Here is a 242380-nt window from a genome sequence, read left to right on the forward strand (position 1 = left end):
TCATGAGAGGTTTCTTGAGTTTTCATGAGAGGTGCTGTCACAAGACTTGTTTCATCTGAAAGGGAGGAGAGGAGAGGAGAGGAGAGGAGAGAAGAGGAGAGGAGAGGAGAGGAGAGGAGAGGAGAGGAGAGGAGAGGAGAGGAGAGGAGAGGAGAGGACCAGGACCAGGACCAGGGTTCATGAGGATGCTGCTTCCCTGTCAGACACCTGCAAACTGTCAGGACAAAATTGTTGATGCTGAAACACCATCTGGGACAGAACACATACTGGGAACTAGACCATGCACTGGGCAACAGTCGTGTCAATCCCAGAACTCCTGGCATGTGAAATCTTAGAATAATTTTTATTACATTTTCAGTGGAGAGACAGGAAAAATAAGCCAGAAGCTGTTTCCCACCTTGACAGCTGAACCAGCCAGGGACCTGTCCCACATGTCCCACATGTCCCACATCTTCATCCCCAGCAGCCAGTAGAAATGTCCCAAGGCCTGCACCCCAAAACTGCCCTCCTGGCCCTGGAGCCTGGGGTGGGGGGCACCCTGAATGATTTTTTTTCCGAAGCTACACCAAGAAGATTCTGCTATTAAAAGACTTTCTGGGTCTAGGATGTGAATCCTCAGCCAGAGAGCTTATCTTGGGTTCAGCTTAAACCCCTCCATGCCAGGCTGCTGCTGCCGCAGTCACCGGCAGAAGAGAAACATTTGCCATATGCTGAGGGATTACTGTATAAAATCGAGATGCTTGGCTGCATGCCAAGGCACAGGGTTTCCAAATAGAGTCTGAATCCTGGACAGAAAAGTTCCAACTAAATATAGACATGACAGCCTCAGAGTTGACTTTTTTTTTTTTTTTTGAGTTCACTTAAAATAGCCTGTTGAGGGTTTTTTTGTGCCCCGCTGAGGGGGCAGGTAGAGGCATGTTTACAAACACAGTTACAAACCCAAGGACATGGTGGGAAGGGAACATCACCCTTCCTCCTGTACACCCTGGAATGGTCCTGAGGCTGGGGTGGATGCTGCTGCAGAGCACTCAGGCTGTCTCCAGCCCCTTGGGGAGGAATCAGGCGAGGTGTCCTCTTTCTCACACCCTGCCCAAGAAGGTCTATCAGCCTAAAAAACACTGCAGGGAGCCAAAATATTTGGGGCCCATGATGACACGGGACAAGAGAAGTGGGTGGCACTTGTGAAAATTTGCTCACACACAGCTCAGCAAGGAGAAGCTTTGCTGGGTGGTTTCAGAAGAGCCAGTTCTGCAGCAGTGGTGGAAAGCTGAGAAGAATTCAGCAAGGAGATGGTGCTTTCACTTGGAAAAGGCGGTGTGGATTTTCTGAGCTGCCAGCCTTGCTCACACCTTTTGGAGATGTGGGCTGGATTACTCAGCCACAGAACTACAGCAGCAAAAAAAAATTGGAGCCCAGCACCAGGATGGAGCAAGGGATCTCAATGGCTTTGGGATGCAGCTGCTCTGGGTGCAGTAAGTGAAATACTTTTGCAAAAGCCCATAGAAAAGGCAACAAAGCCTGAAAATCTGGGATGGGAAAGCAGGTGTTGGATGAGCTTGTCACACCTGGCATGGAGTGCTGGGAAAAAGAATTGGAGATTGGAGACAATATATCCACATGTGCTTGAGGCAGAGGGATGCTGGAAGCTCTTTAAATGGTTGGAGGAGAAAACTCCCAAAAAGCTGTAAGTCATTGCCTGTCTAACATCATATATATATACATATATAAAATATGACATGAGAAAATATTGTTAATAGGCTTGATGACAGAAAGGAGGTGAGACAAGCCCCTACACGCGTGTTGGCTTGCACAGTATCCACAAAGGGCTGCCCAATACCTTTGCATTCCAAGCAGGAATTTATATTTAAGGGTCCACAGCTCCCAGGACAGCTGATAGGGATAAAAATTAAGCAGATGTCTGAGAGAGGCCTTAAATGAGGGTGGCCCCATAAAACATAGGATGTGTTAGTATCAAATAATCAGTTGGCCAAAAGGGAAAAAAAAAAAAGGTTTAAACTAATATAAAAAGGCAGGAAAGTGGCTGAGGTGGGATCCCACTCCAGCAGAGGAGCTGCCAGAAGGAAGAAGTCTGGCTCTGTAAAATTCCTGTTCCTAAACAATGGTGCTGGGAAGGTCGGTGACACAGGGGAGGTAGGGCTAATAATAACAAATACCGTTAGAGTTATACCTTACATAGAGAAAACTGCACTGGAACTGGCTTTCCAAGAGCCCAGCAAAAAGCTTTTGTTTAATTTATGGGGCTCAAGCTATTTTTAGCTGGCAGATCCTTGGGGTTTTATCTGGGATCGCTGCTCTGAGCCAGCAGCTGGAACATTTTAATTGTTTGCTCTGGATTTAGGGTGGGTTTTTTTTCTAAAGGGAAAAAGAGGAAAGCAGGTGCTGGGGTCTGACCTTGCTGGACTCCAGATTTCCTTGGCAGCACCTTCCGGAGTGGGGAGAGCAAGTGGGTCTTGGAGCAGCTCTCTGCATCCTGGGAGGCTTTCTGGGGTGGTGCTGGGGGGTCACCAGATGGAACCTGTATCCTCCAGTCCAGCCAGGACCCCGCATTCATGCCCAGCCCCTGCCAAAGGCCAGCAGCCAGCAGGTGAGAGCGTGGCTGGGGGACACCGTGTCTCCCCATCCTCTGGTTGCTATGGAGGTCTAAAAATAGCCTGGGCAGTCCAACAAGGAGGGAGCATCCCCTTCTTCCAGGAAAGCCAGAAGCGCTCCAGGCCTGCGTGGGGCGGTGCTTTATTTGTCAGGAAAGCCCTTTGGTGTCTGCCTGGAGCGTGGATGTGAGAGGAGCCATCTGCTCGGGGGCAGGAGGTGTTTACGGCAGCCTGGGCAGGGACAGCCTCTGCAGAGCCTCATCCCAGCTCCCACCGCGCTGCTGGCACCTCTGCCCTGCTCGCAGCTTGGCCCCAGTGATGAAGGCAGACGTCTCTGTTTATGAAAACACCGGAGCTCCCAGAGCAGCTCCAAAATCCATCCCGGCTGCTGGCTGGGGAGAGCTGGCATGGTGGGGTGACAGCAGGACTGCCACGTGCTGGGGTGGTGTCTGTGCCATGCAGAGCACTGGGAATGCTGGCAGCCTCTCCCAGCTGTGCCCTGGGGCTGAGCACAGAGCACCCAGAGGACCCTGGGTGGGCAGGGACTGCAGCTGGTGGCAGAACCACTGTCCCCATAGGGGGTCCTGGTGTGGGGACACCGCAGCAGAACAGAATATTTTGGGGTTTCCTGTTCCACTGCCTAAGCTCAGGGCTGCAGGCAGACACCTCTCCCTGTGCTCATGTGAAGGTGTGTTGAAAAGACATAAAGGAGGCAATTAAAAGCAAAGCAAAACACCTTGGGCTTAAATATGCTCCCAGGAGAGGGTGAAGTACTCCAAGACCCCCCTCTGCCTGCACTGACCCAAGAGGATGTGGGATTGGGATTAAAGAGAAAACTTTTAGAAGTTTTTTTGAAGAACAGCAAGGAAACACAAGTTTTCAACCTCACTCCTCCCCTGCCCTTTTTTTTCTTTTCATTTTTGTCTCCCTACAGAGTAAGTCCTTTTCATTTGGATCCCGCTGACACAAATAACTCCAGGTCTTGGGCTGAAACATCAGCAATCACCTCTTTCCATTGCCAGCTGGCATGGCAAGCTAATTTTAACCTCCCAAGCTCCCTCCCATCTCCTGGAGGTTGTCCTGTTGCAGCCAGGGAGTGCTAGAAAATAGTGCATCGCCCACTCATCCAGCCTCCTTCAAGGGAAATATTTATATGATGCCAAAGAGAGGGTTTCCATGGCAGTGATGACTCTAGCACTGTCGCCTTGGAAACCACTTGAGGCCATCTTGAAGGGTTTGAAAATCCCCTTCAGAGACAAATAAGGAGAGGGAAGGCCACTGTGATCAGAGTGGTATTCCCCTCTCCCCTGACTTTCCTGTCAGCTCCTGGCCTGCTCCCGCCGCCTGGGTTCCTGCCCATGCCATTGGGATGATTTGTAGTGCAGGTGTGGCTTCGTGGATAGACTCAGGACAAAGGAATGAAGTGTTTTGCAAACAGAAATGGTTCAGTTGTGCTTCCTCCTGCTTCCCAAACCATCCAGCAGTGACTCAGGTGCTCCAGAGGGGAGCACAGGAGACTCCCCTGTGCCAGCGAACACCGGGTGATTATTAGTGCCTGTCCAACCTCAAACACCGGCTGCTTTTGGAGCAGCAAATGCACAGGTTCCACATCTTTGACAGCCCGAGTTCCCATCACACATGAAGAGCCTCGTGTTTCTCCGGAGGAGCTGCCAAAATCGGAAGCACAGGCAAGAGGCGGCTGCCGGCACCAGAGCGCTCGCCTGTGGCGGTGGAAGGAACGCTCCTGTGTCACGCCAGGCTCAGCCCCCGCATCCCGTGCTCCAGCTCCTGCATCCCGTGGTTCAGCTGGCCTTTGGCCACTTGTGCTCCCAGCCTGCAGGAGCTCTGCCACCAGCAGCCAGTCCATCTGGCTCTCAAGGACACCAAGAACACGGCAGGGAGAGCAAAGCTTTCCCAGCAGATGGATGATGAGCTCCACAATGCAGCCAGTGGTGGCCAGTGTTGCTGCTTGTTTAAGCTATGGGGTTTTGCTGAAAAATATTAGTTATCTTCATTTTGTTTAGGGCAGTCTAAAATATTTTCTTCTTTCTCCCTGAGCTGCCTCCATGCCACAGTGTCAGTGTCTCTCCAAGCCAGAGCTCTTCCTTGGCACCCATGCTTTGCTCTGCAGAGCTGCCTCCCACACCTACCCATGGGTACCTTCACATCACCTCTCACACCCACCTGCCCTCCAAAACCCAGCCAGCTTTCCCACAGAGAAACACCCGTGCAGTGCTCAGTCCCTCAACTAAAACCCAGGGAGGGTCTGGCCACTGTGCCAGCACCAGGTTAAGTCACATCTCTCCATCCTGCTGCCTGTGCCACACTGCCTGCTCCTGCTGCACCTCGAGGGGGCATTTGGGGGTGCCAGGGGAGCACTCCGTTCACTCCTGACCTGCAGCATGTGAAAATCCACCTTTAAATTGATGCAGCTTCTCATGTCTCAAATGCTGAAACACACAGGTTGAGGCCAGGGATGTTTGGCTTTGCCCAGGAAGGAGCTCCCAACACGCTGTGTGTCACAAAATTCATGCCTGGCCCGTGCTGACCAAGGTGCCAGGTTGGTATGCAAAGCTTGGAATTACAAGTGTAAATATTTATTTGTGGCCATGAGATGTCCCAGCCGAATCAGGGCATCCAGGTGTGGTTTATTTATGAGGTTCTTACATCCATCAAGCACTCAGGTAAAACAGAACTTGACTGACCCTAAAAGATCTCCAATCCAGGTGTCCTTGAGCCCCTCTGGCTGCAGTCAGGCAAGGCTGGGAGGTCTCAGAGCCTGGGATGCTGTGGCACCTTGGTCATCCCAGGAATAAAGCTGTTCTTTATCCCTCGGGGGCTGCTCTAAGTCTTCTAAAAGCAAAGTCCTTGTCTCCAGGGCCGGACTATTTGTTTTACTCCAGCACGAACACCGAAGTCTTCAATAAAACTCCACTCCCTTGTCACATCGCGCTGTGTCATGAGAACTAACACTTATTTTACCATTAACGTGCTTGCGTGCTATAAACGGTGCGGGAAGGGATGTGGGACCCTTTGGAGTGGGTTTGCGCAGGGGCAGGCGGTGATCCTCCCGGAGGGGAGGTTGTGGAAAGGCTGGTTCTCCATCCTCATCCTCCCGCGGGGGTCTGGCCCCCTCCTGCGGGCAGGCGTGGTCCCGCTGGGCTCCGGCAGCCCCGGGGGTCTCCGCGGCAGCCCCGGGAATCTCTCGGGCAGCCCCGGGGATCTCTCCGGCAGCCCCAGGGGATCTCTCGGACAGCCCCGGGGATCTCTCGGACAGCCGCAGAAATCTCTCCGGCAGCCCCGGGAATCTCTCGGGCAGTCTCGGAGGTCTCTCCGTCCGCACCAGCTCCTCCACCCGCCGCCCCCAAACCCTTTCCCTCCCCGGGTGGACAGCACAGCAGCCCCGCTGCCCCTCGAGGGGCCGCCCCCGGCCCGCCCCCGGCCGGCGCTACAGCAGCGGCGGTGCCGCCCCCGCCGCGTCCCGTCCCGTCCCGGCCCGGCCTCGCTCCAGCCCCGCTCCGCCATGGCCCCGGCGCTGCCGCTCTGCGCGCTCGCCCTGCTCCTGCTCCCCGCCGCCGTCACCGCGCAGGACGTGGCCGGAGGTAAGCGGTGACCGTGGCCCCACCGAGGGGACCTCGCACGGCACCCCAAAATACCGGCCGGGCAGCTGCTTTGGATCGCATTTTTGTGGGATGTCCGGTGCGGGAACCCCAGGGCTGCGTGCTGGCATCCACAGGGTGTGGGTGGGCACTGGGCAGTGAGAGCTGGGAGGGGAGGCCCTGTCCCATGCTGGGAGTGGGATCCGGTGCAGCCTGCTGTGTTCCTTGGAGTTCGGGAAAGTTGAGTGGATGCTGGAAGTGGAGCTTTGCTCGCTGCTTTTCCAGCTTCCACTGCGATGGAACTTCCATGCCCAGAGAAGCTGTGGCTGCCCCGTCCCTGGCAGTGTCCAAGGCCAGGTCGGAGCAGCCTGGGATAGTGGAAGGTGTCCCTGCCCATGGCTGGTGGAGAGTGGGACAAGATGGGCTTAAAGCCCTTCCTACCCAAACCATTGTATGATTCCATGATTTAGTGACGATAGCTCAGGTGAGAGAGCTGCTTACCTTTCCCGACCAGGAGCACTGGGCAGCCAGGCTCCTGCTGATGGCCCTTTGGAGGGTGGGGAAGATTGGCTGGGGCAGCCTGAGAGCAGGAAGAAGATGAGGGATATGGATGGGTGGGGAGCAGTGGGTGTCTGGCTGCTCCTCCTTAGTGGCTGGGGGATGGAGAACAGCCCCCAGACGTGCTGGACCAGGTGGAGAAGAAGCTGTAGCTAAAGGTGGGGATGACTGCCTTCAGAGTGTCCTAAGGAGTCTGCCCCCTCTTCCAAGCCAGGAACTGTTCTGTGCATGGTGGCTCTGGCAGGGAGGAAGCTGGGGACCAGCATATTTTCCTCTTCCTTCCACCCCAAGCCGTTCACTTCACGCCTCCTGTAGCCAGCTGTCAAAAGCATTTCTCAGAGGGCTTCTAGCACAGCAAGAGCTGCTGTCCTGTCTCTGTCTCTGAGGAGTGCAGTGCTTCCTGTGCCATCCCATGTGAGCTGTCTGGTCACCTGAGATGGGGCATTTAGACAAACCCAATCCTGAAGGGCTGCAGTGTCCTCGAGCAGCCCATTCCCAGACAGCTGTAAGTGGGTGGCTTTGACATAATGACTTGGAGGATGATCCCTAGCTAGGGATGCCAGGAGAGAGGGAAAGCAAAGCCCAGTTAAAACCACAGGTTCTACTTTTGCCCACCACTGGCCTTCTGTGGTGTGGGAGGGTGTTTTGTGACTCCTGGTGAAGAACAGTCCCGGGGCAGCACAGGCGCCGTTGTGCTTTTCCAGCCTCAGCTGAAGAAATGGGGATGCAGCTTCAGAGTGTTTAAAATCTGCAATCTCAGCCTCTCCAAGTGTGTAAACACCCTTATCTGAGCTATGTTAATCAATTGCCCAGTTGTTTGGAGGGCTGCACAGAGCATGTGACTGCTGACAGTGGGTCATAGCTGAGGGCTCCTGCCAGCTGGAGGGAGAAAATGCAGCTTTGCTGATTGTGAGAGTGGAAAACAAGCACCTCTGGGACTGATTTTTTCCTGATTACGACACTGCAAAGTGAAGTGATCCTTCATCCAGCAGTGAGTGGGTCAGGCAAATTGGTTTGAGTTTTCCTTTTAAACCACTGTCAAACAGGCTGCTGCTTAGACTCTTAAGCTGGAGTCAGTTTTAAATGGCTCATTCTTGAGGGCCTGACAAACCACCCTTCCTGAAGATCTGGGGAAGCACACCAGTGATTTGCAGGTGAATATCCTGTAGGAAAACATTTGCCAAGAGCACTGCTGGGAGCTGTAGCTAAGCTCAGAATGGGGGCTGGACTGGGCCAGCATGTCCTGTGTGCAGGTTCAGACCTTATCCATTCCCCTACCAGCTGGATGCATCCTGTGGGGATGCCATCATCCATGGTGGCACTGGTTTTGAGTGCCACTTATGGAACTGAGGTCTTCCCCTGTCGAATGGGAGTGGAAACAAGTTCTGAACATGAGCACAGATTTTGGCTGCATTGCTGCTCCCATTGCCTGCACTGTGTCCTGCTGAAGGAAGATTTGGATGAACTGGCTGGGGTAGGGTATGGCACTCGTGCAGCAGGAGGGCTCCTGCAGGATCTGTAGCTCTGTGTGTCCCTGTGCTCCTCTGCTTCTCCTGGTAGCAACTGCTGTGTCTGGGGCTTGTTTGCTTGAGCTGCTCCATCATCTGGTGCTACAGGACTGTACCACCTACCCAGTGCTTGCCCTCATCCTCATAGGGTGCCTCCATACCAGCTCTGGCTGTGTGCCCTGACTGCCCTATTGTCATAGCAGATGCTCAGGCTTTTAGGGAAATAAAACTCAACAGAGGAACTCACAGCCTAGGGCTTTGTCAGCAGGGCAAGGGAGATGAACTTTCATTTACATTTGGGCCTCCCACCATGACACAGAGCATGTGCTGAAGCTGGTGGCTCTTCCAGCAGCAGCATGCATTGCTGCTGGTCCAGTGGTGGGTAGGAGCAGGCTTAGAGGAGCCCAGAGTTTTAAACCATTGAGGCTCTTCAAAGTCCTAAAGTGTCTTTTTTCCTTCCTGCAGATTGTCACCAGTATACAAACAGGAGCTGTGAAGAGTGCCTGAAAAATGTCACCGTGAGTAGCAGCAGTGTGACTCCCAACCCCTCAGCATGCCTGAAAACGTTCCCTTCCTGGAAGTGGGGCTGGTCCCCTGCCTTTGTCCCAGACTTGCTGCAAATGCCACCCACCTGTGAGGGTGAGAGGGCAGTCCCTCTCTGGTGTGGAAGGAGGTTGCTAGAAACTGGGTGGGTTTTGTTTTGTGCTTTTTGATTAGAGTAATGGAATTGCTGAGCTGCTTCCTCATGGATGGGCGATGTGCTTGGAGAAGGGACTGAGTGGGCTGGACTGGCTGGTCAAGTTCCCCTCCACAGTCTGTGCCATGGCACTGGGTGGATGCAGGATGTGTGCTGGTGTCCTGCTAGTCTCTGCTGCCTTATCGCAGATATCAGCAAACTTGAACTTGAGTCAGATCTTGCAGCTGATGTAGCCAGAACCAGTTTGACCAAACCCTACTGAGTGCTGGGATTGGAGCCACCAGGAGAGGAGTGTGCAAAGCTCTGCAGATAGTCTGGTAGTGGCTGGGCACACACGCACCTCTTCTGCTCATCAGCTTTGTGTGTGTAGAGTGCTTTGTCTCAAAGGCTTTCTTCTTATCCCAAAAATAAACACAAAGGATTTGTGTTATTAATTGTGCAAGCCATGGTGGCATTCTTAAGGCTGTCCTGGGCAGGGCCAGTAGCTGGCTCAATGATCCTTCTGAGTCCCTTCCAACTCAGGATAGTTTGTGATTCTAAGCCGGGAGAAGGATTCTCAGCATCTTTACTTGTTCTAGAAGTCTGCACTCCCCTTGCCTGCCTCTCCTGGTGTGATCTGTGCCGACACAGCTCTTACTCCTGAGCATTGGGTGGTATCTGGTTCTCGTGAGCCAGCAGCCCTGGCCCTGTGCTGTGGCTACCAAAGCCTGGGTCACTGACAGTGCAGCAGTAACGCTGTGCTGCCTGGTTACTGTGTTCTAGTGCCTGTGGTGTGCCAGCAGCAGGAGGTGCATGGAATACCCTGTCCGAAGAATCCTTCCCCCGGCCGACCTGTGTGAGCTCCGCTCTGCGCGCTGGGGAGTCTGCTGGGGTAAGTGCCAGCCTGGGGTATGGCTGTGTGAGAGCTTGCTGCTGGTGGGAGGTTCCCCTGCCTCCCCATCTCTCTGCCAGTGTAGCAATGACAGGCTGAAGTCAGTCAGGGTTCTGCAAACTTCCTGAAGAGTGGGCGGGGAAGCGGAGTATGAGCAGTTGCCTGCCTTCTGGCAAGTAGGACCTGTGAGGATTTAGCTACTCCAAAATACATCCCTTCTGCTTTGGTGTGATGGAGGCTCCAGACATGGCTGGCACCTGGGAACAGGAGTGGAAGGTTCTCTGTGGGCCTTCCTGGTGGCTGAAGCCTAGGAGATCTCTCCTCTGCAGCTGGCGCATCACTCTGTGCACTGCTTCTGGCTCTCCACGTGGCTGCTGTCCCAGGTGGGCTCCTGGAATCAAAGGTGTGGTGACTTCTCTGAGAACCTGTGTGTGCTTCTAGTGCTGAGTGTACCTAGTCCTGCTCAGCTCTTACCCACCTGAGGAGAAACCTCTTCTGAAACTATCCCTGCAAAGGCAGGTCTCCTCCAGGAGCTCTGTCTGGTGGACAGCCTGGCTGCCTCTCCTCCCTGCTGCTCTGTTTTCTGAAGGATTTCTGGAGAGATTGGTGCCTTGTTTAGGCCAAGCTTAGTGCATGTTCATGCCAGCTTTTGGGGGCTGGAGCAGGAAGGAAGTTAAGCTGGGGCTTGGTTGCTTTCACCCACCCTCTGATGAGGAGCCTGGAGCTGAATTCTCGTTGCCTGTCATCTGTTGTGCTTGAGGCTGGGCTCTCGTCTGCCCACAAGAGTTCAAACTGCTCTTACGCTTTGGAGGAAGAATCTCCTCTTTGTGAGCCCTGTGGTATGCTTTTCTGAAACTTCTGTAAGACCTTGAAATACTAGTTTTAATGTGAGCAGCTTTACAAAAGGTTTCATTATAAAAGAGCACATTCCTTAGCTTGCAAAACTTGCTGTAGAGCAGATTAGTCCTGTGGGAGATTAGCTCTTACGTGAGTCTGCATTTTTGGTGTGTGTGACAGCCTCTGTCATCAGCTGAAGGAGTGCCTGCTGCTCTGCCACAGATTTCTCTGTATGGGAAGGGGGAAGCTGAACCCCAGGCTCATCCTGAAACCCCAAAATGGTTTCAGAAGCACTGACCCTGCTGCAGGCTTTAGAAACAATTTCAGTGGTGGAGTCATCTCAGCCTGGAGTACCTAAAAGAGTATCTATTTAGAACAGATAAAAGGAAGAAGTTTCTTACAGTGAGGGTGATGAGGCACTGGCACAAGTTGCCTAAAAGATGGTGAATGCCCCATCCCTGGAAACAGTCAAGGTCAGGTTGGATAGGACTGTAAACAGCCTGGTCTAGTGAAAGATGTTCCTGCCTATGGCAGGGAGTTGGACTAAATGACCTTCAAAAGTGCTCTGAGCAGGTACAGATTTCTGTAACCTGGCTGTTGTGTGCAAAGTAGCTCTTAAATAAATATTTCCACAGGCTCAAGTCTCTGAACAGCCTGAATCATACTTGGAAGAAACTCCTCTTTGTTGTCGCCTGAAATCCTTGGCATCTAGATTTGTCAGTTTTGGCTGGTGCCTGTGCTGCCATTACTGCAGGAGCTGAGTGGGATGAGCAGGGACCAGGGCTCATGGCTGCTGCTCCACCATGTTCCAGCAGGTTTTGTTCTGTGTGTGGGCAAGCAGATCCCCCCAGGCTTGGGGAGATATGCAGCCAGGAAGCAGGACTTGGCCTTCAGCTGCCTGAGCAGCACTGCTGGCCCCAAGTACATAAATCCCAACAGATCTTGTTTCAGTTTTTTTCTTGCCCAAAGACTTCAGACAACTACAAGTGCTCATCTCATTAGAGATGACTTCTGAGGCTGGCTCCCATGGACAGTGATTCCCCCCTGTCAGAGGTCATTCTTTAACCCTGAAAGTCTTCAGTTGTTGGGTTTTTTCCCTAGATGGTTACATTTTACCTGGATTAGTGATTAAGATAGCTTTGTTCTCATTTCTACCAGAGGAGTTTGACCTGAGTGTGCCTTTCTTCATAGTCAGTAACTGAGCACTCCTGTACTCAGCTGGTGTTTATTTGCAGGTACCAGCACTTGGTATATCTATAGCTAACAATGTCCGTTTGCTTTCCCAGGTGGTTACACATCTCCAGCCCAGTGACAGTAGCTGCTGATGACTGTAGTTGTATGTTCATAAACAGGACAAGAGAAAATGGCTGTAGGATAAGAGGAAATGGCCTCAAGTTGCACTAGGGAAGGTTTAGGTTGAATATTAGGAAAAAAATTCTTCACTCGGAGGGTGGTCAGACAGTGGAACAGGCTGCCCAGGGCAGTGGTAGAGTCACCATCCCTGGAAGCACTCAAAAAACACAGAGCTGTTGCACTTGGGGAGATGGTTTACTGGAAGACCTGGCAGTGCTGGGGGAACAGTTGGACTTGATGATTTCAGCATTCATGATTCATGATTCTGTGATCCTATATTGTAACTCCAGGCAGCTGTGTCTTTGTGTGCTAAACACATTTTGTCAAATCCTTCAGTGAACTTTGAAGCCCTAATCATTGCAATGTCCGTGGTGGGAGGAACAATTCTGATCATGCTGGGGGTCTGCTGCTGCTGCTGCTGTTGTAAGAGAAAGAGCAAAAAGTAAGTGTTGGGGGGTCCCTTGATTGTGTGGAGGAGCTCAGATGCAGCCATGTGCTGCTGCAGAACTGAGTGCTGAGTGCACTAAGGGGCCTTTCTGTCCAGCAGGCCAGACAAGGATGATGAGAGAGCAGCCAGGGAGAGGGAGAAGAGGCGAGTGCGGCAGGAGGAGAGGTGAGCTTTGTACCACAGGCCCTGAGGCTGCAGAATGATTTGGCTCCTGTCTGTGCCATCAAGAGACACGTGGGTCTCAACACATGCAGACAGTGGCTGCTTCAGCCCTAGCTCACACACAAGCCTCATGAGGAATGTCATGCTGGGGTGACTCGTGGATGTAGCATGACAAGTACTGTGTATGGAACTCCCTGAGGGCTGCTGGTGTGTGTGGGCTCTGGTGGTCCCAGAGCCTCCAGAGGGTGGGAGGCTGAGCAAACCTGCCAGCCTGGAGCTCCCTTGGCTGGGAATAAGCAGGGGGCTCTGGCTCTTTTTGTTCTGTTTTGTATCACCAGTTACTGACTCATGGCTTTTCTGTTTGCTTCTCGCAGGAGAGCAGAGATGAAATCACGGCACGATGAAATCCGAAGAAAATACGGTACAGTGCTGACATGAGTGATTCAAACTAAGCTTTTAGATGAAGCAGCCTCAAAAACTGTGCTCCTTGCCATGGTTACAGCTGTAGATGAGACCTGGCCACCAGGGAAAACATGGTCCCTGCTTCTCTTGACTCAAAGCAAGTGTAGAGATGCTGGGGTCATGGTGTGTGAGCCTACACAAGGGCTGTTTTTCCTGGGCAGGGAAGAGGAAGTGTATAATGTTCCCCAGAATGTGCACTCCAAGCTTACCATGTGGGAGAAGCTGGTGGGGAGAAGCAGAAGCTGGCAGACACAGCACCATTCTAATGCTGTTACCCTTCAGGCACAGCCCTCCAGTAGCCCTGTGGTGAGCAAGTGGCTGGGGAGCCAGCAGCCTGGGATGTGTGGCCAGGCAGGAATCAGAATGCCCACAGCTGCAGGAGCACAGAGCAGGCACCAATCCCACCCCAATCCCACTGGTCCTCTGTGCCAGCAGCAGTTCCCCAGGAGTTCCTCAGTCCCCTGGGGATGGGAGTGTACAGCCTCCCTCCTGGAGCTGGACTGTCCCTCAGATGAGTCCTTGGGCCAGGTCTGGACCTACCTGATGGGGAACATCAGCTTGGAAGGAAGCAGGGAACAGCCAGTTGCTGTGTGCAGGGGAGGGTCCCTCCAGTCTGCCCACTGGGACTGCTGGGGGCTCTGCCAGCCTCTGGCTGTGGAGCAGCTGGGCTCATGCGTGCTGCACTTGGTGGTCTCTGGCTTTGGGGGGGCTGTAGGGAAAGCTAGAGACCTTTCCTCTGCCTGCAGCTGCTGCCTGCTGCAGGTCCAGGTTAGGCAGGAGATCCCAGGGCCTCTGGATGGGGTGGCTCCTTTGGGGAAGAAAGAGCAGGCAAAGCTGTGCCTGAAGGGGAGAAGCACTTGCCTGTGGAAGAGCTGTGCTCTGGGACTGTCTTGCTGCAGCCTGACCCCAGAGTTTGCAATCTTGTCCTTTGTGGCTGTTCTTCTTCAAAAGTGTTGAGCTGGGAAAGCAGCAAACAGCTGCATATGACTCGTTGCTAGCCCAAAATATACCCTGTTTCCTAGTCTCGATGCAGGAGCAGGGGAGCAAGTCTTAATTTTTAATTTAATTAGGGTCTGCTTGTAAGTCCAGTCTGACAGAAGGGGTGTGCAGAGGGAGCACTCTGGAAGATTAGCCAGGCTGCTTTACCTGGACTGTACATGGAATGCATGGGAGAGGAGTTTGCCATCAGGTCAAGCTTCTCAATGGATGTCTCCTCTTGTGCAGGAGGGGAGAGTCAAACAGTGCTGACTGTGAGCACTGCTCAAGTAAGAGCAGGTGTTTTGAGAGAGGAGGCTTGAGGATGCTGAAATGACAGAGTTGTTTCCCAGGACTGGTCTTCTTGCTGGCTGTGACCAGTGTGGGAGCTGCTGTCTGAATAAATCTCTCCTCTCTTCTAGGCCTGTTCAAGGAAGAGAACCCTTATGCAAAATTTGAGAATTAGCATCTCCAGACCCACCCGCCCTGGTGAACAGTGCCTTCTGCAGAGCCAAAAGTCTCCAGGCTTCCCCTCACCACTGTGGTGCCACTTCAGCTGCCACAGAGGATGACACAAATGCTTGGTGCCACCATTGTCCCCACTCCAAGTGCTTGGTTTGGCCAGAGCTTTGCTCTTGCCCTGCTGGTGCAAGAAACCGTGGTGGCAATACTGGAGGATGGTGCATTTCTTCTCACTCACCCCTGGAGCTGTTGTGGTGTCCAAAGCAATGCGCATGACAGTCCTTGTCACAGTCAAGGGCAAAAGCAACATCACACATTTCCCTCACTCCTGCCTCACCAAGAACACTTCATGCACACAGAGCTAGGGTCTTCTGCTCTGTCCCATCTCCCTTTTTTTTCTTTTAGTATATGCAAAAGCCAGCAAGAGTTTCCTGACATATGGGTCAGCAGGAGGCTTTGGCTGTCACTCCAGGTGCCTGCACTTATCCCAGCACATTAGCAGTCCTCTCAAAGAGCACAAGTTTCTGGTGATCTGGTGCTTTGAGGAGGAAGGTCTTATGTGCACCTTCTCACTTGTAACTAATCTGGGGAAATGCCCCAACTCTCCTACCTCTCTGTGCCTTTTTAGGAAGGTGGTCTTGGGCTCAATCGCCACATCTGTTAGCAATACTGTAAGTTTCAAGTGCATTTACAATATGCTGACTGTATATTAAACTGATTCAATTACCATTCTGGTCTGAAAGAGTTTAATTCTGCTTCCACTGCAGGCACAGGTTGGCAGTAATGGCTGATGGAGTTGTCACTGTTACATGGCTCTGACTCATTGGGGTTAGCTGGGGGAGGCAGAAGCCTTGGGCTCTCACTGGATTTGAAAGGAAGAGTATGTTGCCAGAGATGTTCAGGTGTTAGGAAGACTTGGGATGGAGGTAAGGCTGCTCTCTAAGGAAGGAGCTGGGTGTTCTGGCCAGAGTTTGGCCTTTTGTCCCCTGGCATCTCTTGGAGAGAGCCCTTGTGTTCGTGGGGTGGCCTGGGGGCTCAGGCTGCGGCCTGAGCTGTGTAAGGGAGCTGGGGTGGGGAGGAGGATGGAACTGCTTGCTCCATGGTCTGGTGCCTACCCCGGCCTGGCCATGCAGCACCTGCAGCCCTGTGTGCAGCTGTGCAGGGACTGCGAGAGACTGGGCTGAGGAAAGCTGCCTGTGGCCTCCTGCCAGCCAGGGGGACTCCCGGGGCTGCCTGGGGCTTGGCTAAAATGCTCCCTCTTGCTGGGCTCAAGGAGCTCAGCACAAACTGCTCCAGCTGAACTCAAGGGGCTGAAGTGGCCAAGAGCCTTTGCTGCTGCTGCTGCTGCTGCTGCTGCCTGGGCTGTGCCAGGCCCTGGCTGCTGCCAGCCCACCCTAGAGACAAGACTTGTAAGTGACTCTTAATGCAGCTTGTCTCTGGCTACTACCAGAAGAGACTCTGGTGGGAGGAACAAAGGGATGGACTGGCTACTACCAGAAGAGACTCTGGTGGGAGGAACAAAGGGATGGACTGTGCCAAGCTCTCTGATGGCTGCTCTCCCACCTTCTGTCCGAGGCAGCTGGACTGTCCTGGTTCTGGTGCTGCCCAGCAGGAGCCCAGGGCGGTGCTGACAGCCGTGTCTGGGTGTGCACGGCAGGGAGACGAGGATTCAAAGAGATCCCCGTTTGGTTTGAATCTCCTTGTGTGTGGAAGATGAACTGTGGAGCCCAGTAAAGAGAAGGGAAAGTGCTGAAAAAGGTCCTGCTTGTGCCCTGGGCTTTCCTGTGCGTGCAGGCCTGAAGGGGGACAGCCAAAGGGAAAGCTGCAGGGGCTTTGTTTGAGAGCCAGCAACGTCCAGGGACAGCTGATGCTAAAGAGTTTTGAGCTGCCTTGCCCCTGCTGGACTGCACCATGCTCCAGTCCCCCTCCTGCCCTGGGACTGGGACCAGTAAATTCATTTTGGGTTCCCTGGCCACTCCCACTGGCCCCGCTCTCAGCATAAAGGGGCGGTGCCTCCAAACCCATCAGCGATGAGGGAACCCTGCAAGCGAGTTCCCCTTCCTGAAACCACTCTTGTGGCTGGCTCTGTCCTCTTCTGCCGAGCCAGGGGCAGCAGAGAGACCTGCTGGGAGCCAGGCCCTGCCTGGATGGAATGTGGCTGTGCCCTGGGGACAAGCAGAGGCCATGCCATGCTGCCAGGGCAGTACCCAGTGTCCCTGGACAGAGGCACTGTGTCCTCTCATCCTGAGCTTGTCCTGGGCTCCAGCATCCTCATCCCAGGGGCTGCCTCCCATAGCCTGGGATAGAGCTACTCCTGATGTTTCTAATTCCTCCTGTGAAGGTTGCTGTGTGAGGGCATCAGTGGCTGAGGCACTGAAAAGCTGGTGAACCCTTTGGCTTGGATGGGCCATGGTGGGGAGGTGAAGCTGTGTCCTTGGGTGGCCCAGGTGCCTGCTCAGGTCTGGGAAGAACCATCTGCAGTGTAACTGAGAGTGGAACCCGGCAGCTAAAAAGACATTTCATGAGGATTAACTGGTCCTTTACAAGGCTGCCACGGTGGAAAGCTCTCCTGACTGGGCTGGGGAGGCAGATGGTGATGGGGACACTACAGCTGAGGAGGGGGACAGTGCCCCACCATCTGCAGTAGGTGCTGGAAGGATGCACAAGGGAGCTTGGAAAGAAGGGGTTAACAAGATGTAAAAGGGAGCTTAGCTTTGAGCCACCGGAGAGCTCAACAGCCCTGCACATAAAGGCCACAAAAAGCTGGCACTGGGCCTATTCCAGCCATGTGATAGGAAAGGTGGAACAAACATGTGAGATTTCACTCTGAGGTGGAATCCTGGGGACAGACTGAGCTGTGACCACAGGGTTCCAGCTGCAGGTGGATAACTGTGCTGGGGTGGTGTGCTGTCATCACAGCCTCTTCCATTCCATTCACAGCAGGGCTATGGTGGCAGCAGCAGGGCCTGGAGGTGCCTGGTGCTGGAGAATCTCTGCCAAGCTACCTCAGTCTCTTTGCAGAGGGCACAAAATGATTCTAAGAGGTGGCTTTGGTGTGGAGTGCTATGATGGTGTTTTCAGGAAAAGCGGTGGATGAGGCAAACAATGCAACAGATTCTATGTTGTATACCAAAGCTGCTGTATTTAAAGTGGAAAATGCACACTGGGACTGATAAATGATCGCCCAGACATTTCTCATGAGTTTGGAGAAAGCAGGAGGCTCAGGGGAGGCGGAACTTTGCAAATAAACTCTGCCCTGTGAGGAAGTGATTGTTACTGTTAACTGTTGTTACTGGTTTTTAAGTAGAGGGTGTTGATCAACAGCATGAAGCTGAGACAGAGGCTGATCATCAGCAGTGTACCCCAGTCAGTACTGGGGCTGGTCCTCTTCTTTCTTGATAGTGGCTTGAATAATGGGGCCTAGGGCACCTTCAGCAGGTCTGCTGAATTTCCTACAGCGGGAGGAGCTGCTGAGAGGGTGATTCTGCACCCACAAGGACCTCAACAAGCTGGAGAAATGGGCTGATGGAACCCACTGAAATTCAACCAAGGGCTAAGCAGAGTCCTCCCCCTGGGGAGGTGCAGCCCCAGGCACCAGGACATGCCATGGAAAGCAGCTCTGCAGAGCAGGTCCTGGAGAATGTGACTGGCACAGCCCCACCCCAGCAGGGACCGCCTGGAAGGGTGAACACTGAGGTGTGCAGCCCACTGCCAGCTGGGCTTTGTGCCACAGGATCTGATTCTGTGGAGGAGAAGCATGGAGGAGTTCCTGGGTGTCACACAGAGCCCTGTGATGTCACCACTCACGATCACTATGACACCAGCGTGTAACTATAAACAGCAGCGCTGGGTAGTGCCCCAGCACACACACCGTGACCACTAGCAGCCAAGGAGTCTCCGAGTGCTGCCAGTGTCTGAGGAGCTGGTGTGCTACCAGTGTCTGAGGATCTTCTGAGTGTGTCAGTGACTGAGGAACCTGAGTGCTGTCAGTGACTGAGGAGCCTCTGAGTCCTGTCAGCAAGTGAGGAACCTCTGAGATCTGTCAGCGAGTGAGGAACCTCTGAGATCTGTCAGTGACCGAGGAACCTCCGATCAACTCCAGTGAGTGAGGAACCTCTGAGATCTGTCAGTGACCGAGGAATCTCCGATCAACTCCAGTGAGTGAGGAGCCCCTGAGTCCTGCCAGGGATTGAGGAACCTCCAAGTGACTCCAGTGAGTGAAGAGGAGCCTCTGAGTCCTTCCAGTGACCGAGGAGCCTCTGAGTCCCACGGGAGGTTGAGGAGCCTCTGAGTGGTACAAGTGGAAGCCAAGCCTTCGAGTGTTGCCAGCAGCTGAGAGGAGTCAAGTCCGGGAGCAGCAATGGCAGAAGTCAGGCAAGAGCCAGCAGCGCCACGGCCCGTCAGGATCTGCCACATCTGTGTGGACTTCCTGCAGAGCCCTGCTGCCGTGGAGCCCTGCGGACACGTGTTCTGCCACGGCTGCATCCAGCCCCAGGCTGCCGCCGACACCGCCGCCACCTGCCCGATCTGCCAGGGGCCCATCGGGGCCATCCGCCTGCTGCAGGGGCAGGACAACCGTGCCGTGCTGGCCCCACCTCGGCGCCGCCGCCGCCTCCATCCCTTCGTGGTGCGCTGGCGGCAGCGGCAGCAGCAGGAGCAGCAGGAGGATGCGGCTCCTGGAGGTGGCCGGCGCCGAAGACTCGCCGATGGGGACAGGGCACCGAGCCCCGTGCCCCGCCAGCGTCCCCGGAGAGAATTGGATGACTTGGAAAGGAACGGGCTGCGGCGAGGACCGCCGAGGGGACATGAAGTGATGGCCGCAGGAGACAACCAGCACCGCCCGCTCGTGATCTGATTTGATGTGGAGCATCCACGGCCTGTCTGAACTGAAAACCGAGATGCTGAGAGGGCCTCGTCTGGTTTCTTCTGCCCATGTGCACGTTGCTTCAAGACGGGGAGTGGGAGCTGCGGGAGGGAAAGCATATAGTTGTAGTAACTTGGGGAGAGAGTAGGATATTGATAGTGATATTAGCTGATACTGATCTTAGTTATAAAATAAAGTTTTTTATTCAGTTTGAAGCATTAAAAAGTGGACATTCTTTATCAGCACTCGGCACACCAAAGAATATCTCCTTTAATCTGATGTGTTTGGTGAAATTTCTTCAGTCCATACATACCCATCACAATGCACCTCCTAGCTAATACACAAACACCACTTTCCTAGAATTATTTTACATGCATTCGCCTTCTACTGGAAGTCTTCTGTTGGTCCTGGAGGTCATGGAAAGGGCTGTCTGGTGCTCATATTCACTGAATGCTTCAATATTACAGGTGAGCTTTCTTTGGACTTTTTCTTTGAGCATGCACTGTTGTTTTTTGTTATGTAACTTGCAAAAAACCCTCTGTAGTCCTGTTTATCTGTTTCTCCACTAGCTCCATCCTCTTTTGTGCACACCTTTACATCCTTTTATCTTTTTTGCTAGTTAATCCTAAAGCTCTATTCAGCAACTTCAGTGGAACTGAAAATTTCTGTTCTCTGTGTTATATATCAGCTCCCCCCTTTCCTTGAGGCTCTTTTAGACAAGTCTCAATACTTGATTTTCCAGCATAAAGTGCTACAACTGTAACAGCTGATATAAGCACGTACACAGAATGATTACAGTGACTGCCACGTAAAAAGGCACAACAAGGCAAACAAAAGCCAGTAACTATGGCAGTAGCACCATGTCTGGAGCACAAGAGAGGCTGGATCCAACACCATTTTCCCAGTATCTCGAGGTATCTCTGCCCTCCACGGGAAACCCCAGGTACAGAGAGAGCAGCCAGCTGCACCCCTCCCCGGAGCTGACAACTTCTTTTGTCTCTCTTAAATATCCAGTCATTTCTGTCTCCTAGCAACACGTATTGGGGAAAATTCCATTAGAGAAAAAAAGAACCAAAAAACACCAACTCCTAAGACTCCAACAGGGGCCATTGTTGCTTGCTTGTGTGCCACTTTGCTCATCTCTGAGGGGGCAAAGTGAATGGAAAAGGGAAAAAGATTCTGAGCACATTCTGAAGGGACCAGTATCTGCTTTCCTCAGGTCCAGGGTGAGGACAGAGGCTGAGATGGAGGTTTGGGGCAGAACCTCCTCCTCTCTCCTGGCCCCACAACACTCCTAGGCTGGAGGAGGTAGCCTTGGCTACTGTGGGAGAAGTGGACTCAGCCGGGATGGATCTCATATTTAAGGGGTTTCCTCTGAAGAAGCTCGGAGCCCTTTCTGCCCCCTACCTCCATCACCACCAACCTCCCAACCTGCTCTCACCTGGCCTGTGTAGTGAACGAATCAAAGGTAAGGAATATTTTTCTTCATTGCCTCTCTGACAACTCAAGTTTAAAAATTTAAAGTTTTACTCTTCCTCTAGCAAAAACTTGAGTTCCTCCTTTATTTTGGAGAATAAACCTTGTTTGAAGTCATGAAGAGGGCTTGTAGTTGATACATCAGGCGACCAAACAGAAAAGCTTCGACAGATGAGAAAAGCGAACAATAAACTTTTTGATTCATCAGGTGAACTTCAGCTGGATTCCAGCGACCAGCCAATGAACTTTAAGGAAGCAAACATGAATCTGCCCACGGACATGCTGTTGCTCTGAGATGGACATGACATTGCCACTCTCCAAACCCTCTATAAGCAAGTGCCACAGAAGCTGCAGCTGCTAAATCTACGAAGTGTAGATTGCAGATTTAGTCTTTGCTGTCTGCTCGTGCCCTCCCACAGTGCTGGTCCAGCTGCCCGGCTCTGCTCCCTCACAGTCCATCCCTCACAGGGTGGACTTCAGCACATGGGGAAAGACCCAGCGGTGGTAACCCCTTCCCTGTGCTTCATGCAATTATTCTTGGCCTTCCCCCACTCTTCTATCTTCTTTCTTTTCTCTTTTATGAAAAAAAAAAAAAAAAGTTGAAATATCACTTTGGATCCAAACATTTAACCTCGTTTGTGTTTTTAACTGCATCACTCAAATTTGGGCCTCACCAAGGCCCCAGGTCAAAAGCAGTGCCCTCCAGGGGGGAAGTGCCAAAAAACACAGAAAGCTCAAAACCCCAGCTTTCTGGGATCCAACAGCTGGGGTTGTTTATCCTGGAGAAAAGGAGACTCAGGGGTGACCTTATCACTCTACAGCTCCGTGAAAGGTGGCTGTAGTCAAGTGGGGTTGGTCTCACTCACCAGGCAGCACTGGCAGAACCCAGTCTCAAGGTGCGGCATGGGAGATACAGGTTGGATATTAGGAAGAAGTTTATCACAGAAAGAGTAATAAAGATCGGACTGCTTTGCCGGGAGGAGGTGGTGCAATCACCATCCCTGGATGTATTTAAAAAACGACTGGATGTGGCACTCGGTGCCATGGTCTAGTTGAGATGTTGGACTTGATGATCTTGGAGGTCTCTTCCAACCTAGTTATTCTGTGATTCTGTGATTCCGGGGGTGTTCCGGGCTGCTCCGGGGTGTCCCGGGCGCTCCCCTCAGGCCGGGCCCCGCGCCGGAGCACAGCGCCCCCGTGCGGCTCAGCCGGGACGCGCCTGCACGCGGCCCCGCCCCGCCCCTTGGCCGTTGGCCACGCCCCCAAGGCCAGGCCCGGCTGCCCCCCCCGCCATGTCGAAGGAGAAGCCCCGGGTGAGGCGGGGACAGGAGCGGGAGGAGCCGGCGGGAGGGAGGGACTGGAGGGGAGGGCGAGGAGCCGCCTCTCCGCGAGGCTGCCGAGGTGTCCCGCCCGGGGTGGGCGGGAGCGGGGCCGGCCGAGGGATGCCCGGCCCGAGCGGGGTCGCGGGACTCACCCGGCCCGGACTCTGAGCCCACCAGACCCTGCAGTTTTCCATCCAGGGTGGCGTGAAAACGGAGAACGAGCCCATCGACCTGAAAGTTGCCGGGCAGGACGGCTCCGTGGTGCAGTTCAGAATAAAGCGGCGCACCCCGCTGGGCAAGCTGATGAAGGCGTACTGCTGCCGAAAGGTGGGCGCGGGCACGGCCCCTGGGGCTCCCACAGGCACCCAAGGGCTCGGCCCACCCGGCCAGCCCCGCTCTGACCCCCGGCCGGCCCCGCTCTGCCCGGGGAAGCGCCCCCGAGCTGGTGGAACCCTCGCCGCTGCTCTGCCAGCATCGTGGGATAGCCTTGTGGGTGTGCAGGTGTGCAGGAGGATGAGGAGCTGGGATGCTGGCAGTGTGGAGTTCTCCATCGGTGGATGGAAGCTGCCTCTTCCTCCTCTGGTGCTCCCGTGACAGTTACAAAAATTCCTCCCGTTCTGATCCTGACTCTGAGACAATTCACTGACCCTCAGTCCTATCATCTCCAAAAACTTCATCAACTTTGAGTGCTTTCTCCGTTTGGAAAACAGCACAAAATAAATTCTCCAGTGCCACAGCTTCCTCATGGGTTGTTCCCTCCTCCCTTCCCGTGTCTCCTGCTGCCTATTGCACAGTTGTGTCTGCTGTGTTCCTCAGTGCCATCCTGAACTGGGGAAGGATGAATCCCCACAGCTCAGTTCTGAGCCTGGAGCTCCCAATGCCCCTGCTTCACACAGAGCAGAGGGTGGGCATGTCAATGGCTTTGGAAATGGAGTCGGATTTTGTTTGCCCTTGTCTGTTACTTGCAGGATCCTTTCTGTGCTTATTCAAACCTTACTCTCTGCCCTGCTCTGTGCATGCTGCACCCTGAAATCTCTCTGGATTTTTGGGTAGGTACAGGGAGTTTTAGCATTCCTGTGTGTGACAGAAGTGTGAATCACATGGATTTTGAAGGATTGAGAGCAACATCCTCAATCCCTGATGCAGGGAATAAAGACTTCCTCATGTGATTAAACATTGTCAGAATAGGATTCAGTAGTGTGGTAACTCAGGTTTTAAGGGCAACATAAAGTTACCAGCATTTGAGCTTCCTCAATATAGACAGCAAGACAAATATGCTCTGTGTCCTTGGGTTAAATCTTAATCAGAGAATCACAGAATGGTTTGGGGTTAGAAGGGAATTTAAAGCCCATCTTGCTCCACCCCCTACCATGGGCAGGGACACTTTCCATTGTCCCAGGTTGCTCTAAGGTCTGTCCAACCTGGCCTTGGAAACTGCCAGGGATGGGGCAGCCACAGCTTCTCTGGGCAACTGTGCCAGGGCCTCACCATCCTCACAGGGAAGAGCTGCAATCAAAATCTGTCTTCTGTCATCCCCCTTGTCTTTTGAGTGTTAAATTTGTTAGCATGTGTTTTGACAGCAAATCCATGAATACTTAGTTTGGATTCAGAAACACAAGTGTGGTTTCTCATGTATAACTTTGAACTTGCAGGGCTTGTCACTGAGGCGTGTTATGTTCCTGTTTGATGGACAGCCAGTTAAAGGAGACGACACACCTGCACAGGTATGAAAAACACTCTTACTGCAAATTGCTACACAGATATTCAGATGTCTGAGTGATGATCAAAGGGGCTTGAAATCAAAATGATCCTGAAATAGTTGCTGTGAGTTTAGCATGTTCCAACAAATTTATTCAGGGTGACTGATGGAAAGTGTTTCATGTCTTAGTTAATTAAAGTTATTCCTGAAGTGCTCTATTTCTGATTAGGAGCAGAGAGCCAAGTGCTTTTGTCACCAAGTTTTCTGCATTACTTACAATTTCCATATTTTTAAAATGTTAAATGAATCCTGTGTTACTCCCACAGCTGGAGATGGAACACAAAGACACGATCGAAGTGTACCAGCAGCAGACAGGTGGAGGGTGCTAAGACACAGCATCTTTTGGAGAACAGTTTGAGGATCCTCATCACACCTCACTCTCTTGTCTGTCCCTGGATTTGCTGTTTTATTAGGGAACAAATGAACGTGCCTGTCACACGGGGCTCTTCGAAACTTCAGAGGATATTTACAAAAGTTGCTTGTTGTCTTTGACATTCTGGGTGCAGGAGTCAAAATAGTATCTGCAGGGATTGAGCTGTGTCTAAATTTAACCATTTTAAGTTCAGATTAAGTTATGTGTGTTGTCTCACTGTTGTTAGCCATTTTTTTAATACATTGTTTGTATATTATTTTTTTTTCTTTGAACTTGTGGCCTAAGCATTTATGCATGTGTTAGGACCCTGAGTGTTCACTCCTAGCTCTAGTTGGTCTTGCCCCTCTGTTTTAACTCAAATTATATAATGTATTTTCATGCCAAGTGTGAGTGCAAAATTTCCTTTTAAGTTGCACTCGAGAGAAGGAAGAGAGATACAGGTTTTAAGTTTTCAGCTCGTTACAAATTCAGTCAGTCCCTTGGGCAACTTGAGTGGGGCTGGAACACAATAAAGTGTTCAGGATAGGATTTAAATACTTCAGGTTTACATATCTTTTTTTTTCGTATTATGATAAAGTTGGCCAAAATATACTCTAATGCAGAAATGGGATATTTTTTTTTTGTCCTGCACTATTGCAGAACTGGAAGTAGCAGAGCAGCTGGTCCAAAAACTAAATGCTTGTGATAGAGTAGCTGTAGTTTTTTGTGGTGCAAGCTTACAAAAATCCCATCATTGAAATTCCAGGTATTTGCCGAGGGCTGGGCAGCATCTGTCCCTTTGCCTTGCTCCCTTAACTTTGACTCTTTCTCTGTGGTCACTGGAAATCTGTGGCCTCTGGTTTCTTTTTAATCTTTCTGGTAGATAAACTTGGTAAATGAGGGGGGGAAATGCCTTTTAATGTCACCGAACTGTGCAGAAGAGCTCGTAAGTGAGGAGAGACATTTATGTGTTTTCAAAGTAATAATGATAAATAGTAATAAATGCTGTCCCGCCTCTCCAACCTTGCTGAGGTTTAATTATTTGAGTGGGGGTTTGGATTCCATGAAGCCTGTTCCAGAGGAATTTTAACTCAGGCTGTCCTGCTGCTCCATGGAATCATAACCAGCCTTTTCTCTTTCCATTTGTTCACCCTCGCCACGCTCCTGCTTGCTGACATCTCGCTGGAAAGGCCTCTATTCCCTTTTCCATGTTGCCGGTGAGCTGTGGGGGGGAATATCCCGCGGATCCCATCGTGCGTTCCCGGATTTCCACGTTCACGTTGCCCACAGCAAATCCAGTGAGGCCCCCGGGCCCTGCCTCACGCTCTCCATGGCACATCCCGGCAGGAAAGGCCGAGCGGGGGCTGCTCCAGGGAGCCCCAAGGGATTCCCCGCCCAGCCGCACCCCCGCACCCCCCCGCAGTGCATGGGCGGCGCGCTCCGCCGGGCGCGGTGCTGGAGGACCGGGCGCTACCATCGAGCAGGCGCGGGGGGGACCGAGCGCCGCCTGCGCCCCGCCCCGCCCGCGGCCGCTCCGGCCGCGCACCCGGAAGCGGCGGCGGGGCCGCGCCATGGCGGGGACGGCGCTGAAGCGGCTCATGGCCGAGTACAAGCGTGAGTGGCGCTCCCTGGGCCCCTCGCGCTGCCTTCCGGACGGGATCGCTCCAAGAGCCCTGGAGGGCCCGCGGGCCGGGCGGGGCCGTGACGGCCGCGGGGCTGGCCAGGCCGCGGGCCTCCTTGGGCGGCCGCTGTTCACCCTCTCCCCCCGCCGGCTGCAGGGCCCTGTGTGCGTCCGTACAGAGCTCCCCGGGGCGGGGGTGAGGGGCTCTGGGCGGTATGGGGCACTGCCGCCTTGGAGGAGGCTGTGGGAAGGGGGTCCTGCCTGCAACCTTCCCGCTGGGACAGCGAGCGGCTCCCGGTAACACCGCTGGGAGTCCGTGGCTCCAGGACCTTAGGCAGGGGGAGGCTGGGAACTCTGGGCGAGCGGCCAGTTATTTGGATGTTTTTCCCTGTTAAATTTTCCAGCTGGAACAGAATACAGGTATGGAAATCTCTGTTGCAGAGCTCAAAGGTATTTGGAGGTGTTTGTCAGGGTAGATACCTTCTGGTTGTGACTGTCTCATCCTTGGAAGTGTCCAGGGCCAGGTTGGATGGAGCTTGGAGCAAGCTGGGCTAGTGGAAGGTGTCCCTGTCCATGGCAGGGATGGAATGAGATGAGCTTTAAGGTCTCCTCCAACTCGAACAATTCTGTAATTCTGTGAAGTTCTTAATGGAAGCAGCGTGGTTAGTAAAAGGATTTAAACATGAATTTAGTAATGAAGGACATAGACTTGTTTGTGTAAAAATCAGTGGGATGTGACTGCAGGGGCTGGCGAGCAGTGGTCCTCACCCCAGGGACCAGAGACCTGCTGTGGTGGGCTGGGGCCCTCTGGGAATCCCAGTTCTTCTGGGATGGCTCATCTGCTCCCGGGTGAGTTTGAGAGGTCCAAAGGTGCCTTTTGTTGGCGAGAAATATTTGTTTATGTAGGTGCTTTTGGGCTTTAATGCTCCAGCTTTTATTTACAGCAAGGGAGTAGAATGGAGAAATGTTGGTGGGGATAGAGGGAGCTGGGCTGTAAGAACTGCCTTTACTTACTGTGCTGCCCAGGCTGTCCAGGATGGGGAATTGTTTCTGTCATCATTTAGTGGAACACTCCAGCCTGTGTGAAAGAGAGTATTTATAGACACACATTTGCTGCCAACACTGCCTGTTCTCAGGCTGCTGTGCAGAGCACAGGTCTCTAAGCTGAGCTGTCACACCAGGGGCTCCCCACCCAGCTCAGGCTGCTGCCACTGACAGCTGGAGTGCAAACCCCACAGCTATGTGGGTAAAGTTTGTGCTGACAGTGTGTGCCCTAGAAATCTGCGTTTTCCTGTTGTAATCCAGAGGCAGTGACCTGAAAAACAACCACAGAAAGTCTTGGCACTGCTTCTGTCCTCTCATATCTATCCCCTAAGTCTCAAAAAAGCATTTGTGATCCTTTGTTGTTGAGGAGCACAGAGATCTTACTGGAGTGTCCTGTATGAATGAAATCTTTGGGAAAAGTGGTATAAAATTACCTCAGAAAGATTTTGACTTACTGCCATAGGCAGACATGAGGTGAATCTGCTCTGCCTCGTTTCCCAGGGTAACACTAGTCGTGAACAGAGATAACGTTTTGTCTGTGATCTGCCTTTACAAGCACTTTCCCATGCCCAATAAAGCACAGTATTGTAAAAATGGAATGTAACTCACAGTGGCTGACTGCTCAGTGCTTTCTGGAAACCTGAGTTGCAGCAGTGCAGTAAGACAGACATTTTGGTGTCTGTGGTTTCCCCTCTGCTGCATGTCCAGGTTTGTTGTTTTCCTTTAACAGAAACCCCAGAATCAAGCCTGACTTACAACCTTTCCCAAGTGTTTCTCTAAAGGCTGACAGTTAATTGTAGCTCTTCAGAAGCTCTTAGCCCTGTAGAGATTTTCAGCAAAAGTTATTTTGAAAAATAAAAAAAAGCTCCTGGTTGTGGGTAGTTCTGCTGCCTCTTTTTTTCAGAAAAAGAGCAAGTCCTACCTTGGGAGAGGGCTGGAGTCAGAGGTTCAGCTCAGTGTGAAGTTTCTCCTGCTGATGTGTGTTGCTGGCATGGATGTGGGCGTGGAAATGGTTTTCAGTGAGCCTCTCCTGAGTGCTCACCTTGGATGAAATCTTGTATGTGTTGTGTACAAAGTTGTGAACACAATTTTTTTTCTTACTTTCTCTCTTCTCTGTCTCTTCCCTTTAGTTCTTTCTAGTCATGACAGAGGAGTTTGGTAGTCAGTGCCTTGCTGGTGGGTGTATTTTCCTTACCAGACTTCTAATTCTTTCCATTTTTTCCTTTTTCAATTTTTGTCTTTCATCTTTTTCTGTGCATGTGTGCACACACGTTTAAGTCTTAAAGATTTATCATTTCCTTCTGTGAAAAATTCTTGACATTGTGAGGAGTTTCTACCTGTTGGAGCCCACATATATCACTGCATTTTGGGAGAGCCTGTGAAATTGCACTGGTTTTCTTTCCTTTTGAAGAAGGAAGTGAAGGTGGCTGTGGACATCCAGATGACACGAATTGGGTTTTTTGTCTTCATTTGCATTTTTGACTTTTTCCTTTCTCAGATTTACTATCTACTCTGCCAAAATTAGTTTGGCTAAAGCTTTAAAAAAAAAAAAAAAACAAAAAAACCCCCAAACCAGATATAAAAAGGGCATCAGTTTTATTAGTGCATATGTCTGTTGGTAATTCTAGATCTATAGTAGTATTAAGGCCTGACATAAATCTCTCAGTAACTTATATTTGCGAGAGTTAAGAGATGCAAACCTTCTTTTTCTATGTTTACTGTTTCTTGATGCAAGATCTTGAAGATGTCTTATGTTGGCTGAAGTTTCAAGTCTGAAATGGGTTAATGTGGAAGGATTAAATCTCCAGAGACCCAAGAACTGCAGTACAGGCAACAGAGCAATGGATTGTAATGCCCATATTTCTTTGCTTGTTTGCTAAACGGCTGCAGTTTTTAGGAAACATACTGTTGAACTTCTTTTAATGATGATCTTTTCAATCTCCTCAGTGCTTTAACAAGAAGGTGTATTTTCAGTTCTCCTGAGAACCATCTCCAAGGTGTAAATGGCTGATAATGACTCCACAAAGAGCAGTGAAATGGAAAGGAAGGTGCTGATTGTTCGTGCAGCAAATCTGCCCCAATTCCTAATAGAAACATCAGCTTCTCTCGAGTCAGATCTGTTGTACACTTACAAGCCTTTGTTCCCAGGGAACAAATAAAAAGTTGCACCTGGGGGGGTTTAGATTGGCTATTAGGGAAAATTTCTACACTGAGGGTGACTGTTTGGCCTAGCTGATCTGTCAGAGTCGCTCTGCATGTGATCAGAGCATTGGGTTTAGCCTTTCACTGCTTTCTGCTGCTCACTTGTAAATAATTAGACACCATCCCCCCTGCCATTCCTTTGAAGTGACCCTGTTTTGGAGGCTTTGGTGAGCTGTGGCAGCTGATGCTGTGTCAGCTCCTAGTGGTTCATGGTGTGCCTCTGAAAACTGGGCTCACAGTTTCCATTTGAACAACTCTGGAGAAATCACAGGGTAGGATGGCACCATCCCTGTGGAAAAGGGGTTTTCCTTTCTTAATGACCAGGTGCAGCAGCAGCCACTCAAAATCAAAGCTCCTGTGCCCTTGAATGCCCAGTTTCTACCTTACCTGATCCTTAAGGATTGATCCATCCTTTCTTTAAGAGGGGAGCTGAGCAAAGAAGTGGAGAATTGAACCTCTGTCCTCATGAAGACCCTTTGCTCTGTGGGTTTTGGCTGTTTCTTCCTGTTGCCCCTGTTCTCCTTAGAGTCGAGTGCTGTATGACACAGTCCACTACAGAGACTGCTGCCAGCTTTTCCAGGGAAACATCAGAGGGATTTTCTTCTTAGAGAGAACCACAAGATGGAGCAAAATGATTCCAGGAGCTCCTGCATTTGACATCTCCCTCTTCCTGTCTGAAAAACATCAACAAGAACAGCTATTAGAGACCCACTGTGAGGCTGGAAAAACCTGCCATGGAATGCCAGGACATGTGGAAAACTGTAAAGCTGAGTTTCAGTCTGCTGCTGGGCTTTGGAACTTCAGAGAGGGCTGTGCCAAGGTTGAGGGCACTCTGAACAAACAGAAGAGTTCCATGATCTCTCCTGGAAGTGCATCTCAGCATCTTTGAATCTTGCAGTAACAGAGCTCTTGTAAGACAGAAATCTGTCCTGTGCAGCACTATATAGTTTTCACCTACAGCCTAAATAGAAATTAGGTCAGATGTCTCATTTATTGTTTTGTCACTTCACATATTCCCTGGGTCAGTGTTCCTGTTTATTTTCCTGTGTGGGAATGCCTGTGGTGGTTCTTGTGGCTGTGTTGTGTGTGTTACTGGTCACTGATGTTCCAGAGCCATTGATTAGGAAACACTGTGCTGGATAAGCAGCTGGAAGTGTCACCTCCTGCCACCAGCTCCAGCAGCTGTCCTGTGGCTCACTGGAAGCCTTGGGGCTGGTGGTGAGCCCCCAGGACTGCTGGCTCATTGCTTGCCTGTTTGTGGCTGAGCTGTGCCTCAGCTGCTGCTGCCTCCCTGCAGAACATCAGAAACTAGAAACTGATTATCAGTGCACTGATAAATCTGGTTATTTTATCAGCACATGGTGTACTGGCCTTCAACAGCTTGAAGTAAGGGTCTGATGCTGAAGATTGATTCATGAATTTGGAATTGTATCAATTTCCTAGAGAAAGCCAGGATTGATGGATCCAAACTTGCCTGTGCAGCCATAGCTGTTTATTGCTGCTGCTTTTTTTCTTTTAACTCAGATTTTCTAGGCCATGCAGGAGGAGTTGGATTGAATTTAGGGAACAGAGCTACTTGTCAAATCTCTCATGTGTCTGCTTCTCCTGTTTTTTTGTTGTTCTGGGTTTTGCACTGAGGTGCATCAAACCTAAATGGGTGCAGAGAGGTTACAGGAAAATTTCAGGCTGTTGTGGTATCCAGGAAACACCACTGAGGTGCAAGAGAAGAGCATTTCCCAGGCTTTGTGAAATGTTCTTGTCTTCCTTCTCAGGTTTCAGTTATTACCTCTGTGAAGATGGGGAACTTGATTATCCTAGAGGTCTTTTCCAACCTATTCAGTGATTTCAAGGCTAGTTCTAGGAGCCTGAAAAACCCCAAAGTGCCAAATAATTTTGTCTAGAGCACTGTCCTGCATCAAGCAATGATGGTGGGGCCCCTGTGCTAAACCATGGCCACTCAAACACCCCCTGAAATGCTTGGGCTTGCAAATCACCTCAATCTTCCTTGTGTTTGTGTTTTTGCAGAGCTGACCCTGAACCCACCAGAAGGGATTGTGGCAGGTGAGGAGCTGAGCAGGATTTGTGCACTCTGGAGCTGTAACCTTGTGTTCAGGTAGCACTGAGCATTGTTGTGTTCTGTTTCACAGGTCCCATGAATGAAGAGAACTTCTTTGAGTGGGAAGCCTTGATCATGTGAGTTAATACTGTTTGGTGTGTGAAATCAGCTTCTAGGAGAGCAAGAATGTATAAAAGTACTATTCTGTATGACATCAGCATTGGCCTGCCTTGGGCTGGAAACTCCTGATCCAAACAGGGAGTTACATTGGGCTTTAAACAGAGTGACAGAGGCAGCATTGGTGATGTGTACAACTTGTTATGATAACTTCTTGTACAGGTGTCATAATAATAAGCTTGCAGATTTGTCAGGAATCCTCATTTGGGCTCCCTTGGATATATGTAACATTTACAAACATTGTAGGAAACAGTTACTTGTAGGTCACACATACCTGTTGGAACACTGCCTAACTGCAAATGCAGGACAAGTTTTGAGTGGAGCAAAATACACAGATTATTAGTGACAGGAGAAAAAAATCAATGTCTAAAATTAGTTTACTTACTATTCAGATTTTTTCTTTAAATGTTGAAAGATTTCAATCACAAAAAGTGTTGAAATTTAGGTAAAAATTCTTCTGAAGTTCTTTACACTTATGAATCAGTTGGTGTTGTCAAGAGCTGGATGCAGTGGTTTTGTGTAGAAAGAGATTCGCTCTTCTGTTGGTGAATAGCTCTGACCTGCTGTGTTTTGGGGGTGATGAAGACTGCTTTACAAAGCTGTGTTCTCTCTCTTCCTTTCCCTAGCTGATGAATGTGGTTGTTGATAGCAAGATTTGCTATAAAAAGACAAAATCTTTTTGCCCAGCATCTTACAGGTTGTTCTCCTACTCATACTGTACTTTCTTTGGGAACTTTGAGTACAAGGAATAACAAGGAATAAGGTGATTTGTTCCAAAATAAAGTTTTAAAAAGCTGGAGGAGAGGGGAAAAGGCGTTTGTCACTCACATCTGACATTTTATGCAAATACTGCACAATTAAAAGGTGAAGAAGCTCCAGACCTCTGAGGCCATCTTGAAGCTAGTGGTCTGTTGTTAGGGTAGATCCTGGCTCTGTATTTCAGGATTCCTTTTGGTAGGAATTGGTGATTTCCTTTCCTCCAGCCAGGGCTGGGTTGTCCCAGAGGACTCTGGGGGCAGCAAGCAGTGACTGTGATCTGGGCAGGTTTTCCCTGCAACCACCAGTGCTGACTGGTGAGATTCTCAGCTGGCGTGGGTGGCAGAGTTTTCCTAGCTTGGTTTGCTTGGAATGTGTTGTCTAGGGATGAAAAACAAGATTTTTGTCTCTTGGGCTCAGGCGTGCAACCAGTACAAAAGCGAATTCCCTATTCCACACAAGCCGGCTGTGTGGGTGATCCTGCTGCATGGCAAGAGTTATTTTAGACCTTGGTGAGTGGAGGTTTGGATTACCACTGCTTGTTTGCTCATTGATGGCAAGAGTTGGCAAATGCCTCTGCTTATGTGCAGTGATTTCTCCTGGGATAACAGGTTGTGCTTCCTGGTAGCTCAGTCCCCTGTAAATAAACACTTAGCATGGAAATAAGTTGTTTTGTTGCCTGACACCAGAGATTTTGGCTGCAGGGTCTTGTGCTTTCTGTGAGAGGCATAGTCAGCACATCTGCTTTGTAATGGGCCAGATTTCAGGTCAGACAGCTGTGATTGCTTGGAAGTGTGGAAATCCCAGAGGATTTAATGCACTTCTTGGAACGTGGAAGGAAATTCCTGCTTACTGGTACTTCCTCCCAGCAGAGGTGTTGTGGCTGAGTAGAGGTTTCCTGAGGGACACTCAGAAGTGCTTCTGAATTGCCTAGAAAATACCTTTTCTGATGTTTCCTCTCACATCCTTAAAGAACAGAGGAGCTGCTTGCAGACTTGAAAGCCCTTTAAAGTGCTGAGTGTTGAGCTTCAGGTCTTTGTCAGCATAAAATGAGAGGCGGAGGTGCTTTAATTTTGGTTTCTGTATTGTGTGTGTGTCATAATAAAGTTATATTTTAAGATCTGCTCAATTTTGAAGCTGTGATACAATAGAAACATGTTTACCCCAAACACATTTGGTTACTTTAATCTCTTTACAAACCCTGTTAGTAGCAGTGTTTGCAATACTTTTGGAAAGAAAGTTACATGACTTGTTTGTGTTTGTCTGTGGTGATCTCCTGCAGTGTTTTGTAATTTCAAATGTGCTGTGGGAGATTCAGGGATTGAGGTGTGTAGATGAGAAAATGGGAGTAAAGCTGCCTTCAGATTTTTAGACAGATGAAGTGCAAATGGTAAGAAACATAATTGTGAAAAGAGCAGAATACTTTTTTTCCTTCACCCAGAGCACATATAATGGCACATAACTTAAAAAAAAAGAGACCTAAGAGAGAAAAGACATGTCTCATTTATCAATTCAGAGGTAGGCTGGGTAATGTTACATAGATTGATGTAAGAGCTTGGCTTGGAGATAAAATACTGCATTTTTAAATAATGGAAATAATAATTTGTATCTCCAGTGTTCTTGTCTGCAGCAGCAATGCTGGAGGAATGGGAAACATATAAATGTTAAGACCATAATAAAATAAAGGAGAGAATAGATCTTACACTCCTATGAGTGTGATGGGAACAGAACTGAAAATACCCATGTGAAAACCTTTCTGAAGACCAGAGATGGGGAGGATTGTTGAATGCCAGATCTTTAAAATATAATTTCAGGAGAGTTTGCCTTATCTTGCTCAATTCCCTAGCACTGCGTGAGGTCCTCCAGGCTGTGTTGTGTTCATGGATTTCACATTTCAAGGCCAAGTTTTGCCCTGTTTGGTTGGCAGGTACAAATGTGTGTTGCTATTAAAGTTTATCCTCAAAAGACACAAAAGCACACCATGGTTAAGAGCTTTATTAGCCTAAAGATTGCTTGAAAACTAAACAGTAGAAATTGAAGTCAACTTATCACAAAGCTGTTGAGAAAGGTAATTAGATCTATAATTAGGCTTATGACTTTTGTTTCCATTCCCCTTTTGGGCATCTGATGATTGTGGGGTTTGGTGTTTTTCCAGCATCTTTTTACAAATAAGCCATTTGCAAATGTTTGTGAAGCTGTGATTATAGAATTAGAATCACGGAATCGTTAAGGTTGGAAAAGACCTTTAAGACCATCAAAATCCAACCATTCCCTAAGCACTCACAAATCCACCACTAAACCATGTCCCCACATTCACGTGTTTTTTGAATGCTTTCAGGGATGGTGACTCCACCACTGCCCTGGGCAGCCTGTGCCAAGGCTGAACAACCCTTGAAGGCTTCAACAGTCCCTTTCTTCAGGGAAGAAATTTTTCCCAATATCCAACCTAATCCTCCCTTTTTGCACCTTGAGCTTGTTTCCTCTTGACCTGTCTTTTCCTGGGGAGCAGAGCCTGACCCCCACCTGGCTGCACCCTCCTGTCAGGGAGCTGTAGGAAAAGGTTCCCCCAAGGAGCCTTTTCTCCAAACTAAACACTCCCATTAGGTGTCCTCCTCAAGGTACTTCTCTCTTGTTTGGAAGATACCCACCATTCTTTGCCCCTTGCATCCAGCTCCTGGAGGTCAGAACTTCTCATTTTCATGCTTTGTCTTCTGCCAGCTTTGGAGTGGCTGCAGGGCAGGGGGGTGATTGCAGCAGCTGCCATGCTCTTACCTCCCTGGCCCTGCCAGTGTCAGTTGTGAGCTATAAGTGATGCTGTCAAGTTCAAATGCTGAGTGTTTTGTAGTTACAAATGCTGTCTTGGATTAACTTTAATAATTTCTTTGAAGTTGATCCTGGCAGCGCTGAGTGGCTAAAACAAAAGCATTTTGCTCACATAATGCAGGGCCTAAAATGGAGTATGTTGGGTTGAGTGTATTTGACAGAAGAGCCCTTAAGGCTGTGGGTTTGCTCTCAAAACAGAACATAGACACCCACCAGCTTTTCAATGCCTGTATGTACATACTCTCAGAAGTTCAACAATAAGCCTTTAAAATGCAGCTGGAATTAAAATGGTCAGGAAAAAATGCATTCAGTTTACTCTCAGATGTGAATTGAATCCTGACTAAATTAAGGGGAAAGGCCAGAAAGGGAACAAAGTGGTTGAGATGGTTTAGCTTTCATTCTTGCAGAATGTTGGTGCATTTCTCTTACCTTACCTGCCAGTATCAATATTAATGTTTAAATCACTTAGTTCTTGTGTTTATCTACCAGCCAAGTCTTTTGAATCCCAGAGTTAGAGACAGTAAGTCTTCTAGGGCTTTAGGATTTGCTGCTCTCCAAATTTAATGTTCTTTCTGGCATGGAGAATGTGGATTGGGAGGAGGAGGAGGCATGAATATATTCCTAACCCTTACTTCCCAGACAGTGGAACCTTTGTTTGAATGGCTTTTTACTAAATACATGAGGTTTCCTTGGCAACAATTTTCAGTGCTGAAGCTTTTTTAGTCATCTTTCCAATCAAGGGAAATCATGTTTGTGTTACAACTTCCAGATGGTTCATCAGGTTTGAATAAATCATGCCTAATAAACTTGTTTTTTGCTCACTTTCCACAAGTGTTTTATGTAGGCAGGGTAAAATAGTTGTCTTTATGTTCTCAACTGGATTGCACTTTGAACTAGATTCTGAACACAATAAGGAAATGTTTCTACAAGAGCCCTGATGAAGCCATTTGTTATCCACCTGCACTCCAGCGAGGGCAAAGTCATTACCTGCAAAGACACATTGTTGTCCTGCATCTCTGCTGACAATTATGGTCTCTGAGCTGTGTTTTTATTTTTACAAACCTTTGCTGTGCTTTCTGCATCAGACAGTGATAAGTGTTTGTGTGGTTGTACTAGATACTGGCAGTTGGGATCTCTGTGGCATTTATAAATTAATTTTGAGCTCCAGCATTTGACATCTCTGTCTTGTAGAGCATAACAGTATCTTCAAAGGCACAGGAGTCCCACACCTGCCTCTGCTTTCGCTTGACGTGCAGACACTCAAATCCTGGAACATGCCTTGGAGCCAGATACTCCAATTATATCCAGACACACCCTGCTAATTAAACAGTGTTGTGACCTTCCTAGTAATTTAGCGTGCAAGCTTTGATTTCCCCCTCGCCTCCCAAGCCTCATATTTGGATTTAAGTTTATGAGGTGTGGGGTGAGAGCACCTTAACTCTTTGTTTCCTGGAGAAGATGGTATAACCCATGCCTCACACATCTCATTAGACAAGAATTTGTGTGCAAGAGCTGTTTGAAACTTTGGTGAATAACATTTTATCTGTTCCTAGGGGTCCTGAAGACACCTGTTTTGAGTATGGGGTTTTCCCTGCCATCCTGAGTTTCCCGCTGGATTACCCCTTGAGCCCTCCCAAGATGAGGTTCACGTGTGAGATGTTCCATCCCAACAGTGAGTCTGATGCAGCAGGATGCATGGGGGGGTGGGTTGCTTGTGCAGCTTAAAAAGAAACCTTTGCAGCAGGAGATCTGCCATCCTTCCCCAGGGTGGTTCTCTCCCTTTCCAGCCTTGAGCAGGCAGCACAAGCAGTTTTGCTCTTAGGGTCCTTTTCTCTTTGTTCCATTATTCCTCACGAAACTTTTCCTCATAAACAGTCCAACAAGGATTCTAGCAATTCCCATGCCTTTAAATTTTCTGTACAGTATGTGAGACTTAGTGAATTAATACAAGTTCTTTCCAGACACAGAATAGTAGAATCTACTGAGTTTGGAGGGACCAATCAGCATCATGGTGTTCAACTCCTAGCCCTATGCAGGACACCCCAAGAATCCCACCATGTGTCTGAGAACATTGTCCCAACACAACATGAACTCAGTCTTGCTCTCTGGCTTGTATTTAGGTATTTTGGAGTTATTTTAATGACTGAAAAGTTGTTCATGGGTGCAGATTTATTAGGCATCATGGCTTTTGCCCCATGAAATCACAGGCTTAGCATTTCTGAGGGGATCTCTCTGAAACACAGAGTGCTCTGACCAAGCAGACAACACATTTACAGGTATTTAATGTTAAGATTTTGCTGGCCTTTGTTCTGTGGTGCTGGTTGAGTTAGAGATCTTTTCCAACCTTGGTGAATCTGTGATGGTGACAATATTATCTGAAGACTCTTCAGTGGGAGTAATTGCAGTGACAAGAAGCACAGCTAACAAGTTTGAGCCCTCAGCATGAATAAAACCTTAAAACCCCTGTTTGCAGCCTGGACTGCTACTTTCTAGAATCAGCCTTGGAATTCTGTATAAAATCATTGCTTTTGACATCTGCTGAATCAACATGGGTTGTGCAAAGGTTGTTTATTACTACCCAGGTTTGATGGGCTGGATCTGTGTTCAGGCTGTCAGATCTCTGATTCTCAAGACCAGGAAAAGGCAAATGCTGCTCTCCTAGTGCTTCCTTTTCAGCTGACATTCTTGCACTTGGAAAACACAAGTCATAATCTCAGCTGGGACTTGATTTATTTCACCCTACATACAAGGACTTTTGCAATTTCTTGAAGTTTCTCTGTTACTCCCTTCTGAAAGCACCACTTTTGTATGTTCTTGCCCATTTAATCCACAATTTTCTGTTCACCTGTGGAAGTCACACCTGCATGTCATAGCATAGAGCTGTGTGGACATGCCTAGGGGAGTGTGGCATCACCTCTGGAGCTCTGATGTCCACAACAGGGCACTTTGACACTTGAAGCAGTGCAGCCATGTCAGCACCTTGCTCCACCTGGACCCAAACTTCTTGCCAGGACTGGTCTCCGTGAGCAAATCCTTATCCCTGCAGCTCCAGCTGTGGCCTTGGCTTGAGGTTCACTGCTTGCAGCTGTGTTGTGTGCAGCACTGCCAGGAGGAGTGGGGTGTGGAGAAGCACAAATTACCTGACTCCTGTGTTAAAGAGTGGCTTTACACATGGGTGTTTCTTCCATGGGATAATTGGAACACACTGGATGGTCAGCTCTTTAAAGCCCTGTGACTTGGAGGCTTCTTAATCTGAAGCTGAGATCACCTGAAGTAGACACTTGAGTCTTTCCTCTCAGCTGGGGTTGTGGTGAGCTGCTTCTGCCCAGAAAGGGATGGCTGGGCTGGGCTTGGCTTTTTCTGTTTGTTCCTCCCTCTGTGAGAAATTGCAAGGGAAATGTTTTAAAAGTCTGGTGTGTTCCTTCATCCTTGCAGTTTGTGTTATGTGAAGGGGGAATTGAGATACCACAGAAGTGTCTTCTCTTACATTAAAATGACCTTCTTGGATACTCTGGCAGAAGTCACTAGTTAGTGATCAATGGCATTGCTTGCATTGGCACTGAGCATCAGTGTGGGGACAACAGAGGATCTGAGGTGGTTTGGGAAGGATTGTTGGAAGGGACATTAAAACCATCTTGTTCCACCCCCTGCCATGGGCAGGGACACCTTCCACTGTGCCAGGTTGTTCCAAGCCCTGTCCAACCTGGCCTTGGACATTCCAGGGATGGGGCAGCCACAGCTTCTCTGGGCACCCTGTGCCAGGGCCTCACCTCCCTCACAGGGAACAATTCCTTCCCAATATCCCATCTAACCCTGCCCAAGTGCAGCCCAAGTCCCTCTCCAGCTCTCCTGGAGCCCCTTTAGGCACTGGAAGGGGCTCTGAAGTCTCCCTGGAGCTTTCTCTTCTCCAGGCTGAGTGCTCCCAGCTCTCCCAGCCTGTTTCCGGAGCAGCTCTCTGTGGCCTCCTTTGGACTTGTTCCAACAGCTCCACATCCTTAGGTTGGGGGCCCCACAGCTGGGCAGGGGTAGGTCTCACCTGAACAGAGGCAGAGAAGATCCATACATCTTCCTGGAATCAGCCTTTGATGTCTTGACTGTGCTGCTGTGTTCCAGCTGTTTTAGATGAGGCACTGCACAGACAGGAGACTCCCTCACCAGTGAAATCCCTTCTGCCACTGGGTTCCTGGTTTGCAAGAAGTGCTGATTCAGCACCTGCTGTTTTCACCTCTTCCAGCTACTGATAGACCAGCTCCAGTGCCCAGCCTGGGGCTGCAGGAAGGACTGTCAATAAAAGTCCTCCACAGTGCTTCCGTGCTTGGGCACACATAGCTGGGTGAATGGAAGGAACTGGAAGTGAGCACAGCTGCTCCCAGCAGTCATTCCCACCTTGTTTTGTCCTGCTTTCCTACCAATGGCACCAGTTTGGTCACCTGAGGAATAGAAACCCTGAAATTATTGCACTAAAGTTGTCATTCTTTATTAGCCTGCCATGCAGGAGAATTATGCCATGTTGGTAGAGCAGTATTTTCTTTTGTGGTGCCTCTTCAACCTTTGTTTGGTTTCATTACCAAGTCAGTAGAGTCCAGGCTCTGTAAAGACAACTTGTAGTGTTGCTTGTGCTAAAGGTGGGAGGGGAAGCACCTGGATCCTTAATTCATAGGTTTCCTTGTTTCCAGGTGCTTTAATGCAGCTGAACTTAAAGAAAAAAAAAAGTAGTGGGAATTCTTCTGATTGCACCTCAGTAATGTTCAAAAAAAGATCAGTTCTACTGTTCATAGTAACATTTTTTTTCCTCATGTTTATAATATAATAACATAACACTTTTCCCTCCTTTGTGTAATCCTTTTCATGGTCACAGTCCAGTGTAGGACTCCAATATGCATTCAATGCATTCATTTCCATTTCAGTAGGACTGGTTACCTGCTTGGAGCTGTGTCTGTGCATAAATTCTTTCCTTATTCCACCAGGCTGCATCATTCATTTTTTCCATGGAGCCTGCCACTGATTAATAAATGACACAAGTGCTCCCAGCAGATTTCTATTGGGGAAGGAGTTTGTTAAATTTGCTTAAAGAAGATTTTTCCTAGGTTTTTTTCTTTCAGATTTTGTGTCCTCTTGCCTAAAGAGAAAATTTAAACCTGGATTTAGTTTGAATCACAGAAAAACCAAATCTCAAGGCTGATCTATACTCAAGACTGATCTGAAGATGCTGAGCATTTCCACTAAGTAACAACCAATCCTCTGTACTTTTTGTGCAGTTTACCCAGATGGGAGAGTGTGCATCTCGATCCTTCATGCTCCTGGGGATGATCCCATGGGATACGAGAGCAGCGCGGAGCGGTGGAGTCCTGTGCAGAGTGTGGAGAAGATCCTCTTATCAGTTGTTAGCATGCTGGCAGGTGAGCACTGCTGTCCTGTCTGCCCTTCCTGAGGGAGCTTTTTGCTTTTTGCTTTGTTCACTGAGCAAAGCATGTGGAAAGCTGCTCAGCAGCAGCCACACTTCTTAAAGCCCTGGTATTTATTTATAAATTTGTAAACCAGTGCTCAGAGAAAGGTTGGGAAAAATGCAATTTGTAACAGCTGTTCCTGTTTGGGAGTTACTGCAAGGCTTTCCTTCCACTCCTGAGACAGTAGGGGTGGATCAGGTGGTCCCACAGCCTCAGCTGCTTCCTTGCTCCTGGACAAAACCCTCTGTATTTGCTGTGCTGTCTGTGCAGCTTTTACAGCTGTGGATTACAGCCTGTGTTGGATTTGGCTTTGGCAGCTGACAGGTTATCAGACCTAAGCAGTACAGTAAACTGCAGTCCAAGGCCTCTGGTTCAGAGGCCAGCACACTCCATTTCTCTTTGTTATTCCTGGCCTGGGAATGTGCCCCACTGCCATCTCTGGTTCAGAGGAAGGCTTCTTGAGAAGACACATGGAGTGAAAAACTTTTTGTGGAGCCTTCCAGATGGTTTCCCCTAAATCTAATAAGGGCTATGGCTCAGCTCTGTCGTGTACAGCTGTCTGAAAGATGGATCATTTTCCACACAATGAACAGAGCCACTGAACTGCCTGAAGAGGGCAGAGCCATGTCCCTTAGAACTGGTTTTGAAGGATAAGTGAGTTTAGAAGCTGCAAAGTTGACCAAGCAACAGATTCTTGCATGGGATTGTTTTAGCTTTGGAACAGTGACCTGCAGCTGGGAAGTTGTGCAGACAAATAGTGCCCATGGATTCCCATGAACTTGGTTTGTGGTGCAGCCTTACCTGGACTGGGAACTGTGGGAGTCACCTGGTCTTGTTCCCTGCCTGTGCATCCTGTTTGCCTGTGGCTTTTGGAGAAATTAGGCTAAAACACCAGTGGTCAGCTTCTTTCAGGATATTGGAAAACTCTCAGCCCTGGCTCTGCAGGTAGTGTAAGCCCAAGTTTACCAGACCTGCACACCCTGCTGGTTTTTAAGGTGGATCATGTGGAGAAGGATGGGAGCCTGAGATCCTGCCATGAACTGGGCAGGGATGGGTGTGGACTGGTGTGTCAGGGAAAGTGAGCAGAGTATGTTAGTGCCTTCTGGAACCCCAGGACAGAGTCCTGCTGTGTGCTACCCATAGAGCTGATAAATCCTGGGTGTCAGCTTACCTTCATACAAAATGGGGAGCCCCTGGGACTTCAGCACTGCGTGTGCTTTGTAAAGCGTTCTGAAGTCATTGGATGAAAGATGTTGCACAAGTGAAAGCATATTCTATGGTTTTCCTTGGATTGTTTTGTTGGTTGTTAATAGAACAAGCCATCCCAACAAGTGACAGTCTGTTTGGGTGGCCTGCTTGGAGGGGCTTTGTGTCTTGAGAAACTGGAGAACAAGAAAACGAAAACGTTCTGCAGGGAGAAACATGCGGTTTTAAAAGGCCTTGACAGTACTGGGGGTGCCCCATTGTGTTGACCATGTGCATGGTGGGGCTCCACTGCTGAAAGCACAAACAAAACAAAATCCTGCTCCTGTGCCACTTTTTTCTTGCCTAAACTCGAATCTGTTGTGATAGCCTTTCTCTTGTGGTCACTTAAATCAGAACCTTTTGGGAATCCAGGAGCTGTTACTGGATTTCCTTTTGTGGTGTTTTTGCAGTCTCAAGGAGGAGAAGTGTTCCAAACCTTGGAAGTGGCATTCCTGAAGAAGCAAGAAGCTCCATTGCCCACCTACCTTTGTCTTTCTCGTTTCAGAGCCGAATGATGAAAGTGGAGCCAATGTAGATGCCTCCAAGATGTGGCGGGAAGACAGAGAACAGTTTAACAAAATTGCCAAGCAGATTGTGCAGAAGTCACTTGGACTTTAAGCTCACAGAGAGACTGAAGTGTTTTGTATTTCTCTCCACCTGGAAACGAGCAGTGCTCAGTGCTGGTACCAAAAAGGAAAACTTTGTAAAACCATTGGCCTAGTTTTTAAATTTGTTATTTATTTGCCATCTCTTTTCTTCCACTGCTCCAGAGAAGCCTCTAGTTCACTCACTAAATTGTGTGGAAAAGGGATTTAATGGTAGAGAAAAATACAGAGACAATGCTGTTTCGAAGGCTGCTTGTTACTACCTTTGTAGTGTGGAGAGCCTGGAGACTTGGCAATCTGCAGCCTCCCCCTCACCCAACTGCTGTTGGAGAGCAGTGCTGGTTTGGATCCTCTGCTGGCAGAATTAGTTGTGTTTTTATAGGTAGCATTGCATCTGGAGCAGCAGTAGACAGGAATTACTCTATCCATTCTGTACTTGTTAGGTTAAGGGCAGCAGTTGCAGTCAGAGCTGATTTGAAGAGTATAGTTAGCAGGAGAGGCTGTGAAGCAAGGCTGTAGTCAGGGTGTGTTAGCAAAGAAAGGAACTTTAGGGAGTGAGCTGTGAGACTGGCTGGGGATCTGGAATGGCCTGGTGTTCCCAGGTAACACTGGGAGTTTGTACTGAGCCTTTGGGTCAGTGTTGGCTTGGCAGAAATCCCAAGAGCTGCTTTATTAGTTCTTGAAGACGCTCAGTTGTAAACTTTACACTCAGTTACAGGCACAAGGTGTAAAGGTTGGATTGTCCAGGTTCACCTGGGCGAGGTAGGTCATTGGCAGTTGGAAAATCCAGTGAGGATGTGTTTGCTCTGCTGGGCTTTCTCATAGCTCTGCAAAAATATCAGCTCACTCTGGTGACACATGAGTGTTGAGAGGATTTGGCACTGCTTTGCCATTACAACCCTGTCACCTGTTTTTGGGTGGCAGACCCAAGATGAGCATGATGGACTTACAAAAATGACCTGTGGCACTCTACACTGAGTGCTCTTGTGTTTTAAATAGGAGCCAGAGAAGATGGGCTGTTTGCTCAAGGATGGTACCACGTGTGTTTTGGACTGCAGTGTTGTAGCTAGTGTGAAGGGTGCAGGAAATACCAGCTGGTCAGTTCTTAAAATTTCTGAGGGGCCTCTGCTGACCTTTCTGCTTTGCAAGCCAATCTCATGTGTAGGTCCAAAATTCTCCAATTTACTACAAGCAATAACATGCCCATTGATAGCATGGAATCCAATTCTGTTGGCAGCTTTAAATGGGCTAAATTTGACAAGGGCTGTTTGTTTTTTTTTAAATGTGGAAAAGTGTGACAAAGAAGGAGTCACACCATGAAGAAAGCTTTACAGAGGTGATGGTGTGCATGTGTGTGGCACAACTGTTCAGCATTTCTGTCTTGCTGTCTGTGCTGCACTTTGCCATCGTTCTGCACCTCTGAAGAGTTGTGTTGCTACAATCTGCTGATTTTACCTCCTTGTAGAAGTAATTGTGGCTTTGATGTCAGGGTGGAAGTGGGACTGGACATAGCTTGGCAACAGAGATGATGAAATAGTGTTGTACCTAACTAGTATTTCAAGGCATACAGGAAAATGTAGCACTTTACGCAAACTGGGAGTGTTTTTGGGAGTAGAGGGAGGGTTGCTCCTGGGAGTACTGCAGCCACCCTTGGGAGCAATGCTGGAGAGCTGAAAGAGCCATGCAGAAATACAGACATGGCAAAAGTGGAGTTTGCCTAAGTGCTGAGTGTTTTATTCATGTGTGCTTGCTCATTATCTTGATTTTATGGTGGGATTTAGTCTGTATACTGAAAATAAAGTGATTATATTTTCTCCTTTTATAGTTGTACACAAATGTATTGCAGTGGGTGTTGTATATGAGTAACCACATGGCCAAGAGACGTTTTCTCTAAAGGAGTGGAAGGGTTCATTGTAACCCAGTTAAAACATTTCACTTCAGGAGTGAAAGAGCTGACATGGTTGCATGGACTTTCCAGGCAAATGTCTTGTCTCTAATGCTGGCAGTGGCTGGGTAATTCAAAGAAAACTATCAAAATCTGATGGTGGGCTGATGTGGTGTAGGATGTCATTATATCCATGTGTCTGGCCTAGGAAGTTCTTGAGGATGTACAACAGGTGAATTAATTCAGAATGTGCTGATATCAGCACTTGGATTTGAGGAGGACACACAGATCATGGAGTCACTGGGTGGTTTGAATGGGAATGGACCTTAAAGACCATCTAGTTCAACCCTCTGCCATGGACAGGGACAACTTCCACTCAAGCAGGTTTCTTGGATGCCCAGTTCTTACTCAGAGTTTCCATAGTCCCCAAATATCTGTCCAAAAGTAAAACTTTCTTTTTAAGTGACTGACATGCAGTGGCCTTGCTGATGGGTGTTTGAAGAAACCCAGTGACCATATCTACCTCTCAGTCTTAAAGGTGACAAAATGTAGGCAGAAGTTCCCCTCAGAGGACTAAAACTTGGTGTCAAGGTGAGAACTGTCCCAGTTGGTGGCTGTTTACTCAGCTGAAGCAGGTGGGCAAGCTTTTGTGTTTGTCAAAAAAATTTGTTTATTTGGGAAGGAATTGTTCCCTGTGAGGGTGGGGAGGCCCTGGCACAGGGTGCCCACAGAAGCTGTGGCTGCCCCATCCCTGGAAGTGTCCAAGGCCAAGTTGGACAGGGCTTGGAGCAGCCTGGGATAGTGGAAGGTGTCCCTGCCATGGCAGGGGGTGGAATGGGATGAGCTTTAAGGTCCCTTCTCACCCAAACCATTCTGGGATTCTGTGCAAGGTTTAAAGGTGTGGTTGGCATATTAGATACCGTATTTGCCAAAAAGAGCTCAAACTTCATTATTCTGCAACAAACTGAATCCTTGCATAAAGCAGGAGGATTCAGCTGACACAGTGGAGGTGTGTGACTGGCTGGGAGGGTCTCATGGTACAGACACCTTACTGCAGGTGGGGAACACCTGGAGGTTAAAGCTTGTAAAGCTGGTGTGTAGCTCCTGGGCTAGACTTCCCTGAAAGACTTAATTGTGTCCCTGAATGAACACTCATGTTGGCAGGATGTGCAGTACTGGCCAGTAGCAATGTTTTTCTGAGCAGTTGTCTTTTTTCTTTTTGTTAAGCCTGAAACACTTACTATAAAACATGTTCCTTGGGGAGTGTCAGAGCTCTACAGGTGTTATGCATGTAGGTAAAGTATTAAAGATTTTTTTAAAAACGCCTTTTCTCTGGATTATATTTGCTTTAGGCTTTTATATAAAAAAAGAACCCCAACCAAACCCTTCAGCAAAGCTGTAGAAATACAAGCAACGTCCTCTTTAAAGCCTTTGTATATACACACATCCACACACGCTCACTGTTGTTTTTCCTTGGCAGAGGGGCTGTGTCAGAACACACACAGTGGGCTGTGAGACATCCATTAACTGGGTTGGTGTGCCTTTGAAAGTGTGAGAGGCGTTGGAGCCACATGAAACGGCTGCAGCTCGGGGGCAGAGCCAGCCCCAGGCTCCCTGCCAGCTTTTTTTTTGCCTTTCTGGAGCGATATCTTGAATGGAAGGTGGTGTTCTGCCTTGGGATGGATGCAACAGGGAAGCTCTGTGCCTTGCTGTCTTCCTGAAGTTGTGACTTGGTGAGGATGCTGTGGTTTCCCCTGTGAGAATGGAAAGGAGGAGCAGCACAGATCTGAAATGTCCCTTCCCAGCTGTGCTGATACTGGGATTGTCTTGGATGTGGGATTGCAGCCTCCCCTGTCCTGTGGTGTGGGGCTGAGCCAGGGCAGGGGCAGGGAGGGAAGCTGAGCATGGGAGGTCCTCACAGCACCCTGGCAAAACCCAGCACAGGTCGCATGTCCCATGTGCCTTCTCTTTCAAATGTCCCTCACTCAAGGGGAGATGAAAATCTCTGTGCTTTGGGAAGCTCAAAGACTGGAGGAGTGTGAGGGAAGGGACGCTGGGGGTCTTGCTGCCAGCTGGAGGTAGAGTTGGGGGTAGAACAGGAAGGGGAAGGTGCAGGAAGCTGGAGAATTCCTCTAGCACCTGAGGGTCTGAGCTGCCAGCCCCGGTGAGGGCTCCTGATGTCCCCTCTCCTGCTGCTGGGTGCCACACCAAAAGTGCTGTGCCAGGCTCCCTGGTGCTGCAGGGATCAAACCCTTCAGAGGAGGGAATTGCTCAAGCCATTTAACATCTGGTGGTGCTGGGTGGTGCTCTCATGGCCCCATGGGAGTGTGGGGTGCCTGGGAGGTCTGTGCCTTCCCCATGGCTGCAGTCCTGGTGATCCTCCTGCTTATCCCAGCCTGCTCTGCTGGGTCTTCTCCCAGGGCAGGTGGTGTTAGAGCCCCGGGAGAAGCAGCCAGATGGCTTTTGAAGGTGGCTCACACCCCTCAAGATGGGTAAGGTAAGATGATGGGTGTGTTAATAGATAATGGCAGTGGCACAGCCCATGGATTATTACAGGGGAGCTCCAGTGTGAGCAGTGTGTGTGTGTGAGCTCTCAGGACAGATTTGGGAGTGGGTCTGTCTGGTCATGTCCCTGAAGGGCAGGGGTGAGTCCCCTTCCTGAGTGGGGGATGAGGCTGTGACCAGAGCTGGGTGTCCCTGGCTGGAGTGGCTGCAGGGGGTGGCCAGGAAGGGGTGTCCTGGGGCAGAGCTGCTGAGGGTGAAAGCAAACAGCCCTGCTGCAGCCAGGGTGACATGGGAGGTGGGTTCAAAGCAGCAGAAATGCAGGATGCAACACGCAGGGGGTGGGGGGCACCCACACATTTGGGTGCAGGTACCAGCATGGGGAGGCTCTCCACCCACAGCTGGCATGGGAGTTTGGGCCCAAAACAGTTTTCCCTATGCCAAAATAATTTGGCAGATTGTACCCAACTGGGGTGCATGGGAATGTGGAATGAATGGGGCTGTCTGTGCTAAGTCTGGGAAGGGCTCACACATCCTCTCCTGGTGTGGTGCTTCACCAGGTTCCTTCTCTTCTGCCAGTCAGAGGAAGACCCCTCAGAGATCTGATCAGATCCAGTCCCAGTCAGATCCCTCCCAGCTTGGTCAGCAGGTCAGGTGCTGGGGGATCTCCCTCTGTGAGACAGGTGTGTTAGAGATGTGCCCACATCTCTAATCTGAAAAGGAACAGCAGAACTCGTCCCCAAGGATGCCTTGCTTCCCCTTGCCATTCATCCTTCTGGGAGCTAGGAAATGGTGAAATATGGAGTGGATCTGATCAGATGAACTTGTTCAGAAGCAAAAACCTCTGGGGTTGGAGGTCCTTCCTTGGTATCTAATAGGCTTGCTGCAAGGGTGGCTCCAGAGGGGCCTCACTCAGCCAGAGCTCAGCTTTTCTCACCAGTTCTTGCAATGGAAGAGCATCCAGACAGGCAGGCTGGAGTCCAGGTGTTTTCAAACTCACTTTGTCTGAAAAGGCAGTTAGAAGTTGTGCTTTGTCCTTGGCCACATCCTGCTTCGATATGGGATCTTCTCCTTGGAGCTTAGGCATGCCCTTGGTGGGAGACCTGGGCTTTGTGGGCTGTAGGAAACTCCTAAGGCTCTGTATGTAGTGGCTTTACAAAAAACAGTATTATTGGGACAGCCACTTGTCCAAAATGTCCCCATGCAGCCCCACTTAGCATTTGAAACTTTGAGCATCTGTTCCCACAACACCCAATCAGTGACCAGGGAGCATTTGATTTATTTTATCCATTCATATATCCATATGCAACTTGTAGGTTGAATTCTCTCTCACATGGTAGGTGCTTTCTTTGCTCAGAGAAGAAGCTGTGGCTGCCCCATCCCTCATCCCTGGAAGTGTCCAAGGCCAGGTTGGATGGGGCTTGGAGCAGCCTAGGATAGTGGGAGGTGTCCCTGCCGTGTCGGGTTGGAAAGGAGACAGGCTTTAAGGTCTCTTCCAACCTAAACCATTCAATGATTCTTCTGTAATCTTTCTGTTCCCCTTTGGAGACCCACAGAAGTGATCAGGGTCATCTCCTTCACTTTGAGCCCATGCTGAGCTCGCCCCTTCCCCACCACAGGCATTGTGCCTTGGCTGGTTACAGGAGTTTGGGTGTCATCACAGAATCCTTTAGTTGGAAAAGACCTCTAAGACCATGGAGTCAAACCATTAACCCAGCACTGCCACATTCCCATGCCTCAGCATCTCAGGAATGCCCAGTGCTGCTGTGGAGTAGGACAGGAGCTGTGGTGAGTGGAATAACCCTGCTGAGAATGCTGTCTGTGTGCTAGTGGAAGCTTGGTGGCAGGCACTTGGGCATGGGAGCCACGTCCCCATCAGCATCTGCACAGCTCCCAGGGTTGGTGGCAGGCAGCAGGGTGTTGGAGTCTGTAAATCAAAGGTCTCTCTGAATTCTTCAGAAAGAAATCAGAGTGCAGGGATTAAGTTAAAACCTTTGGATAGATTGAAATATATTAAGCCACTCACACATAAAATAGAAGTGCAAGTTTAAGTTTTAGAATAAGCAAGTAAGTAAGTAAGAATATGTTTTAAGTGCTTTAGAAAGTAAAGGTCTTAGATACCAGTGTAAAAGTACAAGTTCTAGTGAAGGCTGAAAAACATAGTCCCAGATACTGGTGTTAAAAACAAGTTTCCATAGAGGCTCCAGGAACATAGTTTTAAACATAACAAAACTATACTAAGAATATTGCTTACATTTTCCAGGTAGAGCAAGATAGACCACATGTGTAGTTTATACATAACCTGGCATACTAAAAAACTAAAATTCTAACAGGTTAAAAAGAAACAGTTCAAGTTCGTGTTTTTAGCTTATTAAGTAATTTGTGTATAAAAATCTGTGGATAACAAAGAAATGCACTCTTGCTGTCTTGCTTTTCTCGTCATCATCATCATCCCAAAAAATTAAAAGCTGCAACAGCAACATCAGCCCGCCTGGAGCCTCACCAAGAGCAGCTTCTACTTCTAATTAAGACTTTACTTCTATTTAGAAATAAAACAACCACAACCCGACACCTGGGCACGGGTACCACGTCCCCAGCAGCATCTGCACAGCTCCCAGCGCAGGGACAGAGTGACTGGGCAGCAGCATTGCGCTGGAAGAGCTGCCCTGAAGAAAACCGTGGGAAACAATGGGAATTGTTCTGTGCCTTTGTTCCCTTGGCTTGCCGGATGTCGGAGGAGATGGAGCCGCGCTCGGCTGCCGGCGGGTGGGCAGAGGGAGCGGAGCTGCCTGCGCTCCCTGCTTGTCTGCCTGCGCTCCCTCCTCGGCTGCCTGCGCTCCCTGCTTGTCTGCCTGCGCTCCCTGCTTGTCTGCCTGTGCTCCCCCCTTGTGCTGCCTGCGCTCCCTCCTTGGGCTGCCTGTGCTCCCTCCCTGGCTGCCTGTGCTCCCTGCTTGTCTGCCTGCGCTCCCTCCCGGGCTGCCTGCGCTCCCTCCTGGGCTGCCTGTGCTCCCTCCTTGGGCTGCCTGCGCTCCCTCCTTGGGCTGCCTGTGCTCCCTCCTTGGCAGCCGCCGAGCATCGCCCGCCCGCTCCTCCAGAGCCAGGATCCTCACTCGCAGAGTAATGAAGTTGGACATTGTCAGACGAGTGAGCGGTAAAACTGGCCAGGAGGGTTTATAGCTGCAGAGCCAAAGGATGCTAAAGCTACTGTTTGCTGCAGGGACCTCGGCTCATGAGCTCAGCACAGATTTGTTGCCAGCACTGGGGAGGGACTTGTGGCTGAGAAGTTGCTGTCTGGTCCCTAACCTAGGAGCCATGGGATGATTTTGGTCTGAGCAGCTCTGTGCTTCCCGTTTTCTATCCCTGCCAGTCCTCAGTGGGCCCAAGCATGTGGGGCAAGCTCCTGGGTTTCCCTGCTGTGGCTCCATCTGCCTGTGAAGAGCTGGTGTGCGTGGTCACTGCCAGGATCAAAGGGCTACAAGCAAAGGTGGAGGAGGGTTTCCCCCTGCCCTGCCAGGGGAGATTCCTCTCCCCATGCCAGAGCCAGCCCTGGGGCTCAGGTGTTGCTCCAAGGCAGCTACAGAGAGACGTCATAGAATCAGAATCCCCAGATGTTTTGTGTTGGAAGCAATATTAAAATTCACCTCACTCCAATCCCCTGCCAGGGAGAGGGAAATCTTTGGTAGCCCAGGTTGCTTCAAGCCCCATCCAACCGGGCCTTAGACATTTTCAGGGATGGAGAGTCCACATCTCTGGGCAGCACTCAGCAAGGAGAACTTGGCATGGGGTTTGCTTGGCCAAGGTGACAGTCCCCTGCACAGAGCCCCCATGCAGGGTGTGTGTGCTCAGCCTGGTGAGCTGCTGATCCTCATGCAGCAAAGCTCAGGTGTTTCCAAAACCCCAGCTGCTCTGCACAACCCTGGGGTGTTGGGACAAGGAGATTAAAGCACAGGCAATAAGCATGGAAAATGAATGTGCTTCCTTCCCTTTGGCCTCTGCTATTTATTCTCAGCTGAGCTCCAAGCCAAGCAGAATTTTCCCATTGCAGGTGGAGAAGGGGGTCCAGACAGAGTTCCTGGACTCCTGCACCACCACCTATAAACTGTATGACCTATAAACTCCTCTCCTGTAATTTGTCTCAGTGTAGACTTGAGATCTACAGGAGACGCCCAGAGCACTGTTCCCATAGTCAGCATGCTCAGGGTTGCCTGGGTTGGATGCCATCCATCCATCCATCCATCCATCCATCCATCCATCCATCCATCCATCATCCATCCATCTATCCACCATCCATCCATCCCCCATCCATCCATCCATCCATCCATCCATCCATCATCCATCCATCCATCCATCCATCCATCCATCCATCATCCATCCATCATCCATCCATCCATCCATCCATCCATCCATCCATCATCCATCCATCCATCATCCATCCATCCATCCCCCATCCATCCATCCATCCATCCATCCATCCATCCATCCATCCATCCATCCATCCATCATCCATCCGTCTATCCACCATCCATCCATCCCCCATCCATCCATCCATCCATCCATCATCCATCCATCCATCCATCCATCCATCCATCCATCCATCCATCCATCCATCCATCCATCCATCATCCATCCATCCATCCATCCCTCATCCATCCAGAGCTGCCTTTCTGGAAGGTGGTGAGTCTGGGGATGCTGTGGCTGCGGGGAGGCAGTTCAGCCTCTTCAACAGATTTGGGCACACAGGAGGAAGGTGACAAAAATTAAAACAACTGTATCAACAAGGGACAGGCAATAGTGAAGGGCTGTTGGTCACATGCAGGGTGAAACGTGAGGAGGTGCAGCTGTGGGTGCTGTCCCATCTGAAACAGCTCCAGTGTGGAAGCGTGGTCTCAAGGCCTGTCTTCCCTTGGCGAAAGTTGAGTGTCTGCTTTCTGGAGCCCTTTCAGAGCCTGCCAGCTCAGCTGCCATGTGTCCTCCAAATGCAGGGCAGGATGCTCAGCTTCCTCCTGGCTGCCTGGGCAGGGCCATGGGCTGCAACTCATGGCCAGAGCAGGCTGGGGGCTCCCTGCTCCCTCATTCCCTGGGGCTGGCAGTGGGTGTGGGGCCACGGAGGGCTCTGGGACACGAGCGATGCTGGTGGCTCGCCACCGCCTGGCAGGGATTGCTCCCGAAGGCAGCTCCGTGCTGGGAAGCTGGCAGCAGGACTCGCTGTCTCGAGGCGGCTTTGTGCTTTTTTTTTTGGTGATGTTCCTAAAAATGGTGTCTTTTGCAATCCTCCCAGTCTTTCACAAAACTTTTCCTGGCAGAACCTCTCCAAAACTTCTGGGAATTCAGCTCTTGAAAGGCGTTGGGGTTAAAGACATTTGCACTTCTGTACGATGCTGACAGGTTTCCTGGTGCGGAGATTTCTTGCCGGAACTCTGCTTTGTGATGGTGGGTTGGACTCAGGGAGCTGAAGTTGCCCCAGGAAATACAAGGAAGATTTTCAGCCTGGGAGAAAGGACAAAGGTGGCAAGGGAGGAGCCTTGGAAATGGCTGAGGATGGAGATCTCGTCCCACCATCCTGGGGAATGGTGCAGCTGTTGAATCCAAACTGTGGTTTGGGGAACTGAGATCTGGGATGTCACTCTGAGAACAATTCCACCCATCCTCTTCATAACAGATCCCAAAGGGCTGATGTCCACCCTGCTGTTCACACAGGTGAGACCAACTCCATGTGCTCATCACTGACCTCCAGCTCTATCCCCATGGATGTGAGTGTGGCTGGCTCTGCTGGTACAGGCAGGAGAGTAGACAAAAGCTGGGGACACCTTGGGATGGGCATTTGTCCATCAGTTACTTATGAGGTACCTCAAAGCTTTACCCTTCCTGATGCCTGTGCTGCATTTCAGGGAAAAATACTTGATGGACTCAGAGGTCTTTTCCAACCTAAAGGATTCTCTGATTATATACAGATGTCAGGAATAAAGACTGAAATGAATAAGGCATGAAGCCCTGAAACACGGCTTTGTGTCTGCAAATAATCAGGAATGAGTTACAGCCTTGGAAGAGCAGGAACGTTCCCCCGTGTGCAGGGTCCAGCCAGTCCCTGGCGTCCATGAGGTGCCCTCCTCGCACTGTCCCCTGTGTGAAAGCTCTGATTGCCTACAGATGGGTTTCTCAACCTTTCCTAACCCAGAGATGGCCAAACCTTTCTGGTGAAAATCCAAGGATCATTTTGTTCGGAGCCACCACATGGTTTTATTTACGCCCCATGCGAATTAGGCAAACGTCTCACTGTTTGTCTCTTTTATTTCATCCCCTCGTGCTTGCTTCTGCACATAGGAATGTGTGCCTGTGTGCTTAGGAACTATTTTGCAGACCACTTCCTACTGTCCTGGGGACACGGAGCAGGTCCTGGACTCAATGTGACAGCGGGGAGCGATGTGTGCCTGTCCTTACTTCACATCACAGCTCGGTTCCCCAGGCAGGGAGGAAAGTGCTGGGCACTGGCCAAGCCACTCCACCATCTTATGCCACGCCAGCATCCCCAGCCCAGGGAAGGGGAAAACCCTTGAGGATCTTCAGCATCCCTGTCCTCACCTGGAGACTGTTCATTAACGTGGCTGAACAGCAGCCTGAGCCCTCCATGTCCTCTCTGCTCATCGGCTCCCACCTCTTGCCTGGAAGTCCACAGGTCTCCCTGTGTCTTGAGGGGACACCCACAGTTGTGTCCTTGGCTCTGAAGATGTCCCCAATGACTTTTCTGGCCAAGAAAGCACTGAAAGGTAGCTGCATCCCCTTTGGAAAACAAATGGACTCGAAATTTCTGCCAGGACTTTCCCTCCCTCCCTGGGCCCTTGCAGAGTCTCAGCAGGAGCCTTCCCCAAATCCATCCCTGGCTCAGGGCAGTGCTGCCAGCTCCCAAAGCCACGCTTAACTTGACACATGTGTGCAGCCTTGGGAAATATGGTGGCTCTGATTCTTGTTTGTGATGCCTTCCCCAGTTCCAACCTGACAGGAGCCTCCCCTCCAATGCTCACCTCTCTGCCAGGCAAGCTTGGAACTCCAGTCTCCTTCTTCCCATGGCTTGGGGTTCCAGTGAGGTGACTGCTCCCAGTCCCGGGTGTCCTCAGGGCTGTGAAGGTCCGGGGAGATGGGATGGTTTGTCCTCCTGCATCTCTTGTGTTCACCTCCAGCAGATGCCATTCAGGGTCCCCAGGTGCCATTTGGGACTCCCAGGTGCCATTCAGCGCCCCCAGGTGCCATTTGGGACTCCCAGGTTTGGTTATGGCTGTGTCACTGGCCATCATCCCTAGGATGAGGAGACAGGAGGATGAGCAGTGCCTCACCTCTGCAGCTCTCTCTTGCTGAGAGGTTAAGCTCTGTTTAAACACAATCCTGGTAGAGCCCTAATTTGGGGGATGCCCAAAGGGAGGCTGTTTGGAGAGGGGGAGCTCCATGCATCCCTGCTACGGCTATTGGGCAGGCCCACAGCTCCTCTCCAGGCTCTGAGACACATTCTGGTGTCTTGTGGTTTGTGCGGCTCAGTACAGCTCCTGATTTGGGACCAAGGTGTGTGCACAGTGCTGCACTCCACTGTGGGCTGCACTCCTTGGGCTGCCCTCTCAGTCCCAGCATAGCCAATTTTGGGATAAGGACAGACTGACAGCAAACACGGCCGCGGGTCCAGCTCTGGCTGTTCCTTGCTGAGAAAACCCCCAGTTTGCAACACAATTTTTGGCGTTTGGTCCTCACCATCCGCTTTCTATTGCAGCGCTCGCCTTGCGGGAAGGCTGTGGGGATGAGGGGGGTGGGAGCCTCTTTCAATTGTTTGGGGAATGGAAGAGACTCGTTCTGTGGCTGGAGGAGCCCAGCGGAGCTCACTGTGTGCAGGGAGCTTTCCCACTGCTTCCCTTGCAGCAGCAGAACTTGGAGGGTTTCTGAATCTGTGGCATTTTTGTGCCAGGGCTGGGCCTTGGGATGGAACCTTGGGATGTGCATCACCTACCTGGGACAATACTGGGGACAAATATGCAGTTTTTGGGATCTGGACACAGAGTGGTCCAGAGGGGTCAGAGTGTCTCTCATCCAATACAAGCTGAAAACCAATACATTTAGGGGCAGGAAGGTTCCCACCCCGGTCTCTCCAGTCAGGGGTGAATGTCCCACCGACTCCTATGTGAGTCCAGAAAAATGAATCACCAAAAATGAACGGAAGCAAAGAAAGCAAAAACAAAAAAAAATTATTAAAAAATCCCTCCCCGAAGCCGCCTTCCAGAGGGTTGGGCAAAAGATAAAAGCTCTCGGAGGAGCCGGGACTCCTCCTCTCCCACCACCGACCTCTCATTTAAATGTCTGTGTGCAGGCTGCAGCCGGCAGTGCCTCGGCGGAGCCCCCCGGCAGCCCCGGCGGCGATGCCCGCGCAGAGCAGAGCGCTGGAGCTCAGCAGCCGGGGGTGACACAGCCCGGGGGACACAGCCGGGGTGACACAGCCGGGGTGACACAGCCCGGGGGTGACACAGCCCGGGGGACACAGCGGGGCGGGGGGCTCCGGCTGCCCCACTGCGGAGCATGCCCGAGCCCCCGGGGCGCTGAGCCGGGCAGGAGCGGCGGCAGCGGAGGGTCCCGGTGGATGGACCCCCTCAGGCCAGACCCCCGATGTCGGCACCACTGCTGCTCTGGGTCGTTCTCCTCCGCTGGGCCAGCGGTGGGGGCTTCGCCCGGCCGGGCAGGACGTGGCAGCACTGCACAGGTAGGAGCCAAGGGGGGAGGGCTGTGCCTGGGGACAGGGGTCACCCTGTGCTCCCGTGGCTGGGGAGACCCACGCTGCCCGGGCAGACCCCAGAAGAGGAGCTCTGTTTTGGGGAGGTATCTTTTGGGGTGGGCAGCCCAGCCCCGGTGTTTCAGTGCTCGGTGTCCACTCGAGTGGAGTGAGTGACAGATGCTGCAGGCTGCCAGCACCCATGGACAGCAGGATGTGGGGTCATTCCCCTGCCTGCAGCCCCCACAGTGCCAGGGGGGAGCAACCAGCCTGCTCGGGGCTGTGGGGAGAGCTGTGTCTGTCCCTGTTGCACAAGCGTTGTCCCAGGTTCTGCTGGACGCAGAGGGGAGGGGAGGAGAATGACTGGAAGAAGGAGAAGAGAGCCATGAAGTGCCCCCGGAAAGTCCCTCCTGTCCCGGACTCTTCTGTGCTCTGACAGGCACAACCTCCACCGTGCCGGTGTCAGAAGTTTCCATCCTGAGCCAAAGAGGATCCCTATGGATCTGCCATTCCATCCCATCCCCATGCCTGTACTGCGTGGGCAGCTAAGCCTGAGCTCAGTTTTTGGGACTGCTTGGGCCCAGGCTCTGTGTGCTTAGGGCTTGTCCAATTGCGATGGCAATTGTATTTGCTTTTTGCTGCAGCCCAGATGATGTGAGGAAAAAAACAAAACCAGGGAGAGATTGGAGAGTTTCTGCCCCCTGCCTCCTCCCTGAAGTGCTCCAGTCTCTCTGGGAATGTCCCTGCTGTCCCCAAGCAGCCTTGGCTGGAGGCATCCTGGGGGTGCTGAGGCCCCAGCATCATCCTGGGGACCCCAGCACAAGTCCCCTGGCACTACCAGTGCTGCCCAAGCTGCTCTCCCAGCCTTAGCAGTGGATGTGGGAGGCAGACTGGGACACAGATCTTTGGACTTAGGGATTTGGGGTCGATCTTAGAACTTGGCTCCTTCCTGGCCTACAGCCTTCAGCCCCAGCTGAGCTCTACCCCAGCTCATCCTCACCATCTCAGGGGCAACTGGGAACCCCTCTGCAAATCCAAGCCTGAGTTCAGCTTGTACTTTTTGCTGGGAAAAACAGGAACTGGTGGGCAGAGGGCCCACAGGGAAGGACCTCACAGATCTCCCTGCTCTGGTGTGGATGGAGCCACATGAGCAGATTCCTCCTTTCTCTGCCCACCTGGAACTGGGCTGGCCAGGCATGTCTGGAGGAAGCGCTTCCCTTCTCCAGCTGGTTTGGATTCAGACACACAGCCCAGCCTTGCTCCCAGCTCCCTCCTTCCCAGCTCTCCTGCTGTGCCCCAGCAGCTCGGATTTATTAGTACAAATTGGAGCTAAAAGCCAGGTCTCAGCGGGGTGGGATGGAATCAGGGATGCTTTAGTGCAACCAAGTGCTGCTTCATCTCCTGGGTATCATCTCTCTTCTCTGTCAGAAAAGCATTCAAAAATAAAAACAGGAGGGTCCAAGACCAGGAAGGTCAGAGAAGTCCCCACAGCTGCTAGAGCTCTTCCTGTGCCGAGAATTTGGGCCTGGCAGTGCTCAGTGGGGTGGTACTTTCTGGTGCTGTTGTGCTGTGTGTTCTCACTGGGGCGATGCCCTGGGGCTGGGCACGGCGTTCTTTTCTCTGGGGAGAGGGTAATTATTTATAATGAGTGGTTTGGGTGCCTGCTGGGAGGGTGCATGTGTGCAATTAGGGCTGGGCTGGGAGAGCCCGAACCGGGACTGGAGGGGTAGAGCTGTCCTCACTGCCCTGTGGAGATGGGGACGGGTGCTGCCCTGAGAGCAGATCTGTGCTACGGGATCCCTGCATCCCGAGGAAGGTGGTGGCAGGTCCGGCATTCAGAGCTGCATCAGTGAGATGGTTCTGCACATCTCACATCAGTCAGCTAGTTCTGCACATCTCACATCAGTGAGCTGGCTCTGCACACTTGGTGCTCCAGCTGTGTAGATGCCAACCTCGTGTCCGAAGGGCAAACCTTGTCTCTGGCCTGGAGCAGGGGCTCCTGGGCGGCAGACCCCGGGCAAGGGCTGCATCCTGCCGCTGTGGAGCCCCCCAGTCAGCGCTGGGGTACCCCCACCCCACACGGGCCAGGTTGGGCCGTGACACGCTCGGCTGTCTCTCGGCACAGACCTGCGGCCCCTGGACATCCTCTCGGAGGCGGTGCCGCCCGGGGGGCTGGCCCGGGGCATGCGGGTGTTCCAGGTGCAGGGGGTGCGAGGCTTCCAGCTCTCCGCATCGCGGCCCCGTGCCCTGGCCTTCCCCGCCTCGCGGCTCTTCATCCACTGTGACCGCTTCCCCGAGGAATTCTCCATCATCGTCACCCTGCGGGCGCTGCGCGGCCCCGCCAAGGTGAGCGCGGCCGGCCGGGCAGGGCGCGGGTGGCAGCGGGGACAGCGGGGACAGCGGTGACAGCCCGGTCCCTCCCGCAGAGGAACGAGTACATCTTCACGCTGATGGTGGACGAGAGCCCCAGCGTGCTGGTGGGGCTGCGCTACGCCCCCGACAAGCTGCATTTCCTCTTCTGGAGCCAGGAGCGCGCCGGCGGCTGGCAGACCCGCGTCACCTTCCCCAACGTGTCCCTCTCCGACAACCAGTGGCACACGCTCATCCTGGCTGTCTCCGGCCAGTCCTTCTCCTTGACAGTGGACTGCAGCATCCCCAAGGATGTGTAGGTTGTGGGCAGCGCTGGGGGCTCGGTGGGGTGGGCAGGGTGATGTTCCTCCACCGGAGTCTCTTCCAGCCGGCAGCAGATGCTGTGAAATTGTCCCCCTGCCTCTTCTCTGCCCATCCCCAGGGTGGTGGAGACACCATTTCCAGCCTCGCTGTCCGTGAGGAGAGCCAGCTTCTACCTGGGCAACAGGAGGAGAAGGAAAGGCGTGTTCACGGTAGGTGCCCCACGGTGCGGGCTGCCCAGGGTGCCCACAGCCCTCTCTCAGTCCCCTGTGCTGGCAGGGCTTGGGCCATGGCACAGCAAGGGGGGTGGCTGTGGGTCCTTCCCCTGTGGAGGCACTGAAAGGCAGCTGCTCCAAGCCCCGTGCCAATCAGATAGCCCCAGCTGGGCACCTGGGATCTGATAAATGTGCACGAATCCCATGGACAGTTCTGCATCCCCGGAGGGAGGGCAAGAAGCAGAAGTCAGGCAGGAAACACAGGGCACCGATTACCTGCAGTTCCCACCCTGTGATCTGGTGGGCCTTGGTCTCCATCCCTCTGCTCCCACTTTCCCAGGGCTTGCTGAGACAGCTTGTCCTGCTGCCAGGAGCTGATGCCACCCCCCGGATGTGCCACACCGTGAACTTCAAAGTAGCAACGCTCTCTGTCCCCAGTGTCCTCCAGGATGTCCCTGCCAAGCCAGTGAGCAACGAGGTGCTCAAGCAGCCCTACGGTCAGTGCCCCCCAGCACAGGCTCTGTGAGGAGGGGTCTGTGCATGGGGCTGGCAATGAAGCAGGAGCAGAGGGCAAGAGGGTGTTCCCAGCACCCTCTGTTTCTCAATGTGTGTGTGTGTGTTCAGATCCCTGTCCAAAATCTCCCTGAAAATACCCTGGGTCCCTTGGTAAAGCTGGGCTCGTGTCAGTGGCCCCACAAAGGGTTGCCCCAGTCTGTGCCTTCCCAGATTTCTGCTGGGATTCCATGTGCCCCACTCATCAGTCAGGATGAGATCAGGACATTTGCCCCTCCTGCCCCTCTGCTCCTCCACTGTGTGCACTAAGAGCTCCTGCTCCCTCCTCTCCATGCCCAGAGAGTGACATGAAGGTGACCCTGGGGGCGCGGCCCCGCTGCTCCAAGCAGGAGAAGGCGCAGTTCTGGTTCAACGCCTCCCGCCGAGGGCTCTACCTCTGCAACGGCAGCACCTGGCTCTCCATGCTGGAAGGTACTGCTGGGGGATGCTCTCAGGGAGGGGAGGAGACCCTTGCAGCAGAGCAGGAGCTGAGATTTGCCCTTGAGAGCACTATGGGATGGGAATCAGCAGCAGAGTGAGGGGCTGGGGTGTGCCCCTGTCTCTCCCCAGGCTTTGCTTGGCTCTTGGGATTCAAGTGCCTCTGTGGTTTCTTCACCTGCTCCACATTATCTGTCCCTCCTGGGAGTTTTCTGGGCTGGATGAGCTCCTGATCTGTCTGAGCAGGACAGCTCACCCCATGGACAGTCATGCTCAGGGTGTTGGGTGGAATTTGTGGGATGTATAAGGGGAAACAAAGAGACCCATCAGCTACCAGAAATACTGGGGGCCATTGGGAGGGTGGCAGACACAGGTCTTGATGCCATCCAGGCTCTGGTGGGACACTTTGTAAGGAAAACAGTTGGAATACCAAGGTGGGTGTTCTTCACTAATGACATGGATTTCATGCACTGGCACTGCCTCACCCACTCCAGGCTGTCTGCCCAGGGTTCCTGGAGAGGATGTGGAAGATGGGATATTCCCCTAACTGAATTGTCCTCCCCTTCCCTCCTCTCCCAGTGTTTTTCTTCTGCTGACACCCACAGGGTGGGTTTGGATGAGCCATTTGTTCCCCACAGGAGCTAGCAGTGACTGGATCCCCTATCCTTCCCTACCTCTGGAAGTCTTCAGGATTGGCACTGTGTCTTTTTTTTCCCCAAAGAGAACTCATGCTGGGATCTTACTGACCTGTGCCCCTTGGTGCCACCAGCACTGCCCCTTCTGCCCATTTTTGTCTCTTCCAGTGTCCATCCATCTGCCATCAGGGCCACTCTGGAGGTTTTTGCTCCAATTAATTCAGTCTTAGTCTTCTCTAACCTCTCCTCCTGTCATCTCCTCCTTGTTCTCTTGAGGATAAATATATCAAAGTGATCAAAATCTGTGGCACGGAGTTCTTTCCTGCTGCCAAAGGACACAGCCAGCTCTCTGCTGGAGAGCAGGCAGAGCTGCATGGGGCTGGATGTGCTGCCCATGGAGGTGCAGCCAGCCCCTTACCACCCCTTCACCCCCCACCAGGACCTTCACTTTCCCCACAGCAGCAAGTGCCACTGAACCAGCCCTCACTGGGCCCCTCCCCAGCTAAAATCACCTGTTTTTAACCTCATCTCCTCTATTTTTTGTGGGCTCCCAGTCCAACATAGGCTGGACTATGTGGAGGAATACCAGAACCTGGTGACAAACTCAGAGACCATGGGCATTGAGGTCTTCAGCATCCCCAAGGTGGGACTGTTTGCAGCCATGGCCAACAGGATCACACCCCCAGGATCTGCCATCTACAGGTGGATGGATGGGAAGTTTGTGCACTACCAGAACATCCCCACCCACCAAGCTCAGTCCTGGAAGTATTTCACCATTGGGAAGAAGGTGAGCCTGCCAGAAACGTGCCCCCATGTTTCAGTATATTAAATTCCAGTTGCTCAACATTGGCTTTTCTGAAGCCAAGAGTCTTAGAGCTATCAGGGCCTGCAGTTCCCTTTCGAGACCCACTGAGTCCACCCTGCTGCATTTTTAAACTTTCTTGCTTTTAAATTATTCTAGGACTTCTGAGCCATCTCTCCTACCCCAGGCAATCTGCCTTGGGGCTTGAACAGAGGATTTGGCTTTTCTGTCCCTGGGAAGCTACTTATCACTGTGGAGGAGCCCCAGGAATGGCATCTGCCCTCTGTGCAGGGCTCCCAGGGAAGCTGGAGATTTAACTTCAACAGAGGACAGGGGGACCCAGCACAGCCCTGTCCTTGGGGGTGGCTGCTCCTTGGCTGAGCAAAGGCCCAGGCTGGTGCTGGCAGGGTCCTGTAGAGGCCAGGAGGCAGGAGACACCCCCACTGACTCTTTCCTCTTTGTGGGCTGTGACCCTGTGCCTCTTTGTGGCCCAAAGTGGGGCAGGGTCTCTGCTGGCTCCATCTGAAGGACACTGGAGTGGCACAGAACCAGAATGACAGAGCTGGATGTGCTCCCTGCCTTGCACTTGGCCACCTCTGCTGCACCACTCATTTCTTACCCTTTCACAGGGGTTTCTCCATCTGGGAAATGTTTTGTCTCAGGGAATTGTTATCATTATTGTCATTATTATAATTCTCATACCTGCCTTTTTTTGTTCTGAGCCACCCTGTCTTACAGGAGGGTTTGTCAGCCCAACCTCCTTCCTTCCCAGCGCATTTCATGTCCATGCTTCCCATTCCTGGGGCTGGAGGGTGGGAGTGGAGACAGCTCAGCTCTCCTTCCCCTCCTCTAAGAGGCTGCTGGCTGCCAGCTGTGCCCCTGCCATGCACAAAGACCCCCACAGGCCACTGGATCCCTGTGCCCACTTTGTGTTGCTTGGGGACTGCCCAGGGTCCCCAGCCAGGCCCATCTTGTCCCACACCAGCCACCTCCATCCCACCCTCCCCTTTTCTCATCCATGCTCCTTTGAGAGGAGAAAACCAAGCTGTCCTGGCTTTTCCTTTCCCAGATTTTCCTGGCAGTGGCGAATTTTGAGCAGAACGAGAGGGGTCAGGAGTTCTCTGTGATCTACAAGTGGAGCCGCAGGAAAGCCAAATTCATCACGTACCAGCGCATCAGCACGCACAGCGCCAGGGACTGGGAGGCCTTTGTCATCGAGGGAGAGGCTTTCCTGGCTGTGGTCAACCACAGGGAAGGTACCTCAGTGTTCCCTGGGGGGTGTCCCCAGGTGGAACAGAGGCAGGGAGGAGTGTGAGCCTGGGATCCCTTGGGACGCCCAAAGCCTTGCAGAGGAGAGGAAAGCTTGGGAGGAAGTGGCTGACACAGTCACCCTCTGGGTTTCTGACTGCAGGGGACAAGGACAGGAGTGAGGACAGTGCCTGTGCTGAATCTTTCTGCTTCTTTTCATTTTCATCCCCAATCTTATGCAACCTGGTGGTTCCACAGGTTGAGCCTTTTGTCAAACCAGATCCTTGGCCTCGTGGGCACACAGGAAACAGAGAGCCAGTTGTCATCCCTCCCTGGATCCCCTGCAGACATGATCCAGCCTCATTCCCCTCCCCAGGCCTTCAGCTGTTCTGGGTTGGGATGTGCTCCCCTTGGTGCAGAGGATGAATGGGTTGCCAGCACAGCCCTGGCTCTCCAGGATGCTTCCAGCTGGGTTCAGATGATGGCCAGGGGCCTCCTTCCCTGCCACCAGGGCTGGGTCTGGGGGCGTCAGCTCCTGTGGCACCAGGCTCAGAGCTGGCAGCAGGCTGCTTGGGCACCTGTGGGCTGGGCTAAGAAGTCCCTGTGTCACCTGTTGGACTCCACCAGGGCTAGTTTGGATGAGACCTGCCCTTGTGGCAGTGTGGTCCCTTTGCCAGCCATGCACATCACACAGGGGTTAAAACCATCAAGGCCAAGCCAAAATGGGGATGTTCCCCTTAGGGTCAGTCCCTGAGGGGCTGCCACTTATCCCTGTGGAATTCCCATTCTTCCTGCAGCCTTTCTCTGCCCAAGTTCCTGTTGCAATGAGGATTTAAAGCCCACACAGGCATGAATGAGGTCGAGATGCTCGAACAGAGCCCAGGAGCTGGATGGAGCACAGCAGGGAGAAAGCCCCCGATTTTGGGAGCTTAGGGACACAGTTGGGATTGTCTCCACTACACAGGGCCAGCCTGTGGGACAGCCAGCAGAGCTTGTCCACCCTGAGTCCTTCATGGTGCCTCTGGAGTGCTGCTTGTGTGGGGTAAAGCACCTGCCTGCCCCTCCTCTGCCAGGGGCACAGAGCTGCCACTGTGCTCTCAGGACAAGCTGTTGGTGTATTCCATGGGATGGAGGCTCTAGGAGACATTAGCTAGGGATGAAGGGGTCTTTAGGTAGGGGTGGAGGCTGTAGAATCTCTTTGGCTACTTCTTGGGGAGCAACAGGTCACTTGCACACAGCCTTGTGACCTGCTGGCAAATATTCATGCAGCTGAGCCTGTCCCTGGGTCTTTCCTACACAAACCAGGAATTGCTTTCCCTCATGGTGCATTCCTGTCTCCCCCAGGGAACAACCACAATATAGACAGTGTGATATACAGGTGGAACCCCAGGACAGGGCTGTTTGAGACTAACCAGACCATTCCTACCTCTGGAGCCTACGACTGGGAATTTTTCACCATCGGGCCGTACTCCTTCCTGGCTGTAGCTAACACATTCAATGGCACGTCCACTAAGATCTACTCACACATCTACATCTGGCTCAGTGGCTCCTTCCAGCTCTTCCAGTCCATCCTGGTAAGGCTTGGGCACTGCTCCTCAGCCCCCCTCTGTTTACACAGGGCAGTCACATCCAGCTTCTCACGGCCTCCTTCCCCACAGACATTTGGTGCAGCTGACTGGGAGGTTTTCCATATTGGGGACAGAGTTTTTCTGGCTGTTGCCAACAGCCACAGCTATGACAGCGGGATGCCAGCACCCTCCAACTTCTATGCCATCAACTCCTCCATCTATGAGCTGAACATCACGGCCCAGATGTTTGTTAAATTCCAGGACCTTCTCACCTACAGGTACCTGTGCAAGGATTCAGGGTGCTCCTCGGCCCACGTCCTTCCCCTGAGCAGCCCAGAGGTCTCACAGAATCCCAGCGTGGTTTTGGGTGGGAAGGGACTATAAATTCCATCCAGTTCCACCCCCTGCCATGGTCAGGGTCACCTTCCACTATCCCAGGCTGCTCCAAGCCCTGTCCAGCCTCACCTTGACACTTCCAGGGACAAGACAGCCACAGCTTCTCTGGGCACCCTGTGCCAGGGCCTCACCTCTTGCTTGTCTCTTGGAGGGTTCCTGCAGGCTTTCCCTCTCCCAGGGACTGGGAGAAGGCCCTAGATTTGGGAATGAGGGTGGATTTATTTCAGGAACAGGCTGGGAAAAGCAGGGTTTTCTGTGTGTCCTCAGGGTGTCAGAGATTGGGGTGGGGCAGGCTCTGCCCCACGGACACACAGCCACACAGGGCTCATCTCAGCTGCCCCTCTGCTTATCTCACCCCCAGTGCCCTGGACTGGGAGTTCTTCTCGGTGGGAGATGACTCTTTCCTGGTGGTGGCAAACTCCTTTGATGGCTTCACCTTCTCTGTCAACAGCATCATCTACAGGTACTGCAGAGGGCAGGCCTGGGGAGCCTGGGGGCTGTTCCCAGTGGGAACAACACTGTGGGGGCACACTGGAGCATGGATAGGACTGTTCCCTGCTCTCAGGCAGGAATGGGAAGCCCTGGTGAGGGACTGAACCGCAGCAGGGAGATGGGAGGTGCCAGCTCATGGCTCAGCTTCCCTGCCCTGTGCAGGTGCCCACCCCACTGCGTTCCCTGTGCAGGTGGCAAGGCTACGAAGGCTTTGTGGCAGCCCACCACCTCCCCACTGTCGGCTGCAGGGACTGGGAGGCGTTTCACACGGCTGAGGGCTCCTACCTGTTCTACTCCAGCGCCAAGGAGCCCCTCTCCAAGGTGCTCAAGCTGAAAACCACCTGAGGTGGCTGAGACACGCTCAGCTCATCGCCAGGACCGGCTGGGCATCCAGGGGGAGATGGAGCACAGAGCCCAGGAATGGCTGCAGCATCAGCTGGGCAGTGGCTGGCTGTGTGCTCTGCAGGAAGGGAGGAGGAGGAAGAGGAGGAGGAGGGTGGAGCTCCAAGGCTCCCTGCAGCCTTGTCCAGGGGCTGGCCAAGGGGCTGTTTCTCCTGGGAAAGCTTTGCCACCACACTCCAGAGCCATGTCCCACCCAAGGTTCCTGGAGCCCAGGTGCATCCCCTGGCTTACCAGGATTATGATGCTTGGCAATTTCCAGTCCCCAGGAGGGACCCAGAGCTGCCAGTAGCTGTGGCCAAAGCTTGCAAAAATCCAGGGAAGGAAGAGACAGCAGAGCATGAGCTGCTGGGATGGGTGCATGGCAGAGGGGAGTAAACGTGAGAAACTGCAGAAAAAAGTGTGTCCAGGCTTGGTTCTGTCTGCCTGGGGCTGTGATCTTCCAAAGGACCATCTGGTTTGACGTTGCAGTCATTGTTCCTGTCACCTTTGTGCCACTGCCACAGGTGCCTGCCCACCCTCCCACTCTGCCATGGCTGGTTTGGGTCTCCCTCAACAAGTGTTGTACAAACCTGTTGGTGTGTTCGAGGGCCAGTGCTGGTCCTTGCTAGTCTTTGCATGAGGTTAGTGGCTCCTGAGAAAACCTGCTTTGCATTTGGACCAATCCAGCTACCACAGGCATGGGAAAAACCCAAAGCTGCTTCAGGTGAAACTGTGGCCTCTTTTCCTCACCTTTGCTGGGGGACTCTTTTGCTTGACCAGAGCTCTAATAAACTGTGTGCACCCAGCCTTTCTCCCACATGGGTAACTGAGCTGCTGAGCCCGTGGCAGATGCATCCTTCACCCAAAGTCACCCCTGACTGTCCATGGCCATAGGTGGCCAGGTGAGGATGAGGTGGTGGGGTGTGCTGGGCTCAGGGTGCCCCTCTGTTCCCCCCTCCCAGCACCCACTGCCTCACCTGAGTGTCCCAGAGCACCTCCCAGCCTTCCCCAGAGCCGGGTTTGCTGCTGAGCTGGGCCACCCGCCCTGGCACTGGGGAGCACTCAGGAGGTGCCAGCCCCGTCCAGAAGGGCTGGGGGGTCACAGCCTCAGCCTTCCCAGGCTCCAGACCTGCAGGGAGAGCCTTGCATCCCTCCCTCCTCTCCCTGTTCAGTGCAGCTGCAGCTGGCTCTGTCATGAAGGACCATTTCTCCCTTGGGAGAAAAGGGAGAATTTGATTTGCTTCCATCACTGAGCTCTAAGCAGCAACTCTAATTCAGCCCTGAGGAAGGGCAAGATAAGACAAGGGCAGCTGTATTGGGGCTGCTGGTCCCTGCTCGAGGCAGATTCAGCTGAGGGTGGGAGGGGGTGGCACCTAATGGGAGTTGTGCCGGTACATTGAATTTAGGCTGGTCTGCTTTGGGAGAGATTAAATTAGGAAAAACCCCCCAAACACCAGAGCACCACCACCCTCACTGAACACTCAGCTCCCTGGACGCTCAGCTCCCAGCACAGCAGAAACCCTGAGGGCTTTTCCAAAGTGCAGGGCTTTATTGAGGAAACAAATGTTTTGGAGTTTCCCATGCATTGCTGGAGGCAGATAGAGGCTGCCAAGGTACTGGGGGCTTTGGGAAGGATGCCCTTGGCAAGGCTGATGCCTCACTGGGGTGACCCCTCTGCAGTGACCCTCTGCACCCACAGCTCATCCCTCCCTGCCAGGGACTTGCTCTCTCCAAACCACAAGCACGTGGCTGGGGCTGCATTCCCTGTGAGCCCGGCTCTGGTGGGGAGAAAAAGGCTCTGGCTGGGGATGCTTGTCCCCAGGAACCTGCTCTCCATGGACAGGCCCACGAGGGGTGTCCCTGGCATCCCTCCCCATGCTGTTTGCTCACGCTCAGTCCAGGGAGATCGGCGGCACTTTGGGAGTCCCACCGAGAAGCTTTGCTGCCCAGCAGGAGGAGCTGGAAGCTGGCAGCCCAGCCCTGCACTACAGGGCAGTGCTGGCAGTCTCAGCACGGGGCTGGGCGCTGGGCAGTGCCCTCAGGCGCTCCCGGTGCCTGCAGGAGTCCTCCCGGTTGTGGCGGACGTAGCAGATGACGTAGCCGATGACCATGGCGAACCAGCCGAACATGGTGACGAACATGGCCACGTCCATGGTCCTCTGCCGCACGCTGCAGAAGTTACCGCCGGCATCCAGGACCTGCAGCAGCGGCTTGCCCACGTACTCCTGCCGCGGGGCCGTGTGGCAGGTGATGTCCTGCACGGAGTCCAGGTCCAGCCGTGCCTCCCACAGCACCTCCTGCAGGGCGCACTCGCAGTGCCAGGGGTTGTTGGCCAGGCGGAGCTTGGCGTTGAGGGCCAGCAGGGCCTCCTTGGGAATGCTGCGGATGCGGTTGCTGGAGAGGTCGAGGCTGCGCAGCCCGGCTGCCACCCCTCTGAAAGCTGCCCTGTCGATCTTCTCGATGGCATTCCTGGACAGATCGATTTCCTCCAGGTGGGACAGGTGCCTGAAGGCGTTGCTGGGGATCCTGGTGATGCTGTTGGCATCCAGCTTGAGGAACACCACGTCTCTGGGGATGTCCTTGGGGATCTCCTCCAGGTGCTGGGAGCTGCAGAGCACGGCCTTCGCCCCTGCCCGCTCCGTGCACTGGCAGCTGGGGGGGCAGGAGCTGCCCCAGGGGATGCAGAGCAGGAGGCAGAAGAAAGCCTGGGCCACGCTGGTGGCTGGTGTGGTGCTGGTGAGGGTCATGGTGCAGCCAGCCAGCTCAGCATGGCAGCTGGCAGCTCCCCGGGGGTGGCAGCAGCTCCTGGGCAGCAGGACGGCCCCTCGGCGCTCCTGCAAGGCCTCTCCCATCCCTGGAGGGAAGCTGTGGGTGGAGGGGATGTGACACGGCTTTATTTCCTGGAACACTGGGTATGGCCTGTGTGTGATGTGCCCTGGTAAAGGGGTGAGAGCCTGGGCTCATGAGAAAACAAGGGTGGAGTGACACTGGCTGTCTTTCCCAGGACAGCTTAATTAGGTTCAATCAGAAATAGAAACCCCGGCTCCCCTGCCCCTGCCTCTGCAGAGACCACCCAGGTGGACAAAGGAGCTGCAGGATGGGGTGTGGAGATGGGCTGGGGAGCCTCTGCCCCATCTACTTCCAGTTTCCAGGGGGATGTAGTAGTTTGCTGCTGGAGAAGAGCAGTAAATTCCTATCTCACCAATCCTGAGTGTTTAAAAAAAATGATGAGTCAGACTCTAAGTATGATCAGACTGACTTAATCACCGCCAGGATTTTAAATAACAAGATGTGGAGTTCTTTTGCTTTCCTTTCCCTTCCCTTCTGGTCTGTGAGCTGGTGCAAGTTCAGGTTTCCAAAGGTTTCACCAAAGAAGTGTTTGAGGTGAGTTTGTTTTTAAAAGTAAACAAAGAGTATGGTTTGATAGCCTGACTCTGGGGGTGGGAGGTTGAGAGAGGAGCCACTGCCCAGCACAGTAAAGGGGTGATGGAAAGGACACCCCAGTGCTGCCAGGAGCAAGGTGAAGCAGGTGGGACACCTTTCCTCTGCCTTTGGTGCTGCTCATCTCCCTCCTGCTGCCTTGGCCAGCCTGGGAGAAGAGATCTTCATGGAGGGGAGACTGCGAGCCCAAGGGTTAGGGGTTGTCACTATGGGCATGAAGTTGTTGTCCCTCTGGTACCAGAACCCTTCTGCTAATGGCATTCCCCTGGTGAGAGCAGCATCCCTCAGGTGTGACCATCCTCAGGGTACCGCAGAGGGAAGCTCACACCTGAGGGATGCTCATACCCCAGGTATGCTCATACCTGAAGGATGCTGTCTGCCCTGTGGATTCTGCCCGGGGATATGAAGTTGAGCTTCCCGGGAATCCCTCTCCCTGAAAAATGTCCGGGCTCGGACAGCTCCGACAGCTCCGCCACTCCTGGGGAACAAGGAGATTGTGCCAATCCAGTTCCCACCGTGTGGAAGGGCTCCGAGGGACCCTCAGGACTCGCAGGGATCCCGGGACTGTGCGGGGGTGATGCTCCGGACCCGCCCTCCTGCCCTGCCCGGGGACCGGGATCCCGGGACTCCCGCGCGCAGCAGGACCGACCCCACCGCCCCCCGCTGCCCCGGAGCCGGGGGTCCCTTACCGGCTCGGCCAGGGCGGCTCTGCTTCGCTCCGCCCGTAGCTGCACTGCCGGTGCGGTGTCGGTGCCGGTGCCGCTGTCGGTGTCGGTGCCGATGTGGTGGTGTCGGTGCCGGTGCGTGTTCGGTGCCGGTGCCGGTGCCGGTGCGATGCCGGTGTCGGTGCCGGTGCGTGTTCGGTGCCGGTGTCGGTGCCGGTGCGATCCCACCCCGGCCCCACCTGTTGCTGCGGCCGCTCCCGCGGCGCCCCGGGCCGGGCGGTCCCGCCGGTGCCGGTGCCGGTGCCGGTGCCGGTGCGGGGGCGGTGCGGGAACGGGGGGCGGTGCGGGGGAATGGGGGCGGGGGATCAGGGTGATGGGACAGCCAGGCATCACCCCACGGGGCTGTGGGAGAGCGGCGGCCCCAGTGGGCAGAAATTAAGGGCTGCTAATGAGATTTCCGCAATTCTTTGGAGGCTGCGGTGCGGGCTGCCAGTCTAGAAGCTTCATCAGCTGCTGTAAGGCACGATCTTCCTTGGCCAGTCTGGATCTCCCCGGGCCCACGTGGGCTCTCAGCAGATGGTCTCCTGTCTCTCTCGGTGAGGGGGAGCAGGAGCAGACATCCAACAGTCCAGGAGCAATGGGAGAAAGTGCCACGTCATCATTTTGGAATGCCCCCAAAGCATCAGCACAGCTCCCTTATCAACTCTAATCAGGTCACCTCGAGTCCCCTGTTCTGCTGCAAGGTGTTCCTGCCCATGGCAGGGGGCTTGAAATGAAATGGTTGTTAAAGTCCCAGCCCAAACCATTCTGTGATTCAGCCATCCCTGGGGGTGCGTCTAAAGCAAAGTGAGTTTGTATAACAAGATTGGAGTGGGAGTTGGGTTTATCCCAGAAGTGTGCTCCAAGCAGGGCCTCCAGAAACAGCCCCTGGTTAAACAACTGTGAGACACCACCAGCCTGCTGTTGTTTAATACGTGGTTTATTGAGCTGGGTTGAATACATTGCCAGACTGAGCCCCCTCCCCTTGCCAAATCCCAGTGTGTCACTGGTGAAACTGCAGTTGTGCTGAGGTGGCCACCAGTGTGGGATGAGTGGCCTTGGCTGACCAGTGTCTGATCCACTGGGAGAAGGTGGGGGAACCAAAATCCCTTCCTGAGCAGTCCCAGGCATAACATACCACTGTGGGGCTCTTCTGGATGATCAAAAAAATGTATCCATTGTGCCTTGTTCACCCCATGGCAGGCCACAGAAAACAGGAGTGAAAGATCCCTTAAAAGCGGGGATGTCTGGGATTAGCACACTGATGTCCCTCTGCTGTCCCTACCTGCCCACAGAGCATGGATCACCTGTGTCCCAGCAAGCTGCCACAAGGGGATGGGGACAGGCAGGTGACATTTAGCTGGGGCCTTGGCTCAGAGAGAGGAAGGAAGTTTAACTGCAAGCCAGTGCTCAGCATACACACACAGGATCACATAGCAGTTTGGGGCATGGCAGGTGTGCAGAGCTATGAAACCACAGGGATATAAGCCAAGAGCTGCTCACACCTCCAGAAGTGCTGGATCACAGCTGAGGACTATGTTGGGTCTGAGGCAACCAGAGGTTTTGGTACAGCCACCACAGGAGTGACTCCAAGCCTTCTCCAGGGCAATCCTCTGGGATCTGTGGCAGTGGGGCTGCCGGGGCTCGGAGCAGGAGCAGGGAGCAGTGATGGATATTCTGGTGAGGGGTAGCTGGGACTGGCAAGCCCCCAGTGCCCACCCCACAGCCAAGAGCAGGGTGGAGCGGACAGAAGGACCATCTCACAGGAAAAGCCCTGTGGCTCTGTGTGTCCCAAACTCTGAGCTAGTGCTGTGGGCTGATGTGGAAGCACCAAGACACAAACTGAACTTGGTGGCTCAGGTGACTGGGATGCCCCCAGGGAGGGGACATTTTTCCTCCCAGAGACCTGCAATATACATTCACAGAGGCACCCAGAGTGCCTCAACCCCAGCAGCTCCGATGTTCTCCCAGGTAAGCTGGGGTGGAGCTGCAGGTCCCAGCAGAAGCTGCTCTGGGGCAGTAGGAGCCTTGGGCACGAGGCCTCAGTAGTAAGCACCGAGGAGGGTTGAGACCTTGTGCAGGAGCTCCTTGTGGTTGGTGTGCAGGGGAATCCTCTTGTCCAGCACCTGCCAGCGGATGCTCAGCTCTGGGTCACAGCCCTGGAGGAACTGCAAGGGGACAGATGTCACATGGGGCTGCTGGCCATGCTCAACATCACCTGCAGTCCCCAACCTCCTGCCCTTTCTTTTTGGGGCACACATCCCCGTGCATCCCCCACCGCATGCAGCCGGAGAATCCCAGTGCTGTGGAGATCTGGGTCTGGAGATCTGGCTCCTGTGGCCCAGGAGTGATTGGGGTGACCCACAGGGTGACAGCCCCTTACAGAATTCAGCCTCTTCATCTCCACATCGTTCTGGGTGTCAAAGTGCACACTGATGGCCACGGTCTCCACCCAGGCGTTGTCTGTGTTGCGTGGGTCATCGAGGTACCCCCTGTGCACCTGTGTGTGGAGATGCCACAAGAGCAGCCCTCATCACCTCTCTGAGGGCACCCTGGGGGTGGGTGGGCATCGCCCTGCAGGTCTGCTGCCCTGCTGGAGACCAGAGGCCCCCTCCCACTGCAGCTGGAGCCATGGGGAGTCACTGCAGCAGGCACAGACGCTGGTGTGAGCAGCCCTCCCCCGGGGTCTCTGGGCTACTCCCTGACCCCCACACATGAATTATGGCACATCTTCACCCCCCTCAGCCCTTCCTCTCAGGTAGGAGCAATGACCAAGAGGTGATGCACCCTGTTCCTGTACCCTGGCCACCCATGTGGCCCTGTGACACCATGATGTCCCTGTGCCAGGGTGATGCCTCCATGCGCCTGTACCACTGTGACACCTGTGTGTCCCTGTGCCAGGATGATGCCCATGTGTCCCCATCCCACTGAACTCTCCTGTGACCCAATACCACAGGGACACCCCTGTGCCCCTCACCTCAGTGCCTTGTTTCAGCAGGTTCTGGAACTGGGGCCAGAACTCCCGGCGCAGGATCCACTTGAGCTTCAGTGGCAGGGTCTCTCCTGGCTCTAGTGACCCCTGTGCCAAAGCAGATGTCAGCTATGGGGCCTGCACACCCCAGCCTCCCTCCCTGCCACCAGCTTGGCCATCAGGCCTGCCACCACTGCAGAAGATACCACAAGGTCTGCTGGTGTCTCCCATCCTCCCCCTCCTGCCCAAAGTCAGCTCTGCCCAAGTGGATGTCTGAATTTGCCTGATCTAATATATGCCAAAGGATGCTTTGCCAGTGGCTTAACAGGCTCACAGGAAGGATGTGAGGATGGAAGCCATGGATGGGGAGCAGGGAGAGGCAGGAGACAGAGGGTCAGGGTGAGTGGAGTAGCCCTGGCATGCAGATGCTCTGCAGGAGGAGCAGAGGAACCTCAGCCACAGCTGTGACACGCCTGTGATTCCTGTTTTCTGTGGAATTTCCTTCCTTCCTTCCTTCCTTCCTTCCTAGATCCCTTCATCCCATCTCCTCAGGTCCTTCTGCACCATCTCTGCTTTCTCCCAGCTCTTACCCCAGGCAGAGCCCAGACATCTGACAGTGGGTATTGGGCCACCAGGACTTCCAGCATCTTCTTCAGGCTCTTCCTTATAATGGACCCATCCAAATTCCTCCTCCAACTGTGAGAGAGGCCCCTGTCATGCTGCAGCTGGACTTGGCTCCCCTCTGCCCAGCAGTGGCCACAGTGGCAGTGTGGGGTTTGGCCAGGTGTCTGAGGTGACCCCATGTCCCCTCTTCCACCCCCCATCCAGGAGCAGGACACTCACCGGGTCACAACAGGGTGCAGGGCATGGTTGGGCCCAAAGCAGTGCAGCCTCCCACGGCCTCGCAGCCCCGTCCTGCCCATGGGGTTCCTGCCAGGGTGAGAGTGGGGGGGCTGGGGCAGCACCAGACTCCCTCTGTGCACCCCTATAGCACTTCCCTACCACTGCATCCCACATCTTTTGGGGGTGTTTTTGCTGGGCTCAGCCCTAAGGACAATGCGTGCAATTATCGCTGCCCCCCCATTAGCTGTAGGAAAGTGGGAATGGGATGGATGTCCCCAGGACCCCTGGTCTCAGTGTTTTTCCTCCCACACAGCTTCCCAGGGAGGTGGTGGCGGTGGCACTCACAGTGGCAGCCCATCCTGCACGGCGTAGAGCCCGTGGAAGCTCTGCCGGTCGATCAGCCCGTCCATGGTGTTGTAGTTGATCTTCAGGAGAGACTCCAAGGAGCTGCAGGGTGGGAGGCAGCCCGGCAGGGAGAGCTGGCTGTGCTAGCCAGGGAAGGGGTGGAGGATTGGGGAGCCCTGGGGGGAGACTCACAGGCTGAAGGGATCCTGCACAGCCATGTCCTTGTGGTCAGCCGAGTAGGCAGGGGGGTCGTAGAGTGGGAAATCCACCTGTACAACACGTGGCTGTGTCAGCCCCCCACAGCAGACAGGGACTGGGAGCCCAGGGACACCTCATGGCCTGACTTTTCCTCTGCCCAGCTTGTGGCATTGCTCCCCAGGTGATGCTACAGGCTCTGCTGGGGGCTGAGCTCAGGGTCTGGGCTGGGCTCACACCCCCATGGAAGCCAGTGCCAGATCCTGTCCCTGACCCCGAGCCAGCCATGCTTCAGGAAATGCAGAGGTGGGTGGTTGTACCCTCTCTGTCTAACCAAGCATCCCCAGGCATTCCTAGCACTGCTGATCCTAGTAGGAATGGCGTCCTTTTCTTTGGGGTCACTCAAGCAGTGACTCTGGGGAGCCAATGGTCCCAGGGCTGGGAAGAACTACAGCTCTCCAATTGGATGTGGGATTCCTCTTCCCACCACTGTCAGGAGCCTGCCTCAAGCCTCCTCCTCCCAGCCCCAGTGCCCAGCATGACAGCTCCTACCTCCCAGGGAACCTTCTCATCGGGCACGGGGAAGCGGAGGGTGTGAGACCCTGGGTACAGGAGGTTTCGGGCAAGCACATGGTACAGGGGCTGGCTCTCCTCGGGTTTCCCCTCCAGGTCCATCTCCTTGCTGTCCAAGGCTTTGGAGGAGACACAGACAGCAGGGTCCCACAAAGCAGGGCACCAAGTCCAGCTCTGTGGGCTGGGGCTCTGCTGAGGGGGTGGGCTGGGTCTCTCCATGGGAATGTTGATGTTCCCTTTTGGCAGGTCCTGGATTAAACCCCAGGGAGGGTGGGAATAGACTCAGAAGGGTCTGGATGACCTCATGGGGACAGCAAACCTCCCAGGACCAAAGGAACCTCTGCCTCACTGCTTGGCTGCTGGGGAGGAGATGGGCTCTGCTTACCCACGGGCGGCACATCCTCGCCTGAGCTGAAGCCATTGCCCCTCAGCGCCTGCATCATCCACCTCAGGGCCTGGGCACTCTGATGCACCTGCAGGGCACAGGGGAGGGTCAGTCCTGGCCTTGCTGCTCCCTGAGTACCACGGGATCCAGCCCTGGCAGGAGGCACTGCTGCCCTTGGCTGTGTCCTGATGTTTGCCTTGGAAAACCTCCAGGGAAATATTTTTACAAAGCTGGTGGAAAGTGAGATGGAAACAGAATGTGGCAAGGCTGGGCTGGCTCCCTGGGCACCCCACTACTGGTGCAGCTGCTGAGGGAGGGGACAGAGAGTCTCTGTCTCCAGGAGGTCTGGAGGGCCCTCTCAGGCCAAGGAGAAGAGCTGGGTCAGCTCTAACTGTTCGGGTGACTAGTGGAGGCAGTGGCCCATCCCAGAACTTCCCCACCTGCATCCTGTTTACCTTGGAGTCAAGCAGAACTTTCCTGTAAACCTGTTCCCCTTAGAAGCTAATGGCAAGGAAACTCAAACTGTCCCAAAGGATGTTGATTCTGAGAGAGTTTGTGTTCTGGCTCAATTGACTCAGCCCCTGGAAAAATTTCACCTTTTTGGGTTCCTGCCCTGTTTTTTCCTCACCTGGTCCTCCAGAGATCCCAGTCTTTGCTCCACTACCCCCGTCCTCTTCACCCGGTCCAGGTCCAGCAGCTCTGCCAGGACATCAACCCTGGAGAGACAGTGCAGGTTGGAACCCCCTCAGCAGCCCCTCCTGCACTCATCCCAACCCTTCTGTGCCCAGGACACCAAAGGACAGAAGGAACTTCCTTTCCCAGCAGCAGCCATACCTCTGTGCAATGTCCCGGATCATCTGCTCCGTGTTCTGCTTCTCCTGGCACTGCTGGTGCTGCAGGTAGTTCTCCTTCAGGTACATCTCCCAGGAGAGAAGGGCAGCCTCTTCGTTTTTCTCCAGCTTCTCCTCTGCCAAAGGAAGAGGATGGCAGCGCTGTCACATCTCTGGGCATCCCAAACTCCGGGAACACAGCCTGCATGCCCAGCCTTGTGCCTCAGGGCTGGTGCCATGCCCTGAGGAGGGGGCAGAGGCAGGAGGGGACTGGTCCTCACTGAGCTGGTGGTGTGTGGCTGGCTGGCGGAGCAGGCAGCGCCGCAGCAGGAGCTGCAGGTGGTTGAGCAGGATGAGGGGCGGGGGCGCGGGCGGCCGGCCGTGGTACTCCTCGATCAGGTCATGCCGCTGGAACTTCCAGATCTGGTCCGTGTGCTCCTGCACCTGCTGGAAGGTGTAGCTGGGGCAGAGCCCAGGTGTCAGCCGTGCCGCGGGGATGAAGGGCACGTCATGTTTGAGTGGTGTCCCAGCTCTACCCAGCTCCCTCATCAGCCCTGACCTGCAACTTGATCTATAGCCCCCAAGTGGGATCCCACTGCTTCCACCACCTCTAGAGCTCCCCTGACTCACTTGAACATGGCAATGAGGAGGTTGAGGAGGAGGATGTTGGTGAAGAGCAGGTAGAGGCACAGCAAGATGACTGTCAGCCATTCTGGGAAGATGGGCTTCTTGTTGTCCGCGTTTGTCTCTGGGCACTTGGGCTTGTAGGGGTCAGTGCCGTTGGGGCTGCACTGGTCAATGTTGAAGTTGACCCCTGTGGGAGAGCACAGAAAGGAGCTCTCAGAAAGGAGCCAGCATCCAGGGAGCCGAGCACCAGGCAGGGATTTGACCTCTATCTGCATCATCCCGGGTGCTCTGTTCGCTTCCAGCTCTGTGGGACTTCCATGGGCCAGCATGGCATGAGCTTGGTACATCAGCTTTGTCACAGCCACCCTGCTGGTGCCATGTGCTGTCACAGGGCCCCTTACCATCGATGTAGGAGGGAATCTGCCCAAAGATGGTCAGGTAGGAATGGTAGACCACGCCGCGGAACAGCCACTCCACACGTTCCTCGTTGTGGATCAGGATAGCCTGCTTGGCCACCCCAAAGGACACCACCCACACTGCCAGCAGGAAGAGAAAGAAGAAGACATCCTTCATCTGCAAAGACAGAGGGGAAGGATAGCTGTGTCCTGGAGCAGGCCTCACTCCAGGATGGGAGAACATGAATGGCATATCCAGCTGCTCCAGCAGGACAGAGGGCAGCTCTCACCATGCGCTTCACGATGATGATCTTGGGCCCCAGAGTTTTACTGACTGTGAAAATGTGCATCAGGCGCAGGCAGAAAATGATAAAAGCCAGGGACAGTACGATGCGCCCAGGATATAAGGTGGATGGGATCAGCCTGGACATGGAAGAGAGGAAAGGAAACACTTCAGTGCCACCATAGAGCTGTATAGAATCATTTAGGTCAGAATAACTGAGAGGGAGGTGACAAGGTGCCCACAGAAGCTGTGGCTGCCCCATCCCTGGAATGTCCAAGGCCAGGTTGGACAGGGCTTGGAGCAACCTGGGACAGTGGGAGGTGTCCCTGCCATGGCAGGGGTGGGACTGGATGGGCTTTAGTGTCTCTTCCAACCCAAACCAGTCTGAGATTCCATGATTCTATGAAAACACTATTGATCTCTGCAGCTCACCTGCAAGTCAGCCCTGCGATAAAGACTAGGATGGCACAGATATCCAGCTTATTCCAGAAGTCCTTGATGTACAGAGAAGCCATTTTCACAATCCCGAGTCCATCTGGATCATACAGGAGCTGTTGGGAAGAGAGAAGGGGCTGGGTGTAAGATACTCCTGTGCCTCACAGAGGGGAGAGACCACACAGATCATCTGGACATCACTGGGCACTCTTGCTGACCCAAAGGTGGCCTGAGCCTATGTGGTTTTCTCTGGGAGCATGGGGACATGGGAAGGAGAAATGGGACATTGGGGCTCTTCAGGCTGGAGGAGAAAGGCACTGAGATATGGAAGCTCTCAAGCAAAACCTGGAAATCCTGCTGGGAATTCACCCAAAGGAAGAGCTCCCTCCATCTCCTGACATTCCCAAAACAGACAGCAGACACCTCCTGGGAAAAGCCCACCAGCCCTACAGCATTTTCTTCTGCAAACATACAGGGCTGAGCCAGATACAGCCAAGGAGAATCCCTGGCCTCAGAGATGGGGGATTTGGTGGCTCCATGTGCTGGGACCTCTGGGAATAGGGGTGACATGAGAAGCAGCGTGGGAACAGGAGCTGTGTGGGACCTGCCAGGAGCACCCAGAGGGCTGTGTCTGCTCCCCTGCGCCCCCAGGCTCAGCTCTGCCTGCCACACCTGGCGGGTCTCCTCGCACACCAGGGAGAAGAGCCAGAAGTAGATGAGGTATTCCCGCCAGGACGGCGTCGGCTGGAAGTCAACCATCAGGACGTAGGCGAAGAGCAGCAGGAAGGTGAAGTAAGAGAGGATGTTCATGAGGAAGATGACGATGGGGGCTGTGAAGAAGGCTCGGAGGCGTGCCAGGCAGCCCATGGGCTGCAGCCTCTTCTCCCTGCTGGGAGCAGGGATGGATGTGGGCTCAGTGCAGGGTGAGGCTGGAGGACAGCCCTGCCTCAGTGCATGCGTGTCCCAGCTGCCACAAGTACCTGAAGGTGATGAGGTTGGTGTAGAGCAGGGGGAAGAACAGCATGCATGTGATCACCCGCCACAGGCCATTGTCCACAGACAGCTTCCCCCACCAGACCTTGGTTAGAAAAGCCTGTGAGCAGGGAGAAAGAGGAGTGCTGGTTACAGAGGCCAAAGGCTACCCACCAGGAACTCTGGATGCTGGGAACCCTTGGGCACATTGCCTCCAACGAGCACTGCTGGGAGCCCACCTGGACACCCCCATGGGACACAAAATTCATGTTCTTGGCCTCCAATGCCAGCTGCAGACAGGTTGTCTTCCCCCAGGCTTCAGAGACACGGGTGAGAAGCTTCTGGGCTCTCTGTTCATCCTTGCGGTAGCAGTCTGTGAACACACCTGGAAGGGCCAGCACCAGGAAGATGAGGCTGAGCTCTGGGGCCAGGCACCCACAGAGTCACCCTTCTGAGCAGGATCAGGATATTGCACCACACCATGGCACTCCCCGTACTGCCACCACCCTGCAGGCACAGGTTTTGGAGCACAATCCCCAACTGTGAGGATGGGACCCTCATTTGTCACCCCCCAGACATCTCCTGGGTAAAGGCCACCAGCTCTGGGATGGAGGAGCAGCTCTGGGATGGAGGAGCAGCTCTGGGATACGGGAGCAGCTCTGGGATGTTGGAGCAGCTCTGGGGTGTGGGAGCAGCTCTGGGGTGCAGGGGCAGCTCTGGGGTACAGGAGCAGCTTTGGGATGGAGGAGCAGCTCTGGGGTGCAGAAGCAGCTCTGGGGTGCAGAAGCAGCTCTGGGATGGAGGAGCATCTCTGGGGTACAGGAGCAGCTCTGGGGTGCAGGGGCAGCTCTGGGGTACAGGAGCAGCTCTGGGGTACAGGGGCAGCTCTGGGGTACAGGAGCAGCTCTGGGATGTGGGAGCAGCTCTGGGGTGCAGGGGCAGCTCTGGAGTGCAGGAACAGCTCTGGGGTACAGGAGCAGCTCTGGGATGTTGGAACAGCTCTGGGGTACAGGAGTAGCTCTGGGGTGCAGGGGCAGCTCTGGGATGGAGGAGCAGCTCTGGGGTACAGGAGCAGCTCTGGGGTGCAGGGGCAGCTCTGGGGTGCAGAAGCAGCTCTGGGGTGCAGAAGCAGCTCTGGGATGTGGGAGCAGCTCTGGGGTACAGGAGTAGCTCTGGGGTGCAGGGGCAGCTCTGGGATGGAGGAGCAGCTCTGGGGTACAGGAGCAGCTCTGGGGTGCAGGGGCAGCTCTGGGGTGCAGAAGCAGCTCTGGGGTGCAGAAGCAGCTCTGGGATGTGGGAGCAGCTCTGGGGTTCTGGAGCAGCTCTGGGGTGCTGGTGCCCTCCTGCTCACCTATTGCCTTGTGCTCGTACTCCTCGGCCAGGGCCAGCATGTCATCAGTGGTGTCCGTGTCCTCCTCCTCCTTGGCCAGCTCCTTCAGGATTTTGCTGCAGGCCAGTGCAGCTGCCATGCAGTCCTGGCTCTGGCACAGAAGGAAAGCATGGACACTATCTGTCAAGTCCCAGAAGTCTTGACAAGCCCTCCCCAGCTCCCACAGGAATGACAGAGGGTGTCCCAAACACATCAGTGCTCAGGATGGACAGCTTGCCATGACAAGGGGGGAGCCAAGCTTGCCTCTGCCACGGGGGATATGGGAACAACCCTGACCTCTTTGTGGGATGCCTTGGCTTGGTGACTCCTTGGCATGCTCACTGTGCCACCAGCTACACTGCCTCTTGTCCTGGAATGCTGTTTATGAGTAGAAGCCTTCTCTGCTCCAGCTGCCATGTCGCTGTGGACTCTCTCAGCCTGACTAGCTCACTTCTGGCCCTGCACATCCGCTCTACCTGTTTTGGACTATCTGGGTCCTGTTTGGTTGGGGTCAGGCTCAGGACAGCTCTCCCCCTACCCCAAATCCCAGCAGGTTCCCCTGTTCCCCTTGGGGCTGCAAGGTTTGGCTCCATATGAGCCCCTCAGCTGTGGCCAGAGCTCTGGGCTGTGGTACCTGGGCCCAGATGATTTCTGCCAGCTCCCTGCGGTTCTGGACCACGGCCCAGATGAGCAGGTCCCGCACAGGGTCCATGGTGAAGGTGACTCGGCCAGCAGAGCGCTTGTAGAGGGACCGAAGGCTTGAGCCCTGCACCTGCAAGGTGTGCAATGCTCAGACCTGCTCGCTCAGCACCACTCAAACCCCTGGTGCTGCCTCCACCACCCGTGGAAAGGACTTTGACCAGACAGAAGGGTGGCCAAGATTGGAATTTCACTTTTCATCCTGCGAATTTCACTTTTCCTAGGGCTGGGATCAGGTGGAGCTGATAGGACCCCAGCAGGTCCTGCCCACCAACATCACACATGTGCCTACAGGTGTAGGAAGGTGGGAGCTGCACCTGGAAAATGCAGGGCAGACAACTTGGGCAGGGCTTTAAGGCATTTTAGTATGGTTTTTTGAGCAGACAAGACGACAGAGACCCAGCTGCCTCCTCCAGGACGGCTCCCTGAGGCAGTGTCCCCTCCCTGCCACCACCCTGCCCCGGGTCCCCTGGGGGTGCTCACGTTCAGTTTGATGTGCGGGACGGGGATGGAGAGGCGCGGCCGCTCCGTGTGCTTGGGCTTGGGGTAGAGCGGCTGTGTGGAGCAGCCCAGCAGCTCCCGCAGCACCTGGGACACGTGGTGCATCTGGAGCCTTGGCATTTTGGAGCCAGCTGTGTGCTCTCTCTCCTCCAGCAGCACCTTCTGCAGCTTGCTGTGGAACAGGCAGGATGGGGCCAGGTTGTCGTAGAGGTAAACCAGGGTGTCCCAGGTGACAAAATCCTTGAGACGCACTCCCTGCTCCAGGAACAGCTTCACAAACTCTGGCTTGTTGGAAATCAGGGCAGCTGCCATCACGGGGTGGAGATCTGAGGGCTGGCAGGCCAGAGGCAGAGGTGAGGGGCTCTGTGGTCTCCGAGCAGGACCCTACCATGCTCCTCGCTTGGGGGAGATTTTATCCCTGGGCACATGAGTTTGGATGTGAAGAGCATGTGGCATGCACTTCCCAGGGGGCTAGAAGAGGGCACTCTTCTCAGTCAGTGGAGCCCTGTCCCCTTGGCTGCTGGGCAGAGGGATGGGTAGAGAAGAGACCACCAATCCCAAGTTCATGAATGTCACAAAATCACAGGACAGTTTGGATTGGAAGCTCATCTCGTTCCAGTCCCCTGACAGGGGCAGGAACACCTTGTCCAGCTTGACCTTCAACATTTCCTCAAATGCTTCACTTTTAGGTTCCTAGCTCCCACCAGCCTTTCCCAGTCTCACCTCACACATCAGATGTGTGAGCTGGGGGAACCCAAACTGTTGACTGAAATAGGAAAATCCCTTCCAAGCTCCTCAGCCCCATCAGAAAGGACAAACTACCCTTCTCAGCCTCAACAGCAGGATCAGGCATGGGATGGCAGAACTGGCCCCTGCCCCACTCTGCAATAAAACATGAGCAGGGGAGCGGCAGGCTGGGTGAGATGGGTTTAGAGACAAATTGCTATCTGAGCAGTGACCACAGGGATGAGCTGTCAAGAGGTATTTTAGGTTCTATATGGGTCTTTAAAAACACTGGTTTTGAATTAAAAAGCAATTGTCTTTGTGTGTGCTTTGGGTGTTTGAGAGCATTTTTGAAGAAAAGCTCCTGTGAACACACTGGGAGTTCAGGGTCCAGGAGAAATCCCTTTAAAACTGTCCCCATGCACAAGGTGAGAGGTGCCCCCCATACCCACAGGCCTGACAAGCTGTAAGCCTGACCAGACAAGCAGCACAGGTTTGGCCATACCTTCCAGTCGTGGTCATCTGTGAAGATCTCGCTTCGGGCAATGTCCACCCTGTTCCAGGCCACGGCCAGCTTCAGCTGGTGGTCCCAGTTCTCACGGCCAAAGTGGTCCTGGTTTCGGGATGCTGCATGCAAAGGGCATGTGTTAGGACAGAGGATCAGCCAGTGAGGAGATGACACATGGAAGCCTCCCTGCATGTGTGACTTTTTGTGATGCCTTAAGTTTTAGCTTTCATATTTTCCAGACTCTGTACTGCATTAGTGTGTGACTCTGAACTTCATATAAAGTGTTACAAGTTCTCCTCACAGCTCAGGCACACAAAACAATCCTTTTCCAGCCCCAGAACCAAGGACACCACTGCAGCCTCAGCCCCAAAAAGTGCAAACAGCAGGGAATTGAGGAGAGAATCTGGGAGGGTGGGACTGCAGAGCCTGGAGCTGGAATTGGACAATGAACCCCAGTATGGAAATGGACCAAAATTGATACAAATGTGAAAACTCGTGATTGGTGTCCATCTTGGGTGTAGCTTTGACTGGGCTCTTGTACTGCCCAAGATTAATCATTTGAAGGCCTTTTAATAAACACCTACTTTATTCCTTTAACTCTGTCCAGCCTCTGTTCCAGGGAGCCTCTCAAGGCATCATTTGGATAATCATCTCTCCCCAGTAACAAGGTTTGGGGAGTCCTTTGGTGACCCCAAAGTCAAGCAGTGGTAGGAGGTGACTTGACCCCCATCCTGTTCACCTTGCCCCATCCTCCCAGGGAGGCCCCCACCCCTCACCTTTGAAGAGGGCCTGGAGGATGGCCACATCCACGTCCTGCTGGCCGTATTTGCCCTCTCTGAAGATGGTCAGGAGCTGCCGGCTCCGCACTATGTCTTGGATCTACAAGGAGAGCCGTGGGCAAGCAGTGAGCAGCAGCATCTCCTCCCTGCTGCTTCCCACTGTGCAGGGCAATTCCTCACTCCCCTCTGTCACCTGCAGAACCCCTGTGCTGTGTTCCTCCATCATGGGGTGGTATCCTAGGTTACAATGGAAAGATGTGCCCAAAAATATGTACTTTATCACCCTGTGCTGAAACCAGGTAAAGCAGGGATCCTTAACTCTGTGGGAAATATCCTCTGCTAATGGGCCATCTATTAAAACCAGGTGGGGCAGGGTTCTTTATCTTTTCTACAGCCCATCCTTCCTCCAGGGAGATATCTCCTGTTAATGGCCATTGAGTCTCACTGCAGGACTGATAAAATTCCATCATCCCATTGGGAGATGCTCCCCCCCGGGGGAGAAGCCAAGCATTTCTACCTAGATAAAATCTGAGATTTGGAACACCAAAGCAGCTCTTACCCACTGGTTTCCAGCAGACAAGAGCTACCAGACCTTTCTACAGGATCAATACTTCAACAAGACCACTTCATCTGGACTGCTACCACCATCCTGACTAGCGGGGTGTCAGGTTGTGTTCTGACTCTGTCAGTGGTTTTTCTTTTGTACTATTGCATGTATTTTATTTTTCTCTTTTTTCCTATTAAATTGTATTTCTGACTTGAAGTCTCTCACTAGTTTTGCTTTCAAACCATTACAGTTGGTCACAAATACTCCCTCTCTGCCAAAGGGAGCAGGCAGTGGAGGAGCAGAGCCTGAGCCCTTGGGGTGCCCACCAGGACAATGATGAGGATGGCTGGGGGAAGATGAGGCTCAAACATCCTGCTGGGACCCTTGCTGCTCACAGGCCAGCACCCCTGGGACCCCTTTGGTCCCCCAAAGCTCAGAGGAGCCTGCAAGGCACTCACCTTCTTGGTCCACTCCACCAGTTTGCTCTCGGTGAAGAGCTCGTAGGTATCCTGGAAGAGGACGCTCAGTTTCCTCTGGATCAAGGCGATGGTGATCTTGGCCACGGGCAGGTTGGCCACCTGCGCGATGACATCGGCCACGCGCCCCGACCCTTCCACGATCACACAGGGGGTCCCATTGGTGATGGCGTTGTAGATGGTCTGCAGCAGAGGGGAAGGCTGGTCTGGATCCCACCCAGGCACCTGCAGACCCTCTCTGAGCCTGGATCCCACCCAGGCACCTGCAGACCCTCTCTGAGCCTGGGACCCCGCTGTCACTCCCAACGCTCCTGTCGGTGTGGCACCACTGAGAGCAGCACCCCAGGAAGGCGCTGCCCCTCCTTAGCACCCCCTCCTCAGCTTGCCACAAGCAGTTCCTTACATCAAGAGTCCCAGGGCCTCCTTCCAGCACCACACACACAATGGGGATCTTGATGGCAACACCTGCAGGGAAACAAAATCCAGGGTCACCTTCCCAAGGGACTGATCCCCCCCATTCAGTCTCCTCTGAGTGGTGGAGTGCAAAAGGCAAGGTGGTAGCACTGTCCCTGACATGTCAGGCTTCAGGAAAGGGGAGGAAAAGCATGCTCCAGACATGGTGGGATTTTGGGGGGTGTTCTGTGCAGGGCCAGGAGTTGGGCTTGAGAGTTCTTATGGGTCCTTCCAGCTCACAGGATCCTATGATCATGTGTGAATGTGTTATGACAGGAGATCATTTACAAAGTGAGAAAATGACCCCTGGAAGCTCCCTTGGGACCTGGCCCTTTGGGAGAAATGACTTTCCCTGATCAGCTCAGCACCACAAGGTTTGGGGATTCCTTTTGTCTTCATCCCATAAGTCTGGCAGAGAAAGGTTCTTTACTCTGTGTCTCAGAGGAACCAGGTTCCACATTTATCATGGCAATCCTCTCAGACCCTGTGCCTGGATCCTGTGGGGAAGCCACAGCCTCTTGCTGGAGCCCAGAAAGGAAACCAATTCCAGGGGGATGGCCCATTCCTGCCATTACCTCCTTTCACCTTGGTCTGCTCTGAAATGAACTTCTCCAGCCTGGTCCTCAGGGGGATTTCCACCCCGTACCTCCCGTGGGTCCCGTCATCCACCAGGATGAAGTGAGAGTGGTTGCTGTCCAGGCAGGACAGGCTGCCTTGGTTCTCCTCATCCAGCACATACTCAGCAGGAAAGCCCCCCTGTAAGGTGCAGCAGGAGACACTCTGGGAGAAGCCTGGCAGAGGAGCAGCAGACAGCCAGAGTAACCAGCACGTGGGGACAGGAATGGGTCAGCATGTGGGGACAGTGTGGCCAAACTGTCCCTGTGCCCCACAGTGCTCACATCAGCCTTGCCCCGTGCTCCACTGGCCCTCACACCTATGAGAATCCTCCCAGAAGAAGCACAGAACCTACTCAAGACACTGGGTAGGGTGGAGGGCCTTCTCAGCCTGGAACCATCCCTGGAAGTGTTCAAGGCCAGGTTGGATGGCTCTTGGAGCAGCTTGATCTAATGAAAGGTTCCCTGCCCATGGAAGAGGGTGGAACAAGGTGAGCCTTAAGGTCCCTTCCAACCCAAACCATTCTAAAGTTCTGTGACCATCACTTCTGCTACAGTCGGGTTTGCCAGGGCTGCCAGCCACAGTGGCACCTAGAAGGACCTGTTCCACCACAGTCCTTGGCAGGACTTCCCCAGAAACCCAGGCACAGGCAAAGCAATCCCGTGTGCAGCCCTCACCATGGGGCAGACGAGGCTCTCCCGGTTGTACACGGTCCCCCAGGTGGCAATGCCAATGGTGACAATCTCGCCCTCCTTGTGGCTGCAGCTCAGGATGAAGTCTCGCACTGCCTCTCCCACCTGCTTCATCACACCAGCGTGGGACCCCCCTGTGATGATCCAGGCTCCTGGGGGTCACAGAGGGCCATGGGAAGGGAGAGGCTCTGCCCACAGCAATCTCCAGCCTCCCCATGTGGCTGTGGGTCCCTGGGGTGCTCCATCCCCCAGGAGATGTCTCTTCCCTGCCCTGGCAGCACAGGCAATGCCTTCTTCAGCACCTCTCTGAGTCCAGCTCCTTCTGAGCCTCTTTGCAGTGACTGAGCAGGAGCAGCCCACCCCTGGTGATTGTGGTCTAGGTAGGGACCGACAGGTCTCCTAAAACAGCTCAGAATCACCAGAACAGCCCAACTTACTGAACCTGGAATGGCCAGGGGCAATCACAGAGAAACCTTCTGCATCCTGATGACCTTTTAAAGTTCCTTTCAACCCAAACTATTCTATGATTCCGTGATTTTATTATTCTGTGGTCTCTTACCTGTGGTCTGGGCCACCTTGACTAGCCCTTGGCGGAAGATGTTCTTCAGCCTTGGCTTCATGACAAAGTTTTTGGCCCCCCCGGTGACAGAGATGAGCAGGTTGGGTGCGTCGAGGCCCCAGTGCTGTGTCATGAGGTGGTAGATGACCCGTGGAGGGGTGTCCGAGGAGACACGCACGTACTGCAGAGAAAGGGACCATCCACACACTTGGGGTACAAACAGTGGGGTCAGGGTAACAGGACACCTCCAACACAATTCCTCATGTCCCACCCAAGAGGCTTCCCAACACCATTCCATAGCAGTCATGGTGCTGCTGGTCCAGGTCCTTGTCCGTGACTCTATTCCCGTTTTCTTTCCAGGGAAAAAACATTCCCCAGACCAATCTAAGGGCCATGACAGGGAGCAGCCACTCCTTGAATCATGAGTCTTGTGGTTTCAGGAAGGGTTTAAGGCTGAGAGGAGGGGTCCTGTCTCCACCCTTCTGCTGCTTGAGTCACTGTTGCCTTTGGGGCAATTCCACCCTTTCCCACTGTCCTCTCATTCAAGAGGGAAATATTCCCACGCATCTGCCATGGCAAGACTCAAACACTGGCTCCCCACAGATGGGACAAACACATCACCAGATCACCTTCCCTGTCTTCTGTCCCAGCCCTGTGAAGCGGATATCACCGAAGGCATCCGTTGGCATTTCCTGGATGTGCCTGCTGGGATCCCATTCCTTCCCCAGGAAGATGGGAGGTTTGGCAGCATCGTCCAGGTGCTGCTCCCTGAGATAGCCACACTCACACACGATCCTCCTGAAAAACGAGAGCAGCTGAAAGCCAAAAGGCAAAGCCCAGCCTCAGCCCGGGCAAGAGGTGCTGTTCTCCTTAGGAACCACAGGGGCCCCACATCTCCCATCCAGTGCTCCCCCAGCTCAGAACTTGTGCAGAAACAAGAGCAATGCTTGGGGGGAAATTAAGAGAAAAAAATCCAAATATTTTCACTTAGAGAGTTAGGACAGAAATATTAAGGGTGGAAATGACTGCCTGCAAAAGCATTGGAAATGTTTTTACTGGGACACAGAATTTCAGCCATGTGATGACTCGCCACATGCTGAAGAACCAGATAAAAACAGGGTTTTGAATCCCTGTGACAGAAAGATGGGATTTCCTGGTCTGTAGCTTTACCACCAGCCCTCACTTGTGCTCTCCTGAAGCGGAGGGAGGGAAGAAGTGTCTCACTTACCCAGAATCTGATGTCTGGGAGCTTTCCACAAAATAGGTGCATTCCTTCTTTCGGATGTTTTCAGGAATCCAGGAGATGAGATTTTCCTGATGGAAGAAAAGCAGCAAGGGGTCAGGGTTTCTGGAAAGGGCCAGAAGCTGTGCCAAGGGCCAGACACCATGGTGATGGGGGCACATCTGGGTGCTTCTTTGGGTGTGAAGGATGAAAGCTCCATGGCTGACTGCAAGGACAAAGCCAGATGTTCTCCAAGGAGAAGGGATATGAGTGCTGGCCACGTGCCTCAGATGTCTGGAGGTTTTCTGTCAGTCCCTAAAACTAACCTGATCAGTCACTAATGCTCCTGTTAGTGAGTTAATGAGTGCATTCACACTGTTTCATGTGCGTGCCCAACCATCCCCTCTTGCAGCACCTCCCGAACTTGCCTTTTCATTGCTGCCAGCAGGGAAATGCGCCTTCCTCCTGCTCTTGGAGACGCTGCTGCTGCTCTGCTGCAGGTTGGGGACCACCTCGAAGTCACTCATCTTCCTGGGGTGTGTGGCAGGGTCATCTCCCCTCTCGGGGCACACCTTGTTCAGTTCCGAGGGGAGCACCTTGGCGCAGCGGCCCCGCGCGGACATGGCTCCTGTGCCTGGTGCTTCTCTGCCTCCTTGCTCCTGTTCCTAGGCTGGGAGCTCCTGAACATCCCCATCCTGAGGGCAGTGGAACAGAGTCAGAGAATCCCAGAATGGTTTGTGTTGAGAGGGGTCTTAAAGTTCATCCTCTGCCAAAGGCAGGGACACCTTCCCCTAGACCAGGTTTTGCCAAGCCCTGCCCAACCTTCCAAGAAAAAAGGATGCCCATGAACTGAGAGCACTGAGGTGCCCCATCCATCACTGCCTGGGTGGAGATTGCTCCATGGGAGACCTGCCATCCCCTCACCACAATCCTGACACAGGGGCTGTGTGTGTGGTGCCCAGCCTCAGCATGCACCACACTTCCCTGGAGAAGCCCATCAATGTCCACAATGCCACTTCCAGCCTGAGCTCTCCTCACCTGCTCTCCTCTGCAGGCAGCTGGGATATTTCTGGCAGCAGGGAGAGCAGAATCTAGGTCTCTTGTGTGAGCAGCCTGAGCATGGCTCTGCATGGGAAATCTGGGAATATGGACATGCTGGCTGCAGAGACCAGGTGCTCCTCTGTGGAGAGTCCTGTGTCCCCTGCAAAGGTGCCCTGAGGGCCCCAAATGCACATGGGTTTGCTGCAAGCAGGGTCTGCAAAACTCCTGAACCCCCCCAAAACACCCACAGCCCTCTTTGCTGAGGTGGGAGAGCTGCTGGAGCAAAGGTGGAAATGCTCCTGGGTGTCTCTGGAGGGATGGTGTCCTCTCAGGACAGCTGGGATGAGGTAATGGAGGAAGCACTGGTGATGCTCTGGTCAAGCTGTGGGGTCTCTGTTTAAGGAGGATTTTGTCTACTTTCTTTAAATCAAGTCCTGCATTTCACCGAAGGGTGGGGAGTCCTTGTGGGGACAAGGAGTGCTGATGCCAAATCATGGGGTAGCAAGGAAAAGCTATTTTATCAGCCTCCCTCCTGGGATCTACAGAGCCCCACTGACCTTGGGAGGCAGAATTTGGCAGACTGGATTTCTGCATCAGCACAACCCCCAGCAGATCTGATTTTTGGAGAGAGAGCAGTTGAAATAAGGTGAAATAAGGTGAAATGCACTCTTAATTCTTGTCCGTGGCCCCACAAGGCAGCAGTCTCTTGGGGGCTTGGGACATAAGGCCATGCAGGAAGGGCTCCCACCCTCCAGCACCTGGAATTCCTGTCCTTAAGGGCTCGGGGACAAGGACAGAGCCAGCTCCGGGTTGGAGGGGGTCAGCTCGTCCCTCGATCGCACGGGGTGGTCACAGCACCCACCGGGACGCAGTGCAAGGCTGAACGGTGCCCGTGAAGCTGCCCACCCCAGCCAGGCTGCCCACCCCAGCCAGGCTGCCCGTACCTTCCCTGCCGCATCCTCCGGCCGCATCCCCGGCTGCTCCGCTCCGCAGGCAGGGCTCAGCGCCGGCTCCCTCCGCTCCGCCGGGGCATTTTGTCACCGGAGACGCTGGCGATGAGACGAGAACAGGGCAGAGCTGCCTGCAGAGAGGAGGAGGTGGCAACCGGCTGGCAGCTTCCCAGCAAATGAGGCTGCAGAAGCGATCGGTGCCGAGAGCTGCAGCGCCCAGGCGGGTCCCGAGTTTGCTGGAGTGGCTGAGTCACTCTGGCACTCACCCGCAGTCCCCTGCCCTCAGCCCCACGGGGACACGGCGTTCGTACCCCCGGGCAGATGTCAGGATCCCATTACTGAGGCTGTTTGAAATGCCTCTGTCCCAATTAAAGTGCAAATGAGACCATTGTATGGGTTTTATCTGAGGGTAAATACGGGGGGAGAGACACAGAGAGAAATAGGAAATAGGTGGAGGGACAGCAAGAGAGTAACAGGGACAGAACAAGGAAAGCATCACCACTTCGTGGATCCCAACATCCCAATGTTCCATTGATCCTCTCCAGCTGGTTTTCCTGGTGGTGAAGTTCCCCCGCAAAAAGCATAGAATCTGATGGGTTAACACACGCTCAGGCCAGGTAGGAAAATCCAGGTACCTCCCTGGGATGGGGGGAGTTTGCCATTTCTCTCACAACAGACTCTGGGTTTGCTGCATCCCGTGCAGTGCTGTGGTGCAAGGCTGCAGGAATTACTCTGGGGGCACTTTGGGGTCCTTGATGGATTAAGGCACCCCTCAGTCATCTCAGGGATGTGTCCTTCCCAGGGTTGGGGGTTCCCTAGCCAGTTTGTGTAAGGGAGGATGGGTTCGCTGACCTGAGCAGAGGAAACACCCAAAATCCTCCTCTCACCTTGCTTGGGGGGGGAAATCTGTGCAAACCTGCTCCCAGCAAATGGGTCTGAGGGCTGCAGCCTCCCCCACTCCAAAGCAAGCCAGAGATGATTCTTAGTGCGCCTGCTGGGTCTGGCTCCCATTCTGTTCCTTGTTTACTTGTTGGTTTCAGGTGATTGAAGAATGGCTTTTCCCTTTATCTAATCTCAGCAGTCTGACTTTCAGTCCAAAGTCCCAGTCAGGCATCTTCAGGGAAGCATCTTTGGTTGTAGCTTCTTTATACAGCTTTTTTTTTTTATAATGAGCAAAACTTTATATGAATGTTTGAGGCACAAACTATTTTAGTCTCTGACAGCAGATGTGACAAGCAGGGGCTGCTCGGGGGATGGATGGTTCCAGAAAGGAGCAGCAGGTGGGTGTAGACCCTTGTGTGTGATAGGCTTGGCAAATGTGATGAAAAATCCCTTCCCTAACTGCCAAGTAGCCTTTATATTACAAAAGTTTATAAACTTTATGTATATATATACTAACATATATATTAATTCAGCACTGTGATGTAAAGAAGCAGTGGAGTTTTACTGAAGACTTTGATATTGTTTATGCTGAAGTAAAACAAACAAAAGGACATCCCTGCCCTGGAGACAAGGACTTTGTTTTTGGGAGGCTTAGAGCAGCCCCCGAGGGATAAAGAACAGTTTTATCCTTGGGATGACCAAGGTGCCACAGCATCCCAGGCTCTGAGACCTCCCAGCCTTGCCTGACTGAAGCCAGAAGGGCTCAAGGACACCTGGATCAATAGACAGGCAGGAACAGCAGCTTTCCCAAGTTTTCCTGTGATTTGAGATCTGTTAGTGTGGGTCTCAGTGCTCAGACAATTCTGTTTCACCTGAGTGCTTGATGGATGTGAGAACCTAATAAAAAAACCACACCTGGATGCTCTGATTTGGCTGGGACATCTCATGGCCATGAATAAATATTTACACTTGTAATTCCAAGCTTTGCACCCCAACCTGGCACCTTGGTTGGCATGTGAATTTTTATTGAGGAACCTCATGTCCCACCACAGGCAATGAAAGACTTTTGGATGGTGCTTCCCACCTCCCCATCCCCACGTGATGCTCCGTGCCCTGAATGAACTGGCTCCTCGGTGGATTTGCAGCCACTTAACTCGCATTTGCCACAACATTCAGTTAACAAAGCCAGCATCCGTTTTCCTTGGGAAAATGTGCTCAGAAGCAAAGCCAGGCCAAGACAGCAGCCAAGCCAGTGGATGCTGCAGCACTGATTTGGCTGCTATGGCTCAGCAGCAGCAGCAACACTCTGGGGAGCCCAGACAACTGCAGCTCTGAGTGAGCTGAGGGTCTGCAGCTCCAGGCCCAGCCATTCCCACGGCTCTCTTGTCCAGAGAAGGAAACAGAGATGGGAAGGGTCTGGAACACAAGCCTTACAAGGAAGGGTTGAGGGAGCTGGGAAAGGGGCTCAGCCTGGAGAAAAGGAGGCTCAGGGGGAACCTTCTGGCTCTGCACAACTCCCTGACAGGAGGGGACAGCTGGGGAGATCAAGATCTGCTCCCAGGGAACAGGGACAGGACAAGAGGAAATGGCCTCAAGCTGCACCAGGGAAGGTTGAAGCTGGATATTAGGGAAAAATTCTTCACTGAAAGGCTTTGTCAAGGATTTGAACTCCTCAGGGCAGTGGTGGAGTCACCATCCCTGGAAGTATTCAAAAAATGTGTGGAAGTGGCAGCAGAGGACATGGTTTAGTGGAATTTTGATGCTCTCATTCAGGGAAACCAGTGAAACTCATTGCATGGATGATCTGCGCTAACTCACCTGCTTGGGCTGGAGAGTGGGCTAAGGGAGGTGAGCACACCTCTGTGGTTTCATTTTCACCCTGCTTGTTGGTTTAGTGCCTCTCCCCAGCACCTCAGCCCAGCCCAGAGCTTCATCTACATTGATGGTTGGACTTGATCTTAGGGGCTTTTCCAGCTTTGATGATTCCATGACTTGATGACTCTGTGATTCTCTGATGGTAAAACATTGTGGGGCAGTGCTGGGAGACAGGTGAGAAGAGAAATGCTGCTGGATCTCAAACACAGCCATGTCCTTCAGGTTTGGGATGAAGCTCTGGGCCCCCTTCAGGCCATGCTGGGCTCAGGTGCTGGGGAGAGGCACTAAACCAACAAGCAGGGTGAGAATGGAAACACAGAGGTGTGCTCACCTCCCTTAGCCCACTTTCCAGCCCAAGCAGGTGAGTTAGCACAGACCATCCATGCAATGAGTTCCACTGGTTTCCCTGAACCACAGCAAACAGCTGAGCCCAGGAGTTCAGCTTCTCTTCAGTGGGAGAACAGATGCTGCTAATAAGGCAGTAAATAAATCCATGTGCAACGCTTTGCAGTTGGGTTGTAATTACCTCTGCACTGCCAAAAGAGCCGACGCCAGAGCTGCACATTAATGACACATTAATGGGAGCGCTCATCCGCTCTCTGCTGGCTGCCTCCCCAGAGACCAGGGCTTTTATTTCATTTTTGCACATGCCAAAACCACCACGGTCCGGTGGGACTCGCCTGGAGCCAGCACTGGGGTGGTTCCCACTGCTCCTCTTAAAAGCCCAGCTAAAACCCAGCAAGGCTGAGAGCAATTCCCAGCAAGTTAACATCCATTTGCAGCAGCGGGCGGATGGAAGTGGCAGACAGGACTGGCTGCACTCTGGGGGCTGTGCCTGCACACACACAGACCCCCCATGCCCCAGGTGACATTCAGCCAGAGTGAAGCTGGTGATCCAGGATGCTTTTTCCTGCCAAAGTGCAGCAAACCTCCTGCCAGTGCTGCAGAGCCTCCACTGGGATCAGCCTCTCTCTCCAAGTCTCTCCCAGCCGTGACCCCTCTCTGGCCCGAGCTCAATCCTCCCAGAAGCCACCGTGGTGCTGCCTTGGCACCTGTGGGTGCTGCAGGCTGTCCTGTGTTCCTCACTGCAGAGCATGGACCATGCTCCTCTCCTCAGGGGGAAAGAATTCCAATGCCCTGCAAGACAGGACACGTGCCTGGTCTGCCAGGGGCAGGTGATCCCTCTTTCCTCCATGCCCCAAAGACATCATTCAGAATGCCTCCTTCTATGGGATCTGTTACAGACAGCCTGGGGCCTCCAGCAGGAGGGTGCTGCTCAGGGGGAGGTGCTGGAAGTACCAAAGAGCCACCTCCTGCTTGCCAGGGTTTTCCCACCTACACTTCCATGAGATTTCCATGTCTCCAGGGCAGAAGGCACCGTGAGGCTGTGGTTGCCCTGAGAAGCCTCACCCCGTGCTCAGCTGTCCTGGCTGGGGCAGACACAGCACCCAACACTCTTGATGCCAATGTTTGGAAGGCAATTCCTGGGAAACAAGGTCTGCCAAGGCAGCTCAGCCCTAATGCCAGGAGTTCTGCAGCCACCTGGGTCATGGAAGGGGGTGGAGCAGGGTGGCAGTGAGGACCTGCACCCTTTGGGACACACCTGTCAGCCACCACACAGCTCCTGGTGATGCTCCAGAATAGAGAAGGGATCTGGGCTTCTCCAGAGGAGACCCCCTGAATAGATCCATCCTGGCTGACTTCTCAAAGGCTTTGCTTCCACTCGTGCCACTCAGAGGCTCCTCAGTCACTGGGAGCACTCAGAGGTTCCTTGGCTGTGTCTGAGTGCCAGGGCACTGCCCAACGCTGCTGTTTATGGTCACCCACTGCAAGTGAGTGATCGTGACTCTGGTGACACCACAGGGCACACCCAGGAGCTCCCCCATGCACAGAATCAGATCCTGTGGCACAAAGCCCAGCTGGCAGTGGGCTGCACACCTCAGGGTTCACCCAGTTCCCTTCTAGGCAGTCGCTGCTGGGGTGGGGCTGTGCCATTGTTACACTCCCAGAACAACTGGGACTGGCAGGGACCTTCAGAGGTCATCTGGTCCAAGCCCCTGTGCAGAGTCTCTGCTGTAGGCCAGCACTGATGAAAGTCCTTTGCCTCCCTTATTGCTGAAGGGACCTGATGACAGATCTCACAAAGATCAAAGGCTGCATCCTGATTCCAGAGCTAGAAATTGCTGAGATTGAGCCCCAGTGTTAGCAGTTTCTCCTGCTTGCTGGCTCAGTTGTCCCCCAAACTCTTGTGATATTCTGCACTGAAGTCTGCCCTGACTTCTCTTCACACTGCTGAACAGCACCACTGGCATCAGGGCCTGTGATAGTTTCCTATGTCTCAGAGCAAGATGTGGGTGCTCCCTCTTCATATTTAAGCCAAGTTTTATTGGACAGGCTCTGGAGTTCTCAGGGTCTTTCCCTGCAGTGCAGATCCATTCCAGAACCTGCACCTTCCCCAAAGTTATCCAGGTTGTCCAGGAGGCGGGTCTCCAACCCAATACCTACCAATGAACAGGCAGCACACACCACCCTGCATTCACACCAAAGACACAGCCATAAAAATAAAAGCTTTTTATTTATTTTTTTTTATATACCATTACAGAAACATCTGAGTAACATTCTCAACAGGACAGGCAGCTCTGGGGCCCAGGGGTGAGCGCAGGCAGCTGGCTCCAGGGTCTGCCATGCCGTGCTCCTGAGCTGCTGCTGCTCTTGGTGCATGATGTCCTGCTCCTTGCCCTTGGCCAGGAGACCTGGCACACCTGGGGTCAGGGTGTCACCTTCTTGTAGGTAATGTGCAAGTGCTGAGTCATGGGCTGCGTAGTGGTTGCCATTGAGACAGTTTGTTCGAGTTTCCCGTCAGAATTGAGCCTGAATTTTCTGGTAATCTAAACCAGGGGTAGGAAAAGAAATAAGGAAATCAAGCAATGAGTGTCCACAAGTGAATCCCTTACCTGTGCTTTCTTCCCTTTGCCATCCACAGGCCATCCAAAGAAGGATATCCTCACTACAGCAGGCAAATAAACAAGTTTTCTCTCCTAAAGAAAGCAGGCCTCTCCACAATACCAGCTCCAAACCCACTATCCATGGAACAAGACAGGTTCACAGAATCAAAGAATTAACTAAGTTGGAAAAGACCTTTGAGACCATCAAGTCCAGCCTATGACCTAATACCATCTAATTAATTAAACCATGGCACTGAGTGCCACATCCAGGCTCTTCTCAAACACCTCCAGCACCTCCCTGGGCAGCCCATTCCAGTGCCTAATCATGCTTTCTGTGAAGAATTGTTTCCTAATGTCCAGCCTAAACTGCCTCTGGTGCAGTCTCAGACTGTGTCCTCTTGTCCTGTCACTGATTGCCTGGGAGAACAACCCTTACCTGGCTACACCCTCCATTCAGGCAGTTACAGAGTGTGATGTCTCCCCTGAATCTCCTTTTCTACAGGCTAAATAACCCCAGCTCCCTCATCCCCCTAGGACAGATCCCATTTGGTCCCAGAGACACCTGTGAGCATCTGAGTGGCTCATCAGTCTCTTAATGTTTCCTCCTGGATTACAGAGAGACTATTCTGTTCCCTGACCTTATCTATCTACCCTGGAGGCAGTTGTCCTGAGGATGACCTGTCTTCCTGTAGAAAACTGAGGTAAAGAAGGTGTTAAGTAGCTCTGGCTTTTCCTTATCTTCAGTTACTATATTCCCCATGCATCCAGTAAAGAATGGAGGTCCTTGCCCCTCCTCATCCATGAGCAGTAACAGAGGGAACTTTGCCACCAAATTTTGTTAAGCTGTGCTTCCAGAAACTTGTATTGAACTGCATTGATAACACCTTTAAAGGTGATTCTTCGAGCAACCTAAACTGCTCATGACAAAGCCTGGTGCAGGAAATGGGCATTCCTGCCTCAGTGACAGCCACTCTGAGTCACTTTACACCAGCAATGCAACAATATGGTGAAGTTTTCTCAAAATGAGCAACTACAGCAGCAGCAGCACACATCCTTCTCACTCTTTGTTTCCAATTTAAGCTGTTCTTGGTGAAGGAGAAGAGGCTCTGGGACCTGTTTCCTGACACCCCCTCTTGTTCCACACCCTCCTTCACCAGCAAGGGCCTCCCAGACACTGACCAGGACCAGTCCCTGGGTCTGAGTTTCCCATAGGTGCCAGATGAGCATGGACCTCCAGCCTGAGCTTCCTTCTTCCAGCCAAAGCCAGCCTTGGAGCCCTCCACTAGGAAGACATCTGCTGGCTTTCTGTGCTTCCCCCTCTCCTCCTGCCAGCCTATCTGCCCACAGTTCAGGCAGTGACTCAAAGGGCACAGTATTTTATTTAAATATTCACAAATAAGAGCTCTGCTCCCTGCTGACATCCACAGTGTCTAATGGCTTTACTTCTGCTACAGGAATGAGACAATGCAGCTGTTCCTGGGAAAGGGGAAACCCAACAACTGAAAACATGCATCCAAAGGCAGGGGAGCTGGGACTTTCCAAAGTTTGGACACTCTCTGTGTAGGCAAATAAAATTTTTGTCTAAATCTGCACAAACTTGTGCTCTCTGCTGTCTAAGGGTCAGTTTTATAGCACACAAAATCCAGGCTGTGAGATCTTGTTCAGCCTCGCTGTCTCTCAGCTGTTGCTCAGTCACCACAGCTTCAGATGTGACAGTGACACTTCCAGAGGTGACCTCAGGATGGCACAGTGACCCCAGCAGTGCCACTGTACTGACATGTGGCTGTACCCCTACCAGCTGTATCAACAAAACCCTCACTACACACCCAAAAAACGTCAAACCCCCAAAAGCAGCCAGCCAAAGGTGGAGCTGCAGCCCTGCCCTGCAGCCACAGATGGGAAAAGAGCCCAGAGCAAGGTCTGAATGCTCTGAAATGCAAGAGAGCAAGATCTGCAGGTGTTCCTAAAATATCCTCATGAGGATATTTCAATACTAACCATACCTTAAATGTGCATCCTCATACTGCAATCAATCCACAAAACCAGCATTAATAACTAATCCCACTGCCATAAAAGAGTATTTAGCCAAGACTTCCCTATTTTCTTCCCTAAGGATCTGCTAGTGGCCATTCTGGAGACAGGATTCTGGTCTGATCCAGCCTGTCAGTTTTTATTATAATGATCCCTCTGGGTCTTATAATGTACAAAATCTCTTCTGAAGGCTCTCACAGAATGAATAACCCAGCATGCCAATGCAATACTTCCAAGAACTCCTGATGGCATTCTGTAATTAAAGCATGCTAAATAACATATCCTCTCAACTAGAGTCTTTCTGGGGCAAGCAGGGCTATGGGAATGGCTCACTCTGTGTGCACTCACCTGCTCTACATGGGGCTTCTTGGCAAAGGAGATCCTGGCTATGGAGTGAGAAGCTATAGACAGCTCTTGTCCATTCACCTCCCCTTCCTCCACCTCCACCAGACCTAGAGAAAAGCAAGGGCATACATATTACTAGGTTACAAAGGTTATTTAAACATGTCACAATTATTATTTTGGCCTCTCAGTACTTAAAAGGGGACTTATAAAAAAGAGGAAGAGGGACTTTTTACACATTCAGATAAGGACAGGACAAGGAAAAAGTTTTTAATCTGTAAGAGGAGAAATTTAGGTTAGATATTAGGAAGAAATTCTTCCCTGTGAGGGTGGTGAGGCCCTGGCATAGTTGCCCAGAGAAGCTGTGGCTGCCCCATCCCTGGAAGTATTCAAAGTCAGGTTGGACAGGGTTTGGAATAACCTGGTCTAGTGGAAGGTGTCCCTGATCATAGCAGGAGGTAGAATGAGATGAGCTTTAAGGCTCCTTCCAACCCAAACCATTCCATGCTCTATCAGGCTACTTAAGAGACCAGCACTTGCTTTGAAGATTGGTTTTATTTGCCCTAGCACTATTGAGAACTGCAGATCCACACAGACATGGAATGCTGCTCACAAAAATCCAGCCAGGCTTATTCACACCATGTGGGATGAATATCACAATACAACTGGCACTCTTCCCTTCAGCACCTGTCATTTTAGATGCAAATTTAAGCATCAACTGGGGTTTAACACTTTCCCTTATAATAACTGAGATGTGATTCATTCAGTCCTCATAAGGTAAGAAGTACCAAGGTGCTACATGAACACACTGGGAGGTTTTCCTAGTTTAGGAACCACTGCGTGTCCAGCACCAAAGAGCAGCGATTCTGACAGGAAAAATTAATTCAATAAAACTGTGAGAGATGCAAGAACTTTCTGAAAAAGTGATGCAATGGCCCAGCAGGTTAAGGAGCTCTTCTTTTGCCCAGTGTGTACCTGTGTTCTGGGCACTGATGAAGGCCACCTTGTTAGTGTCAGGTTTGAGGCGGATGAATCCACATTCCCGGTGCATGGGCTTCCTGGTATCCGGGTGGAAGGCATTGAACCTGAGGGGCAATCAGAGCACAAAAGCTGATGAGTTTTGCACTCAAAAATGTATTTTGGCCTAGTTTCCTCTTATTTAGCCATGTGAGTGCCTGCAGTACTCTTTGAAGAGTAAAAGACTGACAATACTTCACAATAGAGAGATGTAAACCTGGGAAAATATGATTATTTCACAGAGGCACAGCTATTTCTTAAAGCTGGAGGTAAGTCTTTATGTTCAAGCTCTAGATTTTCCACAGCCCCTGGGTCTTTCCAAGAACTAGCTCAGAAACCCCTCAGGAACTCAGATGTTTCACAAAGGCTGAAGCCACATGTGTCTCAAGAACTTCCTTTCCTCAAATAAATATCTGGAATTACTGTATCATCTTTATCCAGCTTTCACACCTGGCAAAGGTTTTTTTTCTATATATTCCTTGCTGTAGGAAACAACAGAGCAGACATTTCTCCTATCACTCCCTTCAAAAGATAAAAAGCTCAGCTCAGACTCTTATTTATTCTTCAGGAGGCCTTAAGAATTGTAGGTTTGGTCACCCATGAGTGATTATACCAAAGGAGAAACAAACTTCAATCAGGTAGCTTTCAGTGCTTGGAGCATTTAATGGATACAGGCACGGTCTTTTAAGAGCCACTGCTCCAGGAGCCAGGAAAGCACAGGGTGTCTGTCCTCCAGGACTGCTGCCTATTTTCCTGGTGCTTCCTAAAGCTCAACAGTTCACAGCCGTGTAACTCCTCGGCACAAACAAAAGGAGGGAGAAAAAAGTGACTCAAATAAACAACTGTTGAGGTGGGGAGGGAGGTACAGTCAGAGCAAGGCTGTCAGAGCTTTGCTTCTTTTGGAAATCAGACTAAATCAGTCACAGGCTGAGCTGGCAGCTCCATCACACTCCAGGAACACAGGGCATCTCTCATACAGCACTTCCATCTTGTAATTCTTCTTTTCTTGATGTTCAAAGCAACACACTTTCCAACTCACCCTCACAAAGGAACACTGGAGCAATACTGAGCAGTAGCCAGCTTGTTACTTCCCTCCCTCTGGATTTCTTCTGATTTCTCTTAGAACAACCATTTGCAGTCAAAGCAAATAGTTTAGCTACCTGCCTCCTATCCCATATGGTTTGATAAGCACTAATTTTTCTCATTTTCACAGTGGTGGAGACTGAGGACTACAGCTTAAGATAGACAAACCTGGTAGCCATGCCACAGTTCCTTCATTTATTCTAAGTGGGAATTCCACAAAGAATGTAAATTAATCACAAGTTTTCAAGGAAAATGAAAGCCAGACCATGCAGTCACATACCACAACATCATCTCGTTTGGTAGGTGAAAATTTGTGTACTTTGCCATTGGAAAAGAAACCCAACTAACAAATCACCATGGATAGAGTAATGTCTGCTCCAGTCCAGCAGCTGCTGGACACAGAGACCCCTGGACTTACGAGAAGTTGAGCATGGGCTGCCCCACGTGAGAGATGTGCACTTCCTCCAGGTACTGGAAGGGTTTCATGGTAGGGAAGGTGCCGTCTCCTGGTGGGTCTGAGAGCCAGGTGCCCAGCATCCAGGACAGGGGTTCCATCACAGGGTTCAGCTGGGGAGTCTCTGTGGAGCAGAAGAAAGAAGGAAGAAAGAAAATTCAGGGATCTGTGCCCTGCAGGTGGCTGTGAGCTGCCTCCAGCTGGCTGGAGGTGAACACAAAACACCTCAGAAATGGTTCAACACCACAGCAATGCTTTTCTTCAGAGCAGTGCCAGCTCCGAGGTGGGAGATGGGGAACAATCAACACTCATGGAAAGTGGGTCTGTTTCCAAACAAGCTCTTAGCCATACATACAGCACTCTTGCAGGTGGTCCATTTCTGCAGCTCGCTGGAGCTGAAGAAAAAGCCCCCTCCTACCTACACGCAGGGAAGAAGATGACTGAAACCTCAGCATAAAGAATAATCATTAAATGATAATGAAACCTCTAATGCTGTGGGCTAATCCTTCTCAAGCACTGAGTACATACTGTTCCTGTTTGTTTCAGATGCCAAGGAAATGAGCCCTCATTTTAAAAGAAAATCAGGCTGTGTACATATTCAAGACCAAAGTTTGGCTATAATATTTTTAAGAGGTTAACAATAGCCTGAACTTGTACAAAGAGGCACACAAGGATCATTCAGAAGCTATTTTATTAAGGCTCTGGACTAAGACAAACATTTTAAAAATACCTGGATTCCTGTAAGGTAAAGAATAAATGGAACAGAAAGATACTTCCCTTTGTCACTGCAGTTATGAAAAAGATCTGTTTCACAAAGTTCTAATGTCTTTAACTAATCATTTTACAGAACCACAGAATAAGCTGAGCTGGAAGGAATCCACAAGGATCATCAAGTCCAACTCCTGGCCTTTTGCAGGACTATCCCAAAGAGTCACACCATGTGCCTGAGAGCATTGGCCAAATCCTTCCTGAACTCAGGCTTGGTGCTGTAGGAGAGTTTTGATAAACACTTTGTATTTTACTTGTTGAGGTTGTGACCTGAAAAAAATACATCAGGAAAATGGAGACAGACAATTCAAAGCCACGTGAAGAGCAGAGCAGATCTGTTACTAAGGTGTAAGTAGGGAAAACAAAACATCACCTAGGAGATGTTGGGAAAGATGGATTCCCACACAAATGGGGTGTCTGCTACTCTCAGTAGTCTGTTATGCAGACAAAAATGACTGAAGTAAACTTAAAGCATGTTCTCCTCCCCCTCATGGGATAAATATCTCATACTGCCAAGGTGGGTGTTCCAGGGGGGTGTTTTCCACTCCTAGTGAGATCATGAATACAAGAACAAGCTGCCTGTGTGTCTGGTCTAAAAGGCACAGACTCAACTGCAGGGAGAAATCACAACTTAAGAGTAAGACTGCGGCCAAAACTTGCTTGACCACTCTGAGTTTTGCTGTGTTCTTTATGAAGAAGGCTAAAAGACTGAGCAAGGAGGAAGGACAGTCCACACCAGAAAAGCCAAAGGAGAAGGAAGAGTAGCTTTCCTGGGTAAGAGACCACTTGTACTCATTCTCCCACAGATAGCAGAGTTTGAAAGCCTGTCTCTGTCAGCAAAGTGCTGCTACTTGCTTTGCTTTACCCTGAAGTATTTTGCAAGGGAAGCAACATGAGGAAACATGAGAACTCACTAGGAAATCAGTGATAAAGGTCTACAGCACCAGAGCCAGGTTCTGTAAAACACCCTGTCAGACTGTGCAGTCCCCATGGACATGGAAACGGGTTCCCACAATCTGTACAGCAGTGTCAGGGTACTGGACAGTAATTCCTTGTACTCACCTTTCCAACTCCATGAGGAGAGCACACTATTCTGCTCCCTCCAGCTGATGTTTGCCTTTCACTCTGCTGCATCTCTTTCCAAGCATTTTGCAGGCTCATCTCCCACGATGGAAGTGAAAAGCAAAGCTTAGGATAAGCTGCAGCAGCCTGCAGCCTGGGCTGCTGCTGCCCTCTCCTGGGTCAGCATCCCAGGAGCAGGACAGTTTCTGACACCACAGTGCTTTCATAGAGCAAGCACTTCCTTTTCTTCTGCTTGCACTTCAGGAAAATCATCAAAACAACAGATGAGAGGAATGGCTTTAGCCATTCCCACTCTTTAGATTTGGTTATAAACCAAGAGATCATTTCCAGCAGCCCCAGCTTGATCCCACTGCCTTCCTGTGCAACGTCCAGCCTGGCTGGAGGTGCCTGACCCCGTGAGCTGGTGTCACTTCCAGAGAGCTGGAATTCCAGCAGCTGAAAAGTGAAGATGGAACTGCACATCCTGAAGTCTGCACTTGGGCAAACAACATGGTCAAGTGATGATTATTACTTTTCTAAACTACAACACAGCAGAAAAGCTGAAGAGTTCTTTAGTTTTTTTGTGGCTTGGAAAAGTCAAGAACAGAAATGAATAAGGACCAGGGACTCAGTGAAGTGCAGGTAAGTACAGACATCCTGATCTCATCCCATGCAGTGCTCTTCTTACCTTCAGTGTTGCTCTCTGACTGCTGGACTAAGACATTTTTCCTTCCTGCCTGGAAGGCTGGATTGGGAAAGTGGAAAAGCAAGAGGGGAGGCAAACAAGAGAATCCATCCAAAAAACAGCAGCCATTTGAAAAGCAATTTGCTTTTTTATGTCACGGTTGGGGTGGGTAAATGCAAGACTATTGTAGCAACTGAAGTTTTTTGCTGAGCTGCTTTGTTACAAATTTCAGGTTAATAGATACAGTCACTGTTAAGAGAAACCCCTCTGACACTGATGAAGGAGCCTGTACATCCCTTTTTAAAGGTCTAAACTCCTGGCACATAATTTTTACAAAAAACCCACTAATGTGGCTTAAAAGGTAAGTGTATGATGATATCAAGAATACAAATGACATCTGAGAATTTGCAGCACAAGAGACCCTGGTCACCTTTCTGCATGCTTAAAGCTTCACACTCAAAGAGGGTCCTCTTAATGCTGATTTTCTTGCATTCATATGCACAGTTCCTCCTTTACCTACTAACAAGAGAAGCTCTTTCTGCATCCTCCTTCTTAACAAGGACATTCCTGGACCTTCTCCTACACTTTCTGGAAGCCATTAGGGATCCAGCATCTCCAAGACCCCGTTTCTCTACAACCTGGTGTAGTGCAAGGTGTCCCTGCCCATGGAACAAGATGAGCTTTAAGGTCCCTCAACCCAAATCATCCTGTGGTTCTACAAAATCTCACTGAAATCAGCCAGGACACTCATGAGTTGTAACAGTTTGGGAGACAAAACCACACACCATAAGCAACCTGATCACCTTGATCTCTTTCCTTCAGGAAGCCACTCAGGCCACAGAGCACACAGGTCAGTCCTGTGTGCTCCACCTGACCTGGCTCCATCCCTTCAGACTCACAGACAGACTGCTCCTACAGATTTTCCACTCCTGGAGAGTTTACAAGTCAAATCCTACTCTGTAATACAGTCAGCCTGGAACTGGCTGCCCAGGCTTTGCAACAGGAGATCCTGAGTTCTCCCTGCCTTGAGACAAAGCAGACAGAGCAGCTGGACAGCCCCCTCGGGCCATGTCTGCACAGCTGGTGTGGCTATGAGTGGGATCCCTGGCACAGAAACCTACACTGGCACGAATTCCTACACAGCTTTATCAGTAAAGCCACAGTCAGTGGCCAGCTGATTGCTAACAAGGCAGCTAACCCATTTCCTTGAGCTGGGGAACACTTATTGCAGAAAACTTGAGGGGAAAAACCATACGAACAAAAAAAACCCACAAAAAAAACCCCAGCAAAAATCTCCCCAACCAAAATCCCTGAATCTTCAAAGTGTGGGGTCTGCACTGCACTGGGCAGCTCCCTGAAGTTTGTCCTTCAGCACATTTGGTCATTGGGTTTAAATCATCATCAAGGTTCTGGTAATTAAGGAGCAGCCTCACTCAGCATATTCTGTCCCTATTTAAGTACAGATAGTGGCCTTATACTCTGCTGCTCTGCCCTGAGAGTTGCACCCCTTCAGGTACTTTGCTTGCCAGCCTGGTGTCACCCCAGCCACTGTCACCTGTTGTGCCTGACCCTTGAGCCAGCTCTTCACCCATAACACAATTATCCAGCTGTGGGCTGGACATTTTGTCCAAAAGGATCCAGTAAGAGACAGTATCAAAAGTTTTGCTGCAGTGCAAAAATATTTCACCTCCCAGCTTTCCTGGATCAACCAGGCAGGTTACCCCAGCACACAAGGAAATCAGGTTTGACAAGCAGGACTTTCCCCTCAGGAAGCTGTGCTGGCTGTGACTGAAGCCTGCATTGTCCTCCAGGTGTTTTTCAATACTTTCCAGAACAATCTTTTCCATGATTTTACCAGGCACTGAATTGGGAATGACAGGTCTGTTGTCTCTGGAGCTCTCCTTAAAAATCAGGGCAACACTCACCAGCTTCCAGTCAACCTCTGTGGATTCCCAAGACTGCTCAAAAATCAATCATCAATAGAGGCATTGTAATGACATCAGCAGTTCCTTGAGGATTCTTGGATAAATCCCATCAGAGATCCAGCTGGAGCAGCAGATCATGCACAACTTCAGTTCAACTGGGAGTTGATCATTCTCCCAGTCATGGTCCTCCAGCTCACAGCACTGAGATCCATCATCCATTTGAAGACAGAGGCAAAGAAAGCATGAAACACCTTGTCTCTGTCCCTGTTTGTAAGGTGATCACCCTCATTCTGGAAAGGGGCAATGTTATTTCTAAACTGCTTTTTGCCATTTATAAATTTGAAAAAAAAATATTTTTATTGTTCCCCACAGTTCTGGCAGCTTCAACTCCAGTTCAGTATTAATTTTCTCCCAACAGTGGGGAGTAGCATCTCTATATTCTTCCCACATCACCTGACCTTGCTTCTACGGGGCACACACCTTCCTTTTCCATCTTATCTCCAAGAGAAATCCCTGATCAGCCAAGCCAGCCTTCTGCCTCACCTGCTTGACTTCTGACATTTAGGAACTGCTGTTCCTGCGCCCTTAGGAGATGATGTTTATAAGTAACCAGCACTGATGGACCCCAGCACCTGCAAAAACATTTCCCAGGGGACCTTACTCACTAATTCCCTGGGCAGCCTGAGGTCTGTTCTCCTCATGGCTAAAAATGAGGTTTTTCTGGCACTTTTATCCCTGTCACAAGAAACTTTAAACTTGATGGCTCTGTGGCCAAGTTCCTTCCCTGAGGATCTGTTCCCTAAAGTTGCCATGAAGGGTTTCAGGAACCTTCTGGCCTAGGTTGTACCAGTAGTGTGATGCCCCAAGTTAATTTCTGGCAGGTTGAAGTCCCCTGGGGCAGCTGACTTGGAATCATCCCTTAGTTCCTCAAGGAATAATTGTCAGTGCCATCGTCCCGTCTGGGAGGTCCAGAGTAGATTCCCACAGTGAAATCTGCATTATTTGTTTGCCCCTTGATTCTTATTCAAAGGATCTCAACTGTGCCATTGCCAGTTGGGAGCTCCAGCCACTCCAACCCTTCTATTCCATACAGTGCCACCCCTCTGCCTCTCCTGCCCTGCCCAGCCCTCCTGAAGAGCCTGGAACTATCCAGCCAGCCACAGGGAAGACCCCCACCAGGTTCCACTTATGCCAGTGATGTCAGATCTCTGGGGCTGGGCCAAAGCTTTGAGCTCCTCACTGGTGCCTCACGCTGGGTGTATGAATGCAGACACATTTCTGGTGTGGCACATTGCAGCCAACATCTGGTGAAGCAGATGAGGGATCCCATTAGTGCTCCTTTCCTCAAGTTTAGGCACTCCAGCCCATTGCCCATCACTGATAACCCTGACTTTGTCCCTTTGCCAACTAGTTTAAGGCCCTATCAACAAGCCCTACCAGCTCCTGTGCTAGAACTCTTTCTTCCCCAAGAAAGATGCATCCTACCAGGTGTCAGCAGACCAGCTGTAGAACAGATCAGCCCATCTCTGCTCCAAAATGTGGTTATACTCACAAATGTTCATGCTATAGACTCAGTAATTAATTTCATAGCCAAATGCCAAGGTGGTAATGCTCCAGTGCCTGTGGTCACTGCCAGAGTTTTGCTTTACAAAACACAGAGAAAATATTGTTTAAATTATACTCTATTATGAGAAACCAAACACCCTACCTGAGCTCAGCCTGCCTTTCTCTGGAGTTTTCCTTAGTTTGCTGTTTCATTGCTTCCTAGCTGCAAGCTGGGTTTTTGTTGTGACTCATTGCCGACTCGCTGCAAAATTAAATGCTTAATGCACAAACTCTATAGACTATTAGGCCAAAAAAAAAAAAACCTGGAAAGAACAAGACCATCCCACTGAAAATTAAAAAAAAAAAAAACAACAGCAGTGCAAAAAGTCTTCTTTCCTCCTTTCCAACTGCCTTTTTCTCCAAGGGGGAGGTCAAAGAGCCACCTTCCTCAACCAAGCCCCAAAGCTGGTGTACCTGCACATTGCTTGCTCCCAGGTTAGCACAAAACAATCACCTCCCACCCAAGTGTTCAGGCCACAGTGAAGTCTTACTCAGCCTCTTTCAAGATACCTTCTGCCACAGATTCAGCCCCACTCTCAGGCTATGCACTCATATTCCTGTTTTTTATCTCATTCCCATTTTACTTTACAGCTCCCTTGTTCTTTGCAATGCTCACTCTATGGACCAGTTTTCTACCCTGGCCATTGCCATCCCAGATAGGGCACCAAAAAAATCCCAAGCAGCACCTGCTGTCTCAGAATAAAAGCAGTTTTCTTCCAAAATCTAGCTCCAAGTTAACATCAACTGCCAGGCTAGCAGTGCCTGCTCTGGTGGAGGGATTTTCCTGACAGCACATCTCTGTGACCCATTAGACACATTTCATTTTCAAGCTGAACTGACACCAGCCTGCTGCTGGCCCAGTCCTTCTCAGATAGGTGAAAGCACAGCACCTTAACCATGCACGACCCCACTTCTCACTGCCAGTGAAGAATGGCATTTTGCTATTTGTTTTCTGCAATATGACTGAGATCTGTTGCCACCACGATGGGCAACACCACAGACCAGGCCTCAGGACTCCACCTCAGCAGCAAACCACGAATTAAGTGCTCCTTAGTGCTCCACCCTTCTGCTTGCCCCGAAGTTCACCAACTATGGTTCATTTGCATGTAAAAAGCCCTGTAAATGACTCCATTTCTACACTGGCTTTGCACAAACATTCAAAGACAAACCCAAGCCAGGTTTCCCACAGATTCCTAGCACAGTTCTAACTATTTTTCACATGAACTCATTTTGCAAACCCTCCTGCCTTTAATATGACCTTCACGAAAACAGCCATGCAGCATGGAAGAGGCTCCTCATACCCCCAAGCAGCTGAATTCCAAGAGCTTTACCTCTCTGGTGAACACAGAAACTCGAATCCCATGGAATCCTACCTGTGTTTGCTCCATGCCCAGCCATACTCGCAGATATTCTGCTATTTGCTCTACCTGGAGCCCCCCCTCCCCCCAGAAAGTGCTTTGCGCAGGGTGCTAAGATGGCTATGAGGGAAGTGAGCTCATTTTGGGGTAAGACACTGGTCCTGCTGCCTGCTGGGAGATGTAGTTTTACAACAGGGCCAAACTGGGGCACGGCAAGAGGGCAACAGGAGGTGATGCTGTGCAAGGAGCTGCTGGGATGTCCTGTCTGAGCGAGCACAGCTGGTGCAGCAGAGCTGTGAGACCTTCATGCAGAACAAGATGGTCAGACAGAGGAACAGAGGATAGTGCTGCTAGAACAGCCATGCCTTCCTCAGGACACATCCCTGGTTGATTGCTGGCTCTCCCTCATTTCTCCCAGTGCATCCTGTCATCCTCCAGAAGGCACATCTAACCCTGTCCTGCCTGCTACACCGTGCTTGTCCACCAACAGCATTCCTCAGCCTTTGGTTCATGGACCTCATGAGACAGAAGGAAATATTCTCCTACCAAACAAACACCTAAATTCAAAGTTTAAATGGAAAAGGCCATCATGGCAGCTGTGCTGTGCTGGAGACAGCCTGGAGCTTCTCCTAAACCAGTCCATCCCCCTGGTAAGACAGGTTGGGAAACACCACTCAAACACATCCTCACAGCTGGAGTTGGGAGCCACTTGGCCAGCCTGAGTCACCCAGCCTCGAGCATGGCTAGCAGGCAGTGCTGTGCAGCACTCCTGCAGAAACCTGCTCTTCCCAGCCTGCTGCAGCTTGGGTACAGCCAGCAGAAATTTATTTGTCTCATCAGAGAGAAGTATGTGAGAACTAGCACCGAAATGAAGTTCTGCTGAGTGGGTGTGGGCCTAAAGTTAGTTTTTTATGCTCAGGATTTTATGGAAACAGCTGAACATGAGGGATGCAGACAGGTAACAACCTGCACAGTCAGTCCTGTCAGGTACTTATACTCAAGGAAGTGCCTTTAGCAGAAAAAAATATGCAGGCTCAGGTTCACAGCTAAAACCATCACCTCAACCACGCATCAGATGAGCTGGGACAACTGAGACATGGCTACTAATAAAGACTATTATTAACCTAATGTGTTACCTGACTCTATTTTTATGAATATGAAAAGCCTTTCTTAACTCAGCTTTGTATTACAGCAAAGCTCAGTGTCTGGGCATGAACCAGACTCTGCCTGGCAGCAGCTGGCTGCACTTCATCAGCTATTTTCTCTGCCATAAACTATCACTATGAGCACACAAAAAGGAGTTCAAAACAGAAGAGCACCAAGACGAAGCTAAAAAAAAACCAAAAACAGCTACCAACAAACCCTTTAGAAAAGCTCCCAGCCAAAGGGTTCCATCATGCCAAGATACAATTGCCAAAATGGTTCATTTTCATATTCTGATCTCCAGTTTTGTTGATAAAAGATGGTAGAATGGCAATTAATTGGTCAAGTCATTAGGAAAAATTACATTTGCCCTTATAAAATAGCGCATGTAATTCATATATTAAGAATATCTTCTACAAGTACATAAAATTTTCACTTCCTGAAGACATATATATAAAAACACTAATCTTGGGAAAAAGGAAAAAAATCACAGTGCTTACCAAAATGAAGAAAAAACATCCTTAAAGATACTCTTTCTGCAATTAGTATCTCAGTGAAGGTATTTCAACAAAGGTAGACACCTTTTTAATTATATATATAAATAAATATTTCATATACACATATATGTATATGAATGACAACTGTGGAATCCTAAATATTTATACTAAATACCCTAACCCAACTTCTCCCACCTTTCAAGGAAGGAAAGGATCAAAGCAAACAGAGACATTTGCTCACAAATCATGACCTTAATGTGCATCAGACATTGTCATATCTGATACCTACCAGCTCATTTGTATTTCCTGCACCCTGAGTACTGAGTGCAGCATATGAAATCCTATATCAAAACTATTTCTTATGCCACTGAGGACAAGAACAGTTTTCCCAGATACCTGCTGCTAGGACAACTCATTAACATACCAGAAAAAAAATCACAGCTCCAAAGGAAGAAGGAAAATCCTAACAGGAGCTACTGTGCCACAAACAAGTTAAAATAATCCAGAAAGAAAATAAATTCATCAAGAGAGCTGCCTGCAACACCACAACCTAAATTCCCATTCCACATTTTGGAGAGGTTTGGGTTATAAGAATTAACTTGTGTGCCCACTGAGTGAATTCTTTAATCTGTATCCATTGGTCTTACACAAACTCTACTTCTCCTACCCAGAATGTCCCTTTCCCATGCCTATCTTGGCTTGCAAAGCACGATGTAACCAAAAGTGTGTATTCTATCACCATCTGCTGAAACCAGCTGGGGCAGTCAGCTTTATCTTTTCCACAACTCATTCTCCCAACAGGAGATATCTCCTGTTAATGGCCATTCAGTCCCAGTGCATGACAGATAAAATTCCATCATCCCATTGGGAGATGTTTCACCCAGGGGGAGGAGCCGAGCATTTCCTACCTAGATAAAAATCTGAGATTTGGAACATCAGAGCAGCCTTTTCCACTGGATTCCAGAGGAAAACCAGACCCTTCCACATCATCACTGGACCTTTGGAGGGAAACTGCACCTTGTACAGGAGCACTGCTCCAACTGAATCACATCTGTCACTGCAGGAGGGTGCAGCCACCATTTAATGGGACTGCTGCCAACACCCTGCCTGACGAATGTCAGGTTGTACTCTGACTCTGTCAGTGTTCTGTTGTTTTGTATTACTGTATTTTTATTTTAGCTTTCCTAGTAAGGAACTGTCATTCCTATTCCCATATCTTACCTGAGACCTCCTTAATTTCAAAATTATAATAATTGTTCTTGCCTTCCCTAGCAGACACTTGTCTTTCAAACCAAGACAACACCTTTTCCCCATCACGACTTTACAGCCTCCAGCTTAAACGGCCCTGAGAAAAGAGGGAATTCCACCTCAGAGTGCAGCACCCCTGGGAATACTGACCACAGTCCTGGGATATCAGGCTGTTCAAGTAAGGGAAACTGTTGCGCTGCATCTCATCCAGCTTCTCCTTCAGCTTCCTGACTTGGCTGTCAGAGCGGCTGATCCTCTGCCGCAGAAGTTTCAGCTCTCCGTTCTTCTTCTCCACCTGCTCGCGCAAGCAGCACACCTGGCTCTTGCTCTGCCGGGAGGAGAAGCAGTACGAGTGCAGGGAGTCGATGAGCTTGCAGGCCCCCGAGGCCGACATGATCACCTCGTTGATGGACATGGGGTTGGCGTCCGTGTCCCCCTTCCGCCCCAGCACGGCCTCGGTGGCGGGCCGAGGGGTCAGGTCTGCCGGGGAGGCCGACAGACCCTGCGAGGGTTTCTGGGGGGTTGCGGTGAGGGATGATGTCGGGGACACTTCTGCAACGGCCTTGTCTTGTCCCAAGAGGTGGCTGCTGCAGCTGGGTTCCACGTCTCTCTTTGGCCTTTTCCTTTCTAGCTGCTCTTTGGGGAGAGACGGCCTCTCCCTGGCGTGCTTGGAGGAAAAGCTGTACGAGTGGAGGGAGCCGATGAACTTGCAAGCACCAGAGCCAGGAGGGGTGAAGTCGTCCACCGAGACGCCGCTCCTGTCTGCCCCCCAGCTCCCCGCACAGCTGCCCCTGGCACAGTCCTCCACAGGAGACCTCTCAGGCTTTTTCTGCGCTCCAGGCTTCGCACCCAAATGATCCCCTAACGTCCTTCTCCGAGGGCCATCCAGCTGGCTGTGGAGGGCCTCTTCCTCCTTGGACACCGATTCTATTTCCTCTTGCAGAGTGGCCTCCTCCATCTCTTTCGTCCCTTGCGTCACCATCAGGTCCTGGCCAGGAGACGGGGCCTTCTGCGCTACCTCACCGCCTCCTTCCCGCAGGGCCTCCCCATCCCGCACCGGCACCTTCCTGGCTATTTTCCTTCGGCTCCTGACATAATCCAGCTTGTTGTGTTTCTTCTCCACAAGCTGGAAGATGGTAGGGACAGCAGTGGGCTTCAGCGACCGGTGCCGGTCTTCCAGCCGCTTGAAAAAACTGTCTTTGGTGAAGTGCTCACTGCAAAGAAAGGAATACTTGGTGGGAGTCCAGTTGTCTCTCTGAACAGCTTTCAGCCACTGAATCAAGCGCTTCGAATCCTTCAGAGGGAATCTAAAGAAGGAACACACAAAATAAGCTATATTGTGGAAATCAGAAGGGTTGGTACTTGAAGAATTACAGAACCGTAGAATCGTAGAACTGTTGAGGTTGGAAAAGACCTTTAAGATGACCAAGTCCAAAGCAATGGCTACATTTAAGAGATTTTGGGAAAAGTTGTGTTTTGGTTAAGTTACGCTCATTAAGAATTAAATTACACTCATTTAAGAATTATTTCACTTTGGGCTGAAATATTTGATTGTCATTCGCTGCGTCAACAGCTCCTCTTCACAAAAAAGCGCAGGACTAAAAGGTGTTGTTTCCATTTTGATCAGCAATCGATCCATTATTCTGCTCACCAGCCCCACGAGGAACAGCCTGTCCACAAGGAAGGAGGATGTGACCACCGCCAAAACACCCAGCTCAGCCGACACGCAGTCCGGCGCTGCCTCCGTGACCCGGCTGCTGCTTACACCGGGTGTGTTCAGTAACATTTAATTAGGTGTAGCAATACCTGGAGTGGAAGAAAGCCCCTTAGCAGGGACACCAGGTTCCGCTTCCAGTGGGACTCCCGGACAGGGACTAAGCGCGGGGACCCAGCGGCGGCAGCATCCCCAGCGAGGGACGGGCAGGACGGGCCGCGGGGCACGGACCGGGGCGGTGCGGGGGGACAGGCCGGGGAGAGCCCGGGCCCCGCGGCGAGGGGCGCTCCGCTCCCGGCCGGGGCTGCAGGATCCGCGAGCCCCGAGCCGGTTTCCCCTGAGGGAAACAAAGGGCAGCCGCTGCCGTGGGGGCCCGGCGAGGGGAGCGGGACAGGGGATCGGGACAGGGGCGCGGGTGGCCGGTCCGTGGCACTCGCGGCGGGCCGGGCGGGCCGCCCTTACCTATGGAAGGAGACGGCGCCGCAACGCGCCTTGCCCTGCCGGTTGGAGCAGTTGACGGCGGCGCAGCAGATCACCATCTCCGACCGCCGCCGCCGCCTTCGGCCGGCCGGGCCCGCCCCGGCCCCCGCCCCGGCCCCGGCCCCGCCGCGCCGCCGTACGGCAAGATGGCGGAGCCGGGTCACCCCAGCGCCCCTCGCCGCTGGGGAAGGGGTTTCTGTACGGCACAACATGGCGGCCGCCACATGGCCGCCGCCATTTTGGCCGAATGCAGCCGTACGGATCAGGGCCGGTGGGGAAAGGGGGAGTTCGCTCCCGGCGCCTCTCGCTTGCCTCGTGGGCGCAGCTGGGTGTCCACCTCCCGACGAGCCAGTTCTTCCGTGGCAGCCGAGCCGTGAAAGTCGTCTCCGAGTGGGGCGGGCATGGTGGAGAGGGTTACTCTCACGGGGAACGAGGGGCGGGGCTCGGCCCGCTCCGTACAACATGATGGCGGCGCCCATTTATCACATTATTCCTTAGGTATACATGTCACGGAACCCGCCTTTCGGCGCTCTGGGCAAGGAGCGGAGCTCTCACACTCCGCGCCACCCTCCAGCCCCAGCCCCAGCCCCGGCCCCACGGCCCGTCCGCTGCCTCCCCGGGCTCCGCTTTGCCTCTCCGTACGGCAACATGGCAGCCCCCTTGTCCGCAGACAGCGGCGCGGCGCGCCGAGCTGTGACGAGGCAAACAACAGCTAATCGGCGCGGAGCCCGGCGGCGAGCGGCGCTCGCATTGGGCGGGAGTGGCGCGTCGCGCCAGCAGCCGCGCAGGGCCGCGCCGGGGGTGAGTGTCGGCGGCGGCCGCAGCCTGGCGGGGCCGCCATGGACGCAGGTGGGTCCCGGGCGGGCCCTGCCCGCGGCGCGGCGGCCGCGCTTCCCCTCGGCGCTCCCCAGCCCGGCCGCTGCTCCAGGCCCGCGGCTCCCCGGCGCGGCCTTCCCGACGGGCGGCCGGGAATGCGCCGCTTTCCGCCCTGGGCACGGCCCTGGGAGCCGCGGCCCTCCGGGGCCCGGCCGCCCCTCCGGTGGGGCAAAGGGGAAGCCGGTGGCCGCCGGGGTGGGCCGGAGCCGGGCGGCGAGTCCCTCCTGCCCTCCCCAGCCCCGCTGCTGCCGTCGTTCCTCGAAAGCTCGGGGCTTTGCCGCCGGCTCGGGTCTGCCCGGGGGGGAACCGGAGCGGGGAGCGGGGACAGGGCTGGTGTCGCCGTGCCCCGCTCCCCGTGGGGGCTCGAGGGGTGAGAAGGCGGCTTGGAGGTAAGAAGGTGACTTTCGGGGGGTGAGAAGGCGACTCAGCCCCTCATCACCCTCGCAGAAGGCTCTGGCAAAGCTGTTTGTGGTAGAGATTTTGGTTTGGTGCGGGGTAAAGTAAAAATAAGTGTTTGGCACTTGTGTCGGGACCCACTTACCTCCAACCTTAGCGTAGTAGCGGCTGCCACCCCCTCCGCAGCGATCAGCGTTGTTCGTAATAACAAACGCTTCCCTGTGCACCGCGGGCTCCTCCTCCGCACGGCCGAGCCCGGCTGTGCCGGGGATCCGGAGCTCCTGTCCCTCCTCAGGGCTGCCCTGACTTGTTTTGGCCTTCGTGCCGCCCTTGTTGTCAGGGTGGTCCGGCTGAGAGCGTCCCTGCTCTCAGTGGCACAGCTGGGGACTGCTGGGTGCCGAGATGTGTTTGCTTTCCCGTGGTGTGAGCCAAGGGAAGGAAGACTTTGCTGTGGTGGATGGTGGGGCTGGATCTCCTCCGTGAGAGGAGGGGAATTTCTGAGCTCAAGCCCCTTCAAGTCCAGCCCTGCTGCTGAGATGGATGGGGAGCTGACAGCAAAACTTGGAACTGTTTGCTCCAAGCCTTCAAGAAAGCACCACGCTTCAGTAGCCTGACTTTCCTCTCTGTCAGTCTCTTAGCTCCTCGTTGGTGCTTGGATAATCAGGATTTGTCTTTGTTTGAAAGAGCTTAGGGGAAAGAAAAGATTTAATCTTTCTCCTGCAAAGGGCAGAAATAAGGGTTTGAGCTGTTTGGTGTTTTCCAGCAATGGAAAACTGGAGTGGTGAATTTATCTTTTCTTCTTGGCTGTCTTTGAAATGTTCTACATCCAATTGTGTTCCTCCTTTGCCTTGGGTGAGGTACCTGTATCAGGTAAGGGAGAGATCATCCACCTCATTTCTGAGCCTTTTTGTGGTGGCCTTAGTGGGAGGTGTGAGAGCCAGGCCTTTTCAGAGAATGGAGAAGCCCCAAGACCAGCCTGGGAAGGGAGGTATGGCAAAGCCTGGTTTTCCTTCAGTGCCACGCTCTAAAGCTCAGCTTTGTTATTTTGTGTGAAGAGTTCTTCAGCAGGCAGACTGACCAAGGTGGTTGGTGCTGAGAAAATCACCTGCCGTGTTTCTGTTTGACTCTCCCAAGCCTTCACTTGTTGTTACTCATTTCCCAAAGTTGATGGGGAAGCAAATGGCTTTGGTTGTGGTGTGGGAGATGAAGTTAATGTCCCTCCCAGGTCTAGCCTCCAGCACGTTTTCAAACTGACAGCAGCACTCAGGGGCTGCTCCCAGCCCCCAGCTGTGCCTCTGGGTGTGTTTGTTACAAGTTGGGACAATGTTTCTGTCTCGAGTGTTTCATTGTGGTGATTAAGACCATGAGAGAGGAGGGAAAGTGTCAACTTCTACGCTAATTCTGTGTATTTAGAGAGTTTTTCTTGTATCCGGATGATGGAGCATGTATCCTGTGAAGAGGGGCTGGGAAAGCTGGGGGTGTTCAGCCTGGTGAAGGGAAAGCTCTGGGGAGACCTCAGAGCCCATTCCAGTGCCTAAAGGAACTCCAGGAGAGCTGGAGAGGGACTTTGGACAAGGGCCTGGAGTAACAGCAGAAGGGGGAATGGCTGCACAGAGCCAGAGTGCAGCCTTAGATGGGATATTGGGAAGAAATTTTTCCCTGTGAGGATGGGGAGGCCCTGGCACAGTTGCCCAGAGAAGCTGTGGCTGCCCCATCCTTGGAATTGTTCCAGGCTGGGCTGGATGGGCCTTAGAGCAACCTGGTCTATTGGAAGGTGTCCCTGCCCATGGCAGGGGGTGGAATGAGCTGAGCATTAAGGTTCCTTCCAGCCCAAACCATTCTGGGATTCTGTTGTGGCATGTACAAAGCTTTGCCTTTCCTGCTGAGGCTTTCTGGGATGATCTGCAGATCCCATAGGGCAGCAATCCAGCCAGCCTCCCCTCATTCCCACTGTGCAAGGCTCCTGGAAAGCAAGGCTGCCTTTCTCAGGGTGAGCTGTGCAGGGCTGACACTCTGCTTTTTAGCTATAAAACCATGTGAAGTTGAGCTGCTGTGTTTGATGTGCAGAGACTGCACATCCTTCCCTGCAGAAACTGCTGCTCCACTGTCCTGGATGCTCAGAGGTCGGTAATTAAAATAGACCGAGGGCTTTCTGAAGGTGAAGTTTTGGAGCACTGCCTGAGAAATGTGCTGAGCTCACCCAGCTTCTGCAGCTCTGAGAGGAGCAGCTTCAAACAGGATTTCTGCTTGGTGAATTTCCAGATGTATTTCTCTTCATCTCTGGCTATAAGAAGCAGAGAAAGGCTCCTGTGCAGCCTGTGATGTTCTTTGTGCCCTGCTGGAATTGTTTGGATCCCACTGGCTGGTATTTAGCCCATCTGGGCACAATAGATGGACTTTGGAAAAGTGCTGGAACAGATGAAGGTGGAGGCTTGTAAAGGAAACACCCTATGACCTCAAGCCTTGTGGAGAGTTTACTGCTCCCATTATAATGTCCTTGACACTAACTGGGAGCAACCTTTTGAATTTTCTTCCCTGTGAATGGGAAAGCTGAACTCCTGCATTTGGTAGTTGTGCCTTTTCAAATGTTTTCTCCCCAAATCCCAACACAAATTCTGACCACCTCTTTGGGATGCACAGCTGGACACATAGGCCTTGTGCAGAGCCAGATGTTGGGCATTCAGCTGAAGGGCTGCAAGGCTGGGACTCTGCTCCCCAAGGTGCAGTGTCATGACATGTGTGCTGCATTCCCTGAACGTGTGGCTGGTGCAGCTGGAGATCCCCCTGTGTCTGCTGACCCCTTCCTCTCAGAGCTTTGGTGGAAGGGGAGACTCCAGCAGCCCCTTTCCAGCTGCTGATCCTTGCTGTGAAGAGTCCAGTTGCAAGTGCTGTCTTTGCTAAGGAGCTGGTGCCCTGCAGACTGTGCTGCTGCAGAGGTTGTGATATTTGAGCAGGTCATGGAATACTGCTGGGAAGGAGAAGGAGGGGTTGTGGATAGCTTGATGTTCCTGTGGAGCATCCTCGTTTCACTCATTTCCTTCAAGCTATTTTTGAGACTCCTGACAGAGAATTGGCTACATGGCAGGCTTAGGAACTGACAAAATAAACCACAGAATATTTCTTGGAGCTTTAAAACCTTCCTGAGAACTTCGTTTTTATGTTAAGATCGTGTCTGTTGCCTTTTCAAATCTGTACATTTGCAAGTTTAGGTAGTAGATGGGAAAAAAATCATTCATTTTCCTGCTAAAGCTTGTTAGAGAAGGAGACTGGAGCAGTAATTTGTTGGAACATTTCTGTGCAAGCAGAATTGTTTTACTTAGCTTGCTGAGGAGTCACATCATGGAGTAGCAATGGGAACGTGCGGCCTGTGCAATCCTAAAGGTGCCTGGAACAGTCTTAAAGACATGCTTTAAATCTTGTGGGCTGAAATTAAGGCAGAGTCTGATTAAAAATTTGATGTAGGAGCCTGTTGTCATCTCTATTGCTGGGGTTCCTGCTTAAACAGTAGTTGGTCTTAGTAATGGTATCTGCTCAAGTGTTTTCTTGGACATTTGGAATTGGAATTCCAGGTCAGGGAATTAGAAGGCTGAGATACTTCAGGAGGCCAAGGTGTTTTATGTAGCAGCAGGTTACTCTGGAGAAGCCAAGAGTGAGGTGTGCCCCATGGAGAGGGGTGGCTTTTGCAAAGAATGGGGCTGACAGGAGCTTGTGGCCACGTAGTCCTTTGTCCTGTTTTACATTCACATCACATTACCACACATTTTATTGCATTTGCTGTGAGAGATGTTTTTAATCACTACTTCAAGTCACAGAACAGTCTGTCTCAGCTCTGCTTTAAATTTCAGAGGTGATTTGTTACAGAATTGGCACCTGTAAAATCATGTGGGTCTTTTCCAGAATTCTCAGGCTGCTTTAAAGTCTGTGTTTCCAAACACAGATCTAGTGGAGCACAGCTCATCTACCTCCTCTGGTTTTTCCTCCCTGTTTAAGCTGCTCTGATCCAAGAGAAACCTGGGCTTGGTCCTGGAAAGGGATGGAATTTTAGGCACTGATGAATGCCATGCTGTGAAGGGAGCCAATAAAAGAGACAGAAGTTTTGCCTGTCGCTTTTGCATAAGTACATTTGCACAGCTCTCTGTTCCTCATGTAATGGGGTGTCACCTGTAAAGGCTTCTGCTGGGTTTGGTGCCTCTTGAGGAGGGACTGAGCAAGGTTTAGTTTCCACCTTAAGGTGATCTGTGTTTTGTGTGTTCTTCCCTCAAAATTTATGTTCTCTGCTAGAGGATTTTGGAAAAGAGGCCCTCAACATCAGTGCTAGACTTGCAGGATGGTGCTTGTTCTGGGATATGCTGTAGCTGCCAGGTGAAGTTTTAGATGTTTTCTGCCCCAGGCAGAACCTGGAGCTGGCCTAACCTGGAAATCCTGCTGCTTTTCTGCCTGTGGAACAGGCAGCAGTGAGCCAGGGCTGGGTCACCTCTGTGCCTCCCAGAGCTGAGGGTGCAGAGCACTGGGACCATTTCCTGCCAGCCTGGGGCTTTGGGGGTGGGTGGCAGTCACTGGGCCACAGCAGCTCTGATTCTGTAGCTTTGTCTGGTTTTAAAAACAAAAGGAAAAGCTATCAAAGATCTGTGATTTCTCTTTTTTCTTTCTAGCTACTCTTACCTACGACACCCTCAGGTTTGAGTATGAAGACTTCCCCGAGACCAAAGAACCTGTTTGGATCCTTGGCCGGAAATACAGTGTTTTTACAGGTATTTTGTGTACACAGTGCAATGTTTTCAGGCTCCAGAGGACTTTGTTAGTGTTGCACTTGGGTTTTAGCTGCCATGCTTCTGTCTGTCTGGCCATTTCCATGGACTCTGGAATATTTTTGTGCAGAAAGTTACATATGGAAGTTGTTGGGACATGTCATGGAGGCAGGGGGTGGAAGGATGGTTTACTGCTTCATAATTTGCCTGTGGCCATAGTGTCTTTGGGTTGATTACAGCTATTTTGGGGGGAAAGGAAGTGCTTTGTGTACTGCCCTGTTCCTCTGCCAGACTCTGCCTCTCTGGGCCTGCAGACTGTGAGGAGCAGAGTTCCTTGGGAGGGTGAGTGGGAGGTGGCTTTAGCTGTTTGATGCCCCCCTCATGTGTGTGCCTTACTGTGCTGAACACTTTTCAGAGAAAGAAGAGATCCTGTTGGATGTGACCTCTAGGCTTTGGTTCACCTACAGAAAGAACTTCCCTGCTATTGGTATGTACTCTAATAAAACAGTCCCCACAAACATGACATCATTTCCATTCATAAGAGTCTGAAATGTGCTTCATCTAATTGATTAGACAGACTTTTGGTTAATCTGATAATGAGAATTCCTCATCCCCCTGGGTAGGAGGGATAGCAGTGGTTTTTAAAAGGACACAAGGAGGAGTTTGGGAAGTCTGCTCTTGTTTTAGGCAACATGGGAGGATTTTTGTACTTCATCACATTCTACATCAGTCTAGTGTGAAATATTACTGAATGATGGTCTTGGGCTTGAAGTGGATTAAAATGATGAAACCTAGAAAATTATACAGCAATTGCTGCCTTTGTGCATCTGCTCCAGACTCTGCTTGGGGGTTTTGTTTGTCTAGGGGTAGTTAGGTGCCTGAAGTGTCTGTATGGCCTCTTCTGGGGCTTGGTTTGTGTGCTGGGTGCAAGGTGTATCAGAGGAGATCTAAGAGCAGGTGAATGGGGCTCCAAGGCCTTCCCATGTCCCCCTTCTGTCACTGTCATCCCCAGCAGTCAGTGGGAAAGGAGCATGGCTCAGGTTTGGAAAAGAGACTTCTTCCTAACTGGTCCTTCTGGCTTGTGCTGTTCTTTCCCTGCTGGGCAGCCCTCTGCCTCACAAGCTCTGAGACATCTTTGATGCAGTTTAATCCCTTTAAATTCATGTTTGTGCACCACAGTTAAACATATGTTTGAGAACAAAGGGCTAGCACATGTTAAACTGGCTCACAGGCACAATTTCAATTTCTTTGTGAGTCATTAAAGGCTGTGGAGTGAAGACAGACCCCATTTTCTGAGTCATTTCCCATTCACACCATAGATATGATCTGTATGTCATGTACAATAAACCTATTTCAGTATTTTTTCTCCCAGTCATCCCTGTTACTGTTCATCCCTTCCCTCTGTGCTAGCCCACTTACTTATTATAAGGGTTTGGGAACTGTCTAGTGCTAATTTTGTAAAGCATTAGCACTTGGAATTTGTCTGTGTTATGAATTACTGGTGAAGTTACAGAAAACGACTGGCGACCATTGAGAAGCTGATTAAATAGTCCTCCAGGGGATTTTTCTCCCTGTTTAGGACCAAAAAAAAAAAGCAGCATTACAAAGACTTGCAGAAGCTGTGCCCAGGCACAGATTACCTCCTGTGATCACACTGAACATTTGATATTGGTTATTTGTAGTAACAGCCAGAGCTGCAGTGGAGGAGCAGCAGTTTCCTTTGGAAGGTCTGTCAGGGAAATGCTTTCAGCCTTGTGTCCTTTGTCTTAGACTTTCCAGCATGAGCTGATATCCAGCTTCCTCCAGCAATATGTAGGATGTGTCTTTTTTCATAACTTGGCTAAGTGTTTTTGGGCTGGTGCCTTTTTTTTTTTTGGCCTGACTACATTGTTCACTTTGAAATGTTATTCATAGCCACTTCTGATGCAGGAATTCCCTGGGACTGGTTTGTTCTGTATGATGAGTTGCCTTCTCAAGATGAGGATTACAAGAGTCATCTTTAACAAGCACTTTTGTGTAGAAATGTGTCTGAATTGGGCTGAGAGTCTGCAGCCAAGCTCAAGGGCTGTTGTTCTCCTGAGAAATTCAGCTCTCTCTTGGGTTGTTTGGATTTCCCTTGGAATTTTTTCCCCTTTCAGTTAGTGTTAGAGGAGTTTATTTATTTATTTTTAAGGGATGCCACTAAGTTACTCATCAACAACCACATTTTTAGTTCTCAGTCTTGGGTGTGTGAGCTAAGTTAGTCCTCATTCCCTGCCTCATTTCTTGGTGAACCTGCTGCCCATCCATTCCTCTCCCTCTTGGCACTGTCTTACCATTCATTCCCTGTTTATTTTTCCATCCTTGTTTCCAGGAGGAACTGGTCCCACCTCTGACACAGGCTGGGGCTGCATGCTGCGCTGTGGCCAGATGATCTTTGCTCAGGCCTTGGTCTGCAGGCATTTGGGAAGAGGTAAACCAGGGCACAGCCCACACTGACTTCAGAGCCATGTGCTCCCAGGAGTGCAGCACTTGGAAGAATAGAGATAACAAGGACACAGCTGGGAATCACTGAGGGTTCTAGAACTTCTTCTTCACTCTTCTCAAGTTCAGGGCTGTTGAGAGAATAGTGTACTTGGAACTCTCTGGGGATATTTGTATTTTCTGATTTTGTGTTTATTTGCTTTCCTGTGGGTGATGGGACTTTATCCCAGCTGTAAGAATGTTTTCTGTTATTTTAAAATTAGCCCTTTACTGTTGGGAATACCTAGTAATAATATGACAGTGTGAAAATTAAATTGGTCAGTACACAGGAAGAGAATTGCAGCTTGCAGCCTCTGGTTGCTAATAAGTACCATGTTTATTTCAAATACCCCTTGTCTGTCCTAGACTGGAGGTGGATAAAAGGGAAGAGGCAGATGGATGATTACTTCAACGTTCTTAATGCCTTCATTGACAAAAAAGACAGCTACTACTCCATTCACCAGATAGGTAAGAAGGAATAAATGCTCAGATGTAGCAAATGGGCCAAGGGGGACTCCTCTCACCTTGATACAAACTGCTCTGAAAAATCAGAGAAGCAGCCTGTTCTAGTGTTTCATGTGGGGTGAACAGAACTCAGATCATAGGAGTGGTCTAGTGATCAAACACTGGGAAAAGCTCCTTCTGAGGCAACACTGCCCTTTGAACTTCTGTGCTGCTGCATTTTGGGGAAGGAATTTGCTCTGCAATCCTTCAGGATGTGTTCCTCACCCCTTTGAAACAGTGAACACTGCTGATTCAATAGAGAATTCTTCCCTATTAAATACAAGCCTGATCAAGAAGGGATTCATTGTGGATGAAATTATTGACTATATTATTCTGTGTTTTTGTTGTGCTGCAGCCCAGATGGGAGTCGGGGAGGGGAAATCCATAGGCCAGTGGTACGGACCAAACACGGTCGCACAGGTGCTCAAGTAAGTGCTGCCCTTTTCCTTTCCTCCAGGCTCTGGGGCTGGTTGGTGTGTGGTACCTCTGACCTGATAGGGTTCTACCTGACTTTGGAGCATGGGCTGCCTTTAATAACACCCTCCCTCCTCTCACCATTCTCCCCTCACATCAGCAGGTGAGCAGGCAGCGCCTGGAATGGGCTGGAATTGCCTAACAGCAGCTTTCCCAGGTCAAAGCACATTTCACAGCTTAATTGATAACACCAATCTCTCCTAATCCAGGTTCTTCTCTCTGATATACCACCACCTTTGCCTTGTAGTTGTAGTAATCCTTCATTACTTACAGTAATTTCATGATTATAAGCCGCACCATTTTGACTAAAATTTTGGTCTGAACCCGGAGGTGCGGCTTATAATCAGGTGTGGCTTATATATGGACAAAGAACGAGAAGTTGCTGTTTTAGTTTGGAGGACAGGTGTCTGCTGATAAAGGCAGCAGCTTTCTTTGAAATGGAGAATGTAAACCCCCTCCTTCCAAGTTATTATAATTTTGAAATCAAGGGGCTTTCAGACAAAGATATGGGAATTAGGAATAACAGTTCTTTACTAGGGAAATTAAAATAGAAATACAGTACTACAGAGAAACAAACTCCAAACCCTGACAAAGTCAGACTACAACCTGACACCCTGTCAGGCAAGGTGTTGGCAGCAGTCCCATTCCATGGTGGCTGTATCCTCCTGCAGTGACAGATGTGATTCAGTTGGAGCAGTGCTCCTGTACAAGGTGCAGTTTCCCTCTAGAGGTCCAGTGGTGATGAGGAGAAATCCGGTTTTCCTCTTGAGTCCAGTGGAGAAAGGGGCTCCCTTAGTGTCCCAAAACCTCTGTTTTTATCTTGGTAAGAAATGTTGGGCTCTTCCCCCTGGCTGGAGCAACTTCCAATGGGATGCAGTAATTTTATCAGTCACACAGTGGGACTCAATGGCCATGAGCAGAAAATGACTGGCTGGAGGAAGGATGGGTTGTGAAAAGATAAAGAACACTGCCCTGCCTGGTTTCAATGGATGGCCCATTAGCAGAATATCTCCCGTGGAGATTAAGGATCACTGCCCCCACCCTCAACAGATGGTGATAGAACAGATACCTTTTAGCACAGTCTGTATTGTAATGTGCGGCTTATAATCGTGAAATTACTGTACTTGTTTTTCATTTTCCTCTAGAAAACTTGCAACTTTTGATACATGGAGTTCCCTGGCAGTGCACATAGCCATGGACAACACAGTGGTGATGGAAGAAATCCGTAAGTGTCACATGGAGGTAGAATGTGATATATCCTGGGCAGCAAGAGCCCAGAAAAAAAGCTGGAGAGCACAACAAGCGTGAAGTACATGTTCTGTCTTTGAGAAATTGTTCTCTGTGAAGGAGGTGAGGCCCTGGCACAAGTTGTCCAGAGAAGCTGTGGCTGCCCCATCCCTGGAATTGTCCAAGGCCAGGTTGAATGGGGCTTGGAGCAACCTGGGATAGTGGAAGGGGTGGAACAGAATGAGCTTTAAGATCTCTTCCAACACTCATGATCTTTGAAAGCTGTGTCCAGGTGTGCTAAAAAAAGGTGAAAATTGCTGTTCTAGGGCAAGGAAGGGACTTGTTTGACTTTCATTTCATCTGATGATGCCTCTGGATCTGGAGAGAAGGTTTGCTAACCTTCAGAAAACATATGAGGGCTGTTTGGTAGGCACTGTCAGACTTGTTTATGGCCACAAGAACCAAGCAGTAAATGACTGGTTCCTCTCTCACATAACTGGTAGGGAGGGTTCTGCTCTTGGACAGAGTAAGAAAGCCAGAACAGATCTGAAGAGGAAAAGGGCCAATATTGGCATGGGGAGAGGATAAGAAGGAAATCCACCACTCTCATAATTTTAAGGAATATTCACTGATGATTTCTTGTGTTCTCTTTTTTTGTTTGCTTTTTGGGGCATCCTGCTGACAGGCTGGCTCTGGAGGCTCAGCTCTTCTTGCCATCCTGAGCCTGCCTGTTCTGGCTGCAGAACTGCAGTAACCAAAGCTACAAAGCTGAGCACCTGCACTGCTGGTTGCTGCAACCGTGCATGGTCCTGGCCTCAGCAGCCTTCCCATGGCTTGCTTCAGGCTAATTCCTGAGGCAATGGGCCCACCCGGCACAAGTTGCAGTGTTTCTCCCAGGGCAGTGCTCTGAAACAGCTGGTGTAGGGTTACAGGTGAGACTGTGGCAGGCACTATTTAGGCTGGCTTGGCTGCTACAAGGCCAAGATCAATAGCCAGGCAATTTTTGCCTGGAGTGCAGGACAGTCACTTTATAAAGTCACATCTCTTGTCAGGTAGTCTCAGTTGGATCTGACTGAGAGGTGTCTGTCTAACCTCAGCTGAAGTTGTGTGCTGATGCCCTTGGCTTAAAAAAAGGCCAAATTTAAAACAGAAATTGGATTATCTTTCATCTTCAGCCTGCAAGTATCACTTCTAGAGCTGAAGCATGCTGGCTACAAGGCTGAAGTGTGCTTCAGGCTCTGTCTGTGTGGCACTGGCTGTTCAGTCCATACAACTTGTCATGGGCAGGGAGATGTGTGCTTGTTTTCCTCAAATGTGGATCATAATGTACCTGTTCAAGATCTGAAAGTCACTGTGAGAGTGGCTTTGATGTGTAATGTGTCTGTAGGTGTGTGTGTGATACCTTGTGGCCAAACATCTTGGATAAAAGTAATATTGTTTCATACATCTGTTAATTCTGTCACTGATAGGGTTCAGCCAAAGGTTCACAGGAAATGTCATTTGTTACAGCAGTGAAGAAACATTGATCTTTTTCCCTTCTGTGTCAGTGTTCCATGAGAAAGGGCATCTCAGCTGGCCTGAGATGGAGGAGAATCCTGTGCATCACAAAGTTAGTGAGAATCCAAGACAGTTTAAAGCCAGTACCTGCCAGCAGCAGCTGCAGCAGGAGAGGTGTCATGTCAGATCTGTTGGAATATGTTTGTGGTAAATGATTTGGATCCAGCTGGGAAGCTTTAGGCAGGTTCTGCTGTGCTGTGGCACCACAGAACTGCAAAGCCTGCCAGACAGCAAGGTGAATTTAGCCTGTGCCAAGCTCTCTGCTGCTTACACTGCAGGTAGATATGTTCATACACAGTGAGGGATTGCCATGTGCTTTGCCTGATGAGGAAACCTGCAGTGACACCCCATTCAGCAACAGCCCTGGCTTGGCAGCTGATATCAGATCATCTGGACAGGCAGGCTACTGCAACAAAAAACATACTTTAACAGGAGAAATTGCTACAAATAATGAGTTTGAGTTTGCTCAGAACCTCTGGTAACTATGTCTGTGCCTCAGATGCACACATACACCTTCTCCCTTCCTGAGGAACAGTAAAGGGAGGAACTGCAAGAGGCTTTAGATCAAAGTCCTGTTTCTTAATTTGGGTGTAATATTGTCTTCATTGAGCTGGGTTTGAAGCTCTCAGTAGTGAACAAATACCCAGCTGAAATGACAAATGGCTGGTGAGTAAGGTGTTTGTTTACATCATGCCCTACCTGCTACAGTGTCCTGGCATTCCATTTAGGCTGGGAATAAATTAAATGAGCCTCTGGCATTCTGTCCAACTGCCTTGGTTTCATGATTCTTTAATCATGCTGTGGGTTTCTTTGGGGTTTGGTTGGGTTTTTTTTTTTCAAACACCCAGCAAGTAATTAAATTGGCCAGTGAAACAGGTAGGGTTGGAGTCGTTTCTGGATCAGAATTTACATAACCTGGGTGCATTACAGCCTGGCTGTGTGTTTGTCAAGCCTTTAGGATGAGGATGCAGGGTGCTTATGTCATATGTATGCCCTGAGGAGTTCTGCTGCCCCATACTCAGAGGCAGAGCTCATGCTGAAATTGCAGAGTTTAATGACCATACTGCTTTAGGTCTGTAAAGTAGCTTGTGAATGATCCCCAACAAAATTTATGAAGGTTTTTGTGACCTTTAGGAAAGTTATAACTACTCCAGACAGATACCATGTTTGTATCTTGCTGCAGCACTGAATTCCAGGAAATATTTCCTGTGTTAACTCATAAAGCTGTCCTCACTCAGTTCATTCATACCACCTGTGAACTCCTCCAGAGTTGGACACTCCAGAACTTTCCTCTTTCTCCCTACAAGCTTTGTGAATTCAGGACAGTTGTCTCACCTTCTAATCAACTCATCCAGCTTTGTTGACACAGGTGGTTGCTCATTTACCTAGAAGAATTTGCATTTTCACTGCCCAGCAGTTGGTAGCTGTGAGTACAAGGTGCTGTGGCTTGGTGTGAGCTCAGCTGAGGCTGAGCCCTGCACACACAGCCCCAACACTCAACCTGTTCAAGCTCTTCTTGGGTTTAAGTGCTGTAGGCTTTTGCTTAAGAGCAGTTGTTGATCAGAGGAGTGACTCAAGGTCTGGTAACGGAGTCCTGATGCTTTGTGCTGCTGTTCCCTTTCCATAGGGAGGTTGTGCCAGTCCAATGTGCCGTGTGCTGGAGCTGCAGCATGCCCTGCCCTGGAGTCAGATGTGCTCTATAATGGGTGCCCAGAGGATGTGGGGCTCAGAGAGAGGCTCACCCCATGGAAACCACTGGTGCTGCTGATACCTCTCCGCCTTGGGCTCACAGAGATCAATGAAGCCTATATCGAAACACTAAAGGTAGGGAATCTGGAGCTGAATTCCTGCTGGGGTGATGCTCTTGTGAATTAAGTAATTACTCAGAAGTCATTGCAAAAGAAAAATGTGTTTAGAGCCAATCCTTGTCAGAGGTCAGGATATAGGTTCTTGCAAGCTGTAGTCAGGAAAATGGGGGGCTTGAGGGGTTTGGTTGGTTTTTTTTTTTTTTATTTTGAGGATCTTACTTCACAGCTTAAATCTCAGCCCCTCTTTGTGTGCAGGTAGTACCAACCTGCTGAAGCCTTTGTTCAGCACAGCTGTACCCTGCTTGGTGGTAACCTGAGCATTAGTTAATACAGTGTTGCACACTCCCTGTGGCTCAGATGCTGAAGTTTGTGCTGCACTCTGAGGCTAAGAGCTGTCAGGTGGTTGCAGGTTGGAGAATTGAGAAGCTGCAGAATTTAGGGTGTGCACAAGACAGGGAGCACAATACTAGCAAGCTCTGAGCTTGGGTAAGAAAGCTCCAGATTCAGATTTGTAGGAGGTTACTTCCCTTAACTCAGTAGATCATGCTTGGCTGCTCCAGGTGGATGAGGAACTTGAACTGTTTCCTGAATGATTGTTCCCTCCTGAGAGCACTGTTGCAAACTGATGACAGCTCCAGGGATCTTGCCAGTGATTGCAGCAGAGCCAGGACTTGCCCATACCAAGTCCTGGAGTAGTGCAGCTTCTTTCATTTGGTCCACCTGTCTACTCCTGTCAGCAGTTAAAAGTGTTTTTGACCTGCTTCCATGTTCCTAGAAAGCCTTGTGTTGCAGCCTGATGGAGATTTTCTCCAGAAATGGCTGGTTTTGCTGCTAGAGTTGCTGATTTTCCATGTCCCTGTCCATCTTTCCCACTGCATTTTTGGATGTTTGCCTTTGTTCCCACCTGCTTTTCACTGTCTGTCAGCTGTGTGTTTTCTGTGTTGCTTTTCCAGCACTGCTTCATGATGCCCCAGTCCCTGGGAGTGATTGGAGGGAAGCCAAACAGTGCTCACTACTTCATTGGCTATGTAGGTGAGTGCCCAGAGGATGCAAAAACTGTCCAAAGAATCTCCCCCCAGCTAAAAATTGCTTGTGGGGTGGCACAGCTCTTCTGCTTAGCCTGTGGTGCATGCTGCAGGGTTCTCCTTTCCTGCTGGAAGTGTGGAAGGCTGCTGTGGGCTGAACCTCTCACCTGAGTGATGTAGATTTGAACAGTGGCCATAAACTTCCCCTGCATCACACTAAATCTGGTGTGTGGAGTGCATAAAGCCTGCTTCCTGCATTCAGAGTTCTTCAGCTTGGCTGGATATAACTGTTCTTTCTTTAGGTGTCCCTCAAACCCTACAAACTCTTATTACTCTCTTCTTCCCTCTGGTTTCCCCTCTGCCAGAGACCTCAGGTTATTTGTGCTTTAGATTTCTGGGGTCTGTTTGAGCTCACTCAGGAAGAGATGAGCAGGAACAGTACCCAAGTAGTGCCTGTGCCTCAATCCCAGGGTGGCACAGTGGAGTGGCCACCGTGGTTGTGCTGGCTGAGAAGCTTTTGGGGAAGTGGTGGGAAGCAAGATGTCCCTGGAATGTGGATTCCTCTGTGTGGTTGTGAGCTGGCTCTGCTGTTGTTCTTTCACCACTTCTCAGCTTCTGGCAGGGTTCTCCCATTGATGTGTCCTTGCCTCTGCCCAGGTGAGGAGCTCATTTACCTGGATCCCCACACCACACAGCCAGCAGTGGAGCCCAGTGAGAGCGGCTGCCTCCCCGACGAGAGCTTCCACTGCCAGCACCCTCCGTGCAGGATGAGCATCGCCGAGCTCGACCCCTCCATTGCCGTGGTGTGTCCTGTCTCCTGCTCCCCATCACCCCAGGGGCACTGCTGGGGTCCCTCTGTTCCACAGAGAGCTGGCAGAGGTGGTGGTGAAGGGCTGGGTACTCTGCACTGCTCTGGGCAGGTGCTGCCCTGGGTTTTGGTGACACTGGTAAAGCAGCTCCTCACAGAGGGTGGTTTGTCCCAGGGAAATCCCCCTTGCATGGCAGTTAAATACCATTCCTCATGGAGCAGTGTCATTCTCCTGGGTTTAGATTGGGCTTTGATTCCAGCCTTTTGATGGGCAGATCTGAATCTATATGATGATGCACCATGGCTTATTTTCTGTTCAGCCTGAGATGCCTGCCTTTTGTTTCCTTTGTTCCTCCTGGTTTTCCTTCTGCAGTAAAGAGAATATTGATGATTCCAGCACTTGGATAGCCTGGTCACATCAAGCCTTCAGTTTAACAGGACAGTGTGAGGCATGTTTTTAAAGCAAGGCAGTCAGGAGTATTAACTGCTTCCAGTCCTGATCATGTTACTTGGTGTTGATACAGAGCCTTAAGTCTGAAATTATCAATCTAAAATATAGAAGGATGAAGTTTTTTTCTTCTTTTATTTCCAGGGCTTTTTCTGCAACACAGAGGCAGACTTTAATGACTGGTGCCAGCAAATCAAGAAGGTTTGTGTTTATAGATCTGGTCAGACATTGGGACAGGCTGCCCAGGGAAGTGGTGGAGTCCCCATCCCAGGAAGTGTTCAAATGGCTTGTGGATGTGGCACCTGGGGACATGGTTTAGTGGTGATATTGGCAGTGCTGAGGGAATGGTTGAACTTGAAGATCTTGGAGTTGTTTTCTAACTTTAATGAGTCTCTGATTCTCTGTCTCTGGGAAAGGAATATCAGGTATTGTTTTGTTTCCAAACCACTGCACAGAGACCATGTTCTCTGCAGCATGACCCCATTTAAGCCTATTAAAATAATTTATTAAACTACCAAAAGGAGCAGAGCTCTGAAATCCTCTTGATGATGTGATTCAAAAGCCGTGAAAAACATTTTTCCAGCTCCAGTGAAGTCCCAACAGATCATTATCACCCCTGAAGTGCACCAGCAGTGCAGAACTGTTGGTTCTCATGGCTCTGCTCTGTCTCCACAGCTGTCCCTGGTCAGAGGAGCACTGCCCATGTTCGAGCTGGTGGAACGCCAGCCCTCACACTTCTCCAACCCTGATGTCCTGAATCTCACACCAGGTGAGGCCACACAGGGAGGGAGAGCTGAGGGTGAGCTGGTCCCTTTGGGTTTCTGGACTTCTAGTATGTTCCTGTTCCACCTGGAATTTAACCTGGCATTCTTAGGTTAATTGATGTAGTTCTTTGGCTTTCAGCTAGAGGTTTGCAGGTCCCACAGTGTGTCAGGATGTTTTTTAGAATCATCTGTTAGTGGTGATGGTGACTGAGTAGAAAAACAAACAAGCTCACAGGCTGTCCTGGCAGTGTGACTTGGTGGTTTCTGAAGGGATGCTTGGAGGAATCAGAAGTGTCCAGTGAAAAGGCTGAAAACTGAGTTTGTAGGTAATGAAAATGTTCCAAGACAGGGCTGGTCTCACTTAGTTCCAGCATAAGACACTCCTTCCTGGTATGTACCAGTACCAGTGGGAAAAAGGACAAGTGCTGGGCACTAATCTTGCCTGTCAGGCTCTGCTTATCGCATCATCAACATGAACAAACATTGCAGGAGATAAAGCCATTGGCTGGGCAAGCCTACCCTGTCACCAGGCATTGGGTGGCCTCCTGGCAACCTACACCCTGCACTTCTGGTCTCTCTCCCTCTCTCCCTGCCCTCCTTCCTCAAAAGCTTTCATTATCATACTGTCCTTTGCTGTTAGGAGTGCGCAATTCCCTTAAACTGTCAGTTGATGCTTGCCTGTCTTAAACTGTCCCTAATGTTGTTTTTCCTACACTTTAAAACGTTTTTGTAATGGACTACTTGTCCTTCTCCTTCTTACTTGGCTTGTAGAGGCTCTCTCATCTGCCAAGGCCATTCCATTTCTGTTCTGTCTCTCACTAGAAGGAGTAATTGAACTTTGAGTCCCTTTCAGGGTCTAAAGAGGTTCCAGGAAAGCTGGAGAGGGCACACAGTGACACCACAAGGGGGAATAGCTTCACTGCCAGAGGGCAGGGATATTGGGAAAGAATTCCTCCCTGTGAGGGAGGTGAGGCCCTGGCACAGTTTGCCCAGAGAAGCTGTGGCTGCCCCATCCCTGAAAGTGTCCAAGGCCAGGTTGGACAGGACCTGAAGCACCTTGGGATAGTGGAAGATGTCCCTGCCCATGGCAGGGGTGGGATTGGATGGGCTTTAAGGTCCCCTCCGACTCAAACCATTCCTGGATTCTGTAACTGTGCAGCCTGAACAAATAAAGGTTTCTCCTTTATTTCTCCCTATGCTAAAGTTGCTTCCTTCTCCTTTAAGTGTGAGCTCCTTTTTCACCATACAGCTGGAAGGGTGGAGAGGTGGGATCTACTAACATTACAAAGTGAGCTGTGCTAATTGCTTTTAGGAGAGTGTATGTTGTAACTACATTTCCTAACAGTTGCACAAAAAACAGCTATAGTAGAAACTATGCTCTAATACATAAGGGTAAATGTATCTCTTAATTGGGACAGAAATCTTCATGGGTATTAGCTCAGATCTGGGCAAGTTCTCCTGTTTTGAACCTCTTGAGGCAGAACAGTCTCCTGCTAATGCAGAGCTGGGGCACAGGAAGGTTGCACAAAACAGTGGCAGCAGAAATGTGTTTGGATTTGTGAAAGATGATGTGCTTCTGTGCTCAGTGCATTTTCCATACCACTGACATTCTTATCCTCCTCAGAGCCTTCTTTTGGGTTTGTCACTGAGTTTTGGAACTTGTAGGCCCTTGGCACTCAAATTGTGAAACCCTCCAGCTGCTGGTGTCACTGACAGTAACAGCATCCCACTGAGGCAGCGCTTTCTTCTTCTCTTCCAGACTCCTCTGACGCCGACAGATTGGAAAGGTTCTTTGACTCGGAAGATGAAGACTTTGAAATCCTGTCCCTTTGAAATCAAATAGGAAACTGACTCTGCAAATTTGTGTATGTGTGGGGAGAAGGGGGGAGGGAAGCTCCTTCGAGAGCCTGGGGCTACCGGTTTTCATAGGCGCTTGCTGCCATCCCTGCCTCCCGTCCATCCTGGCGTTCCGTGCAGCCTCGGAGCTGAGCGCGCAGTGTCTGCAGTGGGATGAAGAACCCAGAGGGTGTTCCAGCCTTACTGGCTGCAGTTGGAATTTCTCAGCAGCAAACAGTTGCTGGAAGTGGATGCAGTGGTGCTTAGGAGTTCAAAGCCTATCTGTTACATCAGCAGGTCAGCTGGGCCTTCCGGGGGAGGCACGGAAATCGTTAGAGCGCTGAATCCTTCCATGGGGACTCCCCTCTGAAGCTTAAGTAGAGGCCACCTGTCATTTAGCAGGAGAAACATCCAGTTAATGCCTTTAGCAGCTTCCCTTCTCACTGGCCAACCTGGACTGCAGCTCACAATGCCAGGGAACAGCAGCCACATCCCACAGACAGCTGTGAAGCCTCCGGAGTGCAGGTCCCTACGGTACAGCTCCTGTTCATGCTCTGCAGGACACTCAGCACTACCTCTCCTGTTCACACACTGTGGAAAGGCAATTGAGGCAACTTCTAAGTGACTGGGACTTCAATAAGTGAAGTGTGGAGCAGTGCTGTGCTGCTGGGGAGCATCTCAATCCCAGTTTAAGTAACAGAAGTTATGGAAGAATAGAAAATGTGTGTGTTGCTCAGTGAGTCAAACCATGTGCTTCTACAATGGAATAGTGTCTACAGCAAGTACCTTCAGGAAAGCTGCTTTGAACAGAAAACTGAATTCCACAGCCCTGGAAAAAGAGAGTCCAGAGCTGGGGGCACCAGAGATCTGCCAGGCATGTGCCAGGCTTCTGCCTGTCCCCCAGTGTGCTGGCATGGCAAAGAGGGAGTGATGTTGTCCTGCCAAAAACCCAAGCTGTAAAACCTCTTGAGGTGCCCTGGGTGGGTTGGTCAGCACTTCCTCCAGCTACTCCTGTCAGACATTCCCTGTCCAAAGCAGAAGAGGTGCCTGAAGGTCGAGTAGGTTTCCAAGCTGTGTCAGTACCTTGCCTCTGCCAGCTCCCCTCCCTGCGGAGTGTGACCACAGGTGCTGTAGGAGAACCTGGAGTACCCTGTCAGGTAACCATCCCAAGAAGGGCAGAATGCTTTGAGAAGGTCCAAATATACTGGAAATTTTTAGCTACTTTAAGATGGTAGCTCTGCCTAGGGCCCTTCTCCACAGAGAGAGAGGTGGAGGAGAGCTGTCTCCATGCACACTGCAAGGGAAGTTGCTGCCGTAGTTTCCTTGGTGCGTGCTGCACATTGCAACCCTGTTTACAAAGCTTTGGTTTGTGCATTCAGGTTTGGAACCTGTCAGATATGATGGTGGTGTGCCCAAGGGTGGTGCCACCAGGCTAGAAATGACCTGTTTCCCCCGTGACTGACCTACTGATGCTCTAACTGTCCCTGTGATACCCGAAAGCAGAGGTTTGAACTGGGAACCACAATGCTTCTGTCACTAAGTTATTATTTGCTGCTTTCTGCCTGCTTCTCCTCTTCTCTCTTGTAGTCAGGGGAAGAGGCAGCAGAGGAAGTGGGGCTGTGCTCCATTCATCTGCTTTCAATTTCTATCTGAATAAACAGATATAAAATCTTTGCCTGTCCTGATGTCCTTGCACATGTTGAAGGTGGTGGTGGGTAGTATGCAGTACACCAGAAGAGTCCAGGCTGTAGAGGGGCTCCAAGAGAGCTGGAGAAGGACTCTGGAGGGACAGGACACAGGGAATGGCTTCCACTGCCAGAGGGCAGGGTTAGATGGGATATGGGGAAGGAATTCTTCACTCAGGGGGTGGGAAGGCCCTGGGCACAGGCTGCCCCAGCCCTGGAAGTGTCCAAGGCCAGGTTGGACAGGGCTTGAAAGCAATCTGGTCTAGTGGAAGGTGTCCCTGCCTATGGAAAAAGATGATCCCTTTCCAACCCAAATCAGTCTATGATTCTACTGTTTATTTCATATTCATGGTTTCATGTTTAAGGACAGCTCTGCTAGACAAGATTTTACCTCTGTTGACACCCCCCCAGTATTTCTGGCTTTTCAGTGTGTTTTGTTGTCCCAGTGTTACTTTCAGCATTGCAGGGGCTCACCTCCTTCACCAGGAGTGTCTGGCTGCCAAGTCCTGGGCAGCTGTGGAGACAAGGCAGCAGCTTTTGCCATTGTAGCTGATGCTTTTATTAACAATTTTGGTTTAAATACTTAGCTTCCTTCCCCCTCCTGCATCAGTTCCATCTGCCCCTTTCTGAGTTAGAGAGGATTTAGTCTGTGGAGATCAGAGCAGTCCACTCTACTGGAAGGTGAGTTAAACATTCAGCAGAGAGACCTGAACTCTCTCTGCCATGCCCATTTCTCAGTATCCCTTGCAAATAATTAACATTCCAGTTTGTTCTGGTTTTTTAGGTGATTTATAGCTGGTCTGGTTTCAAACTGCACTGGGGAGTGTGCATGACTATTCCTCTCATCTTGGCCAGTCTAAAATAATTTATGTGCCACTTGTCCTCCAAGCAAGTGGCTTTGCTATGAGCTCATCCATCTATTTCAGGTTCTTACCTGCTCACAGCTGTCCAGCACTGCACAGGCTTGAATTCACCTCTCCCTTTTTTCCACAGCTCCAGCAAACAGCTTTTTTTGGATTTAGTGCCTGAACTGCAGCACCTTCACCTCCCATATATCCTTCTAGAAGATAAATGATCATACTGGGAAAAAAATGCTTAAAAGAATAGTTTATTAGCCAGTCCTCTACAAACTGGTTTGAGCATGGGGGGATGCATTTACTACAGGAACAGTGATAAAAACCATGGCAATTCCTTAAAAACAAGAACTGTGTCTGTGTCCAGGGGCTCCACACCCACATCTGCACTCCAGGACTGTAGCTGGAACAGGAGCTCTTGCTGGGGAGAGGGAGGTTTTGACAAGGAATTTGATACACACTTATGGCATACTCATTTTAAAAACTATGCAGGATGGAAGGGAGGAACAGATAAAAAAATATCAGCAGCATGTTGGACCCAAAAGAATGCACAGGATCTAAGCTGTAGCTGCTGGGATGTCACAGTTATCCAGGTACAGAAGATCCAAGAAGTGACCTTTCTCTTATTCTTTTAAACCTGTATGAAGTTTCATTTCCAGAGTTCTTCCAAAGGTTTATTCTGAACCTCCTGTATAGTTTCTTCTGCAATGGACTTGATTTCTCTGTGCAAGTCTTCAATGCTCTTTGAAGCATCCACTGTCTGTTTCCAAGACAACAAAAATACAGGATAAGTAACTACACCTTCTCTCTTCAGTTTCTGGAGTGGATTAGGGAGAAATCAATATATGTAGGAATAGACATTTAAGAAGTAGATGTGAGATGGGTGAAGGGAAACAGAAGAAAATGCTGCTGCATGTTGTTTGCTGGCAGTCTCTGGGGTGTGTGACAGGCAGGTAAGCTAGGGATTCATCCCAGGTGCACAAAGAGCTGACCAGGCTCTCCTGAACAGGGAAGTGCCCTCTGCCACATCTCACAGTGCCCTCAGCTGGTCCCCAACATGTCCCACTGAGCAGAAGTGGGAAGGGGCAGTACAGGGATCTGACAGGCAAAAAATCTGGGAACTCTCACTAGAGACCCTCCACCCCAGTCCATGACAAGCCCATTAGAGTTAATTCCTCACCTTCCAGTTTAGGGTCTTGTCCTCCATTAGGCAGCAGAAGGACTGAAGAACTTTCTCTTGGAAGGAGCTGGTCTCATAACGCTCATGTCCAAAGTTCCCTCGTTCTGCTGCTTCTTCTGGGCTTAACCGAAGGAACAGGACCAGGTCTGGCTTTGGGAGTCCAACATCAGGCTGTTTGCACCAGTCCAGGCAGAAGTTCTGTCCCAGGCAAAGACAACTGAGTTTGTGAGACAGACACAAAGACAGGAAAGCAGCAGGTTGGCTGGAGAGCCAAGAATTCCAGCCAAGAATTGCAGGAATTGCAACCCAAAATAGTCAGCACAGGCTACAAACAGAAAAGGTGATACCCCAGCCAAACATCTGGGAATTGAGTCCTGGTCATGTGGGGGTGAATCAGGTTTTGTCAGGTGTTCAGCACCTCCTGTGCCTATTTAGGTTGGAGAGAGTGAAAGCTTTTCATGCCTCTTCTGCAGATCCCACCTGAGCTCTACCAAGGCACATTCTGAGCCTCCACACAGCCATTACCAGACCAAAACTTGCTCAGTCCAAAAGAAAGCTGCTCCCTAACACAAATACAACACAGCTGCAATGCAGATCTCTCTGAGCCCTTGGAGGCTCCTTCCCAATACTCACCTACCCAGAAATTTCAGCCCAGACACAACAGATGCAATTTTCCAGTTTTTGGACTTTGTTATTGGATTTAATAATCTTAGTATTCCAAGTTATTTATGTGCTTGATGTATCATTGGAGTTGTGGTGTTTTATTCAGAAAAGCTGTTAAAATCATCATTTTCAGCTTGACATGTTACAGGCTCAATGCTTAGGAAGTGTAATGTTACAATCCAACATTAAACAAGAACCATTCAGTTCAAAACCATTAACATTTTAAAAAACAAGAAACCATTTAACTTAAAACCATTTCACTTAAGAACATACATATTTCCTTTATTCCTTACTCCCCTTTCTTTGCTTTATTTATAAAACAAGAAACCATTTAACTTAAAACCGTTTCATTAAGAACACATATATCTGTCCTTTCTCCCCCTTTCTTTGTTTTTTGACATTATAACAGGAACAAAACATACACCTTGAAATGACTTTAATGTGGTGAGAATTATAATTGCTGATATGTTTTACCAATTTTAGTGTTCAATACTGTTGAGGAGTTTTCTTTTAAATGATAACTTAAGAGAATGTTCTCCAGATAAGATTCTTCATGTTTAAAGTAAAAGTTTTTTGCATTTCCAAGGCTAAATGAGCGTCAAAATGACTTGTTTTCATCTTTAGTTCAGAAATATCTGAAATAACTTATCTCCTTGTCAGTCAAATTTCAATCTGGCCACAATTGAAATAGACTGAAAAGGCTTTGATGGTAAACATTTCCTTTTGTTTTTGTTCCTCAACATGGCCAGAGTTGAGATTTTAGACTAGGGAAAATTTTCTGTTATATTTTTAAAACAAACCTTTAATTAACTTTAAACAGAAGTGATAAGAGGTAGGTATTTTAGAAAACTGTACAATTGTAATTCATTACTGAAATATTTTTTACTAAACTAATCCACATAGATTTGTTTTGTTGAACTTACAGTATTAGAATAAGCAAGATCTTCCAATTTTTCAGGATGGCTGATTGAGTATGATGCTAGTGCAATGTATAAAGTTAATAAGCATTCTACTTCAACATACACTTGAAAAACTGTAGACTATATTTGCAACATTGATAAAACACCTTTTCAGCAACTGTAAAAGAATTAATTTGTGCAACCTTAGCTTCAGTACCTGTGTACAACAATAGCAAACATTGTGCCAAAAACTTTAGGACATATTTAGTAAACTGCAACCCATATTTGCAGTATTGATGTGGTATCTTCATGAAACACATAGCATGTTTCATCTGCTGGCAGTTGGTTATACAGTGGGGCTTTGTCAGCTCAGGTCACTTGTTTTGATCAGTGAGACCAAAGTTTTCACCTTCTGGACAGTTTGTAATTATGTCCAAAATCCCAGGGCAATTCAGGTTTCCAGTGCGGGCGCGTTGCGTGATGAGGGCAATCCACTTGCTCCATGTGGCGTCGGTGGCGTGGTGGGTAGAGGGAACCTTTCCTTTGAACATCCACCCCAGCACTGGTAGTCGGGGTGCCAGGAGGAGTTGTGCTTCTGTCCCAATCACCTCTGAGGCAGCTTGGACTCCTTCATAGGCAGCCAAGGTCTCCTTCTCTGTGGGAGTGTAGTTGGCTTCAGACCCTCTGTAGCTCCGGCTCCAGAATCCCAGAGGTCGGCCTCGAGTCTCCCCAGGCACCTTCTGCCAAAGGCTCCAGGACAAGCCATGGTTCCCGGCTGCAGAATAAAGCACATTCTTTACCTCTGGTCCCGTCCTGACTGGGCCAAGGGCCACTGCATGAGCGATCTCCTGCTTGATCTGGGCAAAGGCTTGCTGCTGCTCAGCACCCCAGTGGAAATCGCTCTTCTTACGGGTGACCAGGTAGAGAGGGCTCACAATCTGGCTGTACTCAGGAATGTGCATTCTCCAAAAGCCTATGGCACCTAGGAAAGCTTGTGTTTCCTCCTTGCTGGTTGGTGGAGACATTGAGGTGATCTTATTGATGACCTCAGTGGGGATCTGGCGCCGTCCATCTTGCCACTTTATTCCCAGGAACTGGATCTCTTGGGCAGGTCCTTTGACTTGGCTCTTTTTAATGGCAAAGCTGGCTCTCAGCAGAATCTGTATGATCTTTTCTCCTTTCTCAAATACCTCCACTGCCGTGTTCCCCCACACAATGATGTCATCGATGTATTGCAGGTGTTCTGGAGCCTCACCCTTTTCCAGTGCAGCCTGGATCAGTCCATGGCAGATGGTGGGGCTGTGTTTCCACCCCTGGGGCAGACGATTCCAGGTGTACTGCACGCCCCTCCATGTAAAGGCAAACTGAGGCCTGCACTCTGCTGCCAGGGGAATGGAGAAAAATGCGTTGGCAATGTCAATGGTGGCATACCACCTTGCTGCCTTGGACTCCAACTCGTACTGGAGCTCCAGCATGTCCGGCACGGCAGCGCTCAGCGGTGGAGTCACTTCGTTCAACACACGACAGTCCACAGTCAATCTCCATTCTCCATCAGACTTGCGCACGGGCCAGATGGGGCTGTTGAAGGGTGAGTGGGTTTTGCTGACCACCCCTTGGCTCTCCAGCTCACGGATCATCTTGTGGATGGGGATCACAGCATCTTGATTCGCCCGGTACTGCCGGCGGTGCACTGTTGAGGTGGCAATTGGCACTCGTTGCTCTTCCACCTTCAGAAGTCCCACAGCAGATGGGTTTTCTGACAGTCCAGGCAAGGTGTTCAACTGCTTAATGCCCTCTGCCACTACAGCAGCTATTCCAAAAGCCCATCTGTATCCCTTTGGGTCTTTGTAATAGCCACTCCTGAGAAAGTCTATGCCTAGAATGGGCGGTGCCTCTGGGCCAGTTACAATCGGATGTTTCTGCCACCCCTCCCCTGTCAGGCTCACCTCAGCTTCCAGCAAAGACAATTCCTGTGATCCCCCCATCACCCCAACAATGGAAACAGGTTCTGCCCCCACATGTCCTGATGGTATCAGAGTACACTGTGAACCAGTATCAACTAACACCTGTGTTTTTCTGGCTCTGATGTGCCAGGCCATCGGATCCACACCATCCAATAGACTCCAACAGACTCAGTTTTCCTGTGCCTCTCCCTGGCTAAAGGCAGGGCCCCTCTAGCCCTGGTTATTATTTCCTTCCTGGGCATACATACTAGAGGTTCCTTCAAGGGGATCCAACAGATTATCCTCCCTTCTGTAATACCCTGCACCGTGATTATGGGAGGTTGAGGCTACCTTCACTTTAGTGGAGCTCCCTTGGTTAGTGTTTCCCTCCTTGAATTGATGCACCCGTGCTGCCAGGACAGAAGTGGGTTTCCCTTCCCACCTTCCCATGTCTTCCCCACGCAGAAAGAACCAGCTCGTAGGGTGTACCCTCTCTCCCTAGCTGGGGCATGCTGGGCTCTGACTTTGGGGCCTGTGACTCACACTGGTGCTGCACTGATCTTCCTCATCTCCTCCCTCATTTCCTCTTGGAGGCTCTTGACCATGGCAGAGACATGAGCCTACATTGGGCCATTGATCATAATCCCAAAATTTCTAAGCTTGTTGGTGACAGAAACCACTGTCTCTCAGTTGTCAGCATTAATCATTGCACTAAATGTGGTATATTGAGATGGCCCCAGGTTTGCCAGATTCCACAGCATCTGCTCTGTGCACCTGACCTTGTTGGGGTCATTATCATGCTGTCTGCCCCTCCCAAAGAGTACCTCTAATACTGCCACTTCTCTCAGCTGTTGGATCCCTTCCTCAAGGATCACTGCCCCACCTGATCTCAGCAGATGGTGATAGAATCCACACCCCTGGTCACATCCTGCATTGCAACCCAAGACAAGCAGGAAGGGGACACATCTGATGGAGTGGGACAAGAGTGTCTGTGCACAATGGCTCAAAAGGAGGCCAACAGAGCTGATTTGCTCTGAAACCAGGGACAGTTCAAAAGGCACAACTGAGAATGCCAGAAATTCAGGCTAAATTAAGAAATTCACTTTTACTCTGAAAGTGAGCAGAGAAGAACCCAGAAAGGAATGGATATACATCCCTGAAGACACTCAAACCTTGGCTGGATGTAGGCCCAAGCAGCCTGCTCATGTCAGCCCTGCTGGAGGCTGGGCTTCATGAATTCCACAGGTCCCTTCCAATGTGTGTGGTTCTGTTCAGCAAATTCATGTGCCAGCAGCCTGAGCATGTACAGAGAGTCTTTATTAATAAACTCCCAGAATCATTCTCCAGAGTCACACATGTCAGCCTAAAGTCCAGCAGTCTGTCCAGATTTACAAAAAGTCACCAAATAAGTTTCTCTGCTTGTTTTGGGGAAGGGTAGACCCATGTTAATATCTGAACTGAACTTTCAATCCTCATTTTCCAGAATAGTCCCTGGGACATTCACACCAATGCCCTCTACCTGGAGCTGCTTCCCCAGAGAGAGAGGGGCAGGGGCTGCTGCAGGTCTCACTCACCCCTTTGGCACTTGTGAAGGCCACTCCAGAGAAGGCATATCTGTCAACCACGACCGTGATCCCTTGATGGAGTTTCTCCTTCATCATCGGTCTGAAACCATGTGGGAGATAGAACAATAAAGTTGCACTCCTTTATAGTGGCAGAAATGAAAGGATCTAAAGCATCTAAAACTCCAAGTATGTCATCATTAAGGGAGATCCTTGGCAGGGCAGCTGTGATGCAGATGGCAGGTGAAGAGCTCTTTGTATTCTCCACCAGGCATTGACCAAATAACCTTTCATGTGACACCCAAACTCAGGGTGCCAAGCACTGGGCACTGCTCTAGGCAGCTCCAGGGCTTTCAGCAAGATCACAAATGAACTATATTGACATGAACCAGCTTAGTCCTCTTCCCTTTTTAGGTGGTTCAGTAGCTTTTGTGATATGCTCTGCCAACTTTATTCATTATAGTTCTTAGAGCTCACTTACCTGCCTTCTGCTCTCCCAGCTTAATTAGCACTGCCACTACAGCAGAGCCAGCAAAGCTTTTCTGTAAAATGAGAACATTTTGAAATGTGTATTTCCAGTTAAAAACAACAGCCAACACTCATTTCCCCATGTCCACACACAGACTGTGACTAAAGCAAGGACAGCCAGTTATGGGTGAATGTAGCCTTTGGCTACAGGGGAAATTTGGGCACAATTCCTTAAGCACTGTCACTCATAGGGACTACCTGGCAAAGCAAGGCATCTTCAGGAAAGAGAGTAAATTCACAGTCTAAGCTGGTTCAGTCCCAGCTCCCCTATTTTTTAATCCAGTACAGCACAGGAGGTAGAAATATGGCACCAATGTTTAAAAAGAAACCAAACTGTGGGATCTGATCTAAGATTACAAAGGCAGGGTTAGGTGGGATATTGGCAAGAAATTCTTCCCTGTGAGGGTGGTCAGGGTGCCCAGAGAAGCTGTGGTTGTCCCATCCCTGGGAGTGTCCAAGGCCAGGTTGGACAGGGCTTGGAGCAACCTGGGCTAATGGAAAGAATCCCTGCCCATGGCAAAGGGGTGAAACTGGACAGGCTTTAACCATTCTGTGATTAAATCCGAAGCTGTGAAGTCCTTAAGACACCATTTCCAGCCTGTTTTCCTGTCTAAACAGGATCACATTCTTGTACTTGCTGTACCCACTGCAAGCTCAAACCCCATGGGATTCAACAGCATGCGTTTTTCTTTTAGAACTGAACAAATATCATCTTTACACGTGTTCCCAGCGGTTGGCAGAGAAGAGCAGGTGAATGGTATGGTCCTCCAGGTTCTTCTCCTTCCCCAGGTAGGAGCTGATCAGCTGCCCAATCTCTGTGGTTCTGTCTGTAGGAAAGACAGAAGATGCAAAGGCTGCCCCAAACTGCTCTTCCCAGAGGGGTGTCCATCAGAGGTGGGAGGTTGGTCTGACAGGGCAGGGTCTGTCTGTGATGGACGGGACAAGGTCAATCTATCCAAGGTGGGAGTCTGTTTGTCTGTCTGTCACGGGTGGCAGGAGGTCTGTCTAGGGTGCGGGGGATGTTTATTCATCACAGGTGGGAAAAGCTCAGTCCATAGGGGCTGGGGAGAGGTCGGTCTGTCCGGGATGGGAGGGGTCTCTCCGCCCGTGGCGGGCGAGGGGCGGTCGCTCTGTCCGGAGGGTGGGAGGGGTCTATCGGTCAGGGCTGGGGGCGGTCCGTCTGTCCCAGCCCAGAGCTCGGCTGCACTGCTAGAGCCCCCGAACGTGCGGCACCCCGCCCCCTCCCCAGGGCTCCCCCTTCCCAGCCGCGCCGTACCCGGGAAGCGGAGGAGGTCGGCGCGGTGCCCGGCCTCCCGCAGGGCCTCCACGAGCCGGCGGCCCTGCGTGCTCTTCCCGGCTCGGTCCACGCCCTCCAGCGCGATCAGCGCCCCGCGCCGCGCCGCCATGGCCGCGTGCGCCCGCCGCGCCGCGCCGCGCCGCCCCTTCCGCCGCGTCCGCCAATCCCCGCGCGCCCCGCCCCGCCCCTCATGAATATGCAGCGGGAGCGGCCCCGGCGGCCAATGGGCGGCGCGCGGGCCGTGAATACGGGATGAGGCCGCGGGCCTTGTCATGCGGGCCCGGCGGGCGGCGGGGAGCGGCGCGAGGGCCGCAAGATGGCGACTGCCATGTACCTGGAGCACTACCTGGACAGTGAGCGCGGGGCGGGGGTGGCGGAGGGGACCGCGGCGGGGGGCTGGGACGGTGGGATTGGGGCCGGGGGGGCGGCGGCAGCGCGGGAATTAAAACTGCGCCACGGGCAGCGCGGGGGGGTGGGGGGGGGGCGCGGCACTGGGGCTGCGTCATCAGCTGGCGCCGGGTGACGTCATTGGTGCGCGCCGGGGAGCGGGATCCTGAGGGGATCCTGAGGCCATGGCGGCTGTGGGGGTCAGCAGCGAGGGGGTCCCACTCCCTTCCCTCGGATGCGAGTCCCGCTCCCCGCTCGGCTGGGCCGCTGGTGCTGACCCAGTGCCCAACACCCAGGCAGGTGCTCAGGGTCTGCTGAGGTGAACGGCGGCTCACGGTATGTGACTCACAGGATGGGTTTGGTTGGGTTGGGAAGGACCTCAAAACTTCCCTCGTTCCAGCCTCTGCCGTGGGCAGGGGCACCGCCATTGATAAGGTTGCTCAGGGTATTTAATAGCATTTCTCTTGCAGGTATTGAGAACCTGCCGTGCGAGCTGCAGAGGAACTTCCAGCTGATGCGGGAGCTGGACCAGAGAACAGAAGGTACGTGCAGGTATTTCGGCAAGCAAAGGCCGAGGGAGCCTGGCCTGAGGGATGGGAAAGGCTGGGCTTTGGAAGATATGTCTCCCCTCTAGTGCTGTTCCTTCTCTCAGCCTGAGTGCTCTGCAGTGTTTGTTTCTCTCCTGTGAGGATACAGCTCCCATCGCAGGGCTCGATTTTGTTTCCAGTTTGAATCTATAGCTCTGTGATCACTGTACTCAAGTGTCTTCCTGCCACATATTTCTGTATCTAACAAGTTCTACATTGCTGTGTGCCTTGCAGGACGATTTTTCTTCCATTTTGAAGTTTTTGTTGGTATCTGGCTGCACATTAATTGTTTTCATTTTGTACCATCAGAACAATAAGTGACTGCACAACAAATAAAATGTTCTGCATGGGGGAAGAGAGCCTGAAAGTTGTGAACCCATGGGTTCAGTTTGTGATCTGAACTGTGAATTAACTGTAAATTAACATCTGAATTAGCTCTAGAACACTCAAGAAAGCAGAATCACACCACAGATGTCAAAGAGTGAATATCTTTAACATAACTGGTTTTGTTTTTAAAAAGGAAAATGCATTAAGGAATTGAAGGGGATGTCACAGCTGTCAGGAAAGGTCTCCTGAGTGGAAATAGAAAACCAAAAATACCTACTTTTTTTTTTTTTCCAGACAAGAAAGCAGAGATTGACAGCCTGGCAGCAGCGTACATTGAGTCTGTGAAGAACATGTTACCTGAGGAGAGAGTGGAGCACCTGAGGAAGATCCAGAGTGCCTACAGCAAGTGCAAAGAGTACAGTGATGACAAAGTGCAGCTGGCCATGCAGACCTATGAGATGGTGAGCCATGAGCTGTGGAAAAGTGGGAATCATCTAGAATGATGCATGTGGAGATGCTTCACAGCATCAGCTTTCCCTGATTTTTTTTTTTTGCTTAAATTTCTTACCAAGACAATTCATTAGTCCTCAAGCTTGTGTTCCTCACAGTTGCCATCCCCAAAAAGCTCATCTGCTGTGTGATAACACCAGCAAATTTACTCCACTCCCTCCTCCCCAGCAGCACTCTGTCACTGATAATTTGTTGGAACACAGTTGGAAGCAATTTTTTTTTTAAGCCAGCTGCTGTGCTATATTGTGGAAAAACAGCAGGAATTCTGCTCAATTGTCTTGTTTTATTGGAAATCAGAATTTCCTCGATGAACCTTGGCAGAAAATCCCATTTCTTAAGATGCAGCTTTCCACGGGGTTGGTTTTTTTTTTCTGACCTTTGAGTAGTTCTTATATCTACACGTTTTACTCCCTGGATGAAAGTTGAGTGAGGAGAATCCTTTTGAGTGTAAAGTGTTGTCCAGCTTGCAGAGATGTTACAGCTGCAGTACATGTTTGATTGCCATCAAATACTACAAAAAAGGAAATTATGTCCCAGAAATATTAATGCTCTAGATAACCAGTGAACTCATTTAATGACAGAGTATTACAACAGGACAGTTTGGAGGTGGTTGCTTAAAATCCCTGTTCTGAAAGTCACTATTGCAGCCAGGGTAGTAGAAGCTACTTAATGAATGTGTGTGGAGTTGATGTTGAGGATAGTCAGCCTCTGTCTGTATTTATTGTTAAACTTCTTGGATTCACATGACAATGGAGTACTGGGGGAATAACCCTAACTGCTTTACTCCACACATTTGGAGAACTATCTTTGAATTTTGAAAATTGCAGGGACAAACCAGTTATATTTAGTATCCCTCATCTTGTTCTATTCTGAAAATCATTACTCTGAGTTGCTTTGACTCCCCTTTGTGTTGCCTCCCTTTTCCTTCCCTTCTGCTTGCTTGTGGAGGGATTGGGTCCTTGTGCTTTTGCCTCCCTCATTCCCTCTGCGTGTGCCATTTCCCTTTCCCCAGGCTGTACCCCTTCCGTGCCTTGCTCTGCGCTACCACACTCTGTTCGTGCCGATAGCAGCCAAGTTTTAGCCCTTCCTGTTTTCGTTTGGGGCTCCTTTTTTGTGTGTGCTTCTTTGTAACTCAGTTTGTGGTTTCCTCTCGGTGCAGGTGGATAAGCACATCCGCCGGCTGGATGCGGACTTGGCGCGCTTCGAAGCTGATCTCAAAGATAAACTGGAAGGCAGCGACTTCGAAACCCCTGCATCCCGAAGCCTGAAAAGTGGGTACATTTTAAACAACTGAGAGCTTTTTCCAGCTCACTTTTTAGAGTAGCAAACCAGGAAGGCTGAGATGTAAAATATTTCTGGAGGAAGGAAAGAAGTGTGCCACTCTCTGCTTGTTTTTAATGCTCTTCAAAATGTTTGCAGTAGGCAAGAGATGAGGGGAAATGTGGTGCTGAGATCAAACTGTCATTGTTTCACAGCTCATCCTGAGGTTGTTACTGGTTCTAAGGAGGGTGCTGTGCCAAAGCTGCACTGGTGTAACAGTCTTAGTTCCGAGAAAAATTAGAAATGAAAAGAAGATACCAGTTTCTGTGGTGTATGCTGAAATATTGTGTGATTACAGTGACATTTGAATGTGGATACAGCAGCACAGCATGGCATTATGCCTTTGAACAGTGAAATAAGGGATAGGAGCCAGGAGGTGGTGATTAAAGTTATCTTAGTTACTGAGTAATCTATTAACTGTGTGTAAAAATATACTGAGATTGCATGTCTAATCAAGTGTGATGCTGTTTATGACCTGTGCTGGCATGCTGCAGTGCTTTCTTGCCAAAACCACAAACACAAGAGTTTGGTGTTCAGTTCTTATCAATTTGGTGTATTTGTGCTTAAAAATGCATTTCAGCAGCATATTCAATTACATATATAGTAAGGATTATTCAATTACATATGAAGTGGGGATTTCAAGACAGTAGCTGCATCAAAAGAACAACAGCTGGGGATGTTTCTGCCACTCAGGCTGAAAGGATGGGGTTGTTTTTCCTTTCTAGAGGGACGAAGTCAGAAAGACAAAAGAAGCTCCCGTGGTAGAGGCAGGAGAACATCTGAAGAAGATACACCAAAGAAAAAGAAGCTCAAAGGAGGGTAAGGCAGAGCCAGGCATAACTCCAGGGCCTTGGGCTTGACACTCTGAATTTTCCACAAGCTCGTATTACCCTATTTATGACTCATGTCCGGATGGCGAGCGGTGTTAACAGTGTTCTGGTCTTATTCCATTTCATTAATGTCCTGCTTAGGACAGGCCAACATTGTTAATTACAGTAATTTCACGAATACAAGCCGCACCAATTTGACTAAGATTTTGCTCCTAAACCGGAAATGCGGCTAATAATCAGGAGCGGCTAATACAACCTCAGAAGTGCCTGCCAGAGTGCTGAGCCGAGCAGCTGCAAAGTCGGCATTTTGCGATTGTTACAAATCGCTACTTTGTTGCACCGCGGGTGGAGCCTGGCTCCCTGCAGGCAGCACGGGGGGCGGGGAGAGAGGCGGGAGAGCTCTCTTTCCTCCTCTGCCACAGCCCAGGGGAGAGACGGGGGGGGGGGCCCGGCGCCGCCATTGCTGCAGCTCGGGGAGGAGAGGGGGGACCCGGGCCGGCCCTACCGCGGCCGGGGGAGGGGGGGGGGGACCCGGGCCGGCCCTACCGCGGCCCGGGGAGGGGGGGGAAGCCGGCGCCGCCATTGCTGCGGCCCGGGGAGTGGGGGGGGAAGCCGGCGCCGCCATTGCTGCGGCCCAGGGAGCCGACGGGAGCCCCGCGCAGCCATTGCCGCGGCTCGGGGAGCCGACGGGGTGCTTTGTCCCCGCCCGCCGCCGCCGCGGCAGGAGCGGGGAAACTCCGTCCCTGCCCGCCGCCGGCGCCACGGGCGCGGGAAAGCTCCATCCCCGCCCGCCGCCGCTGCCGTAGGAGCAGGGGAAGCTCCGTCCCTGCCTGCCACCGCAGGGCAGCGCCGACCTGGGGTGACCGAGCCCAGGGGCAGCGGCGGCCGGCCCCGAGCTGCAGCACCGTGCTGGCCCACCTGGCCCCGTCAGCGGCCCCTAGCGGGCCGAGCCTGCACAGCCTTAGCTCAGCCAGTAAACCCCGCCCTCCCGCCGGTTCTGTTAATAATTGCACGCGGGTCCTCGCTGCGAACGACAGAGCGGCTTATATTCGTGTGCGGCTTATCTATGGACAAAAACCAAAATATTTGCCAACACCCAGAGATGCGGCTTATAGTCAGTGCGGCTTGTATTCGTGAATTTACTGTAACTCCTTGGCTGGCATGTGGAAGCTCAGCATGCTTGGAACACTGACTGGAAGGACAAGATCAGGCTCCCTGTTGCTGCTGGCAAGCTGGGAGAAAATAGCATTGATTTTTGTTGTGGGGCTATTTTTAACAGTTGCTTGTGGTCTTGTTGGTAAAAGAAACTCACTTGTCTGTCAGGACAGAAACTGATGTTGTGCTGCTGCTCTAGAAATATTGGAGGGGTTGTTTTCAAAGGATTGTGTCCTAAGTAGCCTTGAAAAATCTGATTTGGTTTTGAGAACCAAGGAGGAAAACATGTCCCCTCTCTGAGATGGGATATATATTAAAGGGGCTCAGTTTATTCTGATATTTTCAGTTGGAAAATGAAAATGGAGGGGCAGGAAACTAAAAATAGTTTCTATGGACTGCTACTGGCATGTCAGCACATCCCTGTGAGGGTAAGAGGGTTCACTCATGCTTGACAATGAGAAAAAATGTGTATTGGAACAGGCTGGGGAAAACCCCAACAGGTTATCCTACCTACAACCAGAAGTGATCTGTATGATAATTTTGTTACTTTACTCATGACATCTATGAATCCCTCTCTTAATTGTTTCTAGTCATACTGTGTTTGATCCAACTTACCTTATGATTTTAATTACTGGGTTGTGGTGATGTAATACAAACTCTAAAACAGGGTCAGTGTGGTTTAGGGAGGATAGTGTAAAACAGTAGGATTTAGATCTTGGAAATATTAAATCCCAGAATGGTTTAGGTTTGGAGAGACCTTAAAGACCATCCCATTCCAGCCCCTGCAATGGGCAGGGACACCTTCCACTAACCTGGGTTGTTTCAAGTCTGGCCTTGAACACTTCAGGGATGGGGGAGCCACAGCTTCTCCAGGCAGTCTGTGCCAGGGCCTCCTTCCCTCATGGGGAAGAATTTCTTCCCAGTATCCCATATAACCCTGCCCTCTGGCAGTGGGAAGCCATGCCCTTGTAACACAGTGTTGTCTGCAGTTGAGAAGTGTTTTGTTCTGACTCTGTCCTTGCCCACAGGTCTGAGTTTGCTGATACCATCCTGTCAGTGCATCCCTCGGATGTCCTGGACATGCCAGTGGATCCCAACGAGCCCACGTACTGCCTGTGCCACCAGGTGTCCTATGGAGAGATGATTGGCTGTGACAACCCAGATGTAAGCACTTAAAAGATGTTTGATTTTCAGATGTTTGTTGCCTCCCAACCCTGTGCAATCCAAGGAGGGGGTCCTTGCTCAGTTAGCTCATACCAAATGATGGGAATGTTTGTGAACTAAGAATCTCCTCTGTGGGTTTTTCCTTTCTCTTTTGCAGTGCCCAATTGAGTGGTTCCACTTTGCTTGTGTGGACCTGACCACCAAACCCAAAGGGAAATGGTGAGTGTGACAACATTCAGCTTTGGGATTTTTATCAATTTGCCTCAAGAATTAAAACCCTGTTGTGACCCTGACAGAGGAGCTTTGCTCTTACCAGAGGGTTTGCATCCTCTGTCATTGGGGATTATGTTTGAGGGTAGAAGATACAAGACAAACCTTCTTGTTAAAATCCATTTCCACAGAAGTCTTAGGTACTGGTGGGAGCAAAACTGCCTGATAAACGGAGCAGGTTTTGACCTGAGGCTTGTGCAAACATGGACATGTTACATCTGAGGTTTGCTCTATTGTCACTAGTTGTGGCTGTGCTTACAACAGAGACAGGAACCTCTGTTTCCTATCTAGAGGCAAATTTTGAAGACTTCTCAGGGTTTTATGGTGTGCTTATCTTGGAAAGGGTTGTGGGCTTATTTTTATCTAATGGACTGCTTTAATCAAATCAACAAATTGCCTGTCAGAAACAAGCTTAATTGTGCACAAATGTTAAAAACAGTTCTCAGATCTCTCAGTAATTCCAGGAGCTAATTCCTGCCTCTTTTTTTCCTACAGGTTTTGTCCTCGTTGTGTTCAGGAAAGAAAGAAAAAGAAGTAAGGAGTAGAGGGAGATACAGTGCCGAGGCAAGAAGAATTTAATATATTCCTTCATTCATGTTGCAATATTACCTTTGATTATTTTTTGTTAATCTATCCTCCATCTTTTTCTGGTATGATATTTAATTATCCAGTGGCCAGTTGAAATTCCTTTTCTTTCCTAAGACGATGACTTTGGGAGGGAGTCCCAAATCCCTTTGCCACGGAGATTTTATTTATGTTAGTCTTGCACAATAATACCGAGGGAGGGTGTTGCCTTTTCTGGCTGTTTTCATTTCCCTGAAAATTCTTTAAGTACATCACTGTGAAGATGAAACCTACAGTATTCTTGGAGAGAGACAAGGTCAGATTTAATCACAAAATAAGATGAAGGCCTGAATTACTAGCTGTGATTGCCTGTGTGGCACATGAGTAAATCAGGCTTTAGGAAAAGGCTCCATGAGGACAGTGTTTGTTCCCATGATGGTGTGGCTCTGCTGTTGAAGAATGCCATTCAGGAATGTTGTAACAAACCTCTTGTCTTTTTTTAATGGGCCACATTTGCATGTTCTTGACTTGTCTAGCTGCCTTTCAGATGATGAATGTGAATCCTTGCATCAGCACAGTGTCAGTGTCAGCAGCAGAAGAGGGAGAGGAAATCAGGAGCTGGAAAGCAAAAGTCTCTGTTTTTTCCTTCCTCTGAGGTACAGTGGGTGCAGAAGTTGAGGGAAGAGCAGAGATAAGTCTTGCCTTCATATCTGTCTTCTGCATCATGAGGCTTATCTGCCTTCAGTGGAAGATGTAGTGGGGAAAGGGGTTTCAGGTTTCCTTCCTGCTGGTGGAAGGAGGAAAAAAAGCCCCAAACTCATGAACTTTGCTGGCTCTGGTCCCTAGTGGGTGTTGGTGGCAGCTGTGTGCAGGGCTGTGTGCTGCTTTCCATACCAGTGTGCAGGAGCTGTTGGTACAGACTGCTGGAAAGGCAGAAAGAAACTCCCAGACAAACTTTTCTTCTGTTGAATAAACAGCACAGAAGATTAAAAACACATCTACTCAGATTCTCGCACCTGTTTTCAAAAGAAAAAAGGCTTTTCCTGTTACACAGAGCCTCTTACTCATGTTTTGCAATGAAGGAAATAACACAGCTCCTGCCACCTCTCCTTCCTCCTGTGGGGCTTTGTGCTGCTGCTGATGTAGAAAAAACCTCTTAATTGTGAGGCAGCTTTTCTGTGAACGCTGATTTATGGCAGGAAAAAAGGATGGATTGTAGGAAAAAATCCCTGTCTTCAGGGTCCTGTCATTCCAGTGTCATGTTGCAGGTTTCTTTACTACATTGCTACATTGCATCAGAGAGATGAAGTTCCCATAGTCCTGTGCATTGAAATGTGCATTTGTCATTGCTGCCACAGAACAGCACATGGAAAGTAGGCAGGGAAATTAAAGCCAGATGGATGGAAGGAGAGGAACAGCACAATCACACAAAGCTGCAGTATAGCAAGCCCTCTTCTTCCTGCCTCTTCATGAGAGCAAATTAGTGATACCTCCTGAGCCAGCCTGTAATCCAGTCCCAGAGGGTGAGAGCTGCTCCTCCTTCCCCACTGCACTGGACTGAGTTGGAGTGTTGCTGTGTCCTGTGTTGATGCTGTTCCAGGTTTTGTTTTCTCCTTTCACCCAATGGTGTTGTAGACAACTTTTCTTCCTGTTTTTTCTAAGGTTTTGTTAGTACTGGTATTGCCATGGATTAAGCATTTGTTGTGAAACAGTCTCAAAATTCCACTCTGGAGGTCTTGCTGGAAACATGCCATGAGGGAAGAGAGCAGCTCTGGGTGAGCCAGCTGACTTCCCTCAGCTCCAAAATTCTGGCTAGGTAGGATAAAAAACCCACATTCTTACAAGAACTTTTGGGGCTCCAAAGAGCATTTTCCACTTGAACCAGCAAAGCAAAAAGGAGAACAAGCTCTGGAAGGTAGAGCCCTCAAAAGGAAGAATAATTTGCTAGGAATGATGAATAGTGTGAGGTACAACATTCTCCTCTTTACAATCTCTGTGATGTGTAAAGCATCTGAGATCTGATACCAGCAATAAACTCTCCTACTGGGAACATGCCAGTTCAGGGCTTGGATGGGCTCAGGAGCATCTCCTGCCCTCTTTACACCTGTTAGTAGGGATTTTTTACAACTCCTTGTAGATAAGAAATACCAGCAGCCTTCATTTTTGCTTACTAAAGGATTTAAATCTTCTGACTTTTGAATGTACAGTGTTAAATGTTTCCTGGAGAAGGGTGATCCCTAAAGGAATACCCCACTAAACATTACCCAAAAAAAACCCCACCAGGGGCCCAGCTTTATTTTACAGCAGCTCGTCCAAACCGGAGGTCGAAACCGACTTTCACCCGATTACCGAAACGAGAAGAAAAAACTAAAAATTAAGGAATGTAAAGTTTAAAGAAAAAAACAAAAATTAAGAAATGTATATCTGTATTTTTGGATCTTGGAGATGTTGGATTATATTATAAATAAAGTATTTTTGGGAATAAATGTGTGAGGGGGTGCTGTTGCAACCGCCGGCCGCCAGGGGGCGCTGTCGCCCGCCTGCGCTGAGCGCGAACGCGCTCAGCGCGGGCGGGCGACAGCGCCCCCTGGCGGCTTGGAGTGAGGCGAGCTGCGCGTCCCCGACGCTTCCAGGCCACGGAGCGTCCTTGGTATCTCTAACGATTTATTATATCGGGATAATCACACCGCCAAGGCGGGAGAGCGCGGTGGGAGCAGCGGAAGAGCCTCAGCGCTGCGTTCCCCCCTCAGGGCTGTGGGAAGGCCGCGCGTTTTATCATGGCTTCCCCAGCGGTGTGGCGGCGCGGGGCCGCCTGGCTGAGGGGCTGCCGAGGGAGCCGGGGCTGTGCCGGGGCTCGGGAGGTGGTGCCGACCTGCGAGCGCTACGCCGTGCGGAGGCTGCCCTTCGGGCGGCTGGCGGACGGAGATGTCGCCTTCTTCGAGCGCCTCATGCCCGGCAGGGTCCTCACCGGCCAGGAGGAGGTGAAGCCATTTAACGTGGACTGGTTGAGGTCGGTGCGAGGTAAGGGAGCTGCTTGATGTGCTCGGGTGGTGAAACCGCCATCCTGCTTCCGTTAATTACCGGAATAGCGAGTTTGCCGAGGAAATCCCATCTTTATGGCGTATCGTATCTGTGCAGACCGTAGAGTTGGGAGGGGCCCGTGAGGATTATCGAGTCCAGCTCCTGGCCCTGCACAGACAGCCCAGCAATCCCGTCCTGTGCCTGACAGCGTTATCCAAACGCTCCTGGAAATCTGGCAGCCCTGGGGCCGTGCTAATTCCCTGGGGGGCCTGTGGGTGCCCGACCGCCCTCTGGAGAAAAATCTTTTCGTGATATCCAACCTAACCCTTTGCTGACACAGCTCCAGCCGTTCCCTCTGGTCATCAGAGACCGGATGAGTGCCTCCCCATCCAAAATGAGTTTTTCTCATAAAAATTATTCTTTTAAGAATTACCTGATGCCTGGTAAACTTACAGGATTTTGTTAAAAAAAAATCTAAATGCTCTGACTTAATTTTTTCCTGAGACAAGTTGATTCAGCTGACAGTTTTGCTTGAGCCTCAGAAAAGAATATGAAAGCTTTTGGGAGACTTGATTGCAGCCTTCCAGTGCCTTAAGGGGGCTTATGAAAAGGAGGGAGAGAGACTTCTTATATGGGCCTGGAGTGGCAGGACAAGGGGAAATGGCTTCCCACTGCCAGAGTGGGGTTAGATGGCATATGCAGAAGAAATTCTACCCTGCAAGGGTGTTGAGGTCCTGGCACAGGTGTCCAGAGAAGCTGTGGCTGCCCCATCCCTGGAAGTGTCCAAGGCAGTTTGGATGGGGCTTGGAGCACCCTGGGATAGTGGGAGGTGTCCCTGCCCATGGAGTGAGATGAACTTTTAGGGCCCTCCCAACCCAAATCATCCTGTGATTCTAAATCAAGCATGGTGAATTCTCTGTTGCTTCTGTCAAAGATTTCATGAGAATTTAAACCATTTCCGATTGCCCTCAGTGGCAGCCAAGTCTACCTGTACATGCAAAGTTTTTGCAGGGCTTGAAGGAAAATCTGCTGTTGAAATGTTTGTTGTCCAAGTGGTTGAAATGCCTGACAGTGGAGGGAGCATTGCTGATTCCCACCTCATGCTTTCCCCCCTGTTTCTTTCTGACCCCTGCAGAGCCACAGCTTGCCTTGAGAGTCCCTTGCTTTCATTGCAGGCTGCAGCCAGCTGGTGTTGAAGCCACAGACGACAGCAGAGGTGTCTCAGGTTCTCAGGTAACACTCACCTTCTCTGCTGTGCTTGGTGCTGAGGAGGCTTGGGTGGAGTCAGGGATGATCCAGCACGTGAAGGGAACTTGTAGGTGTTCACACACCAATTCCTTAAGCATTGGAGTTGCTGAGGCAGTTTTCTTCATGACTTTTCTGTTCTAATAAATGGCTAAAATTAAGTATTGTACAGGTGCTCAGAAAAGAGAAGGTTTGTGAAAGATTCAGGAGGGTCTGTTTGAAAAGGTAAGGAAGGTTAAGACAGAGCTGGGCAGTTTGAGGATCTGTTTTATCCACACAGGTGTGAGCACAGCTCTGTTTGAGCGGTGCTGTGCCAGATCACTGTTTGGCTGAGGAGCTGAAAGGTGCAGGAATGTGCTCCTGGCTCTGTTAAAACAGGGATGCAGAGCACAGGAAAGGCAGACAGGGCTTCTGAAGGAGCTCTGGTGCTGTGGGGCTCTATACTCCCTTTTACAGGAGCTCTTGTCAGCTCAGAGAGGATGTGGTGGTTGGTGCTTGGCAGGGATGTGGCAGGTGGAGCAACTCAGGCACATTTGGCTGCCTACAGGGCAATAATTTTTTGGGAGGAGGAGGGCAGTCATGTCTGAAATCACTGCCAGAGGCTGGCTGTCAGAGCCCACCGAGGAGCCCAAGCTGTTACACAGACTGCTGCAGAAACAGCTCCTGTAGAAACATAAGCAGTGCTTTCCAGGCAGATGTTGTGTGCCAGCTGTGTAGATACACACAGGGCTAACCCCAGGTTGTTTGCTCAGCACTGGGCTGAGTTCAGACAGGAGTTGCACTTTCTCACTTTGTTATTGAAACTGTCTCCTTCCATCAGTTTAATCTTTTGTTGAAATCCTGCTTAATTTTAAGGAGTGCCGTGACAACAGTCAACATTCATGTTGAAGTGAAACTTCTCTGACAGACTGATTATGGCTTCTTAAATGCATAAAAATTCAGAAACCTTTTTCCTTCCAGGTACTGCTATGAGAGGAACCTGGCAGTGAACCCTCAGGGAGGGAACACAGGGCTTGTCGGGGGCAGCGTTCCTGTCTTTGACGAGATCATTCTCTCCACTGCTCTCATGAACCGGATCATCAGCTTTGACAAGGTGTCCGGTAAATATTCCAGGGACCTGCAGCACAGAAATGAGCCCCAGCCTGCAAAATAGGCATTTTCCTGGGAACAGATAGCAGCAGGATCAGCAGGGTTCAGCCAGCAGAGCATCATAAGATTGTTTGTTTAGATTTGGGAGGTTAGGGATCAGGCTGATGTATCTTGTTCAGAGGGGGAGAACAACAAGCAGAGACAGACTTAATGGGATTATGTTCTAACCAGTCCAGAGTGGTGGGTTACAAGATATTGAGGTGATAGCAAAGTTCCTTGAGGCTTGAGGAGGGGGCAGTTCCCTGGAGCATGCAGACTTGTGCATTTAAGCTGAATCCCAGGAATTTTTGAAGGAAGAGGTGGCTCCATCTGCTCATGCTCCTGCTCCTTGAGGAGGCACCTTCTCAGCCACCAGCCTGTAGCAGGACATTTGTGTTGCAGGAATCCTTGTGTGCCAAGCAGGCTGTGTGTTGGAGAGGCTCAATGAGTACCTGGAGGAGCAGGGCTTTATCATGCCACTGGACCTGGGAGCCAAGGGCAGCTGTCACATCGGGGGGAACGTGGCCACCAATGCCGGGGGCTTGCGGCTCTTGAGATACGGCTCTCTGCGAGGGACCGTGCTGGGCCTGGAAGTGGTAAGGCGAGTACCTGGCAGTTCCTCTCTCTGTTTAATCCTCTGCTACTTACTGCTTCCTGCTCTTCTAACTATGCAGCACACAGCCAAGCTCCTCTCCAGGCTTCCACTCTCGTCTTTTCCTTGTTGGGCTGTTTTCAGAAGGGTCAGCACATGTCTTAGAGCTCATTTTAATGGAATTATAGGATCACAAACTGGTTTGTGTTGGACAGGACTTTAAAGATCATCTTATGGTGTAAAGCCCACCTTGTAGGAGACTGTATGAGGCTGTAGGCGGCGGGCAGGACGGTCGGGACAGACGGAGAGATCTCTAAAGCCAGGTCTTGAAACGTGATTTCAAGAAACGTGTTGCTTATTGCAGAAGGGCGTGGGTGAAAGGGCCCTGCCTGGAGTGCCAGCTGCAGCTCGGAGCAGGGCAGTGAGAGGGCACGAGAAAGGGGCAAGAGAGAGAGCTAAGAGAGTGGTAAAAGAAGGAAGTAAGAGAGTTAGGGCAAGAGTTAAGAGAGCAAGGTTCCCATTGCAACACAATAAATCTTCTGTGTTGCATATTCTAATTTCCACTAACCAATCTAATATATTATACAAATCCTACAGCATTTACATACAGCCTATAAGAATCATTACATTACCACACTGTGTTACACATTCAGACCCCTTCTGCCAAGCCAGCAGGGTCTTCTCTGACCTTTGGACTTGCTTACCAGCAGAAGTTGTTCTGTCAAGGAAGGATTACTTTTGGCCGGCCATCCTATTGTCTTCTAGTTATTTAGTAACTAAGGTTTGGTATCTCAGAGATGGCTTTCATTTCAATCTTGCTTATGGTTTTCAAATTCTCTGAATCTTTTGCCTGGCAATCATATTTATAAGGTTTTCCTGATTCATCCTTCCCAGCACACCTCTTAACAGAGCTGTCTGCTTTGGGTACATTTGTCTACTGGCTGTATCCTAGGGTCTCTGCTGTTCCTCAGCTGCTAAAGGCTGGATGAGGAGTTCTACAAGTTTTCATGGCTGGTGACAAAATTTGGGCAGGGAACAAAATCATGGCTTGATTTTACTGCATAGGCTTAGAAAGGACAGCATTTGTCTCAGGTCAGTTTGGCTCTAATGTCAAAATAGCCTTTAATAACCTGTCTTGGAGATACTCAGCCTCAAGTGGCAGAGGGTTTACTTCATTCTGCTTAACTGTTTACTGTTTCAAGTAGCTTTCCTTGTTTCTTCTGGGTAGTGGAAGCTAGGGCTGCAGAGAATGGCTGGTCCTCTCCACCATTAGCAAGAAAAGCAGAGCAGACTGGATCCTCTGTTGTTACTTGTTCTGATGGAGGGAGAGAAATAGCAGGGAAATATCTTCTCTGTCCTACTCAGGTAGGATATAGAGCGGGGGAAGAGCTGGGAATGGAGGAGCAGTGTGGGAATGGGCTGCAGCTGTGTCCCCATGCTCAAGGTGAGTGACACTTCCCATCAGCTTGGTCATAGGCAAGTTTATGCCAGCAGATTCCCAGCCAGGTGCTGTGACTGGGCTCCTGTGTTCCCACAGGTGCTGGCTGATGGCTCAGCCCTGGACTGCCTGACCTCTTTGCGCAAAGATAACACGGGCTATGACCTGAAGCAGCTCTTCATCGGATCCGAGGGCACCTTGGGAGTTATCACTGCTGTCTCCATACTCTGTCCTCAGAAGCCTAAGGCTGTGAATGTGGCATTCCTAGGTAGAAGCTGATATTTATGATTTCACACCTGAATTCAGAGGCTGGAAATAGGGATAGACAGGAGAAAGCACTGCTCAGCCTGCTGAGCAGCATCAGCTGGTTTCTGGGAAATAGTGTAGGGCTCTGTGCTAAATACCTGTGCAGATATTTAGTATCTGTTGAAATACCTGCAAGGGCAGGTTGTTCTGTAAAGAAAGTGGAGCTAGGAGGTTAGCAGGGTGAGGAGGCAGGCAGGACAGTCCCCTCACTGGTGAGGGCAGGGCTGGTCTGACAGGCTCAAGAGATGAGCAGGGCAAGACTGTGACAGCAGGCAGAGGCAGCCACCATGCAGAAGTCAGGTGAGCAACAAGGTGATGAGGCAAGGCTGGGAAATCACATCTGCAGGTCAGGCTCTGGATCAGCAGAGTGTGTGGCCAGGCACAGCTGCTTAGAAACTGCTTCTGGGTGTCCCTCAGCAGGTCCAGAGTTATTTATGGGGAGCCTTCACTGAGAGTTTTTTACTTCTCAGAAACCTCCAAATGGTTTGGGGTGGTGTGTGTTTTTTGCTCCTGATTCCTCTCTGTTCTGTCTGAAGGGTGTCAGAGTTTTGCCAAGGTTCTGGAAACATTCACAACCTGCAGAGCCATGCTGGGTGAGATCCTGTCTGCCTACGAGTTCATGGATGAGAAGTGCATGGAATTGGTTGAGAGACACCTCAAACTCTCCAGCCCAGTGGCAGGTACCAGTGATATTCACGTTGTAGAAAGGGGCACTGTACTGCTTGGAGGTTTTTAGACTACCTTTAAATACTTCTAAAAATTGGTCATTTTAAAAAGTTGACTCATTGGCTTTAAAAGGTTAGTGATTGTGTGGGCATCCCTCATAATTTTTGTATCTCATATATCCATTCCAAACACCTTTTATCTTTAAAAATGAGACTTTTTAGTTGTATTTGTCCTCACAAAACTGCTAACTTTCTGTAAAGTGGTTGCTTAATAAAAGATCTAGCATGTCAGTGAGGTGCCCTTCAGATATGACTGCCCTCTCTGGCACCAGAGTCTGGGCACACAACATGTGGGGAAAGCTCCAAAACCTGCCCTGAACTCCTTTGTTTTGCCCCAGGGCATCTACTTACTTTGTTCTCCCTCATCCTCAGACAGCCCTTTTTATGTTTTAATTGAAACCTCGGGCTCCAACTCAACTCATGATGAAGAAAAATTGAACAACTTCCTAGAACAGGCCATGGCTTCTGGTTTGGTCACTGATGGAACTGTGGCAACGGACCATAAGAAAATGAAGGCAAGTCAGTGTTTCCTCTTCCACAAATCTTTTTGACATGGGTTTGTATTTTATGTAGGGAAGTGTTCAGGCTCATGTTTGGTGTGTGCAAACCAAGAGCTACTTGATTTATATGGATTTGTGTGATCCGTGATTGCTCAGGTGCTGTGGAGCCTGCGGGAGAGAATCACCGAGGCCCTCACTCACGAGGGTTATGTGTACAAGTACGACATCTCCCTGCCCGTGGGGAAGCTCTATGACCTCGTCACTGACATGAGGGCTCGGCTGGGCCACGGTGCCAAAAATGTCGTGGGGTATGGCCACTTGGGTAAGTGGGGGTGCTGGGAAAGGGGATGGCCATTCTGTGCTGCGGGTGAGAGGCTTAAATTGAGGGCTGTGGAAGAGGAGGGTGCTTCAGGATCTTTGTGTTAGAATTTCACTGCTTTCAGACTACTTTCCATATACTGATGGCAGGTTGCTGGCCAGTGAGCCACAGAACTGGTCATCTGTGTCTTCTTGCTGTGTACTTTCTATTTCAATGTGTATTTTGCTCAGTTGGACCATCAGTTTGGTTGATGTACTTAGACACCTTTGGCAGATAACCACTTTCCTGTCCAAAGTAATTAGTCCCACTAGAAATCAGTGTTTTGTGAGCCATTAACCCTCCAACAGAGAGTGATAATGATAAATGCACAGAAAGGCTGATAGTCAGCATGCTGGGAAACCAGTCTGGTTTTAAAAGCAGGCAAATTGGTCATTTAGCAGAGTTGTTCTGTTACCAAAAAAAGAAAAAAAACACGGAGCACTCTAGAGCACACTTGATTAGGGATCATTTGAAAGACACGTTGCATAACAAAGGCTCCTTGTTGGTAGCTCTTTGAGGACTGAGCTTTGTGCTGTGGGGGTTTGCTAGGATGCAGGAAGAGGTTCCGATGGAGGAGGATGAGTTAGTTGGTTAGTTGTATTTATCTTTGTGTGTTTTGTCTTTCCGAGTACCCAGCAACTTCTGCCTAATCAAATACTGTCACACAGAGTGGCAAAAGGAGAAATTGTTCTGCTTTCTTTGTTTCTATTGACACAGTGCCAAAGCGCATTTAGAGCATTGCACAAACATAATAGGGAGAGAAAAAGTGATGAAGGGCCGTGTTAGAATCTAATGATCATTATGAAATGCCATTGGGGAAGTCTTTGTCATGAAATCACAGTGATGGCACAATCATTAATGCAGCACACTGGGAATTTTAAAATCACAAAAGTCAGAGTTTGAAAGTAGCTTAACTCTGAACCCTTCCTCAAATATTGCACTGGAAACATGGAAAAGCAAAGATCCTATTTGAATTATTTGTGCACGGAGAGGCTGATGTTTGTAGGACAGTGAGCTTGTCCTTTTCGCACAGCTTGCAGACTAACAAAGGCCCGGTTGTTTGAGATCGTGGAGGAGCCAGGAATGAGTATCCATTGCAGGGCCACCAGGTTTTTCTCCCAGGCCCACCTGTGCAATGTTTTCTTCCAGGAGATGGGAACTTGCACTTGAACATCACGGCGGAGTCCTACAGCCATTCCCTGCTGGATGCCATCGAGCCCTTTGTGTATGAGTGGACTGCGAGGTGCAGTGGGAGCATCAGTGCAGAGCACGGGCTGGGCTTCAAGAAGAAGCAGTTCATTCAGTACAGCAAACCACACAAGGCAGTGGTGCTCATGCAGCAGTTCAAAGCCATGCTGGACCCCAAAGGGATCCTCAACCCCTACAAGACACTGCCCTCAGCTCCTGAGAGGAGCATGAGCTGAGGATCCAACAGAGCTGGGCAGCTCCAGCTCCATACCTGCCCTTGAGCCATAAACACATTGGATCTGCAAGCACATGGAGTGTTTGATTTTGTTAGTGGGATGGAAAAGTAAAGGAACGTGGTTGCTCTTTTTGGGGGTGCCTGCTCTTGCTGAAGAACACACTGCTGGGTTTCCTGCTTAGTCTGAACATTGAAACCAAACATGGAGATACTGAGTGCATATGAGTATTCCAACTCTCTCTCCCCTTGGGTTTGCTCTGATTTATCAGTGGCAGCAACCAAAGGAGGCATTTTCTCACTTGGGCTGTGCAAGTGAAGCATCAGAGACACAGGAGATGCAAGTGTTCCAAGTGAAGGTGTTGTTCTTCTTCACTTATTTTATCTAAAATGCACTTATCCCACAGCCCACAACAGCATCTGGGTATGCCCTCTTTAGTGATGCCACCTCCAGGCTGTCCCAAATAATCATCAGTGTTGTCCCGTGTACAGGTTTGCAGTGCTGGAAGGACTGGCCAGAAAAGAGAGAGTGCTGGAGACCCAGCTTCTGGATTTTATCAGCTGGAGGAGAAATACCAGCAGCCAGGATGAGGGAGGGGATCCCAGCCCTCCTGCCTGCCAGGGGCAGCCTCTAGGCATGCCAGTATTTCCTTGACTTCTAGTCTGTTCTTCACAGCAAATCATGATTTCCTCTCACAAAGAGGTGTAAAATTATCCCTTCCAACCTGGCTGGATAATATCTGGGATAACCCAGAGTGATAATCCAGAAGGACAGGGCTTGGAGCAACCTGGTCTAGTGGAAGGTGTCCCTGCCCATAGCAGAGAAGTAGAACAAGATGGGCTTTAAGGTCCCTTCCAACCCAAACCACTCTGTGACTCTGTGCTGGGAGTGCTGTGGAGTCTCTGGAGGGACCAGAGGCCTGGCAGAGGGATCTGCACAGATTCACCCCTGTGACCAATGGCACAGAATCACTAAATCCAAGTGCTGGATTGTGCATCAATGCTGAGCACAAGTGTAAGTTGGGACGGGAGTGGCTGGGGAGCCCTGCTGGAAGGATCTGGGGGCCTGGTTGGCAGCAGCTCAGTAGGAACCACTGCCAGGAGGGCAGATGGCATCCTGGGGGCACCCAACAGCGTGGCCAGCAGGTCAGGAGAGGGGATGGTCTGGCTGTGCTCAGCACTGGGACAGCTCACCCAGAGTGCTGCAGCACTGGAGATGATGGGGGGGTGCTGGAGTGTGTCCAGAAGAGGAGATCCATGCTGGGGCTGGGGCTGGAAGGTGTGAGCTGTAGGGCTCTGGGTTTGTTTGGTTTGGAGAGAAGGAGGCTGAGGGAACAACCTTATCCCCCTCTGCAGCTCCCTGAGGAGGGGGCATGGAAAGAGAAGTGCTGATCTCAAAGCAGGGCCAGGGGAGGTTCAGGATGGACATCAGGAAGTGTTTCTTTCTGGAGCATACAATCAAATACTGCACCAGGCTTCCTGGAGAGGTGGTTGATGCCCCAGGCTGCCAGTGCTCAAGAGGCATTTGGAGAATGGTGTAACTCTAAGGCAGCCCTGAACTGGTCAGGGAGTTGGATCAGATGACTGTGCTAAGTTCCTTCCAGCTGAACTGTTCTGTTCTAACATGGAGGGTTTTGTTGTTTTTGGGGTTTGGTTTTATGTGCTACAGTCTGTTCTGTAATTTATGGTTTGTTGTGCAAACCCACACTGTCACTCTTGTGCTACAGAGGACAGTGAGTCATTCATCTTCTGGCTTAGTTGGTGTTTGCTAGTCATGTCCGTATTTACTGATATGTGTCACTCTTAAGCCAGGCTCTCTTGTATCCAAATAAAGCAGGTGGTGATAAATAAGAGCAGGGGATTTTCTGAAGATAGATAGTGTCACTAATCTGACAACCTTTTACAACCAACAGATGTTTTCTGTCAACATGGGCAGAACAGGGGAAGTTAGCAAAGCCTTTGACGCTCTTTCCTACAATCTTCTCCAGGCTACACAGGGATTTGAGCTGCCTGGCCTAATGGAAAGTGGCCTCTGCTCATGGCAGAGGGACTGGAACGAAATGAGCTTTTGTGACCCAAAACCATCCTGTGATTCTCCTGGACTGCCTGGGTGGGCTGTGGGACAGGTAATAAGCTGGCTCAGGCTGTGCTCAGAGGGCACCAATTGATGGATTTACTCAGGTGTACTGGTTTGGGAAGCCTTACTGGATGGCATGAGAGTGTAGGAAAGGTGAAGTCTTATGCAGTAGCTATCTTCTCCACTGCTTTTTGGTGATGTTGGCTCTTCCACAGAGCAGTAAAATAAATGTCCCATCCAGAGCCTTGTTCTTCAAAGAAAACCCATCCTAAAGAGTGTTTTCTTCTGTTTTAAGGCAGAACACAGTCTCTCCCAGGCTGCACACTGTCAGATTGCACTAAGGATGTTGGCCTGTGCTCAGCAATGTGTTCCATTGCCCTTCTCAGTACAGTTCTAAGATCACACCTCTCTCAGCTTGGCCACATGGATGCTTTTGACAGAAATACCTCCATGGCCTGCCAGTATCTAATCCTGCTCCCCATTCTTGTCCATTCAACCGTTTCTTTCCACTATGACACACTCCCCACCTCTCCCTTCATTCCTCAGGGTGAGTCAGAGAGGATCCGATTGTTCTCTTCTGAGGTGAAGCAAAGTGAACAATGCCATCATTTTCAAAGAGGAAGAATTTTGTAATGGAAATGGTGGTCAGGCATTGGAAGGGGCTGCCCAGGGAGGTGGTAGAGTCCCCACACCTGGAGGTGTCCAAGGAATACCTGGACATGGCACTGAGGGCTCTGGGCTGGTTACAAGGTGGGGATTGGTCAGAGGCTGAATTCAGTAGTCTTGGAGGTCTCTTCCAACCCAAATGGTTCTGGAATTCTGTGGCTCTGTGAAAGGAGAAGACAGCCTGTACAACACAGCCTGTGCTGCTTGAGTGTGGGGTGCTGAAAAAATATGGGAAGTTGATGATGCCGTTGGAAAAGAAATATGCAGGATTTGCTTTCTGCCAGGACAGGCTGTTGCAGCTAGTTCTTTCTGGATCAGGCTGTTTATATTTTCTGCCTTTTTCCTACACCATTCTTTCTTTTTTTTCCCCTAAACTACTGACCATCACTGTGTAAAATGCAGACTTTTTACATGAAAGGCTCTTTTTGGGAAGCAGAACTTTCCATAATTCTCCTTTTCAGCTGTGTACAGAGAGGGTGCTTGGGAGGGAAACACACAACCCTGTGCTGTGGCTGGGGAAGTTCTGGCACGGCTCCATTTAACCATCTTCCTTACATGTGAAGATCCTAAAGCTCCATGTAAGTTTTACTGTTTCACTAAACAATAGAGCAGTTCCCTGAGGGCATACAAGGGAGGAGTTGGTGCAGGGTTATTTTATAATATCTTTCCTAGACTTCACTTCTGTGTTCTCAGTGATGCTTTCACATAATGGTGCATTGTTGTTTATAGGAGGGAGAGAGAGGGGGTGTGTGTAATTTTAGAAATAATAATTGTGACAGGAATTTCTAATTCAAAATTCTAATTTTTCTGAGATAGACTTAAATACTAGAATGCTGTGGATGCTCCACACTTAGAGCCAGTGGACCAGTGGTCTGGTTTTGCCTCTCTCTGTACAGGTTTATGGCTGGGATGGAGTTAATTTTCTTCACAGTGGCTGGTCTGGATCTGTGTTTGGATCAGCAATGGAAGCACAGGAATGTTGTAGCTGTTGCTGAGTGGTGCTTGCACAACATCAAGGTCTTCTCTGCTCTTCACCCTGCCCCACCAGTGTGGGGCTGGGAGGGGGCTGACCCTGACTGACCACAGAGGTCTCCCACACCACAGGAGGCCACAATCAGCTATAAAAGCTGGGGAGGAAGGAGCAAGGGGGCTGTTCCCAAATCACCATTCCACATGATGGAGCCCAGCTGTCCTGGGATGGCCGAACACCTGCCTGTGGTGGGAAGCAGGGAATGAATTCCTTTTGGTTTGCTTGCATGTGCAGGTTTGCTTTACATGTTCAACTGCCTATATCACAACCCACGAGTTTTTGCATTCCACCTACTGATGCCTCCCCATCCCACTGCGAGGGCCTGACCCCCAACAGGAAGCAGAGGCAGGATGGAGTGATGAATCCCACCCCAGCTGGCTAATCCTGTATCACCTGGCTGCCCTTCCCTGCCCAGTCTCTGAGCAACCCACCTCCACATGAAGACAACTATTCGTGCCTGGCACCGTTTTTTTTTTTTTTTTGCCGTAACCAAAGCTGACAATTCGTGTACAACACCCCAGGAGAGAGCAATGAATCAATTGTAAAAGTGTAAAAAATGGGCTTTTGTGATCCATGGGCTCTACCAGCTCCTGAGTGAGAAATGGCACAGCTGACGTGTGTAATGTAACAGGAGAGAGGTGGCTGAAACGTGCCCCCCCTGCCAGCAGCAGCTGGTGCTATGCCAAGAGTAACCCTAGAAATTCTCCATAAAAGAGCACATTGACTCAGGTTCTACCAAGAAACTCAAGCAAAGCAACCCTACACCTTGCTAATCTCTGCATCTTGGTAAGCACTGGAGTTGGGGCTGCTCTGGGGAAGCTGTGATTTAAAAAGAAATGCTGTGTATTTGGGTGCTCTGGAAATGTAGCAAGGTAGGTGAAGGATCCTGGAGTGCTGAGGATTTGGCTGCTAGTGGGGTGCATTGGGCCAACAGCATGCAAGGGTTAGAAGGGTGGCACTGTGTGTGGGGAGGGAAAGGGAACACCAGGAGGTGCATGGAACATTAAATAGCTATAAAAAACCAAAGTAACAACTCAATTCCCCCCTAATCCAGGCTGGGAGATGGGTACACTTTGTGTTAGCCTAATGTGGAGAGCATTGGCTACATCCTGGTATCACCCACCTCCAGACCTGCAGGACAGATTCTGCTCTCCCAGAGCAAACTGCAACCATCAAACCCAGTTTGTGAAGTGAAATCTAAAATTCCTGCATAATACGAATTGTAACAGTTGTTAATAACACCAGAGAAAAAGCATAAAATAATGCTTTAGGGGCAAGATTTCTCCTTCCCAAGGCCTGGATACAGCCACATCTGTTAAGCTCTTAACCTCCAGCTACAATAATTGCATTTTTTACCAAAATGTTTGAAGTCTAAATGTTATAAGGGGAATTTTCCATAGGTGAACACCATTCCTATTTTGCTGTTGTTCATGGTTTGTCCTTGCCAAATGTGTCTGGCAGCCAATTCCTGTCCTTACCACCGAGCAAGAAGCAGATAAAAGGGACAGCAGGCACTGAGCATGGTCCCTGGGTCCTACTGTGAGCCCCCAGCACCTCCCTCCTACAGCCAGGAGAGAAAGGGTTCGATCCCCCTCTAAGGAATCCTGATTAAACCTTTCCTCCCCGGCAAAGCTGCTGTGAACACTGTGTCCCGAGGCAGCAACACATACCTGTGTTGATGTCCTACCATACCAGCACTTTTCATGGCTTATTAATTAACTCCCACCCACTCCAGGAAACACCTAGCCCCTCCCTTTGTCCTCACCTGTCCCAGCCATTTATAGCAGTGAAGGGATGCTAGAAATAGAGACGTGGTCACTAAGAGCCAGAGGAGACAAACAGGCACTGGAGTCGATTTGCAAAGGAGATATTTCCCAGTTCTCAGCAGCATGAAAACCTCTGGGTACACTCCAAGGTAAGGGCAGAGGGAGCTGAGTGCTCGGGGTGCCGAACTAAAACTTGCTTTGCAGGAAGCTCTGGTTAAGTAATTTCTGGAAGTTGTTAATTACCTAATAGAGTTAGTTACAGTTTACTCCAGGGAAGGGATTCATTTTGCCGTTAGTATTTCTTGCCTGTGTTCCAGGTCTTTTAATTGAAAAGAACCTTGTTAGTTTGATGCAGATGTCTGTTATTTTCAGCTTAAGCCGAAGGAACAAGAAGGGGATCCCAAGCCTTAAACTATCTATAGCTGGACCTGTAAGAGAGGTAGTTCTCCGTGTTTTCTTCTGCAGAGGGGAGATAGCCCAGCACAGGCTGGAAAAGCAAGTGGAACCTCTGGCACAGACTTGCCAAGTGCTCCGTGGGTTTTTTGGCTTAGAATTTTGTATCTTAGCAATCAGCTCCCAAATGCTTCCCAAAGGTCTTCCAGGTTTGTTCAGGTAACTTCAGCACAGCATTGAAGTTGGGGCTTTCTCTCTTTAACCTTGCTTTGCCAGATATTAGAGGTCTTTTGCAGCCTAAACAATTCCATGATGCTGTGCAGGTCAGAGACTTGCAGTGTTATGACAAGCTGTGTGACATTAAGAGAACACAGTTTAAGGCTGCCACAGAGATGTGGCAGGGTGGTGGGGGCCAAGCAGGAGTGAAACCCCAGTGCAGATTTGCAGGTATAGAATCAGAACATTCTGATCTGGCAGGAATCCACAGGGATTGTCAAGTGCAACTCCTGGTCCTGTAAAGGACAGCCGCAAATACCACACCAAGTGTGTGAGAGCACTTTCCAAATGTTTCGTGATATTATCATAATTTCCATGACATGCATTTGAAGCATCGAGAGCCTGAAATGTAATTGTTCTCAGCAGACTTTTAAACAGTTGTCATGTCTTACTCATTCTGGAATGAGTACTGGAAGCAAGGTCTGGTAGCAAATCCCACACTGGCCCTGTGCTGTTTTCTGGGAGAGCAGTCACACTGTGTTTAAAATTGTGTTTGCTCTAGGTGACGATCCTACATGCTTTCTGTCAGTAAAAACCCTGAAACATTTCAAGAGCTCATTTGTTTCCAAGCATAAGATGTGATGGAGGAAAGAATGGTGCCATCAGTTTGTTCTGTGAGGTTTGTTTATTCAGCCACCTTATTCCCACAGTGTGTGTGGGGATGTCACACTGCAGCCAGTGACTGCCCTGTGAGTGCGTCTGTGGGTGGCTCAGCCCAGGGGGACAGGGGGACAAAACCCCCTGCAGTGGTCAGGCACAGGACTCCATGAGTGCACTGGCCTGCACCCTGTGTACCTGTAACCCTCTTCTCATCCCCAAGGTATCTGTTTTCCCACACTGCTCCCTGGGGAACTCTTCAATCCCTGCCCTTGGCTCTTTCTCTGGACACTTTCCTTGCTCGCCTTCGCTGGGCTGAGGTGCAGGAGAGTTCCTTCCATGTCACCACTCCTTGCTTGTTCCCTGGGATGGAAGGCAGATATCCATCCATCCATCCATCCATCCATCCATCCATCCATCCATCCATCCATCCTTTCATCCATTCCAGACACAGGAACAAGCGCCATGCCATAAAAATTCATTGTTTGTCACCCCTGGGATAAGAAGTCTGCCATTTCTGTGTGGGGGCTGGCACCTGCGTGTACCATGTCCTGCAGGGATCAGTCACTCTTGCTCTTTAAAACTGAAGGTTACTTCCAGGAAGCAACAATAGTTTGGGCCTAGATAATGCAAACTTTCATTCCTCCCTGTGTCTCCAGGACCAAATCTAGCTGTTTTTTGGTTTGGGGCACATCCAGATGAAATGGGTCTCCTGGGAGCATTCAGGCTAGAGATGAGCTCAGTGTGCTGAATAATTGGAGGCAGAATGGCACCATGTAATAATTTATTTAAGTAAGCAATTATTAAAATATTGTGGGATGCCTTGAGGTGATAAGGTGCAGAGGTCTGCAGAGCTTGTCTTCTTGCAGCAGAATGGATTGATAGTTCTTCCAGAGCATATTGTGATCCAGATCTGCCTTCAGGATGATTTTGGGTGTATGTGATTTGTTTGCCCCATAAAACATCATTCAGAGTTGCCATTTTGGGGACACTACCTAAATTAATAAATGAACTGTTACTGCACTCATTAAACTCAACAGGAAAGGTGCAGCAGGAGGATGTCAGCTGAGGAAGGACCTCCAAGCAGGCAGGGTGATGTGCTTGGGAAAACCATCACACGTATGGCAGCTTCAGTTTAAATGAAAGATCAAGATTGGCACAGGGGCTGTGTGTAGCCTGCTTGCTGTCCTTGGGCTCCTCTGCCTTTCTTCTTCCATCTCATCTCCAAAGACAGGGGATTGTCCTACCCCCATCCCCCTAACAGGCCTGCAGACAAAAAATTAAGAAATCCTGATGAAATCTTGCCTGCAGGTCTGTCTTGAAACTCTTCATGCAGGTGTGCTGCAAATTCTGTCAGAGGTTGGTACCAGCTGTGGCTGAGGGTCTTCCCTGTCTTTGGGAAGAGCTCTTGGAGGAAGGCTTGCTTGCTCCCTTTGGAGAGTGGGAGCCATAAGTGTGACCATACCATGCTGTTAATTGGGATTCTAGAAAAGCTCTGTGTGATGAGAGAAGTCAGATCAAACTTGATGGTGAAAAATTCCTTTTAAGAGGGCATCAGATCTTCAAAAGATCCTTTCTCTGTCCCAGCTGGAGTGCAGTGGTGATGATCATGGTACCATAGGATGGTTTGAGTTGGAAGAGACATTAAAGACCTGTTCCAACCTCCTGCAACGTGCAGGGTCACCTTGATACATTGGTTAATCAGTGTTGGAAAAGACTACATCATCATAATCCGCCTCTCCCCATTTGAAAATGGGGTGTAATAAATCCATTACAGATGCTGTTGGGTTATTTGATTCTGTCTTAAAAAAACCATATTTATATTGCAAAAGAACGTCAGTTTAATGGGTTTTTTCCAATCCCCAACTTCTGCAGTGATGTGATTACAGGAGCCGCTCAGGTTTCTCACTAGGAAAGCCTTTATGCCCCTACAAAGGGCTTGTTTTCTGGTGAATAATCTGGGAGTTTGAATAGTGAATAAGCTCTAAAGCCCCAGAAAACCAAAAGAAAAGCAAAACAAAAGGCAGCCAAGCAGAGCAGGAGGCTGTGGGAAGAGCTTAGGCTCTGCCTGAAGCACACTGTGTCTTGCCAAAGGCCAAAATTAGGAGAGAAATCGTGAAAGCACAATTTCTCACTGTCATACCTCTTAACACCAGAGCTGCTGTCACAGCTCAGGGTCCAAAGGTGACTGTCAAAGCTGAGATGTAAAACTGTGCCCATGGTGATTTAAAACTCCTGAGGGCACGGTGCGAGATGTGGTGGTCCAGGGAAGGACTATTGGATAAAAATCCACAGAAACTCTACTTTTTTCCCAGGAATGTCAGGTGTCTCATCATTTTCAGCCTCTGCCTGGGACTTACCTGCCTCTCAGCATTCTTCCATATGAAGAATAATTACAGGTAAGTGAGGGAGAAGCCAGGTTGCAGTTTTCTGTGCCTGGAGCAGCTGGGACATTGCCTCTGATACCTGATTTATCTATCATGAGGCTTGGGCTAAAGCTCAAAGTGGGGTGGCCCAAAGTTAGGTCCTAGATCCATGTTTGGGGGAGGAATTGAATTAGCTGAAGCACAGCCTCTTTGGGACAAAATCAGCTGTGTGGGAAAAGGGGATTGAGCTGAAATCTTTGATAAGTGAGAATCTGGAAAGGGGGAAAACTTGAGGGGAAAAACATCTACACTGGGGGTTTGGGGCTGATTTGGATACAGCCTTGGAACCAGCTACAGGTGTTGTGTCAGAGGAGCACCTGGGTTTGGCTTTGCCAGGTCTCAGAGATGGGGTGCAGCTTCAGAGAATCTCTTTGCCCCATCTGTCACATTCCTGCAGGATCTCAAAGAGCCAGGAGGAGCTGCTGATCCCTCCCACGCCATGCCATGCCAAGACAAACGTCATGTTCCTCAAAACCCACAAGACTGCCAGCAGCACTGTGCTCAACATCATGTTCAGGTTCGCAGAGAGGTACAACCTCACTGTCGCCCTCCCTGCTGACCAGCTCTTGCACCTGGGATACCCAAGGACTTTCGTGGCCCAGTTTGTGGAGGGTTTTAAAACCATAGGCCAAAATTACAACATCATGTGCAACCACCTGCGGTTTAACCCTTTGGAGGTAAGAAAGAGCCATGACACCTAAGGAGAAACTTGGTTGGGACAGGACTAACCTCTTCTTCCTCCCACAAATAGGTAAAAAGGGTGATGGCAGCCAACACCTTCTACTTCTCCATCCTGAGGAACCCCATTCCTCTGCTGGAGTCTTCCTACATCTACTACAAGAACAATGCGCCTGCCTTCAGTAACTCCAAGAATGTGAACGAGTTCCTGGCATCACCAACAAAGTATTACCACCCAGAAAGTTACAGGGAAAACATCTACGCCAGGAATATCATGTGGTTTGACTTCGGCTACGATAACAACGCGGAGGATGACACGCAGTACACCCAGGCTGTCCTGGAGGAGATTGAACAGAACTTCCACCTCATCTTGATAGCAGACTACTTTGATGAGTCCATGATCCTCTTGAAGCACACTTTGTGCTGGGATCTGGATGATGTAATTTACTTCAAGCTCAATTCCAGAAGCCAGGACACTGTCCAGACGTTGACTCCGGAAAGCGAGGAGCAGATAAAAACATGGTGCTCACTGGACTGGAAGCTGTACCTGCACTTCAACCAGAGCTTCTGGAGAAGAATTGAGGAGACCATAGGGCTTGAGGTGCTGAAAAAGGAGGTGGGTCACCTGCGGGCCAGACAGAAGGAGCTCATGGAGACTTGTCTCTCAGGGCAGGAGGCAGTGAGGAAAGATGACATCAGGAATAAAGCTCTCCTGCCTTTCCAGTCAGGGGCTGCAAACATCCTGGGTTACAACCTCAAACAAGATTTAGATAACAGGACTCTGAGAACCTGCCTGAAAATGGTGATGCCAGAGCTCCAGTACACATCTTACCTTTACACTGTCCAACACCCGCACAAGAAGAGGAAAGGTGTGGAATTCCCATTGCTGTGGACCAACCTCCAGGAGAGGAGTGTCCAGCTCCCAGAGTCCAGCTAGGACATGTGGCAACCCACTGTGGCTTCCCACTGCTTTGCATCACCCCTTGTCTGACTCATAACTGACCCACAGGATTCTTGTGCATGAGGGGGAGGCAGTGGAGGCTTTGTTTAGGGTCAGCAAGTTGGTGGTTGGTCTCTTTTTGGGGACCTTGAGCCAAAGGTTTTGCATTGGGTAGATCCTGGGTGATCCCACCTGCCTGCTCCCAGCTGGAGGAAGCCAGACTGGCTGCAGCTGGCTAAGACATTCCAGCCTCTTAATCATTAATCACAAGCGTGATCATTTGCCTTCATTTGATTTTACTTGATATCCATCATTACATCAGTCTGGTCACAGTTCACTGAAGCAAGTCCTGATTTTTGGAGGATTTAGGGGAGGGGAGAGAAGTGAGGGGAGTGTGATAAGGGGACACAGTGCTGGAAGAAGCAGGAGAGATGGTTGGTGTCCTGTCCATCACATCCACACTCAGTGAGGACTGAACACCACACATTGCTGGAGCTGCCTTTGGTGTGGGAGTCCCAGGCATCCTGCCCAAAGCCAGGCAGGCTGGCTGCCTTGCCCAGGGGCTGTAAGCTGTGCTTGTCACGTGTGTCAGAAGGTGAATGGGCCTCTGTCCCATGTGGGAGAGGTCGGTGCTCCCCTGGGAGGAGGTTTTGTGGTTTTGCCCCTCGCTCTTGGGTGAGGTTCCCTGGGAATGGATGTTCCTTTGGGTGCAGCATCTCCAAAGCCCTTTATCAGCAGATGTGTTTTTGGGACTCCACTTGCTGTGTTGGCCAAACTCTCCAGCATGGATTAGGAGGGGATGGAGTGAGGCACAGCTTTGGGTACACTGGTGCATCCAGGTCCCCACTGCTGCCCTGACCAGCATGGGCAGGAGGAGATGCTGGCTCAGCTTTAAACACTGGGGTTTTGTCAGTGTAATTTGGCACTGACAGGTGTGTTGGGAACAGGTGACAAGCAGTGACACCAAATCCATTTGGCTTGGTGCCGCCTTCCTCACAAACCTTGCTGGCACTGCCACAGCAGCAGGGCAGGATGGGGAGGATGGATCTGGGGTCGCTTGGCTTGGCAGTGTTGCCTTGGGGGTGAAGCTGTGGGGCAGCAGCTCCAGCTGGGAAGCAGGAGTGATGCCATCAGGGGGAGAGGGTGAGAAACACAGCCAGGATTTTCCTCAGCTGTATGTAGGAGATGAGGCAGGGGTTAACCAGCCCAGGTGTCCAGCAGGAACAACCCAGATTAACAGCACTTTCACGGTCTGGTGTTACAGCAGCCCTCACTTAAATTAACCCGAGGCTTTTGTAGCAGCCAGGTGGAGCTGCTGGAGCCACACGCGGTCACCCTGGGCCATCCCAGGGGCCCTTCCCGGGCGGTTCTGCAGCCTCTGCCTCAGTTTTCCCCTTGGAGCTTCTGAGCCTTGATTTTCCCTGTGAATTTTGTCAAGCCCTTTTAGCTAAACTGATCACGGAGCTGGGATGTTGGAATATAGGTATAAAAACAGTTTCTTAGTAGCTGATCTGCAGGCAGGGGTTCTGGGAAGTCGGATCTTGGGAAAGCTGGGAGTCCTGGGAAGGCTGAGGATCCTGCAAATACTGAGAGGGCTGGGGGTGCATGGAAGGTTTGGGGTCCTGGGAGGGCTGGGACCCTCTGGACCACAGCTCCCAGGCTGGGGAGCTCACGGTAGGGTGGACTATGGTGAACATGGGCTAGAGTCCCCGCACAGGGAGTGTAGCCTCTCCCAGCGAGCAGGAGGAGGGAAACTGAGGCAGGAGATGCAATTCCCGCCCCATGGATTCCCTTGCTTCCCCTCCCGGAGGCCCGAGCAAGGTGGCTCGGCAGCCCCGGGCCCCCCGGCTGTGCCCGGGTCCCTCAGGGCGCCTTTGTGCCACGGACGCCGCAGCAGCGCCACTGCTGACTCAGGGATTCTTCCCGGGAGCCGCCGTGGGAGCCCCGTGACCCATCGGAGGGGGGACCCTGCGAGGGCAGCGAGCGGCGGCGAAGCACCGAGGCGACAGCTCTGCGGAGAGACAGCCGGAGTTACTCCGTGGTGGGGCCGAGGGACGGAGGGGACACTCCAGCCGAGCAGGAGCCGGTGAGTGCCTTCACCTTCTCCGGGGGGTGTTGAATCCTGATGAAACCACAGGTGAGATTGGCTTGTGACTGCTCCAGCTGAGTCTGGAGTGGATGTCCGTCTCCTTTTGTGATGAGAATCTCTAGGGAAATGTAGGGACATGTGAAATGGGGACAGCCGACCTGTCCCTGAAGGCATTTGGGAGCAGCTCTCAGGGACAGCCCGGCTAGGGACTGCACTGTCCGTGCTGTGCACCTCAGGTTGCCCCCGCAAAAGAGAGGGAACAAGGGGGCAGCTGGCTCCATTGCACTGGAGGCACCAGAGGCACAGAACGCTCCCTGACCCTGTCACAGTGAGCCTGGGCTGCTCCGGAGGTCTCCTGTGGGCTCTGTCCTCCTGGAAGAGAGCATGGGGCTGCAGGTCTCACCCTGCTCTTTGCCCTCATTTCCCAGATAAGCATCTTAAAGATCAAATTCATTTTATTTCATTTTATTGTGAAGTCCCCAGGTCAGCCTCCTCATTGGGACCCTGTGCCCTGACCCGTCTCTGAGCTGTGGTGACTTATCAGCACGCACTCAGCCGCTCCTCACCCCGCCCCTGCTCCTGTTCCCGGGGAGTTACCCACACCCAAGATAAACCCCAAACCTTCCAAGGACAACCCCGTGCCCTGCCCATGCCCAGCAGCCGTTCTCCCCACCTTCATCAGCCCACCGCATCCTTCTGCTGCAGCCGCCATGAGCTCCCGGCACTTCCCGGCCCGGACCGTGCTCTTTGAGAAGGAATCCAACGGTGTCACGTACCGTGTGCCTGCCCTGCTCTACCTGCCCTGCGTGGCCAAGCTGCTGGCATTCGCCGAGGAGCGGCTCAGCGCCGACGATGCCCACGCCAACCTGCTGGTGCTGCGCCGCGGAACCATCTACGGCAGCTACGTGGAGGTGGGACAGGGGTGCTGGGGACAGACTGGGGACTGGCCTCTTCACTTGGGTGTGGCACAGCCAAGCTCCTGGAGACAGCCACGTGGGGAGGGGGGGCTGACACGGGTGAGGTGAATCACAGGGTTGGTTTTGGTTGGAAGGGAACATCTCACACTTTCTGCTATCCCAAGTTGCTCCAAGCCCTGTCCAGCCCAGCCGGGAACACTTCGGGGATGGGGCAGCCACAGCTGCTCTGGGGAAAAAAGGTGGGACGGTCCTTACTCCTCTGTCCTCTCCTCCTCCTCCCTGGGCAGTGGGAAGACATGCGTGTGCTGGAGACAGCAACGCTGCAGCACCATCGGTCAATGAACCCCTGCCCACTCTACGATGAGTTCACAGGCACCCTCTTCCTCTTCTTCATCACGGTGCTGGGCAGGACGCCTGAAGCCTACCAGATTGTCACTGGCCAAAACGTCACCCGCCTCTGCTGTGTCACCAGTGCTGACCAGGGCCTGAGCTGGAGCACAGCCACAGACCTGACACAGCAGGTCATTGGCGCAACCATCAAAGGTACCCAGCTGCAGGGGGTGAGGAGAGGGGACAGCAGCCAGCAAGGGGATGGCCCTGGGTTTTGGCCTCCTGAAGCCATCAGTGGCATTGTTGGGGGTGTCTTTGACATAGGAATCCCACAAGCTTCCAAAAAGGTGGAAGAGCATCTCAAGGAGAGGGGAGAAAGGATGGAGAGTGTATCCATATCAGTTACTGGGGGTGGGGAGAAGATGGAGAGACCCCATAGTCATGGGAGGAGCATGTGTGAGGACAACTAGGCAGCACTGGGCTCTGTTGCCCTCCCACCCTGTTACTTGGCTTGGCTTGACTGAGAGGAAGCTGTGGGGACCCTTCCACATTGGGCACAGCAGGACACCATGGTGGTCACTCTTCACCCCATCCCATCTCCACTCCCCAGACTGGGCGACGTTCGCGCTGGGCCCTGGGCACGGGATCCAGCTGCGTTCTGGCCGGCTGCTGGTGCCAGCCTACAGCTACCACATCGACTGCAAGGAGTGCTTTGGGCAGCTCTGCAAGACCACCCCACACTCATTCGCCTTCTATAGCGACGACCACGGCCGCGGCTGGCGCTTCGGGGAGTTCATCCCCAACCTGCAGACAGGCGAGTGCCAGCTGGTCTCAGTGGATGAGGAGGATGGATCCAATGTCCTCTACTGCAACGCCCGCAGCCCCTTGGGCTTCAGGGTCCAGGCATTCAGCACAGATGATGGGGCCGTTTTCCATGGGGGGCAGCTGGTCCAGCGGCTGGTGGAGCCCCCCCATGGCTGTCATGGCAGTGTCATTGGCTTCCCTGCACCATTGGTGTATGTTCCCACTGCCTCCCGGGACAATGGGATGCCCCTCCAGGGCTCAGCTCGCCCGCTGCTCCCTGGAGTGCTCCGGAGGCTTGCAGCGGGAGGAGGTGCTGAGCTGCCCACGGGCAACCACCATGAGCCCAATAAGGATTGTCCTACCCCAGGGCATCACAATGATGCCCACAGTGTCACCTTGGTCCAGGGGGACTCTGCAGCAACTCCCAGCCCCACTCCCTTCTTCCAAGCACCAACATGGATCCTCTACTCGCACCCCACCAGCTCCATGTCGCGGGTCAACATGGGGGTTCACCTGAGCACCTTCCCCAGGGATGCTGAGAGCTGGACAGAGCCCTGGGTCATCTACGAGGGCCCGAGCGCTTACTCGGACCTGGCTTACCTGGAGCTGCCCTACAGGGACGCGCCGGTGGCCGGCGGCACGGCCATCGCCTTCGCCTGCCTCTACGAGAACGGGATGAGATCTCCCTATGAGCAGATCTCCTTCAGCATGTTCACACTGCACGACGTGCTCCAGAACATCCCCCTGACTGCTGCTCCCCGCAGCCACCGCAGGAAGAGGAGGAGAAGGAGCTGCCTCATGTCCTAGAGCCCGCCCAGGCCAGCTCCCCCCACCACCCCAGTGCTGCATCCTGGAGCATCAACCCAAGAGCTGGGTCCTGCCACCATCCAGCATGGCCACATCGCACAGAGGTGTGTCACTGTCCGCACACTGGGGTTTCTCTCCTTTTTATTGCTATTTTTAAAATTCTATCTTGTTTGGGTGGGGAGACTTTCACCCAAAGCCCAGCCCCAGGTTCCTCTCCAAGCAAGAGCCACCTCTGCAAACAGATACTGGGGGGCAACAGCAGCAGTGCAGAGGGGAGGAAGCCAGAGGGGAGGAAGCCAGAGGGGAGGAAGCCAGAGGTACCCTTTGCCATCCCTGTGCTGGCTCAGGGGGATGGGGTGCTCCAACTGTGCCATACCTGGTACCACCACCCTGCTCTGAGGGCTTTCATCCCCTTGTTATAAATAGTTATGCTATATAAATATGTCAAATGTCAAATTATTTCCTTTTCATGAAAAGGCTTTTTCTCAATGGTGTCTCTGAAGTCACTGTCAGGGTTTGGGCTGGGGTAGAATTATGTTCCTTCATCGTAGCTGGGATAGGGCTGGGTTTTATATTTGGGCTGATGATAAAGAAATGTTTGTGTTGCATTACTTGTCTGTCTGGGCTTTTAGTTCTCTCCGTTATTTTTCTTTTCATTACAATTTTTTATTATTATTATTTCAATTATTAAAGTGTTTTTATGCCAACCCAGGAGATGTCTCACTTTTACCCCTCTGATTCTCTCCCCCTCCCATCAGATGGGGATGAATGGCTGAGTGGTGTTCAGGTGCCAACTGGAGTTCAACCACCCCAGTGGCCCAGTTAATCTTTTGTCTAGTGTGGAATTTGTTTTTTTAATGTGCCATGGCCATCACTGCTCTCCTGTAACCCTTGTCAGTCTGGGGGCAAACCCCCTCCCAGCATGGGCAGGCTCTGGCCCATGCTGGGTCCTGTAAAGGTTATGGGGAGGGGGCTGAGCACAGGACTGGGGTCCTGCTCCTGGGGATGAGCAGCAGCTGCTCCTCACACTTGTGAACTTTGGGGGGATACACCTCAATTCCAGCTCTGCCTCCCCCAGCCCAACTCCATCTGAGTGTCCCAGCTCTGCTCCTCTTCTGCCTGCCCTGCCCCGTGCAGGTGACAAACACCAGCTCAACTGCCCTAAATATGCACTGATTAACAAAAGTTCCAGCTGTTCAGTCTGTCACACCACCATGTCTCATTTTCCACTGGGATGGGTGGAAGCTGACAAGTGACAGACAACATGGAGGATAGAAATTTTCAATTCCCTTGAAGTTGCAAAATAGGACATAGAGACTAACTAGCAAGTGAGATAAAAGCGTGTAAAAGTAGACACACAGCTGGAACCAGTGGAGAAACAGGTAATGAGGAATAGAGTGACTTTTGTGGCAAAGTTATTTAACAAGAAACAGCAGCTTGTGCCCTGAGAGAAGTTCAAGGCAAGGTCCCAATACTGGTGCACTCACTGAGTACAACCACCAGACATCCCTGTAAACAACAGGACCAGAAAGGCCTTCCAGGAAGGAGTGTAAATGTAAATTGGTAAATTTACATGTAAATTGGTTCCAGGAAAAGTGATGTTTCTGTATTCTCTTGAAGTCCCTTGTAATGAATCTAATAATGATGGAACAAGCACCCTGTTGTGAAGTTTCACAACACATATTTGATTAGAGGAGATATCCTGTGTGTGTCCAGCTCTGTGATAAAGAATGTGATTTCTAGTGCTCCACACTGTGTCATGGTAGAAAACTGGTTCTCTGCCTCATTTCAGTATCACGAGGAGTGGCTGAGGCAGCTGCTGAGGTGCTGGAAGCCAGGTCCTCACCTCCATCCCTTACTGGGCCAGGTAGGGGATTCCAACCCCAAATGGCCACCAGCCCTGAGGGAAGGGACGTGCCCTGAGCCAGGGGATCTGCACAGGAGCAGCCCTTGGCACATCAGCCCTTGGCTCATCAGCCCCACGAGCTGCTTCAGCACCTGGGGTGTCCATCCCCCGCAGAGGCTCTGTCCATCTCTCACAGGGCTCTTGCACCGGGCTGGTGTCACAGCTCCTGCTGTGCCCTCTCTGTGTCATGTGCCAGCAGCCAGGTGACACCTGGGGTGACGCCTCCTCCGAGCAGCAGCCTCCTGGCACCACCATGGAGCCCTACTTCCCCTCACAGAAGCCACAGAAGCAGCCGAGGAAGCCGTTGAGGATCTGGAGCAAGGCCAGCACCATCTCAGCCACACTGATGAGCAGCAGGAGGGAGAACAGGACCACGTGCCAGCTCACAATGCCCTCGGGCTCCAGGCAGATGCTCCAGGTTCTCTGATTGTACAGGTAGTTGTCAGCCCTGAGTGACAGGAAGGGGAGAAGCTGCAGCAGGTCCAGAATCCCATCACTTTCTACCATGCAGTATCCCCCAGACATCCCTGTACCAGGGCCTCACCTCCCTCCCAGGGCAGAATTTCTTCCCAATGTCTAGTACAAATGTACTCTCTGCTTGTGGGAAGCCATTCCTCTTTGTCCTGTAACTTCCTCTTTGCCCTTTCCCCCAGTCCCTCTTCAGCTCTCTTGGAACCCCTTTATGTGCTAAAACACCAATATATGCAGTATCCCCCAGAGATCCCATCCTTCAACCAGAGGATGAGCAGGGTTAGGGAGGGTGATGAGGATGTAAAAGCACCATGTAGAAATCCATGGCAGGTGATCACTCCTTGAGCTACCAGGGTCTTACATGAACCACCATCCCACCACCTTAATTAACCCACTGATGATTCAGCCCCTCACCTGGCATGAGGCCTCTGGTCAATGGCATCCAGGAAGGGGTAGCCCCAGAGGGCTCCGTGCCTGAGGCCAAGCTCGGTGGTGTTGTAGAAGCAGAGGGGGCCGTTGGTCAGTCCCACCCCAGAGAGCACAAAGCAGGCAGCAGCACCCAGGAGTGCCAGCTTGGAGAGCACCACGGAGATGAACGCCTGCAGGGAGCACCCATGGGGGACACAGCGGGTCAGGGGGTCCAAAACACAGCTGCAGCTTGGCAGCAGAGCTTGGGAGGGGGGAAAAATCCCTTCTTAGCTGTGGCTGAGGATGGGGATGAAGTGGGCAGGGAGTAGGGAGAGGCAGTGACCTGCAGAGCCCATCCCAGCACTCACTGGAGCCCTGTGGGAAGATGGTTTGTAAGGATAGTGCAGAAGGCAATTTTCCTCAATGCATTACAGCTGTTCTGATTGCAGAGAAGTGGAGACAGCCTTGCCTGCCCAGTGAGGATGGTGTTATAAAAGAGTGGACTAGCTAACAAGCTGTAGATGCAGTTGGAAACCCAGAATGTGCTGCAGTTTGAGATGGAGGCTGCTGGCTGTGCTGTGAGGAAGGGACATGCAGTCGTGCAAGGGAAGACAAGGTAAGAAGTTGCTGTGTGAGGAGCAGACAGGGTTAAGTGGCTGGCTTAGGGACATGTTGGGGTTAGCCAGTCATGCAGAAGGAAGAAGGGAACTTGCAGAGAGGAGAGAAGGGGTCAGTGCTGTGTGGAGCTGCCTGTGAGGAAAGAAGTCCATTGAAAAAAGCATAAAAAGATTTCAATAAAAGACTGGTGTTGGTTCCAGTCATGTCCTTCTTGACTAGTTCAGCCTGCCATGGTCCTGTAGGACCATTGGAGAGCAGGACCTGCACTGGGAGAGGGGGTGTTCGCCACATCCCACCATGAGAAAGGGGTCTGTGACCCAAAACAGGAGAGGGGGAATCTGTCCTAACCCGCCCTGGGGCTGTGGGAGAGGAAGTGGGACATGGCCATATGCCCCCCACTGCTTTATTTGGGGTCCCAGCCCTGGCTTACGTTGGAGCGGGTGCCGCAGTCGGAGCGCTGCCACCCCAGTGCCGTGATGTGGGTCGCTGCCAGCAGCACCTGCAGGGACAAAACCACAGCTGGGGGACAAAGGGGAGCCACGTGCCCTGCTGCACCCTCAGTCCCTGCTCCAGCCCCAGGAGGAAGGACGGTGATCCCGCAGTACTCACAGCAATGCCGCCCCAGACCCCCGGCACAGCCTTGGCGTGGCTGCTGATGTGCCCCTCCAGCAGGTACTTGGATGCTCCACCAGGGAAGAGCAGGAGAATGCTGGCTGCCATGGACAGTGTGCCCAGCACCAGCAGGCAGGGACCCACGATCCGGCTGCACTTCCCCACACACATGGCTGTCCTGCATGGGAATAGCGAGGAAGAGGGGGAGAGGAAGGGCTGCACTTGGCCCCGGGGAGGAAGAGCTGCACTTGGCCCTGCAGCGCCCCAAGGCTTCTCCACCCCCAGCCCATCGCAGCTGCGGGGGGATGGGAGTTGTTGGGTTGTGCTTTTGGGTGTCACTGTCCCTATTAAGAGCAATTCCCAGTGGAGATTCTAATATTCCTTTACCAAATGGGCAGTGGTGTTCCCACACCAAACCCCAAGACCTATGTGACCGCAGGGTTGGCTCTTCCAAAATGTGTCCCAGCTTGTGGCAGGGGAAGATGGTCTTTGCAGTCCCTTCCAACCAAAACCAGTCTGAGGTTCTATGAAAATGGTACTGCAGGGAGCCAACCACCCACCAGAGCTCACTTCAGGGTTTACAACAAGCAGGAGAGAAAAAGCTTTGCCAGGAAAGAGGCAGAATCCTTGTACAAGAGCTTGTACAAAGCACATCAGTCTCCAATCAAATCTGACAGCAATTCTATCCCTGTCATGCACCAGTTCTACCATAGGTCTGAGTATGCTGAAACCAATTAAATTCAATTAAGAGAACATTATTACCTATCCTTCAGTTCCACTGGCATCTTATTAAGTTATGAGTTTATCTAGAATGCACCTGCCATCTCTAGGGCAAAATCACCTCTCTTCTGCACCTACAGGGCCCTCATTTTGTACAGAATGTCCATTGGTCACTCTGGGACTGCTGAAATAGCAGGGTTTGCTGTTGTCCTCCCAGCTGTTTTCTACCCTCAATTCTTTTGGAGTTGGTCTTATGCATTTTCCCCTTTCCTGCTAGCTTGCAGCCTATTTTGCACAAGTTTCCCAGGTCAAGCTGTTTCTTTCTCTGGCTTGGCAAAGCAGAAGTGGCTGCAGCACTGTGTGGTTGTTTGTGTGGGAAGTGCTGCCTGAGCTCAGAGCAGCATCTCCAGCCCCAGCACAGCCCCAGGGGCTGGGGGACACCAGTGAGGTCTGCCAGGGACCAGTCCCACCAGGGCACTGGGGAGGGCTTGGACATGAGCCAAGACACCTGAGGACCCCCCAGCTGCACCCATCCTAGAATTCCACCTCTCTTGATTTCCATCCTCCCTGCCTTGGTTATAGGGAATTTAGGGCCTCTTGCCCCCAGTGAGGTCCTGCCTGTAGTCCAGGGATTGTGTGTGGTTGTTTCCTCCCACAGCCATCAGTACCCTTTGCTGAGTTCCATCTCCTTCTGGAACAGCCCCTGCTCCTCTGAGCTCCAGCCAGAGCCTTTCTGCACATCTCCCCATAATCTCTCCAAGGTTTCTCCTTCCCTCTACTGCTGCCCTCTCCCTGGGGATGGCAGGAGGTCTCTTTCCCCCAGGAAGTTCCTGTGGTGTGCTGTCCCCTCCAAACATCCCCCTGAGCAAGCAGCTCCTCAGCCAACACAGACAAACCCCTGCAGGGGAGGCAGAGCTGAAGTGCAGGTGGTGCTGAGTCCATCAGCAGGACTCCCTTCTGCCAGCCCCTCTCCATGGCCAACAGCACAGAGATTCCAGCAAAGCCCAGGGAACCTCTCCCCTTTCCCAGCTTACCTGGAGTGGTGCCACACAGAGCAGCAGTGTCCTCCCCCTGGATGAGCCCTGTCCTGGAGGCATCACCCATGGGTGAGTATTTATGACACCTCAGCCTGTGCTCCTTCCCTCCCCAAGTGCCACCCACCAGATCGTGACCCTGTGGGTGTCCATCCCAAGGAAGGATGACTGGGTGGATGAGCCAGTGCTGTGCTTCTGCCTTGTTCTTCCCCATTTCAGAATTTACACTGCCAGAGCTCACCAAAACATGCACAACCTCAGATTTCAAGGCTTCTCCCACATCTGCACTAAAAGCCTCAATCAGTGCTTGAGCAGTGAACACTGATGCTCCTGGAACAGCCTGGGGTGAATATGTTAAGATAATACTTTCCTCTCTAACACTTCAATAACAACTTCAGAATAAATGTTCCCATGTGTCAGCTCAGTCCTGCCTCCCACCCTTTGCATCCTCACAGGTGTCTTGGCTTTCCCTCAGGTGTTGAGTAACCCCAGCAGGTGTGTATCTCATGCCTTGGTAATTAGATTGAGATATGAATTAGATTGGATATCTTAATTATTATAAGTCATCAGATATCATAATTTTTTATTTGCTATTGATGGCAATTAATCTGCAATGGGGAAACTCCAATTTCCACAGAGTAGGTCAGGAACAGAGGGACTGGAGACAGGATCAAGGAGAACATGAATGACCTTTGTGCCCGAGTCAGGGCACATAGGAGTCAGGGAAACTGTAGGGCAAAAGTGGGGCAGTTGGCAGAGGAGCTGCAGGTGGCACAAGCAAAGAGAAGAATGGCTCGTGGGCTGGGTGAAGAAGAGTTCTTTGCACAGAGTTTTGAGAGCCCTCGAAGAGCCACATGGGAAAAGATGAATGGGTGAGTTACAGCTGATAGTTCCATTCCTCTTGCAAAAATAAACTGAGGAGCAGATTATCTGTCAGTCCCTCTGAAAGGAAAATCAGAGCTGGCATCAGGAGAGGAATTCCCGTTTGAGTCACAGAATCTCAGAACAGTCTGAGGTGGAAGGGACCCAGGAGCAGGATCATGGAGTCCAGCTCTGAAGTGAGTGGCCCAAGCAGGGTTGAAGCGACACTTTGGCACCATTAGCACTGTGCTCAGGCACTTGAGTTATTTAAGGATGAAATATCTTGAGATTAAGACAAATCAGTCTCTAAAATGAAGACAGACAATGCACGCAGGATAAGCAGAGTCCAAGTTCTCCTTCCTCTCTTTTTTCACTTAGAAAAAAGTTTTTCACTCTTGCTGTTTTGCAATCTCATCTTGTGCCCTTCCCACGTCACAGCAAGCTAAGGCTCCCACCACACACATGATCTGCTCCATCATCTCCACAGAAAACCCCACGCCAGGAAGTGTGAAGTGGCTGGGTGACACTCTTTTTCCTGGATTGCTGCTCTTTTCCTTATAAGAATAATCATAATAGAAGGCTAATTTTAGCCCTGCACATGAGGAGCTGCGTGCTTGCCTTTCTCACGCCAGAGTTCAGCTGTGAAAGTGTCAGCACAGCAATTATGGGCAAGGAACTTGCTGTCAAGTCACCCAGTCCTGGTGCAGCCAAACCTGGTCCCAGCTTGGCAGGGTCCTCCTGCTGGTTCCTCACAGCTGAAGAGGTGCCTTCAGTCCCTTTGCTTCTCCAGGCTCCTCTGGGGCTGGGGGAGCTGCACAGCAGGCTGGGGTTAAAGTGGTTTGGCTTCAGGGAGAACCAGACTGAGGTGAGTGTGAATTGGGGATTGTTCTGTGCCAAATCAGATGCTCCTGGATGGAAGAGGTTCAGCACCTCTCTGGTCTCTCCCACTCCCCTCTTTAGCATCTACAAATGTTTCTGCCACTACTCAGTCAAGGCTTCTCCAAAATCCCCTTAGGCAAGGCCTGCAGGGTGTTTGTGGCTAGGACTGACTGAGGGAACACCAACACATTTGCTCTGGGGCTTACAAATGTCACCTGAATTTAGTTCAGATAAACCAACCCCATGAAAATTAGGAAGTTTACAGACAGGAGCAATATGAAAATTAAACCCAAGAGGTATTCTGAGTTCCAGGTATTCCTGTAGCTCCTTGACCTGCAGACTGATGTAAAAAGATTCCCCACTCATTTGGAACTGAAAATATTTTCCTAGGCTGCATGAAGAGCTCAGGGTTTTCCAGCTTTGACCATGGCAGGGGCTGAGCTCCAGTTTCAGTGTAGCTACCTACAGTCAAGACATGAGGATGACCCAAAACTGATTTCTTAATTTCAGTTTCTCCACTGTACCTGCCAAATCCTGGTCCAAAAGGGCCCCTGCTCCTCAGCATTTTGTGCCAGGCCACAACAGGAATATCCCAAGGAGCCCAAACACAACTGAACTCAGAGGAGCACACTGACACTTCAGAACAGAAATTCCCATCTCCTCTGCTCTTTCATTGGGAAGGATGGAAAATCCCAGCCCTGCCTCTTTTTATTAGTTTTCATACAGGTCTTTTTCCTGCCAAAGTGTTGTAAGTTAGTTCAAGATTTTTTATTTTCTACAGCAGCCTGAAGATTTCTTGGGTAGTGCTGTCAACAGCTCATAATCCTCCTACCCCAGTATCCTTAAGGAAAAACTCAGGAACTTCCCCATATAACACAGGGACAGATTTCCACTAGAACTACACCAACAAATAAACCCCAACTCCAAAAAACCAAGAGCTGAAGAAAGCTACTGAAAACAGTTTGTTTTATTTCCAGGATCAAATATTACAATAGGACATTTACATATATTTATAAAAAATGCAGCAGTTGTGTATATAGATCAGAGGTTTCCTTGAGTTTGGTCCCTCCCAGCACAGTGAGCTGAAAACTTCCAAATGAATTCTCTCCCTCCTCCCATGTGAAGTTGCCATTTTTGAAGAAAGTGACCATTGTGAAAAGCTGTCCCTTAGAAACTGGATGTTCCCCAGTTCCAGGAAACAGCCTCATTTTAAAAATCATCTGTCTTAGAGCATGGTGTCTCTGAGCTGAATTTTACCCAGATGTTCTTCATATAAATCTGGTCTATAAAATAGCACCTCATCCCCTGCTCCACAGGTTCAGTTCTACCCCTTCAATCCGGGCACCCTTTCACCAGCAGTTACAAAGTGGCTTTGCACTGCAGAGGCTCCCAGCGATCAGAAAGGACCAAATCCCGAATTTCTCTCCTCACTCCCAAGGTGCCCATGGACCCCAGTGGATAACCCAAGGCAGGGGGAGGCAGTGCTGGGAGGTGCAGCAGTCTCTGCCTGAATCCCTGGGTGTGTAAATACATATGGCTCTGTTGGTTGGGAGTGCACAGACACGGACAAGAGGAGCAGGAATAAAAACCATCACAGAAAGGGCAACCATTAACCTCACCAGCTCCAGCCCCACACAGGCCTGGGGTACTTCCAACAGCACAGGGCTCAGCAGCAGTTTGTTTTGTCTTTGAAACAGGAGCTGTTCTGTTTACAGAAAACCACTTGTGAAAATAAATAACTAGAAAGGGTGAGGGAGAGCAGAGGCTGGAATTGAGCCTATGGGAACAGCCAGGCAAGGCACAGCCAGTCCTTTAAGGACAGTGCCTTTGCACTTCACCCACCTAAAGCACATCTCTGCCACCCCTCCTCCTCTTGGAACACCAGAATAACTGTTTTATCAACTTCACTAAACAGGGATTAAACCAGAACAAAGTAGTGACATTTAACACAAACAAAAAAGGAATAAAAATGAAGTGATGAGGCCCTGAAATGACACAGATCTTCCCACTCACCTGGACATTCCTACACAGGTCCCTATGTCCATATTTCATTTTTATGTGGTTTACCAAAAAACCCACCAAGCATCTCTGCATTGTTTGCTACCTGACAAAAGCCCAAATGCTGCCCTGTCCCCAAAAGAAAACTGGTTTTTAATTTAGCCCTTGTTCCTTGAGTCCCAGTGAAGCAGCTCAGTGCTCTGACAGGAACAGGAATTTGAGACCCTTCAGCAGAGAGGCTGAGTTACTAAAACCTGCAGCAAACAGATCCTGCCAAGGTACAAACCACAGCAGCAGGGCAAGCTGAGTGTACAAATCAGCTCTGAAGGACGTGGAGCCTGTGAAACACAAGCTGGACAAAGGAGAGGTGTCACCTTCCCCTAATAGTGAGGAGAAGGTCAGGGAGCTCTGGGAAGAGCTGATGGAAAATTCCTGTTTAGATCCACTTGGGAATAATGGTACACCTGGATGCCTTTTACAGACAACTGCATTTTACAAGGCTACCTGCAGATCCTGGACATTGCTCTAACATCAGTGGTGTTAACTGAACTGATCCACCAGGAAAAGCAATGCACTGCAGTCCCTGAACGTCAGCAATCATAAAAATCACAGACCTTAGTTCAGAGCCTAAAGAAAGTAACACAAGTATGGCCAGAAATGTTTGGCCCAGCCTCTACCTGCCTTTTTAGGTCAGTGGGGAATGCTGTGAGGTTGAGGCTGGCCAATCAGCTTGACTGAAGAGCATCAGAAAGATCCCAAATCCTTCTGGGGGCCTCTGAAGTGGGAAGTAAATGTGTCAGCTGCACCTGGCAGGGAGAGCCAGAGCTTGTTTCACCTTCTGTTCCAGGAGCCTGGCTGTTACTGGGACTACTGGACATCCCATCCCAAAACAAAGCTGTGTCAGATGAAGGGCACAGGCAAAAAGGGAACATCTCCACCAGCAGCAAGGAGCTCCAGCTTCAAACACAACAGCCCTGACCAGTTCTCCACTCAGAAAAAGCTGCACTGCCCCCATGCTGCTCCTTCAGCCCCACATGCAAATCCTGACCAAGTGACACCCCCAGGAAGCCACAAACCACAGCTTTTGAAGGATTGGTTTCCTTTTTTGTCCTTCACAGCTCAACATCCTATTTCCCAATCAAATTTAACACATTTTTTCCACCAAAGGCAATTTAACTTCAGATTTCACATCTAGAAATGACTGTTTAAAGGCTCTTTAAACATTGCCCAACCCATCACCTTCACTGCCACGAGCTGTCCCAGGCAGGACTTGATTTGTGTTTTCAACCACGTTCCTCAGGCCAGCAAAACCCATTCCTCCAAGGGGATGAGGAGCTGAAGAGGTTCTATCCTGGCTGGTGCAGATTCTCACCAGCTTCCAGCCCCCACAGCACAGCTGTGTGTGGCACTGGCCTTGTTTGGGTTGGGAAGCAGAGAGAGAGGAATGAACAGAGAAGAGCCACGTGCAGGGATACATATTCCTTAACAAGTTTTTTCTCTGTTTCTTACTCTCAAAGCAAAACAAAAGAAAAATGATAGGAAAAAAACCACACTGTGACACAGAAACAAAAAAACCCAACCCAGGATCAGAGTTTCCTGGAACAGAACCAAGTCCTAGAAACCATAAGAAAATGCCATTTTCAGTATAAATATTCAACTTCCCTATCTTCTTTCCCTTGTTTGAGCAATTCCTGGTGTCAACAAAGCTCAGCCCAGCCCCACAGACAGGAGCAGGCCCAGGAAGGAAGGTGTCAATAAACCACACCTGGGATTTATTATTCCAACCAGACAGCTGTTGCTGCTCCAGGAGGTTTTAGGTCTACATGGAAATGCAGGTTAGGGATCTGGATATCCAGGAACTAAAGGATCCTTCAGTCTGGAGGTGCCTCTGCTGCTTCACAGCCCAAACCAAGACCCACCCTCACTTCCCCACCTGGGGGTCTTTACAAACCAAAGATGACATCTGGTGTCACATCAACCACTGAGCAGGAAACTGAGATGAGGATCTGCCTTCCTGGCACTCCATCCTGCAGCAGGAAGGGAAATCAATTTATACAATTGCATGATTACATGTCAAACCTCATTTAAGAGCAGGAGACAGCTGTGAGCTGAAGTTTTCATGGGGAATGCCAGACATTTTCTGTGATTTCTTGCATTTAAAGGTTCCAAAGTACAGATGCTAGCAGGAAATCAAAGGCAGAATGTCTTGAAAATTGGAATATGTAAATTTCTGACAACCAAATCATCTGAGAGTGGCAGAAAAAGTCAGCAGTTATGCCAGGTCCCATGTGCCTTTCTCCTCAGTGATTGAAGACCACGTTAAACTGAGTTTTTAGCTGTAAATACACAAATCCACCACACTGTGCTGAGGGCTGTGCCACTTAACTCCTGTCCCACTGGAACATCTGCTGAAACACCAACTGACCAAGAGCTCCATGTCTAGAGAAGACACTGGAGGAAAACCAGAGCACTGACTTGTGGTGCCAGCCTCCAGAGCTGAAAGGAAAGCCTGAACCAAGGAGCAGCTTTCCATGCAGCCCTCCAAATTTAGAGGTAAGTGACAGTAGATGAACACAGAACAAAAATCATCCCAGGGAATTCAAGCCACCAGGCTGTTTTATGAAGCATTAATTGATGCTCAATGCTGTCAGTGCTGTAAAACCACTCCTATTAAAACCAACTACCAGGAAAAAAGCCAGCTGTCAGTCAGTCTCTGTGACAGGGGTTTTCAGAGAATCCAAAACCTTTACAGTACCCTTGCCATTTGCAAAATCCTGAGAGCAAGTAAGGAGACACTTTTGAGGATGCTGGGAATGGAACATGGATAACCCCCCCAGTCCCACAAAGGAGTTGGTTCTGCTCCAGCACTGGGCTCACAGCTTTCCCTCTGGGCCAAGCAGGCAATCCCATATGGAACACAGTTGGACTTCTGTGGGGCTGGCTGGTTTTTTTACTGTGTCCAATTTAAAGCAGGAGGTAAACATGCAGGCAATCTAGAAACCTTTGAATTAGGTGGGGCAGAATATTTTACCACAGCTCAACCCAACTCCTTTCCAAAATCAGAGTGTTGGGTAAGAGAAGACTGGAAGGTTAATGGAGACCTTTTGTGTAGGGAATCCAAACAAAGGAAAGACTGCCCTGAAGGTTATGCTTTCTCCTTACAGAGAGATGCCTCTGTGCTTCATCACACTCCTTTCAAAAATAAATTAAACAAAACAGATCTAGGAATAGCAGCGAGAAGGGTTTGTGTATTATGGGCACTCCAAGCTCCAGCATGCTGGATACACAGATCACTGTTTTACTTTATTCCAGGAAAGCACAGGAAAGATGTTCTTCCCAATGCTCTCTGCAGCTGAGGAAGAAAATAAAACTGAGCACTCTCATTTGGTCACTAGAGTGGGAGAAGGGAGGGAGAGAGAGAGAGAGGAGGGGGAGAAGGAAGGCCCAGCCAGCTGCCTGATTCCAGCACTGCAATCCCATGACCCTTAACTGCATATTTAACAACGCTTGTCCCAGGCAAAGAGGAGAGGGAGGAAGGCTGGGAGAGCTCAGGCCACAGTGCTAATTCCTTTCCTGCACAAAGACAGTCTCTTGAGGACACAGGCCTGCCTCCTGTAACGTGATCTCATAGTCCAGGTGGGAGAGTTTCCTCCGAGGGAAGTTGGTGAGCAGTTCAAAGCGTTCGTTGGGGTATCCTTTGGACTGGACGTGTTTCACAAGAGCCTGGGGAGAAAGGAAGGCAAACCAGTGTCACAGAATTCAGAATGTAAAAAAATCCTGGGGACAAAGGAAGGTAAACCAGGATCATAGAATTCAGAATGTTAAAAAATCCTTTTTTCCTTTAAAAAGGAAGTTTGTAATCACAAAGAAAATTTTAGAATTTGGAATTTTTGCATAGAGTACAGACCCTCTGAAACATTTAATTTGGCCCACACATGGTATGATTAATCACAAAAACTAATTACCAGTGATCCCTTACCTGAATCTTTACACACAAAGTAAACTATACATAAAACTATAGATAACAGTGCATTAATGCAAGAAAGCTGAATTCCACACCACACATTCAAACCACAGCAAAACAGAAACTGAAAAAAAGCCTTAACCCAAAATAGAAGCCCTCTCATTTGTTTATCAGATATTGCCCTCACCCTAAAGCTAAAAGCCACCGAAGAAGCATTTTGGTGAGGTAGCACTGACCAAAATAAATGCAGAAATTTTATAAATTATTTTTTTCTTGCCTTCAAGAAGCAGGAAATTTTGGGGTTGTTTGATTTCAGATTTGTAAAAGATCTTTTCAATTCATTGGCTTCTCTGCCTACAGAAGCAAATAGATCGGGATACAGAGCACTGGGATGAGGGGCTCACATCCCAAGAAACAGGAAACACAGCACCTAAAGCAGACAGAGAGAGGCAGAGAAGTGGGGACTGGCAGAAGAGAAGAGGATAGAGCAACAGAGCAATATGGGGGCAGGAGAAGTTGTAGCTTTTATAAGAGAGGAGGAGAAGTTAATTTGTAAGGAATAAAACAAAATGGGGAAAAATCAGGGGGTCCCATCAATATTGCTCCCATTGCTTTGGGGTAAATCACAGCACTTTTCTGGCACAGCTGCACAGGGAAGCTGTGGCTTCTTTGGAATGTCCAAGGCCAGGCTGGACAGGGCTTGGAGCACCCTGGGCTAGTGGAAGTGTCACTGCCATGGCAGGGGTGGAATGGGATGGGCTTTAAGGCCACTTTCATCCTGAGCCACCCTGTGTGATGGAGGGGACCGAGGCACCCAACCTCCAGCCAAACTCAGCTTGAGAGGGCTCTGCACAAGCTCAGCTACAGCCCTGCCTTGAGCAGATGCAGCTGATCTCCAGCTGTTCAGCCTGGGCTTTTCCAGGGTTTGGTGGGTGCAGAACAGCCAGGCAAGCACCAGCATGGAAGTTCCTTCCAAATTCATCAAAACCCACATCCCTCTGGCATGAGGAGACTGCTGCCCCAACCTCCTCCTTTACCTGGACTGGTCTCCAAAGGCTTTGCAAATTCCTTTTGTTTCTGATAAGGAATGCAAAGAATGGGAAGATTTTCTTTTCAGGCAACAAAGATGATCAAAATTCCTTTACAAACCACTGAATTTAAATATTCAGGCAGGTTTCCTGCCCACATCCCTCCCTGTCCCTTCACAGGTCAGTCTTTCCTGCACACCTGAAACACTTGGCAAACCAGAGGTATTCAGGATGTGGAGGAAGGGCTGAGCTGCTGAACAGAATAAAGTCAACTTAATTTGCACACAATGAGCAACTGCTTCTATAAAAAGGCAGTGAGGAAGGCAGTGAGGCAGTGTTGCCTTTTTTTTTTTCCTTGAGGGGAAGAAAGGAGCATCACGGTAATACTGGAAGCATAAGCACCTCTTGGAAATAATGTGTGTAAAGAAGCCAGTGCTCCATCAATAACAACACAATGATTAAAAATAAAACATTTTTAATACCAGTCTTGGGGAGTATCATCAGTTAAAACTCCTGAAGTGCAATTATCTCCTTAAGCAATTTCTTTTGCTAGTCCTGGTCAGCTTTAAAATGGAAGCAACTAAAGGCTGAAAAAAAATCAGTATGGAAATGATGCTCACAAAGAAACACCTGAGACTCAATCTGGATCTGACTGAAAGGTTCCAGAAGATCACATGAGATGAGCACAAATGCTGCTTGTTCAGCTCTGCAACCAAAGATGTCTTTACCCACAAACCTTGACTCAGCTGAATTCCTCTGCTGACTCTAGAGCAGAAGGAAAATCATATGCTGAGATAAATTTCCTTTAACTTCCACAGTCCATAAAAGGAGCCAAACCAAAAGCCAGGATTATCAGGGATATTTCAGTATTACACTTTTGTACTGCCTAAATGAATTGCTTAAGTATTGAGAAGTGCTACATGTTTAATATTACATGCAAATTTACTTCACAAGCTGCATTCAAAAAGCAGTGAAGCTTTTTTTTCCTTTTCTTTTCAAGCAGGAGAGTCAAGGATGAGAACATGAGCTGAGGATACATTCCTAGAGCTGCTGGCTAGGTAACAGCCCTGTTTTCTGTAAGAGGCAGGATACTTTTCTCCCAAAATCCTTCTCATGAGGTGTGCTTTTGCCTTCCCTGTGACTCCAGCTGTTAGATTGATTACATTTAAATTAGCTCAACTGTCCACTGTGTCCTGAAAACTCATGGCAAACAGGAGCACAGTAATCTCTGTACACTCTGCTCCCAGGTAAGCACCTGCAAGATTTTGATGGAAATGCCATTCACATGGACTTCCCCAAGGTAAGGAGCCCAAAGCACAGCTGAGATGCACACCTGAGGCACAGTAATTTAATAATACTATAATAAATTTATTTTGGGAGAACTTTCTCCAAAGTCTGCTCCAACACCCACGTCCAGAAGGGAGGGTGGAAGTGTGATGGGAGAGAGGGAGAATGAGAATTAAGAGTTCTGCCTTTGATTTTACCATGGGAGCCAACTACTTTTAGAAAGAAAGCCCCAGAAATGAGAAAGCCGAGAGGATTTTATGGTAATTAACTATGCAAAAGCCATTTAGAGTCATTTTATAATGGAAATGAGCAGTGTGGGGATTGAGGAAGACACTGGAGTGCACAAAACCCAAGCTGCAGTGGAGACACAGAGCCAGTAGCTCTCAGAGAGGGATGACATGGGACACAGGGCAAGCACTCCCTAGATACACCTCTCCCACTGGATCCAATTTCAACAGTGTCACCCCAGGCACAGAAATTCTCCAGTTTCACCTTTCTTCTACTCAGACAAATATTCCCATTAACTCCACTCACCAGAAGTTTAGCTTGTTCAGGCAGTGAAACTTGTTCCCTCTTTCCATCTGGATACCTCAGCATCAGCTGTGCCTTTGGTCCTATACAAAGGAAGTTACCACAAGTTAACACCAGGACAGCTGAGCTGAGCTCCTGTGTAGATTTGAGGTGGGACAGCAGCTCAGCAGGGTGAGGGACTGGAGACAAACACAAGGTTCAGACTGTGGAGATAAATCTCAAAATACACCCATCAGGCTCAGGACTCTTCCAGAGCAGCAGTGACTGAGCCCAGCACGGGTGACCAGAGCACAGAGCACATGTGTTACACCAGAGAGGACTTTACTCCTGGGTAAGACACGAGCTCAGGCACCCAGAGGGCTCTGCAGGCTGGGGCACTGCTGTTCCCAAGCGGTGCTGCTGCTGAATCACTCACATGTCTGCTGGCAAGGAGGCAGGGATTTTTAAAAGAAGGGATGAAACCAGGCTTGGCAGCCTATGAACAGTTTCAGGAAAAAGAGCCACAACAAAAGCCATAAGAAATGGGCACTCACCATTGACGTCCAGGCCCCGGAACGCGCTCTCAGCCTTGTCAGGTGACTCCTCTGCCTCCACGCAGGGCACAACTCTGTGGTTTGATGCTGTCCCAGGCTCAGTCCTTGCAGAGGGCTCAGGCTGAGGCCTCCGGCTCTCCTCTTTTTTGTACCCCAAGTCCTTGTGTGGAGATTTCCTCAGCTTGGCTGGGATCTCTGACTCCTCCTCCTCCTCAGATCCACAAACAGAAATAAACTCTTCGCTTCCAGAAAAAAGCTCCGACTCCGACTCCTCGTCCGACCGGCTCTCCTGCTTGGCCTGGGAGGAATCAAAATGTGTCTCCTGCAGAGAGGCTCTGATGGCAGCTTCCAGCTGGCTGTCCTCACTGGCATCGATGAGACTCTCCTGTGGGATGCAGACAACACATACATCACAACTGCCTTCAAAGATCCACTGAAAACAAAAAGGACATCAGTGTTCCAGAAGGGAAGCTACTAAACCTGTCAGGAAGGCACAGCAGGGAAAGCCAAGCATGCTGTAATTACTTAATGGCTTCTCCCTGGAGTTCTGCACAGAGTAATCAATATTCCTTTCACACTCTGACTGCTAAATCCAATCCAAGTGCCAAAAGCACAAGCAGTGACCCCAGAAGGCATTTCCTGGCATGCTGTATTTCTGTATGCCCTGCACTAACTCCTGGAGTCTGCTGGGAAATCAGGAGAGCCTGATAAGCACAGGTGTCTTGGGTTGCAATGCAGGATGTGACCAGGGGTGTGTATTCTATCACCATCTGTTAAAAACCAGCTGGGGCAGTGTTCTTTATCTTTTCCACACCCCATCCTTCCTCCAGGGAGATCTCTCCTGTTAATGGCCATTGAGTGCCACTGCAGGACTGATAAAATGACATCATTCCATTTGGAGATAATCCAGCCAGGGGAGGAGCCAAGCATTTCTACCTAGATAAAAACTGAGATTTGGAACATCAGAGCAGCCTTTTCCACTGGATTCCAGAGGAAAACCAGACCTTTTCACATCATCAATGGATCTTTGGAGGAAAACTGCACCTTCTACAGGAGCACTGCTTCATCTGAATCACATGTGTCACTGCAGGAGGATGCAGCCACCATTTAATGGGATGGGGTGTCAGGTTGTGTTCTGACTCTGTCAGGGTTCTGTTGTTTTGTAGTACTGTATCTCTATTTTAATTTCCCTAGAAAAGAACTGTTATTCCTATTCCCATATCTTTGCCGGAGAGCCCCTTAATTCCACAATTATAATAATTTGGAGGGAGGGGGTTTACATTCTCCATGTCTTAGCAGACACTTGTCTTTCAAACCAAGACAGCAGGGCAGTGTTCCTGAGGAGCCTCCCACTTACTGAGCGGGCGCATTTCTGGGGAGGGCTGCTGGAGTGGCCGTCCAGCTGGCCGTGCTCGCTCAGGAACCCGGTCACTTGGTCCAAGAAAGAAGTCACATCTAACTGGTGCCACTCCACGAGCTTCTGGCCTAGGGAACAAACAGTGGAATCAAACAAAATTTCAGCAAAATGCTGTGGTTGAGTGGTCAAACACACCAACTCACTGCTGCAAGAGTTCCTGCTGGAGGAACTGCAGCTTCCCACAGACTACCACCTGATAATTATGGAGCTTCCTCCTTGCACTCCCTTGAAAAGGGACAGACATGGATACAGACACAGTTTATTTCCATTCTTTTCTTTTTTATCTATGGGAACATGAGCACAGAATGATGAATTGGGCCTTGAAATGAAGGAATTCCAAACCACTGAGTTTATGAAGAAGCATTTCTCCATTCTGGCCAAATTCATTCTAACCCTTGGCAAACAGCATTTGTTCCTAGAAGTGCTAAGAAGAGTATTCTAACTTCAGCTGCAACATTAAAAGAATGTATGTATTTTGGGTGGTTTAAGTCAGCTACAAAAAAGTCTCAGCTCTGATTACAGACACTGTCACTCCAGTTATTAGAAACAGGAGCCCAGACCAGCATTATATAACCAGACAGCTGCATTATATGATGATAAAAGAAGCTGCTGGATACAAAAGAAAAAGCAACAACTTTGAAAGAGCTGGAGGGAGAGGGAGAAGTTGATTGTTTGGGTAAAAGACAAGCAAAACAAAACAAAAACTTGAAGCCAAAATTAAGATTCAATTTAAAGTCTTTGCTGAGCCTCACAAAGCTGTGTGGGAGGAGCAGAAAGCAGATTCATGCAGCACTTACAAATATTGTAGTTATTCATCACATGATTTCAAGAAGCTTTTGAAAGACTTAAAAAAAAGAATTCAGAATTTTTCCACCAGATGGAACTATTTTCACTTTCTAAGCAAAATACTCGCTAAGCTTCAAATACACAAAATTTCTGCAAGTTTTGGGAGTTTTATTCCCTTAGTTCCTCTGGGAACACGCTGAGTCAGTCCTTCAGGTCTTGAAGAGATTCTTCACCCAAATGTAACACAAACTGCAGAGGGAGGTGTTCCAGCCTACAATGGGATAACTGCAGCTAAAGCAGCTGCCACTTGTCTTACCTGTCCTGGGATCCAGGATGGAGACATAAGGGAAGTCTGCTAGTTTGTAGAACTGGATGTACCGCTGTCCTTCCTCACTGTCATGGTACACCTACAAAACCAGGCAGATTAGTGGCTGGAGAGGGAACACAAACAAACTGCACCTTGAAAATGCACTGAGTTTTTCTCTCCCCTACAGCATAAACTGCAAATGGTACACACAGCTCTCAGTAACTCTGACAAGTTGTAACTAAACCTCTAGCTCTCCATGTATTAGAAGCTATGTGGTAACATCTTGATTGCACAAGTGAAAGGCAGTTTATGCCTTTATGCATATCCATGGATTACATCTCTATCCTAAACTACATACACACCTTCAGGTCTGCCAAGAGAATTCCATCTTTTCCAAAGAAACAATTTTTTTTTCCCACTGCCCCATCTACCAAGGCACCAAGTTACCCACACATCCATCCCCAGACAACTTCTGACCTGCCAAAAAATGAAGTGGTCCCTGATGATGTTCTTCACAGCCTCGTTGCTCCAGACGTCACGGTTGAGGCACTGGCAGGCAAAATCTTGCACGTTCTGAATGTTTATCATGAGCCACTTGTTCTGCATCTGACCACACTCCTTGGCCTGCAAGCAGAAGGAAAAGCTTGGTTAGATCAGGCTGAAGGGCCAGACAGCACCGATGGCAGCAATGATCAGAGATGGCTCCTACCACTGCCAGACCTTCCACCAAACCCTCTCACAGTGAGGAGGATGGACAGAGCTGGTGAAAAGGCACCCACAAAACAGAAGACAGGGTGAAGGATCTGCTTTAAATGAGCCTGGTTGAATTACAGAATCACATGGATGAACAGAGCTGCTGGATTTCAACAAGCCAAGCACAGGGTGGGAAAAGCAACTCGGACCGGGGACACACACGGCGGTGCTGAATAAAGGATTTATTCAGGGAAAAGTGTAGTCAGTCCCACTGTTCTGACAACAAAGACCTGCTCAATCTAAAGATAAACCCGTGGTAACCACCTAGTGAAGTAGGCTGCATAATTGACAGAGGACTTGCACTGATTCAACAGAACCCCTTCTCTGCGTCTTTTCTTTTTCTCTCCAAGTTCTGAGTTACTCTGTGACTGTCCAGCTGCCGAATTAGGCATCCTTTTCTGATGCTGCTTATCCAGACTGCAAGTGGGGAGGAAGGTGCAGGAAGAAATCTTACTGGTTTGAGTCACAAAGCTGGCACTGTCTGATTGCTTGGTTGCAAGTTAATGGTAGGAGTTTGATCAAGAATTAATTCTGATCGCTGAACTGCCATACCTGTTGAAAAAAAGAGGGCTGGATCAACAGCAGGAACGCTCTTACCACCTGGAAAGACTGGAGCTGGCAAAGGAACTCTCTTTGCTTTAAAAAAAAAATGTTTAAAAGTTATGCTCACCATCCTGCTGGTAATCTACTGTTAAGGAATTCAAAGGACAAGAAATTCAGGGGAATCAGGATGTCATGCAAGATTTTGCTGTTTGGGCACTATTTCGTTCCCCAAACCAAAGTTTTTACTTTTGAAATGAATTTTAGCCAGTGCAGTTTGGAACAGTGCCTGTCCAGTGTGTGACAGACCTGTGAACCCACCACACTTAGCTTCACCAAGGCAAGAATCTCAGCCTACAAAGTCAGCCTGGGTGGCCAAGTGCCCTGCAGAGGCAGCTTTGGTATTACAAAAAAGAAAAAAAATGAAGGTAAAAGCATGGAACAGGCCCACAAGGGGCCTCACACTAACTACTTACCACTAATTTACAGTGCCAGAATCCAGGTGAGAAAAGTGGGGAAGGTGACACCTAAGTAACTGGCAAGGGTCTTAAATATAATTGTCATGCTTTTATTTAAAGGACTTGTTTTGAGCTAACTGTGCATTTTGAGAATTAATTCTAAGAAATCAGTTTGAGATGAGGCTAGAGGTACTGCCCAAATTTAAAGGGAACAAGAATCCTTAGGTTATTTAAGTCAATTGGATTGCCTCAGTGCTGTATTCTCATGTAATCTGTTAAAAGAACAATCCCAAAAATGTGTAATTAGAAAGCTGGAAAGTGCATCTCACTCTTCTGCCCTCACTCTGTAGATCTTCTAATATCAATGAAAACCTCTGGTTCTACCTCTCCTCTGTCCAGCTGAGGGCCTTGGAAGGATGCAAGCAGGAAATTCCACAGAGAAAATTTGCAAAACTGAGTTTTCAGCTGCAGAACAGGCAGAGTTTTTGAAACTACTTTTAACTTCCTTCTAAAAGCAAGCTTTTAAAAGGAAACTGCTGCTATCTCATACACACAGCTCTTACACAGCTCCAGGGGTTCTTCTGATGGGGTGGAAGGACAAGAGTGTGAGGAGAAGAAACACTGTGGATTTGGAGATTATATTATATCAGGGTCATTTTGGTAAGTGACAAGGCAACTAGGGAAGGCTCAAGAGCTGGCTTGTGTATCCCAAAAGCTGGGATCTGATGGATTTAGACCCTCTGTTTCCAACACCAAGTTTCCCCCCCTCATTCCCCTCCTCTTTTGAGGTATAAAGGCCAGTGCCAGCACTTACAGAGCCCACAGACAGGGCAGTACAGGACAGATACTTGGAGAGCACAGCCAGTGGAGCCCAGATGCAAAAACCAACCCAAACCAATCCCATCTGTCCTAAGTGTGCCTTTACCCTTTCTGCCCAGTCACATATTTCATCATCACAACTTAGGGCAGCAAACCAGCAGTCAGTGAGACAGTCTGTGAGACAACTCCTGGTTCATGCTCAGTGCTGCATCTCCCTGTGTAACTCTGGCTCTTTCACTACTAAAAATAAGTTTTCCTCTCATTTGACTCCTCTGAACATGTATGGATCAAAAATGTTGGGGTGGTTCCTGCTGGCTCAGTTTTGTTGAAATGCAATCCTTTCAAGGCAGCAGAGAGAAGGAAGTGGAGCCAGCACCTTGTGACTCTCTGGACATGTGTGTGACTCAGTGTGGAAGATAACAGCTGACAGAGAGTCAGAGCAGGACATTATCAAACAAGAAATCTCCTGTTTGGGCCACACTTCTCCCTACCTGGGGCAGAGCAGGGATCCTTTCAGCACCCAGCCACTCCTGAGCCACAGCTGTACCTGCAGCTTGCTGACCCAAACCAGGCTACAAGCACCTTATGCACAGGTAATTGCTCCATTTGAATTCACTGACCAGATCAGCTTCCAAATTATTGCTGCTTTTTAAGTAGAAACAAAAACCCCCTCAGTCTCAGCTGTAAAGCAAGGAGCAGCTCAAAAAGGTTATTGTTAAATGGGGGAAAAAAATAATAATATAGACACACTTGAAACTCTGCAAGGTGACATTATCACTTCACTGAAACCCTACTGAGTATTAGGCACAGAACTGCACATACCAGAACCATCTCTGCCCACAACAAGAAGTGCAAACTAAGTCAATTTGCTGTGTTCCCACCAAATTCAATCATCTCACACATCACAGACATGCAGAGAGAATACCTGCTATTCTTGAAAGCAACCTGAGATGAGAACAAAACCACACTGTTCTCTATCAGACATGTTTGGTGTGCAATTTATTTATTCTACTTGAGTAACTTATTCCTAACAGATTCCACATTAATGGGAGAACTCTAGTTTAGTCAGTTATACACTGAACTTTGTAAGTACAGTGATCACAAGCTATTCTGCATGTGAAGCACAATGCTTTTTAATATGCAGCAGGTAAAAAACCCCCAAACAATGTCATTTCTGCCATGAGGTTAACCACATCTATTCCTATTTTAACTGAGTTAAAATGAAACAGCAACTTTTTGGACCTTACTGGTAACAAAGCTTCTTTGTAACTGAAGAAAAGTGTGGCTTCTTGGGAAAAACTAAGATAATTACATGTACTTACTATCAAAAACCAACCTTAAAGTACCCAAAGAGCAGCAGATAAGATACGTAAGACCAGATGTCACCACTGCTGCCAAGGAAGCTCTAAATTCTAAATGATTCTCTGATAAATGTACTCAATCCCAGCAGAGTGCTCCTGCACACCCTTCCAGAGGCTGGAACTTGCCACACACTAGCCTTGGAAAGAAAACCCCACTTAGATTGAAGCTTAACTGCAAGAGCATCACAATGACAGAATTTAGTCTTTGATACTCCAGAATGTGATGAGCATCTCTGATTTGTCATCTGGTTTGTATCATATGGCATTTATCTCAGCATGCAGAGAAGGGAGAAGCCAACAGCAGCTTGCTAGAGATGAATTTTGAGAGATTGTGGTCACTGAGGTCTGACACTGTCCCAGGCTGAAGCAGTAGAGCAGTTTGCAGTCAGAAAAGGTAAAATGCAAAGGGAAATGGTCACAGTGAGAAGGTGTGAAGGGTTATACTGCAATGAAGTTGAGGAGCATCACTGTGAAATGAAGGGATCCCACAGGACAAGGATCTGTGCAAGAACACACAAGGTGAGTGCCAGCACCAGAAGGTGTAGAGGACTTTAGAGCACAGCTACTGCACTGAACAGGGCAATGTGAGTATACACAAACCCCTTCCCCAGCCCACACCCATTTTTAAATTACCTTTCAAGACTGAATAAGGATGCAGAGACTTTAGGACAAACAAATCCATCCATCAGGTATTTCACTCTCTGACACTACTCTTGACAGTGACAGATGCCACAATCCACATTGCTGAAATCTTCACACATTTCCAGCAAGACCCAAGGAGAGACAAGCACCCACCTCAAACTCCACAGCAGAGCTGAGGGCACTGCTCCTGCAGCAGCAGGGCTTGTTATGTGAGTTCCCCTTTGGTGCCTTTAACCACACATCTGCTGCTTTCACCAACAGCTCTGGACCCCAGGCCCAGCAAGTACTGAACTGGAAGAGCTCACACACATCTTTTAAAGTAGATCACAAGGCAGGGACACCTGAGCACCAACTGCTTCAGGCTGCTCCTCTGCTCCAAATTCCTTCCCAAGGTGGACACTGCTGCTCTCTGCCAGCAGCATTTCACAGTTGGAATTCTGTTAGGAGGTTGTGGAGGGTACCCTCAGAACACAGCAATTAGTGACAACGCAACTGATCCTCGGTGATTGGGAGGCATAAAAAGAGAGATGAGGGTAATGGGATGAGAGCTGGAGACTCCATAAAGGCCCACAGTGTTTCACCAAAAGTTCTCTAGTGCTCTAGCACTTGTGCACAGCAGCAAGGCACATGTGAAAACAAGGTAAATTGTATTTCTGTTCAGTCAGTTGTGCAGACGTGTGCAGTCGCTTCTCCAACATTTGTATTGCACCATTTAATCATTATTTTGCATTCTCATGCAGTAAAAATAATGATCATCACCATCCTCAATCTCATCTATTCAAAGATCACCAGTAGTAACTGGAATTTCTCGAGAATATCTAGAAATTACAGACTCAACAATTAAAAATACCAATCTGCATGTTCTCTAACCATTGGTTAAGTCATTGATTCACATCATAACAATTTAGGAATAGATCCACATATGCCTACATGGTCAGGGAAGGTGACACCTGAGATTGTTTAAAGCTGACAGTGTCCTGTATCTCTGGGATACTTTCACCAAAAGTGAAAGACAACCACTGTGATTTTGTACAAGAGCAACACCTCCACTGAGGATGAAGCTGTGGCTTGATGGCAAAGCTGCATTTAAATTCAAACTTTTACTCACTCAGGTATCAGAAGTCACTCCACCTGAGCTTCTCAGCAGGGCTGTGCTGCAAACCACTCACTGAGAGAGGAGAGTCCTCCCTCACCTACCCAAAGCAATCTAACTCCAGCTTTTCCTGTATCCTCTACAGACACAGCTCAAGGGATGCACTTTTCCCATCCTGAGCAGCCTCCCTTGCTCACTGAAGTCTTTCACCACTTGTGATTTGCCACACTGAAACATAAAACAGCCTGGTCTGCATGGTCAGGAGTTGGACTCAATGATCTTCATGGGTCCATTCCAGGTGACACCATCATCACTCAAGTCCTTCAATACGTCACCAACATTCCCACACCAAATATCACTGCCCAGTCTTGTGCAGCCAAGGATCCATCCTGACACCCTCCCCAGCGAGGATCTGCAGCCAAACACGAGCTCTCACCGTTTCAAAGCTGCCTTTGTGCATCAGGTCGATGGGAGGTCTGAAGAGATCTGCCAGTGTTGTCAGCTTCTTGTCCACTGCCCCTCCGTTCCGGAGCTCCTGCTCCTGCCGGACTGCGCGGCCCCAAGAGGAAAGGGATTGCAATTAGACTAAACACACTCACAAGGGGCATTTATTATTACTGGCTAAATGCTCAAACACAGAACTTCTGGGGTGAAATTCTCTTAAGCTCCCAGGAGGTTTGGAGAGAACATCGTTAGGGCAGTTGGTGGTAGGAATGTGAGCACAAATCCCAGGATTTCTCTTATGGAGAGTCCCAGGGTTAGACCCCACTGAACAAGATTAGCTGCCTGAACCTCCCTGCCCCAGCTTTCTCATGTGCATTCACTTTTAAACAATGTTTAATAAACCTGAGGGGTCACATACCACTATTTGAAAACAAAGAAGCCAAAAAAAGCCGTGATTTGTCCCCAGTGACACTTTTAAACGAGAAACTGAACTAGATTGTAGTAATATAACTTTTAAAAGGAATATTTCTATTACAGTGTTTCCATTAGTTGACACTGTGAAGCAATTCCACAGAAAAGAAAAAAAACAAAGAGATTTAGTTTACATGGAGAAATCTCTCTGGATGTTCCTTTTAAAGCATATCAATTCCATCTCAAATAATACAGAACACATTTCCTACTCAGACATGACCAGGGACAATAAAGGTAAATCACAGCAGATACATGATGTATTTTATGGAATCAGATCAGTTGGAATGGGCAATAATTATCCCATGGCCAAAACTTTTCCAGTTTGGAAGGAGCTGTCAATGGGCCAAAGCACAAAAACCATGCTTGAGCAGACACACAGGGAATAAAGCATCCCTGTGGAGCAGCCCTTGGAGCCAGGAGATAATCTGGAATTTCACGGCCAGGGCTGCTTTTCCAGAGACAGCCAGACAGTGATGTCCACCTGCAAAGTTCTGCCAGAAAGCATGATAAAGTTTCACCATAAACCCTCACAGTGTATCTCTCACATATTGGACACCTCTAAATGTCTTAAGAGTGGAATCACAGAGTGCTTTGGTTTGGAAGGACCCTAAAGATCAGCCTGTTCCACTCCTCCTGCTATGGGCTGGAACACCTTCTGCTAGACCAGGCTGGAAGACAGTGAGAAAAAATGTAAGGGTATTGATTCTGTACATGGTGCATTTTCACTTAGAAAGCTGCCAGTGATTTCAATATTTGTTGTGCTCATTACTGGAAGAGGGGAAAGAAAGTAACTCTCAACGATTTCAGTTTGGCAGCCAAGCCCTAACTGTGTGGGAACATGGCCTATGGACCCCAGCAATCAGTGACAGGATGAGAAAACAGCCTCAGGTTGTCCCAGGGGAGGTTGAGATTGGATATTAGGGAAAATTCCTTCATGGGAAGGGTTGTCCAGCCCTGGCACAGCTGCCCAGAGCAATAGTGGAGTCACCTTCCCTAGGGGTTTAACAGATTTGTGAATGTGGCACTTGGGGACATGGGGTGGCCCTGGCAGTGCTGGGGGAGCAGTTAGACTCAGTCTCAGAAGACTTTTCCAGCTTTACTGATTCTGTGGTTCCACCTCAGGAATGCTCCAGCAGTATCAGCATGACAGCCATAACTCAGATGTGAAACACCTGGTGCTGTGCTGCCCCAGAATCACATTCTGTGACACTTCATGGATGAAGTAACTGCCAGTGCTTCGGCACCTGGAGGTTCTGTGCATGAACAGCCAAGGGCAAACAGCAATTAAAGCCATGAGAATTTGTGTGGGGCCAAGGAAGAAGCCTCAGGGCTACTCCAATGTAATTCCACTGCCTGGCCAAGAAATACCCAGTGGATGAATTTAATTTCTACTTGGGTGTTAGGATTCTTCCCTCTTTTCAGGTCCCTCTAGACCAGAAAAAGGGATTTTTTTGAGAGTTAGCAAGACCAAAGCAGACAGAATATACTGTGATAATCATAATTCTATGATTCTATACTTCTAACAATGCATGCTGCTACACAACTGGTGATTTAAAAATGTTTCAACAACTGAAAGCTGTCCTAGCCTACAACAGGAATGATTTCTCCATCTTATTTGCACTAAAAGCAATAGAATCAAATATCAGGCTTACTGATCTGTAGACACTTACTGGTCTCTGTCTGAAAATCCCGAAAGCCATCAAATATTGAGCGAGCAGGTCTGCGTCTTTTAGGAGCTTAAAAAAAAAAGGTAAAGAATTATTTGAAAAGTGTATTATCAAAATTAATATATATTAGCACTTTTCATCACACATGTAGGAAAACAGAATAGGAACCTGAAGCAGGGATGGTGTGGGAGTAGAGGGCATTGGGAAGGACTGGAGATGGATGGAAATAGGCAGAAGATAGTTTATAAATTCTGTTTCCTAGCACATCCTCCCTCCAGCAAACCTTAGCCCTGAAACAAAACATTTATCAACATTACAGAGAGGCTTAAAACCCCTTCTAATGGGTTCACCAGGACCCTTCAGCATGGAGTGGCAGGGCTCTCACAGCATCACCTCATCACAATTTCAGTCAAGATTTTACCCAAAGCCTTCGAGGGGGTGAAAAACTTCAAAAGATTCAACCCCATGAGAAAAGGAAGACATTTATGTTTTCCACAATGAATTTCTACTCTTTCCTAAACTCTTATCCTGATCCTGTCCCAACTTCTTCCAGTAGATGCAGCATTACTGTTTGCAGGGGAAACCTCCAGAAGGGATTATCTGCAGCTGGACAGGGATGGCAGCCCAGGCAGCTATCAGAAATAACACCCTCAAGTCCTACTGAAGTCCTAAGGTACAGCACAAACACTGCACTTGGAAGGAAAACAGAACTGCCTGCCATGATTATTCCAGCTACTTATCTCCTTTCCTACCAACTGAAAGACAGAACTTTCAAAGCCCAATTGCTACAAGACATAATAAACAATACACAAATTAAAGTAAGATAAATATAACCTATACCATCCAATGGAAATGATACAGACTACCATGGGGAAAAAAAGCAAGCTTGAACAAGGTACATGGTGGGGAATAACACCTCTCAACCCAGGGAATAAGATCTCCTTCACCCTGAGTGCTTAGGCATAACCCAACCTCAGAACAACTTAAACTCAGCTGGAATAGCACCTGAAGGAGCACTTCAGCAAAAGCAGCATGTCCCTGCCAGGTTCAGCTCCAGACAGGCAGCTGGAGAAGAGGCTCTCAGCAGCCCAGGAGCATCCTTTATACTGAATGATGGGATCCACATATGCAGCAGGGCACAAATTAACAGGGCCATCTCTTCAATTGGAAAAAAACCCTGAGCTTAAACAACCACCCCTACAAACAGAAACTGCCACCTCCCCTGCTGTAAGGCTAGAGCTGAGACCAATTATCTCTTCAGGTTCAGCTACTCTGTCAGGCTGCTGTGTGCCAGAAACACAAGTGGCATTGGTGGATCAGACAGTGCCAGGAGGGAATCACTGATCCAGGTCAGTGGATGGGCAGTGACAGTGTGACTGAGATCACTGTGTAACAGGTAGGTGTAAGGAGAGCAAGCATTAGGGTCAGCAGATCTGAATCCTAATAACCCACAGGAGACAACAGATCTTTGTCAAAAACTCTGTGGGGCCACAGGAAAAAGTTGCAGAGAGTTCCTCTGTCTTTAGAGAGGCATCAGCAGGGCATCCTTCTCTGGATGCACATTTCCTGCTGCAGAACTGCCCTCTGCTGCTGCTGAACACCCCACTTCCAAAGGCCAGGGATGGGAAGTGCAAGGATTAGACAAACACAGTGTGTGTTTTCATGCCACTGCATCTTATGGTTGAGACCTCTGAAGCCCATCTTCACTGCAGATGACAAGGTGGCCTTTCAGCAGCAAGGGGAATGCCATGAAATTATATCAATGAAGCTCACAGAAGTGCAAAAGCACTTCAAGGAAAGCAGATACTGTGTATGTCATTCCCTTTTTGCCCAAATGCAAATTAAGTGTTTGCTTCAAATTTATGCATCTCACATCAGTATGTAGAAGTTAAGTTAGTCCATTTCAGTGATTCATATTCTATCTAAGGAATAAATATTTTCTCATGGGACTGGGACTGAAGCATATTAAAGAAGTCTAAATTTTACAGCTCCCAAAACAGACAGGGAAAAAACTGCTACAAGGACTGAAACCAGAAAATATAACATTGTTATCTGTGCAAGTACAGCAAAAAGGCAAGTGGTGTGCACCTGCACTGCCTGGCTTTGTGTGCTGTCCTCTGAAGCACCCCTCAGTTTGTTCATCCTGGCTAAACACCTCTCTGATGCTGACAAACAGAACAAAATCAGTTCTGGGGTAAACCTGACGCTTGGAACCTTTGTCCTTTCCAACACAGGAAATCAATGATAGAAAAGATCATTTCCCACGGGTGTGAGAGCACTGCAGTGATGAGCACTTGCAGGGCCTTCCTCAGTGAAAAGGGCAAAGCTCTCAATCCCTCTGGCATGGCAAAGGCCAGCCCAGAAATGACCTGGTCCACATGAGAAGGACAGAGACAAGGAAAGTAGCAGCTTAAAGAGCAAATTAAATTCCTGCATGAGAAATGGAGAAGGGTATGAGCAATCAGACAGTTCAGCCCTTCTCCCTGATCTGTCATCCCTCAAAGCAGGCATTTGTCCTCTTCATTTCCCCTCATCAGCCAAGGCTCCATCTTCCATCCCAGCACCTCAAACATTTCCACAGCATTCCCCACAGCTCTGGGTCTCCAGAATGCAGATGTATACTTAATTAAGTTAATTGGCTGTCACCTCACAAAGTCTCAGGAAATGAGATGTAGCAAATCAGTACCCCTGGGAATAAAGCATCTCTCACATGTGAGGTTTTCAATACTACTGGTGTTATTTCTTCATATTCAACAAGTTTTGATTTTCTTTTGTTACTTAGCTCACCTCAAGGTAAAGAAACAAACAGAAACAAACCAAGAACACAAACCTACCTCCAAACAAGGGTTCAGGCTCTACTAAGATTTCCTGCTTTTGAGGAATTGGAGCTCGTACTTCATCTCTGGCAAAGGAGAAGAAACAAAAAAAAAATATCAGAGAGATGATAATTCCAAGTACTGTACAAACCACATCTCATGCTCCAAGGCTCCTGCAGCTTGAACCAGCTGAAGATGCTGCTGTACCACAACACAGAATGCAGAGGTTTGTGATTAAGTGGGAGCTCAAGGGAGCATCTGTTCCCAGTCATGGCACTGCTGCTGGACCTGGTACCCTGTGCGCTGAGAGCTGGCATAGACCACCTTTGATAAAAGATTATGCAAACCCCTGAGTGATTTGATCCCAGGCTTTGTCAATTTACTATTTAAATATTTTTTGTTCTTGAATAATTTTGTTAGAACTTGGAAGTTCCTAAAAACTTAGCAGAAGATGTTAAATAATCCACTTGCCATCCTACTTTCCTTGCTAACTACATTAAAAAAAATTATCTTCCTTATTATCAGCTTTTGTATGTCAGAAGACCTTTTGCTTCCACCTGAAAGTCCCACCTCTCCCTTTACCAGAGGAAGGACAACAAGGTCAGGATGGCCATTTCCCCCCATTTCTGAAGCAGTTCTTGGCTTACATATCTGGGCTCCCTCACATGCCAACAGCTCAGCCAGTTACATTTGCAGACACTTACAGGTAACCCAGAACTACAATTTGGAGAAGAAAGGAAATCACAAAGAAAGCACAAGCATCTCTGTGACAGCTGTGTGGTCACTTGGCCCACGGATCTATGGAGAAGGATTCATCCACTGCTACATCCTGTCTGTGAACTCCCTCTTCCCTCAGATTCCAAGGCGTGAAGTGTGCACTTCTCATGCAGGTTTCAAAAAGTAACTTGGATGTCAGCAGGATGCACTAACCTTGTTCTTAACCTCCCCATCTTTGATTGCTCTCTGCAGCTAGTTACTCTCCATTTGAACATTTACTGTTCTCTCCTCCTAGGAGGAGCACTGAACTGATCAGCACCTGGAGGGTGTTCAGTATAAAAATGGAAGTATTCCAAGGAAAATCTGAAGTCAATGATGTGCCAGAAGTTGTCTAGAAATAAGAACACTAACCTATATACCTATTTTAACTTTGTTAAAGGTTCAAGTAGGAAGGCATTCACATCAGCTAAAAAGGTTAGCACTAAAAGAATCTTTTGAATTTGCACATGTGCTTCAGATGTATGAGGGGCAAGGATTTTCTTCTATCAATAGTTAGCTGTCTTTTTCCTGGAGTGGAAGATTTTCATAAGGACAAAAGTCTGGCTTACATTTAATTAACCATACTTAGAGAATGTGATTTATACTGCTCAAGCTATTCCCTTTATCTCAAGCAGTCACATTAACAGGCAGCACAGACTCTCTGCCATGCTTAAGCAGAAATTCTCTCCCCTTTGCAGGCATCTGACGTGTAAGAGACTGCAGAAGGTGTTGAAGTTGCTGACTCCTCTGCATACTGGTGTACAAGGCCTGGCCTTTCCAGTGCCAAACTGGATTAAACCACAATAAAACCCTCACAAGTCAGACTCTTCTCCCAGGTAATAACAGACAAAATAACCTCAAGCTGTGCCAGGGAAGTTTCATGTTAGATATTGTGGCAAATTTCTTCACAGAAAGGGTTGTAAAGCACTGGTACAGTGGCAGAGTCACAATCCCTGGAGGTGTTCAATAAATACGTGGATGTGGCACTTGGGGACACGGGTTAGTGGTGAACGTGGTGATGGTGTTGGGTTGATGGCTGGACTTGATGGTCTTAGAGGTCTTTTCCAACTTTAAATTCTATGAATCTATGAAATGGGAATAAGGTGGCTTCATTTATTAGAACCAAACCAAGAGAACCCTCTAAATGACAAATTAAAAAGCAAGATTGCTGAAGCATTTAAAAATAAGACTCTGTTATTACTGGATCCCTACTTTAATGACTTGGGCTTTGTTTGTAAAAAAAACAGTAGGTGAAAGCTACAGAAACCTTCTGAAGTGCAAAAGACTCACTTCTGGTCTACAAACCAGAACAGCACTGGAGCAATCAACTGAACAAGATCAAAGCAGGGTGGAATGCTGTGGTGAAAAGTGACAATCTGCTGTGCTTTGCAGTGTGACATTTGTGGGACAGGCTGGCTGGAACAGCCGTGTTTCCAGTGTTATAAATACATTATGGTATTGGTTTTTCACAAGTATTAGGGTGGATATTATTTATGTGGTGTTGAAATGGTTTTTAAGGTACAGTTTTCTTTAGGAGAGACACAGGCTGATAAAGTGTCTTTGTAGTAAGTGAACTCCCTGCTTGATTGGGTTATCCAACCCAATAAAGACACCAACTACTGATACACCAGTTACCAGCACTGACTGTAAAAATCAAAGACCACAGCCCAAATTAAGACTAATAAAAAAATAAATTAAAACCACAGGCAAAAACCATGCATGCTCTAAAAAGCCAAACTCAAGGAGTGGCCATGTAAAACAGTTCTTGGAATATGGAAAATAGTTTATAGAAAAGTTTGAAAATATATGATGGGTCTATGAATATGTAACAGGCTGATAGATTTAAGAGGTGCCTCCAAAACAGCAGGTGTACTCTTGGGTGAATGCCAAGCACCAGCCATTATAACATATTGCTTTGTTGTTTGTCTCTTATTGTCTTTATGAAACTTTCACAAATCTGGTTTGTGACAGCAGTACGTACTCAGGGTGCGGGCGGACAGCAGACACCGCTGCAGAGCTGGTGCTGGGCTCCTCTGCAATCCCTCCTCCATCCAGGAACATGGTGACAGCCATCTCCAGGTTGTTGTTGCATGCTTCAAGCATGTGCTTCCCCACGCTTTCACTGGCACCTGCAATGGCAAAGGGAAATCAGCATTCTGACTGGAAGTGCCCAGAACAGCTTTCTTTCTCAAAGCATTAATAATTAGGAAGAACAGTTCATCAGCTCCATTTATCCCTGAAGCACAACTGTGAAAGGAGACAAACATACACAGCTCAGGGGGAAGGGAATGCTTGCAGTCAGGACTGCCAGGCTTCTTCTTGCCAGAAACAGAAAACCTGGTGGAAACTATCTGAGGGGTTTTAGCATGAGCTGGATGTTTCTGATCTAGAGGTCACACATTTTCCTGGTACATGGACCTGTTGGAATGAGTCCAGAGGAGACCACAAAGGTGCTGAGAGGGCTGGAGCCCCTCTGCTGTGCAGCCAGGCTAGGAGAGCACCTAGAGAAGAGAAGGACACAGGGAGAGCTGAGAGCCCCTTCCAGTGCCTAAAGGGGCTCCAGGAGAGCTGGAGAGGGACTGGGGACAAGGGATGGAGGGACAGGACACAGGGAATGGCTGCACAGAGGGCAGGGTTAGATAGGATATTGAGAAGAAATTCTACCCTGTGAGGGTGGTGAGGCCCTGGTACAGTTGCCCAGAGAAGCTGTGGCTGTCCCATCCCTGGCAGTGTCCAAGGCCAGACCTGGAGCAGCCTGGGACAATGGAAGGTGTCCCTGCCCATCACAGCAGGAAGAACAAGATGAGCTTTAAGGTCCCTTCCAAGCCAAAGCATTCCAAAATTCTGTGAATTTTCCAAACAAAAGCAGGCACATACAAAGAAAAATGAAAACCTGACTTAACATTTTAACAGGAAGAATATCAAATCAGCTGCTAAAGTTTTTTTTTTATCCACTTGTAACAGACATTTAGAGATGGAAGAAAAGACACTCTGATTTACTGATTCTGCTGAAAGGCAAAATCAAACCAGCAGAAGCTCAGCTTATATAAGAAGTCGAAAAAAAGCAGCCAAGAGGGAGAAAGTAATACTTGTCTATAGAGTTCTTTGTATAATGACTAACATTTATTCAAATCACAGAATCATGGAACGGTTTGGGTTGGAAGGTTAAAGCTCATTCAGTTCTACACCCTGCCATGGGCAAGGTCAAATTCCACTACCCCAGGTTGCTTCAGGCTGTGTCCAGGCTGGCTTTGAACACCTAAAGTGTATCTAATCCTGGTTTTGATGTTACTGCTCAGGATGAAGACACAGTTCCTAACACCACCTGTAAGTCTTTCCTCAGAGGATAAGTCTCTCCCTCCCAACTTCTCCTCAAAAACCATCCCATCAGCAGAAGCTCCCTCAGGAGTTCTCCTGCAACCCAATTCTTCACAGCACCTTCTCCATAGGTGGTGGACTGCCAAAGAGCTCATTTTCCTTTAGAAATGAAAGGTAGAGAGGAAGAGTGGTAAAATGCAGCTGAACCAGACTGGGAGCAGCTTTGGGATCTGCAGTAATTCTTCCTAAGTTCACATCAAGTCACCAAAAGGACAAAAACACTCTGACCAAAACTAGGCTCACAGACAACATCACTCTGGGCAAAACATATTCAGACGTTTCTCAGATTTTCTGGGACAGCCTCAAGAACCTCTGGTTTGAACACAGAATACAGTTTGAAACTGTGGAGACCAATCAGTTCTAAATAAACTGCACATCAAACCACACAGAAAGCCAAACTGACTGAGGGAACTGGTTTCCCAAAACACCCAACCTGCCACAACAAGCACGCTGAGATGACAGGCAGCTGTATTTTAAGCTGAACTTTAGCACAGCTAAAGAAAGTGCAAAATAAAAACTAGTGACATCCCCCCCCCAAAAAAATCAGGCTCTTCACTCAAAGTGTTTTTTTGCATTTTTGGCACTTGTCAGTGTTAACTGTAGCAATGAAAGCACACCTGTGAGTGTGGAACACACACCCCACTCTACACCTCACTGCAGAGTCATGCAAAGCCATTCATTTGCAAGAACTGGAAGAAAAATTATAATTCAACCCTGTGCTATTATTTAAAGAGATACTGATAGAACAAGTGCTTCCACTGATTCCTTATCATTCCTGAGGAAAGTGCCAGCATATCAAAGCTTTCAGTCCTTGTGCTGGAAAACAGAAAATTCTAAATATTTGTTACATTTCAAAGCAAATTTCAAAGATATCCCATCATTTCCTTGGGGAAGAATGATGGCTTGGGAGGCTCCCTAGAACAGTGGCTGGACAGAGCTAAAGGAATAAAGCAGGTTTTTATTAAAAGGACTTCAAAGGATTCTCCTTGGGCAGTACAAGAGCCTGGCCATGGCTACACCCAAGATGGACCCCAGGCCAGGAGTTTTCACACTTTTATAAGTTTGGGTTAATTTGGGTTAATTGCCCAATTCCAGCTCCAGGTTCTGCAGTCCCACCCTCCCAGATTCTCTCCTCAATTCCCTGTTTGCACTTTTTGGGGCTGAGGCTGCAGTGGTGTCCTTGGTTCTGGGGCTGGAAAAGGATTGTTCTGTGTGCCTGAGCTGTGAGGAGAGCTTGTAACACTTTATATGAAGTTCAGAGTTATATCCTAATGCAGTACAGAGTCTGGAAAATATGAAAGCTAAAACTTAAGGCATCATGACACACAGCAGTTACATTCTCTTAGCAGTACTTTCCTGGATGAGAGCACCAAAGAAACACCATCCTGCCACCAGGATCAAAGAAAAGCATGAAGAACTATTTCTCCTCAAACCTCCTGCTGGAGAGTTCCCTCAGCCTTTTCCCCACAGACAGGGGTGATTGCATACACTTAACAACTCTGAGGTGGAAAAGCCACAAACACAAAGCACTGAGGTGTGAGCACCTGTCACACCACACCAGCATCGGACAGACAACCTCCACACACCTCGAGATGCAACCTTAAATTCTGTTAAAGGTAAAAACAAAACTTCCAAACTCCACTTAACAGCGCATGGGTGAAGCCCAGCAGGCTATTTCTTTCTTGTTTTTGAAAGCATAGAAGGGTTGTCTATGTTGAGCATAAAACGTGTGTCTAAACATAGAAGGTGTCAGGAGGAAGAAACCAGCTCTGCCTGTTGTGGTTCAGGTTTTAGCAAATATCTCACACACAGGCACACAGTATTGAAAATATAATTGTTTTAAGTGTAAGAAAATGTAATTGCTGTAAGGGTTTGCTCTATAAAAATACTTTAGCAATAGCTGAGAGATCAATAATTTCCCTGCTTGCATCCTGTTGAGGATTTGAGTGTATCCAAGTACAGGGACTTGAAACGGAGCCGGTCTGCAAAACCGAATTAGAGCAGTTTCACTTCTCTTTGGCTGTTTAGTTGACACATCTTATTAAACACTCCCGCAGCATCTGACAGGCAAAGCCATCAGCCAGCGGTAACTACGGCAGAGCAGATTAAACACAAAGTGGGTCAAGAGCTCCAAGTACACAACCTGAAGCAGGAGCTGTCACCTGACGCGAACTTCCACGGAAAAGCGACCTGCTCTCTCTCTCCGTTCGCGAACTCCAGCGGGCTCACCTGCTCTCTCCGTTTGCCAACTCAAGTTGCCGCAAGTCGCCCGCAATACAGGATATTTCTGCTTTTCCGGGGCTCGGCTCCCGGCTCCCTCCCGGCCGTCAGTCGCCCGCAGGAGCGGGAAGCGGCTCCCGGGGCGGAGCGCGGGCGGGAGGGAGGGGAAGAGGCAGGGAGGGAGCAGGACACGCACCCGCGCCACCGGGACACCCGAGAGGAGCCTCCGAGGCGCCGCTCAAAGGGAGGCGAGCTCTCCGCCGCGCAGGGAGCGGGGCCGGGCCAGCCCCGCCGCGTTGGGCGGCCCCGGGGCGCGCCCGCACACAGGCCCTGGCACCGCCGGCGCCCCGCGGGAGGCGCTCCGGGGGCAGGGGCAGCGCGCCCGGAACCGCTCCGCCTCGGCCCGCGCCTCCCGCTCCCGGCCCGCCGGCAGCGGAGGCCGGGTGGGACCCTCCCGCGGAAGCCCGGCGGCCTCGGCGCGCCCCGCACCCACCGGTGATGGCGGTGAACTGCTGGACCAGCGCCCTCAGCGCCGCGGCGCCCGCCGAGCCCCCGGGCGCCGCCATCTTGCCGCCGCCGCCGCACCACAACACACGCGCCGCCGGCCGGCGCGCACTGCGCATGCGCGGGTCCCGCCCGCGCGCGCGACCCTTCCCCCGCCCGCCACCGCGAGGGGCGGGATCCCGTTGCCGTGGTAACAAGTCCCGCCCCTCCGACCGCGCGGGAGGCGGGAGTTGCCGTGGCAACGCCCCCCTTCCCCTCTCCCTCACGCCTCAGCGGCTTTCCCTGGGAATGCCCCGGGAATTCCCGAGCCGTTAGAAAGAGCACGGGCCTTAGAGGCGGGACCGGCATTCTCGGGACAAGCACCCGGAGTTCCCAGGCGGATTCACCCCGGCACAGAGGCCAGCGAGGGGCTGGGCAGGCCTCGGGTCGAGTGCGGAGCAGATCCGGGTGCTGTGACCGGAGACACTCAGGAGTAACCCAGGAATAACCCTGATCACCGGCACAGGCCAGGCTGATCTGGTGAAGGACCTGGGGGTTCTAACAGGCAAGAAGCTGTCCCCGAGCCGGCAGCGTTTCCTGGGCTCCAGAAGGGCCAGTGGGATCTGGAAAGAGCAGTGCCAGCAGGTCAGGGAGTGACCCTGTCCCTGTCCAGCCCTGTGAGGCACAGCTGCAGTGCTGTGTCCAGCTCTGGGCTCCTCAGGAGACACAGGGAGCTGCTGGAGCGGGTCTGGGGGAACCTGCGAGATGCTGAAGGGTCTGGAGCATCTCTGTGCCCAGGAAAGGCTGAGGGAGCTGGGGCTGTTCGGCCTGGAGAGGAGCCCCAGCTGAGAGGGGCCCTCAGCCCCGGGTGTGCCTGGGTATCCCTGGGTGTCCCTGGCTGTAGGGAGGGCTCCGAGCAGGGCCCAGCAATGGCACCAGAGGAACGGGCAGGGACTGAGCCCAGGAAGCTCCACCTCGACATGAGGCAGAACTTTCCTGGGCAGGGACTGAGCCCTGAACAGAGGCCGTGGAGTCTCCCTCACTGGGACTATTCCAGAGTTGTCTGGACACAACCCATGTGTGTCTGGGACCCACTGTGGTCCCTCCCAACCTGACCCATTCTGGGGTTCTGGGAGGCAGGACCTGAGGTGGCCAAGGAACAGCTTGTCTGCACCAGTCCAGGGAGCCCTGACAGGGCATTCCTGCCATCAAAGTCACAAAAACAGAAGAGGAAACCCTTGGATTTCTCTCCACCTACTGTACCAGGTGTTTCTGAGGCCCAGGCCACCTGAGGAAATGTCAGGAATGTTTTACTCCTTCCCAGTTTCCCAGCACAGCAGGAATGTGGCTACTTAGCTGCTGACAACCTTGCCAGTAGCACTTTCTGAGTACCACAGAAAGCTGAAATTTCCCCAGAATTCTAATAATTTAGTACCTCACTGCCATGGAAACAGGTACATCTGTTCCCTTATACCCTCCCTGCCTCCCATCTCCACACCAGCTCTGGTGCTCTGGGAAGCAAACAAGCCTCTAAAGTATTTGGGGTTTTGGCACTTGTTTTGTTTTCCCTAGCAGCTGGATGAGCTGAACTTGTTCACAAACAAGACAAATGAATCACCAGGGCTGAAGGCAGGTGAGCAGCAGTGAACTGTTACACCAGCCCAGATATCCCAAATACAGACTCCTGCTTCACCAACACCAGTAAAACAAAGCTGATTTCACCTGCTTCAGGGTCAGAACAACCAAAAATCCAAACAAAATCAACCAAAATCCACTCAGCAGTGGCCAAATTCCACCCTCTAACAATGAAGATCTAAATTATGCCTGGTGAGGATGATCATGCATGGAAACAGTCAGCAGCTCTGCTTTAAAAAAAAAAAAAGCCTTTAATTAAAGTTTTTTTTGACATCATGAGTAAAACAGAATATAATCCCAACTGCATTGAGGACTAAAGAAAAACAGACCCATATTGAAGGAAGGCTTCCAGAACAATGACTGAGGCAGGAGGAGATCAAAGGATTTGCCACTGTTGTAACTTCCTCAAAAAACATCTCTGAACAGAATGTTCGTTTATTTATTTATGAGAAGCCCACCAATGACAGGGACATGTAGGCTGTGGGGGGGGAAAAAAAAAACCAACAATTTATATTTTTGGCTCAGTGTGCTGGTCATGCTTTCCATAAAATTCGAGTTTTTTTATAACTTAAACCATCAGAAGATGCTGCTGAAGAAACAAGTCTGTTAGGAATGTCCCAGAAGAGTTCAAGTCATCAATGGGGTTCAAAAAAAGGACAAAACTCAAAGATCTGCTGACTTTGCTGACTAGCACACTCCCTTCAGCACTGCAGCTGGCACTTGGCTCCATTTCAAACACTGACAGTGCAAAAGCAGCTCCAAAGAAGCAAAGAAAAGCCAAAATATGGCTTCATAAAACAACAGACAAAACAATTAGCAAGAAAACTTCCTCTGCATAGTAGGATCTGACTGCCTGCTTCCCAGCCTCAACTTCCTACAGGCCTCAGCACCTCCACTTCTGAATTGCAATTTTTGAGTTATTTTAGTTTTAAATCCAACAGTATTTAGTAGTGCCTCTAAAACTGGAGGGGAACAGTTACAGCCAGGAAGGGCAGTTATGTGAATCTCTAATTACAGTTAGGTCAGTACTGGCAATTCCAGATTTCAGTTACTTCTTTCCCTTTTAACTCTCTCCATCATAACTGGCTTCTGGACTATTGTTTTGATCACACTTGAACCAGTGTGAGTATGAAAATTAAACAGCATCAAATATAATAACACTTGTACAAGAATAAAGTTGCAGAACATTAACAATAAGATAACAAAAGTATTTTGTTCTTTACAACAGAAAAAATGGGATCTGCAGGAGGGATCTCTGTGAATAGATGTGAAAGGGAGCCCACAGCCTTGGCATCCATGAAAGATCCTTGGCTTTGGCAGTGGAGAATAACTTGTTTCTTTCCTCTTTGTCCCAGGCAGGGGATGGCATATGAGAGGGAAAGAATGTCTGGCTGGTTACACTGGTGAAGATGGGTGTGCCAACAATGCAATTCCAGAAACAGCCCAAATTCCAGCAACATGCTTCAATCTACAGAACAGTGGTGGTGCTGAGGGAAGCTTCAACCTTGCAGCTGACAGCCAGCTGAGAATACAGACTCATTTTTCACTTGTTTCCTCCATGGGATGTGCATCTTTTCCATTAAAGGCTTCAGATTCTCATTTTCAGATCAGACCATCAGTCATCTTTGTTTTCCAACACTACCAGTATTCACACTCCAAACCGTGTAAATGCAAGTTAGAAAGTAAGAAATGTTCCAATTCCTGCAAGAAGTGCTGCAAGTGCTAGAAAATCATATTTGAGAAAAGAACAATTAAAAAATGTTACATTCTGGGGGTGTATGTAACTAAAACTTCTCAGAACTCACAGCACCGCTGCCCAAAGCGGTTCCACTCCAAACCTTCGGGAAACTTTACCTAACACAGGAGAACATCACCCCAGTTCCCATTCCCACTCCACCACGTGTCCATGGCTCTGATCTACTCTGCAACAGGGCTTTTAAACATCTGCAGGATTGTCTTTTGCTTGTTCTTAGGCAGTGAACAAATATCATTTGTGTCACTGGTATTAACCACACAATTCAAAACCTTTCCTTCCTTCATGCTGGGGGATTTCACCCGGACCCTGGCAGGGGACTGCCAGTTTTCATTGCAGGAACCTTTCCTAGTTTTGTGGTGATTGGTTTCAGCCTGTGGTTTTGACCCCTTGGAGTCTTTTGCCACCTTGGAACTTGCCTTCCTGACAGAGGAGTCCTTCACAGACCGAGGAGGTTTGGTGCGGAGCAGGTACTCGTCCGGAGAGCCCTTCTGCCTGTTCAGTGTCCTCTCCTCCTTGTCCAGCTCCTTCTGCAGCTGCAGAGCCAGGAGCCTGTCCTGCTCCTCCTGCCTGCGCCTTTCGTAGAACTCCTGCTCAAAGGCTCGTTGTGCCTGCAAGTTAAAATCATTCAGCTGCTCTCCTTGCTCTTCTACACTTTCTGAAAAGGTTCTCCTCCTCTTATCAAACACGCCCAAGTCAATCATGCCATCAGCTGGGGCCTCCAGTAGCTTCCTCTTGGGAGTCTCCTTAGAGTTCTGTGGCCTCTCTGGTGTCTCTTCATCTAAGTGTCCAGCCTCCTTCCCCGGATCACCCAACGCAGTCCGGCTGTCAGACATCACACAATTCATTCTTAACTGACCAGAAGTACAAGTGCCATCAGAATTTTCAAGGTTCACCCTTTGAACAGGTGTTAAATTGCCACTGTCTGACTCAATTCCATCATCATCTCCTTTGGATCTAAGAACAACTGTCCTAGACCCTTCCCCTTCCGTGGTTCCATGAAGTGCATCTGGAACTCCATCTTCTAAACCATTTGGTCCTGATGTTTCTTCCTGCTTGCCACTGGTAGTTTCAGCTGAAGCTGAGGCACTGAAATAGTTCATGCACGATTCCAAAAATGAATCCTTAGCAGCAGATTCTTTGTTTACACTGGTCAGCTGTGGAGACAGGGTTGGCATTTCCTCTTGCTCATCCTGCAGTGCAGAACTGCTGCCTTCATTGCTGTTGGTCTCCTGAAGAAAAGGGAGACACCACTAATGAAGTAAATTTATCAAAAGCCCATGGGTGTGAATAAATACCAAACTCACTTCTCATAGCTGCATTGCCCCTGAGTGCTCTGGGATAGCAACTCAGATACTCTTCTTTTTAAAAAATACCTGTTTAGGAATAATGAAAATACTTAAAGTGACTGCAGAAGCCCAGCTAAAGGACTGAAACCACAACTGTAGCATTTTCCTCTTATCAGTGACCCAGACCAACTGTGCAAGCCTGCTCTTCTTTGGAGGTTAATGATCAAACCAACAGCCATGGAACGATGTAAATCAGGGTGCACCCTCTTCCACTGGACTCCAGAACTGGGAATCATGAATACTGAAGGTAGCTTAAAAAGGGCAGTATAACCTGCCCAGTGCTGATGTGCAAGGGGAATAGAGGACTGGAATCCTACAGGCAAGGGGAAAATCCCACAGTTACAAACTCTGAGATTTATAACAAAATTACTCTGCTTACCACAGAGACAGAGCTGCTCCTGCCTCTTCCTGTGGTACTGGAGTAGGATGCTGAGCCCAACACACCATAATTCTTTGGAGACAGATACCTTAAAAATTAAAAAAAAAAGATACCCTTTTAAACATTTTGTCCCTGAACTGTCAGTCCTTTGCATCATTCATGATCTTCAGGTTCATCCTGACAAACAAAGAACAAGAAGGCATTTCCCTTCTCCTCCTGTGAGGAAGTGTTTTCAACTTCAACACTTCTTTGGGGAAGCTGGCCTACAGCATTCCAAAGAAGCAAGTGGGGCAGAGGGACACTGAAACAGGCCAGTAATGAGAGAAACACTTGGTGAATCCCTTACTTCTGAATGTCTCCAGAGTTGCTTGGTTTGTTCTTTGCCCTGCTCAGGTTCAGTGGGGATGTCTGAAGGGAGAGGCTGTGTGCTGGTGACGGGCTGCCAGGCACGTGTCCCTCGGGATCCTCGTTCTTCCACACAAGTAAAAACAGCATTAAGTAAAACAAAACACAACACAAACTGCAGAAACCTCAGGAAACTACTTTAGTTTTACTTCTGTCCAAAGAATTCCAGAACTGTAACAGATGGTTACTGAGAAAGAAATATTAATCTAACACTGAGGGACAGGAGGCTTTGCTCAAATAAGTACACAAGTTTCATCACTGGGTAGCAAAAATTTAACTATGCAAAACAAATTAATAAAACAAAAAAAACCCCTCCAAAAGGTAAGGTACATTTTCACTGTATGTTCCTTTCTACCAGTACAGGTTACAGATACTAATTTCTTCCAAAGAAGGATTTTTTTAAATCATGAGGAAAAGGAAGCATACAGCAGAAAATCAGTGTTTTAAAATTTTTCACAATGAAAATATGCAGCACACATAGTGGATTACAAGTGTGTATTACACAGCTTTACTCTCCCACTGGCTTTTCAAAAATTAATGGTCAATCAAGGCTTTAAAGTACTGGGGGGTAACAACAGCTTTCAACTACAACTAAAATAAATTTAAATTATTCCAAATTTTAACATTTGCTCTGAGAATTCCAAGTTACTTGCACTACACTGACATTTGCTGCTGTCCCACTGCATCCTGACTCACCAGACTGTTACTGAGTTGCCAGGCCAGCTCCTCATCTTGCTTCAGCTGCTTCTCCATCTCCTTCCTTCTCTCTTCTGCCAACCTTTGCTCCTCCTCCTCCTCTGCCAGCAGCCGCTGGATGTACTCCTCACTCGCCTTGTTCTCCTCCTGTTCGTGCGCTCGCCTTTCTGCCTCCACCTAACCAGATGTTTGAGAAAATCCACCTGGTTACTACTGCAGGGCCACACTTCACACCAGAACCTCTGAGATGGCACTCCTTAAACATGAACCATCCACTGCTCATAAAGCACTGCAGTATTTCATTGCACAAGTCTCAAAAATGTAAGAATCATGTGGATACTGGGTGTATGGCCTCAGGATTGACCACAGTGACGAACCTGATTTCTCTCAGATTATACCATTAACATTGCTCACCTGCAACGTTAAACTCCATTCCTCACCTGTTCAAAGTGTTAATAACAAAAACTAAGATCTCCAGAAACATGGATCTACAGAGAAACTGGGATTAGAATTCTTTCCAAGGCTGAATGCCAGCTATCCCACAGCATTTGCTCAGCCTGGTTTTACCATTACATCTCCCAAAGACAGCACATCTCTCTTCTAGAAGAGTGCTGCTTTGGGTTAAGCTCTCTGCAAAACCCAAAGCAGCTGGCCAGGAGTTTTAAATCTGCTTTCCTTACAGAAGACATGCTGAGAGATCAGTTACCAGTAACTCCATGAGGAGAGCAAAGAACTTCAAGAATAGAGCTTTCCTTGGAAATACCCCCTGGTCCTCTGCTTCACTTGCTCCTGTAATCCACCAGCAAGGGGCTCTCAGGGAAAGGCACATTCCCATATATTTCCCAACTCTAAATCTTAATGCTACTGTGCCTCAGTTGGAAGAAGTATCCTTAAACTGAGAATTCTTTAATCCTTATTCATTTTCAAATGAGCACAAGTAACAGAGTGAACAGAGAAGAAAGAACATGCTGTGTGTTCATTACTGAAGGTTATCTAATTGTGGTCTCTTACTTGGAGGGAAATCAAGAAGACAAATATAAAACCAAAGCCCAAACAGTTTCAAATTTCTACATTTGGTACTTTTATGTACATTGACTGAGAGATGAGGTAGGAGGTATAGATCAAGAAAACTTGAGAAATGTCACTTCAAATACAAAGAAATCTCTTCCATCAATTTAACTCATGATTCAGGAGTGACCAGTATGTCCTTGCAGCTGCAGTGCCCTTTTAAGTATTTTTATTATTAAATAAAACTACAGCTGTTTATGGGAACAATTCAAATAACTGGGTATGAAGCATTCATGCCTTTTAAATGTATTTTCAGACTTACCTTACTAATCTCTGCTTCATATTCCTGCCTCAGCTCCCCAGGCTTGCTCAGCTGGTGCTGTGGCTTGGGGGGACAGACTAAACAAGAGGAAGGAGAGAAAAAAACCCAAAGTCAACAAACAAAAGTCATGACAGTCAACAAGCATGGATTTTAACAATAACAAAGGATTTTTAACTCCATACCCTGTCCTGGGAATGATTTGACTCAAATCGAGTGCTGTGATTAAAAAAAAAAAGGAAGGAATAAAGTAAAAAAATAGCAAGGAATAAAGTTGACACAGTAGAAAAGCAAGGTGTTACAGAGTGGCAGGAACAGCCTCCCTTGCCCAAGCACTGTATACAAAGCAAATACAGTGGAACAAGTTACCCAGAGAAGCAGTGGCTGCCCCACCCCTGGAAGTGTCCAAGGCTAGGCTGGATGGAGCCTGGAGCATCCTGCTCTAGTGGAAGGCATCCCTACCCATGGCAGGGAGGTGGAATGGGATGATCTTTAAGGTCCCTCCCAAGCCAAACCATTCCCTCATTCATTTTCTATTGATACACTGACCATAATTTATGTCTTTGACTCTTTTTCATTAAAAAGACCTCAGAACACTGCAAGTGGAACAAGTTGTCCTACAGCCAACCTACCAAAATGCCCCCAAGGGCACTTGCAACATCATAAACCCCAAAATCTTTCTTCAAAAAGTTAATCAGATTTCACTTCCTTCTCTCTGACACCACAATTTTCAGCTCACAGATTCTTTCATTGACCAAACCCCTGAATATCAACCAAGTTAATTAACACCTAAAAATCTTTTAACTACTTCACTTGCTTAATAGTGATAAAAAACCACACCCACAGACTCAAACACTCTGCTTGCAGATGCTACAGCTGCAAAAGAGCAATGAACAAGGCCAGGCAGCCACACACCAATACCCCACACCAAAGGCATGAACAAACACTCACTGAAATGACCAGACAATGTAATTTTTATCCTCTGCACTACAAATGAAAGAAGGCATTGCCCACCTCTTCCCTGTGCCTTTTGCAGGGGAGAGTTCTGTCTCTGCCAGCAGTAACACACCTGCCTACCCACAGCTCCTTATTTCCCACTCACAGCAATTCCTGTGGCAAAGCAGACACATCCCAGGACAAAGTGACATTTCACTTACTTTCCTCATCCAAATCCTGTCCGTTAATCCTCCGCTCGCACTCCTCTGGGTAATTCTTCTGAATCTTCTCCCAGAGCTCCCAGTTGACAAGAGTATTTCTGCGGGTATTGTACCGTGCCCAGGAGGAGACTCGACGTCTGCAAAAGGGGCAGCAAAGACTGGCCTTTTCCACCGTCATCTGGAAGCAGGAATTGCAGAGGGTATGGCTGCACGGCAGCGTGACAGGCTCCACAAAGATCTCCATGCAAATTTGGCACAGGCAGTCGGACAAGGAAAGCGGGGCCTTGGATCTCGCCGACATGCTGACTTGAGGCAGAGGAGCAACGCTAGGATGACATCAGGGCCTGAAAGCAAAAAGAAACACTCATGTTCCTCATGGGAAGTGAAATAAAGGAAAATACAAAATGTTTTACAGGTACTTTAAGAAAACATTAGCAGATTTAGCAGCCTGCTTAAGTGATTGCTTTTGCTTAGGGCTTGAAAGACTCCTGAGGAATAAGCAGATCTTTACAGAAGCCACGGAAAAACTGTAGAGGTTTCCCTACCGCAGTTTCCTGTGGGCTGTAACAGGTGTTTTGGGATAGCAAGGAGGTGACAAGGAGAGAGGGGAAATGAAGGTGAGACTTCTTCCAGCCACCTCTGTTACTCCCCTCTTCTCCCCCCTCTCCCTGTCTGTGATGATATGCTGGATACATTATTCCAGTTACCTTAACCTTCCATTCCCTCATTTTTCAGTATATGTGCTTTCAGTATATGTCCTTTGAGAGCTGCTTCTGGCACAAGCTTGATTCCAGCACATTCTGAAGGTGAAATACATCAGAGCAGAGCAGCTTCTTCCTCATTCATTTGCTCGCTTAAGCTAGGACTATAAAGCTAAAATTCTTTTTTTCTTAAGGTAAATGAAGAATTAAGACTCCAGCACCTTCTTGTATGACTTGAAACTGGGAGGCTCATCTGTCTCCTCACGATTTTTCCACTTGGCCCAGCAATACTGTGGGAGAGAAAACAAAAGACACATACAGCAAAAGAAGAAACCCACTGATTTTTAAGTCACAAGCTTCTTAAACAGGCAGCTTCAGCGACAGGAGGCCCGCGAAAGAAAAGCTGCCGTTCCTCACAGAGAACTCGCCATGGAGACAAATACACGTTAAGGCGGGTTTTATTATTTCCGCTATTTTTATTGACAAAATAATAACCCCCAGGAGCCGGCGCCCAGCGGAAAGGGGGCCCCAGGTGCCCCCCAGCCCTGTCACCGGAGGTGAAGGAAGGTCCCCGAGCAGCCCCGGCACCCACCGCTCCGCAGGCCGCCCCGCCGCGGCTCCCGCAATGGCGGCTCCGCTCCGCCCTCACGGAGGGGCCGTTCCCGCCGCGCGGCTCCGGGCTCCGCCTCCTCCTGCTTTTTCTCCTCCTTCTCCTCCTCTGCTGTCTCCTCCTCCTCCCTGACCCTCTCCGCCGAGCCTGCTGGGAGACAGAGCCGGCGGCCCTCAGGGGAGAGGCGGGCGGGGCTGTGGCGGTGGGACGGGCGGGAATGGCTCCCCGCTGCCGCAGAGCAGCGTTGGGCGGGATGATGGAATAAATCCTTCCCTGTGAGGTGCTGAGGCCGGCCGGGCTCGGAGCCGGGTTTGGGGCTCGGAGCCGGGTTTGGGCCCTGGCCCTGCTCACCTGGCCGCCGGTGCCCAGGGCACATCGCGCCTCAGGTCCTGCTGCAGCATCGCGGCCTGCCGGTCAAAGTCGTGCTCCAGGGTCTGCAGGCTGGAGTCCAGCTGGGCGAAGCGAGCCTCCAGCCCCTGCAGCCTGCTCTCGACTCTGCAAAACGACAGTCAGCCAAGTTCCTAAGCGTTTGGGGCTTTCTGTCGTGACACTGCACTGTGAGCAGCTCCTCACCCCCTTCTGGGGGTCCTCCCAACATCTCTGAGAACACCCCTAAAATTCAAGGTTTATTGTCACGGTTTTTTTGCCACATCTTTTTGGCCGTTTCCTGATGCAGAGATCTTAAAATCTGCAAATTCTCAAAATCCCAAAATTAGTATACCTTCACCTCTCAACCATATACATTATAGGTGTTTCTCTAACACATTTTGAGGCGATTTATGCTTTTATTTCTAATGTCATGGTCTTTTGAACCATTATCATTTAACATTGAGCAGAACTTCTCGTTACTCCTCTGGTTAAAGCTTATGCAAATAATAAGTCACCTGCAGTGGTTTTTTTTTAATAGGACTGTCCTTCCATGGAACAACTGGGATAAAAACTACTTCATAGCTCGTGTTTATTAACTGCTTTTCCATTATTTGATATCTGTTGTGTTTTTCCTATTTAAAATTGTAAATTATAAAGATGAGGTTTTGAGCCACTCCACTTTTGCTGAAGAAAACTGCCTGGTTTAGAAGAACTTGTTGTGTTGAGAGGAGAATGCAAATATTTATTTTTGTACCCATTTCTCTCTTTCCTGGAGATACAGGGTGTGCTGGTCTTCTGTCACTGTGTGTGGTTTTAGTAAAGACAGTTTTCTCCACATTTTCCTCAGTTACCTGATTGACATCAAGGCATGTTCTTGAGAATCCTGAGGACCTGAAAGCTAATGTAAATAATTCAATGTTCCTTCCATAATACAGAACAGCTATCTCAGTACTATGTACTCAATAGTGATTTATTAACAGAACATCACCTACTCCTTAGAGATTTTTTTGTGATTTTTCTTTTTGTTTTACTGGCAGAACTTCAGGCTATATCAGCTAACAACAACTACGCTATCAGCAAATATTATTACCTACATATTTTTCTTTATCTTACCTTTTCTCATTCCTAGTTTGCTCCACTCCTTCTGTTATTATTATTAGTGTATTGTTTTAATGTTCAGATAATTGAGTTCTGAATTGTGACCTACCTGTGTTAAGCATTTTATTCATGTTTGTGGCCCAATTTCGTGTATCTTTGGATGAACCATTTTTAAGGACAAAAATACACAGTAGCTGGCGATGACATTAAAAAATAAACAGCCAAAACAAAACCCTTCAACATTTTTCCATTCTATGCCACGGTATTTTAATGCCTGTTGTTATGAGACAACCAAAAATTCAATTTTTTCCTATCAGCAGTGCCTGCCTCTACTCCTGCCTCCCCCTTCTCCAAACCAAACCCTACTTTGCATTGTCTGCAGCTGACCTGAATGAGGAGAAAATAAAAATACTTCACCAGTGGCATATTTTATTTAGTATCCCCATCCTTAATGACTTTAATTCATTGTCTGGCTGCTTGTGCAGATTCTTGTCTAACGATTTGCTGTTTTTTCCTGAGGCTACGAGGCTTCCTCTGCAGCCTAATGAAAGCTCATCTTACTGCGGTAGAACTCCTCTTGCTTCAGCAAGGATTTTGGGACGAAAATAGAGCTTCAATTGGAAATTTAAGCTGGTGTCATGTAGAAATGTGGGGAGTTCGGAAGAACTGGAAGAGTTGATGTATCATAATTGGATCGAATCTGTCAGCACAGAGAGAGCAAGTGCAGAAACTGAGGTGAGGTGAGTGGGGTTTGCTGTGAATGACTTCCAGAGCTGGCTTGTCAGATAATGAGTGTTCTTGCCGGTGAATTGCTCCCTGGTTTGCAGCTTTTTATCATGGTAAATAAGCTTCCTCATGGCCCATCTCCAACTTCCTCCTCTCCAAGTAAGAGTAAAGTTATCTAAGATCTCATCACTAATGCTGCTCTCAGTGCAGCAGTAGTTTCTCAGCAGCCTTCAGTCCAACACTCTACTGCTTGACCAGTTTTGTGTCTCAAATACTTTTTAATTGCCTGTCTGTAAATTAATCTTGTGTATTTTTAAGCAACTGCAACAAACATTTCAGCATTTGCCAATTTTGGATCTAAAAATGTCTGTTCAGTTATACCACAGTAGATCCATAACTGATCTCCCCCAGCTGTAACTGAATTCTGATCAGCTGAGTGCTGCTGCCTCTTGATCTAAGCTTGGAATGAAAAGAGGAAGTATGGATTAAACCTCCTGCTTTCATTTCCATCATGACCTCTGAACACTTTTTCCTTTAGTGTAAGTGAAGTTACCACTAAGTCAGTGATCTCTAACTCTGACTAGTGTACACACAAACCACATCCCCATTCTTTACCAGAAAGTTTTTAAAATTCCCCTCTTATCATGCAGTAGAAGCTCCAGCATTCCCACTTCTCTGGAAGTTTGGTTCTATATGAAATCTTATTTCTGCTATTCAGATATTTACAGAAAATGACATTTTAGAGCTGTCACGTGGGTTTGATTTTCCAGGCCAGTGCAGCATCCTGCACTTCTCCAAACTCTCCCCACTCACTCACTCCATAGTATGTTAGACACACACTTCAAGCAGTTTCCCACAGAAATAATTTTCACTTTTTTTCTTTCAGGAGTTGTTTCATCATTTCTCCCTCTGGTCAGGTCTCCAACACCTACGTTTGTGTTCACCATCGTGTGAATCAGAGTAATAAAGGCTGTGGGTGAACCAGCAGTATGAACAATATCGCAACAAGAGGAGCAGATTCTTTCCAGGTCTGTCATCTGTCTGTCTGTCAACACATAACCATTCATTTCCTAAGCACAAGTACTGCATCCCATCAGCTGTGATACTCTTACCTTTACTGCAGGTAAACCACACTTGTAGGTATGACACCTGATTTGACTTTAAAATGTCTCAATACTGCACAGTTTGCCTTTAAATGTAATGTATTGTAGAATCCCAGAATGGCTGGGGTGGACAGGGACTTTAAAGCCCATCCCATTCCATCCCCTGCCATGGGCAGGGACACCTTCCACTGTCCCAGGTTGCTCCAAGCCCTGTCCAACCTGGCCTCGGACACTTCCAGGGATGGGGCAGCTTCTCTGGGCACCCAGTGCCAGAGCCTCACCTCCCTCACAGTAACATGAAAATCCAGAGTGGGGATAGTATTCTTCCTGCCTGCCTCTGCTGAGAATTTCAGACTTTTTTGACTTTTTCCTGCAGATCCATGCTCATACCTTTATGTCTGCTCTGAGCCAGCACCACTGGTGCCTGCTCTGCACAGCCAAGCACAGCCAGTGCCAGCAGGGGCAGCTGAGGCCGGATTATTTTTCAGGAAGTCTGTGTGAACCTGTTGGTCACGTTCCTCTGCCAACTGCAGGCTTTGGAAATGGAGGGTGAATCAGCGTTATCTATATTGCAATTCCCCAGTGATGGTGATTTGCTTTCCTTACACTTATAAGAAAGGACCATTCTTGGGTTTTTTTTTTACTCATAACAACCACTTACTCCCTGTCTTTGAACCCTCCAGACTCTGAGGCACAGTCTGAATATCAGAAGTTCACCTCAAATCTCCAACTAGAGTAGCAAATCCGAATTTCAGAGTCACAGAATATGCTGAGTTGGAAGGGATCCACAAGGATCCAACTCCTGCCCCCCAACATCCCCCCAGCAATTCCACCTTGTGCCTGAGAGTTGTCCAAATGCTCCTTGAGCTCTGGCAGCCTTGGTGCTGTGACATTCCCTGGGGAGCCTGTTCAGTGCCCAACCATCCTCTGGGGGAAGATTTTGCTGATATCCAACCTCAACCTCCCCTGACACAACTTCAGGCCATTCCCTCAGGTCCTGTCACTGGGCACCACACAGATCAGTGTCTGTCCCTGCTCCCCCTCTCATGAGGAAGTTGTAAACCTCAGTGAGGTCTGAATAGACCAAGCGCCCTCATTGCCTGGTGACACTTCATGCAGATGCAAGCCATGAGTGATGGAACTGCCCAAATCCTGCAGCAAACAGCCAGGATGGCAGCCAGGGAATGACCACCACCATGGAGCTGATGGCTCTGCCCCTCTTTCCTCCCCAGGAAATGAAGGAGTGATTAGTCTATTCATGAGCTCCTCCCTCCCTGTACACCCACAATGCCTATTCACACCCTGCTGCCCACAGAAGTTTCCAGGGAAGCCCAGTGCTCAGGGATTGCCTGGTGGGGTGTCCCATGGCCCAGCCCTCCGTGCCCTCCCCAGCCCTGCAGCACCTGGTCAGCGTCTCGTTCAGGGAGCGCAGGGAGATGCCGCCTTTCGCCATCCTCCTGAGAACTCCAAGGGAAGAAATAAAAGCTGGACAGGGCTTGCTCCTCTCTCCTGTAGCCGGTAGCAACAGCAGGGACAGGGGATCCGAGTCCTGCAGGAGGTTGTTTGTTCCCAGGCTTTTTATAGCCTGGGTATCCAAATATAGGTCATGGATGCACCAACACACGTTCATGGACATATCACACACTGAACCACGCAGCCTGGGACCTGACCCCTTCCTCTGCCCACTGATCCTGTGTCTTCATAGATGAACTAACTCACAGGTAACACAAAAGGGAGCAACTACGCTTTACTCCTTCATTTTTATTTTTTTCCTGTGTTTTGGCTTCACTTTGTTGCTGCGCCCACTAGATGCTGTCTTGGGCCAAAGTCTCCTGCTGGGAAAGGCTGTACAAGCAGATTGCCTTTGGTTTTTTCAATTAAAAAGGTATGAAGGTAAAATCTGATTTGGATGAGAATGAGTTCTGTTTGGTTGCAAGGGAGCTACTTTGAGCAAAACCACAAAACCAAGACAGTTGGAATCTCTTCCATAAAGAGTGAACAGAGGCAGCACAACTGGATAATGATTTTCTGGAGCTGGGGATGTAAAAAAAAAAAGAGCTGGAAATTTTTCCATAATAATACAGGTCTGGTAACAGCCCAGCTGGTGAAATGCAGCAGCACAACCCCCCCCCCAGTGCAGCAGGTCCTCAGCCAGCACTAGGAATTCAGTTCTGTGACAGGATAAGAACAGCCCAGGAAAAAAACCCTTTTTCCCACTTCATGGGAAATGCAGCATGAACTGAACATGTCCACAGCTGTAACATTTCCACTTAGGTTTTCCTACCTTCAATTTGCAAATGAAGGGAAGCTTCTAGCAAGCTAAATTCTGCTCATTGTGTCTCAAAGCTTTGGGAAGATGGGAGGTATTTGGGTAAGGAGAAGCTGTGCCTTTGGACCTTCATATTCCCCCATGATGGGGGTACAATACACTTTTTGACACAATTTTGTGTGAGTCTGGCACTATTAGAGACAGTCTAAGGACAAGGGAACGGTGAGAGAGAAAGCATTTATTAAGACAAGTGAAATAGTTCTTTTTCCCTGGGATACACAACTGACAGCTGACCCACCCAACAGGTCTAAGTTCCCCTTCTGCTGCAGTGAAAAAATGCAGTTGGCAACCACAGGGAAACTCATTTGATTACTTGTTAATTGATGCATCTCTAGTCTATGCAGCTGCTGACAGAGTGATGAAAACCAGATTCCACCATGACCAGTTTAAGCCAACTGGGACACAGATTCATGGGAAAAGTCACACAGAGCACTGCAACAGCCCAAACCACACAGAGCTGAGCTGGTGGCAGCCCTGCTACTGTTCAGCAGCCTCACTTAGCACTGTGGGTGCCTCCTTAGCACTAATTTTCTCCTCCAGCCTTAATTACATCAGCTTAGTCATGAACTAATGTTACCCCTAAATATAGAGACCCGTTTCGCTTAAATTCAAGCAGCAAACTGCCAACCCTGCATGAGACAGTGGCTGTGAACATCACAGCCACAAAGAACCAGCACCAGGCCAGGGACACCACGAGTGCACAGCAAATCCCCTCCCCTTCCCAGGGAGCCAGAGGAGCTCACTGTCCAGTTCACTGTCAGTGGATGTAACTGGCTCTGAGAAGTGGTTTTGTCCCCCATACTCCTGTGTAAACACCTGTAGTGTTCTTAAGACACCTTAAGGGTGCCTTAAGGTTCTGGCAATGGATAGGCTGATATAGAACTGGTCTGGTCAGCAACCAACACTCTCCTGGAGCCTTTGATCTCTGCACATGAGAGCCAGTTCACCTTCTCTCCGTGCTCAATGCTGAGCTTTGGCACAACTCCAGGGTGTTCATTTGAGGCCACTTTGTTGAGCTTCCCATCTTTCCTGCTGGAAGCAGCTGCTTGGGCCTTCTTCCTGTGCAGAGATTTTGCTGGACTTTTCTGCTGCTTCCCGACGTTGCTGCTGACATCCCACAGCAAGACTTTCCCATCATTTCCTCCAGACAACAACCAGTACGCCTCTGGCATGAAGAGCACTTGTGAGACTCCCAAGCTGTGAGCCTGGAACTCCAGCTCACGTTCAAACCTGACCCCAGTGACTCGGAATATTCTGATTTTGCCATCCTGAGCTCCGCAGCCGAAGACGTTGCCGCAAGGGGCGACAGACAGGGAATGTGCCAGAGGGGGGTTGAAGAACTGCCCAGCTGACTGTGAGCTCTCTTCCTCCATGTCACACTCCTGCAGGTTCATGGTCCACAAGGGACGAGCTTTCTGCAGGTTCCACAGCATCACCTGGGGAAAAAAAATAGGATGAATCAGTAATTCGTGTGTTTTACTTCAAACTGGATCTTTAATAGTAAAATAAACAACCACACTTCTTGCCCCAGCAGAGCAAAGCTGTGCATGACTCTAAGAGGTGTAAGGCCTGTGGTGAGGAGTGGTTAATCTTGCCCTAATAAATGTAGCAAATCTTTCTGGCCTGCTTTCCAAACCCCCACCACTCTGCAGTCAATGATTCAGACCTTTAGACCACGAGAGACATGCAAACACTGCTCTAAAAGCTTTTGCATTCATCTCAGCAGTAGTAATCATGATATACTGCACATCAATTATTGAGGAGGAGGGACATGGAAACTCTAGCAGTGAACAGAGATCATTATCATTCTGGATTTCTGTCTCTGCTACTTGACCTAAAATAGTCACTTCCATGAACGTGTCTGAAAAATGGGACAGCAAAAAAGGCAAAGAGCAGTTGAGGCTGTGGTTTTTAAGCAGGCATATTTGTATTTATTTTTATATCCAGTGAGTAGATCTGGTTTGTGCTATGGAGTAGGGCATGCTTTACCTGCTGAGATGGGGCAGGTCATGCTTGTACACTTCCTCTTCCAATGCCCCCAGTAAAGAATCCTGTGTCTCTTGTACAGATTTATACTGAGCCAATTAAAAATCATGCTCTCAGGACTTTTGTAGGCTCTGAACTGACAATGAGCATTCTCAGGGCCAACAGACTGAAAAGCACAAGTCAGTCTAATGCAGCACTGGTGTACTGTTTGCTTCAAAAAGTTATTAATAAAAATATTCCTTCAGTAGTGATCACCAATAAGAAGTACACGAGTCTTTAAATTTAGCTCACAAAAGAGCCTGGCTCTGCATTTCTGGACTCCAAATCACAGTAAAACATCTGAAATACATTTCCTGTCACTTTACTGTGCTGCTGCACTAAAGCTACTTCCACAACAACTGTGATTTACTGCAAATCAGAGGGGCTGGGTGATGCTTACAGAAAATACTCTTGCTTTCATCACAGACAGCACTGCAACAACCTGATGAATCCATCAACTGCTGACAAGTTTTCTGCAAACTAAATATTTTCTGTCCTCATGGCATTTTCCCTGCTTCACTGGAACTGCTGAAAGAACTCCAGCAACCTAAATTTCAGCTCTTATCAGCCACAGCTTCCCAAGGGTTTGACAAGCCCAGAACATGTTTTGTGGGGCTCATAACTTGTCCAAAGGCATGGTGCAGCACAGGGCTTCAGAGTTCTGCAGCTAAGCTCCCCTTTGGGAAATGATGTATCTTAAATGCAGCCTCAATGCAGAATGATGCTCTTTTCACTGTACAAAAATGCATTAATGAAATCCTGTTTTGGGATACCGACTTTCACCTAAAAACCAACGTGCTGAGCTACAATAAATGAAACTAATTCTAAAAGTCACAAGAAATAATCAGCTCACTTGTGTCCAGTTGTACACAAATGTTTACAATTCTGACAAAAAGCTTCCAGCCACAAGCTTGTGTATCTGCATTTCAGGGACCAGAATTAAGCCAGCTGAGGAACTGAATGCTTACTCCTCCCAGACAGGACCTATCATCATGGCTTTAACACAGAAAAATACAGTTTATACTAAAGATCAGCATGTAATTGCTCTAATGGGTGTGAGATGTACTTTGGTTTCAAGAACAGGGGGTGAAACTGCTCAACGCTGTCACACAAACTTCACTTTGACACAGCTGGAACCACAGAAACCTTTGAGAAGTGACAGTTTTCATTTCAGGCTAAACCAGGAATGTGGTCAGACCTCAACCACTGGAAAGAAATTACTGAAAAATATCTGTTCTGGGTGGCCAACTCTGGACTTAACTCTCATAATTCTTCTCAGAATGCAAAATACAAAGTTTCCACTTGATGAGGATACAAAAGTTTAAAAGACATGGCTCCAAGATGCTAACAGAACAAAGCATAAATTATACTTGTCCTCACAGTGATGCATTCCCCTTGGAAAGATGCTTTTCTACCTGCCTGCCTCAAGCACTGTGCCTTTTCCTCACCATGCTTTGCATCTTATCTGCAGCCACAACTGATCCCTAGGGTCCGACAAAGAGGTAATGTGGCAGGAGTGAGCTTTGCAGTATTCTGATTTCCTCTCACCCCATTTACAATTTGAATTGTAAATGTTAAGGGGCAGAAGCTGCTGAGGAGAACACAGCACAAACAGCCCCAACACTTAGGTTTTGAGCCAAAACACTTCAGCATAGTGAGGGAGCTTTCCGGTGACTGCGGGCTGAACACCTTCACGCTCGGTGAAAGTCTGTGGCTGCCTCACCACACAGGTGGGTAATTACTGTTTCACTCCATTAATAACCGTGCACATCTATGCAAATCACCTGCATGTCCAGTCCACAGGAAACCAGGCTTTGAGGCCGCTGAGGTCGGAAGGCAACAGACGAGCAGATATTGGAGTGTCTCAAGGACCGGCTGACTTTCTCGCTTTCCAAGTCCACCACCTTTATGGCCCCCGAGTCATCGGCCGCCGCCAGGAAGCCGTCGGTGTCGTTCACCGAGAGGCAGTTGATCTCCTCCTCGTTCACATGGAAGCGCTGCAGGGGCTCCTGGAGGGAGCGGACATCCAGCACGCTGATGGTTTCCCCGTGGGAGGTGTACAGCGTGCTGGGCCGGCGGGCGGAGAACAGCACCGAGGTCACGTCCTCATCCTGCGGGAGCCGCAGCTGAGCCACGGGCGAGCCCGCCCCGTCCCAGAGCACCAGCTCGCCCCGCTCCGCGCCCGAGGCCACCAGCCCTTCGGCGCTCACGTTCAGGCACAGGACAGAGGAGGAGTGTCCGCCCTCCCATTTCACTGCCATGCTTCAGGGACACCCCTGAAAGAAAAAAAACAAGCCCCGGAATGAGGCGGTTGGCGGTCTCATTACAGCAGAAACTTAGCAAGCAACAATATCATCCCTGAACACTTGAAACTCCAGTGTCCAGTTAAAACTGGCACATGGACAGCTCAGTACCCAAAGTGGAGCCTTCGCTCCACGGTGCTGACCGGTCTTTTCCAACCTAAACGACACAAGAGTCTTTTTAAAAGAAGGACTGCTAATTTAAAACAGGTTGCAACACATTTAATTGCACACCCATGGCGCTCCCCAAGCTCAGCCCTCCCCGGTGTGACTGCCCACGGCAGCCTGTGTCACGGCACTGCTCAGGGAAGCACGTCAGCAGAAAGTGAGAGAAAGGAAAAAGGGTAGCACCAAAGTGTTGGAGAGGGACTGGGACAGTGCGAGGAAAAGGAGAGAGGCACACGTGGCTGGTGTGACAGGTCCGTGCATTTATTTAACTACTGAGCAATAAGCGGCTTGTTTCTGGTGCTTTTACCTTCTTTTCTTTTTTTCACCACGTTGTTTCCCATGTGATTTTTGTTGACCCAGATCTATAGAGCAGCCAGAGCCCATTCATTCCCTCAGGGGAACTTGGGCCCTCTCTGTGGTGTGTTTGATCGCCGAGACCCATCCCCTCCCCGCAGCTCGCGTCGGGGCACATTCGCGGCCGCGGGTCCCCGGGAGCCGCAGGTGAGAGAGGGGCCCCGTTCCCTGCCACCCCCCGGGCCCCGCGGCCGCTGGCTCCGACCGCCCTCCGCCCCGGCAGGCCTGGCCCTGGAGCCGCTCCCGGGGCCGTCCCGGAGGGTCCAGGAGGCGCGGGGCCCTCGGCGCTCACCTCAGCTCCCCTCGGCTCTGCCGCGCTCCGCTCGCCTCCCCGGGGCTCCGCTCGGCTCCGCCGCCCCCGCCCCTCGCCGCCCCCCGCGCCCGCCGCGCACGCGCGGGGCGGTGCCCGCGGCCGAGATGGCGGCGCCGCGCGCCCCCGCGCCCTGAGGCCTCGGGCGGTCCCGGCCACACCGGGCGGGCTGAGGGGAGCGCGGGGGGCGATGGCGGCGGGGCCCGGCCCCGGACCCGGCCCCGGGGCGGCCGCGGCGTCGTGGGGAGGGCCGGGCTGGCGGCTGCCGGGGCGGGTGTTGGAGCTGGTGTTCTCGTACCTGGAGCTGCGGGAGCTGCGGAGCTGCGCGCTGGTCTGCAAGCTGTGGCACCGCGTCCTGCACGGCGACGAGAACAGCGAGGTGTGGCGCAGCCTGGCCGCCCGCTGCCTGGCAGAGGAGGCCCTGCGCACCGACATCCTCTGCAACGTGCCCACCTACAAGGGCAAGGTGAGGCCGGGACCCCTACCCCGCCGGGACACCCCTGCACGGCCTCCCCCGGCGTTCGGGGACACCCCCACGGCCCTCCGGCCCAACCCGCCATTGGAGACGAGAGGGGCGGGAGGCCGGGAAACATGACAGGGCTTTATCTCCTAGAACCACAATGGTTTGGGTTGGAAGGGCAGGGACACCTCCCCCAGGCTGCTCCGTGCCCCGTCCATCTCCCCCACCCACCTTGTCTCGCCCAGGTCCGTGCCTTCCACCACGCCTTCAGCACCAACGACTGCTCGAGGAACGTGTACATCAAGAAGAACGGCTTCACGCTGCACCGCAACCCCATCGCGCAGAGCACGGACGGGGCGCGCACCAAGATCGGCTTCAGCGAGGGCCGGCACGCCTGGGAGGTGTGGTGGGAGGGCCCGCTGGGCACCGTGGCCGTCATCGGCATCGCCACCAAACGCGCGGCCATGCAGTGCCAGGGCTACGTGGCCCTGCTGGGCAGCGACGACCAGAGTTGGGGCTGGAACCTGGTGGACAATAACTTGCTGCATAACGGAGAGGTGAACGGCAGCTTCCCCCAGTGCAATAACGCGCCCAAATACCAGGTGAGAGGGCTTGGCGTGGGCCTGTCCTGGCTGCCTGCTGACTTGCTCCGAAGTGACCCTCAAAGGTCTCTTTGCAAATGATTCTACCTTATGAGCCTTTTCCCCCCTTCATTTACTGCTTCTGCAGGCTACACCTGTCTGGTGTTCAGTGCACCTGACCCTGGGTTGTTTGCACGCTTTAGTCTCAAACACTGAGTGTCAAACCTGTACTGTGCGTGTCTGCTTAGACATCGTGGTGCTTTTTGGGAATAAAACCTGAAAAGGCTGTTGTAGCTTTCTGAAGTAGCAACTTGCCCCACAGCAAGGTGGGTGTCTGAGGGCTTGTACCCCTTTGTTGTCTGGCAGGGTGAGCTGAAGTTAGTACTTAGGTGAGAGGCTTCCTGCAAAAACCTGCAGCAGTGCTGATTGCTGCTGCTTTGCTCACTGGCCACATACCTGTGGGTGACATCCCTTTTCTGAAATCTGATGTTCAGATAACTTCAGGGTATTAAAGAGCAGACCCAACCTTTTTGTCCTTACAGAAGTGCTTGTCTTGTTGTTCTTCCTGCTCACACAACTGCCTTTTCACTGCTGGATTTGCTTGTGTTACAACTTAAACTGGATCATTGTAATTTCCGTCTCCTATTCAGAGACTGGGTTAGAAGGGACTTTAAAAATAATCCAGTCTGACCCCCAGTGCTGTGGCTTTGTGCTGGCTTATGTTTCACTTGTGGGTGAAGATCTGTGTAGCGCCTTGCATCTGATATTCCTAAACTTTGTGTGAAAGTTCAAATCAGCGATGCTTGGGTGTATTTTGTGTTTGTTAAGACACATGCTGCAGTTATCTGCTCATAGAAAACGTGCTTACAGGGAGCACATGTATGCATTAGTGTTGGCTGGAAGAAATTCCCAGTGCTGGGGCTGGCTGGAGAAGAGTCAGGAGTTTGTGTGGTGCCTGCTGTGCTTGTGGCTGTTCTCTGGGACTTTCACTGATATCTGAAATAACGTGTGCTGCATAAATGCAGGGAGCTGTGAGCCTGCCTGGATCCAAGACTCCTGCTGTGGTCAATGTTGGTTTCACTTGTGTCTGTGTATGTGACTATATATATATTTAATTTTACATTTGGTACTGAAATTTCCTTTTACCATGGTGAGGGAGCACCTCTGTCAGCGACAGCACCTGCTTATTAATCTATTCTGGGATTTTTTTTGTAGGTGGCACTTGCCTTTCTTAAATCTGTAGTCTTTAAAAATGCTCCTCACAGAGCAGTTGCTTCTTAGTGATAGCAGCAGCTGAACACAGAGTTCAGGTAACTTGGAGCCCATTGCAAAGATTCCAAAGCTCTGCAGTATTTTCCTCTGAGAGCACCTGCTCATATGGTTCATATGGGAAGGGTCATCTTTATTATCATAAACAGGTGTTGTTTTATTATCATAAACAGGCTGTTCTGCAGCATAGGTACTCAGGATCATGGGGAAATTGAGAAATTCCCATCACAAGAGCAATCAATCGTGAGAGACAGGACAGCCCTGCTTTAAAATTCTCTGCTACATTACACTTTGCATTATTTTTGTTTCCATCTGAACATGCTGACTCTTTCTGTGTGTTATTTTTACTCCCCGTCCTGTCTCTGTTTCCAGATAGGTGAAAGGATTCGAGTTATCCTGGACATGGAAGACAAAACATTAGCGTTTGAGAGGGGCTATGAGTTCTTGGGAGTTGCCTTCAGAGGACTGCCAAAAGTTTGCCTGTATCCAGCAGTGTCTGCTGTGTATGGTAACACAGAAGTGACTTTGGTCTACCTGGGAAAGCCTCTGGATGGATGACGTGGATTGTTTCGTCGGGACGTCGAGATGTGGATGTTTGGGAGGAGAAATCTGCATGTTGGTTAGAGGGAAATGTGTATTAGAGGAAAAAAAACAACCAAAAGGTGTGGGTGTGTGTCCAAGAGCCATCGAGGCAACCACATGGGATTTGGAAAAGGAGGACCAGCCGTACTTCAGAAATTGTGTTACATTTCCTCTTTCTACCAGGCCAGAAAAATCCTCAGGGCTGCAGTTGATTGAGTGGGAAGCTGACACATGCATGTTGCAACAGATTTTATTGCTAAAATGGCAGTGTGACCTCAAACATTTAAGAAAGGACTTGATACAAAAATGCTTGAGGAAATTACCCTGGGATTTGTAAGTGGCGTGTTTTGTGAGAGACTCCCATTTCCAAACTGCTTGTTCCTTCCTTCCCTCCTTGGGGCCAGCGTGGGGGCTGGAGCAGAGAGGGGCTGCTGGGGGTATTTACAGTTTTTAGTGTCCTGAGAGGCACAGTCTGTGCAACTGCCCTTCTCTGGTATAACCATACAACACGTGTGCAGCTATTTTTAAGTGTATTTTAAGGATTGTATATAAAGAAAACGTTGAAAAGAAACAGTTAAAAGAAAGGGTTTGCTTTATTCTAACTGGGACAGAGTTTCTTAAAGGGAAAAAAAAATCACCCCCCTCCCTGGCACCAGAACACACACCTGGGACAGGTGTAGAGCCTTCATGTCAGTGCAGTTCTGTTGTAATGTGCTTTGGGATGCTCTTGTGGAGTGCGGTGCTACTTTGGGTTGTTTCCTGTGAAAGTTTCCTTGGCTTCAGTGACAGGTTTGTTCTCTGTAGGAAACAAAAACGTTTTCCCTGCGAGTTTTCTTTCAGCAGAACTCGTGCTCCCCTTGGGGAAGGAGGGCTGAGCACAGCACTGAGCTTGCCTTCCTCTCCAGTCAAAAATGCCACCTTTTCAAAGCATTCTCTCACTTGCTAATCACTGTTGTGAGATGTCTCAACTCAGCGTTGAAGGAGCATTGGGCTTCTGCAACCAGACCTTACTTTCAGCTTCAGTGGCTTTATAAAGCTTTAAGGCTTGCCTGAACCTTTTTTAACTGAATCCAATCCCCTTGTTGGTATGTTGGCACCCCAACATTCACCTGCCCAGGACTAGTAAAACTCTCACCAGCCCATTCATGGGGATTCTGGATCACATTCAGTGTTTGTGCTCTTCGCTGATTTTCTCAAAGCCATGTCCAGACCCCCCAGGTGTGTCTGTGTAGTGAAAGCTGCCAGGTGTAGTGGGGAGGGAATTCCTGGTGGAACCACTTTGCTGTGAGGCTGGAAGGTCTGTAGGGAGCCCTAGGATGGCCCTTTAGCAGGGCAGGAAGGCTGGGAGTCCCATGGCTGGCTCATGGACTCTGGTTTTGTGCTGGTTTGCATCTCCCAGAACTGCCTGGGCTGTTTCAGAGCTGCTTTTTGGAGATTGAGAAGGAAGTGTTTATACAACCTTTTTTTTTTTTTTTTTTAATTTGTGCTAGAGAATGTGAGTTTCTTGGTATCAGACACTGGCAATTCTCTGAGCATGGAAGAAAGAGGAATTCCTCTTGGGCTGTTGCTCATCCCCCTCCCTGTTCCTCAAGGAGGTGAGTGAGGCTTTGCCTTGGAGTGCTTTTGGCCAGGTAGATCACCAGGTTGTGCCCTGGAACTGTGTAAGTTGTTACCATTTAAAGGATTTAAAAGTATTTATTGTTTTGTTTGTTCATTGCTGAAAGGCAAATCAAGGTCTGTTCCTCTTGCTGCATCAGACAGAATGTGCTGTGAGCAGTGGAGGTTTTAGGTGGTGCTGAGAAGAGCCAAATAAAGGATGTGGGACAGGCATCCGAGTAGCTCCCGGACAAATCTGTTACAGGCATTGATTGTACTGGACTGTAAAGTGTCTGCAGAGCAGATCTGTGGGGCACAGAGTTGGGGATAAAGGAAACAAAACCCTGCCCAGTTTAGGAAAAGAAATAGTCCCCAGGATGATGTATTCTCAGTGCAGTCCTGAAAGATGCAACCTCTGTGGTTGTCCATGATCCAGTTAGAGGCAAGGAAACCCTGAGAATTCCAAGGAGTTTTAATCACAAATTAAGATGGATTCCCATTCTTCAGACTGCATCTTACCCTTTAAATAATTTCCCTCTGAATCAGAAACACTGAAAGTTGAACATTCCTTAGGGGTGGGTTTGGGTGGACTCACTTATGTAAGATTATAACTTATTCCTGAAGACCAATGCTGGCTGTACAAAATATTAAAATAAACTCTGCTATCATTCAGAAGGATCTGTCAGTGTGGATTGTTGGAATGGCATCTGCAGGATCCCACAGATGAGAAGAAAGGAGTTGCAGTTTGGTGCCCCAAGAGGACAGAAGCGTTGGGGCTGTGTGATCTGCTGTGTGACTGCTGGGAAAAAGAGTCTGAGTGGTTATGGAGGGCGTGGAAACTCAGGGATCTGATAGCTGTGCTTGGGAAATTGAAACAGGGATGCTCACTCATGGCTCTGGAAAGGCATTCCTGCCTGCTGGAGGGCTCTGGATTGGAGCTGGGGTGGTGTGGTCACTGTCCCCACTGCTGCTCTGAGGGGTCTCCTTCCCCTCAGCTTCCTGCTGCTTCCTTAGCTTTCCCTAGTCAATATTTCCCTATTTCCCTCTTCAATATTTCACCCTGCTTTTAGGAAAAAGTATTTTGAGCTCTGAGGCAAAACTGTCTGCACCAAGAGTTTGCTTTTAAGCAGTAAATCTTGGCTGGCACCTCCTTCAGGAGCAGAGAGGTTTGGTGCTGGCTGGCCAGGAAAGCAGAGTTGGTTTTTTAGCATGAGATACTCAGGGTCAGCTGAGCAGTTGTTTGGGGTGTTTTTCTGGCCCTGACAGGATTTAAGGACTTTGGTCAGAGGGAACATGAAGTGTTCACAGCCCCCGTAACAGAAATCAGTCAGATTAACAGGTCTTTGGCTTCAGAATCTGACAGGATTTTGGGATAAGTGAGCATTTTATCTGTCATTTTAATAAAATTCAGAATTCCCTGTGGTTTGAGTAGGGAGCTGAACAGTCAGTCCTCTGTGTCATATCTCTGAGGAGGTGAGGAGCTCGATGTGGTCACTGCTTTGGGGCCAGAGGCTGCTCCTGGCCTTGGTGGAGCCTTGTGCTGCTTGTGTGACTCCAGGCACTGCTGACACACCGATAAATCCAGATGGGGTGGGAAACTCTGCAAAATGCTTTTATCCCAGCTGAAAGGCTGCAGTGAGTATCCATTTTTGGGACATGTGCACCTCCCCTGGCAGGCCCTCAGTGCTGTCCCTCCTGGCCAGGTTTCAGGTGACAGAGCCAGGCAGGAGCAGATGGCCCCGGTGCTGTGGCTGTGCTCTTCCCTGCCTGCCTCGCAATGCGACAGCGACAAATCCAACTTTTCTCCCTGCTTATCTCTGATCTACATTTCTAAATTCCCTGAGCACACTGGGTGTGTTTCCAGATGGCTGCCTCTATTTTTTTTTTTGTCTCTTCCATTTTCGCTGGGTTGATGACAGCAGCGATGAGCTAAAATAACACTGGGCCTGATCATAGGCTGATCATGTAAAACTGGTTTTCTTCAAGTATTGGAGAGGTGAGCAGCCCTCAGTCATTCCTTAAGCTAGGTATTTCCATGTGAATGTTTCAGTTTTTACATGTTATAAATAGCTCTTATATGTGCAAGTGATTTTTTTTTCACTTATTTGCCTTGAAATCTGCAGATAGCAAACAGCATTATTGAAATTGCACTGAGATCCTTTCTGCACTTCAAAAGCAGGTTTTCAGGGGGCTGGCAGTGGCCATGCTTGACTCTGTGACAGTAACCCACCTTGTGCTAGAGTATGATTGAAAGAAAAAAATAATGAAGTAGTGGATGAACACAGATTTTCCTGCAGTGCTGCTGGACCTGCTAATTCATCCCTTAAGCAGGTTTTTTTCCTACTTCAGGATGATGCTGTGTGACTACTGAAGGAACTCTCCCATCTCCCCACGAGAGGGCAAAGCTGTGGGAGCCTTGGCTTGTGCTCAAACAATGCTGAGCACAATAAATGTTTTTAATATGGAACCTACTCCCTCAACAATTACTCCTGTTCTTTTCAAAAAACCAGACCACACTAAAAACCGTGCACAGAAATGGATGATGGACATAGAATTTTTTAAAGTTCACTCCTTCATTTGAACCCTGCATCCTGAAATAGGCGAGCAAATATTTTGCATTCCAAAAAATAATTTTTAATGACACCAAACTGAGCCAGAGCTCCAAGATCCTTAAAGGATTGAAAGGGATTTGAGAGGCTCAAACAAATGTCAGAGTTGCTGTTCAAGGTCCACTTTTTCCAAGACTTGCATTTATGATGAGGAAATAGTGATATCAGCAAAAGATTACTTCAAAAAAATCCATTGCAATTGAAAAAAAAATAAGAGCAATTGAAAGGGGATTTTGAAGTCAAACTCACTGTATGTTACAAGTGTTGTTCATTCTTCTGCAATTTTACCAATCAGGAATTGAATGGATTTTCCCTTCCTGCTTGCACTTGCAGGTGTGGTGTGAGCTACCTGCAGTGGTTTCATATCTGCTTGATTTATTTTGTCTTTTTAATCTGGAGCTTCTCTTGTTTAGGAGAACTCAGCCATATCCCATCACTTCTAAATAGCAATCTAAGAGAGTAAACTCTGCCAGCTCCAGTATGTGGCTTTGTAAGTGCTGGACAAACCTGCTGGTAGGGAAATGGATGTTGGCCAAATGGTTTTTTTGTGTTCAAAGACTGCAGGGGTGAACATTTTTCATGGAATCCCAGATTGGGTTGTCTGGAAAGGACTCATCCAGTTCCACCCCCTGTGATGGGCAGGGATTCCTTCCACTGGACCAGGCTGTACAGCTTTTGCCAAAATCACCTTTTGGGTTTCTTTGATGGCTTTTTGTTTGTTTTTCTGTGCTCAGGTGACACTTTCCTCACACCAGGTCCTCTGACATTGGGCACCTGACCCTTCTGCAAGGCCTTGTGCAAGAGCAGAGCTGGAGGGTGGGATCTTGCTTTGGAAGCAGCCAAAAGATTTTATCTCAGCTGCAGCTAAGGTTTTATTTATTTATTCCTGGGTAAATAATTGACATGAGCAGAACTGGATCAGAGTTGGAACATGAGAGGGACTCAGGAGGGTGTGCAGGATGGAAACCAGGTGGTTTTACCTGCTCACCTCACCTCACCCCACAGTGCTGTGCAGCTCTGGGATGTGACTGCTGGCAGTGTGAGCTGTTCTTCCTGGCAGGAGAAGTATGAGTATTGATCCATGTGTCTGGCTGAACGTCGCCCCTCCTGCACTCCTGTGCTGATTCAGGTCCCAGATTGAGGTGGAACTTTCAGTCTCTCCCAGGTGTGGCTGCAGGGATGGCATTTTGGAGACAATGATGTCACCTGTGTTACAGTGGTGTCACATGGTAGTTTGTTTTAAAAACCCACAGAAACATCCTGGCAGTTCTCCTGTTTTCTTATCCAACACCAAGGGATATGTCCTGAGTGCAAGAGTGTGCTCCAGCTCCCAACCCCAAAACCCACAGCCGGCTTTGTCCCTTGTCCCTCAGGGAGCGGGGATGCTGCACCCCATGGCTGAAAAACTGGGAAAAGAAGATTTTTGTAGCATGCATTGTGCCAGGCCAGGCTGTGGCACAGGGATGTTGGCTTTCTGGCCAGAGAGGAACATGGGTGGGACATGCTGAGCTCTGCAAGGAGTTGAGAATGTTTCACTTCCTTTGCATTTGTGACTGAATTACTCACTTCTCTGAAGCAGAACTGCAGCAGGGAGGGAGCTTGTGGGATGCAGATGGGAGTATTTTTTTTTTTTGGTAACAATTTGCATTCTAGAATGATGTCCCAGCAGTGACTTGTCCAAACCTTCTCCTTCTGGTGACTTACAGCCTCCAACTGTGAGAGTTTTAGGCTAAAAACTGACAGAGAGGAGGTTTAGATTTGGTATTAGGAAGAAATTCTCTCCTGGCACAGGTTGCCCAGTGAACCTGTGGCTACCCCATCTTTGGAAATGTTCCAGGCCAGGTTGGACAGGTTTTGGAGCAGCCTGGGTAGTGGAAGGTGTCCCTGCCCATGGCAGGGGGTGGCCTTTAATGTCCCTTCCCACCAAAAGAGTTCCATGA

General features: G+C 50.0%; 18 protein-coding genes across 32 annotated transcripts; 10 read left to right on the forward strand and 8 right to left on the reverse strand.

Moving 5' to 3' along the window:
- Window positions 1-6110: 6110 nt before the first annotated feature.
- Window positions 6111-15270, forward strand: LOC117001032 (PTTG1 interacting protein). Of its 2 annotated transcripts, none has more exons than XM_033069188.1 (7): window positions 6111-6211; window positions 8740-8792; window positions 9734-9842; window positions 12369-12474; window positions 12577-12645; window positions 13017-13063; window positions 14502-15270. In XM_033069188.1, the coding sequence occupies exons 1-7, from the start codon at window positions 6133-6135 to the stop codon at window positions 14543-14545; spliced, it is 507 nt and encodes a 168-aa protein (XP_032925079.1). In that variant the 5' UTR covers window positions 6111-6132; the 3' UTR covers window positions 14546-15270. The 2 variants fall into 2 exon arrangements, with proteins under 2 accessions (XP_032925079.1, XP_032925080.1); XM_033069189.1 differs by having other exon boundaries at window positions 12580-12645.
- A 6854-nt stretch (window positions 15271-22124) lies between these two features.
- LOC117000725 (small ubiquitin-related modifier 3-like) lies at window positions 22125-25336 on the forward strand. 2 transcript variants are annotated; one of them, XM_033068675.1, is made up of 4 exons: window positions 22125-22194; window positions 22390-22530; window positions 23856-23927; window positions 24229-25336. In XM_033068675.1, the coding sequence occupies exons 1-4, from the start codon at window positions 22174-22176 to the stop codon at window positions 24289-24291; spliced, it is 297 nt and encodes a 98-aa protein (XP_032924566.1). In that variant the 5' UTR covers window positions 22125-22173; the 3' UTR covers window positions 24292-25336. The 2 variants fall into 2 exon arrangements, with proteins under 2 accessions (XP_032924566.1, XP_032924567.1); XM_033068676.1 differs by having other exon boundaries at window positions 22161-22194; window positions 22402-22530.
- Window positions 25337-25845: 509 nt separating this feature from the next.
- Window positions 25846-44110, forward strand: UBE2G2 (ubiquitin conjugating enzyme E2 G2). Of its 2 annotated transcripts, XM_033068673.2 has the most exons (6): window positions 25846-25928; window positions 31207-31242; window positions 31329-31374; window positions 36547-36665; window positions 40252-40392; window positions 42191-44110. In XM_033068673.2, exons 1-6 carry the CDS (start codon window positions 25886-25888, stop codon window positions 42301-42303), a joined length of 498 nt encoding a protein of 165 aa, XP_032924564.1. In that variant the 5' UTR covers window positions 25846-25885; the 3' UTR covers window positions 42304-44110. The 2 variants fall into 2 exon arrangements, with proteins under 2 accessions (XP_032924564.1, XP_032924563.1); XM_033068672.2 differs by lacking the exon at window positions 25846-25928 and having other exon boundaries at window positions 29600-31242.
- Window positions 44111-55034: 10924 nt separating this feature from the next.
- On the forward strand, window positions 55035-65619 carry TSPEAR (thrombospondin type laminin G domain and EAR repeats). Its single transcript, XM_033069315.1, has 12 exons — window positions 55035-55408; window positions 57543-57763; window positions 57844-58082; window positions 58209-58299; window positions 58643-58799; window positions 59155-59286; window positions 60482-60714; window positions 61799-61985; window positions 63322-63551; window positions 63636-63823; window positions 64303-64404; window positions 64625-65619. Exons 1-12 carry the CDS (start codon window positions 55315-55317, stop codon window positions 64776-64778), a joined length of 2028 nt encoding a protein of 675 aa, XP_032925206.1. The 5' UTR covers window positions 55035-55314; the 3' UTR covers window positions 64779-65619.
- A 721-nt stretch (window positions 65620-66340) lies between these two features.
- Window positions 66341-69024, reverse strand: LRRC3 (leucine rich repeat containing 3). 2 transcript variants are annotated; one of them, XM_033068942.1, is made up of 2 exons: window positions 68945-69024; window positions 66341-67679 (listed from the first exon to the last, which is right to left on the reverse strand). In XM_033068942.1, the coding sequence occupies exon 2, from the start codon at window positions 67664-67666 to the stop codon at window positions 66800-66802; it is 867 nt and encodes a 288-aa protein (XP_032924833.1). In that variant the 5' UTR covers window positions 67667-67679; window positions 68945-69024; the 3' UTR covers window positions 66341-66799. The 2 variants fall into 2 exon arrangements, with proteins under 2 accessions (XP_032924833.1, XP_032924834.1); XM_033068943.1 differs by lacking the exon at window positions 68945-69024 and adding an exon at window positions 68618-68690.
- An 857-nt stretch (window positions 69025-69881) lies between these two features.
- On the reverse strand, window positions 69882-89197 carry TRPM2 (transient receptor potential cation channel subfamily M member 2). 2 transcript variants are annotated; one of them, XM_033068753.2, is made up of 33 exons: window positions 88942-89197; window positions 87385-87651; window positions 86963-87048; window positions 86364-86532; window positions 85735-85915; window positions 85161-85327; window positions 84444-84624; window positions 83819-83880; window positions 83398-83598; window positions 82390-82492; window positions 81611-81732; window positions 80365-80715; window positions 79817-79954; window positions 79165-79294; window positions 78053-78198; window positions 77822-77934; window positions 77514-77727; window positions 76839-76957; window positions 76414-76546; window positions 76130-76301; window positions 75732-75915; window positions 75383-75561; window positions 75106-75238; window positions 74900-74987; window positions 74272-74359; window positions 73866-74005; window positions 73311-73387; window positions 73119-73220; window positions 72774-72860; window positions 72521-72626; window positions 71937-72038; window positions 71343-71459; window positions 69882-71127 (listed from the first exon to the last, which is right to left on the reverse strand). In XM_033068753.2, the coding sequence occupies exons 2-33, from the start codon at window positions 87577-87579 to the stop codon at window positions 71002-71004; spliced, it is 4512 nt and encodes a 1503-aa protein (XP_032924644.1). In that variant the 5' UTR covers window positions 87580-87651; window positions 88942-89197; the 3' UTR covers window positions 69882-71001. The 2 variants fall into 2 exon arrangements, with proteins under 2 accessions (XP_032924644.1, XP_032924643.1); XM_033068752.1 differs by having other exon boundaries at window positions 77514-77730; window positions 88942-89196.
- A 5063-nt stretch (window positions 89198-94260) lies between these two features.
- Window positions 94261-112553, reverse strand: THAP4 (THAP domain containing 4). Of its 3 annotated transcripts, none has more exons than XM_033068893.1 (6): window positions 112374-112553; window positions 110018-111174; window positions 99541-99700; window positions 97998-98107; window positions 97029-97132; window positions 94261-94592 (listed from the first exon to the last, which is right to left on the reverse strand). In XM_033068893.1, the coding sequence occupies exons 1-6, from the start codon at window positions 112538-112540 to the stop codon at window positions 94473-94475; spliced, it is 1818 nt and encodes a 605-aa protein (XP_032924784.1). In that variant the 5' UTR covers window positions 112541-112553; the 3' UTR covers window positions 94261-94472. The 3 variants fall into 3 exon arrangements, with proteins under 3 accessions (XP_032924784.1, XP_032924785.1, XP_032924786.1); XM_033068894.1 differs by lacking the exon at window positions 112374-112553 and adding an exon at window positions 112044-112164; XM_033068895.1 differs by lacking the exons at window positions 110018-111174; window positions 112374-112553 and adding an exon at window positions 106995-107104.
- A 295-nt stretch (window positions 112554-112848) lies between these two features.
- LOC117000956 (cysteine protease ATG4B) lies at window positions 112849-132707 on the forward strand. 2 transcript variants are annotated; one of them, XM_033069076.1, is made up of 14 exons: window positions 112849-112910; window positions 117986-118084; window positions 118497-118568; window positions 120435-120533; window positions 120950-121051; window positions 121443-121515; window positions 122707-122786; window positions 125973-126169; window positions 127107-127185; window positions 127836-127981; window positions 128579-128635; window positions 129110-129203; window positions 130958-131063; window positions 131329-132707. In XM_033069076.1, the coding sequence occupies exons 1-13, from the start codon at window positions 112901-112903 to the stop codon at window positions 131029-131031; spliced, it is 1182 nt and encodes a 393-aa protein (XP_032924967.1). In that variant the 5' UTR covers window positions 112849-112900; the 3' UTR covers window positions 131032-131063; window positions 131329-132707. The 2 variants fall into 2 exon arrangements, with proteins under 2 accessions (XP_032924967.1, XP_032924966.1); XM_033069075.1 differs by having other exon boundaries at window positions 130958-132707.
- A 1104-nt stretch (window positions 132708-133811) lies between these two features.
- Window positions 133812-141754, reverse strand: LOC117001085 (thymidylate kinase-like). The gene is made up of 5 exons (XM_033069259.2): window positions 141625-141754; window positions 141067-141175; window positions 139833-139923; window positions 134754-134951; window positions 133812-134333 (listed from the first exon to the last, which is right to left on the reverse strand). The coding sequence occupies exons 1-5, from the start codon at window positions 141752-141754 to the stop codon at window positions 134223-134225; spliced, it is 639 nt and encodes a 212-aa protein (XP_032925150.1). The 3' UTR covers window positions 133812-134222.
- A 125-nt stretch (window positions 141755-141879) lies between these two features.
- LOC117001067 (inhibitor of growth protein 5) lies at window positions 141880-151109 on the forward strand. Of its 2 annotated transcripts, none has more exons than XM_033069236.2 (8): window positions 141880-141998; window positions 142503-142574; window positions 143241-143407; window positions 144616-144727; window positions 145502-145595; window positions 147790-147925; window positions 148083-148144; window positions 148691-151109. In XM_033069236.2, the coding sequence occupies exons 1-8, from the start codon at window positions 141962-141964 to the stop codon at window positions 148731-148733; spliced, it is 723 nt and encodes a 240-aa protein (XP_032925127.1). In that variant the 5' UTR covers window positions 141880-141961; the 3' UTR covers window positions 148734-151109. The 2 variants fall into 2 exon arrangements, with proteins under 2 accessions (XP_032925127.1, XP_032925128.1); XM_033069237.2 differs by lacking the exon at window positions 141880-141998 and adding an exon at window positions 142204-142368.
- A 266-nt stretch (window positions 151110-151375) lies between these two features.
- Window positions 151376-159568, forward strand: LOC117000726 (D-2-hydroxyglutarate dehydrogenase, mitochondrial-like). Its single transcript, XM_033068677.1, has 9 exons — window positions 151376-151780; window positions 152956-153013; window positions 153986-154125; window positions 154556-154749; window positions 156283-156451; window positions 157026-157169; window positions 157587-157729; window positions 157871-158036; window positions 159222-159568. The coding sequence occupies exons 1-9, from the start codon at window positions 151537-151539 to the stop codon at window positions 159494-159496; spliced, it is 1533 nt and encodes a 510-aa protein (XP_032924568.1). The 5' UTR covers window positions 151376-151536; the 3' UTR covers window positions 159497-159568.
- A 225-nt stretch (window positions 159569-159793) lies between these two features.
- LOC117000728 (galactose-3-O-sulfotransferase 2-like) lies at window positions 159794-170396 on the forward strand. Of its 2 annotated transcripts, XM_033068683.2 has the most exons (4): window positions 159794-160507; window positions 168613-168696; window positions 169121-169400; window positions 169475-170396. In XM_033068683.2, exons 2-4 carry the CDS (start codon window positions 168680-168682, stop codon window positions 170336-170338), a joined length of 1161 nt encoding a protein of 386 aa, XP_032924574.1. In that variant the 5' UTR covers window positions 159794-160507; window positions 168613-168679; the 3' UTR covers window positions 170339-170396. The 2 variants fall into 2 exon arrangements, with proteins under 2 accessions (XP_032924574.1, XP_032924573.1); XM_033068682.2 differs by lacking the exon at window positions 159794-160507 and having other exon boundaries at window positions 168511-168696.
- A 96-nt stretch (window positions 170397-170492) lies between these two features.
- LOC117000727 (sialidase-4-like) lies at window positions 170493-177451 on the forward strand. Of its 4 annotated transcripts, none has more exons than XR_004418851.2 (5): window positions 170493-172427; window positions 173136-173341; window positions 173635-173890; window positions 174288-175392; window positions 177394-177451. XR_004418851.2 is itself a non-coding variant. In XM_033068678.2 (5 exons), the coding sequence occupies exons 3-5, from the start codon at window positions 173141-173143 to the stop codon at window positions 175286-175288; spliced, it is 1458 nt and encodes a 485-aa protein (XP_032924569.1). In that variant the 5' UTR covers window positions 170493-171824; window positions 172256-172427; window positions 173136-173140; the 3' UTR covers window positions 175289-175585. The 4 variants fall into 4 exon arrangements, 3 of the variants coding, with proteins under 3 accessions (XP_032924569.1, XP_032924571.1, XP_032924572.1); XM_033068678.2 differs by lacking the exon at window positions 177394-177451 and having other exon boundaries at window positions 170493-171824; window positions 172256-172427; window positions 174288-175585; XM_033068680.2 differs by lacking the exons at window positions 170493-172427; window positions 177394-177451 and having other exon boundaries at window positions 172718-173341; window positions 174288-175585.
- Window positions 177397-181147, reverse strand: LOC117000839 (transmembrane 4 L6 family member 19-like; the record flags this gene model as incomplete). The annotated part of the gene is made up of 7 exons (XM_033068889.1): window positions 177397-177642; window positions 178080-178264; window positions 179122-179190; window positions 179301-179491; window positions 179533-179598; window positions 180012-180027; window positions 181058-181147. Coding segments are annotated over 7 exons (804 nt in total), but the record flags the coding sequence as incomplete, so codon positions are not given.
- Window positions 181148-188085: 6938 nt separating this feature from the next.
- LOC117000958 (UBX domain-containing protein 7) lies at window positions 188086-212643 on the reverse strand. Of its 2 annotated transcripts, none has more exons than XM_033069079.1 (11): window positions 212560-212643; window positions 208450-208597; window positions 205731-205798; window positions 202900-202965; window positions 200751-200863; window positions 195126-195272; window positions 194658-194748; window positions 193496-193623; window positions 192139-192523; window positions 191609-191688; window positions 188086-188518 (listed from the first exon to the last, which is right to left on the reverse strand). In XM_033069079.1, exons 1-11 carry the CDS (start codon window positions 212630-212632, stop codon window positions 188357-188359), a joined length of 1461 nt encoding a protein of 486 aa, XP_032924970.1. In that variant the 5' UTR covers window positions 212633-212643; the 3' UTR covers window positions 188086-188356. The 2 variants fall into 2 exon arrangements, with proteins under 2 accessions (XP_032924970.1, XP_032924971.1); XM_033069080.1 differs by lacking the exon at window positions 212560-212643 and adding an exon at window positions 212076-212170.
- Window positions 212644-214412: 1769 nt separating this feature from the next.
- LOC117001035 (E3 ubiquitin-protein ligase RNF168-like) lies at window positions 214413-222610 on the reverse strand. The gene is made up of 8 exons (XM_033069192.2): window positions 222544-222610; window positions 222173-222241; window positions 221251-221594; window positions 220097-220173; window positions 218767-218943; window positions 218012-218136; window positions 217666-217753; window positions 214413-217169 (listed from the first exon to the last, which is right to left on the reverse strand). The coding sequence occupies exons 3-8, from the start codon at window positions 221549-221551 to the stop codon at window positions 216102-216104; spliced, it is 1836 nt and encodes a 611-aa protein (XP_032925083.1). The 5' UTR covers window positions 221552-221594; window positions 222173-222241; window positions 222544-222610; the 3' UTR covers window positions 214413-216101.
- A 5734-nt stretch (window positions 222611-228344) lies between these two features.
- Window positions 228345-233375, reverse strand: LOC117000899 (WD repeat-containing protein 53-like). The gene is made up of 3 exons (XM_033068972.1): window positions 233326-233375; window positions 231996-232487; window positions 228345-229622 (listed from the first exon to the last, which is right to left on the reverse strand). Exons 2-3 carry the CDS (start codon window positions 232470-232472, stop codon window positions 229035-229037), a joined length of 1065 nt encoding a protein of 354 aa, XP_032924863.1. The 5' UTR covers window positions 232473-232487; window positions 233326-233375; the 3' UTR covers window positions 228345-229034.
- Window positions 233376-233433: 58 nt separating this feature from the next.
- LOC117000900 (F-box/SPRY domain-containing protein 1) lies at window positions 233434-236806 on the forward strand. Its single transcript, XM_033068973.1, has 3 exons — window positions 233434-233809; window positions 234049-234405; window positions 236026-236806. Exons 1-3 carry the CDS (start codon window positions 233534-233536, stop codon window positions 236209-236211), a joined length of 819 nt encoding a protein of 272 aa, XP_032924864.1. The 5' UTR covers window positions 233434-233533; the 3' UTR covers window positions 236212-236806.
- Window positions 236807-242380: the final 5574 nt, after the last annotated feature.

Source organism: Catharus ustulatus, chromosome 10, assembly GCF_009819885.2.
Source record: "Catharus ustulatus isolate bCatUst1 chromosome 10, bCatUst1.pri.v2, whole genome shotgun sequence".
NCBI lineage: Eukaryota > Metazoa > Chordata > Aves > Passeriformes > Turdidae > Catharus > Catharus ustulatus.

Coding starts and splice junctions, on each gene's coding strand:
- LOC117001067 (XM_033069236.2), top strand. CDS start 141,962: ATGGCGACTGCCATGTACCTGGAGCACTACCTGGACA. Junction 142,575..143,240: donor GCTGGACCAGAGAACAGAAG/GTACGTGCAGGT, acceptor TTTTTTTTCCAG/ACAAGAAAGCAGAGATTGAC. Junction 143,408..144,615: donor CCATGCAGACCTATGAGATG/GTGAGCCATGAG, acceptor CTCTCGGTGCAG/GTGGATAAGCACATCCGCCG.
- LOC117000956 (XM_033069075.1), top strand. Junction 127,186..127,835: donor CTACTTCATTGGCTATGTAG/GTGAGTGCCCAG, acceptor GCCTCTGCCCAG/GTGAGGAGCTCATTTACCTG. Junction 127,982..128,578: donor TCGACCCCTCCATTGCCGTG/GTGTGTCCTGTC, acceptor TTTTATTTCCAG/GGCTTTTTCTGCAACACAGA.
- LOC117000900 (XM_033068973.1), top strand. CDS start 233,534: ATGGCGGCGGGGCCCGGCCCCGGACCCGGCCCCGGGGCGGCCGCGGCG. Junction 233,810..234,048: donor TGCCCACCTACAAGGGCAAG/GTGAGGCCGGGA, acceptor TGTCTCGCCCAG/GTCCGTGCCTTCCACCACGC. Junction 234,406..236,025: donor ATAACGCGCCCAAATACCAG/GTGAGAGGGCTT, acceptor CTCTGTTTCCAG/ATAGGTGAAAGGATTCGAGT.
- TRPM2 (XM_033068752.1), bottom strand. CDS start 87,579: ATGTCCGCGCGGGGCCGCTGCGCCAAGGTGCTCCCCTCGGAACTGAAC. Junction 86,533..86,962: donor TCCCAGACATCAGATTCTGG/GTAAGTGAGACA, acceptor CTCGTTTTTCAG/GAGGATCGTGTGTGAGTGTG. Junction 76,302..76,413: donor TCATCATCGTGAAGCGCATG/GTGAGAGCTGCC, acceptor CTGTCTTTGCAG/ATGAAGGATGTCTTCTTCTT.
- UBE2G2 (XM_033068672.2), top strand. CDS start 31,131: ATGGCCACTCAAACACCCCCTGAAATGCTTGGGCTTGCAAATCACCTC. Junction 31,243..31,328: donor ACCAGAAGGGATTGTGGCAG/GTGAGGAGCTGA, acceptor TCTGTTTCACAG/GTCCCATGAATGAAGAGAAC. Junction 40,393..42,190: donor AGTTGTTAGCATGCTGGCAG/GTGAGCACTGCT, acceptor TTCTCGTTTCAG/AGCCGAATGATGAAAGTGGA.
- LOC117001032 (XM_033069188.1), top strand. CDS start 6,133: ATGGCCCCGGCGCTGCCGCTCTGCGCGCTCGCCCTGCTCCTGCTCCCC. Junction 6,212..8,739: donor CGCGCAGGACGTGGCCGGAG/GTAAGCGGTGAC, acceptor TCCTTCCTGCAG/ATTGTCACCAGTATACAAAC. Junction 12,646..13,016: donor CGAGTGCGGCAGGAGGAGAG/GTGAGCTTTGTA, acceptor TGCTTCTCGCAG/GAGAGCAGAGATGAAATCAC.
- LOC117000728 (XM_033068682.2), top strand. CDS start 168,551: ATGTGGTGGTCCAGGGAAGGACTATTGGATAAAAATCCACAGAAACTC. Junction 168,697..169,120: donor CATATGAAGAATAATTACAG/GTAAGTGAGGGA, acceptor ACATTCCTGCAG/GATCTCAAAGAGCCAGGAGG. Junction 169,401..169,474: donor TGCGGTTTAACCCTTTGGAG/GTAAGAAAGAGC, acceptor TCCCACAAATAG/GTAAAAAGGGTGATGGCAGC.
- TSPEAR (XM_033069315.1), top strand. CDS start 55,315: ATGTCGGCACCACTGCTGCTCTGGGTCGTTCTCCTCCGCTGGGCCAGC. Junction 58,083..58,208: donor TGCAGCATCCCCAAGGATGT/GTAGGTTGTGGG, acceptor GCCCATCCCCAG/GGTGGTGGAGACACCATTTC. Junction 58,800..59,154: donor GGTGCTCAAGCAGCCCTACG/GTCAGTGCCCCC, acceptor CTCCATGCCCAG/AGAGTGACATGAAGGTGACC.
- LOC117000727 (XM_033068678.2), top strand. CDS start 173,141: ATGAGCTCCCGGCACTTCCCGGCCCGGACCGTGCTCTTTGAGAAGGAA. Junction 173,342..173,634: donor TCTACGGCAGCTACGTGGAG/GTGGGACAGGGG, acceptor CTCCCTGGGCAG/TGGGAAGACATGCGTGTGCT. Junction 173,891..174,287: donor CATTGGCGCAACCATCAAAG/GTACCCAGCTGC, acceptor TCCACTCCCCAG/ACTGGGCGACGTTCGCGCTG.
- LOC117000899 (XM_033068972.1), bottom strand. CDS start 232,472: ATGGCAGTGAAATGGGAGGGCGGACACTCCTCCTCTGTCCTGTGCCTG. Junction 229,623..231,995: donor CCTGTGGACTGGACATGCAG/GTGATTTGCATA, acceptor TTTTTTCCCCAG/GTGATGCTGTGGAACCTGCA.
- LOC117000725 (XM_033068675.1), top strand. CDS start 22,174: ATGTCGAAGGAGAAGCCCCGG. Junction 22,531..23,855: donor AGGCGTACTGCTGCCGAAAG/GTGGGCGCGGGC, acceptor TTGAACTTGCAG/GGCTTGTCACTGAGGCGTGT. Junction 23,928..24,228: donor GAGACGACACACCTGCACAG/GTATGAAAAACA, acceptor TTACTCCCACAG/CTGGAGATGGAACACAAAGA.
- LOC117001085 (XM_033069259.2), bottom strand. CDS start 141,754: ATGGCGGCGCGGCGCGGGGCGCTGATCGCGCTGGAGGGCGTGGACCGA. Junction 139,924..141,066: donor GCCAACCGCTGGGAACACGT/GTAAAGATGATA, acceptor ACATGGTTTCAG/ACCGATGATGAAGGAGAAAC. Junction 134,334..134,753: donor ACAAGACCCTAAACTGGAAG/GTGAGGAATTAA, acceptor TCTTGGAAACAG/ACAGTGGATGCTTCAAAGAG.
- LRRC3 (XM_033068942.1), bottom strand. CDS start 67,666: ATGGGAGAGGCCTTGCAGGAGCGCCGAGGGGCCGTCCTGCTGCCCAGG.
- LOC117000726 (XM_033068677.1), top strand. CDS start 151,537: ATGGCTTCCCCAGCGGTGTGGCGGCGCGGGGCCGCCTGGCTGAGGGGC. Junction 151,781..152,955: donor CTGGTTGAGGTCGGTGCGAG/GTAAGGGAGCTG, acceptor CTTTCATTGCAG/GCTGCAGCCAGCTGGTGTTG. Junction 158,037..159,221: donor CGTGGGGTATGGCCACTTGG/GTAAGTGGGGGT, acceptor GTTTTCTTCCAG/GAGATGGGAACTTGCACTTG.
- THAP4 (XM_033068893.1), bottom strand. CDS start 112,540: ATGGGCGCCGCCATCATGTTGTACGGAGCGGGCCGAGCCCCGCCCCTC. Junction 97,133..97,997: donor CATCAGTGCCCAGAACACAG/GTACACACTGGG, acceptor GCTTTTCTCTAG/GTCTGGTGGAGGTGGAGGAA. Junction 94,593..97,028: donor AGAAGCCCCATGTAGAGCAG/GTGAGTGCACAC, acceptor CCCCTGGTTTAG/ATTACCAGAAAATTCAGGCT.
- LOC117001035 (XM_033069192.2), bottom strand. CDS start 221,551: ATGTCGGCGAGATCCAAGGCCCCGCTTTCCTTGTCCGACTGCCTGTGC. Junction 220,174..221,250: donor ACAGGATTTGGATGAGGAAA/GTAAGTGAAATG, acceptor CCTCTTGTTTAG/TCTGTCCCCCCAAGCCACAG. Junction 217,170..217,665: donor GGAGCAGCTCTGTCTCTGTG/GTAAGCAGAGTA, acceptor CCTTTTCTTCAG/GAGACCAACAGCAATGAAGG.
- LOC117000958 (XM_033069079.1), bottom strand. CDS start 212,632: ATGGCGGCGCCCGGGGGCTCGGCGGGCGCCGCGGCGCTGAGGGCGCTG. Junction 202,966..205,730: donor GCCTGAACCCTTGTTTGGAG/GTAGGTTTGTGT, acceptor TTTTTTTTTAAG/CTCCTAAAAGACGCAGACCT. Junction 194,749..195,125: donor ACCACTTCATTTTTTGGCAG/GTCAGAAGTTGT, acceptor CTGGTTTTGTAG/GTGTACCATGACAGTGAGGA.